Source organism: Dermacentor variabilis, chromosome 11 (genome assembly GCF_050947875.1).
Source record: "Dermacentor variabilis isolate Ectoservices chromosome 11, ASM5094787v1, whole genome shotgun sequence".
In the NCBI taxonomy this organism is placed as follows: Eukaryota; Metazoa; Arthropoda; class Arachnida; order Ixodida; family Ixodidae; genus Dermacentor; species Dermacentor variabilis.
The window spans coordinates 19,190,473-19,466,858 of record NC_134578.1 but is presented as its reverse complement, the minus strand read 5'-3'; the positions used below and the strand labels follow the sequence as shown (position 1 = coordinate 19,466,858).

General features: G+C 46.0%; 9 protein-coding genes, 1 long non-coding RNA gene and 2 other non-coding genes across 23 annotated transcripts; 6 read left to right on the top strand and 6 right to left on the bottom strand.

Annotated features, from left to right (window-relative positions):
- Positions 1–9,424: 9,424 nt before the first annotated feature.
- Dera (deoxyribose-phosphate aldolase) lies at positions 9,425–19,195 on the bottom strand. Its single transcript, XM_075675237.1, has 7 exons — positions 18,960–19,195; positions 18,796–18,893; positions 18,587–18,734; positions 17,345–17,581; positions 15,452–15,580; positions 12,139–12,251; positions 9,425–10,215 (listed from the first exon to the last, which is right to left on the bottom strand). Exons 1-7 carry the CDS (start codon positions 18,988–18,990, stop codon positions 10,009–10,011), a joined length of 963 nt encoding a protein of 320 aa, XP_075531352.1. The 5' UTR covers positions 18,991–19,195; the 3' UTR covers positions 9,425–10,008.
- Positions 19,196–24,521: 5,326 nt separating this feature from the next.
- Positions 24,522–31,162, top strand: LOC142564290 (uncharacterized). Its single transcript, XR_012824539.1, has 2 exons — positions 24,522–24,990; positions 30,615–31,162. It is a non-coding gene; the product is annotated as an uncharacterized LOC142564290 (long non-coding RNA).
- A 1,906-nt stretch (positions 31,163–33,068) lies between these two features.
- Positions 33,069–43,275, bottom strand: LOC142563561 (uncharacterized). The gene is made up of 7 exons (XM_075674145.1): positions 43,129–43,275; positions 42,550–42,699; positions 40,880–41,143; positions 39,496–39,621; positions 37,706–38,035; positions 36,356–36,527; positions 33,069–33,535 (listed from the first exon to the last, which is right to left on the bottom strand). Exons 1-6 carry the CDS (start codon positions 43,250–43,252, stop codon positions 36,412–36,414), a joined length of 1,110 nt encoding a protein of 369 aa, XP_075530260.1. The 5' UTR covers positions 43,253–43,275; the 3' UTR covers positions 33,069–33,535; positions 36,356–36,411.
- A 15,662-nt stretch (positions 43,276–58,937) lies between these two features.
- On the bottom strand, positions 58,938–66,225 carry LOC142564476 (uncharacterized). Its single transcript, XM_075675493.1, has 6 exons — positions 66,144–66,225; positions 65,349–65,498; positions 63,042–63,305; positions 62,152–62,277; positions 60,514–60,837; positions 58,938–59,061 (listed from the first exon to the last, which is right to left on the bottom strand). Exons 1-6 carry the CDS (start codon positions 66,223–66,225, stop codon positions 58,946–58,948), a joined length of 1,062 nt encoding a protein of 353 aa, XP_075531608.1. The 3' UTR covers positions 58,938–58,945.
- Positions 66,226–71,913: 5,688 nt separating this feature from the next.
- Positions 71,914–98,962, top strand: LOC142564933 (uncharacterized). The gene is made up of 7 exons (XM_075676140.1): positions 71,914–72,110; positions 88,609–88,761; positions 93,147–93,464; positions 94,467–94,586; positions 95,750–95,977; positions 97,243–97,377; positions 98,292–98,962. The coding sequence occupies exons 1-7, from the start codon at positions 71,963–71,965 to the stop codon at positions 98,384–98,386; spliced, it is 1,197 nt and encodes a 398-aa protein (XP_075532255.1). The 5' UTR covers positions 71,914–71,962; the 3' UTR covers positions 98,387–98,962.
- Positions 76,771–76,843, top strand: TRNAF-GAA (transfer RNA phenylalanine (anticodon GAA)). Its single transcript has one exon. It is a non-coding gene; the product is annotated as a tRNA-Phe (tRNA).
- A 3,527-nt stretch (positions 98,963–102,489) lies between the features above and the next one.
- Positions 102,490–164,128, top strand: LOC142564273 (4-galactosyl-N-acetylglucosaminide 3-alpha-L-fucosyltransferase FUT6-like). Of its 3 annotated transcripts, none has more exons than XM_075675213.1 (3): positions 102,490–103,320; positions 160,764–160,921; positions 162,415–164,128. In XM_075675213.1, the coding sequence occupies exon 3, from the start codon at positions 162,441–162,443 to the stop codon at positions 163,629–163,631; it is 1,191 nt and encodes a 396-aa protein (XP_075531328.1). In that variant the 5' UTR covers positions 102,490–103,320; positions 160,764–160,921; positions 162,415–162,440; the 3' UTR covers positions 163,632–164,128. The 3 variants fall into 3 exon arrangements, with proteins under 3 accessions (XP_075531328.1, XP_075531329.1, XP_075531327.1); XM_075675214.1 differs by lacking the exon at positions 102,490–103,320 and adding an exon at positions 132,922–133,225; XM_075675212.1 differs by lacking the exon at positions 102,490–103,320 and adding an exon at positions 139,411–140,264.
- Positions 164,129–166,935: 2,807 nt separating this feature from the next.
- Positions 166,936–184,447, bottom strand: LOC142564431 (transmembrane protein 45B-like). Of its 3 annotated transcripts, none has more exons than XM_075675428.1 (2): positions 184,429–184,447; positions 166,936–168,132 (listed from the first exon to the last, which is right to left on the bottom strand). In XM_075675428.1, exon 2 carries the CDS (start codon positions 168,078–168,080, stop codon positions 167,166–167,168), a length of 915 nt encoding a protein of 304 aa, XP_075531543.1. In that variant the 5' UTR covers positions 168,081–168,132; positions 184,429–184,447; the 3' UTR covers positions 166,936–167,165. The 3 variants fall into 3 exon arrangements, with proteins under 3 accessions (XP_075531543.1, XP_075531541.1, XP_075531542.1); XM_075675426.1 differs by lacking the exon at positions 184,429–184,447 and adding an exon at positions 181,978–182,234; XM_075675427.1 differs by lacking the exon at positions 184,429–184,447 and adding an exon at positions 169,462–169,553.
- A 6,583-nt stretch (positions 184,448–191,030) lies between these two features.
- On the bottom strand, positions 191,031–219,921 carry LOC142564432 (transmembrane protein 45B-like). 6 transcript variants are annotated; one of them, XM_075675430.1, is made up of 3 exons: positions 206,031–206,291; positions 199,585–199,647; positions 191,031–192,419 (listed from the first exon to the last, which is right to left on the bottom strand). In XM_075675430.1, exon 3 carries the CDS (start codon positions 192,365–192,367, stop codon positions 191,555–191,557), a length of 813 nt encoding a protein of 270 aa, XP_075531545.1. In that variant the 5' UTR covers positions 192,368–192,419; positions 199,585–199,647; positions 206,031–206,291; the 3' UTR covers positions 191,031–191,554. The 6 variants fall into 6 exon arrangements, 5 of the variants coding, with proteins under 5 accessions (XP_075531545.1, XP_075531547.1, XP_075531548.1 ...); XM_075675432.1 differs by lacking the exons at positions 199,585–199,647; positions 206,031–206,291 and adding an exon at positions 219,801–219,921; XM_075675433.1 differs by lacking the exons at positions 199,585–199,647; positions 206,031–206,291 and adding an exon at positions 209,707–209,860.
- An 18,694-nt stretch (positions 219,922–238,615) lies between these two features.
- On the bottom strand, positions 238,616–238,688 carry TRNAF-GAA (transfer RNA phenylalanine (anticodon GAA)). Its single transcript has one exon. It is a non-coding gene; the product is annotated as a tRNA-Phe (tRNA).
- A 469-nt stretch (positions 238,689–239,157) lies between these two features.
- Positions 239,158–261,185, top strand: wmd (serine-threonine kinase receptor-associated protein wmd). The gene is made up of 7 exons (XM_075674541.1): positions 239,158–239,308; positions 241,857–241,996; positions 243,253–243,403; positions 246,493–246,592; positions 251,277–251,414; positions 257,626–257,762; positions 257,887–261,185. The coding sequence occupies exons 1-7, from the start codon at positions 239,191–239,193 to the stop codon at positions 258,153–258,155; spliced, it is 1,053 nt and encodes a 350-aa protein (XP_075530656.1). The 5' UTR covers positions 239,158–239,190; the 3' UTR covers positions 258,156–261,185.
- Positions 261,186–265,650: 4,465 nt separating this feature from the next.
- LOC142564699 (THAP domain-containing protein 3-like) lies at positions 265,651–272,068 on the top strand. Of its 3 annotated transcripts, none has more exons than XR_012824657.1 (6): positions 265,651–266,206; positions 266,278–266,374; positions 267,003–267,128; positions 267,259–267,407; positions 271,554–271,652; positions 271,774–272,068. XR_012824657.1 is itself a non-coding variant. In XM_075675832.1 (5 exons), the coding sequence occupies exons 1-4, from the start codon at positions 265,886–265,888 to the stop codon at positions 267,381–267,383; spliced, it is 669 nt and encodes a 222-aa protein (XP_075531947.1). In that variant the 5' UTR covers positions 265,654–265,885; the 3' UTR covers positions 267,384–267,407; positions 271,774–272,068. The 3 variants fall into 3 exon arrangements, 1 of the variants encoding a protein (XP_075531947.1); XR_012824656.1 differs by having other exon boundaries at positions 271,516–271,652; XM_075675832.1 differs by lacking the exon at positions 271,554–271,652 and having other exon boundaries at positions 265,654–266,206.
- The last annotated feature ends 4,318 nt before the right edge of the window (positions 272,069–276,386 follow it).

Here is a 276,386-nt window from a genome sequence, read left to right as displayed (position 1 = left end):
CTATTTATATCTTACGTGAATTTGTTACGTTGTGTTCAAGGTATCTGCAAAAGCTGTATTTCCATATTATTTAATCTTTTGAGATTCATGTGTAACCCATCAATTCTGTCCGCTTTAGATGTACTATCAGATGCAATTCACAGAATTGTGATATAATTTTTCTTTGCTGAGTTTCGTTTTTTGAAAATTATGAATTTTTACCAATTTTTAATAAAATATTGGAAACCAACAGTCACTAGATTTTAAGTTTTCCTTTTAAATGCAACAAACCTCGTCAAATTTGGTGCAGTGGTTGCAGAGAAAAATGAATTCTCATTTTACATGTATTTAGATAGGAGCCCCTGAGCCAAAGCTCCCTTTTAACCCCAAAATTTTAAAAAGTAGTTTTCAAATACTAGTTCACCAATATAAACTAAATTAGTATTTGTTGATAGTGTCCGTTTAATCCTCACTGAAGCCAGGAAGAAATAAAATACCAGTCTGATATTGTTAAATAAGGAGATATCATTCTTATTGGTGCATTTAGCGAGCGCTTTAAGGCACACAACTTTCGCTAAGTGCACTAATAAAACCTTGCTAAACATCGTCAGAACGGCAATTTTGAACGGTAAGTGATACCAAGGCCAGCACGTGACGTCACTTATCAAGCAACTATATTTGAACATTAAGTTGGATATTTTCGCGCTCCTTCTACCCTCCTTGTTTCGTGCTACCTTTAATTCTTTATTTTATTTTTGCTTTGCGAAGCAGAAAACACACAAATTATTATCTAGACAAATTGCTAAATTACCAACAATAGTAGGAGTTTTAAATACAAGGATTAATGCAAGTTGTAATCAAGCTTACAAAAAAGAAAAGCAAGCATGAAACATGGGTCCTTAAACAATCGTAACATTTCGTGTTTGTATTGATTTAAAAATAAACGACAGCAAGGCAATCAAACCGCGTCATTCTTCAAGAAGTCTCAAAGCGTACGTTGCAAAACTTCGAATGGGCAAATTTACGAAAAAGTAAAGCAACGATATCAAAAGGGCAGACAACTAAGAATTGTTAAAGTACGAGTTAAAGCTATGCTTTTATACGGTAAGTACGGAATGCATGCTAAAAACTCAGTTACAGGGCTATTTTCTCTTAAGCATTTCTTAATGGCAAGAGGAAAAAGGTTTACCTGGTTCAAGCTTTTCTAAAAAGAAAAGAAGCAATAGGGATTAGTGGCATCATAAAGAGGAGGCCGCTTACTGGGGAGAGAGCCAGCTGTGACGTAGAGTGACACAGCAGTGCCCCTCACCTCCATCGCCCAAGTAGGATTCAGGTGAAGCGTGAAGTTCACACTGTTCTGGTGCACCTCAACGTTCTTCATGTTGCCGCAGACCGTGACAGACGTGTGATTTCGACGGCTGACCTGCGCATTTTGTACAAATGAAAAATAAATTGGTGGGTTGTATCGGACCCGCAGCCGCAGTATAGTATAGGTGAAGTGTCTTGGTGCGTGCTGCTGAGGCTGTGTGAACACTCGGGTGTTCCATCCATCAATTCTTCCGTCCGCCCGCCTGTATCTCTCTCTCTCTCTCTATCTATCTATCTATCTATATATATATATATATATATATATATATATATATATATATATATATATATATATATATATATATATATATATATATTTCTAAGCATTTTCTCGTAAACCTTGGTCTTTGTAGTCCACGGTTGAGTGGGTAGCGCGTCAGGACGCTGTGCTGAGGGAACAGGGTTCAAAACTAACCGTCGGACCAACTTGGGTCAATGGTCACATGGCACTGTGTACAGCTACGTGCCGCTCTTAACGAAACCCTTTGACGCCGAAATGGGTCACTGGCGTTGCGGGTCTGGGTATGTGGCACGGGTACGTACTGTCCTTCAATGTGTCTTTCATCCAAATTCTTTTTCGCGCTCAGTTGGAGCACTGCGTGTGCACCACTCTGTCTGTACTGCACTTCAACGTAGGTCACCGGACATGTGCCAGCTGGTCTGTACCAACGGGTTTGTACCAACGTCACCGGGGTTTGTACCCCGGCATCGGGCCAACGTAGGTCACCGAGTCACCCTTAAGCCAGTAGGTGCGTCCCGCTCTTTGACGAACGTATTTGACGCCACCTTCGGTAACTCCATGGCTGACTGCCGCTCTAAAGGACAAAAAAAACAGATCCTTTTAATTTCTTCGACGCTCGGTGGAATCGAGCCCGCGCCTAGCGCGAACTTTGCGGCGGCGTTCACAGAGGGCGCGGCGTTTGCAGTGGAAATCAGCGTGCAGCAGCAGAAGTGCTGAGAAAGGGGAGGCCGGCTGAATTCTGAGCAGCCGATTTTGAGATGGGAGATTTCGACCTGCTGAATGTATCGATAGAAAAGGCTCGATTGAAATACATATCGTGGTGGCGAAAATCGAACCTATTTCGCACGTTGTTAGTTATTACGTTGAACTCACTGCAGATCTGAACCTATTAACCACCGAAAGAGCGGAGTAACACGTTTCTGCGACCAGCGGCGTCACTCTCCGCTCACGCTCGCGACCAAAACATAGTACGCCGCATAGTGGCAGCCACAGGAGCATAAAGTTAATAGTGATTTGACGTAACCTTACGTTTACAACTTGTAGTTGTAGTCTATGGAGTAGTATTTCTTGTTTGTTTGCTTGTTTGTTTGTTTGTTTGCTTGCTTGTAGAAAGCACCGCAAGTAAAAAAAAACAACTGCACTGCGGAACGCGCGGAGTAATACTTCTGTGACCGCACTACTTGAGCAGCGCTCGCAGCGTTGGCTTCAGTCAACCGTACCTTCACATAGTCGATGCATATCTCGGAAAAGAGGCTGGTCCGAAGGCTGCGAGAGGTGTAGCTGACGACGACTGACTGGTTCGCCACGGCGGTGGTCACGGTCCACTTGCAGTCCCGCAGTGACTCGTCGAGTCTGTTGCATTCCAACAGAACTGCAGACTTCATCTCGGTAGCGGCCAGCTTCATGGTCTTCCCACACAGATCCGTAATCTCTTCTGTGACGGAAAAAAGACAAGAATTGCAGGTCCAACGCACATGTAATCTACGTGAAGCGAAGGTTTTGTAAAGTACTTTAAGCACTATGTACAAGTAGATGATCCGTACAATTGTCTTCGTGGTTATATCCTACGTACGAAACGTGTAAACGCGCGCGATATTCATGCACCGCACAAGTCCCAACTTTAATGCCAAGCAATGTTTATGTTTATGCTCTACACCGTTGCCCAAGCTATGGTGAAATGCAAATGTATAGAGTGAGAGATCGAAGCAGCGATGTCACGTGGACGAAGGCGATGTATGATGATGGTTGGGGGAATAATGTTGATGCACTGCACACATCTTAATACATTTAAGGATTCTACACCCTTCGTGTCACTGTGGCACACACCCATTCTGGAGGATCGGCAAAGAATGGGTCCGTACCAGGTGGTATAGGGTAGCCCAAATAATATCAGAAAATCAAAGAAGCCATTGGATATTGTGAGCTATTCCATTAGGAGGTATGCGTGCCTTAGAGGTGCCCGCTAGTCGATGTTATGTATACAGCTTTTATGTCGTGATTTACTGTTTTATTACGCAGAACAGAAACGCGTTCACTGCAACAATACATTGTCGGTCAACACTTGGTGCTACATAAACCATTCTACTGCAGACTGGATTGTTGCACAGTAGAGATGAAGACAATACTTTCGGTGAGACCTCAGTCACGCCGGCGGATGCCAGGATGCGTGCGATAGTCACTAATCGACGCAATAGGTAACTAAAACTCACCATTTACTTTGTAATTGCCAAACCTTAAGAGGTATGTCGTAAGTGCGAAATTGACGCCTGTCAGAGAACACAGCATGGCCATTTCCTAAAACTCCTGTTGCCAGAACCAGGTCTAAGAAATAAACGACACTGATATTGTGCGGCTGAACGAAACCCTAAACAACGTTTTTTATAGCGCGAAAAAAAAAAAAAACGCACGCCAGCAAATTTCTAGTAAATCGTTATGCTTTTCGTATTGGCTGAATTTCGATTTCGCAATAGCGCAATTTAATGACGTTGATCACGTAAGCTAATTAGGAACTTTTGTCAATTGCTTTGTTCATATGTGATTATCACACAGATCCTGATGTCGACCGCTTCGAATTGAACCTGCGCCACATGATCATCTGCTGTGCCGACTGTTTTCTGGCTTCGATCTTATCACGTGACGCTCCCTTCTAGTTTTCTTTCCTCTGTGGACAAGTGGGTGTAGCTGTTACACAATGAGGTTATGAAAATTCATTTATATGTTGCCACCGTCTCTACAGAATGTATCAGTCCATAGATAGCGGCGGGTACGCAAATTAGAAACGGAGCTGTAGACGGGCATGCTGACTGTGAGACGACAAACGAAAAGAAAAAAAGGACAAAAAGTTGCGGAATGAAAGTGTGCGGGGAAAAAAGCACAAAACATTGCAAAGCAGTGTTACGGTGCACAATTCTTCTATCGTTGCACGGAATTGTACGTCACGACGCATACTATCCTCCACAGTTACTCTTTCCTGCTGCACGCCTGACGCAGTTATTTATAAATCCTGTAAAATTTACTTACTTCTGATGTATTCGTTTTCTGGGGACATGAGGGATCTGCGCTTCAAAAAAGCGTGTTCAGTGCAGAGCGCGAAGAAAGGCAGGCTAACGAAAACAACAATTCTCATCTTCTTCGTCTTCGCATTGGTCGACTTCGAGCATCCTGCATCATTCTTGTTCTTGTTCTGCGGTGAAAAGGTGCAACCCACTCTGTGGAATCGCCCATGAATCGGGAGGTGAGAAAACTATTATCAATTTTTTTAATGAAAATAAAGTGAAATGAAGTGTTTTGCAAATGTGAATTAAAATGTCTACTGGTACAGATATGAATGATCAACTATCTAAGTAGATTAAGATTATGCGATCATACGAAGTAAAAGAACGATTCCTTTCATCTCGCGAAGTTTTGCAGATGGTATGCGCCTTCCTCTTTTTATTAGGAGTGTCTGAACATTCAGGACGACACGTGCAAATTGTGCCAAGGAGGACCAGCAACACTCAAACACATGCTGTGGGAGTGCAATGTAGTTATAGGAAGGGTGGCAGTTGCTCTGGGGACCCTGTCGTCGAGGTGGGCCGCCGCTCTGCGCAGCTCGGGCCTCGGAATCCAGACGTGGGCAGTCCAGCAAGCCCGTGAGGCGACGTTGAGGCAGAGTCTTGAAGTTCCCCCGTGAGAGACCTGAGCCCGGGTCGCGTTAAACCTTGCCGGACGTACAAGAAAGTTGTGTCCATCCATCCATCTGAGCACTTCAAATTTAGAATAGGATATAAAGTCTTATTTATTCGATTTGTTTTCGATTCGAGAATTCACTGTCTGATCATCGAACATGCATTTTTCTTCCTAGTATCAGGAATAAAAGCCCTTAAGGGAGCCTCAGGGGAAAACGTCGGATGCAAGTGCGGAGAGTTACGATTAAATGTCTTAAAAATAGTCGCTGTTAATACGCAGAGGCATCGGTTGCTCAGCGAACGCGTGAGGCACAGACAACTCCGACTGAATAATGTCCAGTCATCGCGTAAGAATGATTGGATCTTAGGCAGCCTACGAATTTGTTGCCTCAATTCAGGAATCGCAAAATGTTCTTTTCCAGTCTCACAATGTTTACACTTGTTTAAAGCAATACGCAGTGCTGTTGTATTCCACTATACGTCCATCTTGTGCGGTACGTTCTGTTCCCTTGTTCCAGTACTACAATGCGATGGTACGTCAAATGTTTCCTCGGCCAACCCTGGCCGACCCAATAGTCGTGAATGAGTGCCGCATTTCAAAGGGCCACTTGTGTTCGAAAGGAATCAACATCAAACTGTATGCCCGTCGTGGAGAGGTGCCTGGAGCTTTGGTGTTGCTCCAAAGGTGCGGTGTCTCGGGAGACGATCGAACTTTTCTTTGTTCTTGTGCGCACTGCGTTAAACATTTATTTATTATTGTTATTATTTTTTGAGTAAGCTGCCTTCTGGAAGGTTCGAATTGTTATGCGCTAGCCGCGGTCGCTTTAACTAGTTGAAAGTGCTTCCCTTGGTCGTTATGTTTGTTCATCTTGTTTCTTAATTGTCTTCTGGTTTGATTGTCGTGTTCTTTACTGCACTATTCTCGAGTTCATCCATGATCCTTTGTCTCACCCTATCCGTTCCGGTAAGCATCGCGCGTAGGCAGATGCTTACCTTTTAACCGAGGCAAGAGTTAACGCGTCCCAGCGCACGAGGAGACACGCGATGTGACATGCGCGCCGCAAAGCGTCGATACGTGCATATTTTGCACTGCAGTTGCATAATATTACACCAGGTAGAACGCCATGTAGCAGATGCAGAGGTAGCGGTGCAAGGCAGTTAAAGAAGGTTTGAGGAAGAAAAAGAAGCTTAAGGAGAGGTATACGAGAAAGCTGGAAAAAATACATGTGTTGTGTATCTGATGAAATCTAAGCTGGCTAGGTGACCATGTCACCACCGCGTTTCAAAGGGGATGCCATTAAATCGTCATCATCGTCATCATTAGCATCGTATCGAGCCACTTGTCAAATCAACCTGGTTAGTGACTATGTCGCCGCCGCGTTCCAGAGATGCCACCAAATCATCATCATCATTAGCATCGTATCGGGCCACTTGTCTTGCGATGCGGGATGCGCTCTACATAGCGTCTATACATACGCCTTTTTCATTACAGTTGCATATTACTACACCAGGTGGCATAGGTCGCAGTACAAGGTAGATAGACAAGTCTCGAGGAAGAGAAATACTATGGAGATCTATAAACATTGATCTAATGAAAAACATGGATGGCATGCCTAATTGAAGGAGGCTAGGTGACTGTCACCGTCCCACTTCAAAGGGAATGCCATTAAATCGTCATCATTAGCAACGTATCCTGTCATTTGACATGCAATGTGGCATGTGTGCCACGTAGCCTCAATACATACAAACTATGCATTAGAGTTCTGTTATATCCCACCAGGTGTCCAGGCATGTAGCAGTTGCATACAACAGTTGCATGCTGCATGTAGCTGGACCTGGCTAACTCAAGCAGGCTAGGTAACTATTTGTCACCACCCCGTTTTGAAAGGGATGCCAATAAACCATTGTTATCATCATCAGCAACAGCAACATACCGTGACACGGGTCAAGGAATGCGACATGTACATAACATAGTCTGAATATACTTGAAACTGCCTGCTTCTTGGCCAATCCTCCGTTGTGGGTTTGTACCAGTATTTGGAGACAAGACCTGTATATACTCTTCGGTACACATTATGGTGCCTACTCGCAAGGTACAAACCGCTGCTGAAGAAGCGAATCACAGAGCTACACATGCGGCTGCAACCAAGCAACATCGGGCTCAGCAGAGTGCTGTGCAGAGAGCAGGACAAGTCACAGCACAAGCCGCAGTTCGCAGTCGATGCCGGATGGACAGTTCAGATCGTTCTTGTGAAAACAATGCGAAGAGACGTCACTGCGAGAACCGTTTAGTGTGTGGTACCGAAAATGGAGCTCCTATGGAGCTGCTCCTGCAGCTTAAGACTGTGTGTTACACAGGCCTCCGACTATTTTTTCGTCATTTGGTCTGAGCTCCCGAGATGTCTATCCACAATATCAAATAAAGATTTGAGTGACTAGTCACTGATTGTTTGCGCATTACACGGTCATGTGGCAGGCACCTGCTTCCTTTACTGGATTGGACACTTTGGATGTGTTGCTTCCAGTGAACAGTGCGGCCATTTCCAAGTACAGGTGACAGTCAATTACATAAGAGAAATGTTGTGATATGGGCCCTGGTCCACATGCCCAACTTGCCGATGCTGCACAGAGCGATTAGAGATGCCATAACAAAGGGCTCTCAATTAATTCTGATCAGATGAGGCTCTCTGAAGGGTTAATAGAGAACAACATCAGGACAGTTTAGACTGATGAAGTACTCCTTCAAGTGTTTCTTTTCAGTCAATTGGCTCATAAAGGTTGTTTGCTAACCAAGACAAGAAATGCAAAAGTTTTGATGTAGGTAGCCCCAATAAAAAAGCACAAGAGGAGAGAGTAACACATATAACACTAATTTTCATGTGCTTTATTGTTGAGGCATATCGTAAACCATTACATAGGGTGGCCAGCACATGCTCAATGCATTCAGACATCATGCTTTAATAACTTAGTTTTCTGATAGTGTGATTGAAGGCCTTTACACACGCAGGTCACCAAGCATAGCTGCTATTTCTATTTTAATAATCTCACAACTTTTAGCTGGTTCTGTCTAAATTTAGCTGACACCACACACTGCAGCAGAGATGACTGCTGTAGAAATGCACTGAGCATGTACTGTCAGCACTACCAAACGGTGCAGTGTTTGTCTGTAAAAGAGGGTTAGAAATTTAGCACTACACATGACATGTGAAATTTTTTTTGTCTGTTTATCATGCACTACTTGCACAAACCACCAGTATTGAACTTAAGCTTTTCGAATTTCTCAACCACACTCCAGCACCAGTACACAAGTGCAATGTCACAAATTTCCAAAAATTTTCGCATTTTTCGGCCACATTTGAACACACAGTTCTCAATACTCAGTGTGTTTAATCTGGTTCTGTGCGCCTGCAATGTAGTCCTTGTTTATTAATAAGCATTTAACTGGTCTCGAGCACACAGTGTCAAAACTTTAGATGTCTTGAGCTGCTAGTGCAGGCAAAGTTCAAAGTGGCATCGTCCCCTGTATCCCAATTTGCCATGTATTCTAGCTCCCGAAGCTGCAAGTCATGATAAAATTCAAAATAGTGCTTTTAACGGAAAAGCAGTTCAAGAATTTAATACATGAACACAAGACAGAACTGGATCACAAGCGCTGCCCGTGCTCCACCATGTCTTGATTTATTGTGCTGCCTATCTACCATAAATTCATCCCAACTTGCTCAGTTTATAGCATTGTCGAGACAGACCTTGATATTCCAAGAGTGCAACATACCAGTAAACCTTCACTTAATATTCACGTTTAGTGTCTCTAACATGCACGTATATTAAAGTACGTGAGCATGTTAACATTGTACACCCATTAGAACATGGCCACCATCTCCGAAATTCATTTGCGGCTCTTTGCTCAGCAAGAGAATTCAGTAACCAGCGGAACACTGGGAGCAAAACGCTTATTGACAAAGTTATCTCTTGAGTGAATCGCATGGCTTAAAGACAGCAACAAAAAACAAACTTGAATCTAAGGTCTGGACGAAGACTTGCAAAAATGTCACTGTAACTATGATAAACTGAAGATCGAAGTCTGAGCCTTTACAAAGAAATGCAACAGTTTGCAGACAAACATGCATGAACCTCGCAAGGATGCATAATCAAGAAAACAGTGACAGTGTTCATCACAAAACTAAAATATTTTATTGACATTTCAGGTATTTGAACAAGTGCAGGCTCGTAAGCTAAATATATTAGTAGCACCAATTTTCATGTAGACCAAGCAAAGTCAATGTAGCCCATACTTTATTTGAGTTGGCAGTTTTAGGGAATTCACCATGAAATGAAACCTAAAACAAATAATGCACATTTATGCAATGCAACAGCTAGTAGAAAACTGCATGAATGCATACTGAGAATGCTCCACATTCTATACAGTTAGTTTCAAAAACTTATGGGACAAATAACTAAACAATTAAAAGAAATTAATGTTTCCCAAGCCTGGAATTCCCATTTTCTGCTGATTTTCCGGCTGCGAGCGAATACTTAACTGTAATTCAGCTTTTTCATGGCAACCCACGTCCTACAATCTTTTGACATCAATGGTGCACAGAAAACTACACTATATAACTTTTCCATTATGGGAACGCCGCCACATATTCTATGAACAAGTAGGAATGCAAGGCACGTGAAAGTTTTTGCATTCTACAGATGTGAGGAAAATGCTACAGAAAATTTCACCAGTGTAGGTCTGCTAAGCAAAACTTAACATGCAGGCATTTCACTGAGTGAAGCATAGCGCTTTGTTGCATAGTGGAATAACTGGCGTTCGATGTCACCCAGCAGTCCGCTTGCACCAATGCGGAACAGGTCCGGGAAGAGCCAATCGTCTCCCAGCTCCTCCTTCATGAGAAACTGCCACAGAAGTGCATCTTTTGCTGTTCTGATTCCACCTGCCGGCTTAAAGCCAACCTATAAAAGGCAAATAAGTTGCACAGACATGTCACCAATGCATTAAAGGAGGTGAGAAGATGAAAACAGAAGCTCTAATACAAACTGTAATCAGCAGCAATCAAAGAAAGGTAGCACACATTAGAGTGCCGACAAACAATTTCGCATCTCGATTTTGTTTCCGTCATTTAGTATCTCTCTACGCCGTAACGAATGTGTGCTGCCTCAATCACTCAAACGTACAAAAACATCAGTAATTATATCCTTTTTTAATGCAACCGGTTCAAAATATGCCCAAGTGCAGCAAGGCTTTGTGGCTTAGGGTGTGCTGACAAGGGCCTCTACACATCATAAAGATCAGAGGCAAGGGGTCAACTCGCATCAAAATCCTCTAATGTATATCAGGCAATGTGATGAAGTGACTGCAAGTCACACGCGGGCTGTGTTAGCAGAACCTAGGTGCAAGCTGCATCGGCAACTGTTTCCTCTTCCACTCCGTGCTTTTCAGCATTTGATTTGGGATAAACATGGTCCTCTGGTGAGCCTGCCTCTCTTTGGCTCACCTGTTATCCCAGCATTTAGTTTTATGCAAGACCACATCAGTGGCTCCTGCAACGACAGCACAGAGCTGACCGACCCGTACGACGTTGATATCACATAACCCCCACCTCCAACTCTTTCCACCTGTCACAGAATCCTGTTCAACGCACCTGAAGCCAAGCTCCATTTGTCATGCACTTTGAATTGGTTGTACTAAAAGATGGCACACTTCATTATTTTTTATGCAAAGCATTATATGGAAAGCGCTGAGCAAGGTTATACAAGGTCATCATAAATTTTTCAGTTCACCTTAAAAAATCAGTCTTGCCCTTACAAATCCAGCAATATAATGCTACCATCTTGATATAAACCTAATAATGTTTACAATAATGACAAATCATGAGGATATATGAAGTAGTTAAACATTGAAATTTTAAAGAAAACTTAATTTCTTGATTTTGCGAGGATCGTAATGTGATAAGCTGACTTGGGAGTTTGAAAATAGCCAGTCTGTATTGCCTATGTAGTGAGGGTCCATTTAAGGCAAGGCACATGACCATACAATAATTTGGGGGTCCTGAGTCCTCTGGGAACGAAAGCCACATCACCCAAAACCAAGTTCGAAACTCCACCCCCTTCATGCACTAGGGGTGCAGCTACTACATAGGTAATCGGCATGGAGGCACACGGTCATTAGTGGAATGATTGTACACAGGGTCCTGCTCGCCACTTTCCACAGCTGCATCTATTCTCACAAAGATTGCAAACATGCCTCGACCAAAGAAAGTGACAGTTGCTTCTACATTATGTGCCAGAACAGCCAGGGGTAGGCAGCGCTACCCTAGTCTAACGGAAGAAGAGAAGCAAGAATGTTTAGCTCGCAAGGGCACAAATAAGGAACTACTATACAATGCTTCGCACTACGATAATTCCACCTACGACAGTTTCAGCTATAATTTTTTTGTATTTGAAGAACCGAGGCTTCATACTGTGATTACAGAGTCGGCAACTATATTTACTAAAGCAAATGAAGCAATACAATAATTTGGGTCAGCATTACTTTATGACAGCTAGAGCAACAGATTACATACCTTAAAATCTCTTGCTGTCTCCCGTGCCCAAAAGATGACCTACCCTTGGAGAAAAATCATGACTGAAGGCTGAACATTTCTTTCTCAACTAAAGTCATCAGCAAGCAGCGATTAGCGCATTTGATGGTCTACACTTTGCAGTACAAAACATTTCTTGGTATTTCACCTAGAGTTTACAATGGAGTTCCATGTGCTCAAGATTCTAAAACTAAATTTAGGTCAATTAGTAAGCAAATCCCCTTTTACCTTCCACTGCTTTTGTGTATAGGAAAGGGAAAAAAAACAGGATGTATACTTTCTTGGTGTTACAGACCTTGATTTTGGTGTCAGCGTAGTAATCCCATATTGCTCTAGCCATGGTGATTCCAACAGGCAGAATTGCATTGACTCCTTCTTTTCCTGTTGAAGTCTTTATAAAATCGGCTCCTGAACAGACAGTAAAGGAATTCATATGGATTACTGTCTCTGAGCCACCGGTAAACACTGGAAATGTAATCCCATGCACTGAACTTCTGCTCTTTGCATCACCATTCATCCACGTTTCCAAGAACAAAGTGTTTCTGTGTTTTTGAACACTGTCACTAATCACGGTCTCGTCAAATCAAGGCAATCTATGGAACCTAGCTTAGAACTCTGCAAATCAAGACCAGAAATGAGTGACCTGCTTAAACTGACACGTTTCATTCTCCCTGCACTCAGGCACACTTTTAATCAACCTGACAGCTACACGTGACACATTATTCCAAGCATTCACATTGGATGCACTGCCACTGTCAAACTTAACCTGAACACACATGGCTCACATAGCAGCCAGAACTATAGAGCATTGACTGCTGGGCTCAAGAGGGCAGCCCAGGCCAGCATGTGACGCCTGCTGACAGCAGATTCAGCGACTGCGACTGAAACGTGGCAGCTGGCAAAACGACTGATTATATTTACTACGAACAAATGGCCCTCACCAGGCTCGAGTTTACTAGCACAACGCCACAGCCACTACGCCACCATGGCAGGGGGCGGTTATTTATATCACTACTCTTTGCACTTAACATTGCGCTCACACCTACATTCCTTGCGCTGTACAGCCAAAAGGTTTTGACGTTTTATATGTAGAATGCGGATTCAAAAGAGAGAAGAATGGCAATTAAAGGCTAGTGTTTCTCACCAAGTTGCCTTGCACCCTCTTTTCTCCCACAAGTCAACTCGATTAGCACTTGACCAGCTGATCATTGCCATGGCCACATGTAAGAACTTTACCTATGGAACATCACAAGCTCTTGTGACTCCTGCCTCAAATTATCGCCATGCTCATGCAACTAGTCATTGGTAGGATGTGTGGCCACTTAAGCACCTTTCACACAAAAGCACAATTCCCTAGACACTTAATGCAAATACAACACAATGCTTTCAATTAAAGCTGGCCAAATGCTTTTAAAAGTTGACGCCAGTAGCTGGGACGTTCAGACCGAGGCCTTGCAAGGGGCAGCGGTCAACACCTCTGTGCCAGAAAATATAGCACCAAAGTAAACGGAAAAGGACAACAACACTCTCATAGCGTTACACCATTTTCAGTTTAACAACTACTTTTATGTGATGCACGACGTGTTTGTTTATTACAGTAAAGCTTACTGTGGCCTCTGAAATATACATGTACAGATACAACTACTCTCAGTCAGTGTGGTGCACCCAACCACCGACAAATTACCCAGTGTCAAAGCAGTGCAACTGTGTAGTGGCCAAAGGGGGACATCCTTATCAAGTCGACCTCAACCTCCCAAAGGGAAGTGATGTTGAGGAGAGGTTCCAGTTGGTAGAAATTGGCACTGTTGACCTCGACTTCATGAGTTAGTTTGAGGTAGAGTGAGGTCGGATGCTCGGTGAGGTTGGGTTTTAAGGTCAATCTGTTCCGCAGATGCTTACATGTATGCCTGCTCCTCCTGAAGGAATGAGCCCACAGTATTAATTCCGTTTTCCCGTAACGTAGATTTTTGCACCTGTGAAAGTATGTCTACATGTAGGCAATAGGCCCAAGAAATTTGAATAGCACCCTCTCATGGGTGACGTTACCTGGGGGACTCCACTTCCATGCCACGGAAATGCTCACTGTGTGAAGATTGCTTGACACAGTTTGTTAACCTCCCCTGATGACTTTTCAAGTTTGCACTCCGAGGTAGGGTATATTGTGGTACAATAGTCACTGCAAAACTGAATGGCAGGAGTCACCACCTGGCAGATTGTCGGAAGTACAAATTACACCTCAAGTTCTGTGCTAGCCATCAGTGTGCACATGTGCTTGTACGGCTTGTTTGTCTTGCATAGACTTCCATCCGTAATTGTTGCACACCTATATGCCGATGACCTGCAGCATTTGACATTGCACTGCTGTCTCTGCACTGTAATAAAGTCAATGTTTGTGTCTTGTGCCTCCTGCATAGTCAGATGCATGCTTTGTTATGCACAGGCATTTAATTTCTGTTGTGTCCCACCTCATTAAGAATATTTCTGAATGCGTTGCTTTATGCCATTCGTAAGAAGTTAAGTAGTTGCTGCAACAAGCTACTTCTGTGTTATAGTACAGCAGTAATATATTGCAGCCACTACGTAACTCAGTAAAGTACTCCTAGCAAATCTGCTGACAAACTATAAATGCTACGCGTATGATAGGTTGGCACATTAGAGATGCCTAATGCCCCTAAGTACTATGTGCCTGTACAGCTTTCCCTCAGTGCTGTGCCCAATTTGGCACTGCGCTGATTGACTGCAAACACTTCTCATGCCCGAAACTTGCATCAGAAGTACCTCAAAGCTCACAGCTACATATCATCTCATAACTCATCTGCAGCACTGCCAAGGTACGAGCCAATCACAGGCAATATTCTTGCTGAGCAGAATACAGTTCCGGGCATATCTTTCCCAATTAATGGCTGGATCACAGAGATGCGCTTTTGCTTGGTTGTGACATGTTAGGACCTTCCCGCATGCATGTCATATACCATGAATTCAGCAAGACGCTCAGCAGACGACACAGCGAGGATGAACGCATCTCAAGACGCATTCGATCTTCCTATTGGCTAGTGAGCCCTGCAGCTTACACAGCACTGCGACTTGCAAAATTGAGTATACTGTTCTTGGCTATTTTGATTTGCACTGCTGCATATGACTGACACCTGCTTTCAAGTATGGTCCATTAGAATGATAGTTTACCCTGACATCTTTACAGTCAATGAAATCGCCTTCCATACCATCAGCAGCTTTTTTTTCTACTGGACACCATCTGCTGAGTCATGGCCAGTGGTAACCATGGAAGCGTTGCATGCATACGTTGCATACTGTGTACCCACTGCATTATTGTATACAGATGTATGCAATGTCAGTAGAGCAGGTTATGTACAAAAAAGTGATAGTGAGGCATGTCATTAGTGCACCCGTTAACCATGATTGCTTCCGGAGGTCACACATTGGTGCTGCAGCTTGCATCTGCAGTCGGTAAAATCAAGTGCAGTGTGGACTTATTGCATGGATGGTCGGTTAGGCGTGCGATGGGTTAGACTGGAGAACGATGAAACTGCCACAGCCCACTGTAAGGCAAATCCGGTCAAAGAGTACAAGAGAGTGTACTAAGGACTTACCAGCCATCATGCAGACCATGCTGGCAGCGTAAACATTTCGGAGCGATCCCAGCTCACCAGTGGCAAGGATTGTCTTGAGGTGGGCCTCACCACATGCTTTCTTCATGGCACGGACTTCATTGTAAACAGCTACAAAAAAGAAAGAAATAGTTTGAAATTACAATGTAGAAATTAACATGTGTAAAATAATGTTCAAACTTTTATGCAGACTCTTGTACTAGCATACTTGCGAACATGCCAACTTAAATATTAGCAAAATCATGTAGATGTGTCACAACAGGTGGGAAGGCAGAATAGAGTGTACTTTTTTTAATGTTTACCATGAATACACACCTTTTGTAGCATACATACACAGCTTATTAATGAATATTACCTTCAGACAACACACAAGCAGCAACAAACTTGGAACATCAAATACTAATAAGCAACACATGCCTTTTAAACCATAAGTTATTTTTCAGCAACTTCGCTGTTGCCGATTCAGTTTGCTTCAGAAACTTGCTTTAACAAACTTGTTTGAAGCAAGTACACCTATGACATATGCTGTCTTGCACTGCCACAAGAGGGCAGCAAATGTACCTTCACAATTTCCTTTATTTATGCATATTTCTTGCGAAATTAGCATACTAGTCGAATTTGATTATGAATATCTCGACAAATAAGCGGTGTGCGAGTGTTAAACAAAACAGGGTTGCATTTAAATATGATCTTTTTTAAACTTCTAATACAAAAGTATAGTACTATCGCAAAATAAAAGGTGAATTCCCAAACTTTTGTTAATTTTGCATTTGTTCAGTATACTTGTTTACACAAATTACTTCTGCCGAAGGACATAAACCCCCTGTGCAAGAAGCATTTGTGTAGCTAGCGTAGCCTTTCTTTAATCAAAAATACTAATATGTGGTTTCCTTTTGCAGGCCCTGTATATACACTGCCAAGGAAAGCAGCTGTTGTCCAGACAAAGACAAAGCCCCTTGTTGAAACACTGGCTCTGAGCTGAGGCTTCCCTTGTGTGCTCACTGTTTTATCAACCAAAAATGTAATTGTATAAATATTCATTGTGGTGTCTTAGGCAATAAGCAGAACCAAGCCAAGCTACATTATTTTGGCCATGCGAGGTCCTTTAACATGCACCTAAATGTACACATAGTAAATTTACATGGCCGGAAATGTATCCAAATCCTCCTGCTCAGTAGTACTAGAAAGCCATAGACATTGAATTGACACGGTAGGTCAACTCCCGCCGTGATGTGCCTCTGCATGTTAACCCAATGACAGAGTCGATACCATCACCTCCTGAGACAAATAAATAAATGCATTAGAGAGTCAATGACATTCAATTCGAAATAACGCATTCAAGGGACTATCCAGTCCTGCCATGAACACTCAAAGGTCTAAAGTGTGCCACTTTCTTCCATGCATTGAAACATTGGATGGGCATTTTTTCAGGCATCAAAACGGTGTTCATGACTTAATACTGTCATCTGTTCTTTTAACAAAATGCTTGGCACTAGATGCCTTGGCCAACACATTAAACCCAGACATCGCAATCTGCGCTGTGTGCTGTTTAACAGCCAGGGAAAGACAACGCGACAAAAGCAAATTTCAAAAGCCAAATGAACTCTACATTCTCATTTCCGCTTTCATGAAACGTGTGATGTCACATGCTAATTCATATCTGGGTTTCTTGACAATGCACAGGTTAATTTTGTCAACTGTGCTTTAAAGACAGCTTTCATACTCAGCTTCATTTGTTACGCCTGATAGAGTAAAAAAATTCACACTCAAATAACATTCTTCTGGGCGAGGTTAAAGTAGCTAGAGAGCTTTTCTTGATCCAGGCTGGACAGCCCAACAGTGGTACATGACTAACAATGAACAGTTTCCACTTACTTTCCCAGTCTCCTGTCAATGCAGCTGTCCGGTTGATGACAATGTCAATTTCACTGGCGCCAGACTCGACGGCGTACTCTATTTCCTGCAGTCTAGATGGCAGGGCATACTGGCCAGTGGGAAACCCTGTGGCCACGGCAGCTATCGGAATCTTCTTGGGTGGTCGAATGGTCTGGAATGCTTTCACACAATCGGCTACTCTCGCAGGGTAGACACAAACAGCTCCTGTCGTGACATCTGTGCAGATAAGGTATGCAAAGATTAAGCTAGTCAGCTCCATATTTTTTAATATTGGTGTCACAGGGGCCCTTAAGATCATGATATAGCCCGATCAGGATTGAATGTCTCGACCACAATTGGCTCCCTGCTAAAGCTTGTGCAAAAGGAGTCAATCACAATCCCAAAATTCAATCCTGACCAGACTAGATCACGATTGAAAGTGTCCTGCATGTGCGACTAGGTACTTGACGGCTGGTGTGCCAATCACAGCTCCCTCAACAATTGTGGGTATAAGCTGAAATAAATAAATTAAATTAAGGCACAACTTTCCTCTGCGCTTAAAGTCCCCTAGCAGTACCTGCTGGAAACCAATGAAGCAATAGTTTTTAATCGGTTTAGCACAATCACAGAAACTTTGTGCCGAGCTACGTGGTTCAACACACAACAAGCAAGCTGACAGGTGTCGCACATATAAATGACCATGTGCATTACCATAAAGGACAGCTGTATGCAACCAAAGAAAGACATCCACAGGAAAATGAACACTTGAAGTTATTAACAGTGTTCAAAGGAGAGATGTCTTAGGCTGTAGCTAACGTTCTGACAAGTTAGCTACAGCCTAAAATATCTCGTTCGATCTCTGTTAATTAAAGGCATGTGTATGTCATGCAACTATGTACAATAGGGCTCACTTTAAAAAACAAGACGTTATAATATTAGTACGTACTCTGATGTCGGTTACAGCCAAGATGCCACATTAAATCTTATGGTCTACGTATTTATGAGGGCCCGACTTACGCATCATATCAAGGCCCTCCCCCTCCCCCCTCCCCCGCCTAAGAAAAATTTAGGAAAAATAAACTGCTGATCTAACGTCCCCCTTAATTATGATATAGGTGTTCACTTGAATGTGTTGACCGCCAAGCTCGGAGAGTGCTGTCTGGAACGAGCTTTCCTGCATGAAAATCCTACAGATGTAAAAAAAAAAAAGAAAAAGAAAGCACATTGTAGACGTAGTTATACCTTCCTTGGGTACATCGAGAACTTTTAGAATGTCTTCCCTCAGGGGGTGAGCAGCCTTCGAGCAAAGTCGGTACACGTTGCTGTAAGTATCGTCTCCCGAAAGCGTGGTCAAATCGATGCACGTAATCGCCCGCAACAGCCAACCCGCCTGAAATGCAACAGACTTGTTATTAAAATCAGTCGGATCCAAAGAGCATGTTGGCGTTTACCTGAAACTCCTTCTTCACACATCGACGTGTGCTGAGAAGCGAGGCCCGCTGCAATGTAGCCGGTAGATTGACCTCCACTCCGGCGAACAAATCAGGGTCTGAACAGACAGTGGTACCGCGTTTTCATCGGAAAGAGCTTGCTGCAAAACAAACGTATTGCTTACCGAACTTGCGGCCGTCATTCCGAGCTTTCATTTTGGCGCCAAACGAATTTCAAACTTCGCGTTACGTACGGTTTCTTTTTTATTGAGGAAGTGATCACAAGGAACGGTGTGAATGCCCCTTTTTTTTCACGTCGGCTGTACCACAAAACGTTCAAACAGACGCCGGCAACGCGATAAGAACCGAAACAGCCCGGAGTGCCTAGATGCAAGACTTTATCAACTTTCTTTTGCGTGTTGAAAAGTATGCATGTGGCGCCACCTCGCGCTCTCGACACGACCCAGTAATGAAAGCTTGGAGAATCGCTTGCAGAGGGCACTACAGATATCACACACGTGAAACCAGCTGGCAGCTGGTCAAACAACATGCATGGCCCGGTAGTCCATAGTCGCGGTACCGTCACCGAATATCTTCATAGAGTATAACGGTATTAAACGATGGCCGCTCGCGCCGATACGAGGCCGACCTTTAGCTTTGTCGATTCCGGCAAGTGGCCCTACGAGCATCCCCAGCTGCGGCCATGGCTAGCAGCTTTAAAATGCGCCTGAGCATTGTTGGGTTCTGCTAGCGTCGGCCCCCTGCCCGGGCCTCCCGAGGCGCCGTGCGCTTTGTGTGCTAGTCACAACGGAAAACGCACGAATCCCCCCCGTTTGCACCGCTGCCGACGGCTAAACCTACCCCCGCCCCGAGCCGCTGAAGACGACGGAGCGCACCAAGGTGCAGTCGCTGGCTTCCTGCCTGTTCACCATACCTCCACGCTACGTGACAGACAACGAAGCTGGTCTACGGCGGATCTTCGACGACCAAGATGTAAGCCAACGGAGACTTTCCTAATTTTACGTCCCTCTCCACGTCTGCAACTAGCCACACTAAGGCCCCTTGTGCTCCACTTTGCCGTGAGTCGTGCAGCCCGCCTCACGTACACTGAAATTCTATCAGTTTCTACTATAATTCACGCATCAAAGAACCTTGCCAACCTCCGTGTCACGGACTTAAACACCCTCCCCAAGCTGTCTGTCATCGGAACAGTGAACATTTCCGACCAACTCTTCCATATTAAGATATACGAACTGCCTCCCCATGACTCCTGCAAAAGCGTCATACATGAAGTTGAACCCTACACGTCAACGACGGACCTCCTCAAACACCTCAACGCTCACACCTGCGACATCTTGTCTGCTTGCATGATGGGCAAGACCAGCACATCCCTCATTACATTTCGCGGATCCCATGTCCCATACACAGTGTACTACAAGAATGGGGTGCAGCGATGCGCACCTCACCCCCCCCCCCCCCCCCCCCAAGGTGCAGTTCTGTCACACGTCTGGTCATTGGTCACCGACAAGACGTTTGTTCATGCCGTGATTTACCCCGCTGCAAAATTTGTGGCACTGACATCCGAGATCCTGAAATACCGCACGGGTGCAAGCCTGCCTGTCGAAATTGTGGCAAAGGTCACGCAGCCAATGACCCCGGGTGCAAGGCACGTCGAAAGGCTGAGCTTGCTATCCGCAACACCGCCTACCTCAAACGGCTCAGCCTACGCGAAGACCGATCTACCGTCTGCTCCTCTGACAACATCAACTCCACTCTGCATTCTCAACAGCCCCTTCATAACTCGACCACATCGTCCAAAACGAAGAAACAAGTGGAACCCAGCAGCCCCCCCCAACTGCGCTCCCAGCCTTCAAGAACACACCGGTAAGTCAGCCAACCCTCCCTCCTCAATGACGAAATTACCACTTATTCGGACTCTCTTACACAAGTGCAGTGGCACAGCGTCTGTGATAAACTCAGCGACACCCTGCACCTTGCGTCGGCATGGCGTCTAGTCTGTGGACTGCTTAATCCATCTCAAACTAAAACCACCGCACGCACGACCCTAAACGAAATTCTGGACGAATACGGATCTCCCGAACACCTTTACTGTACACTACGGGCAAAATATATTGCCACTCCCATGCAAACTGCATACAAATACTACACTGGGCACGAACCTAACGACACCTCCCTGGCTGCAGACATCACATTAGCCGAACTCAAACATGCTGTGGCAGAAACCCGTGTAAACACTGTGTCGGACCCCAACAATTTCACTGTACACCAACTTCGTAACCTGGCCGACCAAGATTACGAGAACCTACTTGAACTGATGAATAGTGCTTGGCATTCCAGTACACTACCTGGAGAATGGAAGATGGCCACAATCACCTTCATCCTCAAGCCTGGCAAACCGCATATCACTGGCAATCTTCGACCCATTTCCCTCACTTCTTGTGCAGGAAAGCTTATGGAGTAATCCTCCGCCAACTTCACACACACCTGGACACTACACAACACCTCCTACGCTCTCTTATTGGGTACAAATAACACATTTCAACCCAGGATGCACTTCTCCAACTCCAGGAAGCAATATTCACCACCTCCAGCACCGTGAAGGCAGTTCTTGCAGTCGACCTCAAAAATTCTTTTGATTACATCCATCATGACAGCATGTTAGAGGAGCTCCAAGCAATGAACTGTTCAGCCAGGCTATACAACTATGTCCGTTGCTTTCTTTGCAGCCGCACATGCTGTCTCAGCTTAAGCGGCACCACGTCCCCAAACTACGCCCATCTCCAACGTGGCATTCCACAGGGCTCCGTACTGTCACCCACTCTTTTCAACCTCGCCATGTGCCATATACATCAAGCGCTGGTCACCATCCTAGACTTACACTACACTATATAAGCTGATGATATCACCCTTTGGATGAATCGTGGCTCGGCAGAACATGACAAGACGCCCTGCAACATGCTCTAAACAGCATACATCACGCTGCTACCCACATTGGCTTGAGGTGTTCTTCCACTAAATCAGAACTACTTACAGTCCATAACCAGCAATGGCAACCACCATGAATAAAACTCGAAGATAACGGTCTTCGTATACCATGGCCTAAAACTATTCACCTAATGGGACTCCACATCCAGCAATATGGTGGTGGCTCTACCACTATCAATCACCTCCTAAAACAAGGCAAGCAAGTTCTCAGCATGCTCCTTCGTATTTCCAATTCCTCTCGCGGGCTGAAAAAAAGATCTGTTCAAACTCTGCGACGCCCTATTAATATCCCGCCTGTTCTACCATCTCCCATACACTCGACTTACACAGCTGCAGACAGCCAAGTTGGACGCCTTGATATATACAGGCACCATATTGGCTATGGGACTTCCCCTTAATGCCAACAACCAGGGCCTGCTCGAAATGGGCTGTCACAACACGGTTGACGAACTTATGGCCTTCCATAGATGCCATCAGGAAATCCACCTTCTCACACGACGGGGACGGCACATTCTGACGCAACTAGGCCACTGTGGGCAAATGTGTGGGTGCAGGTCAGCCAAACATACTAAGGAATCATCCAAGACAGAGAGGAACAAATTTATACACAGACAGCAGACATCGAATTGGACACAAACTAAATACAGATAGTACATAAAACAGGGGCGCCACACTATTGTCACTAATCTCCGTTCAGTTCTGCGCCGCTCACAGTTCCAGTGGTAGTCAATTCGAGTCGCAGAAGTTCAGTAGCGTTGGCTGGGGCGTAGCTCAGCCACAAGTCGCTACGACAGTGACGAGTGCCGGGGCACAGCCTAGTCTCGGCGTGTGAGGAACAGCGATGAATGCCGTAGTGCAGCCTGTTTCGTCAACAGGAGCTGGGGCGCAGCTCGGTCTCGACAGGGCAGCACAGCAATGAAAGCCGCAACACAGCCTTCCTCAGAAGCGTTAGGAGCTGGGGCGAAGCCCAGCCACGGCAGGATCTGCTAGGTAGCCTCAGAGGACAGCGCTGTAAGCTGGGGCGAACCCTGGTCCAGCACTGCAGGACCGGGGTTGTTGGGACATGGCCCGCCGCTCGATCCACAGTGCCCGGCGAGAGCTCCCTTTCCCGCTCCACTTCGCTTGTTGGCCCCGTCGCTCGAACTGATCTCGCGGGACCCGCTCAGAAATCACATGCTCACCCGTGCCTTTCGGCCCCACACACCGGCACAAGCACTGATTCCGACGTCTGCGCACTTCAAATGCTGTCCTCCTACTACAGTCACCTTGTTCCAAGTGCCCCCCCCGCCTCTACGCGAAGCTACTTTCCCCAATGCTACTCGATCACAACTTAACATATTGCCACTGGCTCGGCATATGTATCCACTACTAAATTCAGTCCCGACGCACCCAACGCACTGCATACTACATCCATTACACTTCCCGCAATCCACACTGGTCGTACCTTTACACAGGTGCCAGCACGTCTGGAACAGATGCGGCCATAGCTGTCACAGATCAACATTTGCATGTCATGCACACAGCTGTTCTTCCTCCCATGGACTCATGCACGGCGGAATTGTATACCATAGCCGCAGCCATCACCCACGCTCCTTCAGCTGGGAAAATACCATGCACGCTTGTTGAAGTCAGACATGCCTAACTGCTGCTCCACGGCAAGTACTTCGGCATGAACCGCTGCCCCCAGCCAGGGGCCCCCAAGGCACCGCGAGTGGCACGGCTGGCCTCGAGACCCCGCCGGCTCCGGCTTTCCAGCTCTGTGCATTTTCATCAGAAGTTAATTGGACCAAACCAAGGGACCGCACCGAAAATGCTGGAGCAGGCACTGTGCCATCCAAAGCATCACCTGAGTGAGCACTTCAGCAATCTGCACCATACTCTAACCAACGAGGCCACATCTCTGATCACTGCGTTTGAAAAAGCAGCTAGGTTGAACGACACCACGGCTCAGTAGGCCCGGCCAGTCAGTGCACAGCATGGACACAGCCAAGCTTGCAGGCAACACCGAAGAATCCGCAACACCATTCACGCTGGTCACTGCACGCAAGAATCACAGAACATTGTCCTCCGTCTCAGAAACCGCATCAACCTAGCTACTGCATTGGCATTCCACCTCACAAACGATATAGTCATGGCCGCCGCACTGACTCCATCAGAAGCCAAGGACCATGACATCCACATCAGGTGCACCTAGAACTTCATAATCGCTTCCACAAAGCGAGAATCAATGCTGATGAAAATTCTCGCTTTGCACACAGTAATTCACAACGTCAACGAACACCAAGCCACAGCTTACAAAGCCAGCGAGCCAGGAAACGCTCGTGAAGTAGTTCGAGGACCACCAATAGAATTCCTGGACGACAAAATTAGCATGTACATCACCGTCAGGGGCGCTGAACTTCTCAGATCATGACGCCTCGGCAAGAGTGAATGCGTCCTGATCACAGTAAGAAGCTCAAAGCTCCCGCGCATCGCACTAGTGGGACGGGTAGTCACATCAGTGGCTCCGCTCCCTACAGGCCCAGTGTGGTACAGTGTGCATTATGCCACATCATAGGACACCGAACCGATGTCTGCCCCACAGCACAAGACTGCATTGCATATGAAAGATGCGGCACCCAATTCACCCCGGGAACTGGCCCTAAATACACACCCCATGACTGCGAGATGAAATGCATAAATTGTGAAGGCGCACACAGCTCCCAAGACCCCACCTGCCCAAAAAAACAAGCTGCCAAGCTGCCGACAAGGCCACTCGGAACGGCTGCCTACAGGAGAGATCATCCAGAATCTTCTATACCAAAGCCCAAGCGAAATTAATTGCAGGCAAAGGGACAACAGCCGCCACACAATACAAAAGATCATTTCCCCCACACAACCACTCACAACCGCTTCGCAGCGCTTGAAGAAATAGAACAAATCAAACAATCCATCGAAGTGGATGCGCAGACACAGGGCAACAATCCAAAACAAGCAGAAAGAACAAAACAGTACAACAAAACTTAAGCCATGACAGACAGCCCGAACCATAAAGCTCAAGCCCATGCAAGGGGACATCAAACGGCCTCACACACCAAAAACTGTGGGACCATTACAGACATTCAAGAAAGGGCCGACGTCTGCTCAACAACTGCACCAAATAGCCATGCAAGAAGGACCATCCAAAGACAAGTGAAGACCGCCCAACCATCCAGGCCACAAGCCACGCAGGTAAGTCAGTCAGCCACTCCGACACCACACGACAGCCACATTCCCAGCTACATTACTGACATCTTGCGCAAACTTGTCTCGCGCGGGGAGTACCTCAGGGATTGATATTATCCCCGATTCTCTTCTCCATGGCCTTGAACAGTGTGAGCGTGCAGGTGCAAAATGTACACGACTTAGGATACAGCATCTATGCAGACGACATTGCACTATGGGCACATGCAGGGTCTCCAGGTGACATCGAAAGCACACTACAACAAGCAATCAGCATTATACACTCCCATCTCAAAGAAATTGGTGTTTCCATCTCACAGGAAAAATCAGAATATATCATAGTTACGAACCAAAGAGGTCACTTAGCAAACCACTCCGCAACCTCATCCATCTACGAATTGAAAATGAACCAATTCAAAGATTCACAACAATTCGCATTCTCGGATTCCACATCCAAGATGATGGCAAGGTCGACACATGTATGCAAAAAGCTACACAAAAACTTCACTACCTCCAACGACTGCTATACTGCATCACACGGAGAAACAAAGGAATTCGCGAGCACCATCTATGCAGAATAGTCAACATTTGCAGTACCGTCAATTCTATACCTGCTGCCATACCTTCACCTCACAAAAATGCAGCGCACGAAACTGGTTAGCCTGTACAGGCAACTCGCCAAAATCACTTTAGGACTTCCAAGATACGCGCCAGATCACAAAGTAAGCCAAACCGACATACTTCCAAATCTTAGCAGACTATCGGACGTCCACACAGAATCTCAAATAAATAGATTGCAACGATCACACCAGGGTCAAGCGCTGCTTAAAGATTTTAGACATTCTAAAGACGACATGCCTCAACTAAAGCTGCCACCTCCACCGTGGCAAGCACTTCACAACATTCACACGCTGCCAATCCCCCGCAACATGGACCCGCAAACAGAATAAGGAAGAAGCCAAGCGCGCGCAAAGCGCACCCACCGTAACCCCGGACACAACTGTGTACTACACTGACGCATCCCCGGGTACGGACCTTACAACACACCGCACGGCGACATACAACGCCGCGACCAATGCGTATACCCAAGGCCTGCACACAGGCCTCCCTAGCCAAGCAACAGCTGAAATAGTGGAAATAACTGAAGCAGTCGCAGCACCACAGCACACGCACAACGGCATCCCCATTTGCACCGACAGACAAGAGCATGCCGAGCGTTCGTAACGAGAAACCTGCCAAACTCCATCCGCCAAACCTTGCATCGATATACGACGAATAACCCGGCATACCGCATCACTATTCAATGGGTACGTAGCCACTTTAACATCGAGGGAAACGAAAAGGCCCACGCTCTACCCCGCGCAAATATTCCGGGACCTCCTCTTCAGTGGACAGACGCACTCATTTCTACAGAGTTAAAACAAATAGCTTCAAATATGCGACGCCTAAAATTAGAGGAATGGCATGAACAAGAAACTACTCTCCCAGCTGCACCACACTCGACGACACGCGAGGCCGCTGCCACTTGGCGTCAAGCCCAAACGCATTGCCCACCCACACAAAACATTCTGCACTACATAGCTGGAAAAGACGGCTCCCGAAAGTGCACACAGTGTGGAGGATATCCCAATACACCTCATACACTCTGGGACTGCCAGGGAAGTCGCACCCGCCGTGGTTGCTCAGTGGCTATGGTGTTGGGCTGCTGAGCACGAGGTCGCGGGATCGAATCCCGGCCACGGCGGCCGCATTTCGATGGGGGCGAAATGCGAAAACACCCGTGTGCTTAGATTTAGGTGCACGTTAAAGAACCCCAGGTGGTCAAAATTTCCGGAGTCCTGCACTACGGCGTGCCTCATAATCAGAAAGTGGTTTTGGCACGTAAAACCCCAAATATTATATTATTAGGGAAGTCGACACGCACTTCAAGCTATAGTTAGGACGCTACATAAAAGACCGCGCACATTAGAGGAGTGGCTGGCTGACCCAACACCACGTAATGTGGCCGCGTTAGCGGAGCTGACCCAGCCCAATCAAGAGTCGACGCCACCAACGTCGCACCTTCACCCCCGTTTCCGGCAACCTCTCACCACCACCCTAACGCCCAGTAGCCCCGGACAGGGGGCCGGAATGAAATAAATGCTTCTCTCTCTCCTTCAGCTTCCAATACCTTGGCACCCATCATATTCACGGACTCCATGGCACCTTGCCGGTGCCTGATAACTCGCTCCCACACGACATCATTCAACAAATACAACGCGACCTACACTCACATGTTGAAATCGTCTGTATCCCAGGTCACCAGGGTATGCCGGGTAGAGTCACTGGAAAAAATTATGCCGGGTAATAATAGGCCTAACCTGCTCGTCCGAGAAACTCGCTTTTCCGGGCTCCCGTCATCCCTGGATCTACATTGACGAGCCCCACAGCCTCACCTTCCCTCGAGCCATACACGCGTTTGCGCCGCTTATTCCCTGCCCTACACCCCCACATCCCACGTCACGAAGGCACCAACATTCGCAAAGCACAGACACCCTTGCAATCCCAGCCCGCCTTCACCTTATTCATGGTCTCGCAGCAGATCTCCTTCCCTGCATACACTGCGGCGACCGGCCGAACACCGATCATATCTCGTGGATATGCCACCCGCCGCCTCCTAGACTTCCTTATCCCACCTCTTTAACCCTGCCACCAAACCCCAGGTGAACCACTACATATCAGGAACAGGAGTTGGCTGGCAGCGTACATCTCAACCGCCATCAAGCACGCTGACAGAGGCGGCCTGGACTGAGGCCACCTGCTCGGTAATCCACTGAGCGACAATAAAGTTTCTCTCTCCTTGCTAGCGTCTGGCACTACTGCATCATCGCCATTTCATCGCCAGATGGCTCCATTGGCGCTCATAGATGTAGAGCCTATAGACTTTAGTGGTGCATACCCACTCTGGAGGATTGGCCAATAACCGGGTAGTTCTATATAACAATAAGAAAAAAGAATTATAGCATAACTGTAAACAAAATTGAATAGGCATACACTCTTAAAACAGTTGCACCCTTTGGTGTCTATATTTGTCCCACCACGATAATCGCCATGTGCCCTGCTTGCGTTTCCTTTCTTGAAAATGCTGCGCTCGATCGCTATTTTCCTGTCGAGAATGCTACGTCACGCTGATAACGCGCATGCCGTTCATGACAGGGAAGTGCCGGCCTCGCAGCGTTAAAGAAAGGGAATGCGGGCAAGACAGATAGCGATTATCGTTGCGGGACAAGATACGCACCAAAGGGTGCTAACTTTTTAAGGGTGTATGGGAAGTAATAGATTCTGGCTTACGATCGTAATAGAATAGGAATAAATAAAAAATACAGCTAATTTAATGGATTTTGAAGAAATATAACAAAACCTTACGTTCTGATTTTATAGTCGAAATCTTTCTGACCCTGCAACAAAATCCTGAATGGCATCGCCAACGATCCTGTCGCTGTGCCCAAGGGTCGAGGCACCCAAAGATAGTAAATTTTTAATCATTCCAGCGTAGAATTTAACTTCTGTCGTCGTGATGGGGAGACCGCGTTTATGGGGGTATGGGCCATTCAGTGTCTTACGTGGCGGACACATTTAATAACAGGTGATACGCGAATACGTGTGCGTACCTACATTGTCACGATTACCACAGATTAGAACAATAAATATCTTCGTACCTTACTTCGCTATTCTGGGTCAATTCTGTGTCGTGCGCTAAACCGCATCGCTGGTCACCCACCTCCACCGAGTGGAATTGCACAGAATAGTTTAATGCGTGAGCATTTCTATGCTTACCCAAACGATAAAACTGTCCGTCCGTCCCATAAGACGATCCCTTTAAAGATAGCATTCGCAGCAGCGAGAGAATTCACCTTCGGGCTGCCTCTCGCTTCAACGCGAGCTACGCCGTCGAGAACACAGAGCACACGAAGCTGTCAGCATTCACCGCACTAGCTTCCTATCGCAGATCGCTTTCAAGATTGGGGACCGCGCGTCTCTCTTCAATGCGAACTCAGTGGGGGAACACGGAGCACACAAGGCTGTCAGCAGTCGGCGCTCTCTGTCGCCATCGCAGATCGCTTTCAAGATAACGGCTCTCGCGGCCGCGCCGCAGTGCGCTTGATTACGGTTCATATAGTGGTCACACGCCCAGGGATAAGGCGCTAAAGAGCGATAACGGCTTATAATTATCGGAACGTCACCAGCGCACTTCACGCCGCCATCAGTAGTACATTGCTTGCGTCATCAATTCACCTTGCGCCGCCGTCTACAACAGTCCCTGTCGTCGCAGCGTTGTCGTTTATGTTGGTCGCATCAAGTTTCATAACTTTGATAATGACACCTGGCTGCGTGGAGGTAAGCAAGTGGCGCAATGCTTACTTAGACAATTAGCAGAGGAGTTTCTGCGTAAATTTTACAGCTAAGCGGTTACCCTCGCGTTGATCGTCATTTTTCGTGTCTATGTCCGTGGGCAAAAATGGAGGCCGATCCTGGAGGTACTGCAATACCAGGGCGACCCGCGGCGGTGGTGAAGCAGGCTTCAAGCCTTCAGCAAAGTGTGCGTACATTCTATGAAATCGCGCATACGACATATAGAACAGCATTAGTTTCAAGAAACAAGCACAAAACAAGCATCCGAACCACATAATTGATGTGCTCCTGATAACAGTGCGAAACACGTAGCACACCCCGTGTCCGTTTCCTGGTAAAGGTTACTGTTGCGCAAGCTGCCGTGGCGACGGCAGCTTGCGACGTGGAGAGTGACGTCACTAGCTTTCGTATATAATAGAACAAGCCTAGCAACTGATTTCATTGTTACAGTTCGGAATCCTGAGGAGCAGCGTGAATACCAGGAGCGGCTAAGGGAAAAAAAGAAAGGGCAATACGACCAGTGGTGGCGTGCTGTCACAATTACCATTACTATAAAGCAATAAAGGATTGTGTACTGCCCTCAGCAGTTGTAGGGCTCGTTTTCAACAGCTTCGCCAGACATCCACTTTTGCAGGGCAGAAATGGCGAGCCATATTTCTTTCCTTTTTGGCAGTGTCCGAGCCGCAAGACACGCTCGAAACAATGACGTAGTTCAAAAAATAAAAATGAAAATGAAATGATTCGTTAAGCAATGCGGCCTATGAACGCATGCCGTTCGGTGCAGAGTGCTTTATGTTAATTTATTCAAGAAGGTAGCGTGCAGCCACTTATGAAAAGAAATATAGCGCTCCAGTTTCGCAAAAGAAATGTGGCTATTTGTAAAGTCATGCACGTGCAACATGTTAATTATGGCAGTAATGCGCGCTCTCTCAACCTCTCTACTATGTGCGATCGAGCGTTGCATTGGGCTGAATATACGTGTTTTGATGGTTTAATTGTGAATATAGTCCTTACCGTAGAAAGTTACTTGTTTCTAAGCATTTATGGAAGTGCAAGTTTCCGTCACAGCTATTATTTTTGATGACATACTTTAATACCAGAGACAGTCACTGTGTTAAACCAGAAAAATTGCATTACACGAAGGAACATCCACATTCAGGAACGTTGCAGGATCCAGTATTGCTTACCTTGTGCCTCTGTCGTTCTATGTATTGCAGAAATCTCCACTATTCTTTCCCCAGATTCTCTACAGCCAAAGGACATCATGCATATGCAAGGGTGAATTTCCAAGTATCAGAAGATGATTGCAAGGCTTTGAAGACAGCAGGTGAAGAGCCCCAGTACAGTCGAAGTGCTTAACTTACTGACGTGCCAATATCTTGTAGCTGTTTAATAACGGGCTCACTGTATCTGAAATTGGAGATGGTTATGTTGGTGCGTGCCCAATTGTTTTTCGGCCATTTTATTTTGGCACGCAACCATTCACATAATTCTGCTACCTTAAATCACCCTCCTTCGTAGTCGTAAGTACAAGAAACAATCATATTTTTTCCTTCACAACAATCCCATTCTGAGTAAATTATTGCTGTTTTGTTCGTGTAGTTTCTTTTTTACAATATCTGCATATGTTCAACACGTCTTGTTTATGTTCTTATGCTTGTGTAAAATTTATTGCAATCACGCTATTCCCGAGTATTCTCCATTACGTTTGCATTTCGCAGTTTCTTCCCGTTTTCCTGTGTCTGCCACTTTTCTCACAATTTTCTGCAATAAATTCTTCTCGGCTGTTTTCGTGTTCTTGGCTAACCAGCGCGCGGAATTATCGATATTGGAGGAAGATGGCACATTTACTGCAATACTCCTTTTGGTGTGAATTATTAGAGGTACAATATCACAAACGATGAAGTTCTATTTCCTCATTAACAGTTGGCGTGGTTGTCGCGCTAATTTAGATAAAACTAACACAGAGTGAAACAATAGCTTTGTGCGCTTGTCGTCGCAACATATAAACAGCGGCGCATGCGCTTGAGTGATGCCATCGATACATGCAACGTTACCGGTCTCAAAAAGAGCGGGATGAGGGGAGGGGAAGAAAGGAAAAAGTAAGTAGCAGCCTCCGAGATTTGGCGGCGCGTAGCAGCCATCTCGGAACCGTTTTACCAGAAGTTACCCACAAGGTTAATCTGCAACCGTTCTACACCTGCATTATTACATTTAAATACCGCTTTTACCCCCTGAACAACGGACTTTTGGAATTTGTTACCTGGCAATGTGCGTTCCCTGGCCCTTTAGGATCTTATTTCTGCAATTGATTCTATGATGTCGTGTTACGTTATCTAGTGTTTTTTAACATTCGTGTTGATGTTCGTTCTCTGTGAATGCTCTATTCAAACTCCTGCTATGGCCTCTGTATGGCTGCAGTATGTAAATTAAATGATACCATAAGCTTTCGTTATCGCCTGTGTCGACCGCTTTCTGCGACGGATGATGAATTAATAGAATCGAAGGAAACTATTTCTCATATTTTAAGGCCCTTGGTTACCTTTAATATTACCTTTAATAGGTTACCCTTCAAGTATGACCGTGTCTATAGTGCAGTCGTAGCTACGGTGGAAACCGCCTTCCCCTTACCTTGTTTAATCCGCCACCTCTCTCCCCCCTGCCACCCTTCCCAACACCCCCTCACATATAATTCTTCCTTCCGCTAAACTCCCCTGTCGGTGCCCGAAGCTGTTAGTTTAGTAACTACAGCGCGTAATACGTGATTAGCTACGATATATGTTTACCATTGCTAAAAAAACAAGAGGGAAATGTTCGACCGTGCGTTTTTTTTTTCAATAACTATACCTTCGAAAGTCATCACGGAAACAAAGTCACTCAAAAAAAGTTTTATTAAATACACGTCGACAAATACTTAGCGAGTTGGCTGCATGTGTTATGCGTTAATGGCAACAAAGGTACACAAAAGGAGACGCTGCAGGCTGCTGGCATATAAGAACAGCTCGCAGGTGGAGGACACGCGACATTGCACGTCAACAAAACAATCTGGTTGCTTTCGTGAAATCCGCCGCAGCGTGGCGTTGGGAACACTTAGCAACTTGTGCGCGAGGCAGGGCAAAAACAAAGTAAAAGCATACAGCGTTAGCAAAGCAAAAAGCGACACTTCATCACATGCGAAGCTATAGCATTAAATACATCTATCGTTCTTCTAAGGCACAGTATAATTATACATATATGTCCATCGCTTTGTGATTTGTTTCGCCCGTGGCGTTGGCGTGCCTTTCTTGAGCCGATGGTCCCAGCTGACGGAGACCAGTGCTGTTACTGCAGCGGGAGTAAGCTCGAACGGTATAGGTGTCGCCACCGTACAGCACACGTGCGGCTTGCAAGTTCTCTGATATAACGAGGACGCTGACAGATGCGGCAAATGAGAGCCGGTGAATGCATCGCATATAGCGCATATACCTGGGAACGTTTGGCACCCTATGATGGCGCTTTAAATAAGGATTGACGCTTTCAAATACTGCACCGCTTGATGATGGATGGTGAACACGACACAGGAAATAGAGCTTAGTACAACAAAAGCACCGCGTATCGCGCATGTTTCTAACACTCAAATGGTATCAGTCTTTTAAAATCAGGTCGTTGCCGTTTTATCATTCAAAGTATTAAAGAATGTAACGTTCTTTGATGCATTGTGTATATGTCACGGTGTACATATGGTTTGGATGTATGCATTATCTTAGTTTTACTATTTGAGACACAGCACAGATTTCAAAAGCACAAGTAGCGTTGAGTGTTAGCTGGGCATTAACTAAAGAAAAATTTCGTACACTCGTCATTCTCTTCCTGGGTCCTGTTTCAGTGCGATTGTGAACTTTAGGAGGAACATGGCAAGTAGAGCGGCACCACAGAATGACAACATTTTGCGAGGAAGGACATATCACTGCACATTCAACGCTCGGGGTATGGGGGAGGTGGGGGGACGTGGAGTTATGTTGGCGCAATAAATACAACCATTCATATGCAGTGGTATCAATGATGTCGGCTTGGTAAATGAGTAAATCTCAGCCGGCTTCTCTAGACGATCACCGGGCCAGATCATCCGTCCAATTGGTGCCCCGTAGGGAGGATAAAAAGAGGCGAAAGAAAGGGGTGGTATCTGCAATAGACACACAAAACCATGGTGAAGGTACATCGCAAACCGCAACGCTTGCTAATATCAAGGAAAATGCCTAATTGCACCTTTGTGACCTGCTGGATTTACTGTCGATCACCGGTATAGTTATGTATAGCAATTTTCAATGACGTTTTAACATCCTTTATGAAGTATGCTTAAATTGCAAAATATACGTCAGAGAGTAGCCTAAGCACCTGCCATGATTGCTTAATGGGTGCCGGACACGAGGTCGCGCGACCGAATCCTGGCCACGGCAGCCGCATTTCAATGGGGTTCAAATGCGAAAACACCTGCGTGCTTAGATTTAGGTACACGTTAAAGAACTCCAGGTGGTCCAAATTATTCGTGAGTCACCCACTTCGGCGGGCCTCATTATCAGATCGGGGTTTCGGCACGTAAAACCCTATAATTTAAGTGGCCTAAGGACATTCAATGCTTAGAAGCTCTTTGCCTTGCACCCGGCCGTCTTTAAAAATAAGTTATCAGAATCTGCAGTGAAACGCATTGCTTTTCCCCTTAGCACTTTCTAAATAATGAAAAACGCAGCAAGGAAAACTGTAATCTGCAACTACAGTGCACTTCATGGCAGATCTCGAATCCATGTTTCTAGAAACTGGTGTCGAACACAATGTCTTTAGCAAAATGCAACGCCTTGAGTACGGATGACTTCGATTCTGCAATTACATGTCTCACTGATTCATTATTGTCACAGTTTATTAATGAAAAATTCGTAATTAACATTCATTTCCGCGCAAATGGTGATGACCGTCTCTTCTATGAAGTTGATCAGTAACAATTAAAATTTAGTCTCAATTGCGCTGTCTTTATAATACGATACAGTCGCAGCAAAAACAAATGCTGTTGCGCAGAGCGAATAGGATTGAAATTTCATAATATCGCCTTGTTAACAGCAGAGGTAAATATTGGAAACTAGAACACGGCAACATAATTTTTTTTATTTTCCTTTAGTTCTACGAGTATATCAGTTGCAGGTTATGCATAGAGCCGGCTAGTGCGAGGTCAACCCCTAATGCTTATCTTCAAATGTCAGGATTTTCTTTAAAGAAAAAAGCATTTCTGCTTACTTCTTTAAACCGTAAAAGATGAAACATTCTCAAAAACCAAAGCACATGTTTTGATATGAAGACGCTTGTAAGCTAAGCGAAAACTCGGTAATAGTAAAAGCACGCAAAACAGAAACACTGAAATGACTTTATGCTCTCAAGGCATTTGTCCAAAGCTCTATTTGCATTTAATTGCCGAAAAAATTGCCAAAATATTTTGAGTATTGTCGCAGAGACTGAAAGTAATGCTTTCCGTTTCGAGTTTCACTTCCCAAGAGCGACTCCACTGACGTCAATGGGACGTCATGTGTTAAGTGTGCAAAATTTCGAGTCTTTGAGTACCGTCTGAGTACCGTAAAACGTGATGTGATATTTCTGCATCGGCAGACACTCCACTAGCGCGGAATAAATCGCTGTCAAAACCGATGACGTTACGTACGGGGCTGGCGCGGTAATCTTCGGGTGGAGTCTTCACTGCGGCTTCGTCTTTCCATCCCATTATAGGTTACAAATTCTCCACTCACAAAAACCCTAACCTATTTGATAGTCAGATGCTGCAAAGTATCAGTGATTTAACATTCTTCCTTAGTGTCTTTCTATGTGCCAAGGCTAAGAAAATTTATTCGCTGTTGAATTACATAGCGGCTAAAGACGGAAGATTTCCATTTAATCACAACAACGATTCATTTGAATAAAAATGAAAATGTTTACCATGATCACTTCTTCAGCAACAGCAACAGCAACAGGAAATAAGCAACAGGAAATAAGGAAATTGGGCACATATGAGATAAAATAATTTTCAGATATATGGTGTAATCATTTGGTGAAAATATTACGAACCAGGACATCCTTCACAATTGTGTAGTTGAGCACAAAAAGTTCAATTAGAACGCCTTGACAACGAAATTTAATCACTGTAATGATTACAGTTTTTGTCTTCGAAACGCGCAAAACGAAAAGTCTCCGCGCACATGCATAATTATTGCGAACTTTGTTGCGAACCTTATAACGCAGTAGGGGATGTCTAAAACTTGGCGGCTATGACGTGTTTCTATCTCTGCAGTCACTTCTGGCATACGCAGCCGGCAAAAGCATAGCCTTTGAGATCTCTTTCTATTAGTCGGATACAACGGTCGCTGGAGCATGGATTTGGGCACCACCCATATTTGCAGAAGCCGAACAATTCGCATTGTCGCACGGTGTTTGAAGCCAGAAGAAAGAAGTTTAAGTGCATCCGCGCGCGATATTCATCATTCTCATATGAGCAGAACCATCCGACAGTAGCGCCAAGACTTCTAGTAATTTTTCTAACAGCCCCTAAGAACGAACGTCAGCACCAGCGCTGGTGGCGCTGTTTTGTGAAGTTGAGTTCTACCAGAGCGTAAAATACTATTTTGGCAATAGAGGACAATGTGCTACTCAGTATCTTGTGTGAACCCGTTGGCCTCAGCATATGAATGAACAATGTACTTATTAATTTTTTTTCCTTCAGCGATAACAGCCTGACAAAAAGTGTTCCTGACGTCCTGTGTTTGAGCGAACCACCGCAAGATGCCGCTACCAGCTCTGTGATTACAATCTCCGTCACGGGTGTCCCGGTGGTATTTCGTAACCTTCAATCAGTTTATGACGACACGCTAAATCTCCCTAGCAAACAGCATCACACAATCGGCTGCGAATGCTACTTTTTCAAGGCCACACGTGCGGTAACAGGCGGAGAGAGAAAAAGCCAACTGACCCGTGTAAGGATGACAGGAAAACGCGGTGACTCGAAGAGCTCGGCACGGCTTCGTGCTAGACGACACACGGTAGCTGCGTGTAGCGTAAGGAGAAGCCGTACTGGCCGTTCATGGCGTTGTCACTTGAGGCGTGGTTGCTCTTCACCTTCAACGTGAAGGGCTTGCTGTTGGCTGGAAGAAGTACAAGCGAAACGTTGATCAGGGCCCACGTTGCATTCACGATTCATTTAATTCATAAACATATCTCAGCTTTGAGTGTAACGCCCCACAGCGATACCGAGGCTACGATGAACGCAGTAGCTCCGGATATGTCTCCAGATGAATCTTGACAATCTGAGTTTCGTTCAAGTGAACCCCAACCTAAGTAAACGAGCGTTTTTACATTTCGTCTCCATCAGATTGCGATCCGGAAACGAACCCGCGACGCTGTGCTCATTAGCTGATAGCCACATAAACTGAGCCACAACAGCAGGTATTTCGCTATAGTGGTAGTTTTATGCTGTAGAAGTTTCACTGTTGGCAGCACAACGTAAGCTCACCGAACCTTGTTAAATGGATGATTTAGTTGTATCCATTTATACTTGGCGCAGTTTGAAAACGCTTGATTTAAGTGCATTAGAGGAGTGCTGTACTTAGCTTGGGCAGCCACAAGTATAACATACGCTCATTTTTTCTCACGCATTCTGACCTCTGTGGTGCCGGGTTTGTAAAAATGAGCGCCTTTACGACAAGCTTATTACGTGCGCGACATCTGCACACGGGACCAGAGTAACACGAAGACCTTTTCAAATGTTTTGCCTTCTACAGGTTGCTTATGAACCTACAACTCATTTTCACCAAGAAAACGATGCGGAAGCTTTGCGGGTGCCGACTCTTCCTGCTTCAGACACAATTCCTCACCGTCCACCTAATGTAACTATTTCTCTCTTAATCCCTTTCAATAGTTTGGGCAGGTTTAAAGATTCCAGAAAGCTACACATCTTCACCATTTTTCCTATCTCAGGGGCTGTTTAAAGAGAACCTAAGGCGAATTTTCCGCTATGGCCACACTAGCGAACTCTAATTTGATTGCGTGGAAGTGGCAAAACTTGCTTACTTTCTCTTAAAGGAAGAGGAGCAAAAGATCGGGGCTTTAACGTCTGGCATAAGTTGTTGCTGCCCTTACAGCCAGCATGAGAGTACATGCAGACTAATATATATGTTCGAACTACATTGTTCGTAAACTTCACAAGCAAAACTACGGGCATTGTACATGATGTCTCCATACATCATGTTCTTGAAGTTTTACACGTTAGCTGTCGGTCACACATTGTAGGATATACACAAGGAATACATGTAATACGACTTACATATGATGACGTTCTCTTCGCCGAGGCTAGTACCGCAGAAGCGATCCTGCCCCGGACCAAGGCCCAGCGTCGAGCCCTGGTCAATGCCCACAAAGTCGTCCATGTTGCAGATGGTGCCGTTGGCACCCCGGTCGATTGGCTTTCCCCACGAGAAGGACGAGTTGGACTCGGTCTCCCACTTGACGGAGCAGTAGTTCTCCTCCATGCGGATACAGATGGAGTAGCGGAGGTTGCTCAAGTAACGGACCCTGTGCTCCACCATGGGACCGTAGTTGAAGCTTCGCACGATGGCGCTAGGGCTTCGGTAGTACAGCAGGCAACCGGCAGGAGCTGCAAGGACGAAAGCCGAAGCGATACCAGGGCTGATGTTTCTAGTGATCGCGTTGATTGTTGAATCATGCCATATGCCATGATCACTGTGAAACAAGCTTAGTAGACATCTGCAAATTTTTAAACGGCATTTATCAGAAATAACGCCAGCTGTTAACGCCGGACTCCTGAAGCCTCTCACAGATTCTAAAACGCATTCTTTAGCTCACGCTGGAATTTTCGCAAATACCACCACATCATAAGCTCTAGTCACACAGAGAAGCAACAGAAACTGCGAAGGGCTCTCTGCATTCGGTGCTATTTGACCAAAACTGAAAGTCACGTACACGCGTGCTTTCTTGGCATTGCTGCGGGGCAACAACTTAAATAAAGCTAGGTAACTTTGTCGTCAGGTCAAAGCATGTTTGTGCAGGCGCAATTTCTTGTCGTACAATGGGATTAACGGACTGCTCATGCATTTGTCCCCCTCATTCGTCACCATCACTCGGAAGTCGGCGATTTGATTGTACGTGTCTCTTTCTACATTGTCCCGTTCTGTGAGCGCTGTTGGTCGAAAGAGCAACCTCGACGTTTTCTTCATGCACATAGATCTGAACAAAGAATAGTAGTACATTGTCCTGGGAACTTTGATCATACCCACGAACTGCATGACTGACAGTTGTGTAGTTTTTGCCCTAAATTTTAAAGAAATCGACATGTCCACTAACGATCTTTACCCTCGAACGAGTTATTTGTGCTGTGATTTTCACTCGTTACCAACAGCTACCAGTGCGGGAGCAGTAGCGCTGGTATCGACATTTTGTGAAGCTGTCTTTGCGCTAAGTTTGCCGGACTCTTATTGCCATGAGTGACTGTGTCCAGTTTCCTGGTTGAGCGGCAATGGAATTCAAGCCAAAATACCTCTCAGGCTGTTTGGGAACACTGCTGTCAGGCCAGAAAGATAGTTGTCAAAGTGAGCAAAGCTGCTTAGAGTGCTTTTGATACCGAATTCTTATCGTATTACACTGATCTATGCGATGGGCTATCCATAATGGTAAATGAAAAATCACTTCAGATGATTACCTCGACGCTCCAGAGCATCTGTCTTGAACTTTTAGGGAAATTCTTAACTCGAAACACGGGATGCACAAGGTTTGTGTAACGTTATCGACACTGTGCTTATACTATGTTGTTCGTAATCCGGATGCTACGATACGACTTTGTCCTATATTTTGAATTGTTCGTCGTTCAAATAGATTTTAATGTTATCAAACCCTAAGGACAATGACAAAAGTTTGTTCCCAATCCGAAGCTGTCCATAATTGAAATAGCTCATAAAAATGAGAGTAATAATAATGACACACAGAAATGAAACTAAAATGCCTCTAAGGTGTCAGTGATTGTTTTTTGCAGAGAAAGTAGTCGTGGAAGGATGAAAGGGAAATGGTGGGTTTATGCATGCTTGCTCTCCGCCAACTTACCTATGTCGAGGCTGTTGCACTGTACCATGCTGATCTTGATGCGCCATCTTCTAGTCATCTTGTCCCCGTTACTGACTACGCTAAGCACGACAGGATTCCCCGAACTTCTGCCCATGTCCACGTACACTGCAGGGAAGAGTGAAACACTTTGTTAACCGTACACGCTTTCACCGAAGGAAAGGCAATTATACATTTGTCTGCACTTTGTAACCAGTTGTCGGTTATAACGCCTCGATAAGTTCCCCCGTTTAAAAAAGACGAAACTTCTAAGAAGACGTAACTGTCACAAACTTTCGTCTGTGTGGTTCTGAACATGCAGTACCGAAGCAACATGTCCGAATGGGTGAGTGTACCTTTTCATGACGACATTAATTTCTGAGCCAGTTTAGATGGAATCAGTCTTCGTGTGCGCTTATGTGGTTCGTAAAAAATATTAGCAGCCACGATTCATCCTGTTTTGGGGGATGACATGAATCTCCTATCGAAGAAGCATGGTTTCAATCACGACTGATGATATAACAATAGAGATAAAGTTATGGGAAAGTTTACTGAGGTAGTTAACTGTTGCACACGTGATGCTCTTTAGCTTCGGTGACAATGCACTACGAAAGGACCTTATGGGATAATATTCCCATCAAGCCAGCACAAGTTCATTCGAGGCCATTGAAAATTATACTGCGCCACATGTTTGGTCACTGTAGAAGCACCTCCTGCGTTTGATAAACGAAAGTGCTTGATTTTTGAAAACTGAAGAGATGTGACAGATTATGCAGGCACTTTCGTAAATGCACGTGCCTGCTGTGAGCTTTCTGGTTATTTTGCATGTCGTATTACGAAGCGCACGTTGTTTTCACCGGATTTTTTATTGTTAATCAGTTATGGCTCGGTACAGAAGTGAAAATTTCTTGAATGTTGTCGACTTTAAGCGAAATAGTCATGCCTGAAGAGATTGCATGAGTGATTCGAATACTGTGGTATTCCCTCGAATGTACGCGAACACAAGCGATTAATTTGAAATATGCGTTGGTACAGCCGTAGTACTTGACCCCTGAGATTAGATTCGTTGACCGACGCCTATGCTCGGCGATATAATTGTGACCTGTGTGTCGCTTCTCTTTCTGGACACAAGCTAGACTCTCAACTCGCAATTTTTACAGCATTTGCTTCCTTACCGTCACCACAACGTGACAGTGTTTCTGACGTAACACTCGTGCAGCCGTATGTCTGGCAGTCAGTCGCGCGAAGATCTCCAGCAGTTCCTTTAAGTAAGCATCTCTCGATCTCCAGTCGAAAGTGAAGTCACTCGAAAACGCTTGAAGAAATCGGAACGCGCTAGCGCTCGAAGCGTGAACGTCACCGTTTGTCTTCCAGGAAATTCACTCACAGTGCAGTCCCGCGTTCTCTCCGCAGAGAATGGGCAGGCGCTCTCCGACCGTCGTTCGGACCATGAACGAGTCGGTGATGCACTGTCCGTTCTCGTCGGGCTGGGCCAGGCTGAACTCGAGGAAGTCGAGCCGCAGCTGGCACACGTTGTTCTGCTTCTCGATTGTCACCTGGCAGGTGTCCGTGCCGTTCTCGCCGTTCGGGTAGTTGGGGTTCACGAACTCCGTTTCGTTGTCGCTCGTGGACTTGCCGCACGTGAAGCTCACTGTGGCCAATTTAACGGGAATGTCAAGTGGATGCGCCCAATCTAGTGCACGCGTACATTTCGGCATAGGTTGATAGCTGGTCTAGTGCATAAACAAAAGTTAACGTTGCTCGAAATGACAAACTGCACAAGATGAATTGTGCGCATCGACGTTACTTTCATATCATTTCATTTAGTACTTCACTAAAGCTTCGCTTCATATAGATCCCAATGTGGGAGTTGGATCAGCATAATTATCTGCGTTTGTACGTTTTACCGCTTATAACGCTGGTTCAGCAGGGTTATGCTGCAGAGTCTCTAAAACCCTTGCCATTACCGATCCATTTTGACACATAGATTGGTAACGTATGGAAAAAAGAAAGGTGCGAAGTATATCTTCAAGAAGAGCCGGACATTATAGAAGAGAAAACGTGCAGTGAACCTTCTCTATAACAAAACAACTATAAATAAAAGTGGGAAGGAATCGTTACGCTACTGGCTAGGAGGCGCTGTTAATCTTAAAGGAGCTCAAATATTTCCGAATTTTTTCCAGTAAATACTTTAAAGCGAGTTCCAACACAGGCTATAGGGTCGCTCATAACGCTTCACGAAACCTTCTCGTGGTCCTAACAGCCGGTTCGCGCAAGCATATTTTGGCTACATTTTGTTCTTGTGGCCCCATGGAGCAACTATGAAAGGCGATGCTTGCTTCAAACTTTACTACACTTGTTTAGTCACGCGCCGTTGTGACCACATACAAAAGAAGTTCAGCCATCTCAAGTGATCAAAATGTTAAACTGTTTTTCCTCTTTTCGGTTACGCGTTGCTATTATCTTCGGTTTTAGATCCGTTGAAGTGGAAAGACTTATGTAGAACTGAATTTCTCTATGTTCCACGGGAAAAGCAAACTCAGTGATGGAAATACATAAATCACTGAAATGCGACAATGAAGATAATCATAGTGTATACAAGGATGCCACGACGGAGACTTCAATTAACATTTTTTGTCGCCACTATGCGTATGCTCGATAGATTTGGCAGTACTTCACCAATGTTGTGGACCCGCCGTGGTTGCTCAGTGTCTATGGTGTTGGGCTGCTGAGCACGAGGTCGCGGGATGGAATCCCGGCCACGGCGGCCGCATTTCGATGGGGACCAAATGCGAAAACACCCGTGTGCTTAGATTTAGGTGCACGTTAAAGAACCCCAGGTGGTCAAAATTTCCGGAGTCCTCCACTACGGCGTGCATCATAATCAGAAAGTGGTTTTGGCACGTAAAACACCATAATTAAACGAATGTTGCGGAACTTGGGTGGCAGTTCTTTTTTTAGGAGTACGTCATATTGCGTTGCTATATTTTCTCAATACCCTACAATTAGTTTTACATTTAATCATGACAGAAGTACTAGGGATAGGCTGTCGCTTACCGTAACAGCAAACTCCGAAGCCGTTGGCGCATCTGTTGACTTCTGTTCCTTTGCGGTCAATGCAGTCCTGTTCGCTGACACATGTTCCATTCTGGTTGTTGCGACCTTCACACGGCTGGTTTTGGTAACGCAGCAGGTTGATAATTCCAGCTGAAGAAAACGTGTGCGTGAGAAAATGCACAATTTGTACTACACTGTGAAGAAATTTTTCATCGTGCACAGTTCACGCGTGTGAAAAAAACAGTGGTAAGCTCATGAGCTTGAACAAAGATAAGCTCGGTGAGTCAATTTTGCGATTCAAGACACTGAAGAAGCCTGGGCAACTCTTTTTTCAACAAGCACTCAGTTATTAAGTTTATTAAGATGAAAAACGTCTAAATATATTTGATTGACTGTAGCATGGAGGACTTGAAAAAATTCTCATCTGGCCATCGCGGACATTCGAAACTAGGAAAATTTTGGAAAGTCATCTCCATTATGCAATATCATGCCAATTTCTTAAGTTGCCAGTATGCTTAGCACATTGTTCTGCATTTTTATGTCGTACAATGATGTGGCTTCGGAAAGTAGCCTTCTTACTTATACTTTGAGGTCTTCCCGGTCGACTGGGAGGCAGCTGCCCGCCGAAGATTCCCTGGCCAACTGCTGAGGCCAGCAGTGTGGCCAAGACTGTGAGAACAATTATGCCATTGCGAGAATTCATTGTCTGGCACCTGGAACGGGAAAAAAAGTTGCTAGCCCTTGCACAAATCACGGAGGCACTGTGTCTTCGCGAAATTTCACAGCCACGAGATGACCATGACATGACAATACTAAAGAGGTGCCTATTTCAGCGTAAATGGGTACTAAGTGACTTGGTTTTCTAACGGCGTTGTAGTAATCAATGTACTTTTCACTGTTTCTGAAGCTAAACCTAATGCTTTGTAGCCTACACGGAAAATGAACAGCGTGTAGTCTGTACTGATAAAGAAAAAGTCCCATTTTCGTTATCTCTAGTATGAAGGCTCTGTATCTGGACGTGTAACTCGGAAGAGATATAACGTGACAGTGTGTGCGCTTGAGTATTCTTCCGTTTAGTAACCGGGAAGTTTGTACTGACGAAGCTGGTCAGCGTAGACGCATCTTTCGCGCAACATGTGGTTGGAAGGAGTCTAGAAGAACAATAATGGCTGTGACAGAAGCATTGGAGGCGCACCGGCTTATATCGTTATTACTGATGTCGTACTAACGATGTACAAGTATACCACGCTGTTACCACACTTTTTTTAGCCGCACAAATTGCATCTCGGCTGTAACACCTTAGTTTGGGTAGAGGCTGTGCAGTGACTTGCATGATTTTTGAGAACTCTGGCACAATAGCGTAGTACTTGGTAGCATGCTCTGCTCAAAAAAAAAAAACTAAAAACTTGTCATTTTACGAGAGCTAATTCGATGTTACATACTACCGATAACTGATATTTTGACAATTTGTTAGCATATATGAGGAAGTTAAAACTGAGAAAAGGAGGAAGTGTCGGTTCCTCCCAACATTCTTTTGAAAGTTTTGCAATTTTTAGACACATTGCCAACGATTCGACCTCGTCTAGAAGAAGGCACCGGGCAAAGAACAAAGATTGACAGCACACGATTCTGCTATAAAGGTCCCATTGCATCTTACGCGATGTTTAGCAAATCGAAGCGTGAAATAGGAACTTGGCTATCCAATACCTTCCTCAATCTCTTCATTACGTGACAAATGGTCCCTTAAGATGTTTCCGAACCATCGACACGGTTTCGTAACACGATACCAATACCTAAGCGTTAACTGCCTTTCACTCCTGTTATGATAAGTGTCCACCAGATTGCCAATGCCAAGATAATTGCGGATGGGAGTGGAGACCCAATGACTGCTACCTTCGCCAGACGCTGCCTCATTGGCGAGGGACCTTGACACCTCTGGCAGGACTTCCGTCCGAAAGCAATCTACTGCTTAATGAGACATGAGCAATTTGCCCCCCTACGGCCGGAGCTGACCTTGTGTTGCAACGACGTTCGACTGAGAGAAAAAAATATGAAAACAAAAACGCAACCGCTAGCTCCGAATCGTTGACTGGGGGTGACGAAGGCGCTTTGGTCAAGAAGAGAACGGTAAGGGGCAACGTACCGAGGGCCTTGGGCGCAGTGCACCGTCCGGAGCGCTCAAGGTCGTGTCGTCGCGATATCCTGGGTAGCGCGTGCGGCGAGGATTCTACTAGCGTCGTCGTCTGACAAGGTTGAATCGCCGGCGTGCTGCTGGCGGGCGACTGGTGCCGGGTCCGCCACTATACGGATGCGAGGAGGAGCGGCCATCCGGTATACCTGTTGCTGAACCTGCTTCCTCTCCGGGCCATCGGCGAGCGGAGCCGATCTGGCCATCGCGCTGGGAACCGGACTTCCCCGTAATTCGGGTCACCCGCCATCCACACATAACCCCCACCCCCACGCGCTCCTCTCCAGCGGCCGGTTCGGTTGTGCCGCCGGGCGGGCCTAGGCTCACCGTTAAGCCAACAATGAGTTCCCTTCCTTTCCTCGCTCTCCCATTTATGAGAAGCGTCGTGAGAGCTGAACCACCACTAATTCCCATTGGAGAGCAAGGGCCGGTTATCGTCGATGCGGACGCCAGAGGAGGAGGAGAAGCGATCGGGTGAAGGAAGGCGAGTCTTGCGTGTCTTAAACAGACACGCCACTGTCTGTGGAGGAGACTAACCGGCGAGGTGCTCACCTATCTCGAAAGTGTAGTCCTACGGCGGCGGCTTGTGCTGCTCAGTCCTGGGGACCGCCGTCTTGTTCGCGGTGCACTGCCGTGCACTGGCGTCGGCGGCAGGAGCAGAAGGAGCGCAGCGCGCCACACACAAGCACACACCGCAGGCAGCTCTTGCGAATCCCGGACTGGCGATCTGTCAGCCGATGGCAATGCCTTAAAAGATGTGCAGGAGCAGAACGAGCTGCAGCCCTGCCTGCCAGACCCGCCGCCGGAGGAACCCGGAAGCGAGCAGTGCCACCCCTCCTTTCAGTTGGCGGGGTGACGGAGCCGTAGCACCGGGCAGCAGGCCGTTGGCAGGAACAGTCCTATCGCTCCTCTTACCTCCTCGCCCACTTACATAACATCTTGAACTTGGAAGGAAGAGGCGTCGGCGGCAGGGGTCACACCATCGCGGTGGATAGTAAGCTCGATGAGGGAGGGGGAGAGTTGAGGGGTTGGGGAGGGGGTGTGTATCTCCAGACACCCCTCTTTCTTTCACCCTCCTTCCCGACTACCCCCTCGCAGAAGAGGCTGTGTAGTTTCTGGGTGTTCCGTTTCCTCTCCTCCCCCCCCTCAGATCTTACGTCATGGGGACATTGACCTTGTAGCGGCGGGGTAACAGGTAGGTACACACAGACGCACACACGCGGAGGGGAACGAGGTCTGGTTCAGCTCATGCCTGAGACGTCCTTTCCTCCTCAGAAGGCCGGTCTCTCCTACCATCCGCTGTATGACGGAGGAGGAAGCGCAACGCTCTTTTTTTCTTCAAGCGGAGGCTTGTAGGTCCACGAGCTGCTGCGTAATCGAAGAGCGGAGGAAGGGCCCCCTCCTTCTTTCTTCCCCCAGACTCGGCTAGTCGGGGCAGACAAGCATCTTTTTGTGTATTGTTGCCGTTTCCACTTCGACCTCCACCGTCCCCTCCTGCTCTGCTGAAGACGCTCGCACTTTTGTGTGTTTACTTCGTTTATGTTTAACGGTGCCTTGCACTGTCCGCGCTGGTAGTGCTTCGCCCTCCAAACTGCCAAAAGAGGGGCGTTTGTGGAGGATAGAGGGTCGGAGGGAAGGGCATCTGAACACGTGCAGACCGATCCCCCGCAGTGGACGATGACGAACGAAGCACGGAGCGGACGGACGGGCGGCGGCTGTGTGCGTGTGTCCGCAGGGATCTTCCATCACAACCGTGGGAGTTGAACGTTCGATTGTAAGAAGAAGAAGAGAGATAGACAAAAAGAAAGAATGGTCTCTCCTTCTTCTCTAACTGAGAAGCTGCAAGAAGCTCTGGGATGCCGGGAGAGGGGGCAAGAGTGAGTGAGCAGCAAAAAAAAAAAGAACAGTACACAACTTCTTGTGGGATGAGCAGCTTTCAAGGACGCGACTGGCAGCCCACCAGCCACAAAAACGCCCCGTCCTCCAGAGACTCTCTGCGAAAAGGAGCTAAAAAACCAGAATGAATTCGGCGGGGACCCGACCGTTTGTGTTCGTTCCTACTGGCATGCTTCTTCGGTCTGACACAATGCGACAAGTCGGGAATCGGGGCCGTTTTTCCGGCCGCTTGCGTCACACTTTGGGTAACGGTGCTCCACGGATCCGGCTTCTTCTTCTTCTTTTTTTTTCTGCACGAACGAAGGAGGAAAAAAGGACGAGACGCAGAGAAGTGCGCAGCCAATGAGGAAGATAAATGAATCGACAGTGGTGCTGGAGCATCGTATACCGACCAATTCGATGACGTAGTGTGATACTCTGTTCCCTTTTTCTCGTTCCTCCGGTCTGGGTTACGCTGGAGTTTGCATGAATGACTCTTTTGTACGTGCCACTTCTCGGGAGTTGCCGTGGCGGCCGCTAGCCTGGAATCACCACATCTTCCCCGGCGGGAATTTAGTTAGACGGACAATGTTTCTTGCATGAATAATGCAGCTGCTCTATATCTTATGTGCTACTGGAAGGGACGTGACTTCTCACAGGTAAACTATGATAGATGATGGCTTCAGTGAGGAAGGCTTCAAAAACAGCTGGCATCAACTGGAACATGGGCAGGAAGATTACTATTTGTGTATCAGCTACATAGCAGCTGTTTGTGTACCAGGTGTGTCTTGAAGAAAAGAAAGAAAATGCACGAGGTAATGAAAAGTCCTCCCAGTTACTTAGAGGTTTTTAAACTGCGTGGTTCAATGATTTTAAAAAAATATGTTGAAGTCGTTACAAGCACCAAATTTTGGTCAGTTGCTTAGCATATAGTGTATAGAAAGGGGAGCACAGTACTGGATAGCTTAGTAGTACATTGTATCTACGTGTGCCTATCGTGGTTTTCTAACTTTCTTCAATCTCACCGCAATGAAGTAGTAAGGTTTAAATAAGCAAGAACGCAAAAAGAAGAAGAATGCTGACTAAAAAAAACAAGTCGTGACTAGATGCAACACAAGACTTAAATGTGGCCCGATGCTTTATGACAGGTTTCAATTTACTGGTCAGCATTGATTGCAGCTAAATGATGACAATGCGCAATCAGTGATGATCACTGACCCTTGTTAATTGGAAGTTTGGGGGAATGAAATCACAATTGGACGGCACATCAGAATGGGGCCTGCTCCAACTTACTGGCCTTGACAATTTCTCGGCGTACAAAGCTGCTGTACATCGTCTGGCCAACTTTCAGAAATTTTCTTATAAGGAAAAAACAAGAATGCGTGTTCACCTTTCACGATTGTCAAAGCATACCGCAGTCAGTTAGTTACCCTCCGGGCACAAAATAAGCTTCTTTGCTTGTTTACGCTGTAAGCTTGCAAGATAGACAGGGACCATTCGGTGCCTGAGACCATAATGGAAGCCTCGCAAACATCATGTTTGCCTTCTAACGATATAAAGTTTGTCAATTTCTGGTCAACGTTACTGTCAAATCCTTGTTACTCCTAGATGACATAGCCCTCCTTTGGGCCGCAAATCTTTTCCTACTACGCCTGCTTAACAAGACGTGATGTCGGTGAGTGAGCTTAGTCAGCCATTCTCAGGCTTGTCGTATGTTCATAAGAGATTTCAGGTAATGTCACGCCCCTTGTTAGCCATGCATCAGTGCGTGAAAAGCACGTTCCAGACGCAGTAGCTCTTCCTGCATGCTTGACACGGTGTAACCTCTCGCGACCTGTTCTGCGAAAGCAGCATTTTTTACAACCCAGAAAGGCGTCTAAACGCTCCTAGGTTGGCAGAACATACCAGGACAACGTGTCAAGCACGAATCGGAGAACAACTTATGCGGGAGGATCCAAGGAAGTGGCTCCTCTTCTTTATGTTTCATCACGCGACGGGACATTCCAATAAGCCAAGCGCGTAGCGTACCACGTCTCGCCCGACCCATGGGCAAATTTGCATTTCCTTCCTGCCTGGAAGCCGACGCATGAAGAAGCGAAAGAAGCAAGACGCCGCGTCCGGGCCGGGTGCACAAGTCTGCTTCGCTCGGGGTCCTCGGCGGTCTTGAGCGTGGAGGTACACGTCAGGGTCACGGAGTCTGTGAACTCGGGAGTCACGCTTGGCGTGCCTGGGTGATTGCTGCGTCGGGGACTCACGCCCAGGAAGCGTTCCGTGGGCGTCTGCCAGTGTTCTTGCCAGTCCTGCTTCGCCCCTTGCTCTGCACTCCCAGAAATATTTCTCTCCTCATGCTCCCAGCCAAGCAACACCTGCTGCTTGCCGCCGCCGCGGCCAGCGACGACTGCATGTCATTACGTGAGTGCGAGACGACCCTGAGGCGAACGACTTCCTGAACGTGCTTCCTGCACGCTCATTTTTTATGGATCCTCCCCAACCTTGCGTTTGCTTTCTTTCTGTTTCTTTCCCTCTCAAAGCTCCAGGAGCAGGAGGAGGCCTAGGCAAGAACTATTTCTGTAGCAGACGAATGATGGTGTGGCTCCGGGGCAGCAGACGATGCGGCGCCAGCGTTTTCGGCTGTCTGGATAGTAATGAATAGTTTTCTGAAGCCGCACGACAGGTTTTCCTGGTCTGGGCCCTTCCGCTCAGGTGGTTCTTTGTTAAATATAGGGGGACGATGTCCAGTCCTTTGCTGTCACGTGCCTGGAACGTAGTCATTTGATTCTAATTGGGATTTATTCCGTATGAAGCTCTGGACAATAGAATAGGTCGCTCGCTGATCTATACTCAAATTATCATTAGCTAGATAAGCTTTGATTCTGTTTGAAAGCACCCAAGCGTAAGTGCAAAGACAAAATAATAAGTGCCATCCAAGTGTTTGGAGCATGATAGAAAAAAATTCATTGAGCTTCACTTGTAGCGTTAGCTACCGTAATGTGAGAGAAAAGCTGTACTTTCATGAGCTTACCACTGCCTTGTGGGGTCCGCAATACTTATTTGTTTATTCAACCAACATAACCAGTAGCCAACGAACTAAACAACATCTTGGCATACACCAGCTTCGGTGTTATGCCAGGTCATAATGCAAAACCTTGCAGTAAAAGTTACTGGAGAAAGTTTTTTTGAACTATTTGTATATATTTGCGCAGAGTGAGCATGTCTTCGTCACGTGTGACTGCTTGTTTTACAGTGTGTATTGAGACAGTTCACAGGTGACAGAGTTCATCTTGCATAACTTTAGAGCGTGCAAACATGTCATCGTGATGTTAAAAGAAATCGCGTTGCATGGGGAGTTTTCATTTTGGATGTGCTCTTAGGTTATTCTCACATTCATTTCTGGATTCCTTACTGACAACAGTGATTACAACAGTTTGGCCACCATGGCTACATCAAGGACTAGTACGAATGATCAGTAGATGAACATGTATTCCGTTCCCTTTTGTTGCAGGCTACTTTGGTTGCTAAAATTGTACAAGTTATTCGATTTACAACGTTATTTTCGTTATTGTATATATTATTGCTGAAATTACTGTTTTCAGCTAAAATTGTTTCATTGAGGTTTCATATCCACAGGTTACATTACGCGGTCGTCATGATTTATCTATACACAATCTTTATGTACCCTCCCTGCATGTATTAATCACTGATGAGATCGGTAGTATAAATTGCTTTTGTGTTTACCTTGAGATCGTCTGCTGGTGATGGTCTGTTACCTACCGATGATATAAGTGTAGTCGGAAAGACATATTACCGCATTGTGGTTTTTTTGTATACACATTGCATGGACTGGACATTGGTCCTTGTTACCATCGCATCGAACAGTACGGCCATATACTATGATTTTTTTCTTTATTGTGGCATCTTGTGTTTGGAGCCCTGTGTTTATTTCATCTGATAATGTGTTTCTGTGACCTCTCTGTCATAATTTATGTGACATGTTATATACATTTCGATGTTAATCGAAGAAAGATTTGTAGGCGGGTCCATATCTTGGTTTCTAACTATCATTAACGAGCCGTGTCACTAAAAAAATAAATCCATGTCTCTCCACGTAATCATGTCTAAAGAATCCGTCTCCGCATTCCGAAACGGGCACCATGTTTTCGTGACGGCTCGTAAAGGAAACCTCCGCCTGATATGCTATCGACCTCTACTGCCACCGGAACGACAGTCCGGGGCTCTTTTAAAAATAAAAGCAACAACAGGCAAACGTTTATGTACCTTCTTGTTTCGTGGCCCGCATTCTCTTATCTCAATACCCGTGAAAATGTCCCCCACACTTCCTTCACGCTGCCGGTCGACGTCGTCTGCCTGACTTCGTCTGCACGGTGACCAAGTTTGAGAGCCTCCTCGCACATTCTTCTTCTTTTTATCAATTCGTGTTGGCCCCGTCGAAACAAGAAATGCAGCTTTTGTTCGTTTAGTCGTCCTTACTTCGACGAGACGCGGATGAACTGGGACTTGCGCTTCGTTTAAATATATACGCTTCCGGAGTCTTTCAGACACTTTGTATGTTCGCCTGGCCGGACTGCTGCCTCGACCAGCTTTACATAAGTGTTTCCTGTGTGCTTAAGCTAGTCGGCCCGCTTTGTGAGCGCGCATCGCGGAAGTTTGACTGACCTCTGAAGCTGTCGACACTGAAAACGCAGATAAAAGAAAAGTGGCCGTGGTGGGAATGTCCCGAATTGTTAGCCGGGTACCGGGTCACTTGGCCTGGCTACTACGAGAGCTTCCAAACAGCTTTACGGGCCTTCAACACCGCCAACCTGCCTTGCCAATTGCCTGAATACGGTGTTGATCCGGGCGTCTTCTAGTGGAGTTCAAATGACTGACCTATTGACCTCTAAAGAAAATTCTTCGGTATGTGGGACGCAAGTCAACAGTTGCGAAATCCTCCGTCGAACTCTTGTCGAGTCATTTCGCGTCGTTCTGCCTGCTGTGATAACTTGAAGCCACGCGGATCACATGGGAGATCGCCTTTATATAGAGCGCACTGATAATGTGTTCCGACATTTCTTGAAGGTTGTCGAGGGTCCTGGGCAGTGACGGACGAAACGAACTTCGCTACCACATAAACGAAAATGCAGGCAGTCAGTTTATTCTGGCTGTTCAGAACATTAGAAGCGACGTTAAATGATAAATCTTGCTCGCTTACTCATTTCTGCCTGTAGCACACGAAAAGAAAGTGAGACAAGTATTCGCCCCATTTATACGCTGACGAAATGTCTTCTTTTCTGTTCCTTTTTTTATATGGGGTGGGGGGGTGGGTGGAGTTGGCATGCAGTGTGCAGCATTGTTACTGACTGGTTCCGTACAGTGCTACCATAATAATCTTAATTATCTTATACATTGTTTTTTCGGTTTTCTTGTATTTTTCACTGCGTTTCTACTGTTACTGCCCCGACGGTAGATTGTGTCATTTCTGCGAAAAAGAAGAAACAGAAATCTATCTTGAGCGACATTTCTCCTGTAGCGATGACAAGCTTTTTAACCAATGCAATTATTGGGCCTGATGAGCGCTCTGTGCTCGGCAACGCTTGTGCACTTAAAATGACACAAGTAATTATGTTGCGAGATTTAAAGTTCCGTAATTCAACAGTAGGTTGCAACGGGCTGTAGTGAAAGTGTGCAAATTAATTTTTACTGCCTGGGGTATTTCATCGTGCACCCAGTGCATGTTGTTGTTGTTATTGTTGTTTTTTTGTTTTTGTTGTTGTTGTTGTTGTAGCCTTTGATGCGTGTGGCTCCTACCCACGATGGGGGATTGGCCAAGAAATGGGTGGATTATTGGAAATTAATATGGAGCATAAATTTCCTAATAGTTATTGAGTGCATGTTGCGCGGACGTCTTCTTCTTCTTCTTCCTTTTTTGCCGCGTTCATCTCCATCGGAATGTTACTGCCGCAGTTGAGATCGAACCAGTGACCTCGTGTTCAGCAGCGCACTGCCATAGCCGTTGAGTTCCCACGGCGGGTATGGTGACTCTTTAGCGTCGCGTAGCACGTAATTTGGCGCGTATGCGTAGGCGAAATCTTTGAAAACCGTAACGAATGGAATCACCGCGATCACATTTAGGCTGAGTCGGGGTTCTTAATATTCTTCTGGATGTTGGGTAGAATTGGGTAACAAAGCTCTTAAAGTCAAGTGGTGCTCGAAAGCTCGTGACATGCCGAAAACATGAAGGCATCGAATCTAGCTGAAGCCGCACAGACTGGCAAAAAAAAAAGTCAAGTCTCCGGTAAAATCTCCGCTCTTGGGGGATTCTTCAAAAGTTCCATGTAGATTGAGATTGCGCGTTCTCAAAGAACCACATGCCCCATTTCAATATCAACGGTAAATATTATTAGGTTTTGTATACCGTCGTCTATTTAAGTATTGTTTTAATAATGTCATTGCTCAAAGCGTTAAATATGATGGTTCTCTAAAGTTATTCTCACTAATAAGTCAAACCTCAGCTACATACTTATTGAAATAAAAATAAACCGAAGGGGTGTTTGTCACCGTTTGCTCGCGTCGGCTACTCCTTTTCACTTGGTTGATATTATCACGTCGTAAAAACGTAAAAAGAGGTCAAATTATTGCCTTGGCTGATAGCTAATTAAAAAAGTAGAATGTTTCGCAAACGTAAGAGTAAAAACTTATATCGGAAAGTTTTCGTTGTAACAAAGTCACTGTTAATTCTTCAGATGATCCGCTGTCCTTTTTCTTCCGTGGCGCAATTTCCTTTACGCGTAATTTTCTTATAGAGTGCTCGAACAAGTTGTTCTCGAGGTAACTTTTAAACGCGTGTGTCTGCGATGACTGTGTCAGAATTAGATTAGATTAGTAGAAGCAAAGTAATCACTTGTACTGGCCAGCCCTACTGAAAACGAAACCGTGTTCTCCTTAAATCCTGTGTCTAATAACATCATAAAGCATATAGGAAAAACGGGCTTTTCTGTGCGATCCTATATGTTTCAAACCGGGTTATCGGATGTGAAAGTTATGGGCCAATGGGTTTTTTCAATAGGAAAGCCACATAGCAGCGGCCGAAATTTGTCTTAAGATCATGTAAGCACGATTATTAGCAGCACTTCACTTGTTAAATGTTTAAACATTGACTTTATGGGCTGGAGTCAATCAGCAATCAAAGTGTAATCGTTTCTCTCACCTTTCAACCACTTTTGAAAAATACGCAAAACTGGATTGCACCAATTTCCTGAGCTCGATTACTGAAGCGCATTGCTGTACCAAGTGATGTTCTAACACTGGAAAAAACCACTACTAAACAACTGTAGCACTGGCCACTTGGAATCATGTAGGATTCTACAGCGTTTGCGTAGAAATCACAAGATTTTACGCAAGTGTTGACGTTCTGGCGTACACTCTAAAAACAGTTGCACCCTTTGTATATTTGTCACACAACAATATTTGTCATCTGTCTGGCTTGCATTTCCTTTCTTGAAAACGCTGCGCTCGTTACTCTTCTGTCGAGAACGCGCATGCCGTTCGTGAATTGGAAATACCCGGCTCGCAGCGTTAAACAACGGAAATGCGCGCAAGAGAGATGACGATTATTATTGTGTGGCAAATATACACCCCAAAGGGTGCAACTGTTTTTAGAGCCTAATGGTACATTAAGACCACAAGAAAACTGGATTTTTAAAAGAGGCGAACTCGTAAAAGAACTCTTGAAGAAAACGCCTCGATCGCTTTAAAGATTACGAGTTTGAACGCTGTATTGATGTTTAATCAATTAGCGCAAAACATCTCGGTAGCCAATAAATATATTGGCCGAATTTATCCTTGATATCTGACCATACAACAAGCGGCATTTACGACGAAATAGCATGCAAAGTGACACACATCAACAAAGCACTGATTCAAACGAATCGCAGTCAATGTTGCGTGTGGGCCTTTCTACAACAGTCACACCTTAAGCGTGCTATTGCAAACTTATGCAGCTTCAAAAGCGTGTAAACTTATGTAGCTTCAAAAACTTCCGGAAGCATATCACAAAATGAATAACCACAGGTCGCTCAGACCACCTGCAGCAGACTGTCGTCAAACGGAGTCTCAAGGGACCGAAGGAATGTGTTCCGATTAACAGGAGTTTCGCTTACCGAGAGAGATTTGCATATGTGTAGCATTATAAGTAATACACCTTATTAACACTGTTAGATACGTTAAGCATAAAGAAGTGAATGTAGCAGCAAGTTTGTGGCGGGATTCGGGCGTGGTCCACACTTGCAAATGGACTAGGCTTCGCTAGCTTTAATTTTGAGGATTAGCCGTCGACATACCAAATCACAAAAAAAGTCGCAGTTTCGCCCAAAAGATGAAGCATCGATTGTGACAGCAAACTCGTATACAGCTATACGAAGCAAGTATAGTAGTTTCACCGGCCGTATAAACTTGGGAACATTCGCTTACTAACAGATTTAAAAAGCATGGTGTAAGCGCGCACAAGCAGATATGAACACATCACACTCGATAAGCGCGGACGCTCGTTGTGAAAAAGCTGGTGTGAGCAAGTGCGGCAGCAGCAGCGGCCGAAGTGACGTTCGGGCTGTATATTGCTTCAGCGCAATAGTGGCGAGAACACAGCAGGCGCAAAGGTACGAGCCCTCTGCAAATCCCGTTCAAGATACGGTGCGCGTGGCCGTGCAAAGTATGCACTTGGAGCAGTCGAAGCCGCCTGCCCTCCCTCTCGCCCGGCCTCCCCGCTTTGCTCCCTATCGGACCCGAGAATGAGCCGATTATCGTCAGTTCCCTAGAGCTCGGTCGCGAAATACGTGGTTTCTGCCTGAGCACAACGCCGTCCCCCCTCCCTCCCTCCCTCCCTCCCTCCCTCCCCTACGTCCACGGTCTTTCGCGCGACAGAAAACGGCGCGTTTTCTCTCCGCATTCCTCCTTCGTGGGCGCCAGATTGCGCCGCGATCGCCGGCTCACCCTCGCATGTTTTCACTCGCACACAGAGTACGCGGCCGGCGTCGACGATTTTATAGCCCTTGGACTTTATGCGGAATCTCACGGCGACGCCGACGCCGATGACAGAAATACGCTTGGAGTGTCCACATAACTGCTTTCGCAACAAAACATACCTCTTACTTCTGCTGTTCGTGGCCGAATAACACACGACCGTGTAGGGGGAGTCCAAATGATCGAACGTGCGCTGTAAGTCGTCCGAAATATCGCTGGTCCTAATTTTGCTCTTCTAAGACCGAGTGGCACTGCTTCGAAGCTCTCCAGGCCTGTACATGCTAGGCAGTAAAACTATCTCGAAATTTTGCCTGCTTGAGTCTTTCCCACCGCTTTCTGATATCCTTCTGCATAGAAGACAGATGTCGCAAACAGATATATATTTAGGAACCTGACTCTTCCTGAAAAAGTTCTTTACAGTTTCCTTCTGTAGTACTGTTTGCAGAGAGTTGTGAAGATTTGGTTTCGATTAACGAAGGTTTTTTTTCCTACTACCAAAATAAAACCCGCCAAACTAAAGTGCTGTGGCTCCATTTAGGTGATTTGAGTTTACCGAGACTCTACTCAGGACCAAAGATATACAAGGCTCGTGATCTTACAACAATGGCTACCAAGGAGCACGTGAACTCCGCTGTTTAAATGGGCTTAGAAAAATCTCTTCCTGAGAAGGCATTTCGTCTTCTAGCACTGCTACAGAAAACAAAAGCAGACTCTCCCAATAAGGGAATGCCCTGGTCGGGAGCCCATCGTGCTCTGAAGCCGGCCAAGAAATGGATGTGGAAGTAGGTGCCCATGAATGTTTTGCTTTCGTCCGAAGTTCCATACCCCTGCTGTCGTCTCGAAAACCTTATATCTCCTAAATCAGAGTCATTGCTTGCTGCAGCAGTAATCGTCCAGAGCCAAGAAAGCTCAGGGAGTAGTCGTTTGTATCAATTTTGACACTAAATGCGATGCCTCTTTTAGTGGCTTCAAAAGGGACATTAAATGAACTTTCGATGCCGCTGGCAAAACTACTGCAAGATCTACAGATTAATTTTACCGTACATTCTTTGTAAGTTAGGAAGCATGTTTTATTTATTTTTTATTTTACGGGAAAGCCATGAAATGTGTACTTTTTTTTCTGGGTGAATCGCGTATTTTGATGTTGATAAAGAAATACTGGGAGTGTTACTGCGTGCCACAAAAATTCGGCAGTGTCAATACGCCTGTATGCCTATACATTTAAGGTTCAGACCTGCAAATCTAAATCAAATTATCATATATATATATATATATCAAACACATATGTTTACGGCTTGAAATTTCTCTATATCAACAGAATCAGACCACAGCCGGATATTATTATGCTACCAATAGCAGGTTCTACAGTGTTGCTAAGTATCGATCTTCTCAGAAAGTCAGAACATTTGTTGTATTCAGGCCTACAGTGTCCCGTTAAAGAACTTTTTTTATTTCAGAAGGCATGAAGAAAAGTGGGGGCTCCAGGTCGACGTTAAACTCTTCAGACAATTTACTGACATACCAGGATATGATACGGCATGATTAGTTTTCGAATTTTATGACTTCGCGGCAATATTTTCACAGGGAAAATAGAGTCCGATTTCTATATGAGCCTTGACGTTCAAGCTCCAGGATAATAGCAGTGAACGTACAAAACAGGATGCCTTTCTCTATTTATTGCAGTATTTTTCTTGACTTCTGTGCAAGTACTAGAGTCCATTGAAATAAGTTTGTTGTCTGTGATTCACGCAGAGCAGTAGATGCAGTAATTAAACTCGACCAGACCATTATCGGCCTGAAGAAATAATAAGCACTAGATTGGTTGCTTGTAAGCGATTGTGTGTAGGCTATTTGGTATATCAGTAGACTATCCCAGAGAAACACAAAACACGCAGCTTCGGCTGGAAAATTGTTTTATTGTGTTCCTGCGGTGAGAAATAAATAAGCTATGGCTTGAAGCTGGATGGCTGAAAGGCGATAACATGGTCCGATGGTCTCCTTCGTCATTTTGTTGCCACTTCTTTCATTGTTTCCTGGCCCACCTGGATAAAAAGATAGTGAACGTCGAGGCAATCGGCGTGCTGATCGGTGCACATGCACTGCAAGTTGTATTTACGAGTGTGCGAATTATCGGCGCTCGACTGAAACTCGAGCAGGATAACTCAAATTGCACATCGAAAAAAAGGAAAATCTGAAATGATCCAGAGCCGTCATGAACGCACAATGCTTGATGTACGCTTGCGTCTGATTGGCCGGACAAACGGACTGGAGAACATGATAGGTGCTCTGATAAAGCTTAGAGCACAATATTGGGCTACATAGTGGTAAGTTACGTTGGTCTCGAACGCACTGACAAGTGATTGACACATAACCCACACGACCCTTGCACGACGGTTATCCGGCGACATATCCGTAACAAAGTATTTGCAGAAGTTCTGTTCAGTTTATACCAACATTTACTTGCCTACAGCCCGTCGCAGTGGCTCAGTGGTTATGAACTTATATAAATGAGCTCGTTCTTGAAGGCTCAATTCCCAGGCGCGGCGGCACAATCCCCATGAGGACGGCATACAAAACGCTTGCGTATTTAGATATAGGTGCGCGTTAAAAATACCCAGGTGGCCGAAATTATTTCAGGTTCCCCAACTACAGCTCCTCTCGTAGAGTCATAACCGTGTGTTACTTTGCAAGCTAAATGTCACAAGTGGGCTTTTGTTGCCTTCAATATACCTTCTGTCGACATGCAAGGTCTTTTTGCAAGGCGTGCTTAGACTATGCCTCTGCACGTGAACCGCTTTACAAAAAGTAAATGTGCTATCGAAAAGCACAAGAAACATTTGGTGCGGCTGGGCCCATCAAATAGATATTTTTGCTTGCTTGACTGCTTGACTGGGTTTTCGCGTCCTACGGAGCTGCTCCGTGTGCTATGAGGAGGGTCTTAGGAGAGGACCCCAGATAACTGTGAGGACATCGGCTTCTCTAGGGCGTTACGAGATTGAAGGTCAAGCTTGTTAGCATGTTGTCGCACTTTACGTTTATAAAGATAGTGCGTCGACTGCCATGTTTTTGCCCAAGAGTTTATCGGCAGAGTTAGTGAGCAGTAGGAAAGAAAAATCGAAAGCCCAATGAAAACATAAAGCACAATACACTCGTGCAGTGGAGAGATGCAGGTTCAACTGGTTCATGACGAATATTGATTGACGTGATAACTGATGCTTTCCATTAGTTCATGGACCGATACATTCAGTAATTTGTTGCAGACTGCGAAAATGCAAGAAGACTTACGCGGGATGATTTTGCGGACCAGGTTTCTCCGTGTCAGTCGACGCAGGGTAGCTGGGTGTACCGCAATGAAAATCCGTGTTGATTTTCTTGCGAATTGGCCAAGGCGTCCATGTTAGACTTCACTCTCAACATGAATGGTTTGCTGTGCGCTGAAAGCAAGAGAGACAAAAGGGAAAGAAAGACAGGGAGGTTAGCTCAAAGCAAGGCTCTGTGTTAGGTCCAGTCAATGTAAGAGTGCAGTTGAGTGTCGTAGCACCCAAGGGGCACACATTTCAAAATGAAAAGTCACTTCACCTGTATCAAGTAAACCAGCTTGCCGTGAGATGACACATTTACACGTTTTAGTGATGGATATGGACCTATATTTGATGACAACCTATGAATTTAAAGCAAGCCCAACCCACAAACCCGCGTTACACCTGCTGCTCTGTGCCTCCGCGGTCCAAAATATAGTTTTGCGAGATACGCTGATGTTGAAAGAAGTACACCTTCGTCTTAACGTCACAGAAATGAGCTAACGTAATTGGCTGGTGCATCGACACAAGTTCTGTATGAGGTGGATGGCGGTAGAATTGTCTCTGCATTATAATGTTGTCACCAACACAACATGAATAATTGTACTAAGAGATCTGTAGTCACATCACTGCTCGAACAATGAAACTTGAATGTCATTTAATTTATAATAGCCTAGAATTTCGGTCGAGTTTTATCTCTCACGGAAGGTCTCCTAGTTTTCATCAGCCCAGTGACTCATTAATAACGAGTGTGAGGTTGTGTTAAGGAGTCGTGTTGGCACGCTGTGTGTCCTTGCCACTCAAGAGCCGGTTATAATCTGAATAGTTTCGTGGCTCTTGGTAAAAAAATAGCAACCAACAATCTTTCCTTTATTTCTGCCTTTCTTTTCACATGTGTACATCGCACACACATTTCTAGCTGGCGGGCGTAAACACAGGCAACACTTCTTGGAATTCTATTTACTTTGTCATCACCTGAGAAAGTGCATGTAATAATGCTAAACAAGTAATTAGGGGGGTTCACCTGATGAAGTGATGTTTGAGCCTCTTCAAAAGCAATTTAGATACAAGAACATATTTCGTGTAACTGTGTGTTTTGGAAGGATATTTTCTGAAAAATAGCATCCGACATGAAGCATACTTTCTTAATGAAAATTTTGTGCACGTGCTACTGGAACCTTACCGTCGCTACAAAAAAAAAATCAGAGCTATCACCTCAATTGTCAGTCTAATCCCTGTGCCCTGAGTTATCATTTGAATGAACGGACAATATATTGTATCTATGGGACAGTGGACACTAGATTGATTGATGAACTAGTTGACTGACTGACTGACTGACTGACTGACTGACTGACTGACTGACTGACTGACTGACTGAGTGAGTGAGTGAGTGAGTGAGTGAGTGAGTGAGTGAGTGAGTGAGTGAGTGAGTGAGTGAGTGCGTGAGTGAGTGAGTGAGTGAGTGAGTGAGTGAGTGAGTGAGTGAGTGAGTGAGTGAGTGAGTGATTGAGTGAGTGAGTGAGTGAGTGAGTGAGTGAGTGAGTGAGTGAGTGAGTGAGTGAGTGAGTGAGTGAGTGAGACACTTACATATGAGGACATTCTTCTCGTGGAGTCTCGTGCCGCAGAACCTGTCTTCTCCGGGGCCCATGCCGTACGACGACCCTTGGTCAACAGTGATGAAGTCGTCGCGGCACGCTACAACGTTGTCCTCGTACGTAGGCTGCCCCCAAGAGAACGAAGAGTTTGTCTCCGTCTCCCATTTAATGGAGCAGAAGTTCTCTTCCACACGCAGGCATATGGAGTAGCGAAGACCGCTCAAGTAGCGGACCTTGCTGTCTACCGGCGGGCCGTAGTTGAAGCTTCTCACGATAGCGCTTGGACTCCGGAAATACTGAAGGCATCCAGGCGATACTGTAAAAGAAAGTTACATATGATAGTTGGTTCCCCACCATTTCATGCTCTACCGACTGTACAGCGTCTTCCTGCCCTAGTCACCCATTCTCTTGTTTTCTAGAACAACTCTTTTTTTTTTCCTTCAAAGCATTAAGTGATCGGAATTACATGGGATGAGGATACCTGGAGCCGATGCAAGCAAGGCAAAAGTAAGGAATTGCTGGGTCATGCCTTCTTTATTAGTGGATTGGCTGAAGGTACCATTAAGTTATTTGCTTTTCTTACCTTGAAACTATACCTTTCGACTCGCTCCCCCTTCCTCTTATATTTAATTCATGGAAATTTAGGTTCTGTTGTGCTTAGAATCGAAATGTGTTTGGATTCAATAATATCCTAATAATATACTAATAATAATATAAATTTCATCGGCTACCTAGATTGATGGAGTGTTAAATTCTCTTTCGTTTAACATCCTGTTAAAGTGTGAAATGTTGAATTCTCGACTCGGTTTATGAGTTTGTTACCAAGTATATCATTCGCAGCCGCAAGGGTCCTCATTCGTTTAATTATAGCACTTGATGCGGTCCTGGCGGTGGTGTACTGTAGTTGCAGACGGGTCTATAGCTTGTTGATGGAGGCCGGCGATTAATCCACATTAGCTTCGCCTGCACTATAGGTGGGGCATTTACCACACGTCCCGCAAACAGGTATCTCTAAATAAAGTAAGAAGACGTGGAGCTTCCTAGCGGGTTATAGCAGACCCCTCGGAAAACACAAGGTGAGAATTGTATATTGCACATGATAGGCATAGGGTGCCTCACTCCACTTATGTAAAGCTTTGTACGCCGTAAAACGTCAAACTTTAAGCAATGTTCAACAACATAGCCTGTGCATTCCCTCGGTTTCTATGTAAAGGTAAACAAGGCCTGCGCGTTTATTACGCTTTACGCTGTTGCAACGTTATTCGCAGCGTTGAATACAGATACTCTGAAAGTTGATTCGTTTTGTTCTTAGAAATGACCAACGATCGCAGACATTCGTGTGTCAGAGGCGTGCTTGAAAGTCATAATGCACTTCCTGCATCGTGTTGGCCCAAACGAAGCAGGCATTTGGCTCACGGCCTTACAAGGCAGCATGGCATAACACGTGCACCGGCTTTCTGGTCTGTACCATTAATTTACGAAGCACTTGTCACTGCAACAGGCCTGAAACTATCGCCCTAGGAAAAGAATAAAACTATTGGTTTCTTATTGATAACCTTGGTTAAGGTGCAATGCATAGGTCGTTCATAATTAAGAAAACCATCTCCGTAGTAATGTTGAAGACACATACCGATGTCGAGGCTTCCACACTGTATCATGCTGATCTTGATTCGCCACCGCCTTGGGCGCTTGCCTCCTCGGCTGATAACGCTGAGCACGACGGGGTTGCCGGACTGTCGACCCATGTCAACGTACACTGCAGGAATGGAGATTTGTTAGTTCTATATGTTTCATGTTATATTTTATTCGGTACGTAATTGACACACCGTGCATGTTCAGGAATTAGTTCTCGTACATACCAGCATACTGGTGGATCAAACAAATTGGGTTCGAAGTGAAGGGCAACAATTTCAAGCAATCTTAAACGCTTGTTTCTGCGAGGAACGAAGGTATTGTCCCTCGTATTTGTGGCATTCAGTATTGCCAGCGATAAATTTGTGTTGTAGAAAGAGTGACGTTTTCATGCTTTCAACGAATGCAAGTTCTACGACTGCCAAAAAAGGAGCACATAATTGTTTTCCTAGAACTCAGGCTGAAATGTAGTATGCCAATCACTATATATATAGCTTTTGCGACTTCATTTAAGAATGTACCTGATTGATTACATTTCACCATTTTTATTGGTTCTTATCGTCACATCAAGACTACGTGCTGAGACACTTGTTTTGTTTTCTGGCTACCTGACTGTGACATGCTAAAACCATTGCGAGCAGGAGACTAGGTTACAACCTTTTCTTTGTGCGTGTGGACAATGCAATCTGGTTGTAGAGTATCGGCAGAGCATCGTATTGCAGCCGTTGGGCTCTTGCTTTAATCCCAACTATTGACAACGATTCTTTTTTTTTCAATTTGGTACAGCTTCTAGCCCAAATATCTAGCTAGATTCAACAAAGTGGGTAGGGGTGCGGAAAACGATGGTATCACATTTAAACACTACTGACAGCAGCTGGTTCCACTCACGGTGCTGGCCGTTGTTTTCACCGCAGAGCTGGGGCAGGTTCTCTCCCACAGTGCTGCGGACCATGAATGAGTCGACGTTGCACAGACCCTGCTCATCGGGAGGCGCCAGGCTGAACTCGAGGAAGTCCAAGCGCAGCTGGCAGATGTCTGGTGTCTTGGTGATGGTCACCTCGCAGGTGCCCGTGCCAACCTCGCCGCTAGGGTAACTCGGGTTCACGAACTCAGTCTCGTTGACACTGCTCACCATGTTGCATGTGAAGCTCACTGTGAGCAGAAATGAGAGCACAAGTGAGGCCGGGACCAAAGATCGTGAGGCTGCCCTTGTTTAGCTCAAGCCCACTCCCGGTGTGATTTGTGTGTGCAAGTCTTCCATCTGTGCAGCCATCAACAATATTTGACGGAATAGCAAACTCGTATTTAAGGGTTGATTTCTCTTGATGTGTACATTCCAATCTCCCATGTTATGACGTCACAACTAGCTTTCGTGTTGAACATTTAGGTCGCACTGAACACTTTTTTGCTGGCATGTGTATGGTTAGTCACGTGGCATTTTGAAAGCAATGTGGGTTTTCCATTTTATATAACTGCAGGGAGTACCTATTTCCACTGAACAAATGACTTCGAAATAACACAAGTCTAAATAGTCATGATGTCACACCAGTGAACTAGTAGCCAATCAAATCAAAGTGGAGGACGCTGGCAAACAAGCAGTGGCCCGTGCCGCATGTGTTTATTATCACCAGTGGACCAATGCCTTCAGCATACCACATGGTTTGAAAAGTGCGTAGTCATAATATCACACCTTTGGACCACCAGCCTATAAAGTAAAGCTGGGGGACGCCAGCAAGCAAGCAGTGACCCTTATCCTACGTGTCAATCCTCTCGACAGCGGCTGCTTCACGATACTTCACGATACTTCACGATTCTGCATCAACGTCATGGCCCATGACGTTCAGCTTTTTGCCATCTGATGACTCATGACCTTCAGCTCTTTGCCATCAATAAGACTTTGTAGAAACTCTCCTTTCTTCTTCGCCTTACGCTTGGGACTGCGGAGCTATCCACACCTGCGCCCAATTCACTGTATGCAGTGCTAAGTTGAAGTGCTATCCACGTGCTATTAAGGTTCGCTGCAACGCATTAGGGGCGAACACGCGCCAGCATAGTGTGTTCGGTCTGTGAATTGCTTACCGCATTTTTTAATCCAATCTGGGCCGTTCGTAACCTGTGCCGACTTAAGTGCCTTCCTTGTATTTCTGCAGTTGTCATTTGCCTAACATTCCGCTGAAGGAGCGTTCACTTGGTTTGTGAAATATCCTGCTGGTCGATATTCGAGTATTTTACTCCTACTACCATTTCGTAATTGTGAATAACAACAAAGCAACAAAATATGTCGTGTGAAATTATAGCTCGAAATAACAAATACGAACAAGGTAAACAGTTGCAAACAGAACAGCAAAGTTGAAGCAGTGAAGATGCACGTTTTTTGAGATTTGTGAGAAACATTTCAGATAATAAATATTAGTGCAAGTAAGTCATGCACAACATTGGGCGCCATAAACACAAATTGTGCGCAATTGCAATATTATAATATGCATAAGATATATCACCGTTGTAGTGACATTCGCTTTTTTTGCTTGCCAATAGGTTCACATGGATGCATAACAACCAAATCTGTATTTTTATTTTGTATTGCTCTCGTGACCTATCATGGTCTGTTAATCAGCCATCACGCAAAGTATACAGATAACGTCAGCGCTTTAGCTGTGGCTGAAATTAATTTTGCTGATTAAGAAGGAAATTTTTGATACCTAGCTGTTTACTGAAAAACTGCGCTGTTCTAGGTAGATAATTTGTCTTGCTGCCTTTTGTATACCGTTTTGCGTGCGTGTGATCTTTCTTCCTCCTTGTTATAAGTAAGTTTTCTCAGCTTTCTTTCAATTGATTACACATGGGGATAATAACGACCCACACCGTAACGAGGGACTTCATAATTGTTTTGAACACATGTGATAGATTGACGCTCACCCAAATCACGACACGCTCGCTTTTGCATTCGTCACCACGGCCCCGTGATCGAACCTACATCCACACTCGCTTTTGTATTCCTATTCCAACGAAACGCAGTCACCACTGCCCCGGTAATCGAACCTGCATCGAGCTTAGCTATGCACAAGACTTCCAATTTTATCAAAAGGAAACGTTTGTGGTAAAAAAAAGAAAAGAAAACAACGGAGACACCTGAGTCTTGTGACTGTAACGCGACTTCTAACTTAATATTTCGGTACTACGAGATGCAGCACTCACCTCGGCAGCAGACACCGTAGCCTTCGGCGCAGCGTCCTATGTCCGTTCCCTGTTTGGCGCCGCACTCCTGTTCTGTGACGCAGGTTCCGTTCTGGCCGTATTTCCCTTCACAGGCTTGGTTTCGGTACCGAAGGAAAGTGAAATATCCACCTGTGGCAAACGACAGTCACCCATATTGTAGTGGCTCTCTGTGAGGAAAGTTACAGGGAGGTTACAAGGACGTTACAGGGACGTTACAGGGACTTTACAGGGACGTTACACTACAGTCGCTTCCTGCCGATGTGTGCCTTGTGTGTGGTCCTCTTGCACTGTTTCACTGTCAATGTTAAGATGTCACGTTGACGACAGAGTCAGTTTAGGTGGGCTTACTGGTACCAACTGCAATGTGCTAGCCGGAAATAGGCCGCATTGAGGCAGCGATTCCCACGCTGGATCAGTTCGTAAGAAGATATGCCAACCATTAGTGACAACATGTTATTAACAAGAGCGGCCGGACAACGACGAACAGCTCTTACGAGTGAAACGTTTTGTGAATTCAGTACTCAATTTTCTATTCTCCAACTTTTTTCACTCCTTATTGTGTCGCTAATATAGTCAATGGCCAGTGCAGACGTACCCGTTTGGCATTGGATGTTTAAAATTTCGTATTTTGTGGCGATTTGTTTCTCAAGAGTAATGCATTTCGGCATTTAGTAAAACGTAAGCTGATCGATCAGGTTTAATGAGCATATTTCTAAGTATGATATTGGAAAGTCCTGAAGTGCAAGTTCATGTACAACTACGTGAAGTACTTACTTAACTGTGGCCTTGATGTCTGTGCCTCGGCGAGGCCCAGCAAGGCAATGCCCACGAGGAATGCCCATAGAATTCTCGGCATCTGGAAATAACACGTCACTATTTATTCGTGTGGGTTGTGATAGATGATGATGAAGGGCCAATACTTCACAACTTCTAACATAGCTGCAGACTATGACTACAGTCTGCAGCTAAGTAAAAAATGGAAATTACTCAGAACGAGACTGTGTGTTTGCTTACTATCTTGATATACTCTACAAATAGTCCTATATTAAATTACTCGTGAAGTGCTATGCTGTAGTGCTACCACACCAGTGACTTCAGGCTCCAGCCTCGAAAGTATGCTACTACTGCACAGCTTGGTTGGCTGGTAGGGGATAAAGGACTCCTATTAGTTTACTAAGAAAAAGAAATTGAATGCTGTTGTTTTAGTAGCACTGATTATTGGTTTCTTATTAGCATGAACATATTGTCTCAATTTTACACGACCATCTAAACAGGTATCTGCAGAATGCTTCCTTCAGTACATTGTAGAGTAGGTTTATTTGTTGATATTACAGGAAATAACTTAACTTGGATTGTGAAAGTAATGTGATAAAGCCGGTTCTTATTTTATCATTGAGTAACTATTTTGAGACTACTCCCACGAAGAAACTAAATGAAGCGGATCGGGACAATATAGAGCTCTGGATTTGATACTGCTTGGCAAGGAAGATAATGCATGACAGATTTGCACACAAAAGCATTCGGTAATGCAAGGTACCTGATGAGATCTAACATGACTTGACTAAGAATACCTCAGCATTACTCAAACATATACCAGTGACAACTATACCTTCAGCCAAGCGCGAAACATCATCACGTGCTCAATTATTTACTCGCCTAACGGTCAGCACTGAAGCGGAAGATAGTTGCGTAATAGACTGCTTGAGGACGATTTCAGAATGTAGCATCCCTTCTTTTTCTCATGTAAACGTGAACACCTGTTTATGTGATACACGGATCGCTCGGCGGCCTATCAGATTCACAATGACCCCCCGTAGGTCCGCGATTAAGTCCACGCCACAAAATTAATGGTATCTCGCCTCGTTCAGACCGGACGCCGTAGGTCCGTGACAGCCCTCGAGCTACGTGTCACGTCATCGTACGCAGAGCAAGTCACCGTGAAAGAAGTCTCACCTTGCGTGTCGGGTGGGCTGAATCCAGTCTGGGCGCTGCAGACCAGACTGAGGCGGCCGGCGAGTCAAGGTGGTCGTTTTAAGGCCGCAGCTTCGTTCTCTGGCACTGCCTTCTCCCGGAAGCCAACCGTAGGAGAGCAGGTCAAAGAGCCGAAACGTCGCTTTGCCTTGCGTTTCTTTCTTTTTTTTTATTTTTTGTCTTCTTCCTCTCGCCGCCGCTGCCGCCGCAGAGGGCAAGAAGATTTCACGGTCAACGATCCTGCACGTCCTCCCATTTCCTTCCTTCCTCCCTCAGCGCCGCCTGGTGCTGTTTTGGTTCGGCGTTTCTGTTTTGGTTTGGTGTTGGCGTTTTGTATGCTTTCCATTCGGTGTTTTTTTTTCTTTATGGCACAGTTTAAAGATCACCATTTCTTGTTCTCCGGCACGCCTGCCCCATTAGCCCGCCTGTTCGCTATGGACAGCGGTTTTCTTTTGCTGTTTAAAGGAAAACATTGATAACGTTCAATCAGAGATACTGAAAGAGCAAATAGCAGAGGCAACAAACTTTCGGTTGATTGCGCTATGGAAGACTGATAAATATATTTTTTTTCGTCCACAGCGATGCATAAATCAAGACTCAATGTCCTGGAAACAAAAATCCGAAGTTCAGCAGTTGTTCAAGATTTTCTCTTTGTTTTATCCTAAAATGAAAACGTTAATACAGATTTCACGGTGAGCGTTAAGTGTTACCAAAAATTCGCGTGCTACGGCAAACAAACTAAATTCAAAAGAAAAAAGTTCCGCACAGAACAAGAATATTGGAAGATAGAGCTAATTGTAGGTAAGACGGCAATGTTATCGATCAGATGAACAAAGGAAACACATTCCCCATGTCCTCTCTTTCCAATTATTTGAGGGGATTCTGTGAGATGTCATTCAAAACCTGTATATCAACACGCTGTTAATGGATATGGCGTGTATTGGACAAATGGCTCTATTAAATAAAATAAACTCCCTTTTGGAGAGGAACATTAATATGCACCTTTTAGTGAAACCCGGCACCAAAAAGTTCCGGCAATATTTGCTCTGGTTATTTCAGCATTGCTTGGGAATAATATGTTAGTTGAGTTAGTGTTTGAATTGTATTGTACGAATTATTTGTGCGCAATATCTCGCAATATTTGCAAAAGCCGAGTTGGTGTTTGAATCGCTTTCGGGCGTCTCACTATATTCACTTCACGAACCCGTGGTACTTAAACCGTCGCACAAGTGTAGAATACAAGCAGTGATAGCATTTGGCTCAAACGAGAATGAGCATGCAACAAATGATCTATTACGAGTCGATCATATAATCGATCACTTTGTCCAGTGACTGCAGCACTTGTGGCAAAAGTGCTTTGACATGACGGTGCTTCTATTTTGCTTTGGAAACAAGCACAACCACAACGGTAATCAACAGGGCCACACCTAGGTTTTGTCAGTAAAATTGCACCGACATACCATTGAACAGCTTGAAATCGCGTTCTTCAGCTGAGAAAAATGTCGGGAGAGATTGAGCATGTAGTAGTGATGCTTTCGCAGTGAGCTGTGCATGATTGTATGATCATGGCTGGACGGCAATGCACCAGTGTCAACATTCCATATAGATGTCCACATTCGGTATGTGAAAAAATAAAGGATAACCCGAGGCTTGCGGAGTTATTTGATGCCATTTCCGCGTCTCTATTGTTGATTCAGCTTTTGCCATATGACGCTGAATATTTTCGCAGATTCTAACTACGCATTATTGCTGTGCTTCAAATCAGAAGTGCAGGCGAGCCCGGAAATTATTCAGAGCGCTGTTGGAAGGATAGCGCTTGAGGCGAATAGAAAAGCACAAATTAATCAGTGCGGAAAGCTATTAATCAGTGCAGGGTGTCCTCCAAACAAAGTTCGGCAGGGTGCTCAGAGCAAAATCTGATTCGAAGCACAACGGCTAATTATAAACGGAAATCGATGGACGGCTAGGTTGTGTGAGTACCTGTATATATATATATATATATATATATATATATATATATATATATATATATATATATATATATATATATATATATATATATATATATATATATATATAATATGACTCACAGTATGGAAGAAGAACCGAGAAATTAATCAGGAAATATTGCTCTGTGTAGACAGCGCCAGAGAAGAAGGCGTTCAGGGCAAAATCAGAGATGCAGAAAGCGCCCACTGGATGGGAGCAATAGAGACGAAGCCAGCTGCGTAACAATATGAAAAAAGAAAATTTATGCCGCATCCATCTTTAGGAGATGATTGGCGACATAATGCGATTACCAATGTTTCCTGTGATGGGTGTGTAATGGGAGATGATATGCCTTATATGTGGTGGTGAATACTGTGGTCCCATGCCATATCTTGAGACCTTAATTATGGGCACGTCAGCAGACGCATTTCATGCGTCTGCAGACGTTGCCCGCTTGCAATTTTGTAGCAAACCCCACTTTCTATACTCCCCTGTAGCCGCAACTTCGTTGCAATTGCTTCCCATCAAGCGGCCGCCCTCGATGCGGAGGCGGCTCAAGCGGTTGTGGCGCGAGCGCTTTAACATGCTTTAGGATACATATACATTGTGTCACCTTGTCACATCCATTCTGGGAGGTCGGCCAGGAATAGGCACAAGCATTGTCGCATACGCAGTACTAAGGTTGTCTGTTCGGGTCCGTATATCCAGTGGCCCATGTTTGTTACCTTGTCACATCCATTCTGGGAGGTCGGCCAGGAATAGGCACAAGCATTGTCGCATACGCAGTACTAAGGTTGTCTGTTCGGGTCCGTATATCTAGTGGCCCATGTTTGTTCGGCAAGACAGCAGCCACCACATGCCTTGTGGCTCAAGCTGGCAGAAAGTTTGGTGCACTGTGTATGTGAAAAAGTTGAATACCTCAAAGTGAGAGGCGTTCCCTAAACATGCTAGTCCCATTTTTAGAGAATTGGAAGGGAACATTTTTATCAAATTTTTAGGGGCATTGCTCTATTATTCGGAGACAGATCAGGGTGTATGAGGACGCTTGTAGATTAACACGATTCATGCATCGCGTGTCGAAATGGTGCAGAAACGATTGAGCATATTCAATTAGAAGGGCAAAGTATTCATCCAGCGATAAATATGGAGTCAGTTGGCTTGACCGAGGTTCTAGGATTTCTGGGCAGTCCGGGAAACGTAAACTGAACTGCTGTGGAGACTAGTAAAAAAAGGGGCTGCAAGAGCAGTGGCGCAAAGCAAGTGAAAGCACCTTGAAGCGGCAGCGCAATTAAACCAGTACTCGACCAAATGTACCAATTAAACCGTACCAACTCGATCAAATGTCCATTCTTCTAAAGTGAAAGCACACATTCAAGCGAACGTTATACTGGGGATAATGTACCTTAGTGTATGAACATGTGCGAAAATTTAAATGTACCGCAACGTTTTCAAGAAAAATCTTCCTCGCATATGTCAGCCACGTTACAAAGAAGATGCCCATATCGTCATCATCGTGGTAGAGTTGCAAGTATATACCGTAACTCCAGTTGGGGCAGTCGAGGAAGAGTTTTGAGCCGTGGCTGGTTTGAGAACACCGTGGCAAGTACTCAGGTAAATATCAAAGGAAAGAATACCGAGGTTTCTTCCTCAGACATGTCTCTTACCACATACCGGCACTTTATCTATAAATATGCCGGCAGCTCAGCGCTGCCAAAATCGAGCATGCAGCGCCCCCTGCTCCTCCTTCTCGGTCTTCTGGATGCTTGGATGGGCACCCCCAACCTTCACTTCCCCCCCCCTTTCATAAGGCTACATTGGATCGGCCCTTGGGCGGAATACAGTGAACTTGCAGATTTCTTGGTTATCAGTAAGCTGCCGTTGATAATTTAGAAATACGTTCCAATTACGTTTCTACTCATCATTGGACCACGATTGCGGTCTAGCACGAGCGCTGATGCGTTTATCCCTTTGGTGTTTGTGCACGCATCTACAAGTTTTCCAGCAAAAACGACAAGCTAATTAGCCCACCAATATCTCCTCAACGTCTCTAACTCATTTTTATTGGGCCACATGTGTTTGCTTTTCTTATTCCTTTCGACTATACTTGGCCTAGATAAAGCGTACTCCTCCACTGCCCTCAAAAAGCTGGAAGTTACCACGCTAACTTTTTGCTAGTAGAAGAAAACTGATCTCTCGCGCGGAAGAAATGTACTGCTCCAGATTCTGTCTTTCTACTTGTTTTCAATTTTCGGTCCGTCCTTAAAGTCGTGTCCGGCAGACCAGACCTCGGCCTTCTTCGCCAGCCGTTATTGTGGCGGCGTTGGCCAGGCGTGAACTTAGCGTGCGCGAAAAAAACGTGCGTTCTTGCAACCAGTGCACGGCTGACCGCAAAGACGAGGACTTCGCACGCCTGACGAGAACAATGGCGCCTCGTCGCTTCTCGCCATCTTTCGCGTGCTCGCACGTTCTGTAGTCGGAAACCCTCGGGTACCGCTTGGTCTTGGGTCTCTGGCATCTCGCCAGGAAGGACGTTATTCTAAGATCTCTGGGCCCAGGGCTAGATACCCTGTGGCTATGACGCCGCGCCGTTCTTTGGAGCGCGCATCGTCGTAAACGAGTGACCTTTCTTTGCCATGTGGTTTCGGTGCTCCGATGTTGTGCTGCTGGTGGAATTTTCGGCGTGGGTTCTATCTTCGTGCTCGGATGCCTACCGAATGAGTCTCGGACTGCGCGATGACCAGCCGAGGACCAGTGCACAGACCTGGAGCAAGAATAGCCGCTGTAAGCGTAAGCTGCGTGGGCTTTTGACGTTTGTACGAAGCGTTGCCGCGTGAACAGGTGCTTTGCTCAAGTGTACTGGCCAAAGAAAACACAAAAATGTCAGCCTTCCAAGAGGAGCGCAAAGCTACAAGGGAAACCCAACATGTGTTTTTCGGAAAGAAAGCTTGGCGGTTGATAAATTTGTGCTGGGTCGGCGAATGAACCCGGGATCAACGCTCTTCCGGGCCGGGTCACTTTTCCGCCTGAGCGAACCCGGGATCAACGACGAAATAATGAACAACTTGAATCACGGGGACGCGTTGGTTCCGGGCACGATACCGGGAACCATGGCAGTTTCCTGGTTCTCAAAAAATGCTGCCAAGTGAGTTACGCTGGTGCATTGCAGTGAAGTTTTACAGATGACTGAAGAGGCAATGTAAAACACCCCGGAACATAGGCGCCGACCATGGCGGGGCTCCGGGGCCTGAGCCTCCTCCGGAGTTTTCGTCTATATATATATATATATATATATATATATATATATATATATATATATATATATATATATATATTGAAGTTCCTTGTGGTGTTCCGAAAGCTGGTCGGGCCCCAATCCTCCCCTCACCCACCCCCCCAGAAGAAAATGAAAGCCTTCCGCCTATGCTCATGGACATACCTAACTGGGTTTGCTTGGCTGGTTTAAGCGTGAAACACAGCAAGGAAGAAAAGGATGCAGTTAGTTCTTGTCAATCTCGTTGCCACTGGTGCCGAAGCCAGTGCAGTAAACCGATGAGAGAGAGAGTAAACTTTATAGAGGAGAGTGCACGAACGTAGGTAGCTCTTCCGCTGTGTAGTGGTTGGTCTCCTCAGTCCAGGAGTCCAGCTGCCTTAGCTGGACTCCAGCCTTAATGAATGTTGTTTCGAGTACATCGGGCGTGTCGTGCTTGTAATGCGTCCCCATTTCAAGCATAGGTTCGCCGCATTTTATAGCCGCCAGAAAACTGTTTTCATGAAGAAGTGGATTGTAATGGCTGATTCATTAATGACAAATATGCTACAAGCAAACTCAGCTCTTATATGTAGGGTCGTCTGATGCAGCTGTAAATAAATTATTGACGAAAGTCATAATTACAGATGAAATCACGAAATGGTAAATTAATTAAATTATGGGGTTACATGTTCACGTGAGGTGCACATGTAAACTATGGCCCCCAAATTCCAATTCGCCCCTTACGGCGCCTATGCCGAGCAACAGGTAGTGGGAGGTTTGGCTTGCTAGCAAAGATCTAGGGAGCCAGAGATTTCTTCTCGGTCAAGACCAGTGAACCGCAGAGACCAGTGGAGCCCTGGACTGAGGGACCCACCCACCATCCAAAGCCCCGAACATTAATAAAGTTTATACTACTATGGGGTTTTACGTGGCAAAACCCCGATCTGATTATGAGGCAGGCCGTAGTGGGGCCCTCCATATTAATTCAGACCAAATGAGGTTCTTTAACGTGTACCTAACCCTAAGTACACGGGTGTTTTTGCATTTTGCCCCGATCTAAATGCGGCCGCCGTGACCAGGATTCCAACCCGCGACCTATAGTGGTTAGCAGCGCAACGCCATAGCCACTAAGCCATCGCGGTGGGTCATCAAATGCTGAAACTCTAGAATGCGGAATTCAAATCCGTTTCTTCCTTTTTAACGAAGTTTCCTCATATTTATACTTTTTGTGCGCAAACAAACAGGGACGAAGAATAGGGGCAACACAAGGACGAGCGCTCGTCCTTGTGTTGCCCCTATTCTTCGTCCCTGTTTGTTTGCGCACAAAAAGTATAAATATGAATATGTCCCAACTAGGCCGACTCGCAGTTATGCTGAAGTTTCCTCTGCGTAATTCTCCTGGGTTAGGCGTGTCGTGGTGTGTCACGCCGAGTCAACGAGGCCGATCCCCGATACATAATATATTAAATAAACTGGGCTGGTCCCATAGAGCTGTGGAACTTGGTTTACCGATTCTGACACCAGTGCACGATATGGTCCGTCGCAAGGGCTTTTAATGTGGTTTGTAGCGTGGGTCGATCAGTGTGATCAAATGCATGGGGGCGATCGCGACGATACATAGCATTACAGTCGCCCAGGTGTTGTACGACGACTTAGCTTCTTGGCCTCTCCTCCAGGTAAGGCATCAGTGTTTCGCTTATTATACACAGCATAGCGACTTCGGGAGGGAGGTCTCCTAAACAACTGAGGTGCGGAGAGGGAAATAACGAAAAACAGCCTTATAGTCAGCTGGAATGTGCCTGGAGAGGAAGCACTCGGTGTAGTGCCACTGCTTTATACATTGTAAATGATGTGCTTGTAGTTCAGAGCGACCTTAAATAACGCTTAGCAGCGTCCGGATAGGACGGTACAACAGAGCATGTCATTTCGAATAGTGTAGATGCATCAAAAATCACGTTTAATAATTTTCAATGCAAAGCACCCGTATTCGCTATTCTACCCCAACCGTGAGACCAGCCGCGCTTCGTTATTCAAAGTTCAGAGCGACCTTAAATAACGCTTACCAGCGTCCCGATAGGACGGTACAACAGAGCATGTCATTTCAAATAGTGTAGATGCATCAAAAATCATGTTTCATAATTTTCAATACAAAGCACCCGTATTCGCTATTCTACCGCAACCGTGAGACCAGCCGCGCTTCGTTATTCAAAGTTCAGAGCGACCTTAAATAACGCTTACCAGCGTCCCGATAGGACGGTACAACAGAGCATGTCATTTCAAATAGTGTAGATGCATCAAAAATCATGTTTCATAATTTTCAATACAAAGCACCCGTATTCGCTATTCTACCCCAACCGCGAGACCAGCCGTGCTTCGTTATTCAAATTGAAATGGAAGTCGCAGGGAAGCTTCGTGCCCACCAATCCCAGCAGAGGAAATGGCGTGCACATTTTTTTACTGCAATTTTACGGCAGTTACCTCAACACAGCAGAAGCAACAAGTTTGCGCAGCTTTATGTTGCTCGATTTTTAAAGTGTACATAATGTAAGGGTTCCCGAATATTCTCTATAGTACATCCTGCAGGGGCCTCTGCGTCAGCAGGCGTTTGGTGTGTTGCGACACCACGTACCCGAGCACACGAGGGTTGGACCCTCCCGCGTGTAGCCGTGGGCTGCTTAGCCGTGTCCGGGGAAAAGGGGATCCTGGGGGTTTGAGCCGATGCCGGGTGTTCGGACCTTTTAGGCCTCTCGGCGGAGGCAACACACCTCTTTGGCCTCTGCTTCACGTGGACGGCGCCCCCGGACTGACCCACCCGGGGGAAATCGGTAGTTGCCTTTTCCTGTCTCTCTCTCTCCCTCCAGCTTTCGTCTTGCTCTCACTTTTCATCTTTCCTGTCCTCTCCTAATAAACTCAATAGCGCAAATAAAAAAGAAGTACTTGGGGATTGGTGACGCCACACTGACATACCGGTGCTGGTGTATCTTCAGAATGAAACTTGTAACTTTCGCCTTCTCTTCTAATAACCAACGTACAAACGTGAAATTAACAATAGACTTTTGGAAGAATATTTTATCATTGTAAAGTGATTTTGCGTTTCACTTTTGTGCCCCTTTAATCGCCTGATCTAGATAAGATGAACGAGCGTAATCCCGCGTCTGGTTTCAGTAAGGTACGCCAGTATGAAAAATGCTAATGTACCTGCTGGAAAGGGCTTACGCGCGCGATGCATAGCGGCAGATACATATCTGAGCATGCCGCAACCATGCATTGTCTTTCTTTTCTTTAATGAAATGATGAATACAGTGTTATCGATCCCGAGTTATCCCGAGTGTTATCCGGAGTTTCTGCGATTGTGGTTGTTGCAATATTCGAATGTTCATGGTGCTCTTTTTCTAGCTCTATATTGTACGAAAATGTAGTACAATTTATTTTTGACACATGTAAGGTTTGCGAGCGGGTTGAGCCATTTGCCTTTGGGAACACTAGTCGCTGATTTGCGATTTCCGATGTGGCAGAATTAATTGAGAAGCATAAATAATGTGGTTACTATTACTTTAAGGGACGCCCAAGAGAAACGCTAGATGAGTTTCGCTGGCCTTCCAATCCCCCATCTGTAATACTTTTCCGCGAGAACGTATTTATCATTAGCGCAGAGCTCGAGCGCCAAATTTCCGTTCTTTGAATTTCGCGCTCATGCAGTGTCCCCCATCATGTCAAGGTGACTTCACAAATTTCGGGGTATTTCGAAACTGTCTTTCTTTTCTCTGTGGGATACGGGAAGTGGTTATGTTATGGACGACTATAGTGCGCAAACATCGTGGCACTACATCGTTCCAAAAACCACAACTACTTTACTTACTTTCAACTACGACGTAGTTTTTTTTTTTATCGATGCCCGATGAATTAACCCCGAAATGACGTTGTCGAATGTCTCTGAGGTCACAGTGATCAATGTTTTCCTGGCTTATCAAGACTTAGTTTGCGTTTTCCCTCGCCTGTTTGCAATTCCACTTTAAGTCTACCAATACAACTGAATGAAATGAGTGTTTTTAGTGAAAATTAAGAATTGCATGATAAGAAAACCATTCAGACAGCATAAAATAAAGTAATGCTGCAACACTCCATCCAGAAAGCAGTCAACGTGCGTTTGAATTCAGACGACGTGCTATTTTGAGAGCACGAGCTCTCCGTGCCGAAATAGCTCAGTTGGGAGAGCGTTAGACTGAAGATCTAAAGGTCCCTGGTTCGATCCCGGGTTTCGGCAGTGCGAGTATTTTTTTTTTCGCTTCAGCTCTTTTTTTCTTTAGTTTATTTGTGCCTAGGGAGATGCTTATGCAAATTTAATGCTAAAGTTCGAATCATTCGGTAACGACATTTCACGATCAAGCTGTCTTCATTTGCCACTGCCCAGGTGCATTCTAGAATAGGAGCTCTCGGAATCTTCTGGAGCAAGTTAGCTGGGAACTTCTTTGAATTAGTTTCATGTACATAACTTTATGATAGTTAAATAAATTAATAAAGCCGTGTTTCTGCAGGGGAGATGATAAGTAGGCTTAATAACGTAGTCCTGACCTGTACGCGTAAAAGAAAATACGCATGTTATTTCCTTTGTGTTAAAGCAGTGGAATGCATGAATTGATGTCACAACAACTGGATATTCAATGGAAAGTAATTTTCGCCGCATTCTAGGTACTTAGCGGTAGCAAGGCTCTTGTGTTGCCTGGTGTCGGGTTTTGTTCAAAAAAAAAAAAAGAAGAAAAGCCTGTCCGACGATGGAATCCAACCAGGGCCGGAAAATGCCGATTTTCTACCCATAAGGCCACTGAACTTCTTTCTTGCTTTTTCGTGCTGTTTATTACAGTTAGGAAGAATGGTATATATATATATATATATATATATATATATATATATATATATATATATATATATATATATATATATATACATATATATATATATAAAGGCATGTGGCTCACGCATGCTATATGTTTTGCCAACCTCAAAACAGGGCTTTGAGACGTTTGGAGCATGGGTCGAGTCTCGAAGCACAAATTTACTTTTTACGAAAAAATTGTGGTGAATCCGTCCTTTGGAGGCGACTGGCGACGTTAATTGGATGTTCAGTGTGTGAATGGTGATTTATTTAAATATGTCGTTTATGTTACGGTGGTTATTGCTATGATTATTTTTATTATTATAATGATGGCAGTTACGAGACGGAGATAGAGCTGTGATATGTGCAAGAGCTGCATAAACCAAGTGGTCTGAGTTGGCGTGGCCTCGGCAAAACGGTTATGCCCCAACCACTGGCACGCGCCGAAAGCTTCGGCGCGCGCTGGCAAGCGAACGCGTCGCTTCGCTTCGGCTGGAGGGAAAGGGCGCGCAACCACTGGAGACAAGCTCCGACGCGCGCCGAAGCTCGCTCCTCGGCTGCGGCGCACTGTTGCTGGACTATTCCGTCTTCATCCGTCAAAGTCCGGCCTAAAACAGCCTGCTCTAAACTAAGCTTGAAACAATAAGGTTGTGATCTGTATGTGCTTTTAGATACAAAAAACACGTTTGCATAATGAATATACACCTGCCGCAACAGTTCGTTTTTATTTTTGAAGTAACAATAGTGTACAAAATATCGACATCAGCGCTCGCGCGTCGTCTGTCTGCAAGATCGCTTTGCAAACACCTGCACGACGATGCCATATATCAAAAACTGTTGTACCATTTCATTTTTTGGTAGCTTATTGCACAGCCAACTATGTAAGAATTAGGCGTGCAATGGTATAACTGAAAAGAATCTGTGTTGGAAATATTGCCACGTAGTAGTGACGGTAAATAAATAGTGCCGGCTCAATGGCAACGATAGCGGCGAGCAATGTCGGCAATCGTAGAAAATCTCATCTGCGGGTCAAGCGCGTCGGTTTGCATACGTCAGTCGTCGAAAGTTACAGCCTATTCGCTGGTGCCCGCGCGCCTTCCAGAAACTACAACACAACTCGTGACGCGTATGCAATCAGATTAGCAAGGTTCGTCGACAACAGACAGAACCATCGATAACATTCGCGAAACTTCCGATACGTTCAGGCGCATCCTGCACCGAGCGATAACGTTTTAACATTTTTTAGCCGGTGAAATACGGTAACCGGATAGAGATAAAGCATCCGTGTCAATATAATTATGCTTGTTGGTGCATGAGAGAAACGTGAAAAAGTGGCTTCTGAGAAAATCAGCAAAACAGAATTGAAACACCTGTAGAACTCACAAAAAAAAAACTAGAATAGCTAAAATGTATGTAATTCGTATCTTGTCTCCCCCCAATTCTTGATTCTGCCAAATCTAGCCCATGGAGCACCTCTATTATTCTAGGTTGTTTTGATGCATCAACACCGCATCTGGAGGCCTTCACATTGAGTTTATTGCTACAAAACATTTTCACAGTGTAAGGGCCATGTTCTATTGTAACTGGTTTCCACATATCAAGTTTGCCTTTCTTTACATTAATGAAATGACATACCGTCAGATAATACAAGCTTGAGAATTAGAGGGTTTTAATAGGAGTCTTTTGTTGCCCTTTGCCAAGTCGTACTATTGAAGCACTTATTCACATGCATGGGAGCAGCTCATTTGCATAGTATAAGAAATATATAAACAGGTTATTTTCACAATTTATACACTTCGTCACCACAAAAAGAAAAATTGCAGTTTATTGTTTTCAGCCTGCTATGATGTCTTGACTGAGAAAGATATATTCAATTTGTTCTGCGAGGCACGCAATAATTGCTGAGGCATATTTTATTGCACAAAACTGCATACAGTAGCCAGCCATTATTAAAACTCAGAAGAAATTAATAGCACAATGCATATGATCAGGCACATAGCATATTATTGCACTTTCCCAATTCATGCCAGAACGACGACCACAGGCGTCCTTCTCTAACAAGGTCAGCATCCATCGTGCCTCCTAACCTCCCTACCTTTCATTTATCATTTTCTCTCTCACTTCTTAATTCATGCCCTTTTTTTAATTGCACAAAAGCTACTGCACTAAAATAGTATACTAGTACATACTTAAAAAGCACAATTTTATATTACGATAATAATCAATCATTCACATTTTCATTGTAGTGCCCAGGAACAGCTAGAGAGCCTTTGTACTGGTGCACTTAACGAGCTTTAAGGAATGTATAATGTCATGGACCACCTTATACAGGAACAAAAGGTGCGATTAATTAAGACTTGAATCTAGAGGTGCGAGTTGAAGTATATTTGAGAAGGCTCAACTGTGGTTGCCAGAATGGCAAAAGTGGTGCTTGAAGATAGACATCATTTTATTCTGGATGCGTTCAATGAGGTCAGAATTAGATTTGCTCATTGCACCCCCCTCCTACAGAGGCATACTCTAGTAGTTGGAGGCAAACAGCAGAATTTCAGAAACACAACAGGTGAGTGGAAATCATGCAATATACGGCAAGCAATTCCAAGAGCGTGAAGGGCATCTTGTGTAATTATCTATGTGAAGAGAAGCTTAGCATTTTGTCGAAGTACACACCAAGATCTTTCATTTCATCGACCCTAAGGAGTGGAGCATCACGTAGGGTGTATCAAAATTTCACATGGTGCGTTTTGTGCATATAACTTAATGCCCTAGTGTTGGAAGCATTTAAGAGTACTTATTTTTTCTGCACCAGTTTGAGAGTGAAAAAATGTCTTTTTGGAAGTCGATGCAGTGGTGAACACTGTTGACAGTCTGAAATAGTTTTAAGTTGTCGGCACACAAAGTCATGCTGTTCATTTATTAAAATGCTCTTAGCACTAACAGAAGGCGAGGAATCCCATATCGATTCAAACACCTGACGCACTGAAGAGGATAGATATAGGTCGGCAGTTAGTAACTGCACATCCAGCACCTGATTTGTGCATGGGCAATGCTCATGCTACCTTCCGAGTGCTAGAAGAGGTACTAGACTTTAGGGAACTATTGAAGATGCTTGTGAGAACGAGGAACAAGTATGCTTCCATACGTCTTAACCCTTTCGGACACCACTTTATCTCGTTGATTGAAAAGTTGCTTTCACCACATCTCTTGCATACTCAGAATCGTAGAAAGTGTACAGCTGCAGCAAATATTAAGAATTTTCAATTGTTTAGCGAGTTTTGTCAAGTTTATAAAATTTCGACTCCATGCGAAAACTCACTACAGGAACACAAAATATGAGAACATGTACTATGTCGTGTTTTGAAAAGCTTGAAAAGCACTTATCCAGCCACTTGACAATTATGCCTGGTGCACGACATTGTAAAAAACAATGAAAGAAGTGAACTCGCTACATACAACGTACTGACACAGAGTAACAACACCCAGCCGTCTACCTTCCCACTAATTTTGTTAAAATATTCTGCACGTTATTCAAAATTGCAGCACAGTTCCAATAATAAGTGTTTCAAGATGTATGAAACACATTTTAAATACCATTACTTTCATCAGTGCTTTTGCTATTGATGCACGCTCCTGCTGTGCCCAATTGTGTAGACAGCGTCTCAAAGGGTTAAGCTCTGTGGAGGAAATACCATCAGCACCGCAAGAAAGGGAAAGTTTAAGGCAAAGTTTAAGGCACTTCATATACTTGGAAACGAGGTTTTCATTGACTGTTAGCATACACTGCGCCAGACTGAGAAGGAAGGTTACTTGAAGCATATTTCACACTATATAGCAAACAGAAATGTTCTGCAAAGGCATCAGCAGTGTTCGAGACAACACCACTATTTTCATGAAGACGTACATCTTTGGCACTCTTTTTAGAAGGGAGAGCCCACAAAGCTCCAGAAATATTTTGAATTATGTGTCACGCTGGCTTCAACACAATCAACGTGGTCAAAGTGATGATTCTAATAATAACAATAATAATAATAACAACAATAATAATCTTAGTGGTAACTTGGCACACTAGACTAAAAAGAAGGCTGATGCCTGTATGTTAGAGCATCTGATAACCAGCCATCTAGAGCAGGAATTTGCAGGATGCAGAAGACACTTCCTTCCTCTCCATGTGCACACACACTTGCTCAATAACACAGCACGGCACACACGCACACATTTCACAGGTGCACAACACACACGAGTGCCAATTCAGTCTGGTTCCAAGGAAGGAGAATCCAAATCGCCAGGGGGGTGGAGAGAAAGCTCTGCATGCCAGATATAATCATGGAGTTGTGGTGTCGGGCCATAGAGGCGCGATGAGGGCTCAGACTGTGCTGACCACTTGTTCAGACGAACTGAAGAAATATTAGTGCTGTCCAGAGAGTCGTCAAGCACCCTGCAGTATAGACTAGTGCAATGTTGTGCTGGTATTGCAGGGTGTGCTACTTGAGGGGTTTGAGGCAATCCTCGAAGGCTGGCATGAGCTTGTGACAACCGAAAAGACGGGAGTAAAGGGTGCTTATTGTCCGGCGCTGAACAAGCTTGAGTTTGTTAGCATCGCGAGTTTGGTACGGGAACTATACTGATGAGCAGTACTCAAGTCGTGACAGAATGATAGAAGTGTAGAGTGCTCGGAAAACCTTAGGTCATCAGGGAAGGGAGACGCGACACAAACCCAAGAAAGGGCTGGTGCTTACATACAGTGCTGGTGACATATGCGGAAAAGTTGAGAGAACAGCTAAATGCTACACCCAGAATGGGAAGGGCCCGAACAGTCTTTATAGAAGTGCCTCCAAGGAAGAAGGTTGGACGTGCAGCAGTTTCGTTGTGGCTGATACGCATGGCAGCACTTTTTACGGTGCTACTACAAAGTTTGATCCCAGTCGTTCACCTTTACGGAATGTATTTATTGTAAGCACATATGCTGTGCATCGGCATATTGTTGTTGTGGAAGCGTTAACTTGTTAATCAAACACATTCTGCGCAGATGCATTAGTAACTTGGTTTTGAGTAGATCTTTGTCCTGACTACAATTTATAGTATCGCAGCAAGAAACATTTTAGTAGAAGCTGAAGGGATTCCAGCAGTTTAAGCATACTGACTGCACAAAACACTGACGACACCTTTTCACCTTCCCCACAATGCACTCACACCATCTACACTTTCCATAAGCAAAAAGTGAGATAAAAAATCAATTACAGTTTCATTGACTCAGTACTTGCTGCTTCTGAAGCGGGCATCGAAGCAATCGTGGTATACGCTGCTACACGCATAGGTCTTGCATGATGCAGGTCCTGCTATGCACTGCACACAGGGCACACGTTGCAAACAGATAATTTCTTTTTGCAGTGCTCAACTATAACGACACACTGACTCAAACATGACTGCATTGTCACGTATGCTTCAGTGCGTCAGTGTTCTTGATTGCTACACGAGCGATTTATGCCCAACTAGCCCAAAAGACGGACGCACTAGAAAGAAGTGAGTGAATGAGTACAGTGAACTTGTACTGAACTGGATTCACATGCCGAATAGAAGAGCGCAGTGTCAGCTGAAACAGGCGGCACGGCTGATTATGTAAGTACTTGTAATAGTTCGTCTACTAGTGTATTTCGCTTTCGGAAGTTATCTTTACCACTGGAAACAGCGCAGAGCTTGGCCGTGACACTTGAGTCAACCGACACCACACGAAACACGCCGCGGTTGACCAACCCAACTTCCACACGGTTCATTCACCACATCACACATCACACGAAGTCAGGAGTGCCATATTTTAAATCACTGCAGCACCAAACGGACCTGAAAATTCACTTCCTTCGACAGAGTTTCTTAGCTGGCCTCGTTCACTCGTCAGTTACGAACTCGATGGACCCGCTAGGCCTACGCGTAACGTAAACAACATCGGCGATACGCGAGTGCTGATTATCCAGACTTCGGAACTCGTAAACATGTTTCCATTCGTTTTGGGCACAACAAAATACACACATAGCAAGCACAGACGTTGCGGTAATCGTGATTCGGTTGGCTGTTTTAGCAGACGATCACACTGAGCCCGGCGGAACCCAGTGGGCAGGTTGGATTAGTCGGCGTCGTTCGAAGTCGCTTCGGATCCACGTCGCACTGCCACAACCCACTGTCGTCGGTCGGTCGGTCGTGTCGTTGTCGGCCTACTATTACAACACTGTCTTTTAGGAACACTGTCGCGCGCGTCGTGCGTCCAAAAAACTCGGACGATCGTTGATGCCGGAGCCTCCGCTTGGGCGGCCATTACAGGCATAGCAGCCGGAGGCTGCGCAGCCTTCGATTGGTTGACGCGTGCGACTCGTCGCAGCCTCTCATTGGTGCACGCCGGCGCAGCTTCGCCGCGCGTCGGCAAACTTCTAGCATCGGCAGTAGACATAATCGCTGCGCGACGTTCCGCTTCGCCGCGTTTCCGACCGACGCTTTGACGCATTTGACCCTTCGGCGCACGCCGAAGCTTTCCGGCGCGTGCCAGTGGTTGGGGCATTATACGAGGGGACCGTGCTTAAAAGGACACTAAAGTGAAAAATGATTTCTTCTGCATCAGTAAATTACCGTTCTACAACACCAAAAACACCACTCTTACAACGATAAGACGTTTGGTAAGCCAGAAAAAGCGAAAGAACGAAATACGGGTGGCGACGCCTACTTAAGTTCCCGCACCTGGGGGCTGTGACATCTTGGATTTTGATGACATCTTCTAGGGCCAACTAATTATATATAGCGGTACAGATTGACTACATTGTGTTCTAAAGGAACCAAATAATAAACATGGCAAGTTTCGGGAACCTTTACTCAGCCAACGCGGCCCAAATGCGAAAACATACTTTGGAATCCCTGACGTCACACTGACGTAGCGGCGTCGGGGTTTCGGAGCGAAATTCAAATGCTGATACTTGCACCTTCATTTCCTCATCTAATAATCAAACTACTTTTTTGAAATGACTGCCCACAGGGTTCTCAAACAATGCTTCATTAGTCTAAACTGATTTATTGTTTAGCTTTAGTGTCTCTTTAAGATTTCCGGATTTTCTTTAAAGCCTGTGGCAGACACCGTAATGTTTGACCTTGCGCTGGATTACTCGAAGAGGCGGACATCACTAGCTCGAGAAATCGAAACACTCATTCAACTAATTAAAGAGAAATCACTGATTAACTTCTTAATCAAGTATGATTTACGGCTCATGTTGCAAATTACAAATTCTAGCCGGTGATTTCGCAAGACGTATCCACTAGAAATCGATATCCTGGATGACACCAGTTTCGAGACATTATTTTTCAGTGTGGGACGAAATACATGGGCGTTCCAGGTACTTTTGTGCTTCAATGCATAGAAGAGTTTTGTTTAAGTGGTAAGTGGAACAGCAGTGCGTTCTTTACGGCGAGTTTAATGGCGCATTTCTCCAGACTGGTGTCAATATGTGCCGTAAGTTTAATAATTAAGAAGTTAATTAGCGATTGTTATTATTATTTGAGTATGTGTTAATGCCTGCTTTATGAATAATCCTGCTCAAGGACTAGAATTATGTTATGTGCAACAGGCCATTTTTGAGAGTTCCAGAGTACTTAATAATGACCATCTCCTATATCTGGTGACAAACTTCAAGTACTACACAATTTTAAAAATCGCCTGTGGCAGATATCACATTTCTACTCCTTGAGCTGGAGAACTCGAAGAGGCGGACATTATTCTCACGGGAAATCTAAATTCGCAATGAACTACTTGATGAAAATATACTATTTATATTGTAAATTAATTACGTTACGGCACATGTTGTAATTTACTAATTGTAGCGGGTGAGCCCGCGAACCTTAGAATGAATTCTCACAATGACAATTATTTCGAGATATTCATGCCAAAGTGTGCGAGGAAATACATGGGACTCCGACGTAATGAATAAAGAAATGATAAATTAATGCGATTCAAAGTGGATGAAAAAACAACTTGCCGCAGGTGGGGAACGATCCCACGTCCTCGCATTATGCGTGCGATGCATCGCACGCGTAATGCGAAGACGTGGGATCGTTCCCCACCTGCGGCAAGTTGCTTATTCTTCCACTTTCAACCCCATTAATTTGTATTTTCTTTAATTCAATTGATGCGTACAAGTAAATTGCCCAATGCTGTTTTTGGCGTCTTTGTTGTCTTCTGGTGGTATGGGCGTTCCAGTTACTTTTGTGCTCCAAAGCATAAAATAGCGTTGTTGTTTTATTAGTAAGACGAAGAACAGTGCATTTTTACTGTTAGTTTAACCGCACATAACTCCAAACCCATGCCATCCTCAAGATTCAAGTGGATATGCTTGACAAACTCACTTGGGTGCGATTAGTAAATTGCAATATGTGCCGCAAAGTGAATAATTTATGAAGTTCATTAGAAAATGTTCGTCAATTAGTCGATTATGTGTTTAGGGTTCTCGTGGTGGTAATGTCAACCTCTTTGAATAATCCAGCTAAAGGACTAGGAACACGCTATTTGCCACAGTCGATTTCTAAAAATTTAGAAATGGTCACCCCTTAGAATGTTACCGGAAAGCTCGTCAAATATTCTGCGAATGCTAATCGCAATAAATAGCGAGAGTACGTGCGTTCGAGCCAGTGTCTATTAGGCCACAGACGTCAGCCTTCCCCCCCTGTCCTTCGCGTGCGCCACGTCGCATAGCAACAGGATGCGTAGGAAAGCGCGAGTTGCGCCATTTTGATCCCATATTGCACCACCTTCATGATCGGTCCGGATCGTGACGGAGCAGGTCATAACGCTTCTTCGTCCCCACCTTGCTGCTGACGTCACACGCTTTCTCACGTCGTACACCGCAATTGCTCGCATTACGCGAACATGTTAATCCATCTAGCGGCGCTTTGCCGAACTCGCAAACCACGCTGGATAGCCAGCGACAGGTGCACAATGCCTCTCGTAGCATCGCTCCCCACAATGGGTGGGACCTGCATCATTTTGACGCCTTCCCGACGGGGCACTATACTGACGCCTCTTTGAGTTTGTATTGAGTCCGTGTTGACTTTTCGCGTGGTTTCCAACAAACTTCCTTTGGAATGTCTGTTTAATTTCAGTGCAGGGATAATGTCCTCAGTGATTCAAACACGATAATCGGCCCGCATGGTGGCCGACGCTATTCGCTCCACCGATGTGCGCTCGGTAATCGCTGGTCTCGGCCAGATGCAGTCACAGTGCGTCACAAAGGCCATCGTTTTTGTCGTGTACCACAACACATCACGGCCGGACTCGACTTGACTCTGCGCGGAGGAGTCGAGTGAGTCGAGTCTGGCCGTGAACACGACCGCTCGCTGTCCACAGCGCCGAGCAGGTGGCTCAAGAAGCACCCGCCCGCTATTGCCCGCCACCGCCCGGTTCGAGTGTATCACGTGCGAATCGCTAAGCGCTGCGCGTACGTGCGAACGGTGCTGGAGTGATGGTCTCGATGTTACGCGATATGCGCGACGAACGACACATCCTATTCAGAAGCCGTTAGGTGAGAACCCTGCGAGTCGATCGCCATCGGTGGCTCGCCACCTGGATCACAATAAGCAAACTAAATAAGAAAGCCAAACTACAAACGGCAAACAACACTGGGAAAGACGCGACGACATACACTGTGTGAACTCACTTTGAATGTTATCTGACGCGGAAGTCATACGAAGGCAGTGTTTCTTCTTGTTTTCTCTATCTCTCTCTCTCTCGCTTACGACATGTATATTGCGACGGCATTGCCGTGGGGGTCTAAAGAGCCTGGGTGTCACGTATGGCAGTTCCAGGAAATCTGTGTAACGCAAAACAAAAGGCACTTATGAGAAAGCCGTGCCCAGGAAGTTAGGACGTGGCAAGCGCAGTTAGCTTTATAGCTGTAAGTGTAACGCATGCATTTCTGGCGTCTGACTGTCGTAGGCGAATGAGGTAGCCCAGTTTGGAACGGAAACCAAATCTGGAGTCACGCACGATCGATGTGCAGGCAAGAGAAGGAAAGCTGAGGCACGTGACCTGGTCGGCGACTGCAAAGACCCAGACGGGGAGCCAGCCGGAAGTGCAAAGTTAGGTGTTTTGCCGTCGTTGATAGTGATGGAAGTAAGATAGGTGTATTGGAGATTAGAGTTCGGCAGCTGGCGCACAACGTATAATAGGCAATTGATGGAGTATGACAGAGTTGACAGAATGAAGCGCGAAGGGAGTGTAAACGTAGCTGAAAGCGGCGGAGTATCAGGCAGAGGGACAAAATGAGGAAATTTTCCGGCACAGATAAAGCGGGCGCTTGGCTGATGCTGGACAGGGGTGATTTGAGAACCACGAAAGGGGTTCTCTTCTTTCAGTGGGATTTAATATGGCAATGACGATGATGATGACGAAGATTGTTGTGGTGGTGATCCATGTATGTATGTATGTATGTATGTATGTATGTATGTATGTATGTATGTATGTATGTATGTATGTATGTATGTATGTATGTATGTATGTATGTATGTATGTATGTATGTATGTATGTGAGTACGTACGTAAGTAGGGTCACGCACGCGTTTCACAGTGCCAATCTCACGTGGATGACTCTTCTTCCTCGCCACCAAACTTGAACCATCTTGCCGTTTCGCATGTGGATTAATTTTCTTTTAGCTTCAAGTTTTTGGTGTTGTTACAACGCGGCGCGCAACACTGAGGCATGCAAACTCTAGCTTGGTTCTGTAGAAGATGTTAGAAACTTAGCTGCTCTGCCTTTGTCTTATCAGTAATGCGTAAATAAATTTCCTTGTTTCCTTGTGTGCTTGCTCATTGCGAGACATCTTGGGTGGAGGTGGCCAACTATGTGTTTATGGTCTCGAGATTCATTCAGCTGGCCTCGTTGTTTTAGCTCTAACGGCAGAATGATCGCTTCGGAAGGGTGTTCTGCCACGTTCTGTCCTCGTACCAGGGCGAACCTTCCTTCCTTCAATTGCGTAAACTCTATTTTGTTAGAAACCCGTGCGGGTTTCCTTCTGTAGTTTCGTGTCATAATTCTGGGTGGATGCCAATTCTTCATTTTTTTTGCTTTTTTGACGAGTGGATGTGACATGGCAGCGTAGACCTCGTCAACTGGGCCACGTTCTTTTCGCAGTTCTTCACTTGCTGCACGTGGTGCGTTTTCCCAACTTGATGTGCACGGGCACCTGGGGACAGGAGGGCACCTGTTACGCCTTCAAGGAGTGCATGGAAAGGGGAGGAACCGCCTACGGCCAGTGCGCCTTCGGATTCGGCGTCTGCTGCTCGCGTAAGGAACACTTTCTTTTTCTAATCTGTGCCCCACTCAGGACAAGGGGGACTTTCCGCCATGCGCGTGTACGAGCCGCAGCTTATTCGAATCAAATGCCCACGATACTTGTGCTTCTAAATTTAGAAAAAAGAAACGAAATGTGAAAGGTGACAAAGAAAAAAAAAAGCTTACTTATTTACTGCAGCCCGGTCCTGGCAACCGGCTTTTATATAGCGAAATTGACAGATCACTTTGCTTTCTGTCTTCTTGTTTCTTTTTTTTTTATTTTGCTTACAGTGTGCATTTCTAGGCGGCCCATGAACAATGATTATGGGTCTTTTCTTACGGCAGGGAGGCTTTAATAATTGCAGCTGCCCTGTTATTCATCCACAGTCAAGGAAAACGAATGTCGAATTCTCGCGGCTTTTGTTTGAATTCCTTACAAAGTATTGTATCTACACCCACTCTTCAAATAGTCGCGCTTTCCTAGAAATCAATTTTCGAACATCCCGTCAACAAAAGCGGCTTCACCTAGCTATGACGACTAATGTCCTGCCAACTTGAATAATCTATCAGTACGGGAAGCGTTACTAGGCAGCATAGAGCTCCTAGGGTCATATTTAAAACCACGGACTATCCCCCGGTGGTGTCTCAACGGACAGTCGCATTCTGGAAATACGAGTTTGAGCGCTGCCTGGAAGCAGGCTTTCTTCCGGGTCGTTAAGGGGGGGTCGTCAAGGGGTTTTCCCCGTCAGCATGAGATGTCATGTGGCGGAGCACAAGCAAAATGGTCTCTGAGTTGTAATTTCAAAATAAATATTTTCCCTGTTTCTGTAAATTTCAAAGCTTTGTTAGTTTAGGATTTTGAGGATGGGTCCTATCATTACATTGTTGCTTCCTTTCAGACTTTAATATTCTAGCCCATGCAGAATGAAATCGCGTGCGATGCAGTTACGGCCACTATGTAATTTTTTCTTTACTATTTTTACTTTACGTTGGTGAGTTTGAAACACATGGGAAAGAGAATTCTATCAGTGGCCGGGCACACAACGCATCACGGTATTCGCAGTAAAGGTATGAATTTACGTTTAAACACAAAGTTTGCTGGATAATCGAGACAGAGCTTTAGCTTGTACGCATGGTATCACTATTTACAGAATACTGAAATATCAATACATAGACCTCACCGGCAGCACCTGTTGCGCCATCACATGACGTTGAGTTCATCTAGAGCGTAGAAATAAATTATTGCTACGATGGGTTATTTGCTACTCAGGTGCTGCTAAAAGCATCGGCTAGACCATAATCATAAATGTAAAATCGCAGATTTTGGAAATTTTTTCTGGTGCAGTGATTCCAGCTAAAACTATGATACTTTACAAGAATATCGCCCCCTCCCCTCCCCCCAAAAAATAACGCCGATATCAACTTGAGAAATCAGAGTTTAAGTAGCTCTAATTGCATAATTTATGTGGACTTAGTGCTGCGATCCACTGATTCTCTCTGAAATTTAGAAAAAGTACACACTTCACAATATGCTGAGATTGGGCGTCTCAGCTGCATGTTTGAGGCCTGCTTCCTAAGCAATGTAAACTCTCTTAGATGTGACATGAAAGCAATCTTGGAATCGAAATATCAAAGTTCGATGGGTTTGACAGTGCACACGGAGTTAGAAAGTAAGAGACAGGCGTGAAATTAAAGAGGGTCGACCAACGTCCCCCTGAAACTGGCCATTATTCACTCTCTACCTCTCCCTTAGTTCCCGTAGTTTGCATGCACTGTGAACATTATAGAAATGAATTGTTACCAACTCGCCCAAACTTGCACGCGTGTACGCTATAAAATTTTAAAGCTGCGTAAGCCCGCAGCATAGTGCATTTGTTACGTACGGCTCTCGCATATCACGAAATGCCGCTGTGGGAACTGTTATTTTCTCTCTTCATTTTCTGGATCAGCTGCGTAATATGTATCTTTGGTACTTGTAAAACAATGATTGGACCAACAATCGTAAATTCTTCTTTTTCGGCGAGAATATAGTATAAAACAAACATTCAAAAAATGTGCAACAACCATCAACGACGATCGCCAATGTAAGCAAATGGCTATAACGAACGAACTAATGAACGAAAACGAACGAGCAAGCGAATGCTTTCCTTACCGAGTCCGACTAACAACCTACCACGAAAACGCGTGAAACAGGAAAAGAAAACCACTCTCATTATAAGCAGTTGGATTGCTCGGTGGTTGAGCAAACAGTCACAAGATGTCGCTACAAGCGTTGCTGCTGTAGAGTTACTGTATATGCTACCACAGGTAGCAGAGTTGCGCGTAGGTCCGCCATCTTGCCTGGCAAGCAACACATTCTATGCGGCGAAGCCGCACTCCGTTTTTGCAGGCGGCAAGCCTACCGTATCGTCGATCGACCGTTGGTGGTTTTGCATCGCTTTTGGACTGCTTGTCCGCCTAATCGAAAACAAAGCGCATCGAAACAGCTGACTGCATAAGATCGTCAAGAAAAAGGCGCCGAGATCGGTCCCCACCGAAGCTTCGGCCTAGCGTATCCGCCGAGTCCGTCTGCACGCTCTCGGCGCGCCTAGGCTCAGGAATCAAGTCTAACACGGATAAATCACTATATTTCAGCTTTCGCATCGGTGTTCTTAAATAAACCATTTTTTCATGTTTACAGTGCCAGCACAAGTAGCGATGAGCGCCGATGTGACGCGTCATAAACACAGGTATATATGTGCTGTCGCGGAAGGCTCCCGGCACTAGCCTGCGCTTCTCTGACGAAGATATATGACTAGACAGACGTGTCGACTGAAAGGCATCACTGAACTAAGAAAACGTTGCATATCCTTCGCGTGAAGAACAAGAAACAGCTATCTAAATCAGTAGTAACAGCCCATACAGCGTCCCGGGTCGGCTGTTCATTTAGGACTTTTTTCAATGTTAAAATGCCAGCGGCAAGTGAAAATTGATGTTGTGGCACTTCCGAGCATGCTACTGAATACGGACAGCAATATTTTCTTTGTGGTACAGGCGTGAGTTTCATATGCAGGGCGATAGCGCATCTACCATGACTGAGCGAGACATCTCTGAAATTAAAATAAAACTGCTTCTCGATCCTTGACATGGCATAATCCAATTACGCCCTGCTTCTGGCATGGCGCAGTAAATAAAGGGAAAAAAAATCTGGCATGGCGCAGTGGTAAATACCGGGCTTGGGGTCGGTAGGTCCGACGATGGAATCCTGCTCGGAGCTTTCTTTTATTTTTTTATTGCAGCAAATCGCTTTCTGTTCTTTGTATTCCAACAAACTATATACGGTGTCCAGGCACCGCGTATTTAACGCGCTAGAGGTATTATTCGCACCAGTACCCAGTGCCTCTGAGTACGCCGCGCCTGCCCAGCATCCAGCGCGCGTCACTGGGCCCATAATCCGGCGCTGCACTGAACACTGGATAATGGGTACTCGGTTTTGCATTAGAGATACCTGCTTATGTGCCAAAGCTCTCAACGTGTAGGCAGTCTAAAACATTACTGGTGAATCAATGACCAACCATTAGTAGTTCGACACTGGTACCCCATTAGACTTGCTGTAGAAACGTACCCACCAACTAGCAGGCACTGGATATCAGCCACACTGGATATCAGCCACACCTGCAAGTACCACTTCATTATGTGCCTTTTCACTGCAGGGATTCCAAAAGTAACCTTCTCTGGTAGTGTAGTGAAGGTTTTTCTTTCACAGGATTGACATAGCTACATTGACATAGCTATATAACTAGCTCTCCGCAGCTAGCCCGCACGCGAACAGCGAACGCCAAGGTCGGCCGGATTCGCTTTGAATTTGACTGGCGATAACTTGTGTCAATCCAGTTCGCTGCAGCGGCGGCGTCGGGAAATACAAAAATTGGCCCGAGCATCTGCTTCTCCGCAATACACGGTTGCTTGACTACTACGTGATGACGCTCTGCCAATAGAGGCCCTAGCGGCGTGATAAAACAGACGCGCAACTCTGCTTCCTGTGGTAGCATATACAGTAACTCTATGCTGCTGCTTATGTCCGCAAGAGAGATGAGTAAAAGACAACTGGAGGTTTGGTGGAAGAAAAGTAGGGAAACCACAAACAACAGAGGCGTACAAAAACAAAGTTCCCAATAGTTGTTCAGAAAGTTTAACGGTGGGAATTCTTTGTGTGTTAAAAAAAGGCAGGTAGGACATTTGGCAGAATTAGAACAAGTACTAGGTGGCGCAACCCACCGCCCCGTTTCAAAGGGCACGGTCATATGGCATCCATCCTGTTGTGTGTACATCTTCGGAGGTCCGGTATTCCACGAAGTCAAATATTACGTAGAAGGAGAGGCTAGAACTGCAGTGTTATTATGCTTGCGTGAACGCAGTGACCGCCAGCTGCCGCTCCATGATCACGCTGAACAGCACCTACTTCAGCAGTCCCGGCTTCCACGCTGCCCCCGGTGCGACCCAGACGCCGCCTAGCGGCGGCGACGGTGACTCCAGCGGCGTGGGGGGCCAGTCGACTTGCGCCGTGCAGGTGTTCAAGCTCAGCGACCGCATCTGCCAGATACGCCTCGACTTCGACGAGTTCGACCTGGAGCGGCCCACGGTCGGCAACTGCGACGGCGAGAAGCTGATTGTGACGGGACAGAATGCGAACAACGTGGTGCCACCGTTGTGCGGGCTGAACACCGGCCAGCACCGTCAGTGGTTGATCGTACTCTTTCGCAAGAATACGACACGTGTCCCTACGTTGGGCGCCATGTTTTCGCACAGTTAAAGCAGAGCACATTTATGAGACCTTCGATAAAAATTTCGCAGGGTGCATCGGACCTAATATTCCCGAAGTCACCATGGCATTGGCTTACAGTAAAGAATGGCTCCGTATCAATTATCCGGAAGTCATCCTACGGAATCTAACACCGCACTAATGACAAAAAACGCGTAAACAAAATGACGCGACGTTTTCTACGTTCTTGTGTCATTGTCTTGCGTGCCGTCTTGCGTGCCGTTACGTTCGTTAGCCTCAAAAATGTCTTGACAGACAGAAAAATTTGTTTAAGTCGCGCAGCAGTAACGGCTACGTATGATGGCGTTGGCCATAAAGAAAATGGACAAGATTGCTGCGCGCGTGTATTAGGGATACATTCGCATGTGGTAGCCATGGTGATTGCTGGAAAAGAGCGAGCCAGTGCATCATGACGTCATTAAGAATTCACGGCACCTGGTTGCCGAAACCGAAGCTGGATCGCAGAAAGAATTACTACCAAAATATTTAGGGTATTCTGAAAGGCTTCAAGTATTTTCGTAGCTTTAGAGCGCTTGCCCTTTTACTTAAAAATGTCAGATTGAAAATGTCAAGTTAATACTCCTTTAGTTTGCTAGTTGCGTGACTGTGGCCAATCTTATGCATGGAGCACCCGGGTCATGTTCGCAAGCAGCACGGCATGTCCGCCAGAACAGCTCCTATGCAGGGTCTTTAAGCGAACACTTAAATTTTTTTGTCTATGGCAGATAACACAATTAGAAGTCATGAGCTGGTCGAATCAAAAAGGTGGACATGCTCAATAAATTGACATGCACAGTCGACCAATTAACAAGAGCCCGCTAATTACGTTTTTAGCTAATTACCATGTGGCACATATTGCAATTTACAAATGCTACGAATGACTAATGCATCTCTGTGTGGTTGATCGGGGCCGCAGTGTACATCGACGTGGACATGTCCCCCGGACCGGTGAACCTCTACGTGGAGACGAATGGGACGAGGAACAGCCGCTGGAACATCAAGATATCGCAGATCAAATGTGACAGCCCCTCGAGAGGTTCTAATTCACTTCACTCTATTAACCTTTAGAGTTCCGCATAAGTTTATTTACAATACGAATCGCTTCTTTAAGTTATATTTGTGAAACTGGCAAGATGTCATGTGGGTCATGGAGAGAGCGTATTCTTGGGCATGTTGATAATCCATAGTAACAACTTCTTTAGCGCACAAAAAAAAAGGACACAGTACCTAAAGGACTGTGTCGAGTACTGCCCTCGTTGTTCCTTTCAGTCCTGTGTCCTTTTTGTGCCCTAAGAAAAGTTATCATTGAGTGAATTTGATGAAAATTTACGGACAGAGTGGAAGCGGTTTTTCGTCTTATTGTTAAAAATGTTAACAATTTTAATCGTTTTGTTCAACTGCTCTTGAAGCATGGCAGCGCCCAGGTGCACATTATTAGCTTATGCTTACTGAAGATCAAGTACTATATTAACGGTAATGCTATGTCAGATCACACACTGATTCTTTTTTTTTCAATTCGAAAGTTTGCCCTTCGCCTTCATATGCAAACCTACATATCGTCGTGTTGACAATGCTTGCTAAGATTTTTGTAGGTTTTTGCAATGGACACAGCTTATGGATGCGTAGCTCTTTCACGTCAAATATTTGTGGTGATGTAGTATAATGAATCCTTCTTCTTGTAATCATGCTTTGAAAAAAATCAATAACTGTTTGATTGAATGATTGATTTATTGAACAAACATACAAAAGCAAACAAGTAATAAAAGTATAATATATGTTGCGTTCCAGGGCACTTAGTATTTCTCTATGTTCCTTCTCGTATTTCGATTGCAACGTTTCTGCCTTCGTACTACGCATTTTCTAAATAGAACAGGTTACAGTTCGGCGGCGCATACGGAGATAATGCGGCACAAGTACTTGGCATGCGCTTCCCTTGAGTTAACTTAGTATCTACTATAAACAAAGGTAAATGAAACATGGCAAACGGTCAGGGGAACACTTGCTAACGACCAAACAAAACTTACAATTTCTTCGCTCAGGCTTCTCGTTCGTATGAACTCAGCTGACAGAAGAAGTTTCATGCATCATTCCAGGTTCAAGACATTTTAGTGTCCCTTTTTTGCTTTCTCTTCTCAAGCATAAAATTACTTTTTGTGTGAACAAACCTGCTGACATTGATATCTTTATAACTGGTTGCAGCGCCGTCCAACTGCTTGCAGTACTACACCGGGGTGAGCGGCAACTTCAGCAGCTTCGACTATGCCGAGGCGCAGGAGATACCCCCAAGGCGCGGCTACCTCAACAACCTAGACTACACGGTGTGCTTCAGGAAGGAAGCGGGCTTCTGTTCCATTACCTACTCCGTGCCAGGAATGGATGTACCCTTCTCCATACAGAACGTTGGTGCCGACAACGCACCCACAACGAGTACGCATGCGATCCATACATTCGGCATGGAGAAGAAACATGTTTAAGCTTTGCGTTTTAATTTACCACAAATAACTTAAGCCCGCTCAAACAGTGCGTTATCGTCTACCTCGCTTGTCCTGCGGACTTGAGGTCATGCATCTTCACAGCTTCCGCAGGTTCGTGAGAGAAACTGAAGACTTTCGATTTGTACTAAACTGTTATATCCTTATAGTCCTCCAACCAAGTTATTTCGAGCTTAGCCTACTATAACTTCGTCAGAACTGTGATGAATGACCTTACAAATTACCCAGAAGGGTAATCGATTTGGAAGTCAATTCTCTCAGCCTTGAAGGTAGGTGACGTGGTAGCATTAGACCACTTGACGAGACGGCCGGACAGGCTAGATATAGTAAATTTATTTGAATTAAATTATTCGATACTTGAGGCAATGCATGTTTAGGCACACTTTCTCTCCAAAACTTCAGCAGATTTGCAGAGATAATTTTTTTGATTAAAAGGAGTTCTGTCGGAAGCTAAAACCCGCACATATAACACAAATGAGCAAAAGTATACAAACCCCTCAATTTTTTTTAATAAGTGGGAAGTGAGGTCTGGAGGTTTGTGTGTGCCTAACTCACACAATAATTCAAAGCGCCGCATCCTTCTGTGCGAAGTCAAATCAAAATGTGTGATAACATCAATTTATAGGATAAATTTTTCATATTTCAACTATGTATGCGTAGCGCATGAAAATGGCAGAAAACCCGTAGGGTGTCTTGACAATTTGTCGAAGCAACCACTCATAGGTAAATGACGATGCAGTTACCCTGCACGATTTCTTGGGCTTGATATAGAATACTAGAAAAGCGAATGACTCTGCGGTCCGGATTAGTAAAATTTGGCTTGTGTATGGCACCGTAAACGTCGGAAGCACAAAAAGAAATGACATCAGATGACACCTTACGTCAATAAATTTATTTAGGAATCGATGATATTCCTTTCTTCAATTAGGAAACCTGCCAATGCGCATAGCGGTTTAATAACACGTTTTATGAGACAATTGTCATAATACGAAGCTGAAGGAAAGATAAAAATTGCAAGCTTGTGGCACCAAACATCACCTCGCTTCAAAAGGGACGCTCATAAGATCCAACCATCCACATTTCCCGTGACGTCATTCCACTGAGCCTCTGAAAGCATGTCTGAGCGTACTTCTCAGCAATAAATAGCTTCTGCTCTAGAAAACGTGAGACATGACGGTACGCAATCCTTGCTTTCTGAAGATGAAACCGAAGCGGGCCTAGGCGTAGCCGAGTGCACCATGGATTACCTGCTTCTCGGAGGGGTCAGGTACTGCGGCACAAAGCTGAACCCGTCGACGGAAATGCCCAATCCCGTCATCAATGCACCAGTCACAGGTGAGGCATGCTGAACTGCGATGTGAAGATTCATTACCAGTTTGATGTTGAAAACTGTGCGGAAAGTATCCACGATGATTGTCAATGTACGCGAACGAACGAACGAGTGAACGAGTGAACGAAAGACAGAGACAGGGAGCGTTTTCCCTGCTGAGTCCGATCAGCTACCCGACCCCCGACCGGCCAACCAAAGAAAGGTTTTCGCTTGACTAAGTCACGGTTGGCTTCTTTTTCTGTTCGAGTGACGCTCTCTGAAAGAAGGTTTGGCTGTGGCGTTAGAGAACTGCGGGAGTATTAGAGAGAGAGAGAGAGAGAGAGAAAAGGAAGGCAGGGATGTTAACCAGTCAAGATTCCGATTGGCTCCCCAGCTCTGGGGGAAGGGTGTAGGGATCACAATAGGCAATTTTAAAACAGCATCAACCTTTCCTTATTCCTTCATGAACCACTTCTCTCTCTTAGGCGCAGAAAGAATGAGTTGAGCAATTCTGCAACCTCGTTCCAGAACTTTCCAGAATGTAGAAAGTCTGAAGTTTACGATGATACTCAAAAATGCTACGGCATCGATGAAGCCTTTGCGTTGGCGTGGTATTGTGGTGCCATCTAGCTTGCATTCGGCGAATGACCGCTGCTGCCTCCGTGACTTCGGTGACACAACATATATATGAAACATATAAGATTGAGGTTTCAACGAAAATAGGACGCACCAGTGCAAGTATACTATGCTGTCACACGCAAAATTTTGCGCCATTACAGATCTCGGAGGCACATATGACACAAGGGCTTACAACAGGAGCCTTTACGAACCGGCACAGGCATTAAGACATCCTACAATCTCGCCAGAGCTAGAAGCTTGAGCTGCCCTCTGTCACTATTTGTTAACTATATCAACTTGTGTATTTGTTCTTTATTTGCAGATATGACGTCCGGTCCTTTCACGGCAAGATTCGTGTCAGATGGAGCATTGAACGCACGTGGTTTTCTGCTTAACTACATGCAAAACCCTTGTTGAAGGGCGCGAGGACTACAAGCTCGCATCAGCAAAGATGCAAGTCAACTTTCGGGAAACTGTGACTCATCTTAATATTTATTTATACAGGTCTACGGACAGCGGGTCAGTAGTAAACACGTGAAGGAAGCGGATGAGGATCATCGTTAAGATTTGCTGCTGAGCTTGACAGTGGGCAAGGTTGCAAGAACGCAACGTGATATGTCCAAGGTCACAAAAGTTGCTTTGTTCACCGTTCATGAAACTTAAAAATCGGACTTTTAGCGCTTACTTTCTTAGGGACACCGCTTCGAAGCCAATGTCAACGAAACACGAGGTATGCCCAGCTCACCTTATGCAGGTTATGCAGGCATAAATTAATGCCCTAATTCTTACACTACAGTTTTCAAAAAAATTTCGAGGTCGGTAAATGCCAACGTCAACTTCTTTTTAGGGCGGATGTTCACCACAGTAAAGACTGTTTTGCGTGCTTGAGGTTGTCATTTCACCAGTAAACGAAATGCGTTGTACGATCATTAAGTCATATATATGGTATAAAGCATAGGCTTCATTTATACCGATGGTAACTATAGCAGTGAAAATAAATGTTCTTTCATTTCCTAAACTTGTGCCCTGGCTATCTTTTCCTAAATAAATGCCCATCCTGTACTCCTAGAAACCATTTATGACTCTTTCGGCGTTCACCGTGCAAGGATTTTATGTGATGCATGTCAACTTCGATCGTGCAGCTCCTCGAGGTTATCGTGTTCTTCGTTACTTAAGGTATGACGGTTTTTACATGTTTATTTAAAATGAAATACCAATGACAGATCGGATCTGTTGGGGGTATCGTTACCCTCTTTCTCTCGTTTTTCATGACTTGTAAGTGAGCAATAACACAACTCAATTGGCTCACACAAGTTTATTATATGGATAATACAAGTTATTATACCCTAATGGATGTACCTATTGCCAGCTCTTAAGAGGAAGCTTTAAGTGTGGGCGAACACCGATTTCGCGATTGAAATACATGTAAAACGCAGAAATGCCCTCCTGAGACAACTGCTGGATCTATTGAATAAAGTCTGTTGTATTGAGAAAGTTCTTCTAATAACCCGGCGTCGCAGAGTGTTAATTTAGATTTATTTATTTATTTTTTGAAAAATAGCCGTAGAACGTTAAGTAAAATGAGAACATCGAAGCACTAAGTTTACAAATCTGTAACTCTGCGCCATAAAGAGATTTCGCAGCAGTGTAAGCTGCATCTGTTACACCATCTCAAACAGACCTACGGATTTGTAGTTTACCTGAAATTGTTGAAACCTTTGCAAGGGTTTCGCAACGGTCCTGCTCTCCAATGAGTGTATATTTCAGAGTAATGTATTAGTCATTTATTAACCAAGTATGTCTGATTTGGGTGAATTATTAGGTGCAGTTTACAAGATGTAGATATGTTTTTCGTGTTCTGTGTTACATAGACGTAAACCTTATCTTTTTTATTTTGCATTTGTCAATTATTTTTCTAAAGATATATAGCATAAATTTAATATCCATTTACTACAGTTACTATATTTCAGCTTCGTCATTTAAAAGTCACAAATCTAATCAAGATCGCTGTAGTCCATGTTGGCCGAGAACGACGATCTCTCCGTCCCTATATATTCAGACAGGATCTTTCGAAACAAATATTCTTCTAACGAAAACACCTCTCCAGCCTAAAACTAACATAAATACAATACTTCAGTATACTCGGAAAAAAAAAAGTTTCCTGTATTACATCGCTTCGCAGACGTCTGTGCATAGAAACATAGTCTGCAGAATTTCGTGTAAGATGTGACTTTTCTCGCTTAAGCAACAATTAATGCAGTGCTGAGCATCGCTGCATGTAGCATGACTAGTAAATTATATGGCTTATTTTTACGCGAACCAGAGACCTCCTTGTTGCTGGCCGCGGCCCGGCGCTCCTGTTAATGTCTTCTTTGTTGTCATTAATTGTCGGCAAAAAATAAAAACGAATCAACTATTCGAATCAATTATCGATGTAACCTGACTCCATGCTAGTTTCACTGGCTCTCTGCGTAAGTGACAGTACACAGCCTACTAATCTCAGTGAGCTTTGCCCCTCGAGAACGGCGAATCGGTGGGTAAAGTTGAAAGACGTGACATAGAACTGCAAGAGTCAAGATATGAGCGATTGTTACCATGGTGTTGATATCAACTGGCGCGTCAAGTTCGCTCTTCAGCGATCGCCTTTCTCGGTTGGCACCCAGATACGCCAGTCTTGTCGGTGTCTGCCCTGCTCGCCTGAAGGCGACATTTGTAGAGTACGCGCACAGTACAGGTGTTAGAGTTAAGTATTCACATATTTGATACACATATGCAACAAAAGAAAAAGAAATATGCACCTGAGGATGGCAGCGGAAAAGTGTGGAGCGCATAAATCACGCATATTTTTTCCTTACATTGTTGTCAAATCATAAACACTACGCTGTGGCTGCGATTTCCCTTCTCATTTGCATCGTCTGTAGGGGCAAAAGCCGTGTCCCGCGCCTTCTATAGCAACCAGCAGACCGTGATGTCAGCTCACAAACGACCAAAGTGTTCCGCTGTCACCGGAGTGTTGCAGTACGCCTAAGTCCTGAACATTGACTTCAGATGGCAGCGACATGATAATGACACTGTCATCACAGTTTCTCTCTTGCATCGTCATCAATATTGCCATAAACAACTTTTGATTTAGCTTGTTACATCGGTGGGCTAGTGGAGGAATAATGGATTATGCTAACGAATTATTTGCCAATATGCCAATCGGCGTGCCCGCGTTTTTGGCTAATACTCCTGTATGGGTAACTGCCACTGTGACACAAGAAGTACAGAATCCATAAATGTTCCTTGACGCACGTCGTACTTTTCTCAGATAGGTGCAGTACTTTTCTGAGCATACACCTTTTATCACCATTCTTCCCTCGGCAAACACCATAAATTGCCTTCGTCCTTGAGCATATCGCTGTTAGATGTGCAATCCGTGTTTCGCATTTTGTTGAGTTTTTTTTTTTTATTCTGTAGTTCGCATTTCGGCGTAGCTTGCGAGCGGCGAAGCGCATAAGCATAAAAATTGCACGGAAGTCAAGTTGTGACCTCTGTAGAGCCCAATTATAAACATTGCATGACATTACACGTTGCATACGATGAAAGTAAACAAAATTCTATGCATCGTCTTTATAGTAGGATATAACTCAAGTCTGCAGTCAAGCCGCGCCCACGCCCTCATAACCATCAGCCACTCTTTTTCTCCGCGAGTTCGTGCTTTAAACTTCCCCTGTTACCTAAATAAGGTGGGGACCACGAAAATAAAATTATAAGCGCGTAATTTTGTACGTTTTCACCCGTCTAGTATAGCGCAACGGTGAAAGCCTAATTCTTTATTGAACTGAAATAAAACGCTTGCTTCGCTGCAAGTATTTATTGCCAAGTTTCACTTCAGTTGGCAGTGCAGTTTCATTAGTAAAACGGGGTCAGCAGTGAAATTAACTGTACCGCGGACTTTTGAAGAGTGAAATGCTCAGACTCCATGCACTTTGCCCATGTCTGTTGCACACCTCATCGCTTCCGCCGATGAAAAGACTCAAGAACAGCAGGTGCTCCGGAGGTATCAAGTACGACGCCGTTTTAAAATCATCGCATGACGACGATTTTGTCTGTTTCTGTGATTGGCAGGCGGAGTAACAACCTGGTGCGGTCCGTGTGCCTTCGTTGGCAACTGCTGTTTTTGTGAAACTTCAGTTGTGTGCTGCTATAGTTTGCAAAACATTTAAATTGCCGCTTCATTTTAAAGATTCCGAGATTTGCGTTGGAGCTGCCTTTTCTTTCTCATTGTCTCTCTCCCACACTGCATGCAATTCGGCCTTCCTATTGTTGCCACACAAACGACACACACCTGTCATTGTCTGCTAGCATTTCCGCCATCTGGCTGCATCCCCAACCGTCGCCATAGCCAATTTTACGTGCGCAAGCAAACGAGAAGGCGCGCGCTGTATTTATTGCATCTGCGCGGTTCGCCTGCTCGCCACAATGGCGCCGTGGTGCCGCCAAACGGCGACGGGGGGTGGCGGTGACTGGTGGCGAGCTGGCCCGTTTTGTGCCGCCGTTCTTCCCTGGCCGCTGCATTTCTTGTCTCTTCCTTTTCTTTTTTTATCTCTTTTTCCGGCTCATCCTCCTTTCCGCAGGGCTGCCTCCACCCACCGCCGCCGCACCGCGATTCATGGAGAGCAAGCAGAAAAACTCGGGGGAGCAATACGCGAAGACGCAGTTAGCGAATCAAAAAAGGAAAACGCGAGCGTCGTGTGGTTGGCAAGCGATCCCTTGCGAAGACTCGGCAAGAAAAGGGCGACGGCTTTCCGGTCGGGACGCAGCGTAGACAAAGCGTCTCGGCACTGTATCTCACAACTTCGCCACGCGGGAAGCGGTCGAACCATTGGGAATGCGCTGCAGTGGAGGAGTTCGAAAACAGCGCCCTATTGCGTCGAGAAACCGCCAAAAAGTGAGCGACTACCTTCGGCCGAGAGCTCGGAGTTTCTGAATTTGCGTTTCCTGGGCACATGCGAGTCCATAGAACAAGGCATCTGAAGTTTGGCTACACGTGACTCTTTCGACCGGCGTGACGGACACGGCCCCGCGGCATCGGAGTGTGATCACTGACCCCGTTATCATCATTGGTGAAAGAAAAGCACGTGGTCTTGTTGTGGCGAGGCTGCCGACGGACAACCTTCGGTAAATGAAAAAAAGCTAGCTGCGTACTGAGCGTTTGACAGTGGCTGTGGCGAGGATTTTCGTTCGTTGTTTTTTTGTGGGGTGGCGGTCCGTGTCGGCAGCGGAAGGCGGTGGAGCCGGGCGGCCTTTCAACGCGGGTTTCCCGGAAATATCGACCACGGCGGGCGGTACTGCACCACGCCAAGCGGGTAAGCGCATGCCAACGTGTTTGGGAGCGGCTGTTGTGTTTGGCACGTAGATCGAGCGAAGTTGTGGCTCAGTGTTTGCAGTGTCACGCAACTTTCTTTCTTTTTCTTTTTTTCCTCTTTTTACTCTTCGCTTCGTGCCCTTGACATGCACGTCACGAGTTAAAGCATCCGCCAGCAGACGTCATTTGTCGAGTTATGCGTTCGCACCAGCTCGTTGAGCGGGCAAGTTGCGAATTAAAACGTTCACGACTGGTCGTGCCGGAAAAGCTGCGTTCTGTTCGATTTTTGCGAGATGCAGTTATTCCAAGTTATGGTGGCATGGTCAAGCACAACCTCAAGCCGCGCGTGCTACTAGGAATTCTTGTCGCATTGTCAAAGCTTCGTCCTCATCCTTTTTAGATACGCACGCAAGTCGTATCAGCTAGAGCGATACGATGATCCTGTCAGTAGGCTATTAATGAAAAATTGGCAGTGGCTTAGCTCGGCTATGCCAGGGTATACGTAGCGAAAGCTAAGGCGTAGCATGGTTAGCCTTGATTAATCTTGATTGCAAGTCCAGGTTAGTCTGGTTGTCTAGCTATGTTGCGGCGTTTAGCCAGTCGTTCGGCGCGCTGTTCGTCTGTTTCCTGGGCGATTCGTTTCCTCTTCATCTCGTTCCGATGTCGATTTCAGGCCTCCTCTGCTTATCAGAATTGTCGCCGACCATATTGCCGCCTCAACTGTGGTTGCGGCGCACGCGAGCACTCCTTTTCAATCCTCCGACATGTTATCAGGCATGCGACGCAGCTGTCGAAGCGAGCGGAGGCGAGCGCAACGACGAGGAACGCGGTGTGACGTCATGTGCCTCGCAAGTTCGCAGCCATCGCAAGTTCGCAAGTTCGCAGCCAGTAAAGCTTTCGCTTTAAAAGCTATTTCACGTCGTCGTAGTACTAGAACGCTTGACTGCTGTCAACGAAAGCTTGAAAAGAAGCCAGTCGAAAGCTCGAAAAGAAGCCAGTCAGAACACGAGCTATGCGTCTTCAAGTAAATCTTGGAAACTAGTGTTTGACGTCGCTTTCTGAAGAGTGTAAATGAGATAGATGCTTGGCAATGCTGGACTAGAACCATGGTCAGCAAAAAACCAAGCACTAATACGCGTTTGCGTATTGGTCTTACAAAGCTGTTACCAAAATTAAAAAATAAAGCGAAAAATAAAGAAGCAAAGTTGAAACTTCAGGCTATTAACGTTTTAGTGGTTAGCAGCTGTAGAGAATGTAGCCGTGGTCGTACTATCGCGATGCTGTGCTAAATTTAAGTCGCGTTTCCAGGTACAACGATTTTCTGTGGCGTTAAAAGTTGAAGCGAGGACCGGCTAAACCACAAGAAGCCAAGCTTCACTTTACAAAGGCTAGCCGATTCATTGCGATTCAGTGGACGCTGTCTTTGCACTGTAGGTGCTTACGGTTCGTGTGGTAGGTGTGAGCTGTAAGCAATGGGCTTCCGCGGCTAGCTATGACGGTAGTGAAACTGAAAATGTTTCTTTGTTCTTCGTTGTAATTTTCGCGGTACAAAGTACATTGTTCCGCTACATCACAGCTCCCACAAAACCCATTTTCACAGTGTTTTTTAGTGAAACTTGTGCGCTGCTTCAGAGGAGTTAAAAGAGAGCTGACATGACATCTTTTGCCTTGTCACGTTATTTCGCGTTACATTGAAGTTTAACTCTCTAAACCTTAGCAAAAATACTGGTAAGCGTCAGATTACCCTCTATATTTTATTATAATACTTGTTTATGCGAACAAGTTTCGGTTTTCAGCGATGCCGTTTTGGACCAACGTTGGTTCTGGACATGATCAGGTTCCGCCATATTGTCTAATTGCTGCAATGGTGGCATATTGAACCAATCAGAGAGGCCGTAGCACACGTCTGGTCCAATAGGAGCTGGCAAGGTGGTGAATTCGGCGATATGGGGCGACGTTTTACGATGTCCAGAGTAGATCCCAGGAGGTGGATGCGTCACGGTGTCGTGATGTACATTGGCTCGCTCCTTTCCTGCCATCGCTGCTGTTGCCCACACGGGAGCGCAGCGAGAATAAACGTGCGCATTGCACACAACTCTCACAAGTCGCACTGAAAATATGGCCATCTATTGGAATTTCGCAAAAAAAAAAAAACCTCGTGCAATTTCTGCGGGAACCCCGCAAAGTTCGCGAAGCAGCACAGAATGTGTGCAGTTCGTTTGCTTATATACTATGTACATGGGCGCCGACAGTTTGCGGTGGCACAGGTTCCGACTCAGCCTATGCACGAAACCTCTAAATTAATATCAAAACGCGTGTGCTCGATGTCCACACGCTACACACCAGAATGCAACAGTAAGTCCCACTCTGTAGGGCCAGCTGCTTTGCGCAATGTTTCTAAAGCAAGTGGTCGAAGGAGTATATCTATCCACCCGGAAGGACGAGCGCAGCTTCGTAGCCGTCTTCGTCTTCCGTTGTCGTCGCGCCGTCATCTCGGTCTTCGTGCCGTCGTCGTCACGCTGTCGGGCTGTCCACACACTCACACCACCCCAAGCACTATTGTCGACGTCAGCAGTAATACTTCGGAAGTATTGCTGGTGTGTCGATTCGATGATGGCTGTCCCCATAAAGCATTCGATTACTTTCGCCAATCACGTCTTTCGTTCAGCGTTTGTTCCTCCGTGCAAAGTAGCAGGCTAGAGAGCACACTGTCTCCAGGCCGATCTCTCTCTCTTCAATAAAAGTCTATCTCTCCCTCTTGACAGTCACCGATGGGTTATGCAACGGGTTCTTCTTTTCTTTCCCTCCTTCGTTTCTTTATTCCTGCCTTCTTAAAGCGATACTTTTTTTGCTATGTTCACCCCTCCACTACGGCTCTCGTCGGGCCTTGCCCCTCCCTCCTGGACTTGCAATGCACACCCTTGAGTGTTTCTTTTCCTGCTTTATTTATTTTTCCGGCAAAGTATTAGACTGAAGCCTGTATGCGTTGGCAATTAACTGTTAATAGTTGTCTGCGCAGCTCTCTATGTGAAGACTAAGGACAAATAGAAGCTCGCGAGGCATGCGCTGTACCGTACATATGCAGACAGAGACTGCGCAGACCACTGCAAACACTAAATATAACTTGCTTTGAAAACCAAAAAAAAAAGGGGGGGGACAAGAAAAATCAATGCTGTAGTTGTTTCCTTCGCAATCAAATTTGCGCCTTGTCCCCGACCACGAAAAATATCCAGTACGGCGATATGCGACCTCCTGCGAGCGTGTAACCACAGCACTCGCTAACGAATTAAGACTTCAGAGAAATTGTTCTCGCGGTGCTGTGCCGCAGTTCCTTTGTTGTTTTTTTTTTTTTTTGTTCTTTGCCGATTTGCTCGCCCGCTCGTCGAATACGATTCGTGCTCAGTCGGGGGCGAGCAATTACTTTTTCGACTCTCTGCAAGCTGTATGGGCTCTGCTTCCAGCGAACCGGATCGGCCGCGTTTGACGGATCTCTCAGCATTGTTGCGTTTCGCCTGCGACACGTGGTTTTGCCGGCGCGACGGCGGCGGGGCGGCGGACATTTTGGCCCGATCGTCGTCACCGCAACACTCATCGCCAGGTGTTTCCAGGCGCGTCTGCGGCGATGCGACCGCCTAGGGATTTCGTTCCAGTCATTGTGCCCGAAACAGGCGAGGCCAAAGCAGGGATCTCCTTCCAGTTATTGGGCCCGAAACAGGCGATGCCAAAGCAGGGATCTCGTTCCAGTCATTGTGCCCGAAACAGGAGATGCCAGAGCAGGGACCATCTTCTCGTTACAGTCATTGTGTCCGACCGGCAGCGCCACGACAGTGTGCTGCGCAGCGCCACGACCAGGTGCTACGAGATCGTGCGCAGCGCCACGACATGGTGCTACGGCATCGCTACGACAGTGTGCGTCACCATTAGCCCATTGTACATTCACGTGCTCGTCTTTTGAGGGGTTCCTTCTTGCCCTCAACTGCGAGAGTATAAAAACAGCTGCCCCCGGACGCCAGAGGAGGGCTCCGATTTCTTCAGTTGAGTGAAGTGCTCTCCCGTCTCTCTACTTCGGTCAAACCTGACCGCCAACTCTTTGCGATGTTAAAATAAACAAGTTGTTTCGTTGTTACCAGTCGACTCATGCTTTGCCGGGACCTTCGGATGCTTGCAGTTGTACCCCAGGCCGCCAGGCCAACGCTACCCTTGGGGCTTGCGACCCAGGTACAACCACGGGCGTCAGCGCCGAGTTCCCAACAGATCGTACCAGCAAGTCCGATCCAAACATCTGGTTGCCAGCGGTGAGATCGCCTACGACTTCAAACAACGGTCTGCCAGCGGCGAGATCGCGACAACGGAGGCCAGCAGCAAAGAGATGCAGTTGACTATATGCTGAGCAGCTCAACGACGATCCGGGAGCAGTGCAACGAGCCCTGTGTGACGACTGGTTGCCTGCAGCGGAACGACTGCGCGGAATTCCTGCCTGCGAGGTTTGGTGAGTGCGGGACTTTCTTCTTCTGAGCTTTGCCAGGCTTTTTGTTAGTGTCAGAAACAGAGCTGGTAATTGTGGTTGTCGTTGCTGCCGGGTTAGTTTGCGGCAAGACAATAGTAAGCAGTAGAGAAAGCAGCATTCAGAGCAGCCATGGATTTGAAGTCGTTGCGCAAACCGAAATTGTTGGAGCTTGCAAGAGAGTTGGGTCTGGATGTCTCGGACAAACTCAGAAAACCTGAACTGCTAAAGGCTATTCTTGAGTTAGAGGCTGAGGATGACGAGCTGTCGGAATGCCTTGAGACTATTGAGGAGAGGTCAAAAAGACAGGAGCGCGAACTTAAAGAGCAAAAAGAGAAACATGAGCGCGAACTTAAAGAGCAAAAAGAGAAATATGAGCGCGAACTTAAAGAGCAAAAAGAGAAACAGGAGCGCGAACTTAAAGAGCAGAAAGAAAAAGAAGAGCGCGAACACGCTTTGGAAATGAAGCGTCTCGAGATAGAGATGGAACGCGCTCGTAATGGAAGTCAGGCACACGGTGCAGGAGAACGCGTATTGTTCAAAATGACTGACCTAATGCGGCCGTTTAAGCTTGGAGAGGACATTGGTTTGTTCCTGGTTAACTTTGAGCGAACGTGCGAGAAGCAGGGGTTCTCTCGGGAAACGTGGCCACAGCGCTTGCTCACTTTGTTACCCGGCGAGGCGGCCGACGTAGTCGCTCGCTTGGATAGAGAGGAAGCAGAGGATTTCGACAAAGTAAAATCGAGTCTGCTAAAAAAGTACCGGCTGTCTGCGGAAGCGTTCCGTCGGAAGTTTCGGGAAAATGAGAAAGGCAGAAGTGAGTCATATACAGAGTTTGCGTATAGGCTTATGTCGAACATGCAGGAGTGGCTCAAAGAAGAGAAAGCGTTTGGTGACCACGATAAAGTTCTGCAGTGCTTCGGGCTAGAACAGTTTTATAGTCGGTTACCTGAGAACGTGCGATACTGGGTCTTGGATAGGCCAGACGTGAGTACGGTGGCTAGAGCCGCTGAGCTAGCCGAGGAGTTTGTGACGCGTCGAGCTCGCGGAGCTAAGGACGGTCAAAAGGGTGAATTTGGCTCCAAGTCTGAGAGGCCAAGGTTCACGCCCATGAGATTTAAGGGGGACACGCGTAGTGAGGATGCGAGTGAAAGCAATCCGACCAAACGTAAAGAGACGGCAGCCGAAGCCGAACGCAGAAAGCGGTTCGAGATGAGGCGAGCGGGCGTTTGTTATACGTGCCAGAAGCCGGGTCACTTTTCGGCGCAGTGTCCGGAAACAACACCAAAAGTTGTGTTTTTTTCAATAGGCAGCACGGACGAGAACATGAAGCTTCTCGAGCCTTACATGCGAGACCTCCTCGTGAACGGGAAAGAGTGCCGAGTGCTTCGCGATTCCGCAGCTACGATGGATGTAGTTCACCCATCTTACGTAGAACCCCATATGTTCACGGGCGAGTGCGCGTGGATCAAGCAAGCCGTGGAAGCTCATAGCGTGTGTCTGCCGGTAGCAAAAGTGCTTATTGAAGGACCTTTCGGAGCGCTTGAGACGGAGGCGGCAGTGTCATCTATGCTGCCACCCCAGTACCCGTACCTATTTTCAAACAGGTCCGATCACCTCCTGCGCGAGAAGGGGCTTTTGTTTGGTGAAGCTAGTGTTCAGGCCTTAACCAGATCGAAGGTTCGGGAGCTCGCTGCAAAGGCGGTAGTTGCGGGGCCGACGTTATCAAACAACGAAAAAGGGTCAGAGGCGCAGCAAGCTGATATTCAGAGCACGCCCGAACAGAATAAAATTGAGTCTGTAGCGTTGAAGGCGCCAGATACTGGAGAGGAAAATCCCGACGCGGGAAAGTTAGAAGAGCTATCTACTGATTTGCTCATCGCGCCTACGTCAGACGGACTTGATAGGTTGCTAAAAGTCAGCCGGACGGCTTTGATAGCCGAGCAAAAAAAGGATGGCAGCCTGGAAAACGTGCGCTGCAATGTCAAAGAAGGTATCGCCAGGAAAACTGCGCGTTTTGTGGAAAGAGGTGGAGTCCTGTACCGGAAGTATCTAGACCGCCGAGGAGTGGAGTTCGATCAGCTGGTCGTGCCTCAATGCTATCGTCAGGATCTGTTGCGCTTGTCACATGGGGGTTCGTGGTCCGGACACCTAGGAGTTAAGAAAACTAAGGACCGTCTCTTGCAAGAGTACTATTGGCCAGGGTGTTTTCGGGACGCAGACCATTTCGTGAGGACATGTGACACTTGTCAGCGGGTGGGCAAACCAGGGGACAAATCGAGGGCGCCGTTGAAATTGGTACCTATCATAACGGAGCCTTTTAGACGGCTCGTTATTGATACTGTGGGACCTCTGCCGGTAACAGCCACGGGGTACAGACACATTTTGACTGTGATCTGCCCAGCGACAAAGTTCCCTGAAGCAGTGCCGCTTAAAGAACTCAGCTCAGTTGAGATAGTTAATGCACTACTGTCCATATTTGCGCGAGTTGGTTTCCCTGCGGAAATCCAATCAGATCAGGGCACAGTGTTTACTAGCGCTTTGACGACAACTTTTCTCGAAAGGTGTGGGGTAAAGCTGTTACACAGCTCAGTGTACCACCCACAGTCGAATTCCGTTGAGAAGCTCCCCTCCGTCATGAAGCGCGTGTTGAGAGCGTTGTGTTTTGAACATCGAACTGACTGGGAGCTGTGTCTGCCTGGGGTGATGTTTGCTTTACGGACCGCGCCGCATGCGGCTACGGGGTTTTCGCCAGCTGAACTGGTGTACGGTCGCTCGCTTCGATCTCCGCTTCGCATGCTTCGAGAATCATGGGAAGGTAGGGGCGACGACCCAGTCGTGGTAGAGTACGTGCTTAAGCTCCTCGAACGCTTAAGAAGGGCACAGGAGTTGTCAGGTGAAGCAATGACAAAGGCCCAGCAGAGGGCCAAGGTTTATTATGATCGGACAGCCAGGGCCCGTCGTTTTGAGGTTGGCGATGAGGTCATGATATTGCGCACATCGCTAAACAACAAACTAGACGTGCAGTGGGAGGGCCCAGCGCGAATTGTTCAGAAACTGTCGGACGTTAACTACGTGGTAAGTCTGCCAGGAAAGCGGAAAGCACAGCAAGTTTACCACTGTAATCTGCTCAAACCTTATAGACAAAGGGAAGCAGTGGTGTGCATGATGGTAAACGTTCCTGAAGAGCTTCCGGTCGAGCTTCCAGGACTAGGCTCAGTGACGAACAGGGAAGACACCGGTCAAGTCATTAGTGACCTTATCAGTAAAGCACCGCTGTCGCCTGAGCAGAAAACCGAACTACACCAGCTATTACAAGAGTTTCAAAATCTGTTCTCTGAGAGGCCTGGTAGGACTTCTGTACTTACTCATGATATAGAACTTACCTCCACAGAGCCAGTACGATCCAAGGCGTATCGGGTGTCACCCCGCCAGAGCGATATTATGGAGGCTGAGGTAAAGAAAATGCTACAGCTCGGTGTTATTGAGGCAGGTGAGAGTGATTATACCTCCCCTTTGATTTTAGTTGAGGTACCGGGCAAGGAACCTCGTCCTTGCGTCGACTACCGCAGGCTTAATTCCATCACTAAGGATCAAATTTATCCGATCCCTAACATCGAGGAGCGCCTTGAGAAAGTTAGTAGCGCTCAGTTTATTTCCACCCTAGATCTTGTCAGGGGTTATTGGCAGGTTCCACTTACAGAAGAGGCTAGTAGGTATGCGGCGTTCATTTCACCAATGGGAACATTCCGTCCTAAAGTGTTGAGTTTTGGTTTGAAGAACGCGCCATACTGTTTTTCAAGTCTCATGGATAAAGTGTTGCGGGGACAGCAAGAATTCGCTTTACCGTATCTAGACGACGTAGCGATATTCTCCGCATCCTGGTCTGAGCATATGACACACTTGCGGGCAGTGCTAACCCGCCTGCGCGAAGCAGGCTTGACAGTCAAGGCTCCTAAGTGCCAGTTAGCACAGGCCGAGGTTGTCTACCTCGGTCACGTGATTGGTCAGGGTCGTCGCCGCCCCTCTGAAATAAAAGTGGCCGCTGTGCGAGACTTTCCGCAACCGCGCACAAAGACCGATATTCGGTCGTTCTTAGGTGTCGCCGGCTACTATCAGAGGTACATCCCTAGGTACTCTGATATCGCGGCTCCCCTGACGGATGCTCTAAGAAAGACAGAGCCTCAAACAGTCGTCTGGGACGAGACAAAGGAAAGAGCTTTTAGCGCCCTAAAGAGTGCCCTAACAAGCCAGCCTGTGCTACGATCGCCAGACTATACAAAAGGGTTCATTGTTCAGTGCGATGCTAGTGAGCGAGGCATGGGCGTTGTACTGTGCCAACGGGAAAATGGAGAAGTAGAACACCCCGTCCTGTATGCTAGTCGTAAGCTGACCAGTCGTGAGCAGGCGTATAGCGCCACCGAGAAAGAGTGTGCATGTCTCGTGTGGGCCGTTCAGAAATTGTCATGCTATCTAGCCGGCTCGAGGTTTATCATTGAGACAGATCACTGCCCTCTCCAATGGCTGCAGACCATCTCTCCCAAAAATGGCCGCCTCCTGCGCTGGAGCCTCGCTTTACAACAATATTCCTTTGAGGTGCGTTACAAAAAGGGGAGTCTCAACGGTAACGCCGATGGCTTAAGTCGAAGCCCCTAACGTAGGAATCAGCCTCAAAATTGTTTGTTACTGATGTTTTTCTTCCTGAGGCAGGATTTTTTTTAACATATTGCTTTTGTTTAGTGTTTCAAAGTGATGATATGCTTTCTAGTGCAATTTTTCAATTTGTGGACGCGTTCTGAGTGATGCTAGACTACTGTAAGGAACTAGGCAGTGGTATAAAAAGGGGAAAGAGCCTGGCAGGGCTTAGTGAGGGTTGTGCCGTGCTTGCTGACTGAGCGGTTGAGTTTTCAGCGTAGTTCTAACGCTTGCCGGGAACGAGAACAAAAATGTGAACTCTCCCGAAGTCACTTTGCAGTGTCCCGTGCGAACCTGAACGAGAGAACGAGGCCTTCTCTGTGCGCTGCGCTCAAGAAACGTCAAGGGACGCCCGACTTCGGTTATGAGCATCATCGAGCGACATCCCTCCGGACAGCGGATGCAGTCCCCTGTCCATCGGGATCTCCTTTCCCCGGCGGGGCGGTCTGTTGCGTTTCGCCTGCGACACGTGGTTTTGCCGGCGCGACGGCGGCGGGGCGGCGGACATTTTGGCCCGATCGTCGTCACCGCAACACTCATCGCCAGGTGTTTCCAGGCGCGTCTGCGGCGATGCGACCGCCTAGGGATTTCGTTCCAGTCATTGTGCCCGAAACAGGCGAGGCCAAAGCAGGGATCTCCTTCCAGTTATTGGGCCCGAAACAGGCGATGCCAAAGCAGGGATCTCGTTCCAGTCATTGTGCCCGAAACAGGAGATGCCAGAGCAGGGACCATCTTCTCGTTACAGTCATTGTGTCCGACCGGCAGCGCCACGACAGTGTGCTGCGCAGCGCCACGACCAGGTGCTACGAGATCGTGCGCAGCGCCACGACATGGTGCTACGGCATCGCTACGACAGTGTGCGTCACCATTAGCCCATTGTACATTCACGTGCTCGTCTTTTGAGGGGTTCCTTCTTGCCCTCAACTGCGAGAGTATAAAAACAGCTGCCCCCGGACGCCAGAGGAGGGCTCCGATTTCTTCAGTTGAGTGAAGTGCTCTCCCGTCTCTCTACTTCGGTCAAACCTGACCGCCAACTCTTTGCGATGTTAAAATAAACAAGTTGTTTCGTTGTTACCAGTCGACTCATGCTTTGCCGGGACCTTCGGATGCTTGCAGTTGTACCCCAGGCCGCCAGGCCAACGCTACCCTTGGGGCTTGCGACCCAGGTACAACCACGGGCGTCAGCGCCGAGTTCCCAACAGATCGTACCAGCAAGTCCGATCCAAACAGCATGCGCACGCGTTCGTGCGTGCATGCAATCACCTTGTGTGCGGCTTCGCCGCATACGTGCCGGGCATTCGCTTCAGCTGTACAGATGCGTCGCGGGTGATAGGCACAGCAGTAGACGCCCCTAGCCGTCTCCTCGGCCAACGTGGTAGTATGTACGCCGATCACGGATCGCTCGTAAGGTCCATCGCTTCACCGGGAAGGTTTCGTTTGCTTTTATGTTGATTTATATATGATCGTATTCGCTATTCAGTGTATCCTACGCATTCTGCCAGCACTAACACGTGATGTAGGAAATTAAATGTCAACGACGTTGATGAAGACGCTTGAGACGAGGCTAAGGAACGAGCGACGAAAGAAAGTTGCCACAGTGTTTGCCAAGTGTCGCATTGACAGCAATTGCTAAGTTTAGCATTGTGCTCGAACTCCTCAGACGGTGTTCTGAACCATACCCGGGTGCGACATGTTGGCGAGATGCATGACGCAAGGCGACTGATGTAGGGCAGGAGAAACAGCGCCCCGGCGGGTATACCAGGTGCTTCAGAATGATCCTTGGGGTGTTGAAGGACGTAGGAACGCGCAGAGGTAGTGCAAATTAACCGCTGTTTCGTTCTGTAACAGACAACGGGTATGTGTTAAAGAAAGGCAAATACAGTGGGCGGTACACTGTCCAAAATTATAGGAATGCCAGTTCGCTGCTGTACGACCCAAAACCCCCACCTGCATCACAGTTCAGATCAACCACCGGTCGCGCTGCTCATAAATACTGGTCTCCGGTACCAACGCGAATTGCATATCTGGTCGAACGGCGATGCTTCTTCTCCACGGTAAACATCTCCATCTTATTTTTTAACAACAGGTCAAAGTATATAGACAAGCCTTCGCGCGCGTTGTAATGTCGGTTGCTGTCGGCGTTGACCTTTTTGGAGCGGTGGGAAAACAGCAGCTGTTTTTCATGTTGAGCGAAGATTGAGTGTGTGTGTGTGTGTGTGTGTGTGTGTGTGTGTGTGTGTGTGTGTGTGTGTGTGTGTGTGTGTGTGCTTGCACGTGCGTGCGTGCGTGTGTACCATAATCTACGGGGCGCACGCACGATTCCAGATTGTACGAACGCGGCCACAATGAGGCTTTTCTGGAGCAGCTTGGTCTGTGTGTGCGCGTGCCCGTTCCGAGGCCTGTTGTTGCCAGGACGTTGTACGTCACGAGTTGCCCCACGTGACTCTGGCCGGGCCCCGCTTTGCGCGTTCGTGGAGCTATTCAGCAGGGCGCACGACTTACGTTTGTCCCGTTGCGCTGCTAAAGCACGAGGTTCCGGGCTCCACTACCAGGCGGCAAAACGTGTGTTGCGATGACGCCACTCTTTAAGTTTTGCAGCAGCTTCTACCGACGTTGTAAAACCTTGCAACATTTCAGTTTCAGTTTATTTCTTTAATAAGTAGATATACATGCTTGCACAAGCATACAGAAGGAGGTCCCAGAGCATGTGGCAGAAAGGGGACCTCCTGTCAGAAAATATACACGTTAGACCAAACACACAGCATAAAACAGCAATATAGTAGTCACTAAGTGGAAGATTATGCATTATTGCATTCCATTGCACTCCATTGGCTTCGGCTATACCGAGAGCTTTATATGTAAAAAAAGAAAGAAGATTGTGTTGATCTAACGCACATATTGGAATGTATGTGAAGCAGGGCGGTTAATATAATGGTATGAAACCAAATGCGATGGGTAGAAGTGTCTTAATTTTCCTCCTGTGGAACTTGTACAGCCGTCCAATGCTCAGCTCACTGCTTACGAATGAAACAGTATTAAATATTGCACTACAAAAACAAAAGGAAAACTCAAACTGCCAGTCAAACTTTACGCCTTTCAGATCCGTGGCGTCACTAGATGTTCTGACGATGTGGGTGAGCCGGAAGTTTGATAGAGACCAAGAAAATGCCTTTCATTTTCTCTACTGTTAGCATTTCCTGAGCAAATGATTGGAAATGGTGCTATAAAAGAACACTTTGTCACTCTAAAATGATTTAGTTGTTGCTCTTAGTGTTCACTTAAGATGCTCGCTTTCCGGCTGGGCGCATATATTAGGACACACCCTTTCACTGTTAAACATTTCTGACCATGTCAGTCTACTGAAAGCGAGCACGAACTGAGATATCTGGAGTGGAATCCCATATGCTAGTATTGCCACGCTAAAGAGACCGGCCCCCGCAAAAAACGCGACGAAATGTGTCTTCTTCGAGCAGGCTGGGCCCATAATTTGTAGCATCTCATTTCATTTTTTATTCTGTATTGCTCTTCGCCATCGCCTCGCATAACGACTCTCTCACCGCCGCGCCGTTGTCCACTTCCGTTGTCCACTTCCGACACCTCTGTTATCGCTGGAATCGGTCACTCGGCGCGCCGTGTGATAAGTAACAGGTGTACCGGGTGGGCGTAACGTAAGGATTTCCGTTGCTCGATTACATTTCTTATCATCTACAGTTTCCAGCTGATCGATCCCGGTGATAATATTGACGTAGGCATCCTTCGATCCCCTTGCAATGACCAAGCGCGAAAAGGAATAGCGTTGGAATCTAATCGATCCATAATCCCGGTTTGTGGCCGAGATTTTGTAGCGATTCCTTTCTCCGATGATATTCGTTTTGTCACTCTTAGCTATTCGCTAGTGGTTAGAGCGATGCTCTGGCTGCTTTGTCATGGATGAAGTGGAGGAATGCACATTCTATTTAATAGCGTTGTCAACGGAGATTAGCCGGCCGCGAACGGTGGATGGTAAGAGTGGCACAGAATCGAGCGGAAGGCATCGCCGCAAAATCTGGTCACCATCTTCATCTCTAGCCGGCCTGCTCCTCCTCGCAAACACTTGGTAAATCGTCTCCGTGCCCCTCACGCAAGTAACTATATGCGTGACGAGTCTCTCTCTCGTTGAAACTTTAGCCCCACGGAACTCTTTCGTGCGGGGGGGCGCTCGCGTGTTCAATCACCGCAGCCTCTTGGAGGCAATCTAGTTGTTCGCCTTCGCATTGCCTGATGGGTTTCACACGCATACGCGCAATAACGGCTGAGTCGTGGCCCGCGCTTCGCTGAGACGGCAGCTGCGATGTCAGTTCCGGCGCGGTCGCCCAGCGTGCCATCACTTTCTTTCTTGCGGGCTAACTGGATCACGACGGAACGTCGTTGCGAGGCGCAATAAACTCGTCAGGCGCGACACCCGGCAGTCATATGAGGGGTGTAGCCGGCGAGTGCCTTTCTTGTTCCACGCCTGAGGCCGCGGAATAGGAAGGCGCGTACCGATCGTCGCAGGGCCCCTTTCATCTTGTCTCCCTGAGCGCGCGTGGAGAACGCGTATAACAATGTGTTCGTGTCCCCTTATCCGACGACGAGTGTGAGTGAAAAGGAGAAAAAAAGAAAACGTCGAGAAGGCGACGTGCTCTCGCGACTTCACTGGCGAGCGGTGAGGATTCTACGTTTCGTGCATTTCGAGCGCGATTGCCTGTACTGCGCTGTAAATGACACCCTTAAAGTGGAATAGGAGTTAACTCAGTGTAATCGGGGTGTAATTGCACCCCTGAAAGGTGTAACTCACTCTCACTACAGCGAGTTAACTCCCATTCTATGTTAAGGGTGTAAAGTAACGATTGCACCCCAAAAGGCGTTATTACACCCTCATTACACCGAGTTAACTCCTATCCCATTTTAAGGGTGTTAAGTAAGTAACGAATAGAGCCCTAATAACGTAAACAAATCATACGGTGAATTAATGGCTGTCTTCTTGAAAAAAAGGTACTGGATACCATAATATGTGAGGGGAAGGTCTTTTTTGGACAGTTTGTAAAATTTCCCAAAAAACTAATACCTCTCGGCAGAGAATAAAGGCGGGAGGCTCTGATAAATTGCAAAGTCTACAATTTGTATTCCGGGGCACATATAAACCTTTCTCCTGAAGCCATGTTTTAACTGGCAGGGTGGAAGTGTGCAGATTAAAGAAAAATGTTTTCGCAGCGGGCGTAATACACATTCTACGGACACGGCTAAGAACACCTTCACCAAATAGACAGATACGGCTTTCGATACATAGGTTCAGGGAAAACGTTATGTATAAGTGCGGTATTTAGCGACGTTCGATCAACGGTAAACAAATATTCTGGAGTGAATCTGGCTTTTAAATAATAAGTAGTGTCGATGAGTTCTTTTAGGAAACCCCATAACGGCAGTTCTTGAGCAAAGTTTGTCGTGACAAAAATAAAAGGGAGCCACGCCTGGGGCTTCCTAATATACAGCGGAAAAAATGCCCTCTAAACGTGTCCTATAGCGCTTGAGGACGAACTCGACGGGACATGCCCGCCGTGTAGCGTCGATATGTGCACATTTTGCTTTGCACTTACATATTATTACACTAGGTAGACGGCCATGTACGAGATGCTCAGCTAGTGGTACAAGGCAGTTAAAGAAGGTTTGAAGAAAAAAACTGTTTAAGGAGATGTATACAATAATGCTATATATATATATATATATATATATATATATATATATATATAGTTGAAGAAACGAAGGCGCACACTTACGAAAACCCTGGTTATATCAAGCTGGCTAGGTGACCATGTCGCTGCCGCGTTTCATAGGGACAGCCATTGAATCATTACGATCATCATTGCCACCGCATCGGGCCACTTGCCTTGCGATATGACATGCGCGCCGCATAGCGTCGATACGTACAAAATTTGCATTGCGGTTCCGATATATTCCACCAAGTGTGCCGACACGTAGCAGTTGCATATAGCAGTTGCATGCTGCATATCTAGCTGGACCTGGTTAACCCGAGCGGCCAGTTGGTTATTTGTCACCACCCCGTTTCGAAAGGTAGGCCAATGAACAATCATTACCATCATCATTATCATCATCATCAACAGCAACGTACCGTGCCGTGGGTCAAGGGATGTGACATGCATGGTGCCACGCAGTCTGGGTATATTTGAAAGCGCCTGCTTCTTGACCATTCGCCCGTGGTGGGTTTTCGCCAGTATTTGGGTACAAGACAAGACCTGTGTTTACTGTTCGGTACACGTCATGGCGCTTCCTCGCAAGGTACGAACCGCTGCTGAAGAAGCGAATTGTAGCGCTATGCGTGTGGCTGCAACAAGGAAACGTCGGGCTCAGTGGACCTCTGTGCAGAGAGCAGCACAAGCCGCAGCTCGCCGTCGATGTCGGGACGATAATTCAGATCGTTCTCGTGAAAACGGCGCGAAGAGACTTCGCCACGAAGACCCTGTATGGTGCGTGGTGGCGAAAATAAGAGCTCTTATGGATTCGTTCCTCCAGATTACGCTGTTACTGTGCTGCGGGTGCCGCGCAGGCCTGAGATTTTTTTCAACTGTGGAGTAAAGATAAAGCGTTTTTCTTCCTTTTTCTTTTGTTGCAACATTTTACAGTCAAATTGCGGAATATCAGAAGTTCTGTGAAAATCGCTTAAGTCTTTAAGTAACTAAAATTCCCAAGCGTACGCAATAATACCCCCTTAGGCGCCCGACCAGGCATTTGGGTAACTTTTATTTGTAATTCTCCGTTCCATATTCGACATTTATTTGTTCCGCTTTCCTTTTTCACTGCCGTCCTTTTCCTAGTTTTCTTTTTCTACGTTTATTTTTTTGTCTAGCTTCATACGCCATGGTTTGTGAACGCAATCGTCGCAACTGTAGGCATTATTCATATCAGGAAACATTTATACCTCCCTATACCTTCATGTATACACCGTCTGGGACGCATTGGCATATTCACTCGCGTCGACTCTATCCGCGCACTTAAGCAACGCAGTTGTGCCTGGAGAGCTGTTCTCGTCTAAAGGTTTTAAGCAGCCTGTCGCCTTTTTGCACAAGGAGGTTGGCTGGCAATTCAGAAATACGGCCTGTACACGGCAAGGCGCGTCTTCTCCTGATCTTGGAAAGTCTTTTGTTCAGCCGTTGATTTCCGTACAGTTTGAGAAGACAAAAAGCCGCTTGACTGAATGGGTCAAACTATATCTCACTTGCCGATCGTGGACTGAAGTCAATTCGTCGAAAACGCGCTACTCAAGGCAGCGGAGAGAGATACAACTCACAGCAGTATACATAGAGTATATAGTACGCAGGCCCTTTGTCCTGTAGGCTCAAAAGAGGTTTCAGGCAAGGACCGAAAAGAACTAAACTCATAAGAGAAAGCCTGTCTGAAGGGGACGCAGGCGTTAGAAACGGCTTTCGCAGAACTATTTGCAGTATAGCATCCCCCGATTGACGCGGATGTTACCCCGCGAAAGCATTTTGCAAGCCTTTATGAGAGCTCAACAGCGGTTGAACAGGGGATGTACCCGGAGAGCCAACGTTTGGGCAAGCGGACTAGTGCCATCGCCAGGTGTAGACAAATGCCCTGACGAAGTACCCTTGTCGAAATTTTGACTTCCCAATGACATCGCTGCTTCGACAACTATTCGTCATATTCTTTATTTATTTCCCTATAAGGACCCCACACGGGGGTATTACATAAGGGCCGGTATTACAACAATAGTTCAAACAACATTAAGGCGAGAGAATCGCTGACATTTCTTCCGTGAATGCAGATGAACTGGTGATGGCGGCGATGTCATAAGGGAGGCCGTTCCAGTCAACTACACGAGGGGAAAAAAGGAAAAAGTGACAGTGCTCACTTTGGGGCGGGCGACGCTTGATGAAAATTATCTGTGCAACGCGCTCTTCTTGCCGGTGGTGAAATGTACGGTGCGAGGGCGAGAGGGCTAAAAAAAAAATTGTGATATAATTAATTATGGGCTTGTTCACAACCGACCACTCGCAGAGGTCGTGCGATAGTCGCAATCGCTCGGGGCTTCTCGATTTTTCAGTCGTGCGACTGCCGTCACAAGCCTAATATGCCGAACCAATCAGCAGCGCAGGACGTCTGTATACGCCGGCGCTTAATTTACGGCGCGACGTCGGTGCGTGGAGACGGGAAGGGCATCAATCGCGAGGGATTTCCGATGGGCGACGGGCTCGTCACCCAACGGCAACGACCCAGCGGTCGTCTTATGCGAGTGGCTCGCTCCTTGGTCGCCAGCCGCGGGCGGTCGTCTGCTCTTCCCTTCCTGTGAGTCTGTCCCGTCTCTTGCTTCGATACGTGTAAAGCGTGTGATCAGTTTTCTTTTTAAACATAAACATAGGGCAGAAACACTGCAACGTGTTGTTATCACTGGCTTTACTCAACAATAAGAGAAGTAGGTTAATGATTGGAAAATGTAGAGAGGTCGGCCGGAAAATGGGAGCATCTGGCCTGCTACTCTACATAAGGGAAGGGGAAGAGCGGAAGAAAAAGGTTCACAATCGAAGATGATACTGGGAGGAACGAAGGGAAGGACACATTGCATAACTGTTATCACAAGCGTGAGTCCAGGCCCATGGTGTCGCCTAAGTTATGTGAAAGAGCACGCATTGTCCCCATCGTCGATCTCTTGCTGGCGATGCGCCTAGCAAGAGATCCTCCGACAGTGGTCTATTGTATAATGTCTCAGGGTAGCTGCCATTATCAGTCTTTCGCGCGCATACTCAGGGCACACCACGAGCAATATATAGACGTTTCGCTACCTCTTCGGGTGGCATCGATCCGCATAGGTAGCGAAACGCCTGTGTTCTTGTTAAATTTTATTCTTGAGTAAAGCCAGTGATAGCAACACGTTGAAGTATGAGTTCCCCTGGCTTTTGGAACACTTTTTTTTTTTTCATAGAGCAGAGATACGACGTGGAGACGACGACTTATAGGCGCCAAAACAAAGCTGTTTTGACGGGACTCTTGTGGGATCGGGTGCGCGACAGCTGGTAATGGAAACCGGTCGCCGGAAACGATCACTCAGGCTGTCATCAGCCCCCGTGAGCTCGCTATTCTCTGCTACAGCAAGAGGTGTTTTCACTGGCGTCAACCTGTTGGGCGCTTCTCTAGGGCAAGTTGGCGCGACACTACGGTGCAAATTAAACAACGCGAAAAGACGAACGCAGAGACACATCACCAGGGGTGTAAAAGGGGAGGGGGGTGGGCACAATTGGCACTTGCCACAGCCCGTTGAACGTGCCCACCCCCCTCCCCGAAATAAGATTCCTCGGTACACCACTGCACAACAACAGCGCTCTATTAACTTGATTTTAAATATCTGTGGTCCTTTATTTACGTCTAGCTTTATCCCACTTTTTTCGTGCTGTTTTAACTTCCAATCTCCATTATAGACAAAATATTTAGGTGGCTTATATGTAACTAAAGTGGTAGAGCAACGAACGCTCCATGCCGGGGTCGTGGGTTCGCTTCCCATCGCCGGTGGCCAAGTTGCATGTCTTTTCGTGCGCTTTTATTTTCCCGCTTCCTGTGTTACAATTATAAAGCCTATGCCAGTTCTACCCTCGTCTCTAAATAATTTTACTTTAATTTTAACTATGCTTAAATTCATGTGCTTCATAGTACTCTTGGCGCACATAGAGAGTAACGCATACTTTCATTAACAGGCAATGGTCGTCGACTCGTGTGGAGAGAGCTGGTCGTACGATTGCTAACGTGTTGCGTTGGTCTTGCTGGTTTGCCGTGTGACGCGATAGCAGCGCTAGGGATGAGAGACAACGCGTGACGTGATGACGCGTCCAACCTCCTCGTTAACGAAACCGAAACTTGTGCGCAGAAATGAGTAAAAATATTCAGGGTGCTACGCCGCTTGCATTTCTTTTTTCTAATGTTTAGATCGTGTGAATCTTCATTTAACGAAAAGGAAAGAAAAAAAAAGAACGAGTCGGAAGTGTCGCGCCAGTGCCTTTTTCAACTTGAAAAGTGTGTACCCAGGCGATAGGGGGGAGGTAGAATAGGAGCTCGAAGAATTATGTTGACAGGGGGCACGAAAGATATATGTGTACTTTCACAAACCCACGCGTAAGGGCTTTATATGTTCAACGTGTTACGTGAGTTTTCCCCGAGAAGTAAGGAGCGTTTCGTAATTGAACGCGGGCGTTGTAAATCACCAAGCGTTGCTTGCTCCGACGTTGTTCGTATTCTCTCTTTCTCTCTCCCTTTTTTTTTTATTTCGTTCCGCTTTCTCGCGACGCTGCTTCGAAGTAGGAAAACTCGCCGCTCCAGCCGACGCAGCTGCCGGCCACAAAGCGCAAGCGAAGGAATCGCGGCTTTCTGAGCTTCGAGGACATATCGACTGACTTTTTGAACGTAGCGCGAAAAGCACGTCTCCTGCGAAACTTGTGAGGAAAAAAAACATTAACTTCCGGGTTCTTAGCTGTCAAATTTACGTGTCAGAACAACGGTACGGTTAGCGACCACGCCGTAGTGGGAGACTCGGGATTAATTTTGGCCACCTGAGATTCTTTAACGTGCGCCTAAATCTAAGCACGCGAGCGTTTTTGTACGTTACGCTGCATTCGAAATGCGGCAGCTGCGGTCGGGATTGAACCCGCGACCTTTGAGCTCAGTCGCCGAACTACCGCGGCGGGTGTGAAACTTTCTCACTAAACGTGTGTGTGTGTGTTTTAACAGCGATAGCTGTTTGTACGGTTATTATGGCTCTCCACACTGAAAATGGCTGCTTCTCTTTAAAGAAAACAAAACGAACGAGCAAGCGAGGGAAGTGAAAAATCCTCCAGAACACGCGCCCCGCTCGCACGCACACACATGCGCGCGCATGCGCGTGCCAGTTTTGCCGGCGCGCAGCTTAGCGAGAAACGTAGAACTATCGAACGAAGTCGGTTACACAGTGGGATTCGTTCATAGCGAAGTGGATTACGCTCTAAAGGTGGTTTGATATACGGGGTACTTTTGTATACCCAAACTCGCCCATAACGAACTTTTGTGGTGCATTCGTTATGTACGTATTTGTTATCTTCGGTGGATGAAAAAAGTAAGCGAGATTTAGTTTATTTCTCGGAGAACAGCTTGACGAAAACGGACCCTCTTCTATACCGTGTTAGCGCTGGAACATTTGAGCTAACCTATATAACTGTTGGAGAAGTATGGGAGAGGCCTTTGCCCTGCAGTGGGCGTAACCAGGCTGATGATGATGATGATGATGATGATGATGATGATGATGATGATGATGATGATGATATAACTGCAAATAACTCATAAAATGGAAGGTAAAGGTGTATGCGTGAATAGGTAGTTTATCGTGCCGACAACGACTAGCGCACGAGTTGTTGGCCCGTCAGTGCGGAACGCAAGCCCGCCTGTCAGAAGGCCGTTCCTTCGGCGTTTATTCGGGGCTCCCCTCTGTTTTTCTTTTTCATTCCGATTTACATCGAGCGTGTGGACACTTCCGTCGTCTGGCCCTATACGACCGCGCAACTTCACGCAGGCCCGAGCGCGATGTTAGTGTCCTCTCTGCGGTCTTCCTGTATAGCGTTTTCCCGTGCATCAGCGTGGCGCTCGAAACAGAACAAAAAAAAAATTAATAATAACTGAAAGAAATATCTCGAGAAGGCGCTGTTCCGCTTTTAGCCATCCCCACTGCGGGAGTGCATTGCTCCCTTCGGGGGGTCGCTCCGCAGCTTATACAGCTGCACCACTGCCGCTTATAGCACTGACCATCAGTGCGGGTCAAGCGTTGTGTCATTAGGCGCCAGGCGGCAGCGTCTTAAAGCGTGTATTGTGGAAGGGCAAGAGTGAAGCGGGGACTGCGTCGGGCCGCATGGGGCACCGGCATCACTTCCTTTTTCCGGGTGTGGGTTGCGCCAGCGTGCCGGTGCCACGCGTGCCCGTATATATAGTTGCGACGTTTCGCGTGGCGTTGTATTGTTTATAAACTTTCCTTTTTTATTTCGTCTGCTTTTACGACACCTTGGCGCCCGTCCTGAGAATGCCTGGTCCTACTTTTGCGCTGTGTTCGCGGCTATGAGTGAGGCAGTGAGAGAAATTATAAACACAAAGTCAAGGAAGCACGTGCGACCCTGCGTTGCTTTATCTATCCGCACGACCTCGTCTCATTGTTTTTTTTGTATGCCCGTTAAAGGGGCATTAGTGTCACGTAAGTGAGTTCGGTCGCGCGCACACGCGCACTTGGAAGCTCCGCTCCATTCTATAGACTCCGCTCAATTCCGCTCAGTTCCTCTTCATTCCGCTCAATTCCGCTCCGTTCCGTTTCCGCTCCGTTTCAAAAAAACTGATTTAAAGCGGCTTCACGAGAACGACCAAGTATACGGAAGTGGTGATCCTGCTTCCTTATCAGTGGGGGCCCGCTTACGCAGGCAGTAATTGCTCTTAGTTGCTCGTTTACATGCTCTTTGTATAGCGCTGCCAGAGAGCACTGAAACGACCACCCGGATATGCCATTTTACTTCTGAGTCTTAGTTCGGGGTAGCTTCTGTCCACAAATACCCGGAAATCTCAAGTCACACTGATAGCGGCGAGCAAGATCGTCGTTCAGTTTTTGTTTATTAACCTTCACATACAGAGAATTGGTTACAGATGTCATACAGACGTGGGTCCCATTGTCAAACACTGCAATGGGACTCTCTGTTAATAATAAAAAAAATTGAGACGTACGAAACGTCAGCAAGCTAGTTAAAATAAATAACACGCACAATCGCGTGAAATACAGTGTAAAAAAAGTGAACAAACGAAACACACTTGTCCGTATACAATGGCGTAGAACATAAGATACTGTAGATACGTACAAATGGCAAGTATGGTATAATGAACGATGTAAACTAATATAAAGATGCTTAAGGGCATGCTTAAACGCATGAAAGGATGGTGAAGATTTGATGGAGTCAGGTAAACCGTTCCATACCTTTATAACCGTGAATGACGATGTCATCTTTCCATGGTTAGAATGAACCATGGGCAGTAGACAATTGGAGTTACGTGCTAAATTGGTATTACTCTTATCTATAAGATTCCTAGAATTAATTAATTCGTTTAGAAAGTAATTTACAAAACAAAATTGTCAGATGATTGCTGAACAAACTCGGTACGAGAAGAAGGTTCTCGCGAAGTAACAGTAGCAATCGTGATAAAAAACGCTGTTAGTGATAAGGCATATTCCTTTGTTCTGTAAGCGCTGAATTGACGAGATAGGACAGTAATGTCTATTTCCCCTGGAAACAATGCCGTAATTGATGTGAGTGGGAATGAAAGCAAAGTATAATGCTATTAACGCGTCCTTCGAAAAATATCATCTTGATTTGATCAAGGCTTTTACGCCGAAAGTACACTTTCGCTTAATGAATGCAGTGTGTCGAAAAAACTAATTTGGAATCTAATTTGATGCCGAAAGATTATACACAGTCTGAGATGGAAATGTGATGACCATCTATAGTTATATCAGGCATGCCGGAAAGTATCCATTGGCTTGTTCGGAAAATCGTGAATTTCGTTTTGGCAAGATTGATGATTAAATCATTAGAAAAACGCCATGCGACAATTTGCTCAAGCTCATTGTTTAGTTTGAAGATTAAGGTTGTTAAAGATTTGTTAGATAAGAAAATGGGGCTATCGTCTCCGTATAGCACGCGCAATAATGAAGACACGTGGGTAAATCGTTAATATAAACGGAATATAGTAAGGGACCTAGTATGGAAGCCTTGTGATACACCCTGATTAATAACTTTAGTATCAAACTAAGTACGTCCTGAAAAAGAACTGAGTGTTCTCTATCGTGCAGGTAACGTTTTAGGAGTTTTAGTGTTGGATCGGTTATTCCCAGGCTTGGTAAAAAGTCTGTCATGGTACAAAATTGTATCAAAAGCTTTAGGAAAGTCCAGAAATGCCGAACCTACGATGTTACCAGTACCAGTAGAGGGACGAGGGTAGTCGGTTTGGGGTATTAAAGCTAAGTTAGTGGAACTTCCAGCGAAAAAATCTAAATTCACAAGATTTCAACAAATTAAAATTTTCTATATAAATATTTAGGGGCCTACAAAATACTTCTCAACATCTTTACAAATCGAGGAGGGAATAGAAATAGGACGATAGTGAAACATTTCAGTTTTATCACCTGATGTACACCTTATGTACAGGAACGATCGAATCTAATCTCACGACTCAAGTCGATCTGGTATTTATACGTGCATCTCACCTTCGATTACAGAGTAGTCGACGGGTTGTCGCTGGTGCTCGAATGTGCAAATCTATTCGCGACTCGCGCTCAATTTGATTATACATGTTTTATTTTTTAAATGCGTAAGCCTTTCTGCGCTTACCCAACGAGGAAATCCGTCTGTCTGTCCGTCCGCCCTTCACGTAGATGAAAGCGTCGAGAACACAGCGCACACGAAGCTATCAGCTCTCGGCGCACTCTGTCCACATCGCAGATCCCTTTCAAGATAAGGCCCGGGGTACGGTTGATCACGCTTGATAATGGTTCGACGAGGTGGAACCAGGCGCGAGCGCAAATGGCCTATAATGATCGGAACGTAATCAGCGCACCTGGCTCCGCCACCTGCAGTAGTTTGCTTGCGTCATCAATTCACGTTGCGCCGCCGTCCGCAGTAGTGCGTGTCGCCGCAGCCCTGTCGTTTATGCTGGTCGGATCAAGTTTCATAACATTTATGACGACACCGGGCTGCGTGAAGATAAGCAAGTGGCACAATGCTTACGCATGATTAGACGTGTAACTCCCATTTGGGTTTCTGCGAGAATTTTATTTTTTGTTGTGGAATTGGGGAGAACCCTTCGTCTGGCAGTTGACCTATATTGTGAGGGCGGATCAGAAAGTCTTTGCCCTTATTTTATGAGCCAAGTTAAGGTACATACATGTAATTACAAACACACGTACTCTACGTACCTTACACTATTTATCCACATAGTCCCCACACCGGTTTAGACATTTGTCCCATTGCAGCACTGCATTTGAGATGCCCCTGTCGTCATTCAGCGACGCACGCGGCCTCCCCGAACGCTCGTTGTCATGGAAGTCTTGACGGCCTTTTCCAAACTCGCAAAACCTCCACCTCACACTTCAGAAAGCGAGGCACCTTTCCCTGTACGTAAGCTGTAATTTGATGTACAGAGAAAATCACTGACAGACATATCGTCAAAATTTGTCCCTGCATCATTGATTAAAAAGTTTCTATTGGGACCTTCGCCTGATCCTCGTCATCGGCCTGATTGTTTGAAGGCTCTCAACAAATTTTTGTATGTGAGCGGACTGGACAAGAGACTTTCAAGAGTCTTGGAGGGTGCAAGATTTTCACCACCGTCTTCACCCTCGTAATCAACGTATTCTCTATTCTTTCTTTCTACACCCTTTCCCCATGCCCCAACGCCGAGTAGCAGGTCAGAACACTGATTCAGGCCGACCTCACCGCTTATCTCTCATAATAAATACCTCTCTCACATTTCCCTATAGATTTAGATGGGCGTTCGTCCCTTGCTCTGCAGAAAACGAATCACACTTCATTGCTCGTACGCCGTGGATGTGTGAAGTACAACTGCCATCTTCAACAACAGGCAGCACCGCAGAGCCGTGCACCTACTGCCAGATGAGGCCGGGCAAGTCCAAGGAAAGTCCACCGCTGGGAATGGATATGTTGACTTCGTATTTACAGTTGGCTTAAACAAAACACGGGCCCCCCAAAGACTTTCTGATTCGCTCTCGTAGGTTGATAATGGCGGTGGTGATGATGATAATGATGATGATGATGATGATGGCTGTATAGTCATCTACCCCTGCACATGCAAAGCAATAAAACCGCGGTTTCTTGAGAGCCAACCGCACCTCGCATGCAGGCGGAATATTAAGATTTCCTTCTGAGGAGAACGTATAAACTGCAGGGCTGAGGTTGTTGTGAATGAGCGTCGGAACTTGGTTCTCAACGACCATATGCGAAGCAACGTATAGACGGTCGCTTACACAGCCCCCAAGGACTGTTAGAGGAACCAGTAGAGGAGACATTTTGTAAGGTACTTACGCGACGTACGAGGACATAAGAGAAAAGAGCCGCGCTAACAATAGATGGTTTGTCCCTATAAATGTGCTTCTGGCGCTTGTGATACGCGGGCCAGCATAGCGCTGTCACTTCTCTTGACGCAACGTGGTGCTACAAGTGGTGCATGAAGCAATGGCTTGTTGTTATACTGGCATTAGCCATTCAATTGACCTTCCCAATGGGCCCTTAAACCAGCCTGAGCAGGTAAATTTGTTATATGATGCCGGTCACTAAGCTTATAGTGAAAGCAAACTGATGCGTCGAGATCAGTGCGGATCTCCTGTTGCTAACACTCCTTGTTCACTGACTGTGAAGGAGCGATCCGTTCGGATCCCTTGTTCTCGTTACGTTGGCGGTCTCGACTCTCGTCTATATGGACCAATCAGCAGCGTTTACCATGGCTGCGTGCCCTCCATCGCGCCCTTCTTCTTTAATTTAGAGCGAAACGAATCGGCTTCTTGTGTTGTCGGTTGTTTTCTTATGTTTGGGAACGACGGGACTGCGTGCATTATTAACACTCTAGTAATTATATAGTGCGACCTGCAGTGCCTTTTTTTTACGTTTCTATGCTGCCACTACTGCCTTTAACGTACAGGACTGGTACTGAACAAAGTCCCGTGTATACATTCTCGCGCACACCATGACTGAAGGGAATAAACTTGGCGGATGACGCCACTCGCTGTTCATTCGAAGGCCGACGGTGTCTTCATTTTTTTCTTCATGACAGCGCAGTTAGCAGTCAAGCCCCTGCCACCGGCATGGCACAATGCCGCGTTGATGAGGATCCCGACCGTTTAAGAGGTGGGCCATCCGGTTTCCTTGAGACTGCAGCCAGGGCCGTGTGTTTTTTTTTTCCAGACGCGGCGTTTGTAACGAGAAAGGCACGGGAATCTCTGCATCGTGCGCGAAAGCGTCAATGGTCACGACTCCCTTTCGCGACGCCAAGGCCGCGGGCGACGTCCTGCGCGCGCAGGCTCGGCGGCGGCATTCTCGTCGGAAACTGGTTCCTAAAGGCGCTCCCCGAAGACAACGCACGGAACGAATTGACACAACGCAAACGTTTTTTTTTTCATTATTATTCCTTTTTATTTCCTCAGTAGACCGCAGCCACGGAGAAAGAGAAACGGCTATGCCGAAAGGCACAGAAAAGAAAAGGAGGCTAATGGCAAGCAGTATATATAACTCAAGGTCTCGCCACTGAGACCCCACACCAAGAACCACCGCTCTTCGCGTCCCGAATTAAACGCGGGATGTATTCAGGCGACGGAGCTTTTTGCGGGCCGGTTGTTTGCGTAACCGTGAGTGCAGACCAGGGAAAAGTTAATCGCTGAAACTGCACAGGAATGTTAAGTAGGGCTCTGGTATTTTCCCTTTAATTGAACTTTCATCCGCAACCACGGCGGTGGCTTGATGGCTGTATACGGCGTCGTGCTGCCCAGCACGATGTCGCGGCTTCGAATCTCGCCTGTCGCGGCCGCCTTTAGATGGAGGCGGAATGCAAGAACGCTCGTAACGGTGCTATCGGGTGCATGTCAAAGAACCGCAGGTGGTCAAAGTCATCCCGGAGCCTGCCACTTGATTTATGAAGACGTTGTGCGGACGTGTAAACGTCGCGTGCGCATTTCAAGTAAGCGTGCACAGTTGGACCCTCTTCAGATTCGATAAATCCGGGTTCGACTGTACGCGGAAACTTTTTTGAAAAAAAGTCATTCGGGAACAAGCAGCATCCAAGAGATTGATTGCCTCGGAATTGTCGCCGAGGTTTCTTCTTGTTCTGCAGTGGTTCGAAAGCGAGAGATCGATGCAGGTGAACGGTGCGACAGACGTGACATTGTGTCAAGACAAGAAAGCACGCGGCAATGCGTAATTCAAATGGAACAATCGAACTACGAGTTTGGTCCTTGTTTAGTTCGAGCGCGCGCGCGCAGTACACGCACGCATACGTGTGACAGGACTTGTTGCGTGCTGCGACCGAACGCCAATAAATTCCCTACGCGCGTCGCGCTCGGCCCTTCAAGCGAAACAGTATACGCGAGACCGCATCGGCATATATATCACAAGCGGCGTGCGTCTTCTAGGAAATGTGTCTGCCTGCGAGCGGGCTTGCGTAAATCTGGTGCCAGCGTCCGCCTGCGCGAACTGGAAGCTCCTTCCTGTCGCTTCGGTTGACGCGGTGTCTCAATACGGAGCGCCGTACAATGGCGATTTAGAAACCTCGAAGTCATACCCCTCGCGGGTATTATTTTTCGAAATGCGTCGACCTTATATGTATTGGAGGGAAAAGAACGAATTACGTTGAACCTTGACGTAACGATCACAAATATAACGACTCTGGATATAACGACTTCTCGGATATAACGACCTTCGGTTATAACGAAGTTAGTGTATTATGTTAGACGCCGATTTCAGCGCGTGGTGAATATATGCTTATAACAAATAGCGAGTGTAATGAAGGACCTTTCCTGTCGGATTAAACTTCGTTGTAACGAGGTTCAAGTCTACAGTAACTGCGGATTGAGGCACTTTGCGGCAGAGATACAAACGTAATGTTACGCTTAAACGGCTAATTCTGGCTTCTTCTCTATCGCGCCTACGACACGGTTCTGAGCAGGTTGCAAGTATCATTAGTATAAATTGAAATGCGTACAAGTCCAAAGCGACCCGAATGCATTGGTTCGTTTCGCAACTTTGCCTTCATTTTTTTTAACAGTGCATGGTGTAAATCTGGCCCCATAATGTAGGATTAGTGACACGCCATGCAGGCTTGAAAGCTGGCTAGGGTGCGGCTGCTACATTGTACTTTGTGATTACTATAAACACATGTTGCGAATGGCTTAGCCCGTCCAAGCTTCAGTTTATGCCGGTGGTACGTTAAGAACGGGGTGGCTGAGCTATTGCTGCAATTAATCAGGAGTCAGTCAAGGCGTTTTCACAATTTCGTGTGCGCAACGCAATGATTGCATCACGCACTCAACTAAGGTGACCTATAACAGGACTTCTTGAGGAACGGGGTGGCCAATTCCACGTTGTCATCAAGACTTTGTCAGAAACTCATCATGTGATCAGCAAAGCCGCCGATGTCTCTGACGAAAAACGACATGAACGGGTTGTCGCGAATGCAACGAAAATTGTTGTAACCGCCCATGCTTAAGCCGCTACCGTCCCCATGAACCAGACGGCGTCCTGCCGGACAAACAGGCTTGCCTAGACTTTGTGGAGTTCGTGTAATAATCATGATAATAATACGAAGATGATGATCAAGTTTATTCGGTGAATTGGTAATCGGAAGCTATGAAGAGGTCTTCTTGTGGGTGGGACGAAATTTACTCTAGAGCACCTTTTGTGCCACTGTGCATGCTTCGACGGCTGACCAGGTTCTCTGCGTGCTAGTGTCGTCCGCCGCTTAGAGTACAGAGCGTTTTCAGATTATCTTTGCACCTTGGCCGAAGTATACCCTTGACTTAAACCTTCATTTAATAAAAGCCGACGGGACAAAGGAATTCTTTAGTTACGTCGGGAACTTCGGTAAATCGAACGCACAAATAATTTGTTCAAGATAAAAGAAACGTGCTTGCATACGCACTTATCGCAGACACTACTGCAAACCCGTTGAGCGCGACCCGTGTGGCTTCGGAAAGCGGCAAAATTATTAACAGGTTAATGGTGTCTGTTACCTGAACTTGAAGCTGGCATACCTGTGCACTTTTCCATTAGTTCACTTTGCTGCTTCAACGTTTTCAACGCATTATGCTCCATGAACGTGTGTCGGGGAACCGAAACTTTGCTAAATCGAACATTTTGTTAAATCGAGTTTCATTCAGTCGAGCTTTCGCTGCACATCTAAAGCGCCGCTGAGTTCCTTGAAGGCGACTGCGTGACGCAACCGTCTGTAAAAGCGTGGGCGAACATGTATCGGCGAGCGTGTTCACACTGGCTCCCTCTTTTTTCGTTATCTTTATTTCCCTTTCCCCAAGTGTAAGGTAGCCAATCGGACGCGAGCCTGCTGAACTTGCTCATCTTCACCGTCTGCTTGCTCTCTTGCTGCATATCTGTCATTTGTTCACTCTAACGAGCGCCGGGAACCGTCACGTGCCTCCCACAGAATGTAGATATGAAAACTGAAGAGAAGGGAGAGAGAGAAACAAATGGTGAAAGGAGGAGAGGGCGCGAGGGGGAAATTGAAGCTGCGCTTTCGCACGCGCGCGCTCGCCTGCTTGGCGGATCACATTACTCGGCCGACCGAGAAGCGAAAGAGCCGCTTCGCTCGGTCGCTTACTCGTTAGAAGGTGCCACGGCAGGCGTCGGTCGTCGTCAAATCACCTGACAGGTGCATGTAACGCTGTCGGCGTATTGATTCCGGCGGCGGCGCACGGGGGGTAGTCGGATCTGGTTTGCAGTACGCTTCAAGTGTCTTCTTCGCCCAAGTGCTTGCGCTGCCAGTGGACTTGGAAGTGACAGGCTGTGCATGAGTGCTGTGTTGGAACGCCGTTGTCTCTTTTGCGGTTGGCGTCGGCGTTCTGAGAAGCAGACTCGGCGAAGTGCGACTGCCCGTGGTAAGAATTGGCGACCGAATGTTTTGCGTTCTTTTTCCGTCATATACTTAGCGCTTGGTGAGATTTGTGGTTAGCCAGCAGGGGTTCATGATCAATCGATCACTTTAGAGGGATGGTTTCACTTTTGCATGGTGCAAGGCTCGGCGTGACACCTCAGCGTACAGGGACGTGCATAATCTGTCGCTGCTTGACTGATGGGGACTTACGTCGCAAGGCAATGCAGCGGCTTAGAGAGGCGGTTGTGGAGGAGTTACGGTTAACATTGGCCACTCATGCAGTTCTTTAACGTGCGTCTGGGAACGATAGGACGTGAAATTAACGCTGGTGGAAGTTGTGTCACTGCTTTCGTCACATCCGTTTCCGTTGGCCTGAGCAAGTTAGTGCGCGCCGGAAGTGCTAGCTGCGGTAGATCTAAATGTGGTCTCAGTGCTCATCGTCAGACAGTTCCGCTCTTAAGTTATGTATAAGTCCCGATTTGACGCCTCAGTGCAACATTTCGGTAGTCTGAGGCCATAGTGTAGTGATTGGGATTAATTTCGATTAAGCTGTTATACAATTCAGGGGACGCTTATGCGAAGCACTTGTCGGAGCTATTTCCTTTCAGATTTCGCAATCGTAACTTTTAATGGCGTCTGCTAGTTCTGCTTCTAGGTGCCATTCGCATCTTAGAATTATCAATATGCATATATTGGACACACAGTTTCGTCACTTGGTAGCTTAATTGTTACGTCATCCACTCGTTCTGTCACATTCGTCGTTCGAAGTCAAAGGGCCCGAGCTTAATTCTTTGGTTGAGGACACTTCGCGATTTGCCTGCTCCACTCAATTCATTATTATTAAGCTTACCTTCATCGATAATTCACACCCAGTGTAGAGTTTGATTTTTTTTTTATGCTAGTCTGCACGTAAGGTGCGGAGGGAATATAAACGATGGTCATGAGGGGATACGAACTTGATTCCAAGAGAAGGGAAGCGTAGGAGGGGGCAGCAGAAAGTTAGGTGGATGGATGAGATTAAGAAGTTTGCAGGGAAAACATTGCCACAATTAGCGCATGACCGGGCTAGTTCGAGTAGTATGGGAGAGGCCTTTGCCCTGCAGTGGGCGTAGCCAGGATGATGATGATGATGATGATGAATTTGATGGCAGCGCCGCCACATCTTCGTGACGTCATGTCCTGCAGGTTGTTTGTAGGTCGCGCACCGTGTACTCGTAGTTCGTGACGCAGATGTTGCCGGATCGGATCGCGCTTTCGCCGCTTTTAAATTTATGAAGGTACTGCATGCGTATTGTCTGAAATGCTTACCACACAAGAGAGAAAGCTAAACTAATAGGAAGTGCTCATTTGGCAAACAACACAGTACGTGTACGTGAACGGTCTTCGCACATCCAAAACAGTTTGAGAACGGCTCGCGATGCCACCTGAGGTGTCATCGTCAGCCTATCTTTATGTCCACTGCAGGACGAAGATACCTTCCAACGATCTCCAATTACCCCTGACTTTGCGCTAGCTGACCCCCCATCCTGTGCCCGCGAATTTTCTGATTGAATCATACCACCCAGTTCTGTCTTCCTCGACTGTGCTTCCCTTCCTTTAGCAGCTATCCTGTAGCTGTAATGGCCCACCGGTTATCTGCCCTACGCATTTCGTGGCCTGCCCAGCTCCATTTTATCCCTCCTAATGTCGCGTAGAATATCGGCTATCCCCGTGTGCTCTGTAATCTACACCTCTGTCTCCTGGTCTCAATATTACGCCTATAGTTTTTTGTTATGTGACTCGTTCCACGTTCTCCAGCTTCTCGAACTTCCTTGATAACCTCCAAATTTCCTGCCGCATACGTTATCGTCCCGGTGGAGTGCAGTGATTGTACACTTTGTCCACCGAGCTATAATGTCCGTTGAAAACGGTTAACAGGTTAGATCATTCCACTTGTCATTCTCACGTACTGCTATAAATATGTGCCTACACCTCATACCTAGCCGGATCTTGCGGACGCAGCGTCTTTTCCTCGGCATCCGCATAGCGCGCGTGATCGTCAAAGACGGCTGTGGCAGCCGAGCCTTTCTTGCTTTCTTCTTTATCGAGAATTTCTCGGACCACGCAGACAGTGACTCGCGGGCCTCTTTCGACAAGTCGCAACGGCTATAGGTAAGAAACGTGCGCTATGGCCTTGACGCTGGCGCCGAGGAGTGGTTGCGAAAGCGCGAGCTTGGTGCGCACTTTTCTTCTTTTTTTTTATCAGCGAGATGAGAGAGAGAGAGTGTGAGAGCGAGATCTTGGTTTACACAATGCCAGCGCCGCCTACGTGCATAGTGAAAGCAACGAAAGATGGCCAAAACGCGATAAAGGCAGTACGTGGCACAAATATTTTCGTAGTTTTGGAAACTCACTAACACGATCCTCGCACGTGAAAGAATTACACTTGGCAAGTGTATCAAGGTTGGGAAGCGGTTAGAAACACTTTTAATTTCACACTAAAGTTAGCATGCCTGATTTGGCTCCGTCGACGTGGTGACGTCAAAAAGAGCATAATTTGTTTGCGTTGCCGATAGCATTCAGTTTAGATAATGGGGAGTTTTAGAGTTTGAGCATCCCAAACGGCTTTGGGTACCGAAAGGGCACTTTACGTACCCAAAGCTCAAACCGCCGAGCGCACAAACAACGCAGAAAGGTATACAAAAGAACTCGGAAGGAGTGCAAAAGAACGCAAGCTGGGCGTGGTGTTTTGGGCACGTCAAGTCTCTTGACCACTTCACTTTATTTGCCTTAAAGATCGCTGTTGGGGTGGGTAACCAACCCTCATTCAGTCAATATTGGGATGAATAAAACAATATATATGTACACGCCCATGTAAACGCATATGTAAACGCGCGCATGTACGTTTGTGTTTGTTTTGCACATAGATGTTCAATGCCAATATTGCTCAGTAGGGCTCAATAATACTGAATATTATTCGACAACAAATCGACAGCATTTAGTCAGTGACTTTACTGCGGCGAAGGATTCCACAAGGTTACTGTTGAGTTATTGTTGTGTACGTTCAGTAACGCTTGAGACATTATCGAAAGCATATTGAGTCAACACTTCCTCACCAGTCTGTCAATATTTCAATATTCATATTAATAAGGGGGAGTGCGCTATTTCGAAAACTATTAATGCGGTGCGCGTAAAAACAAATAAAGATAAACGAGGGTGCTGTATAAATACGCGTGTCTTATGGCAGCTCTGGCGTACGGCAATTACAACGTTTAGAAACGGAGCAACCCACTGTGTCGTGACGTCATGACGGCGCCTAAAGAATAAATAAATTGAGTAGTTTAACGTCCCGAAACAAGTAGACGCAGCTATGATATATAAGGTTCTTCCTCAAACTTATTTAGGTGCCTTGTGCCGCTACCTGCGCATCGACAGCATGGCGTCCTACCTAGTGTAATAATATGCAACTGCAATGCAAATGTGCACGCGCTCTAGGACGTGTTTACAGGGTTTTTTTTTTTCGTTGATTACTAGGAAGCCCCGGCGTAGTGTGAAAATGGCACTACTCATAATTCCGTGCAATAAAGAAAAAACAAATCCCTGGCCTAGCTCATTGGTAGAGTAGCTGACTCCCACGTAGCGGGCCTGGGTTCATGCCCGGCGGGAACTGTTTTTTTTTTTCTCATTCCCGGCGATAGCTGCCACAGACACCAGCTGAGGCGGACACCATCGCCAACCGAAACAACTATTGAAATGAGCTCCATGACAGCTTACGCTCTAAAAAACAATGGCCAGTCGAAAATGTAACGTCATGTGCTGCTTTAAACGCCGGTTCAGCTTTGGAAGAAGGGAAGGAGACAATAAAGTAGGTCGTGCACGATAATGGGATCAATGCGAAGGACGCTGCGATGGTGCAGCCTACAGAGGCAGCAGCCATGCATAGCATTCACAATCACGTCACCCTTGAGGCTCTGAATGCAGCTCAAGTTCGGGCGCAGATGCCTTGCGAGCCAGCGTCTACTTAATGTAGGCGCCAGCCTACCGAGTCGTGCCGAGAAAACTTAATCGAAGGGAAACGAGCCGATACGCGAGTTATATTCGTTTGGGTTGTGTTCTTGCGTTTATTTTTTGTGCATATTTCACATGTAGCCAATTGCTATGTATATATATCTCCTGTTTAATCGCTGTTTGCCTTGTAAACGAGGCTGCGGGCTCTAGTCAAGTCGCTTGCCTCTAAAGCGACTTTTACCCGCAGTCTCCTCCATCACTGATGGAAATAAAGAAGTTATTATTATTATTATTAGTAGTAGTAGTAATCAAGTGTACTCACGCCAAGCGTGACGGGCCACTTTACCTTTCTTTGCCGGCGCGGGAAAAAAAACTCGCGACGGATAGGCGGAAGTGGGGCACGTAAGTCCTCTGCCGTTGCCTGCAGTTCGTTCGTGTTAGTATTATTTTCGTTGATACTCCATTCCATCAAAGTGACCATTAAGAGAAAAAAAATAATTGAGCTGTTGCAGCAAACTATCCTTGTAAAATACAAGAAAAGCCTGTCTTATCCTGACGACTGGCTTAATAAGCCAGACGCTGCCTCGAAGTTTTCGCGCCAGTGCTCTGTGACGTCATCAAATTGGACGGAGTTTGCTCGGGGCCTAGTCAAGTTGTTATAGGTAAAATAGACTACATTGTATTTTAAAGGGGCCGAAGGCGGAATATGGGCAGTTTTGAGAACTTCCACTGGGGTCGCAAAGACCAAAATGCGAAATAGTGGTTTGAAATTTATCACCTCGTACCGGCGTCAGGGTTTCGGCGGGAAGTTCAAAGTTCCCAGTTTGACCTCCATTTTCTCCTCTTAACTCAAAATTAACGCAGATGTAGTTTTGAAATGATACCTTATCAGTCTAGTCTGATGCAATGTCTCTATTTAGTTTCCCTTTAAAGCGAAGAGGGGAGGAGGTAGGGGGACTGGCATAACGTAAAGTTATTCCAATCTGATTTTATTCCGAGTCCTACATTAGCGTTCCAGATGGATGAAAATGGCTAGGACTTATCCCACATGGGCGACGTCCGAGCTATTCTGACCTCTCATGAAGGTATAATGACTTATTTGGAATTGCAATAAACTCATTTGAATAGGCTTAGCGTTATCCCGGCTGAAGCGCCCATTAGCAGTGCAGATTCGGCGATAGGCGAAAGCCCTATTTGGCATGTGTGCCCCCTGTCGGTGACACTGTGCCCGTACACAAGCGAAAAGAAAGGGGCAGTAAGTTTATCGCTCAAGTCATTGTGTTACAAATTGATTGCGTAGTGTATTGATTGGCTAGGTCGGCCAAAAAAAGGCGGGGGACTTGGGAACGCTTAGACGCTAGTATTTTTGTCCGGCGCTGCACTCACTCCTAGTCACCCCTCACTTCTCGTGTTCGCGCTCATGCCTGAGAAATGAGAGTGAGCGTACTTGTGAGGTGAGCGCGCCGACATTGATTTGATTAAGCGACGACAGTGCTATCGCATTAACCGACGAGCTGATAGGGAGACAGAGCTGCGTGTGCGAACGACAGCAGACGAGCCTCTAGACGAGGAGTGATTGCGGCGATGGTGAAAGCGATCCGCCAACACAAGCGGACCTGCCAAGGAAGAACACGAGGCACGGAGCGCGTACTACCCTTTGCTAGGGGGCGAGGGCGAGACTCTTGTCTCAGTAGTTCCGTGCACCACTGCTAAAGTTACGGGGACCTTGGCCAATCAATCGGTCAGTTTTATTTCGGTTTCCGTACTATAGAATCTGAGGTTGGCAAGACAGAAAGAAGTCTCGACGACTGCTTGACGAGACTCACCAACACAATGTCTGAAACAGGAGGGCTGACAGAGCTAAAGCGTATCCTCCCGCGCCTTGTTTTCCGTGCAAGCATCTGCGTTTATGCAAGCCTCGCAGGATTGTTCCCGCTGCACGGAACTAATGAGGCAATGTACGGTTGTACGTCCACTACGCGCGCCGTGCGTACTTCGCACCGCCGTCTCCTCGCCGCGGCCGGCCAGGAGGGCGGTTCTGGGAAGAGAAAAAACGGAGGTTCGGCGGGAGGGGAGAAAGGCCGTTGTCTGGCCTCGCGTGTGGCGGCAGCGCGTGCCGCGACTATCCAAGCCAAGCCGCAGCGCTAGCTCTCTCTCTCTTTCACCCCTTCCTCCCATCGCGCGTTCTCACACACCGTCCGTAGTCACGTTGCGGCGTCCCACAATCCTACTTGGAACGCGCGCGGCGCGGAAGCCGTCCAAGCAGCGTGCTGGCTCAAAGCTTCCGCGCGCGCAACTCTCCGTGTTCATACAGCCTCGACGTTTTGCCGTACTATAGCTATATACAGTCTCTGGTCCCCAAGCGCTCAAGTGTTCTCGTTTCGAACGGCGCGGCTTTCCTGCTTTCTCGATTACCCGATGTGAAACGTCCCAGCTGATGACAGTGGCGGCCACTGCAGCTGCTTTCTCCCTGTTGCTGCTAGACTGGGACGATCGAGCTGAATAACCCACCACTCCTGCCACCCCACCGTCGCCACTTTCCCGCCTGTATCTTGCTGGACAGGGCAAGCTCGCGAGGAACGGGACAGCGATGACCCACTGCAACAGACGTGGCTTTCTGAGCGGTTCCGGATTTGAAACGGCAACACGTGATAGCTGATGCGGCCACCCCCTGGAAGCTACGCAGATCGATTTTACGTAGTTTTTAGCAGCCGCCCGGCAACTGTGATTGCGCCACGTTTCGCACGGCTTTTGCAAGACCGTTGGCGATCAAGTACCAGCTCTTTGATCGGCGGTTGTGACCAGTGACCTCCGGGCTTTTCGCGGCCTTCCTGATCGTTGCTAATCGAGCGGCCGTCTACAAGTCATCGGAGGAAAGCGTGACAAGGCGGCTTGTTTCGCTACGCCAGTTGCCGTTTTCAAGTTGAACGCGTCGTGCTTCGTCGCCCTTGTGGTGCTTCACGGAGCATTAAGCTGCTTGCCGCCTTCTCGTTTTGCCCGGTCCTCGCTGTCAGTTGTCGCGTGAACGACTTTTCAAGGGCGGCTCCGCTCAACCGGTAAGTGTCCCGTGCTTCTCAGTTCGAAGTGGCATTGTTTTGCTCATGTCTTCTTCACTTCCGTTGTCCTAACATGGCAGGTGTTCTTTAACAGTCGCCTGTGGCTGATCGCGCAGTGTTCTATTATTTGATCGTGATTGCTGGATGTAGAAATCGAAAGGCGTACTTTGACTGAGAACGGAATTTCGATTGTTAAACTCTTAAAACTGATCGCTTTGGTGGTAACCTTCCGGAGAAAGAAAGAATGAGAGGTGAAACAGCTCGAAATCATTACAAAAGTGTTGAAGTTCTATATAAGAAACTCACTAAAATGTCGCACCACATACAATTTACACATGCAGGGAGGACCCGCATGCTTCATTGCAACAAAATAAATTTAAGAAATAAAGAGAAAGAGAACAAAAATTGGAGGACGCTTAAGCTTCGCCTTCAAGAGTGGAACGCGACAGCGTTCCCGTCGACCCGCCAAGGGGTATTGGGCTACGGCGCAGCGACTACGCGCCCCGCATCGGACGCGGTGAGCGTCGAGCAACGCAGCGTTCGGCGCGACAACGAAATGTGCGCCTCAGCAAGCGACGCACGCCTGAGCCTTAGAAACAGCTCGTTTCTAAGGTAACACCGCGTTCACTAGAGGCGCTTTTGTACCGCTTTGAAGCATCGAACTCGTGGCTCAGTGGTAACGTCTCCGTCTCACACTCCGGAGACCCTGGTTCGATTCCCACCCAGCCCATCTTGGAAGTTGCTTTTTAACGCGATAGCGTTAAGGAGCTCGTGTCGCAGAAAAGCCGGTGTCGGCGTCCGCGGCGTTGGCCGTGAGCGATAAATCACGGCAGGCACTTCATAAATAAAAAGCAACTTCCAAGATGGGCTGGGTGGGAATCGAACCAGGGTCTCCGGAGTGTGAGACGGAGACGTTACCACTGAGCCACGAGTTCGATGCTTCAAAGCGGTACAAAAGCGCCTCTAGTGAACGCGGTGTTACCTTAGAAGGCTCAGGCGTGCGTCGCTTGCTGAGGCGCGCATTTCGTTGTCGCGCCGAACGCTGCGTTGCTTGACGCTCACCGCGTCCGATGCGGGGCGCGTTGTCGCTGCGCCGTAGCCCAATACCCCTTGGCGGGTCGACGGGAACGCTGTCGCGTTCCACTCTTGAAGGCGAAGCTTAAGCGTCCTCCAATTTTTATTTACGAAGTGCCTGCCGTGATTTATCGCTCACGGCCAACGCCGCGGACACCGACGCCGACGACACCGGCTTTTCTGCGACACGAGCTCCTTAACGCTATCGCGTTAAAATGCTAGCAAACAAACGCACACGGAGAAGAAACGGGACGACAATAGGTATTAGCAGTACTGAGTGACATAGCTTCGTGTTAACATTTGCGCGTTTCTGTGCAACTTCAGATGAAGGTTACGCTTAGCACGTGAGCCGTCAACGCAACGATAACCGTAGATAACAGGGTAACAAAGATTGCATGAGGGAATGAGAGGGAAACGTGCCCAGTTCTTATCGTGTATCGATCGTTATCTAGCCGTGAAACGCGAATGGAACAATGGGGACTATGTAGGTGCTTCGACTATCGGCAGCGCAAACCCCACAGAGCGCGTAGGTTATACGGGGTACGCACTAACGTCATCGAGGTCGCCATATTGTAGTACAGCGAGCACGGTGAAAGCCTGTCTGTTATCTAAATCCGCTTATCTCCAGCAGCACAGTGGACGCTGTGAATAGTACTACGGTATGGCGTAGGTGACGTCACTTGAATACTCCCTATAGCGTTGCCTGCAGGACTGGCGCCTTTCTCGCAGCGTTTCCCGACAAATATTACCAGATGCAATTCCGGCGCTCTGTTGAAATCATAGTTTCCTACAATATACTAGAGCCATGACCTACCATGGGAATGATGGGAATTGCGTGGATTTGTCTGATCTTCGTGCTTGTGGATTCAGACGTTGTGGTTTTGTTTGTTGCGCTTGGTATGCCTTCATTGTTGTAAATTTCAGGGCAATCTATGTTCTTCGAAGTGCAGACGACGGTGAGGGCACGCACACATCGCTACTAATTGCAAACGATTGAGCTTGTCGAGGTGGCCAAATCGAAACGCGCCAGGCGTCTCAAGGCACTGGCATGCCCGCGATAAATTCATAAGGGCGTTTCACATCGCTTGTCGATTCATGCGTCCGTGGTGTAATGGTTTCAATATTGGCCTTCTCCTCTATACATAGTATGCACGTGACGTCACATCCGCTGCTGTCGTCTGCTTCCGCTACATTCCGCCATCTTGGGGAAGCTTATCAACAGGCGCGCGCATAGGCCTATAGGTTCCCCAACATGGCGCCGCCGTAAACCGGAAGTCGCGGAGTATCCTTGAATGACGTACGTGCATACTATGTAAAGAGGTCCTGTGCTGGAATCCTGCCGTCGGACAAATTTAATAATGTCTATCGAATCATTTATTACACTGTACATTGTCGAAAATGACGACTGCACAATGTCACAAGGCCGTTTGAGGCCTTGTGACATTGTGCAGCCTTGACCAAGTTTAGGCAAATCCATGTACTTCCCATAATTCCCATGCTGGTGGAGCCGCTACCACTGGAGCTCCCGTAGACACTATCGCCAGAGTTCACTCTAGTAATTATTGTATGAAACTTCATGGTTAAAATGACGAGGGTAGCACATAGATCTGCATTCGTCTAATCTATATGCTCGTACAATGTCTTCACACGCCGTTGTGCCTGTATTACACGCTTCTGAAATTTCGGAGCAATGATAGTTTTCTTAACGCTGCTAGACTACTAGTAAGCATCGGCGTTCTTGCCTATTATTGCTTATTATTGCATTTACTACTCAATTTGCTATCGAATAGGATCAATTAGGAAAGCTAAAAACCGTTTGAAGCCAGAAGGACAAATCTTAGCCAAGCACTTCCACGTTGGATGAACTGCCGTGCATAAATCTACTGTTTGCCAATAGCGCTAGAGTTTCCCCTGATAACCTTTGGGAGGCACTCTTGTGCCCTCTGGTAATCTTATCGAGCTATGCGTCGCGTTGTTATCAAAAGGGTGTCAGCATCGGATGAAGACCATTGTCGCTAGTGCGGTTATCTCATACAGCAACTTCCACGAACTTAACGGCGACAAATCATCGGCATGTCCATACAATGGGTTCCATTCAAAGCGCTGAATTTATTCTTTGGACTGTAAGAAACCTTGAAGCAGCGCTTTGACGTTTGAATCCTTAATTTTAATAATTAAGGGGTAATAAATGACATCAAGAAGAGCTAAATATCGGTATGACCATATTGCGTACATAAGTGATCGGTCGGTTTCTTTCTTTGTTAAAGTGGGCTTTCTTTATATATGCCAGCTGTCTTTCTGTAGACCATAACTTTTTTTTTGTTTAAATCGCCTGTTGCAGATAAATAATTTTAGTCATTGAGCTGGATAACTCACAGAGGCGGACATTACTTACATGTTAAATCGAAATGCGTAATCGAGCAATCAACAAAAAAAATCACTGCTTAGCTACTTAATTATTTGCTTTACGGCACATCTTGCAGTTCACGAATTGTGGCCGGTGATTTGGCAAGGACTATTGTTGTGTACCTGCGCCACGACACTTGTTTGAAGCAAGGTCCCGCGACTTTGTTATGTGGTTTGCATTGACTGTAGAAATCGCGGCAGTTTAGCGTAGTGGTGTGACTAAATTCAGATTACATTAGGCATTCGTTGTTAAAACATTATTCTTCCTATTCAAAACAGTTTTATTTTTTGTCGGGAGTGTGCCGAAAGCTGTCGAGTGGTTGAAATTGTGGAGCCTTAAGTGCAGTAATCGCTGCGACAAAAGTCATATTCGATGACAAGTTAACTTCGAGGAGGTTAATATTGTCGCTAGCAGCAGCAGCCTCTCTTATATCCACTGCAGAACGAAAGTTTCTTCCAGCGATCTCCAATAGCCCTCGTCTTGTGTAAGCCGACTCCACTAAACGCCTGCAATTTCGACTAATCTAATCCCACCGCCTAATCCTCTGCCATCCACGACTGCGCTTCCGTTCTCTTAGCATCTGTTCTGCAACTTTGATAGAACACCGGATATCTATACTGTACGCAATAGATAGCTTGGAAAACTCCGCCTTCTATTTAGACCAGTCTATAGAATGTCGCCTATCCCACTGTGCTCCCTAATCCACATCGCTGTCTTTCTGTATCTAAACGGTAGGCCTATAATTTTATGGGTCCACCGCTCGTTGCGCGGTCCTCAACTTCTCAAGCTTTGTTAATTTCGAGCATTTTAGTTGAACATTGTTAGCACTCTTTCGATTGTGCTCATTTCCTTTCAAACATGCCGGCAAGCCGCCGCTCCCCCTGGGTGTGTCTGCCCTTTGCATTCAAGTCTATCGATATCCGCCAACAAAGAAGAAGAAAGGGAAAAGCTTACAGCACACAATGCCTCACGTACTACAATATGGTTCATATGTGAAGGCGCAGGAAATGTTCCAACCTGGACCCCATACAAAAGCCGTTGTAGGAAACGTGTCCGTGTGCTCTCCTTTTTTGTTCAATTCAGCAGATAAACGATGGATAACTTCGAGTGCACGTCAACAACACAGATTGAGGCACGAAGTTATTCCACAGAGCGCTTGCTGTATGTGCGTGTGTGCCTCACTTTTGTCCCGTTGTTCGCTGCCATTAAGTTATTCGTGATGAAACAACTGGCTTGACAGTCTGTTCTGTGAGCATCAGCAGTCATTTTGTTGAAACTTAAATTGAGGACGACGCAACGAGCTATGGAAAGAAGAATGATAGGTGTAACGTTAAGGGATAAGAAAAGAGCAGATTGGGTGAGGGAACAAACGCGAGTTAATGACATCTTAGTTGAAATCAAGAAAAAAATGGGCATGGGCAGGACATGTAATGAAGAGGGAAGGTAACCAGTGGTCATTAAGGGTTACAGAATGGATTCCAAGGGAAGGGAAGCGTAGCACAGGGCGGCAGTAAGTTAGGTGGGCGAATGAGATTAAGAAGTTTGCAGGGACAACATGGCCACAATTAGTACATGACCGGGGTAGTTGGAGACGTATGGGGGAGGCCTTTGCCCTGCAGTGGGCGTAACCAGGCTGATGATGATGATGACGTATTGGCCACAATTCCCCCTGCTGACTCAGCACCGGCATAACGGCGTAGAACGCAGCCACCAGCGCCGCATTGACGCCTATAGTGATTTGTTTCAAACGCGTGACGTCACGAACGCACGGCGGCACCGTCATGGATTCCGTTAAGGGAATAAGAGAAAGAAACGGACACCTTATACTGACGTCATTTTTTTTCTCCCGATGCATGATCAACACACGTGAAGTATTCAAAAGTTGCTTCCCTTGCAAAAATCGTTCGTGACATTGAATTCCATCTCAACAGAAAATATGTTGAAAAGAAGTAGGTACAGAAACACAACGGAATCTTATAACCACTTCTGTAACAGTGGAGTTTGTGGGGCAAGCCTCTTTCTTGCGCCGACCGAAAAGTGAGAAATAAGTGTCGACAGCACGCACACACAATACGCACGCACATACACATCACACCCCCACATGTAGGAAAGTGGATCTCATGCCGAAACGTCGGCGATACACATTTTTTTTCCAAGTGCATCAACATTTCATTATATATATAATATTATCGACGTCTCGGCCGGAAATCGACCTTTCTCAAGGTCAGTCACGGTGTTTCAACAAGTTCATCAGTTATATATATATATATATATATATATATATATATATATATATATATATGACTTCAAGTTAAAGGTATCTACGGCTGCCACAAGGTTATAATTGATGCACTTTTTGAAAAACCTTGACTGACGTTGAGAAAGGTCGATTTCCGGCCGCAACCTCGACAATAAACAGTTGGTGTGTGTGTGTGTGTGTGTGCGTGTGTGTGTGTGTGTGTGTGTGTGTGTGTGTGTGTGTGTGTGTGTGTGTGTGTGTGTGTGTGTGTGTGTGTGTGTGTGTGTGTGTGAACGAGCCGGTATGTTGTTCGTAAGGCATAGTGCATGTCCCTAAGAACATCCGCTTTACTAATCCAACGAAGTGTATACCGGCTGCGCTCTTCGGTTGGTGTAGATACAGTGTCAGCTCCCAAAGCGGAATGCAAATTTCGCGGCGGTCGGTATCAGGAGTCGCGCACTTATCACGCCTGCGCCGTGCCATGCTTTGCGAGCCAGTTTATTTGGGAGACCGCGCTTCCGTGCCGCGATGACTGTCGCGATATCGGCAGAACGCGGACACCCGGCAGCGCAAGCCGGCCAGCTCCGGCTTCAGCTGGCTATCGAACGCCCGTTTCGACTTCGATCACAGCTGGCCGTGTGTACTCGAGCTTCCTGTAATCTCTCCGGCTGGCAGAGCGGAAGTGGGAGGGGTGCAGTTCTGCACTCGCACCGTGCAGCTTCTCGGTGGTGTCCGCAATGCACTGTTGCAGTGCGGTCGTCGGTCACACCCCCGTCCCCTCGCTTTGCATCTTTTCTTCTTTTGCGTGTTCATTTTATTCTTATTTTATTTTTTGGGTGTTTGTCGCTCCTCGCGCGCGGGCTGACCAGCTTGCCTGAACCTGGTCGCCAATCGTTTTATACTTTGCGCTGTCGAGAGTATGCGTTAAGAATGTATACGGCCTAGGAGTTGGCTACATACTATATATACCCCTATCTGGCACGGCTTTCGTTGGAAAGCAAGTTTAGAATACGGCGACGTTTGACCGACCCATATAATTTTGCGGTGCGAGTGCTTGAGTTATATCCCCCGATTTCCTTTTTCTTTTGTCTGTTTTATTTTTGCGCTTCCTTGATTAGCTCTTTGCTGCCGCGTACATTATCGAAGTCGCTGGTTCGGGCTATGTATGTGCCGTGAGCGGAAAGCTTGGTTGGCGCATTAGTATCAAGCTTCTTCCTTTCCTTCTTTCTTTCTTTCTTTCTTTCTTTAATTGCGGTCGGTCGCGTTGGCCAAAGTGAGCACGGCGTACTGCTGCCGTGTACGATACCGAGGGTTCGATTCCTTGCAGCGACGACCACATTCAGAAATGGGGCGGCAACGGAAAATCACCTTTTCCGTTACTCTGGGTGCACGTTAGAGGACAAGAGTTATGCTTGAAGTCCTCCCCTGGCGGCGTCTCACGTAGTTTCTCGATTTTGGAACGTCAAATTCAACATATAATTGGCTTTGTGTGAAAGTGCAACACTGGACAAAAACAACTTGTCTAACTTGTACAGACACGTCGTTTGATCGATAACCTTACACCGTTTAAAAGTCAGCACTTGCATTTTTGTTTCTTCGCCAGCCTAGTTTAACGCTCTTTCTCAAATCCGCTGAATCACGACCGACAAGCCCGAGAAGTCACAGTTAACAAAGAATTCGACGTATCAATTAGTCGATCGGTTAATCAATCATTCATTGGTTCATTCGATCAATCGAAAGCTGCCGTGGCACTGTTCCCCTGGCGGTCAATGCCTTTTCGTCGCATTCCGCGCCGGGAGGGGGGAGGGGGGGGCTGTTTCACGTAGACTCTTTGACACGTGATTTTGGTGGCTTCGCTGTGCCTGTGGAAACGATGTCTACGAGCCTCATTTGCGAACTCGCTCGCGAACTACAGGCTCGCGTATAAACCGCATTCACGCGGAACCTGGTTGTTCTCTTTCCATCGATCAGGTGACGTCTAAACCAAGTTCGTTTCCAGGCGTCGTCTTTAGAGAGCGCTGATGGCCTGTGATACAATACGATATTTTTGTCTTTGGGCGAAGTGCCAAGCGACTAACGACATGGCGCGCTGTATTGCACATGAAACGACGGGATCGCGCCTGAACTCTGCGGCGCTGTAAATAAAAGGGGAACGGAAGTAGCAGGGACGGGCGGAGGTAATCAGCCGTAATTATTTGCTTCCGGTATTCGTGCCGTTGTCGCATATACTATTGTGCGCTTGTGTCGGCGTTCTTTGAATCTATTGTTTTGCTCTTGCTTTCGGTCTCCCTCTCTTTTTATGTTATTTGCGAAGCGGTATACTCGGGGATCCTGGGGTTGCCGGTTCTGACGAGGCACGTCTACCTTTTATTTTTTTCGTGTAAGAAAGCTCTTGCAACGGTTTCTTAATGACTGCTTCTTCGCTTTGTTCTCAATAACACCGATAATAATAATAATAATAATATCTTATTAAATCAAGCAATAAATTATTTAACATGTCAAGGAACGACACGGAGGTCCGAGTGCTGATGCAGACAAGCAAAAACAGAAGTACAAGTAACAAGTAACAGGATAATAAATTAGATGAAAACTGCATGAACAGCTACGTAATAAGCAACAATACAGCAATATCACGCAATTGCGGGACGGAGCACACGTACACAAGGAGAGAGGAACTGTGTGAAGACAGTGGAAGAGTGCATCTAGAAAAGATCCTCAAAGACTGAAGTTCGAAGCTCGAAACAGAAAAAAAGAAAGACGGTGCGTTTGGAAAGATTTCAAGATGAAGATAGTGACAGTCGTATAGTGTTTGTATTAATAATAATAATAATGATGATGATAATAAATAAGTACTTAACCAATAACCCCAAAGCAACACCGGTGCCCGTGGTTGAAGGGGCTCCAAGGCTGTACGGCTGCGCAGACAGAGCGTAAGTTCCAGCCTTAACAACGCTTCAATTAGTGGTGTTTATTAAATTGCTATTTCGCATGTCAGAGCCGCTGCGCAGCCCTGGAGCCCCTTTGACCTTGAACAAGAGTGTTGCAAGACATATTGGCACGCGACCGTACGCGAACCTTGCACTATGGTGATAAAACAAAGAAAAAAAATCACGTTTCCTTCTTCATTTCTTCGCTCCTTTCGTTCTAACTGTACATGCTATGCCATTTAAAACAGGCACGTCGAAGGCCCGGCAACTCTGTCTACGGGCGCTATAGCTCGCCGAGAGCTGTGCCGCGGCTGGCCTTAATGGGGAACCAACGGACCGCGACGGCCTAGGAAGCTTCGTACACCGGGGAACGCCATGACCGGCTGCGTCGTATGGACGTAGCACGCACACACACACACGCACACGCATACACACACCACATGCCACGTACACGGACAGGCGCGGTGACCCCGCGGATTAACGCCGAGCGTCCCCAATTTTTCGAGCGCGTATACCCAGCGGCGACGTGACCGGGTCAGGGCCCGTGAAAGAAACGCTCGCAACCGCGCTCGAGGGCCGTCATTGGCCGGAGCGGGTATTTATTTTAGCCCTCGGTGACCCCCTCCACCCCCCTCCACCACCGCATCACCGCCAGCGTGCCACCATCATCAGGGAACGCGGACGCGGCAGAGAAACGTTCTCGTGCGTAGCCGTTTATAACTGCATGTCATGCACGACGTCGATGTTTTGCTTGCGCGCCTTGCGTCTGTTGTAACCTTTCTTTTTTTTTTTCTGTAGCGCGCCCCTCATAGATTGGGCAGTCAGCGTTGGCCCGACGTGTAGACTAGTCTATAGACCAGCGGAGCCGGCTCGCTTGTCTTTGACGGGCGTTCTCTTTGGGATGCAATCTGCTTGACGGAGCGGCCGGGGCTTGCCTGATTGGCTTGGCAGCCTGGCTACACTCCCGAGTTTTGCGGCCAAGCGCTCCTCGATAAGTGGGTCGCCGAGGTTATATACTGCAGTGCGCATTTGGAATATGCGTACAAGCACCGCGGTCTCTGTGATGCTGGAGGTCGCGGGCCCGTGCCAGAAGTGGCAAGATACCCGCCTGCCTGCCTGTATAGGCAGTGCAGTCTTGACACTTTTTGGCAATGCAGCGCTGTGTGCGCGCCGGTATGTGGGAAGGCGTTGGCAATCGTGCGGCAGGCTGCGAAGCGAGTTGCAGCGCGAATCAGTTTCTTCCTCTGCTCGCTTATTTTATTTTTTCTTCGTTTCTCATGCTTTGGGCGCGTTCTATAGGCAAGTCGGAAGATTCGGCACATGCCGTCGGTCTTTCAGAGACTATCCAAAACTGCTGTGCTAAGAGGGTTTAATCGAGTCGCGCGCTGGCATCTTAATCTCCTGTATATAGGGGTCTTCGATTAGCTAAGCCTGTTTTGCTCGTGCGCGCGCTCTTCGAGATGTAAAGATTGACGACGGTGTAAAAGCGACCGGTTACATCCGCGTATACGCGCACCTCCCTCTGCAAATGGGCCGGGCGGGTCCGGCCAGGATCGTGCTGGAAAAAAAAAAACCAATCTTTCGATTTGGCCGCCGTCTGTTCCACCGCGCCGTTGCGCTGTGCTTCCGCCGAAAGAAGTAGTGCGCGCCGGCGGCGAGGAATCGGCGTGATTGTTTTCTGTTATCTTCTGCTCACGAGCTTGTAGAACGAGTTCGATGAGACGGCGTGCGAGCCCCAGGAATTTTCGTTGCGTGCTCGTCGAATGCCCCGCCCTGTCTGGTAACGCCAGTTTTCGTCTTCTTTCGCCTAATTAATGCACCCGCGTTAATGACCTTAGTGTGTAGTCGTGCACACCGACCCTGCGCATCTCTCGGCGTTGGTTCCGTGATATAGCTGCAATCTGCGGCGATTGCAGGCTAGGGCGTGCAGTTACCTCTGGCTTGCGTACCCGTGCCTATAACCTGTGCATTGCATCTGCCTTTGCCAAACCTGACGGGCCGGAACTACGTGCATAGCGTAGAAACTAGAAAGCAAGTATAGATACTGCGTAACTGGCGATGGAATAAAGTATCATGCAGGCAACGTTAAAAAGAAATACACTGCATATATGTGTATCCTTGTTTAAACCGTGCGTACTGCCTGGTGTACTGGCTTGTCGGGCAGAAACTTGCTGGGTTACAGAGGAATTTAGAAGGGCAGATTGGACCGCGCAACGAGCTGTATTGCAATATGCGATAAGTGCAAACTCGGGAGTTATATGACGTTGTATAGTGCTTGCGCAGTGCATAATGCAGGTAGATGATATGATGGCAGTTAGGGGCCGTATAATGCGTAGAACAGATAACCGCTGTCCTTACTGGGTGGTGCAACATTATAAGGTATATGCGGCTGCTAGTAGTCCTAGAGAAAGCAAGCGTGTGCAACTGATAAGAGTTTATATTAGCAACTGGAGCTAGGTTTCATGGTCATGTAATCGCACCCATAGAAAAAGATACCCGGTTATTTTAATGCCGAGAGAAGGGAGACAAGGACGGCAACTGACTAGATTGAGTGGCGAGATTACAAAGTCTCGCCTGAACTGCACACCATAGGAACAATCATTCGTCCGCATAAATAGTATTATGACGTTCATGAAAACAGCCGTGTTTTTAGCCAGCAGCAGTCTCGTTTCTCGACGTACGTTGTATCACGTACAAAAATGCTACATACGTAAGCCTTTGTTGACATATTGTTAAAAACTGGTTGTCTGAAGGAATCTATGAGCAAACATAACTAGTGGTTAAGTGGACGCAATAAGTATGTAACGAATTTTTTATTGAACTCTCCACAACGAATCATTTTGTTTGACCCATTTAGAGAATTCAGGGAAAGGAACTCTTTTAAAAGATACCAGAAGGACGACACAGGACAGGAAGGACGCTGGTCATGCACTGACCTGGTCAGTTCCGGTGGCCACCCTGTCCTGTCGTCTTATTGTCTTAGATATTTAAGCTTCATCCGGCTCACCTTTCTGCTCCGAGAATCAGTTCGTTTCGCAGATGCTGTTGATTCCGTGTTGTATAATTAGTCAGCGAAAGGCCTTCATCCCTTCGTGAGCCGATTTTCGGTCGTTCGGTGTGGCCTCTGTAATTGCTGCAGTGCGCTGAGCGTTGTGTACACATGTCTTATAGCAAGTGCCACTGCGAGTCGTTCACAGACGCCTGCCAATATGCAGTAGATGTTATCTGATGTGTGTATCGATCTTCCTTTGTTGAAAGAACAGCGTATCACTTAACCGTCATACATATAATCTCGCTCTGACCGCAGTTTCAAACTTGGTGTGCCGTCTTCACGTACTAAACTTTGTAGTAATGCATTCACTCCTAGCACAAGCAAAGATTGGAACCACCTTCCCGCCACCGTTGCAGCCATCCTGGATACCGACACCTTCAAAACCACCATTCATGAAACGCCACGTTGAATATGCCTTTGTATCTTGCACATTTTTTTTATGTTTTATGTTTTTTTTATGAAAGTATTTTAAATAAATAAATAATCTCATATCGTATTTGGAGTTGCGAGCGTCGATTGTATCTGCTCATATTAGCTTTCTGGGCTGTTAATCTAATCGCATTTGCTTGCTTGTTTTTCTTCGTTTCATTTCTTTTGTTTACCTTCCGTTACATAGACGCGTTCTTGACGCCTCGAACCAAGACGTCGTTCGCCGCCTGTACTGATCCCAATCTGCGTTTGTGTTTCGCTTCACAATGGCCGTTCACCTATAATTGCTTCGTTCACCGCGGGAATGAGTTGGAAAGCTCGATGGAGGCAACGCCCGTGACGATTAAGTCGACCTGTGGCCGCAAAATACCTTTGGCGGTATATGCTGTTGCTTCTTCGATATTCGTTGGCAGAAAGCATGGCAGAAAAGCGTTGGCAGAAACATAAAGGGCAAGCAGAGAAGGACAGGAATTGACCCACTTCGTTTTCAGGCATTCCGGTCGCAAAGCCGACCCCGCCCGACTGCACGGCTGAGACAGTCTTCCTTTTGTTTTTTTTTTTCTTTCTGTAAGTGGCTCAGTGGCTGCAGCATTCTGTTACGAGAATCAAGCCACTGACTCGATTCGAGCGGCCGCAGCCGTATTACCTTGGAAGCGTTCCTATGCTTAAGTCCATGTTAAAAAAAACCCATGTCGTCAAAAGATATCCCGGTGTCCTTGCTACGGCGTATTTTGTTACCATTTTTGTTCCTTCCAGTCGTTAAACCGCATCAATGAATAAATTAACAAAAATTATTTTCTTCTTCTTCATCATCATCATCAGCCTGGCTACGGCCACTGAAGGGCAAAGGCCTCTCCCATACTTCTCCAACTACCCCGGTCTTGTGCTAATTGTGGCCATGTTGTCCCCGCATCTTCTTCATCTCTCTACATTAATTGATTGGATAGGTCGATCGTCGGGCTTCGCTTATTTATTTATTTATTTATTTATTTATTTATTTATTTATTTATTTATTTATTTATAACGCCGCGAATAAATAGAGCTAGGAGAGACGTCGTAGTAGTAATCTCCAGATTAACGACCTCAAGTGTCAACATGCATCCGTTGGCGAGGCCAGACGAGCGTTTTGGCATTTTACCAGTAGCTGAATGCAGCCGCGCCGCGGCTGGAGAAGGAACGCCGATACCATGTGTTCAGCAGCGGGATTTCATAAGCTTCCATGGCGGGTCTCTCGCTTTCCCTCGCTTTGTTTCGCGGACAAAGTTCAATGTCATTAGTCACCAATACACACAGTTAATTGTTTTTTTTTCTTGCTATAAACTGCGCATCCTCTGTCATCCTCTCTCCCTGCCCTATGCCTTCCTCACTGCCTTCTGCTCGCCGCTTTCAGGTGTCAATGCGACTCTCTGTCCTCCTTTCCCGCTTTTCCATATCTTATATATGCAACCAGATACCTTTCTGGAAGCGCACAATGAACCAAGGAAAGCGCAGAGGTAGTTACCTGTTCTTGCTTAAGTGAAGGGACGTGGGAGATAAGTCAGTTTCACCGGCAAGGCGAAGCATCGATTGCGATAGCAAATTAGTAGAAACTATACGAAGTATGAACAGAAATTTTATTGGCCGTACGTGTAAACTTGTAAACATTCGCTCACTAACTAGATTAACAAGCATGGCATCTTGCGCTCACAAACGAACATGAAGACATCTCACTCGATGGCCGCGCTCACTCACTGTCAAAACGCTGGAGTGAAGAAGTGCGGCAGCAGCAGCGAGCGAATCGACCTTCGTGCTGCCTCTCGCTTCAACGCGAACTAAGCGGCGAGAAGAAAGTGCACACGAAGCTATCAGCACTCAGCGCACTCTCTCCCCATCGCAGATTGTTTTCAAGATAGGACCCGCGCGCTACTGCGCCTTACGCAGTCGCCGCAGGAGTAGAACGCCCTTCCCCTTCCTCCTCGCCTCCCGGTGCTTTGCGCGTTTCGAGATTGAGCCACCAACGTCGGCTCAACCTCGCACGCTTTCACTCGCACATACTGCATACGGCGCGCGACGACGTGATAGCGCACTTGAACTTTATCAGGAACATCACGTCGACTACGACGACGAAAATGCGCCTGTAGTGTTCATAAAATTGCTATCATAGTAAAAGGACAGTTTGCCGCAAGAGGCAGCCGAACCCGCAACCCCCACATGAGGCTTTCCATGCTCGACCATTTGAGCTACGGCGGGGTCTGCTGTCTCCTGCGACCACTTGTTTGGGTATCTGTGTATGTGTACTAACTAAATCTAGAAGTTGCATGCGTCATTCGGAAGGGGAAAGAAAGAAACCCACTATTTACTGATGAATTTCGCTGCCAATGCTTATCCACCAGGTGACCACGTAAAACGTGGTCGCTGCAAATTGCAGTGCTTTGCTCGGCTTCCGACATCGCGCTCGCTCACCTACGAGCGCTCACCATCTTGGAGGCCATATTCTCTCTGCTCTAGTTGTCGGCGGCGTCGCAGAATGACGCCGTCGGCGCTATTTCGCTCGTCCGTATCTTAGGGATTCCGTAAACTTTCTACGTTTATGCAGACAGGCAAAACCTCGCTATTGTGTGCATACGCGTACGGCCCAGCCAACAAGCGGGTATGTAACCCGAAGAGGGTTATCGCAGGCGTAGGGTACAAAATTAAGGGTGCCACACACACAGCAGAAGGGGGCACACAAGTCAAAGATACAAGACACACAGCAAAGCACTAGTAAACAAAATATGAAAAAGAAAAAGAAAATGGTCTCAGTACATACATGTATGCATATAAACATTGTCAGTGATATATATATATATATATATATATATATATATATATATATATATATATATATATAATTACTGGCAAGCCCGTCAGTTTCCCGGATACTTTTCCGCCAATTACTCTTATTTTCTTCTTTCTTCTGTCGCAGGCCTTTCGTGGGGTCGCCGCCAGAGAAGGTTAGCTGGTCGCCAAAAAAAAAAAAAATATTGTGCCTCGTACGGGACGCGTATACTCGTTAGCACAACCGCCGAGGAACCGTCGCTACGGTTTACCTCTCGCGTTGATAGCGCGCGTTAATCTTTGCCGACTGGTTCGGGAACTCCTGACCGGTTTGAGGACGATCGTTATGCTTGATTGCGATCGCACGGCGCGGGTGACGGCCGTTAATGGTGTGGAGGTATGTCGAGCAGCGTGCGTGCGTCAGGGCGTGCGGTTTGACGCAAATAAGCCTCATTGCCTGGGACGAGCCCGTTCACGTGTCATATACGAGTGAACGAGAAAAAAAAAACGAGCGGTGAGGTATAGCCGGGGAATGACGCGGAAATTCAAATGAGCCACGAATGCCCGGGGCTTTCCCCTTTATTGTAGTATAACTCCAACGTTAGAGTAAGTTCTTCTTAAATGGCGCCTATAGGCAGGGGTCATTTGATATTCTTTCACGTGAAAGCCCGCCAATGGTCCTCTCGTGAATAGGCTTTGAGGTATGTGTAACCGATATTGCTTCCGTGTTTGAGTTTCCAACAAACACCGCAAGGGGGAACTCTGGCGCTGTTTAATATCCTACCTGCAACCTAGGTAGGACATTAGGCAGTATAATAGCAAAAGCTTGGTGGCTCACCCCATAGAGTTTCCTACAAAAATTACTAGAGGGAACTCTGGCGCTGCAGTCGTTGTCCTACCATGGGAATGATGGGAAGTACATGGATTTGTCTGATCTTCGTGCTTGTAGATTCAGATGTTCTTGTGGCTTTGTTTATTACGCTATATAAATCTTATTGTCGTATATTTCAGCGCAATCTATATCCTTCAAAGTGCAGAAGACGCCGGGAACGCGTACCATTGCTATTAATTGCAAGGATTGAGCTTGTCCAGGTGGTCAAATCGAAACGCGCCAAGCGTCTCAAGGCACTGGCATGCCCGCGATCAATTCGCAAGGGCGTTTCATTCGCGTGTCGATGCATGCGTCCGTGGCTTAATGGTTTCAATATCAGGCGTCTTCGCTAGAGTCCCTGTGTTCGAATCCTGAAGTCTGGCAATGTTAATGATGTTTCTTTAATTCTTTATTACGCAATACACTGTTGAAAATGACGCGTTTACAAAGTCACGAAGCTGGTTTGAAGCCAAAAAGACGGAAGTTTAGGCGAATCCATGTACTTCCCATAATTCCCATGCTGGGTCAACCGCTCCCATTGCAGCTCCCGTAGACACTAGCGCCAGAGTTCCCTCTAGTAATTTTTGTAGGAAACTCTATGGCTCACCCCACCGCCCCGTTCCAAAGGGGGCGCTCATAACATCCATCCATCCATCCATATCCATCTATACGGGAGCTGCAAATATGACGGTTCAGCCTGTGGGGGAATGGCGATTAGTACACGTATCGCCTATTTTGACCACCTGGGGTTCCATAACGTGCTCCTAGCGCTGAGTACACGATCGTTAATTCTTTCATTATTATTTTGTCCCCATTGAACTACGGCCGCCACGGACACGACGAATCCGCTGCCTCAGGCTTAGCGGCAAACCGTCCTTGCCATTGGGCTATCGCGGCGTCTCTTTATAGAACTGGTCACGTGGTATTTTGGGCTTGTCATTTCTTGCGTTAAATGAAATACGAACCCCCTTTAAACCCTTGAAGAAAGATGCAGGCGCGCGTGAGAGAACCCTGAATGACTTCTGTAATACTTGTTCCTGCAAACCATTTCGGCTCCGTTACCCAGTAGACGCATGCGTCGTGACGTCATGATACGCCGCCTAACCTCCGTTCCTGCAGTCGCAGCATGCGGCTTGCACATGCCAAGCCGTAAGAAACGCGCGCATCACTGTTGTGTATGTCTCATAAGTGCTACGTCATCCTACCTAACCTTGTTTGTATGCGCAACTCCAGCAAACTTTGCTCTTAGTCATGACGTCACGATAACGTCGATGAATGCAGGTCTGGCGTTTCGAAAGGAACTTTAGTACGAAGTAATAATAATAATATTTGGGGTTTTACGTGCCAAAACCACTTTCTGATTATGAGGCACGCCGTAGTGGAGGACTCCGGAAATTTTGACCACCTGGGGTTCTTTAACGTGCACCTAAATCTAAGCACACGGGTGTTTTCGCATTTCTCCCCCATCGAAATGCGGCCGCCGTGGCCGGGATTCGATCCTGCGACCTCGTGCTCAGCAGCCCAACACCATAGCCACTGAGCAACCACGGCGGGTTCTTTAGTACGAAGTATTAAATGTTTCCCAACCGCTCTCTTACGTGCGAAAAGTGTATGCTGTAGTTTGTGGAAATAAAAAAAAAAAGGATGTGTCAGTATTCGCTCAAGAAACGAAGGAAACCGAAGTGTAGCTGTTCCTTGTAAGTTCGCAAATATTTAGCGACTTCTTGCTGGAAGGATCATTATGCATGGGCAATCCTGGTTTCTTTCACGCGTCTTAGACCCGGGATTGATCTCTCCATAAACAGGCCTTATGGATGTGCGTAACTGTCGCGCTCTTGGGTGGCTTTCGAAGAGCGATTGTAATTTTGGTTGGCCACTTTTGGAATCGTAACATTCTGTGTAGGTAATGAATGACTTCTAGCAGCTTTTAGTGTAAGTTATTCGTCCAGGTGTGTGCGGTAACGGGAAAGTAGGCGTAAAACAAAGTAAAAGACGGATTGTAAACAAAATACAATAAATAAAAGATAATGTGCTTGATAGTGTTGAAGCATCACGGACAATTTTGTAGCCTCCGGACTCTCGAACAGCGACATGGCGCCTATAATTTTGTTTTCAGATTGTAATATACGTCATCTTATTTTCGCTCCACCTCAACCTACTTATCTTTTCCTCACAACTGATTTAAACTTTATTGTAACCTTTTTTGATGCGAAAGCATTATACGCTTCCCCAATGCTTCGGCGGCTCCAGGGTTCTGGCTTACTAAGTTTATGCCTAGTGCATGCGTCATTAGACACGTGACGGCGCAGCCAATTGGCAGAAGGTGGCGCCACTTCATGAGTGTATAAAATGAGCGCGTTCATGTCTTTGCGACGTCTACAAATGGTATAATGCTTTCGCATTCCCACATGTAAGCAGTCTTAAGTGTCCTTGCCGAATTTTTTCTCGTATTGATTGCGGCGCGGTGAAAATGAAATTGTATGCAAATGCACGGCTGCCTGTTTTATTCAGCCACTATGGGAGACAAACATGTGAAATGTACATTCCACAAACATCGCTCCTGGTCGTCAGGTTCGTCACTTCGTAACGAAGCTATCTGACCTCTTTAACGCAAACGTGGGTCGCTGGGTGTCACAGTAAGTAATGCCTACGTGCTGACACCTATACGTACTTCTCCGCATTACGCAAATGTCAATTGAGGCTGCCTGGATTCCTAACCGCATAAGTAGGTTCGTAATTTTGTACAAATCGCAACGCCCGTTTGTATGGCCGCTGCGATCGAGCATTGTGCTCGTTCATATCTTTGAAATAGGCCGTTCGTGTCTTTCAGTTTCCCCAACGCCATTTCTCGGGAACGAGATCGGCATGCCCTGCTAAGCCACATGGCAAGGGCGCCGGGTCGCAGTTTCGAATCACACAATCTCACGCACACCTGCGCGCACAATAGGCTGACAGAAGGGATGGAGACGGGAAACTTTGTCCCGTGTAATTCAAAAAAAGGCAGCGCAACGGAGCCCTGCCACGGCAAACAAACAAACAAAACATAAACTATAGCTATTGTGTAATGCCTTCTGAGAGGTTCGAGCGCGCTTGAATAGAGCACGCGAGGCCACCGCCATTTGTCATTCAGGCGATCGCATACGTCGTGTCCCAGACGACCACGTGTCCTGGATGGACACGAATGCGCCCGCTGGAGAAGTCGTTGGCGAGCACGGCTATTGTCCACGTGAGTGGTGACCTCTACTACACATGTCACAGGGCGGCAACAGCCGATCCGTATCGGTTGTCGCGAGATGTGTCACCTCTACATGGTCGCACGCGAACGCTATAGGCACCGCTGTAACGACGAAACAGGTCCCGTGTCATCTTGCTTGAAACGACGAGGCTGACCAACCCACGCGAACATAACTGGGCTTTCACCATTGATGAATGCACGCGACAGAGATGTAACCGTGGTTGGCGACCGCTTTTCCCGATCTATGGCGAAGGAAAAAAAAAGCTTTGCCATTGCGCCGTTGTTGTAGCGACGGTGAGGAACCAAACACTGGCCAACAGTGCGAGCTGAAAGTCCAATTCTTTTACTGTACGAACTTCCAATCAATCAAACAATAATCGAATCAGTAACGACAATCGCAACGACAACGTATATTTGGCGCTGTTGCTTGCTTGACGTCGGCGTCGTCATACTCTGTGAATATGCCTTGTTATATTGGGCGGCCGTTGCAGTGTTTGCATTGGTGGGGATATATATACCAGTCCCTGCACGAAGCGGATACAGACTCGCATTAACGAAGCACATTTCCTCTTGCCTGATATAGTAATGAAGCTGCAGTTTAAGCTACTCGGTTAGACATTGGGTCGGATAAACACGTTGTTTTGCGCAGAACCAACAATGAATCCTGACCAACTGGCCCAACTTGCCGTCTTGATACCAATACAAAACCACTTCATGAAGGAACGGGGCGCAGCAGCATATCTCGTCACCTTTTAAGGGCGCTTTTTTTGTTGGTTTCGTGCATAACACCGTGTTTTTCAGAAACAATGACGGTTGCGTGTATCTTGTCTTCTTTTTGTCGTTGCGTGGTGACATAGATGGGAACAGTAGTTAGACAGTCCCAGCTTGTCCGTGAACGTTATTACCGTTTGCGGAATCGCTGGGTCACCGGATTGGTGAACGCCAGCAACAACGCTTGTAGCGACGACGTGTGATGCAGAGATGAACCAGGCAGCACACAAAGCTAATACTTCAGTGACCTTCCATATCCTTAACTGCTCGTGAAAAGCGTTGGTATCCATGGACGTAATCGTCAACGTGAGGTACCTTTGTGGTTTTCCTTCGACGAGAACACTCACGCGACACAAATATTTTTCGAAGCCGTTGTAGTTGAACAAAGCGCCACAAGGTGTTGCTGCCAGCTTTGCTGTATACACAGATATGTGACTATTTTTCACCGCCCCGTTTAAAAGCCGTTAAATCATCATCATGGTATGCCGTAGCCGTCCTCGGCTTCTGTAACCCGGTAGCCAGCAAACTGTAAAAAAAAAGTTTACGAACAAGCTAAAGCTCTCTGACTCGTGTTTGTCTCTGACTCTGTCTTTGTTTGTTTGCCGTCTTCCTGATTGTGACAACGGCCACCAACCCCAAGGACTCTTCGGTGGGGCGTTCGAGTGACGCGTCTCACTTTTGTCGCTCGGTTTGCGCAGGTTCTCCCGGTCTGTGCGGCTGGAGAGACAATGCCCGGATGTGAGGACAGCACCGTCACGTGGATAGCGTTCCGGTGATGCGCACGCGCAGAAGCCAGAGCGTGCCTTTCCGGCCATGACCTGACGTTGTCGGGCAATCGTTGCACAGGGGGAGCAAGGTAACTATGCTGCGTGACATTTTCTCACGTGTGCAGCCTATTCTCGCGCCTCTTAATTGACACCTTCCGCAGTGACACAATGGCTTCTACTGTGTTGCTGCACTGCTAAGGCACGAGGTCGTGGGTGCCATTACGAACGAATCATTATGGACTGGGCACCTACCTAGCAAAGGAAAAAAAGAAAAACACAAAGCAAAGAACAGAAAGGAACAAGCGCAGCACAACATTATAATGCAAGTAAACTGCTCTAAACTTGTTGGCCCTGGTGCTCTGAAAAAAAAAAAGGACGCGAGAATTAGTTTTCAATCCCGACATAAATGCTTGAACAAATGAAACAATAACGGACGTTGTTGTTGCCTCAAAATTGCAATTATTATCTAAGCGTCTGCGTCAGCTTAGGCAGTATTTTCTTCGTCCTTGTCTTCCACAGAAAACGGTAGAATTGGCCGCCGGGATGGCAACCGCATCCCTATCAAATTTTTTTTTACTCTGATACTGCTGCCATATTAGCAATTGTAATATTTTATGTTATTTCTGCGATGCTCAACGCTTTTGAATATATTGGGGAAGGTTTCACTCCGATGAACGCATTACCCACAGGTGATCTGTGGGGCCTAAATAATAGGACACCAGGGCTCAGTGGTTGTAAGGGCTCTGTGTTGGTTGATGCTATAGCTTGTGGCAGCCTCAAATTTCACGTGTGTGTGTGTGTGTGTGTGTGTGTGTGTGTGTGTGTGTGTGTGTGTGTGTGTGTGTGTGTGTGTGTGTGTGTGTGTGTGTGTGTGTGTGTGTGTGTGTGTGTGTGTGTGTGTTTATATTGTTTTTTTTCATCGGCGAGAACTCAGTCTAAATTATGTTACTCAATGACAAGAAAACTACGCTAAAGAAACGTTCGGGCATGATGCACTCAAATATGCTCGCCGCACTACAGGATCGGCATGTGTCGTAGGTAGAAGACGATGAGATTAAAAGCGTAGGACGGGACAGCTCGTTCTGGCAGGCGTGGGTGACATTAATTGCGGCTCACTAGAGAGGAACCGGCTACCTGTTACGAGGGTAAAGCTGATGTAGCCACCATGGAGGAGCAGGAGATCGTTGAAGTGCAATGTATGCCATGCCAATTAACTGCGAGAAATTGCTTAAAGGCCTTTCACGTGCAATAATGACTGCCTGGGTATGCTCACGTAAGTTTTCCAAAGTTTAAATGTGCGAAGCTGGAAACAACTTCATACTGATGTGGTGCTCAGAATATATATATATATATATATATATATATATATATATATATATATATATATATATATATATATATATAATAGTAAGTATTTTCTTTAATTTCTTAAGCTGTACTAAAGCAACACAGAACGATTAGGAATTCGTTTGCAGGTTAAATTTCAGTGCTAATAGTGTTAACCTCGCCTTTTTTCAGCGTCCTGAAATCGTTGTGGGTTGCTCACATTTTCTATCTCTTTCTCTCGCTCTCGTGTTTTCAGGTGCTGGGAAAGGGACGCTCGATGCTATGCGGGTGATCATGCTCCGGCAGAAGAACTTCAAGTACTTCTACTTCGCGGCCGCCATCTTTTCGCTCAGTCTTCTCCTCCTGTCCCTGCTAAAGACCGGTGTGAGCAACGAGGACAACGCGATCGCGCCCGCGTCGCTGCCGTACGGCGACGCGGACGCCTTGTCGGCGTCTTACAGGATTCTCGTCTGGGACGTCGGCAAGCGCATGGCGAGGCGATTCCTGCGCTCCTTCGGCGACACCGAGAAGGACCCGTTCGCGTTGTGCAGCGTGAGAAACTGCGTCCTGGAAACCTCCAACGACAGGATCGCCGACGCGGACGCCGTCATGTTTCACCTGCACCTCACCAAGGGGCCCCACACGCTGCCTAACTCCCGCAGGAGGCCCGGCCAGTTCTGGATCTTCTTCACCGACGAGTCCCCGCTTCACACGTTCCTGCTTACCAGGCGCTACAACATGAGTCACTACAACGGCCTGTTCAACTTGAGCATGACTTACCGCGGCGACTCCGACGTGCCAGTGCCTTACGGCCGGACGGTCCAGCTGTCCGAGGCTCCCGGCGACCCGGACGTCGCGGTGTCGCGAGACTACGCGGCCTCGAAGAACAAGCTGGTAGCCATCTTGGGTAGCAACTGCGGCGGGGCCAACTTGCGCTGGCCGTACGTCAAGGAGCTAGCCAAGCACGTCAAGGTGGACGTCTATGGCGGCTGCGGCACCAGGGTCTGTCCGGGACACTTCACGCGTGACTGTGACGTCACTAAGGAGTACAAGTTTTACCTGGCGTTCGAGAACAGCAACTGCCGCGAGTACGTAACCGAGAAGCTCTGGTGGAACGCCTACCACAAGGAGGTCGTGCCCGTCGTCATGGGCGCGTCCAAGCAGGAGTACGCCAGGCTGGCGCCGCCATATTCCTTCATCCACGTGGAAGACTTCAGGGACCCCGAAGACCTTGCCAGGTACCTGCTGTACTTGGACGGCAACGCGAGTGCCTACAACGAGTACTTCGCGTGGAAGAGCAAGTACGCGGTGAGAAACGAGCACGGCTACTTTGGCTCCCCGTCGCTTCATTTGTGTCGAATGTGCGAGGCTGTGAATCGCCTTCAGGGCACTACCAAGGTCTACAACAACCTCGAGAGCTTCTGGAATCCCAAGACGGACTGCCGGCCCCCCGTGTGGGTGCCTACTTACTAAAGCGTGTGATATGTAATATGTGCTTTTGTACGTTAGGTATTGCATTGTTTTCTTCAGTGGTATACCCATGGGCTCGCATTTCGACTTTCGCATGGCGAATGTCTAGTCACGAGACAAAGCACTGTTGCGTGATGATTGCGTGCGCACGGAAGTTTTCCGCGCAAGAACACTCAGTTGTGCGACTTAAATTTCTAAGCTGTGAACGGGATCGTGTGTAGCCGTTCGTGATATGTTTGTTCAAATGCGGTTCCTGTTTGTTGACAGTTCTAGTCACCTTCCCCGTAGACGGTCACCTACATAAAGAATTTGTTTCCGCTTAACATATGTTCATAAGATGTCACCAGTTTTCGTTTATGGGCGACTGTGTATCGTGCCTCTAAGCCGCATAGCGCATTCACCCGGTTAATTATACCATGGAATATAGAGTGCTATACGTTCCAAGCGCGTTCATGTCTGTGAAACTACACAAAATGCATTAAAGTGGATATTTTTTCATTCGTGCTGTGTGTCATTCGTGCGCCTCGTAGTGCGTTTGGGTCTCGGCAAAATCGGTCGCGGAGCGCTTAACATTTTTGTACACTGCTCACGTGAATTTTTTGTACTTCATTTTTTGTGTTCCTGTTTGTACTCCTTTTGAGGACATCTTGTTGACTTTTGTTTCACTACTTGCATGGTCAGGTGAAAGCAGTCGGGTCCGACAACATGACAGAACGTTTCTTTCCCGCAAGAGCAGCGTTAGTTGCGTCTGCAGGCGGCGTTGTGGTAAAACGTGGAACACTCTAAGAAAGCCAAGAGTTAAGGCATCCATTACACCGGATGTTCTGTGCAAGTGGAGAGGAACAACAGTGGGATGCCCCAACTGCTCTGCGATCATGCAGAGTCATGCAAGTCGACCTCAAACATATGATCAGCTCCCGTCCTGCCACAGCCAGCGTTAGGGACTAGCACAGCCGACGGCACACGTACGACGACTGGGTCGCACCGCAAGGAGACGCCACCAGAAGAATTAACTTGCTGTCCTTCGCTAAGGAGGCGAGCATCCTTCCCAATCAGTTTCATTCAATTAATTAATCAATGTTTGTGCTAAAGAACTATCCTTATTGAAAAAGATTGTATAAACACTTCCGCGATGGTGATGTCTTCAGGAAATAAGTGGAATGCGTTGGTTCACTGCTTTTAAAGGATCCCCGGTTTCGCAAAGCGCTATGCCCTCCAGATGTCGCCACCGAAACTGTTTCTCGCATTTCTGCGAGTGTGCTCTGATGCTCGCCGTAGATAGCTATCAGTGCCAGCCGCGGCAACCCAGTGGCTATGGCGTTGCGCTGCTGAGCTCGAGGTCATGGTTTTGATCCCGGCCGGGCCGGCCACATTTTGATAGGGAGCGATATGCGAAAACGCTTGTCCAATTAAAGTAGAGCCCCAGAGTTTAACAGTGGACAACGACCATCCATGCATTTGAACCGTTTCTGACGAATCCGAATCGGAGGACGTCTTCGTGATCGAGGACATCATCGAAGTCAAGAGCGATGCAGGCTGTTTGCTGTCTAAACAAGGTGGCGGCGCAGCAGTCTGCCGGAAAGCTTATCGGTAAGTGGTGAGGTGTTCGCTTATGGCCTCAAGCTTGTACTCGAGAAGATGCATAGTTCCGTGCGCTGAATTCTTTGGCACACAGTCCCAGCTTTCCACCACATATGTGCTTGACTTTTGTGTGCTGGCGATCTCGCCGTTTCGATGCCAAATGTTACTGATGTGCGCAAACTTGGGGCGAACAGCAATTCGAGGTGGTTAATTGGTGCCTTTGTAGACATTCTTACTCGTGCGGAAACCATAGTACGAGGAAGACACAGAGTTGATGTACTGATGATGATGATAATGCATGATGTACAGGTTAATCACATCAAGAGTACCGGCCAGGGCCACCTATAGCCCCTACTCGAGTTGACTGACGTCACGGCCACCTTCCGCTATGCGCGGCATCTGGTGGTACGTCGCAGGACCACGCTTGGCGTGCGGGGCCGGTAACCGAGCTTAGGCTGCCCACTCACCTTGGATTGGAATCTTCATCGGAAAAGAGAGGAGCAAATCGGGCTCCGTCAAGGTCCTTGTTTCTGCACTCTAAAAAACGTTTTATGCCATTGGGGATGTACCATGTCTCCAAACAATAAACGTGATCTGTGTGGCTTGTGTTTCTTACCTTGAAAACTCTGCGCTCCCTACTTTCCTATCAGTAATGCTATGTCGTGCTGATAACGCGCACGCCAGTTGTGACTCTAAAGTAGCGGCGCGCAGCGTTAAAGAACGTAATGCAATATATATTACGGCTATTGTACGGGGAAAAGATGCATCCCGAAGGGTGAAAACTTTTTTATTGTGTTTGTTCGTAAAGCGGGAATGGTCCACTACGGGCGAGGGGAGAGGCTGTACGCATGGCTTTCCCTCAAGCGTTTATCGCTAGTCGCGTGCGTGTACGGCAGTAGCAGTTCGGGAATCCACGGCGAGGTTCGATGCAATGCGACTCTTTTCCATAATCCTCTAGGGAAAGGTCACTGGAAGGATTCATTGGTGGGCGTCCACATCGGACCCACACAGCCACGGCTCGCTCAGGTTAGTGGGAGCGACTCGTGAAGGCCATGCTTTGGCCTTATTAGGTGCGCTTTGGAACGGCCAGTGACGTCATGAAGGCCATTATTTTGGACACCACTTGCGGTGTTTGTTTTGTGTGCACCGCTTTGAACGTGTAAACTGCAATGTACGAGAAGCGCAGCAACTGTACAGCTCGAGTATGTACAACGGTGTATTCGCAAACGACACTCGAAACTAAGGCCAATGTGCAGATTTGGGAAAGACCTTATTCTTAACCGTGTAATGTGGGCCGTCCCCGTAATATTGAGGTAGGGTGCATTTCAGCTTTGGGTGCGGCCGGAACGCAAGTATTGTAGCTTCTGTTTGGGCCTTCAAATCCGCAGAAAACAAAGATCTATATATCCGAACAAATATGTGACATCTAGGATTTAGTAAAATCCTGAATTAGCATGGTCGGCTCTGCCAACGACCGAAACAGAAATTCTGTGTGTTCTGTTCACAAATAATAATTTTAATTTAGCTTGATCACGACTGATTTAGCTGTGCTACCGGGTTCTCATACGCCACCAGGACGTAAGTGTAACGTTCGCCTTGTTACCAATCCTTATACAATGTGCACGTTTCGTACTTAGCAGGCTGCTTAGCATTCGCGGATCCTAAACGCATCCCATGCGTCTATTGATGTGCCGTCTGCCAAAGACATTGACACCATACCAAGAAATGGCAACTGCAAGAACAGTGTTTTACATAAAAGGTGAATGTCCACAACGAAGAACAGTTTCAATTTCACACACCTAGTTGTGCTTCACACACTGTGCTGTCGTTTCAGCTAAGTTGTACATGTCATCGTCAGTACTAGATGTAGCACACTCAAGCTTTGGGACGTGCTGCTCTTGACTCCGCCGACAAAGGCACATCGTCATCGTTCTCTCGTGCAGCTTCCGGAGTGCCTCACATGAAAGCAGCGTCATCCTCACTGTAGTCACTGAGCTCCGCGTTCATCGTCTGCGCACCATCGCCCGCAAACAGCTCCCGGCCGGCCAACTTCACGGGAGACCCACTCACGAGCGCATAGCGCGAGTCACCTCCTTCCTGCACCTCGAAAGAGGCGTCGTCGAAGCATCTTCCAGACGATCGGTTCACGGCCCAAGCCAGGACGCCCACCGCTCCAAGGTACACCAGCAGAGCTATCATGTGCCAGGTGAACACGCTGGCGGCTAGCATCATGTCCGTGTGGCTATGCACATCCCATGGCGGATATCCGGGCAGCGGGCTGTAAAGGATGAATCCGACCTGCCAAAACCAAGTCGCCTGCACCAAGCAGAAGTAGGCGCGGCCCAGGGACGCGAAAACACTTCGGGGTCGACACATCTCGACGATGATGCAGGCCGCCTCGGCCGCCACAGTGTAGACCAGCAGCGTGTGGACCAGAACGTCGAGGTGGGCTCTTCCGTGCAGGTGGAAGTGGAACAGCAGGCCCTCGACCGTGACGGCGAGCAGGAGCACCACGTGGTCGGTGCCCAGCGGGAACGGGAACCGGCTGTTGGTCATGACGTCGACTACGCCGCTGAGGAGGTAGAACATGTACATGGAGACGTGCTGAGCATTGCCCATGTGGGCAAAGTGGCCGTTTTCGAAGGCCGTGGCCACCTCGCCGGCGACACCGATGGAGCAGGTGACGATTTTGGCGATGCCTTCGATGCAGATGTGCCGAGACGTGCCGGGCATCACGTACCAGGCGCGGCACGTGTAACGCCACTTGCGTTCCTTGCTACGGACGTAGTTGCGCCAGGCGCCAAAGGCCCACCAGGTTCCCAAAATAAAGAGGAACGTTCCGGGCAGGGCGTGGCCCGCGAAGGTCCCCATGGCCCTGGCTGCTAGATAATGACGCCTGAGTCGCTGCTACTTTCCAGCTTTCCTGCAATGAGCGAAATAATGATAGCAAGCATGACCACGGAGTTGTCCCCAAGAGGGTCCTTAGGAGTTGGTAGTGATGCTCGCCTCACAGTGGAAGCCCCTTAGGAGGCAGGCCAAGAACCGAGTCTAGACATGGACCACCGCACACACGCACAGAGTGGCAGACACACACATATAACTGACGTACAGAAACCCTGTGGTAGACTTCGCAATTCTGTAATGTCAGCTGCGTTACTTGATGAGGCAGACATTGCTTGCAAGATAAATAAGAAATTGGTGTTAGCTAATTGAAAGTTGTGCTGGTTATGTTACCTGATTAAAAGTACCGCTGATTATCTTTATAATTATCACTTGAGAACTGGTGTCTGCATTGCGGAATTGGATCGGAATAAATAATCAAGTGTCATCTTAGCAGGGATCCTCTGGTTAGCACAAGTTTCGAGAAATGCGTCCTCAATATCAGCGACGCAATGAACTGGTGTGCCAGATTGCAATTAACAATCCTCAATTTCTCGCGATGCTGATATATGTTAAAAGGAACATCAGTGCGTTTTGCAACGCTATTTGAGTACATATTTCTCCAAATCAATGCTATCGGTACATGATTTTCGCTAAACTAATAATATTTCGCTATCTGCTCAACTTCGATGCCGAAATTGGGACTTGTGCTCGAAAGTGAATAAATGCGAATCGAATTACTAAAACTTGTTCTCGAACTGCACTCTGCAATTGCTTTTTTGCAAATGGTGTATGCCTCATGAAGTAAACCAGCTAATGTGACAGAAACGTGACATTTACGATAAGGGATATTTACTCATTGTGTAATATGGACCGTCCGGTTTATAATGCCTATAATTGATGTACAACATTTTTTCTATACTTGATTAGAATAGTTAAGATGAACAGAGAAAAGCACAGAGAGGGCATTAAATAATTGGACGTAGAAATTATTTGAAATAAAGGCAGTGACGAAAATAAGGTTAACGCGCTATACCCGGTGCGGCGGCTCACTGATTTTGACGTTGCGCTACTGAGTACAAGTTCACGGGTTCGATAACGGATGTGTTGGCCTCATTGCGATTGGGGCTGAATTGACTTCGTGCCACCATGCGTTGGGTGCACATCAAAGAATCCCAGAGGGTCAAAATAAATCAGGGGCTCCACATCACTGCGCTCCTCACAGTGCTGTTTTGGAATGTTATGCGCCACGATTCTTTAATAACACGGTAACCGTGTTGGAGAATGCGGGATATTCAATGCGGCGCAATCGACGTGACATTTAAAACACAGAGCTGCAGGTCCCAATGAACAGTGCGATTGGAACACTTACCAGTGTCCTGCGCAAGCTGACACCGCGGAGGTTCTAGAAGTGTGTGCAAGGCTGGCGGTAGAATAAGAAGTTGTTGGAACGAGAATACGTTGGAGAAATCGGGGATACGCAGGCAGGGCTATCTGACGCAGGCGCGAGCCAGGTGCAGGTTTAGAGCCTAGAGTCAGTGGCATGTGCCCGCTCTATGATGACGATGATGATGATGTCTCAATTGATGGCACAAACCCACTGAGGGGGATAGGCCACGAAACGGCTGCTAATGTGACTGAGAAATGAAGTAAATTTTAAATAATTTAGTAATATAAAGGAACACAAATGAATAATCAAGGATGGGAAGCAAACCGATAATAAATGAAATAAAGTAGTGCATGATATGGTAGTCAGCCTTGCTTAGATAGGAATAGTAAAGGATAGACGGAAAAATGAACAAGTAACATTATGAATAATAATATTAATAATATTGTAACTGAATTTTTGTTTTCCTTTGAATTATGTAAATTTATTATTTATTGAAGGAGAAATAGATCAGTAATAAGGGATTGGCCAAGGACGCGAGGTCTGCTCCTTCTTCTTTTTTCTCGTATGATGGAATCCGCGCGTAACTTCTCATCCGCCATGATTAGGAAAATTGTTCAGCTATGTAAGTAGGTAATCGCTAGTTGAGTGAGAAGAAATGCGAGACCCCTAGGAGTCCACACGCCGTAAAGCTCAAAAAGAATAGATCAAATAGGTTCCTGCATTTTCATGAATGTTTGAGCATGTGTTCATGTTCATGTATGCGTGTTTGCTCGTCGTGGCGATTATCCAGTTCACGTACCACTTGGCCATGCACATGTAACCTCCAGAGACCCATTGCACATGGCATTGGGCATTGTCTTCAATTCGTTTCTAACTAAACCCGCAAGTTATTTAAAATATTCTGGAAATTGGGAGCTGTTGTAGCGGCCCAACGAACGTGTGGCTCGTACCAAATATCACCCATATTGGGTAGGAGGCTATGAGCCACACGTCGATTACGCCGCTGGCCAGGCAGAACATGTGTATGGAGACTTGCTGAGCGTTGTCCATGTGGACAAAGTGGTATTCGAAGCTGTACTCAAAAGGAAGTTTTCAGGACTGCCCTAGAGTATGTGCTATTCAAAGCTGGAATTACATGTCAAAATCAAAGCAATAATAGCAGGTATAATAAGCTATCATTCATTGAAAAATGCGCAAAAAAGAAAGGAAAAGATACAACTTTAACAGGGTGCTCTGTTGGGCACAATAAAAAAAAATTCCGAGACCGGAGAAGAAACGTCCTCATGATGGAATACCAGAGTAGGTGGCCTCAAATGAAAGAATAACAGCTGCTGTTCAGTAGAAGAGTCTGGCGCTGGGCCTGTATGGCTTCACAAACAACAGAGCCCAGCCTTCGAAGACGCGTACACAAGAGGAGAGAAAAGACAATCACACATGTTCATTTTCACACGGACAGTGGCTATGAAGTATTTGTTGAGGTCACAACAACAATATCCAACAGATCAGTGAAGGACAGCAGGCAATTTGCTTCGCTCGATTCAAGCAAGGGACTACCCGGAAGAACAACCTGACAGCAGTGAAGAAGAGGTCAACGAGAACTGGAAACAAACTTTGCGCGTAATGATTGCCTCGTCCTCAAATCACACCTGTGCAGCGAGTGAATTGTTTTTGACCTAGGCGTACTCTGGCTTTTCAGTGACGGGAGAAGCGGAACATTGTTTGTAGCCCAGATGAATCTCAAAACTAGAGAGCAGCGCGGCCAGTAACATTTTCACCATGCGCTGGCGGTGCATCCAGAGGTTTCTGTCAGGGTATGTTCCGGTTATATTCCGAAAAGGACTTGTCAGACATGATAAATATGAAAATTTACGCCCCTATTGAGAGACCCAGAGCATTCTACAGTGTTCAGTCTGTAAGAAAGACAGGCATGTGAATGACTACGTTGATTTTTAATTGCGGCGGAATAAAGGCATTGTCCGAGATGCACTATTCTCAGAGCAACTGACAGCAGTTCAATCAAATTGATCGAGTTATGGAGTCACATCAGTCACATCACTCACCTTAGAACTGTTTTTCTCGGCGAAGACCCATAAGCAAGAGATTCCTTTTTGTGCTATAGTGTCAGAGAAAAGGACATGGCGGTCTGTGTGGCTGGTTACCTGCAGAAGTGCTTAGCTTCACTAGTTCTTTCAGACCCTTTTCGCTTGCGTAACTCTCAGGCACTAGTTAAGTTTTTGACAGAGGAAAATCATGGTGATTGTGCAGCTTTTATTATGGATATCGAAGACCTGTATTACTCCTTGCCGCATGACGGGTTGTTAAATTCCGTAAATTAGTGCATTAAAGAACAAGTACAGGAGTCGGCTTTTATAGACAGATGCGGTGTTTCCACGGGTGCTTTTCTTGAGGTTCTTTCAATGTACTTAAAGGGACACTAAAGGCAAGTACTAAGTCGACGTAGACTGTTTAAATACCATTCCAGAAACCTCGCAACACTTGTTTCGTGGCAAGAAATGACTTAGTTAACGAGAAAACTGCATCTGAAAGGTCCGAATACCGTTTTCGAGATTCAAATCTCCCGTCACCCAACCGGGGGAGTGGTGACGTTGCATACACCCTTTGCTGCCGTCGGTGAGTCAAAAGGCGCCCGACAGACGGCAGTACCGAGCCAAGACAGATAAAGCCCCCTCAAGTTTTAAGACAGAGTGACGGATTCCGCTGCGCAGTTACTCTTTTGGCCAAGTGGCGTAGACCGTTCGGATATCCCGTAACATCACACGGAAGTTGAATTCCCTGCTACTCGTAGTATGTGCGAGTTTCGCGAGCCAGGAAAGCCAGCGCAGCACTACGCGATAACAAAACTACTGAAACGAGAAAGCGTGGGCGGCGCGGAGTCGAGCGAAAACGAAACCTTTCGACCGCCCGCGTCGTTGTCAAGGGCAACTTCAATGAGTTTTTTTTTCACAAAATGATACAGATCTGGACAAGTAGTATTTTATTTCGTCTTATAATATAATAGAAGGACGTTTTTGCAAGGAGGGGTTGAGTACTAGTGACAGAATTTAACTGAGGAGTGCTTTCGTCATCGGGCAAGTGTTTGAATGTCCCGGGGGAGTCTCTTATCATGTCCTGCATTTAGGCCAATTTCTCAATTATTAAGCCTCTGTTCGCGATAATATTGATGCATTGGAGGTTCTAGAACACTAATATATTACTTTAGCTTGACTTAATATTTGCCTTTAGTGTCCTTTTAAAGTCGACGCTGGTTGGGTGGAGACATGGCGTGTTTCTGCAGAAATCAGGAATTTGTATTGGTTCAAAGGTTGCCCCCTATTCTTAGTGATATTTAACTGAGCCAGATTAACAGCTGCTTAGAGAAGGCCTTAGGCGATTGTATTGTTAAGGTTTTTCGTTACGCTGATCATTACCTGATTTTCAGCAATGAGGACGAATTTGATTCCGCTGCTATCTCAGTAAGTGAGCAATTTAAATTTAATGGAGGCGGATTGAAGTTCACCAAGGAATTTTCTCAGAGACGCGTAATACACTTTCTAGACATTTCCTTCGTCTTCGAACAAAATCACGTGTGTTGGCAATACTCCCCTAGATCTTCGAAGCCATTGTTAAACTTTCAAACCAAGCATTACAACATTGTAAAAAACAGAATTGCCATGTCGTGCCTTAAGTCTTCCTTCACCAGATCGTGCATGCACAAAATTAGCGCCAGTTTTAATGCATAGGTCCGGCGCCTATTAGAAGCAGGTTATCCTAGCGTGGCAGTGGGCACTGTGGCTGAACGCCTAAGGAAGTCGATTTCGAGGGGAACGTACGTGATTACAGAAAGTAGTAGTAGCAAGAGAAGAGTAGTGTCTATTCCCTACATTCATTCAGTATCGCACAGGCTCAAAAAAGTTGCTAATAGATATGGTGTTAATGTTGTTTTCACTACTCCCAATAAGCTAGGTAAAGTATGCGCTGCCGTGCAGAGGAAAAAGGAGCAGGTGAAAGGCAAACAAAAAAAAAGAGAGCAGATATTTGTCCAGTGAAGCACATCAAGAACAACAATTTTACTGACTGTCGTATGGGTGTGGTATATAAAATTTCCTTTAGCTGTGGCCATTTCTACGTAGGGCAAACGGGGCGGTGTATCAATCAGAGGTTAATGGAACATAAAAGGTCATTAACCGGTGGATCGCCTTCCAGTCTTTCCTTACATTGACAAGAATGCCAAGATTGTAACTGCACACCTGAGTTAGATGAATGCGCGATATTGTAGATGCATAGGAATGAAGATACGCGTTTTGTGGTCGAGGCATGGCATATCAATAATGGTGGAAGTTCGTGCGTGAGTCAGCCTTTGATTACCTTAATCTCTCACGTGGACCGGCACGTGTACCCGATTGACCCGTGGTGCTACCATTCCAGAGCATGCGCAGATGAGTTTTGTGTCTTCTTTCTTTTTACGCCTCAGTGCTTCCTTCGGTTGATAGTCAGCGTTCGTGTTGTCCACTTCTCTTGTGTCCCTGTCTGCACGCCTTACCCCTTTTTTGCATTATGAATCCTTACCAACTAGCTCATTTGAAGGTAATATAGAAGGGAACAACTACTCCTGCGTCGGGACGGCCTTGTCGAGGTCGACAGTTTTGCTTCGCCACAGATGAACAGATGACAGAGGTGCACTATTCGTATGACAGCTGACAATTCACTCTGACTTATAGAACCACTTAAACATTGTAAAGGGTCCAATATATATTGATAATAAGCACGTGAACGGTGACTTTGGCACTGGAATCACACTGTCAAGGTGTTCTGCTGAAACAAAGCATTGTCGGAGATCTAATATTCCGATGACAATTGACAACGGGATACTCAGACAACGTAACATTGCCAGTGATTTACAGGGTTCTATACGTAATGGTGATAAGCGTGAAAGCTCTGTCTAAGCGTATAGTTTGTTTCTGCCAAAAAGAAAGAAAGGGTTGTCAGAAATGAATATTCACTTCAGAACTGGTAACTCCACTCAGATTAACGAAACTATGTCCACATCGTACAAAGTCAAATTCAAAATTGAGATAAGGTTACCAACAGCGAATCTCCTATGGGGAAGGCTTACCGAGGCTGGTACACACTTTTTTCTTAACACAAAAATAACCTTGTCAGACATGTTATATTCTGATGTCATTGATAACAGTGAACTTGAATTGACATAAACAGGCCAGCGTTGTACAGGGTCGTTGTATGCACTACGTTATCTTGTCTTTTCTGATACTTCATTGCCTGCGCTGCGGTGATTCTAACCATCTTGTGCTAGACATTTCACATCGTTCGTGGCTTTTCGCTTCACCTCACCTGAGGCAATACGTAACGACGTTCCCTTTGTGCTGACCTCAAGCTTCCTCCCGAGTCCTTAGAAATATAGTGTCCTCAGGACACGTTGTGGATTCACCATCTTCGGAATTATATAAGGCCAGTCAATGGGGATTTGGAGCTTTCGAGCTTCTTCAGTAAAAGAACAAAGTTCCGTGGCTTCACATTTGGAACTTTGGCAGAGTCTCTACCAGGAAAAATTTAATCTATCTTATTAACGTCAAATATTAGAATAATGACATCATGACTTCTTAAACGAGAACAAAACTAGACAGACAGGCAAGTACAGCGCTTGTCCTTGTGTGTTCGTTTTATCCGTTCTTATCCAAGGATGCACCAATGTGTTTTACTTGTTTCAACTACTGCTATACCAACGTGTGTGTTGGGTTGTCAGGTGCTCTCAAACTGTTTCATAAGTTCTTTGCCAGATCTCCTACAAAATTGTTGCCAATAAAAATTCAATACGAAGTCGCGCTGTTATACCTTGCCTCATATCTTATACATGCCCCATAGCTACTGAGCCTTTGGGGTTTTATTAATCAATATTTTGTCGGCTAAACCAGGAAGATGATCCGATGGTTCCAATGCACAGTTTCCGTAAGCAGAAAATGGGAAGTACAAACAAGACCAGCTGCAATGTATGGGCAATACACAGCTGGTCCTGGAAGTTCGGGTACAAACTTACGCACACATTCGCAAGAATCGGGGATCAAACGGGGATCCCTTGCTCTTCCGCCGAAGCTTTTAGTTTTTCACTCGGAAAAGTGGGTCAATTGGGTGCGACTATTACTTTTGCGGGCTTCAAAATATATTTGTGCATGAGAGAAATGACAGCATCGACAACCTTTTTTTCCTGGCTTTCTGGCGGCTGTTCTGGTAGATTCATCAATTGCAACCATAAAACTGATTAATTCGTGCTCTTACCCCTCCTTTTAAAGTGAATAGCTTTCCTTGGCTCTGTCGGATGTTTTCATGATGGTCGGTGGATGGTGGTCGTCCTTCGGCTAGGGAAGGCGAGGAAACGCGCCGAGGGAAAGGGCACTCGCTCTATGGCAACCCCGTTGTGAAGAGAGGCGGGGGAGGACGTGGACGGAGGGGGAACTGTCCTGCGTCAGCTCTAGCGTAACCGAGTGGCGGGAGGGGCGGGAAGGAGAGCGAGGGGGTGGGTCGCACTGTCGCTCGTTAGCTCACTCAGAGCAGACTGGCCGAATTGACTCCGTTACACTGCGTCCGCACATGCAGTTATAAACCCAAATTTATGCACCAGTGGCCGACATGCGCAATTTTTTTGCATGACCGCACGCGTGCGGCCGGCGGGTGGTGCGGCGAGGGGCTCGAGCGTACAGTGGCCCTGGGCGAGCTAAGGGGCGGCAGTGCGCCCCCCCCCCGCCCCCACGCCTTCCCGCTCCTCCTTGTCACTCGGTTACTCGAGAGCTCACAATCAACGGTCTCTCTCCCTCCACGTTCTCCCCCGCCTCTCCTTGCAACTGGGTAGCCCGAGAACGAGTGCCCTTTCCCTCGGCGCATTTCCTCGCCTTCCCTCGCCAAACCATCCACTGACCACTGTGAAAACATCCAACAAATCCAAAGAAAACTATTCACTTTAAAATAGGGAGGAAAAATACGAATAAGTCAGTTCTCTGGTTGCAATTGGCGAATGCACCGATGATGACACGATGTATTCCACATTTGCCCATGAAAACTTAACTAGGCCCAAGCAGATCGCGTTAAAATCCATGGCGTCAAGGCAAGCTCGTGCGGTAATATGAGAGTGACGTGGGCACCCATCTTTTTTCTTGAGTATATTTTTTTTTTCTGGCGTAGCAAGCGTCTTCTAGCGGTAAGAATGTTTGTTTGGGTATAGCGGAAGGGTAATTTACTAGCTGAAATCATTTTTCTCTTTAGTGTCCCTTTGTCCTTTTAAGACTCCTCGGTACCATGCGTGAAGTAACGTATCGTAACGTAGGTTCGTGGAGATCATATGGGATACGCTTTTAAAAGACTTTATCTAGGCCTTAAAGAAGCTACGAAACAGTCATTGGTCACAATGGTGGGAGCGTTCAAGAGTCACTCCTGGGAGCTTATCACAGTGCTGGTGCGGTTGGTACGGCTCAAAACGCACTGACACGTGCACTGATACGCCGGTGTGTCTGCTTTTTCGTTCCCCGCAATCTCTCCCGAGTGGACGAAGTTAGTCCTCAAAATATTTGGGCTGCCGTGGCCCCGACACCGTCTGTCTCGTGGGCCTGGGGCTCTGCAATTCACAACCCTGGAACGTGTCCGTAATGCCCGGTTCCGGCGCCTACAGCGGAAATTCATCATTTTCCGTAGCTATGCCTGGCACTCAGGATACTAGGCACAACATGCATCAAAGAGGTCAAATACAAAATATAATATTCCTGAGGACTGTATACCGGTCGGATAACGGACAACCAAATACGCTAACTCACTTCACTATTAAACTCAGTTTATTAACAGCGGCGCTGTTAAGGTGAATCATTCACTTGTCGGGTGCAGCATCGGCTCCAGCACGTACACACGTAGCCATATTGCGCTATTCTTAAAAGGACATAATGATGCGTAGGCTAGGAATCCTAGTAACAAATAGCATGTGCTTCGTTTTGTTTTTCAGGCCTTTTTGTCACGAATAAAAAGACAGAACCTGCCTTCGTGCCATTTTATTTTGCAAGCTTTTATATTGATGTAGGATTTACGCCAAACAATATATACAGAGAATTTGAAAATATCATGTCAGCACTCCATTCAAGAAAAGGTACGAGACTCCTTGGGCAACCCCGTTGATCGCCAGGCCACCGCTGAAGAGGATCTCTCACAATTAGTGCCCAGACTTCGACAGAACCGTGCTTCACTTACATTCAGGGCTTGTTGTTTCTGGGTCGTAAGGTGGACGAAAATATGTCGAAAAACATTGCTGATGATGCTTTTAAGTATACTATATGTATGCTTTATGGCAACGCGTCCGCGGTCAAGGATGTATAATCATTGTCCTCGGTTTGTAGAATCGCCCACGTGTTTTCTTTACTACCTAATTCTAGCTGTGGCGTGATGGATGGATGGATGGATGGATGATTGTGGCTCAACCCTTTGAATCGGGCGGCGGCGGCGCGCGCCACCTAGCCTTTAATGGTTCTATATGCATGCATACCTATGTATTTACTCCTTTACTTTTGCGTTGATATTGTCCACCAATCAGATAGCCTCCGTTTAGTTATTTCTACCTGTTCAAAGTCTATTCTACTTTCACTGTCTTTAAAACCCAAGGCTTTGAATAGTTCCCCGTTAGATTCAACTGCAGGGTGAAGTTGTTTACAAGCAAGTATCAGGTGTTCCACCGTTTCCTCCTCCTCTCTACACGCCTCGAACACCAAATCTATCTCCTGGTATCTGGCTCGGTACGTTTTAGTCCTCAGTACACCTGTCCTGGCTTCGAACAACAATGAGCTTCCCTTAGAGTTATCGTAAATATTTTCTTTGGCTATTTCTTGCTTAAACGTCCTGTATGTCTCCAATGCCGATTTGGTTTGCATCTCTGTACTCCACATACCCCTCTCTGCCTCCTTAACCTTTTTCTTGACAGATGATTCCTTACTTGTTCCCCCGCTGCTGCCCAAGTATTTGCTTGTCAATTTTCTAGTTCGCTTCCTCCACCTCGTGTCAACATTCCTCGTGTATAAGTAACTGAAAACCTTCCTAGCCCACCGAATTTCCCCCATTTTTCTCAATCGCTCCTCAAATGCTATCTTGCTACTAGCCTCTCTGCCCTCGAAAGAAGACCATCCCAGATCCCCCTGCACTCCAAGATTTGGTGTCTTGCCATGTGCTCCCAGAGCGAGCCTGCCCACACCACGTTGCCTAATTTCCAACTGTTGCCGGGTCTCTGTTCTAATACATAGAACTGCATTGGCAAAAGTCAGGCCTGGTACCATTACCCCCTTCCATATCCCTCGTACTACCTCATACCTATTGTAGTTCCACAGTGCCCTACTCTTCACAATCGCTGCACTTCTGTTACCTTTAGTCGTTAGATATTTTTCATACTGATGTTTCGCGTGCAAGACGCCCTCTGGCGACTATGTCACAAGCATCGTTCGACGTGAGTTTCAGGCCTAACGCATCATTCGACCTATACTCGCCGCCATCCTTTTCTCTGCAGCTTTCCAAAACAGCTGCGACAGCGACCTAATTTGATTCAAGCTGCGTGGGGTCAAATGAGAGTTCGACGTCAGTCACAGAAGCAGATGCCGAATGAGTTGCCGTCTAGCTTTGCATGGGCGAAGCTGATGTCGTGTGTATATAGATATATATGCGTGTATATATAGTGACTAAATTTTTTAATGAGCCAAGCGTATTTAGACAGATAAGACGCACCATTTCGCGATTATCTTTCGTTTCTTTGCCCAAGCGTTTCGGTCAGTCCACCGACCTAAACTGTTAGGCAGATATAGCAAAGATAACAGTGAAGTTGTGCTTCCTATCTTTCTGCATGATTATACCATGACATGACAAGCCAACAAACGAAGACGCAAAGAACAGAAAAGGTGAAACTACTTGCATTTATTTATTGAAATAAACAAATGGATAAATTCATAAAGTTCGTGACTGTAACATCTACAGTGAAATCTGGCGCCACCCGTCAGGCAGCAGGCCAATAAGCCCACCAATTGCTCTCACCCAAAGAGTTCGCGTACCCGTGACGCCTGCGGCAGAAAGGACGTTCCATATCCGCCGCCAAGGCTTGTTAGCGGTGGCGCTGCGTAACACTCCCGGGTTTAGTTCTAGTAGATAAACATAAATCCCCGAGAAAGTGGATGGGTAAACTGCGCCGCGGTAGCTCAATTAGTAAGAGCATTGCACTCGTAATGCGAAGGCGTGGGATCGTATCCCGCCTGCAGTTCTTTCATTCACTAGCATTTGCATTAATTTATCCATTTCTTTAACTCAATAAATAAGTGCAAGTAATTTCTCCTATGCTGTCCTTGGTGTCTTTGTTCAATTATTATGATATAACTAATAATAGTCGGGCCCTTCGGTTTCCTTTCTTCTCGTTCATGCGAGTGTGTGTGTGTGCCTTACGCCTCATTTGGAAGAGGTCTGTAACAATTCTCTCAAACTCTCTAATTCGATTGGCATCACCAACCAGATGAACTATTGAAAAGTTAGCAAATTACATATAATTAACTAATTGCAAGTCAGGGACTAGGAATCACTTGTGGTTTCTCGGCAACACTCCGAATAACGTCCATTTGTTTTATTCTCGTAGAACGATCCATCTTTTTATATATGTTGGCGTCATGAACGAAGCATAAAAAGAAAACGGCGGATCGTTCTGCGAGAATAAAACCAAAGTGGATGTTAGTCGGAGTGCTGTTGCGAAACCACAAGCAATTTTACTCCCTGACATCAAATATGTTGATTGAATGTAATTAAATAGCCGTGCTTGTTCTCCTTTATATATATATATATATATATATATATATATATATATATATATACAGGGTGCTTCAGCGAACACTTCCAAAGATCTTTAAAAGTTACTTGTGGCAGATATCCCTATTCTAGTACAGGAGCTGGTCTACTCGAAGCGCAAAATCGAATAATTAAGAAAAATTAACTAATTCAGTTTTTCACTAATTACATTATGGCCCATATTGGGATTTACAAATTATAGCCGTGGGGTTCGTAAGGCGGATCCACTTGTAAGGAATTTTCAAGATAACACCAGTTTCTAGATACAAATTCCCGAACTTTGAGGAGAAATGCATTGACGTTCCAGTTAAGTTGTTAACAAAACGTCGTTTGATGCGCTGAAGCACACAAGTAATTGGAACGCCAATGCATTTCTCCGCAAAGTTCGGGAATTTATATCTCGAAGCTGGTGTCTTCCTGAGAATTCGTTCGAAGTGCATCCGCCTTGCGAAGTACACTGCTATAATTTGTAAATTGCAATATGGGTCATAAGATCATTAGCTAAAAAGGTTAATTAATGAATTCTTGTTAATTAGTCAATTTTGCATTTTATTTTTTGAGCAAGTATAGTGTCCGCCGCTTCGAGTAGACCGGCTGATGAACTAGAATTGAGCTATCTAGCTGCTACAAGAAACATCTAAAAATTTTTGAACGTGGTCGCTGAAACACCCTGTATATATACATACATTGTAATTGTTGTAATATATATACATCAATTACCAGTACTTTACTGCGCGCTGCGCCACGAGATGTTTTGCACTGCCGAAATGGCGGGGAATATTCTGTTCTAGGTGTGGTGGGAGGGGGTGGTGAGTAGGCGTCGATCAACGTCCTAGTCAATCAGGCGAGTATAGTGGGCTTAGTCAACCAACATCAAGCGAATCAGCAAAGGGGAGCATCAACACAAATAAAAAAGAAGGAAACAAAGTCTATGGTTTGATTTACGAGTCAAAACCACGATATGGTTCTGACGCACACCGTAGCGGGGGCACTCCGGATTAATTTTGACAACCTGAGTTTCTTTAACGTGCACGTAAATCTAAGCAAAGGAGTGTCTTCTTTCTCTTTTTTTTCTCGCATTTCGCCTCCATAGAAATGCAGCCTCTGCGGCCGGTATCAAACTCGCGAACTCGAACTCTGCAGCGTGAAGTCACAGCCACTGAGGCTACAGCGGCGAGTACCAGACAGAGGAATCAGTGCGGCAGTGATGCTGCTAGACGGACTCGTTCGTAAATATTTGAAACGTACAACCAGCGCAAAATTAACACTCGATCCTGGAACGAAATCGAACTTTTAGTCCACCGAAACGGACGTGTTTGCAGCAAAGTTTCTCTTTTTCTCACTTGCACCTCGTGATGATGATGTTAAGGAGGATTATGATGATGATGATTGTTCTGGTAGTGGTGCGGTGGTGATGATGTGAGCAACCCCCGTAAAAAAACGGTGCGATGGTACGTCCCATTCAGCTCGCTCTCGTTGCAAAACGCTCCACAAACGCGCACCACGCACAGCTCGTGGTCAGTCAGTGTTTGTGGCGTGGTTACAGCTTCGATGATGTTCGAGATTCAGTGTGGCTCTGGGGTCATTGAGTTGCGGACACAGAGAGCCAATCCGAGTGCGAGCTCGTTTATACGTCCCTCTTACCTGAGAAACGAAGCCGCGCCCCCTTTCCAGCCAAATCGAGGCTTAGCTCGCGCTCTCGAACATCCCGCCGACGTCCCTCAAGCAGTCCTGGACGCACGACCGCAGGGACAGCCGGCTATGCAGACCGCGCCACGGCTTCGAACAACGCCGCTGGCTTCTTCTTCGACGCGGCTCTGCACTGATCCAGCCAGCTCGTCAGAGTCAAGCGACCTCGCTCGTGTCTCGAGGCCACGCAGTGTCGACCCCCCCTCCCCCCTGGCTCCCCATGTGTTGTACCTGTGCTGCCTCCTGGGTCGCCCAATATCCGCACCTGTTGCAGCAGCATGGGAGATACTCGTGAAAACATGGACATGCGCATGCGCCGCTCACGCAGCTGCACATATAGAGATGATGCGGGCTGGTGAACAAAAAAACACGCAAAAGTGCAGGAGGCCGTCCCGTGCAGAGGTATGACAGCTACACACACGAACACGCTGGACAAAGCACTCTATATGCGCCATACGCAATCCGTGATGGTAGGTGTAGGGGCGTAGGCGCTGTTTCGCTCACCTTTCCGACGACAGCGCTTCCTGAGCTTCCGTAATGCCACATGGATTGTTGGCAACACAGCCCCCCCCCCCCCCCCTGCTGCTGCACAGAAGCTGCTGCAGCGCGTGCTTCTGTGTTCACTCACAACAGCTCAGTTATGAAGCGCTCTCACTCTAAGAAAATCTCGCAGGCTGATGTATACGGCTTGATGCGAGGAAAGTATCCGTGAGAAGCAGAAAAAAATGCACGTCGAATGATTGTATGTACCTCGGGCTCGTTAGCACTGAATGACGGCGCTGAGACGCGCATTGGGCAAATGGTCAGTACGAGGAACTATGTGCGCAAATCCAAGTGCGCGTGCTTTGCGACTGAGAGAGACTCTGCTACCGAGGGAACGTATAACCTCCGGTGTACGAACCGAGACGCGTTAACTCCCACCCATTTGGGACGACGCGTACGAGGTCGCAACGCTGATTTCCGGAATGAAACATCGTGGCCACCTGGCGACCTGGGTAAACGGAATGATAGCCAGCTAAGGGGCAGCTGTACGGGAAAAGGAAACGGACGTAAACAAACGCCTAATTTCCAGTTATCTGCACAAAGTTACACCAACTCTGCGGTGAACGGCAGTTTATTCCCCATTCCTGAACTCAAGTACGGTTTTCTACTGGTAATTCACTCAGAGAAATACAATATTATTACTGTAGAGTTAAAGCGTTGTCAAAGAAAAATTTTCCACACTCGTGCTGTCTTTTGCGTTTTAACTTTTAAGCTTTCTGTCATACTTGGGAGCTCAGTATAAGTTAGCCTGTCATTGTCGCAGGTTCGTGAGTTCGATCCCCCTGTAGTGGTGCGCTGGGCAAAATTTATTTTTCTTCGACGTATGACGAGCTTAACACTGACGTTGAGGGGATTGCTTGTTGACGGTGTAATTGAATAGACGGACAGGCGGGCACAGCCAACTGAGTTTCGACAGTTTGACTGATGTCGCGGCACTAATAGCAAAAATTAACAAATACCCTAATGGGAACTTCTGAGCCTGTCCGAATGACCCTGATTAACTATACCAACACGTCATTTCGGGCACACGTGACTCACTAAACATGGTATGCCGTAAAACACCCGCAGCCAAGAAATCTGACACATTCTTGCTTACGAACAAATTCCGGTGACCAAATGATCCGCTACAGACTGCCATTTCTCCTAAATCCGTGAGAAAGGCTAGTATTGTTCCATTGCTTTCTTTTTCTTTTGTTATGTGATGTAATTTTCTTTGTGTGTTACGTAGATATTGTAGAAACACTGTTGCCATCGTATTCCCAATGTGAGTTTCTTTTGGTAAGGGGGTACAGACCTCGTCAAGTCTCTTTTTCTGTTTCCTGTCGGTACTCGATCCTGGATACCGTATATTTGAATATGCACGATTGTCAAACACGGGCTGCTAAGCACGAGGTCGCGGGATCGAATTCCGGCAACGACGGCCGCATTTCGATGGGGGACGAAATGCGGAAACACCCGTGTACTTAGATTTGGGCGCACGTTAAAGAACCACAGGTGGTACATATTTCCGGAGTCCCCCCACTACGGCGTTCGTCATAGTGAGATCGTGGTTTTTGCACGTAAAACCCCATAACTCGATTCGCCTGTCAAACAAACTTTGACGTAAACAGACCCGCAGTCTCGCATAAGCGTGCTCCATAAGTGCAGCTACCGCAGTGCAGTACCAGCGCGACCCATCGTCCGAGACCTATAACGAACAAAATATACCGTCACAGTCATCAAGCACCGCGCAGCCAACTCCGTTTCCAAAGTTTCTATACACAACTAGCGATAAATCAGCGCCCTAACGACCCTGCACTCAATTCGCGATGGGAAAAAAAAAATTATCTCGAGTACTACAGTGGTGCGAAACTTCCTTCTTACCCTCAAAACGTGCCGCACGCCTCATCGTCCGCGCTGCTTCCGGCGCATGCTCGAGCGACACGCCGTAGCGTTCCGCGAGGAAAACTTTCGAGACCTTCGACATGTAAGCGACGCCACCACACCTTTTCTTTGTCGACAACTATGGGCCGGCGCGCATGCATGCCAGCGCGTGACTGAGACGCGGAGCGCAGATCGAGACACGCTCGGCACTGAGTCGTGGGCCACGCAAGTATATGCACGCTGGACCCGCCGGGTACGTGAGTAGCCTTGGCTCGGGGCTCCCGAGCGCGCTTGTTTCGTGCATGGATTATTGACGCGCGGAGACGGTGCATCTGCGATGCGCGATCGTTAGTCACACGCTCGAGAGTAAACAGACCGCGATACGGTCTCGTGCGGTGGGGCATTCATATTGGGCTTTGTTCGGTTTAACAAATAAAAGAAACAGTGAAGGGAAGCAGCGAAAAACACGTTGTGCGTTGGAAAAGAAGTATTTACTTATTGGTCAAGACAACAGCTTTCCCCCTTCACCCTTCTTACCTTGCCCGTAAAGAGAAAGTAAAAACAAGCTGCTACTAGAGCTTGACACATGAGCACCGTTGTCGTGCAAGGAATCCTCCCGAAATTGCAAAAGAATATTCAATAGAACCCTTGTTGAAGGCTACAGAAGTCTGAAAGGGTTTAGCAGAGTAAAAAAAAAAAAAATTCGACTGGAACTAAACTACACACCGACGCGGACAGAACTTCACTTCATGGTGGGTGTTAATCCTTTTCAGGGAAATATATAGCACGGCACTTTTGGAAACCCTGCAATAGAAAACGCAGCTTACGCATTTCGGTGTGACCGGAATGCGAAAACGGTCATGTGCATGTCAGTCACATTTTTGACAATATTACGCGAGCAGGACAAAAGCGGGACCATCGCACTCCTGAAGGGAAGAACGCGGCAGATGACGCTTGCACTGAAGAGTGCTTCGTGAGTAATATCACAGATCTCTTTCCTCCTCGGCGTTAGGAGGCGCTGCCACAGCGTGCTGTTCGACATTCGAGTATTACTGCTGACACATATTTAGGTAAATGTTCGACCAGCGCAGCTGGTCACAATATTTTGGAATCCCGCGCTACGACATTTCTCGCCCCATTGTTTCTTTGGGACCTTAACCCCAATTTCAAAAATATATCGGGATAGCCGATCTAAATTGGACGCGCATTGCTTCGACGGCAGATGGAGCTCGATTAGCCTTCTAAAGCGAATAGCTTTCTTCGGATCATCAGACCAATTTTCTTCTATGTCACCGTTCTTCTGGGCCGATACCGAAGGCAGTGCTGTCAAACACATCATCTCAAAGCACTGGCTGCCACGAGGGAAGAATGCGACAAACTGACACGTGACCTACACGCCGGACGTATCAAAGCGCTACTTTGTCACCATAGAAGTATGTGCGTAATTGTAGCCTACATCAACATCCTTCTTCAGGGTTCTGTGGAAGACATCCCAGAAAAAAAAAAAAGAACAGCGCCCTTGCAGTCCCTGAAGCAGTTTTGTATGGTATCCACGGCACATAGCGCGGCACATAGCAGTGAGCGATTTATTCTGATGACATTGGAAATGTCATCAGAATAACAATCTCTCGCCTGCAACCATGTCTTACCTTGGAGGGCTGCTGTGTGCCGTTTAAAGAAAAACGACGTTCTAATGCCTGGTGGCAAGTACTACCGTGAGCAATATGAGCGGGAACACTCGAACGCGTGGCAAATAACCTCGAAATCGAGTTAGTGCGATACGCGGATGGCGCTGTCGAAAACAGGAGAAACGGGGGCGCTCTTCCGCTAACAGTTTGCACTGCCGCCTCGCTATACTACGAAACGGAAACCGATTGCGTTTCACCGACTGCGAGCGATGATAAGGCGGTTACAGCACGCAGAGCGTGGCAATGTGTTGCCTTATAGTTGCGCGCAAAATACACATATATCTCTCTCTCTACGACACGCACGGAACATGTGGCAGCGATACCGGCTTGATAGTATAGCGCGTGTAATAGCCTTCACGCGCAGGAAAAAAAAAGACTGTTGTTTTTTATACCTATTTTGCTGTAGCGTGCTTCTTGTGAACGGAAAGAAGTTACACGCAGCAGTCGGTTGAAAAGTTTTTGGGCGCTTGCGACATGGTAGCAAACTTCAAACGTACATAAAGAAAGTACCCCATTACATCAGCATTAGCTTGCCCTTGCGCGATTGGTGGGCTAATAACGGGTCATGGCTCCGCCGACTTGAATGACGGCTTCCATTATTTCTGAAAGAGAGCATCGACGAAGGCTGTGCCAACTTGAAGACGTTTCCATTTTTCTTGTATGGCTTCCCACAGTTCATCGCCGGTCGCCAAGTCGAAGGAGAGCATGGAAAGGTTAGCCTTCATACGTGCCCAAACATGCTCCATTATGTTCATGTCCCCCACCCTTCGCACACCACTCAAGGCGCATTAACCCTCGCTCATCTAGAAGACGTGTCCCGACCTTTGCTGTATGCGCAGGAGACCAGTCCTGTTGGAATAGATAGCACCCATCCGGATGTGGACCATTCGATGCATATGGGATCACCTCGTGCTCCAGCAATGTGCAATGCGTAGCACTCGTAAATCTCCCAGAGATTCTTACAACGGAACTTAGGCTGTCACTCGAAATAGCCGCCCACACGTTTGCCGACGTGTGTCCGCTCGCGGCCATTTCCTTGATGTTCTACGTACAGAAGAGTGTGTTCTCCATGCGGCACACTCTTTTCTGCTGATGCCAGCGGCTCGAGGCAGTAGATTCGTCGGAGATGATGACCTACTTCCAATCCGCCACCCTCCGGTTACGGTGATCGGCAGCGAATTTCAGGCGAGCAGTTTTGTTGGCAGCTGTGAGACGGGGCTTCTCAGCGGCGATGCGACTTGAGAGTGCGGCTTCCCTTAACCTTCGCCGTACCGTGCTGTCACTTACATTTGCCAGGTCAAGAGTACTGCGCACGTCTTTCGCACTTTGAAATGGCTTCTCATTGGCTGCAGCAATAATTTGTAGGTCTTGGTCCATGGACGTGGCGCGGGGTCACCTCTTCAAGGACGCGTTAAGAAGGCGCCCCACACATTGGTATGCTTCGACTGTCCTGTTAACGGTCTTCAACTGGCAACCTGTCAAGGCAGCACTGTTGCGCGGCGTGTGACCTTTCTTGGACAATTCGACCACTTCTTCCCGCTTAATTATGCAAATGCACTCGCGACGTCATTAGGCGCTGAAACACAGATGAAAGCTAGGCACGGACAGCCGTGGTCTACTTTATAAGCATATTCCACGAAAAGAAAGCAAAACAGACGTATCAGTGCTCAGCCAACACCACCAAGATATAAGCAAATCCTGTGTATCACGGTGGGCTATATGTCGCGGCCGATCCCTCAGTGGTTACGTAGCCTGATGGGTCATCGGATGTGATTGCCCGCACTGAGATGAACTCATATCATCGCTAGCGGCCAGGCACATGCAATCAGCTGCCGTTTCGTAGCAACGCTAGCGAGGCGGGAGTGCAAACAGATCGCGGTACCGCGACGCCCTTTCCACTTCGTTTCCGACAGCGGCCGCTGCGAATCGCCCCATTTTGGGTTCGAGGCTATTTGCCACGCGTTCGCGTGTTCCCGCTCACATTCCGCACGATAGGACATTTGGCGGACGCGTTTGATAGCATCCTGGTATCCACATCTCAAGCATACAGGCAATGCAACAGAAGGGTGCAGGAAACAGCGCATCTACCATTGCTGCAGAACAGCCTTCAAAGTTCGTCTATTGCCGTTCGAAAATCCCGAGGACGCCTCGTACGACATGTTCGTGCTTGTTGACTTACGCACTCTTTGTAATCTATAGCAGAACATGCGGTAGACATGCGGAAGCTCCGCGATCAAGGCAATCTTCTTCTTTTCGAAAAACTGTGGTATATGTACTAGTGTACATGCGGCTCAGGAGCCCGCAGCCAGAGTGGATGTTTCCGTTAGATGCATGTGCTTTCCTGCCGGACTATTATGTGTGTGTACATCAAGCTTGTAGACTGCTACTGTCCTTTTTTCACGCAGTAAAGAGACAAAAAAAGAGTGTAATCATTGCCTATTGGTCCGAAAATTGGGCTGCTGTGATGGACGACAGCTTCGATCTCACCATCATTCGAGCATTTCTTTATAGCATTATAAGTGGGCTTCATCCACTCGAGATTTGTATCGCGTACCCTCCACACCACACTGTGCGCGAAATCGCAAATTTGCAACAGAAGCATTTGGTTATTCGCTTATATTGACATCCATCATCGATGGTTCTCGCACATTTTTTTTTTTTTTTGCTTGGCACTGTCTGGTCACTGGCTAATGAACCTGCCTTTCGGTTTTAAACCTATTTAGTCGGTTGCAATATCAGTTCGGAGTGGTTCCGCTTACACTTAAAAGGACCCTGAGCCACCCCTCGGGCTTGGTGAAAAATAACAACCCGCGGTTAGCATACGCTACTGTGAGCATCTCAGCCAAGTTGTGCAGTCGTTCGTGGTGCTCGCAAGCGGAGCACAAAGCCACCTTTCTCTCAAACGCTCTCTTTTCAACAGAAGCCTGCTGCTCACGCTTTTCTGGACGCTTTATTTCGTAATATAGCAGATTCCCATACGCGGCTGCTGTTGGCCAATAGCTGACGTCAACCAAGAAGTGTTTTTGGGTCAGCCGGCTTCTTCCTGCTGTTACTGTGTATATCTATTGACGCAGTTTAATAAGCAGGCTGAAGTAAGCGATACTGCCTTCGAATTTCAATAATAGTTACGTACTTCCGGAACAAGCCGACAATATCCTCTGCTTGCGCTTGGCCGCGGCCGCACGAACAGAAACTATGGCCGCGCTGGTCATCGGTGTCGTAACCGTCCGGTCTCGCCAATTTCGACTAGTTTTGAGCACTCAACTATAGCTTCGACCCATGCAAAACTTAAGGTCAGACCACACGCACCCTTGCCAGGGCGCGCTCGCCCCTGGCCGGTCCTGGTTAGATGTCTTGGCACACTTCGCTTCGTGATGAGTTATTGACAGCGTTTTTAAAATGCGCAAGTTGAATGTGGCTACTATCAGTCGGTGAAGCTAGTGCAGGACAAAGCCGGTCCACAACTCTGCACCACGTAGCACAGCGAGACAGGAGGGTATGAGCGCGAGCGCGCACTCAAGCCAAGTCATGCACAAAGCAAATGCTTCAGTGGCATGTTCGGTGCACCTGCGGTCTGCTACGTAGTGTAAATAGCGCGGCCGCCGCGGGGTGCCGCCACGAGCCCAGTGGCTTTAAAACCCCTTAAACTTCGTAAAGTAGTGCCACGCTTTGAAGAATGCCGCCTCCTCCTCGCGCGCTCTGGCCGAGGCCGATGCCGCGTCGATATTGGCTTAATAGCATCACGTGGGGCCTCGCGCCGTGCATCAGCGCCATTTTCGCTCGAGAAGCGTCTACGGAGTGGCGAGGAGCGCATGTTGGCGCTGTTGTTACGCTCGAGCAGTGTAGGCGGCGCCACGGTCGAGGAGGGAGCGTGAAAGAGAGGAGAAACGAGGAAGAGGGAAGGCGCAGGAGGAGAGTGTCGCTACTTTACGAAGTTGAAGGGGCTTTAACTGGCTTAAGGGTGCCTCGATGTCCTCCTCGCGGGCGGGCAAGGAGGTCATAGGAGGTGGAGGAGGAGGAAATGAAGAGAGAAGGCAGGGGCGTTAACCAGAAATGCGTCTGGTTGGCTACCCTAATCTGGGGGATGGGAAAGAGGGAATAAGAATAGAGCCGCGGTTAGCTCGCGCACGTATGCGCAGGGCCTGAGCAAGTCAAAGGCGTTCACGTAGGCCAGTCTCGCTGAGGACAACCGCGTTTGGTGCGTCGTAAGCACCAAAATCGGAAGTTTCCGCGTCTACGTAAACGGTTCGGGGCCCCTTTAAGTCCCTAATATGGTTAGCATTCAGCTCGTACCATTCCGGCTGACTCGTCGCAACGGGGTCCTGCAATATAACAGAGAGCGATGATGAAAGTGCCACGTTTGTCCTGTTATTAAATCTAGCGAGTTCTGGTCCCTTCGCCCACAGAAAGTTATTTGGCTTTTTTATGCTCCTAAATGTATCAGCAGCAGACAATCTATAAAACCGGGACACGAACCGATTCAATGACAAGTTCAAGATGGCGTTACACACCAATCGACAAGTTTCCCGATCCAACAGATGATAAGCCTGCCACAAAGAACGTTGCAGCAAAGAGAGAGAGCGAAAATAAGCGAGAAAAATACAGTTCTGTTTCACGCACTACGACATCGCTTCTATTGTCCCTTCATTCCGCTACTGCTACTGGCCGGAAGACACGCAAGTTTCGGTAAATACTGCTCTTGACTCCACCGACAAAGGCACGCCTTCATCGTTCTGTCCTTCGCATTTTCTAGCGCTTTCTTTTTTGTTATTTCACCGTCTGTGAACTTTTGTGTTTAGTACTCTTGTATATGTCATGTACCTTTCACTTTTGCTCATTTTTTGAGCGTGTATCACACCGCGTTGTGAGAAAAATGTTTTCGGAAACGAAGTCAATAAAGCGAAGCCAAAGATCTGTTGTGTTGGAAGTGGAATTTTTTTTATGTCCCCGCGCATGCTGTTGTAATATAAGTATGGGCGAGACTGCGTGCGTGCCAACGCATAGCCCAAGGCGCACCACGCGCCAGTTCGCTAGCAATGCCAATGCGCGGCGCAGCGCGCGCGATTGAGAAAAAAAGAAATCACAACGCGTCGCGCACCGGTAAAAGCAAAAAAGAAAGTAAGCGGCGTGCGCGGCATGGGGGAAAGGGAGCGGAGCGGGTCGGCATAATAAAAAACAAAAAGAAACGAAAAACGTTTGGGAGAGGAGGCACCGTGCGGCTGCTGTTCCTGTTGACAACGCAAACAATCATGTGTGCCGCCATTTTGCTTCTGCGTCGCCCTGCTGTTAGGGCCGTAACTGAAGGAGACCTTGGCGCTAGCGTCGAAAGAGCGTCTGCTCGAAAACAGCCACTGGCAGCCATGCGGAGAATTACCCCTGTGGCTGAGCTTCGGCGCGCCGCGACCCGCGGACAGCTCCCGGCCGGCAAACTTCATCGGCTACTCTTTAACAAGGGCTTGGCAGAGGTCACCGTCGTCTTGAACCACCGCGGAGGCATCTTTGCAGCACCTGCCGCATGTACGGTTTACGGCCCAAGCCACGGCGCCCAAAGCGCCGAGGTACGCCAGCACAGCCACGATGTGCCAGGTGAACACGCTGGCGGCCAGCATCATGTCCGAGTGGCTATCCACATCCCATGGCGGATGTTCGGGTAGCGGGCTGTAAAGGATGAATCCGACCTGCCACAACCACGTTGCCTGCAACAGGCAAAAGCACGCGCGACCCAGGGACGCCAGCACGCTTCGGGGTCGACACATCTCGACGAGGATGCAGGCCGCCTCGGCCGCAATGGTGTAGACCAGGAGCGTGTGGACCAGAACGTCCAGTCCGGCTCTTCCATGCAGGTGGAAGTGGAACAGCAGGCCCTCGACGGTGACGGCCAGCAGGAGCACCGCGTAGTCGGTGTACGGCGGGAAAGGGAAGCGGACGTTGGTCATGACGTCGACGACACCGCTGAGCAGATAGAAAAGGTACATGGAGATGTGCTGAGCGCAGGCCATATTAACGAAGTGACCGTACTCTATCCCCGCGGCCATCTCGTCGACAATACCCACAGAGCAGGTGACAATCTTGGCGATGCCTTCGAAGCTGAAGCGCTGAGACAGACAGGGTATCGGGTACGAGCAACGGCAGACGTAGTGCCGCTTTTGCTCCCTGCTGCGGACGTAGTTGCGCCAAGCGAAAAAGGCCCACCAACTTCCCATAATGAACAGGAAGGTTCCGGGCAAGGCGTGGCCTATGAAGGTTCCCATGGTCCCGACCGCTGGACAGTGACGTTCGAGGCACTCCTACTTTGCACTTGACCTGCGATAAGCGAAATGATGATGAGTACGATAAGTACGATTACGGCTGTGCGTAAATTAAGTCATAATGATTCTCGACTATGGCGCCTCTGCGAACCACAGCAGACAGGCCACGAAGCGGGTAGTTACAGAAACGTAAAATCTAAACACCAATATACTATATATAGAACCTATTTTAATGAAAACCGACTTTGAAAGGTCTCCTGTATATCAGCTATATTAGCCTGAGGAGAACACCACTTGCGAGACCAACTACAAAGCGCTGTTGGCTAAATAAAAAATTGCTAATTATCTTTGTACTAATTCACTTCAGAGCACTTGTTCCTATTGCGAAATCGAAACCTAGCAGATAATGAAGCAGTATTTTATTAGCACAAATCCTTTCCTTAGCGCCAGTTTCTACAAATACGACATACGTCTTCAAAACCTGTGGCACAATGCATCGATTTACCACGTCGCATTTGCCCGATTTTCGACAGAGCTGATAAGTGGTAATCAAACATCAATGCTTCACGCAAAAATTTGGGCACATGACTTCTCCAAACCAATGCGAAGCACATGATTTCCGCTTAGAAAATATTATTAGCTTACCTGTTAAGCTTCAACTTCGCAATTGGGGAATGCGCTCTAAAGTGGCTAAATAAAAACGTAATTATTTCAGGAAGGGGTGAATTAGTGTAATTAGTGAAAACACTCAGTAGCTCAATCTTTCTTGTGGAACATCGTCTGCTCTGTCACGGGAGGCTAAAGCGCTAAAAGTCAGTGCCGTTAAAGAAAGATGATAAGACAGGTTTCTCATGCACAGAAAGTTTTGTAAAACTTTCAGCACAAATATGCACCGTATGTCCTAGAAGACTCAGGACCGGACCTTTTAAGGATTCAGGTTCGAGGTCTGCTGCTTCTTTTTTTCCCTTATGTGCTGTCATGCACACGTGACTCCACATCGGCCAAGATTACGAAAATTGTTCAATACACTAAGCAGGTAATGGACAGCAGAATCTTATAAAATGTAAAGTCATGCATGGGTTAAACCACATTGCAGCCACGTTTCCAGTTGACAAAATCCTCGATGGTGAATGGGATGTTGCACAGGCAAGTTCAAGTCATGGCAGCAAAATAAAAGATAGTGTGCTTGATGGGGTAAGGTGTTACCTGTTGGTTTATAACTTTACCCGGGACAAACTCATCTGTATAGGGAAAGATTAGTTGCACCTTTAAAGAAAATTCATTGATTAGATTCTTGTATTTCCATGCACGTTCTTGCGCCTGCGCGTTCGCGTCTTCTCGTAATGGGAATTGTCCTGTTTGCGTTTACTTCGACAACGGCAAACTTCGCCTTCGAAACATCTAGTAGGCTTAAAGCCCTTTTGCAACAATGAAAACTTAATTGAAGAAAAAAATGAAGCGCTTGCTCTACACGTACGCTCAAGTGTAATGTAGCGTAATTAAAGTTCACCCGATTCAACCAAGTGACTTCTCGGGAAAAAATTGTGACAGTGGTGGAATTGAAATAGCAATGAGAATTAGAAACAAACCTTGCGGGCAGTGCCTGATTTGTCCTTAAATCGCACCTGCGTAGCGCGTTAATTGGTTTTGAACTAGACATACCCTGGCTTTTCGGGGACGGAGAGGCTGCACACTATAAGCCAGCTGGACCTGCAAAAGCAGGTCACAGAGTGGTCATAAAATTTTTCGTCATAAGGTCACAGTGAATCGAGCGGTTCCTGTGGAGCTATGGAAGCCGGTTTTCGGAAAGACCTTGTCCGACGTGTCGTAAGCTCTATGAAAATTTGCGCTCCGATCGACAGAATCAGCGCATTCCAGAGGCATAAATCTGTGATAGATGTAGAAGACAATCACGTCGAAGTCCCCCAGTTCCCAGCATCTGCTGAAGAGAAGCATTGCCACACATGCACTCATATTTTGGGAACCACTTAAACTTTGCAGAGTATCCAATCTATAATTAGAATATTCTGATTACATTGGCACCAGTAAACTCAGATTGACGGAACCAAGCCAGTATTGTGCAGAGTCCATTCGTTATTCGTGATAGGCCTATAAGTTACGACTCATGCGTAGGGAGTGACAACGCCGAGGTGCCCCCCCCCCCTAGTTTTCCTCTAATGTTGGCTTTTTCTGAAACGTAATATTTCGATGATAATTTACGTCACAGTCGCCATATTGAAGGCACCACGCCGGCATTTTGCAGGGAACATAAAAGGGTTGTAGGAATATAAACGATGGCTGTTGAACGGAGTTCCGAGATCACATCCCGTGATATAGGACCCTCCTCGTGTACTTTATAACTTAGATTAATCTTATAAATGCATAGTGTTTTGTTATAAGCCGAAGGTCTTCAACAAAGAAGTCAACAGGTACGATATAAATGTTTTAATAACGTAATGCAAAGCTATTTGCGTTGGGGATCACCTCGACCTCTAAATAAAACGATTTTCATAATACTCGCAATTTGTGAGACGTACTCCTATTATTCCACGAGAAAAAGAGCGTCTGAATTTGAGAAAAAGAAATTCTGACATGTATGCTCTTTCATGTCAATAACGAAATGGATCGTGGAAGCCGAGCCGAGAACGTGGAAGCCGAGTTGACGACTTCACCTTAGCACATGCGTTAAAAAAAAGAAAGATAAGAAATAGGAAAGCCTCGCTGTCTTGTGCGTTTATAAAGATAGCGCTGCTTCCGAATTCAAGTCAATAAGCGTCGATAAAGCGTCGTAAATTAAAAGTCGTGAGAGCGTCCGAAGCCAACAGCACGAAGCCCATCGTTACCGTGGTATGGCTGAACGATTGTCGAGACAGAATTGCTGTTCGTAATTTTAGTAGGGCGCTCTATGCCGGCACCCACTGAAACCAGGCTCTAACGCCAGCCAGCGTCGTCGTTTATCACGGCGGAAATGTCACGCGTGCGGTTTGAACCCCGCGAGGAAGACGTTGCCGGTTCGTTCCCCATCGTGCACATGTTTTCGAGACCGCACAGAAGCTGTATACCGCGCGTTTTTTAGCACGCGAGTAAGGGGTGACGCTTAGCAAGTGTGAAGGTTGACGACCGTGTTCAGGACGGATTAACTTGATGCTGACGTCGTGAAAAAATAAGGCTTGTTGCGATTGTGTCGCTAAATAAAAAAAAAAAAGGAGCGCTGCGCTCGTTTCTTCTGGCTATGCTTGTGCGTGGATGTCGTGGCAGTCGCAGGAACAAAGCGAGTCGATGTAGCGTGACGTCATGAGGCAGGCGCTTTCTGGGCGCTGAAACTGGTTTATAAAAGCAAGCATCATAGTAAATGTCAAGGTGCTCCTATGCTAGCCACTATATTTTGGGGGGAATTAGAGGGTTTTTCTATTCGTTTACTTAAGGATGTAAGACGCTAAGCACGAGGTCGTGGGTTCGCTTTTCGACCGCGGCGGCCGCACTTCGATGGGGGGGGGGGGGGCGAAAGGCAAGAACGCTCGTGTGCGGGTCATGGTAAAGAGAGTCCCAAGTAGTCAGAATGAATCCGGAGGCCCCCCCCCCCGCCCCCTTAATGATGTGCCTCGTAATCAGATCGAGTTCTTCGTACGTAAAATCCCAGAATTATTTTTTTTTCTTTTAATCGCGCTGGATGCAAGAAGTTTGGCATGTACGAGCCCTAGTATGGGAGGACTTCGAAGCAAGTCACTAAGGGTTGCTCCATTTGTGACAGCGGTATCAATTACAGTCTTTCCAATGTTATGTACTAACAGATTGATTGATTGATTGATTGATTGATTGATTGATTGATTGATTGATTGATTGATTGATTGATTGATTGATTGACCGACTGGTTCGAAACAAACCGACCGTACCAAATGACTGGATCGGTCCCCAATCAACACAAAGGCTACAAAAAACGCAGTAGAGGAGGGGCTCCGAGATTCCTTTTTTGGCCATCTCATCGTTTTTAACGGCGCACTGGAAGCATTGCACGCGAGCGTTTTATTTTTCCATTCCGCCATTATCGCGATGCGGTCAATTAAAGGTTTAACCCATGACGAATTAGTTACGACATACGAAAATAACTTGTTTTTTATCGCTTTGTGTCCTTTAACGTCATTTCATTGATTGGCAGAACTGCACGTTTTCCCAGACGTACTATCGGGCTTAGCATGAGCTAGAACGCGCTTCCCAGATAAAACTGGTGGCGCTAACCTGCCACGGCGTGTCACGCACGAAGTTAAAAAGCGTTTCAAAAAAGATTGCTGCACATTCGTGCTTGAAAATCGGTTGAAATCAGTAGATTTCTTCATACTGGCAAAATTTGAATTGAAACGATGTTCTTTTTATTTTGCCAGCGCGCATGCAGTTGTTGCTGTTATATTTCTAGATTGTGCCATCTGCTAAGCAGGATCGAACGCCAACACAATGACCTTCAAATATTCCTCGCGCTGCGCGCGGCTTGAAAAAGATCCACACGGGAAATCGCGAAGTAAAAATGAACGTAGAAAGATCCCCAGTCCGAATGGTCAATGAAGTTCCAGAAAGGACAGCACATGACATCTGGTATAACTGAAGTCGTGCCTCAGATTTCGCTTCAGCCTAAAAATAAAAAACAAAAAAACGCAAAAAGTTGCTCTTTGCTCATGCACTGTAAACGTTGATCGCGCTTTAGCCCTTATCTATTGAAAAAGTAGTAGAGTTTCTAGAAGTAGCCAAAAAAATTTGATTTTTTTAAAGTTAGTAAACTTTGCGATCCCTTACGTTGAACACGAAGTAAATCGGTACATTCTGAAAGGTTTATTATCGAATTAATAAAATGGGAAAACATAAGCAGACTTACTCATAAACTATGACGTTGACGTTGGCTGTGGTTGGTACACGTAAAATCCATAACAGAACGAAGGTCGGAAAAAATAGGGAGAAACACGATCGACGAGGCGCTGATCTTCAACTAAACAATGTTCCATGCTGCGCACGAATATAAATGCAGAAAATGGGGGGTGAGGAAAGAATCATGACCTGACTTCGAGAAAGTTCGTATGAAATGCCGCAGCTCAAACGCGCACGTCCACAGCAGTCGAAAGGATTCTGCAGAAATTCCGAGATTTTGTTTATTTTATAAAGGCTTCATCACTCATTGTCTCGGCTGTTACTTCGCTTTCGCGTATTTGCGTTGCTAGCTCATGTTAGTCTACTCAGCGCTTTTTCCTGAGCCAAAAAAAAAAAAATGCTTACGCATTAATAGACGATTCTCAGAATTTATGTGGCATTTTACAGCAAAGCTGTATATGGCTAGCCTAAAGCTCCTCCGGCGCCACCTCATGCGCGTGCACGAAATAGAAAGAGATAGAGAGAAAGAGAGGCGCGTGATTGGCTGCGCCAGTAGTGACGTCGTTGCTCTCCGCCGCAGCCGAGCGCAGTGTTGCCATGTTTGGCTATGTACAGGCAAATTGCGCTACAGAAAAAAAAATGTTTGGCGTCGACTTGGGCGAGTTGGCTTTTTGGCTATATTTGGGCTACTGAAGATCTGCGACTTGGCTTTGTTTGGGCTATACGTGGCGCCCTAACCCACGCGAGTGTACACTCTTGGACAAATGTACACCCTTTGGGGTGTATATTTGCCAAACAGCAACAACGGTCATCTGTCTTGCTTGCGTATCCTCTCTTGCACTCTAAGAACAGTTTACGCCCTTTGGAGTGCCCCTTCTGCCCCACAACGATAATCGTCATCTGCCTTGATGCGTTTCCTTTCTTTAACGCTACGAGCCCGGTACTTTCCAGTAATGAACGGCATGCGCGTTATCAGCATGATAGCATTTCCTGTCGGCAATGCTGCTATCATGCTGATAACGCGCATGCCGTTCGTTACTGGAAAGTACCGGGCTCGCAGCGTTAAAGAAAGGAAACGCATCAAGGCAGATGACGATTATCGTTATGGGGCAGAAAGGGCACTCCAAAGGGTGTAAACTGTTCTTAGAGTGTGAAAACGCTGCGCTCGCTACTTTCCTCTCGAGAAATGCTGTGTCATGCTGATAACGCGCATACCGTTCGTGGCGTGCAAGTACTGGGCTCGCAGCGTTAAAGGAAGGAAATGCGGGCAAGACAGATGACGATTATCGTTGTGTGGCTAGACACGACCCATAGGGTGCAATTTTGTTTAAGAGTGTAGTCGAATGTGAAAAATGTATGTACAGATGAAACTGCAAATAAAAAATGGCCATGTTTGGCTACAATTTTCTTGCTCTTTTTTTATTTTTTGGCTACGTTTGGGGCTACAATTTCTCTAGCTTTGGGCTACGCCGGCTTGCCCGACTTGGCAACACTGGGACTCCGAGCGCGCGCGTAGCAGTTTTTCTCCGGCTCCCATTTGGGTAGGCCACGCGTCATACGTACTCCTGAGGAGCAGGCAGCTTTTTTTTCCCTGTCCAGTCTTGTCCGAGGGTGGCCGCCGCGGGCGCGATTCAACCCGCGACCTCTAGCTCTGAGCAGGGCAACGCCATAACCACTGCGCTACCACCGGGGGTTAGACGAAGGGAAACACGGTACTATGTGCATTGCTGGAATGGCAAAACCATCTCAACTTCTGCTCACCCCAGCGTGACCCGTTTGCAGCAACCAGCTCGGTCGGCAGAGGGCGCTCCAGCCACGGTTCGAGCGTGAAGGAAGTGAGGGAAGCTCGCAGTGAAACTGTTTATGAAGAGCGACTGAGGAATATGGAAGAAAGTAAATGGTCTGGGAGAGTGTTAAGGTATTTGTACAGGAAAAACATTAATTCGCAGTGGAGGAAAAGAACAAGGAAGCTTACCAGCAAGTACGCGGCCTCTAAGGTGAGCAACACAGCAACAAAGAACGTCAAGCGGAAAGTCAGAGAGGCTGAAATAAACTCGTGGGTGGCGGCAATGGAAAAGAAACCTGCCATGAGTAACTGCTTAAGAGGAAGAAACGAAATCCGGAAAGAAACAATTTATGGTAACTCAAAGGGAAGCTCATTACTTTTCGAAACGAGTACTTTGGATATATATATATATATATATATATATATATATATATATATATATATATATATATATATATATATATATATATCCTGTAATTAACTTTGCATGTTCACGCTTCTTTCTTCCCCTGCAGAAGTCTAGGCACCGGTGTTTTGATGTATGTCGTGTGTATGATGTATGTACGCGTGACATTCTTACCGTGGGCTAGAAATTCAAATAACAAGGAGCATCGCTTTGTTTTTCCTCCCCGATTTTGATTTTCTGTGAGAGAAAAAAAATAGAGAACAAAAAAGTTTTTTTTAACGCTTTGTTGTTATTTTTTGCGAGCTATTAAATCACCAAATAATTTACGACAGCAACAAAACACGAATACGGAGAAAGAGAACCCGAAAACTTCTTATATCGTTACTCCTTTACAGAGGAGGTCCATGACCTTTTCGGCGAATACCTGAGCCCGCCCCCCTCCCTCCTGCCACCTCGCCGCCGAAAATTATTTCGCCCTACTCGCGTCTACACTTCGACAGAAGCGTACTTACATTCAGGAAGTGTTGGATCTGTGTCCTATGGTCGACGACAAAAAAAAGATGTCCATCAGCTACGATGAGGATGCGACATGTATGCTCATGTATGCGACAACGTGTCCACAGTTGTTGAGGAAATGAAGAATGCTTCCGGTTCAAGTATGCCAAGAGCCGCGGAATCCCGCACACCTTCGCCCTATTAATCAGCGCCTAGGCGCGACTTCATTGTGTCGACATGACCCGCGTTAGACGCCCTATGCGGACAAAGTCAAGCGCATACTTTGACCGCAGCTTGAGACCGCAATTACCGTATATAAATGTCAGCCCGAGATAGCCATCCTTTCGTCGGCGTGCTTTCGGAACTGCCGTTCTAGCGGTCAAATTTATTCAGACTGTCATCGGACGAGAATTTGCGAACTCTGGCCTTCAGCCAGTACGCTGTTTGTTATACTTCGGCCGACGCCCGACAAAGCCCCGCGCCGTTTTAAAAGTCTGGCCGCCTACGTCAAGATTCCGACTGAGTTGGACTGAGTCCGACTAAAGCCCCTTAAACTTCGTAAAGTGGTGCCACGCTTTGAAGAATGCCGCCTCCTCCTCGCGCGCTCTGGCCGAGGCCGACGCCGCGTCGCTATTGGCCTAATAGCATCACGTGGGCCCTCGCGCCGTGCATCAGCGCCATTTTTCTCAAGAAGCATCTACGGAGTGGCGAGGAGCGCATGTTGGCGCCGTTGCTAAGCTCGAGCAGTGTAGGCGGCGCCACGGTCGAGGAGGGAGCGTCAAAGAGAGGAAAGACGAGGAGGAGTGAAGGCGGAGCAGGAGAGTGTCACTACTTTACGAAGTTTCATCATCATCATCATCATCATCAGCCTGGTTACGCCCACTGCAGGGCAAAGGCCTCTCCCATATTTCTCCAACAGCCCCGGTCATGTACTAATTGTGGCCATGCCGTCCCTGCAAACTTCTTAATGTCATCCGCCCACCTAACTTTCTGCCGCCCCTGCTACGCTTCCCTTCCCTTGGAATCCAGTCCGTAACCCTTAATGACCATCGGTTATCTTCCCTCCTCATTACATGTCCTGCCCATGCCCATTTATTTTTCTTGATTTCAACTAAGATGTCATTAGCTCGCGTTTGTTCCCTCACCCAATCTGCTCTTTTCTTATCCCTTAACGTTACACCTATCATTCTTCTTTCCATAGCTCGTTGCGTCGTCCTCAATTTGAGTAGAACCGTTTTCGTAAGCCTCCATGTTTCAGCCCCGTAGGTGAGTACTGGTAAGACACAGCTATTATACACTTTTCTCTTGAGGGATAATGGCAACTTGCTGTTCATGATCTGAGAATGCCTGCCAAACGCAGCTCAGCCCATTCTTATTCTTCTGATTATTTCCGTCTCATGATCCGGATCCGCTGTCACTACCTGCCCTAAGTAGATGTATTCCCTTACGACTTCCAGTGCCTCGCTGCCTATTGTAAATTGCTGTTCTCTTCCGAGATTGTTAAACATTACTTTAGTTTTCTGCAGATTAATTTTTAGACCCACTCTTCTGCTTTGCCTCTCCAGGTCAGTGAGCATGCATTGCAGTTGGTCCCCTGAGTTACTAAGTAAGGCAATATCATCAGCGAATCGCAAGTTACTAAGGTATTCTCCATAAACTTTTATCCCCATTTCTTCCCAATCCAGGTCTCTGAATACCTCCTGTAAACATGCTGTGAATAGCATTGGAGAGATCGTATCTCCCTGCCTGACGCCTTTCTTTATTGGGATTTTGTTGCTTTCTTTATGGAGGACTATGGTGGCTGTGGAGCCGCTATAGATATCTTTCAGTATTTTTACATACGGCTCGTCTACACCCTGATTCCGTAATGCCTCCATGACTGCTGAGGTTTCGACAGAATCAAATGCTTTCTCGTAATCAATGAAAGCTATATATAAGGGTTGGTTATATTCCGCACATTTCTCTATCACCTGATTGATAGTGTGAATATGATCTATTGTTGAGTAGCCTTTACGGAATCCTGCCTGGTCCTTTGCTTGGCAGAAGTCTAAGGTGTTCCTGATTCTATTTGCGATTACCTTAGTAAATAGTTTGTAGGCAACGGACAGTAAGCTGATCGGTCTATAATTTTTCAAGTCTTTGGCATCCCCTTTCTTATGGATTAGGATTATGTTAGCGTTTTTCCAAGATTCCGGTACGCTCGACGTCATGAGGCATTGCGTATACAGGGTGGCCAGTTTCTCTAAAACAATCTGCCCACCATTACGAAGTTTAAGGGGTTTTAAGTCCGACTACGTATACAGGGTCTTCAAAGCTTGACTAACAGTTATTTTAATGAAAACGCTATGTAAGCGACGTAAAATAATCTGCTTGCACATGCTGGCGGTCTATGTGCCCTTTGGCGGACACAATTTCCGCGTCAAACTAGAGAGTGGCCAAACACACACTTAACAACAGCTCCTTCATTATTTTTTTTCTCTTATAACGATTGCGGTAATGTCTATATTTTGACATCTCGAGGCAACCGTCTTGGAATACAACGTCACAACAACCCAAGAGCCCTCTGTTCGGTCCTCCAGTAGCGTTTCGCTTCCTAGATACACATCTTTGCGGGGGCACTCGCGCAGGCGACGTTGGAACACCACGATGTCAGCTTCCCCTGCAACAGCTGCACAAACTCCTAGCTCACCTTGAACGGAGAACGGGCATATACCACGACGTAACAAAAAAAAGATGAATTACCGTTTAAAGAGAGAAAAAAAATCGGCATATAAAGCGTTGTCTGTTCGAAACAGGTATACGCGAGGTAACTTTTATATCATAATCATTTTTTATTATGTTTCGAAGCAAATTCGGAGCTGCGACACGCGTTGCGTCGCGCTTTCAGTTCACATTGACGACGCACGCCGGATTTCGCCACGTGAAAGTCCCTCTGCATCTGCGTGCGTGCGTGCGTGCGTGCGGAACGCGGACGCCATGCTAGCATTCCACAGCGGCGGTTGTTCAGCCCATTACACCCGGCAACAACTTTTCCGTGGCAGCGCAGCCATAGCTAGGGAGCCGAAGCACACATTACTGCGTATCTGAATGTAGTCCGCGAATGCAGGCAACTGGAATGTATAGTACGTAGCGTACGTAGGACGGTACGTAGCGTACAACAAATCGTACCAATTATTAGTTAATTTTTTTTTGAGTTAAAGATTTATTTCATAACAAAATAAAGAACCTTGCTTAGGAAAATGGTTTCCGTTGCTTACTGTACCGAGTTTTGCCTTTCTGGTGTCCACGTCTGGTTTTCCTGTTCCTGTAGACCGCCAGCGAAACGTCGGCACTACTTGGCGTAGTAACACAAGAATAGAAGATTTGCACGTGCGAACGCGTGCGCGTGGCTCTCTCTGTGCTACCGCAGAATGTTGTCGTCTCGTCGGGCATAGATAATGTGACAACGCCGCCACGCATTCCTTGTGCTCAGAAAAGAAGCGTCACGTTAATATATACACTATACACCCCCGTCACATTCACGTAGCCTCGCAGGCGTGCGATATATAAAGTATAGAAGTCTGTCTTTCATTTCGTCTTCGAGTATGTAATCAAGTTCTTTCCTTGAAACTAGTGAAAATAAAGGTTTTTAAATAATAATTTAGCAGGTTAGGGTCATTTAAGTTTTCTCGTTAGTGTCCCTTTAAGGGAGCAGAAACTGATAGTTTTCGTGGAACTCGTGCCCGTTAGAACTTTTACCATCTCTAGCCCTGAAAACCTATCTAAGCGGTCTCGAAATATATAGCACGCATACGTTACGAAACTTCTGTGTAATCTGGTTGTACAGTCGTAACCACGGTACTTGTAAAAAAAAAAGACACGGCCTTTTTTTATCTTTTTTTTTTCAAGCGAATATAGAGCGCAATATGGCATGGCATCCTATGCACGAGCCGCAAAATGCACAAAAACTAACACGAGGACGACAACAGGAGCCACTCAAGAAGAGACACAACTGTAATATCATCGCACTTCAGGAAACAAAAAGTTTAAACCAAAACAGTGAAATGTGATATTTTTGGACGTGCGTATGTCTTGGTTTGAACTCTTTTCGATTCTTCAAGTCAGTTGATAGCTGAACTCCTTGTTTAGTTGCTCGTGTTATCTCCACGTTAATCTTTGAGTTCACATAAGTGTGCGTATAAGGTGGTGCCCCACCAATGACCTCCGCTCATTGCACTAACTGGTAATACGGAATTATTTGCTGATCGTTTCAGATCTCTGCGACAGCACTCAAGAGAGAGTATTTAGGCTTCATGTTGCTGATGATTAAATCTACTCTAAATCAGTGATACTGAGGCCTCAGTATTTACATTCCAGCCAGTTCAGTTGAATAATCAAGCCCAGTCTCTTGTATTTGCTACCTTAAGCCGCCTGTCCAGCGCTTTCGGAGCGATTTAAAAGGACCACTCGAAGATTTGATGTTAAGCATGAAAAAATCAGGGTGGTGCTGCTAATTGGTTGCACGGCTAGCGATACGGGTTACCTAGCAAAATCTCTCGGGACACTGAAAGACACTGACAAATGAATGTGATGATGATGATGGTGGTGATGATGATGATGATAATGATAATGATGATGGTGGTGGTGGTGGTGGTGGTGGTGGTGGTGGTGGTGGTGGTGGTGGTGGTGGTGACGATGTATAAGATGAAGATATCTGCTATGTAACGGGGCAGTGTCACATGCCAATAAACTCGTTCTTTTGACAAATGCTCCTCAATACTTCTCTAAAGCTTTTGATCGCGTTCCTCATCCCAGGCTTCTAATCAAACTAACACACTTAAATATTCACCCTAACGTTCTTGCATGGATTAAAGATTTCCTCTCCAACAGTCAACATTCACCTGTGCTAATGGCTGTAACTGCTCTTCTGTTCATTTAACATCTGGAGTCCCCCAGGACAGCGTACTTGGTCCCCTACTTTCCTTAATTTTATAATGATCTACCCAAATGTGTCTCATCTCGAATTCGATTATTCGCAGATGATTGTGCAATATATCGTAATATTAGTCATGACTTTGACCGACTTTCCTTACAAACTGATCTTGATGCGGTGACCGCTCGGTGTTCCTCATGGTTAATGTCTTTGAATACGTCTAAAACCAAGCTAATGTCATTTGCCAACCATTTCACTCGACTTCCTACCGCCTACTTTCTCAATAATGCGAGCGTAGAACTTGCGCCAACATACAAGTATCTTGGCCTTCATCTTCAGTCTGCCTTAACTTGGTATTACCATATTAACACTGTCTTAGCATCAGCTAACCGCGCACTCGGTCTTAAGCGTAACCTCGAGCACGCACCTTCACACTTAAAGAAACTTGCTTATATCACGCTGATCCGCCCAAAAATTGAATATGCTTCTGCCATATTGGATCCCGATCAAGCATACATAATCAACAACATTGCATCTCTGCAAAACCGCGCTGTTCGCTTCATCTTTTCCGATTATTCACGCTTCACCAACGTCACATCGTTAAAACAACGTGCCGAGTTGGAGTCACTATCACGTCGACGCCAGTTCGCTCGCCTAACCTTATTTCATTAACTTCATCACCAATCCACGCTTCACAATGACTTCTTTTCACCACCCCCTGCAGTCTTCCCGCGCCGTGACCACGCTAACAAAGTAAAACGCATAACGTGCCGCTCATCGCTCTATGGAAAATCATTTATTCCTCGCACAACAACACAATGGAATAACCTACCATCACGCGTAGCTCCTGAAGTTAACTTACCATCTTTCCAAAGCTTGTTGCAAGAAAACGGATAGTGGTAGCAGATTAGTTATTAGTTTTTGTTATATGTACATATTAAGATACTGTGTGAAAAAGTTATGGTGTTTTCATGACTTAGTGCATATATCCCTTGTTCATATCTATCTACATAATGCTCCTTGTGTGTGTGTGGGGGGGGGGGGGTGTTTATTTCGTGTAGTTTCATTTATTGTGTATATTTCATGTTTGGGCCCCTTCCCCCCCCCCTATGTAATACCCTCGCTTGAGGGCCCTTAGGGGTAATGTAAATAAATAAATAAATAAATAGATAAATAAATACTCGCGTCTACACTTCGACAGAAGCGTACGTACATTCGGGATGCGTTGGCTCTGTGTCCTAATGTCGACGATTAAAGAAAAGATCTCCGTCAGCTACGCTGAGGATGCCTCTAGCCCGCTCGAGTAAGCGACAACGTGTCCACAGCTGTTGAGGAATCGGTGAATACCTCCGGTTCAAGTACGCAAGAGCCGCGGAATTCCGCACATCTTCGCTCTATTAATCAGTGCCTCGGCGCGACTTCATCGGGTCGAGATGATCCGCGTTAGAGGCCCTATGCGGAAGAACTCTAGCGCATACTTCGACCGCAGTTTGAGACCGCAATTACCATACGTAAATGTCAGCCCGATATCGCCATCCTTTCGTCGGCGCGCTTTCAAAACTGCAGTGCCAGCGGTCAAATTTATTCAGACTGTCGTCGGACGAGAATTTGCGAACTCTGGCCTTCAGCCAGTACGCTGTTTGTTATACTCCGGCCGACGCCCGACAAAGCCCCACGCCGTTTTAGAAGTCTGGCCGCCTGCGTCAAGATTCCGACTGAGTTGGACTGAGTCCGACTATACGTATACAGGGTCTTCAAAGCTTGTCTAATAGTAATTTTAATGAAAACGCTTCGTAAGTGACGTAAAATAATCTGCTTGCACATGCTGGCTGTCTATGTGCCCTTTGGCGGACACAATTTCCGCCACAAATTAGAGTCCCCAAATGCATACTTAACAGCTACTTCATTATTTCTTTCTTTCTTTATTACAACGACTGCGGTAATGTCTATATTTTGACATTTCGAGACAACCGTCTTGGAAGACAACGTCACAACAACCCAAGAGCCCTCTGTTCGATTCTCCAGGAGCGTTCCGCTTCCTAGATGCACATCTTAGCGGCGGCACTGGCGCAGGCGGCGTTGCAACACCACGAGGTCAGCTTCCCGTGCAACAGCTGCACAAACTCTTAGCTCAGCTCGATCGGAGAACCGGCATATACCACGACGTGACCAAAAAAGAAAGATGACGAATTGCTGGTTAAACATGAAAAAAAATATCGACATATAAGGTGCTGTCTGTTCGAACCAGGTATACACAAGGTAACTATAATGTCATAATCACTTTTTTCTTATTATGTTTCGAAGCAAATTCGCAGCTCCTGCACGCGTCGCAGTTCACAATGACGACGAACGCCGGATTTCGACACGCTAAAGTCGCTCTGCATCTGTCTGTCTGTCTGTCTCTCTCTCTCTCTCTCTCTCTCTCTCTCTCTCTCTCTCTCTCTGTGTGTGTGTGTGTGTGTGTGTGTGTGTGTGTGTGTGTGTGTGTGTGTGTGTGTGTGTGTGTGTGTGTGTGTGTGTGTGTGTGTGTGTGTGTGTGTGTGTGTGTGTGTGTGTGTGTGTGTGTGTGTGTGTGTGTGTGTGTGTGTGTTCGGAACGTGGACGCAATGCTAGCGTTCCAGAGCGGCCGTTGTTCAGCCTATTACACCCGGCAACAACTTTTCCGTGGTAGCACAGCCAATGCAACGGAGCTGAAGCACACATTACTGCGCGTCTGCTTGTAGTCCGCGAATGCAAGCAACCGGAAGGTATAGTACGTAGCGCACGTAGCATAAAACGTAGCGTAAAACGTAGCGTAAAACAAATCGTACCAATTGTTATTTTTTTCTAGTTGAATATTTATCTCGTAACAAATAAAGAAGCTTGCTGGGGAAAAGGGTTTCCTTTGCCTACTGTTCCGAGTTTTGGTTTTCTGGTGTCCACGTCTGGTATTCCTGTTCCAGTAAACTGCCAGCGAAACGTCGGCACTACTTGGCGTAGTAACCCAAGAATAGAAGCTCCGCATGTGCGAATGCGTGCGCATAGCTTTCTCTGTGCTGCCACAGAATGTTGTCGTCAGGCATAGATGAGGTGACAACGCCGTCGCGCATTCCTTGTGTTCAGAAAAGAAGCACCACGTTAATGTATGTATGTATGTATGTATGTATGTATGTATGTATGTATGTATGTATGTATGTATGTATGTATGTATGTATGTATGTATGTATGTATGTATGTATGTATGTATGTATGTATGTATGTATGTATGTATGTATGTATGTATGTATGTATGTATGTATGTATGTATGTATGTATGTATGTATGTATGTATGTATGTATGTATGTATGTATGTATGTATGTATTCTATACATCCCGTCACATTCACGTACCCTCGCTGGCGTGCGTAATTTAAAGTATAGAAGTTTGTCCTTCATTTTGTCTTCGAGTACGTAATCAACTTCTTTCCATGAAACTAATAAAAATAAAGTTTTTAAGTAATAATTTATCAGCCTAAGCTCATTCGAGTTTTCTCTTCAGTGTCCCTTTAACGGAGCTGAAATTGATAGTTTTCATGGAACTCGTGCCCGTTAGAACCTTTGACGTCTCGTGCCCTCAAAACGTATTTAACCGGTCTCGAAATATAGCACGCATACGTTACAAAACATCTATATAAGCTGGTTGTACAGTCGTAACCACCGCACTTGTAAAAAAACGGCCTTTTTTTTTCGCGGCGAATATATAGCGCAATATGGCATGGCATCGTATACGCGAGCAGCAAAAGGCTCAAAAACTAACACGATGACGACAACAGGAGCCACTCAAGAAGAGACACAACTGTAATATCATCGTACTTCAGGAATCAAATAGTTTAAACCAAAACAGTGGAATGTGATATGTTTGGACATGCGTATGTCTTGGTTTGAACTCTTTTCGATTCTTCAAGTCAGTTGATAGCTGAACTTCTTGTTTAGTGGCTCGTGTTATCTCCACGTTAGTCTTTGAGTTCATATAAGTGTGCGTATAAGGTGGTGCCCCACCAATGACCTCCGCTCGTTGCACTAACTGGTAATATGGAATTATTTGCTGATCGTTTCAGATCACTGCGACAGTACTGAAGAGATTGTATTTAGGCTTCATGTCGCTAATAATTAAGCCAACTCTAGATATGTGATACTGAGATCTCAGCATTTACATTCCAGCCAGTTCAGTTGAATAATCAAGCCCAGTCTCTTGTATTTGCTACCTTAAGCCGCCTGTCCAGCGCTTTCGGAGCGCTTTAAAAGGACCACTCGAAGATTTGACGTTAAACACGAAAAATCAGGGCAGTGCTGAAGCTGTTAAATCAAATTATCGGATTTTATGTGCCAAAACGACGATCTCATTGATTATGAGGTCCACCGTAGTAGGAGACTCCGGAACGTGCATCTAAATCTAAGTACACGGGTGTTTTCGCATTTCGCCCCCATCGAAATGCGGCTGCCGTGGCCGGGATTCGATCCCGCAACCTCGTGCTTAGCAACCTAACACCATAGCCACTAAGGAACTACTACGGGGGTGCTGATGATGTTGGACAGGCTAATTTGCCGCAAAGCTCGCAAAACGTGTTACCATAGCAAAATCTCTCGGGACGCTGACAAACGATAGACACTGACAAATGAAGATTATGATGATAATGTGTAACATGAACAAATCTGCAATGTAACGGGGCAGCGCCACATGTGACTAAACGCGTCATTTTGACAAACTCTCCACGAACACGCACCGCAGAGTTCGATCTGTGGCCATGGTAACATGTTTCAATGTTGACGCGGGTTTCAGCGTGGGTAAAGGGGCCCATAGGTGGGGCCAAAGAGTAATGGGTGTGCAATGTTAAATCATGGGCATGCAAGATTGTTAACGTTGGTCTTACCTGTGGAACGAAGCCGCTCTCCCAGCCGGTCAGTGCTTGGCTCGCACTCTTGGCCATTCCGTTGAAGTCCGTCACGCAGTCCGGGACTCGCAAACGCAGGAACAGCAGGTAATATGTAAACCGTGGACTGCTTCAGACACCGCTGGCTTCTTCTTCGACGTGGCTCTCGGCACATGCATTCAGCTCATCGCAGCCAAATGCCTTCACCCCTGTTTCGAAGCCAAGCAGTGTCAACCTCCCCCCACCCCCGCCTTCTCTCGTGCCTGTGTGTTACACTATCAGCTTAAGTTGAAGCACAAACAGGAAATAACTGATAGGAACGTAATTACATGAAATTGTGAGGTGTAACCGCTCTGCAGTATGAAGTAGTCCCAAGTACACGTTTTGTAATCTTGATTAAGATGCTTTTACAAATGCAGTTGAACCGGAAACTGTGACGACGCATTATCGTGGTTTCTGAATTGTTCGCGTTTGAACCTATTTTGATCAAGCCTGTACTGCCGCCTTCTGGGTCGCCCAATCCTGCACATGTTGCTGCAGTATGGGAGATACATGGAAACATGGACATGCGCCTGGTAGAAGCGCAAGTACGCCGCTCACGCAGCTGTATCTGTATAAAGGTCATCTGCCTGGTGAACAAAAAATACACAAACTTTCAGGAAGTCGTCCTGTGCACAGGTATAGCACGTATATGCGCAAGAAGCACCCGGGCCACACCGCATTCTAGGCACGATACGCAATTCTGGGAGTTGTTTGAACTGAAGGTTTATCCACAAGGTTAGAAACTTTAAAAACGCGATATGTCCTACACGTCATCGGGAAGACCAGGTAAAGAAAAAGAAGATTATTGGTGTTACACGCAGCAAAATATGTGCCACGTGTCAAGTCGCATCTAGAAAAGCTACTTCAGTATCATGGAGCGTTATGGAGGCGTGGCTGACAAAACGTGCTCCAACCAAGGTGCTCAGTCAAGCAGCCACTTACCGGCGTATTCAGAATTGTCCGTGCTTGACTTGATATAATCGACGCCTGTCTTGAACGCGCCGGAGCAAACGCATTGAGCGTCGTAGGCGCGTTGACGCCAGGCGTCATTTCCATCAAATCGAGCGTGGGCTTCAAGTTCAGATGCATTCCGAGTAAGGGGGGAGGGGCGGGTTAATTCGTGGGAAAGAATCAGACTATTCATTGCTCAGATCATGGCTACGCGATTATCTGCTGTAAATCTTTCCTGGGTTGTTGCGTCCACTCCTCTCTGTTTAACACCGAGAGGCACTGAGAGTAAATGAAATGAAATGAAACATTCTTCTTACCATCCCGACGTCCCGTAGGCCTCATCGTCCGCACGGTTTCCCGCGCAAGCTCGAGCAACCCACTGAAACGATCTATCGCGTAAATCGCGTTGTATGCCGACGCCACCGCACCTTTCCCTCTCTGTTTTTTTTTTCTTTTGTACGACAACTCTCGGCGAGTCCGCACGCGAACCATGTCAAAGCGCGACTGTGGTCCGCCGCGCACAGGCATGCGTGGCATACAGTGGGCCATGATACTACACGCACCATGATACACGCACCAACCCGCTGTATACGTGTGGAGCCCTGGCTAAGGACTCCGCAGCGTGCTTTTCTCGTGCCTGCATTATTGACGCACGGATAGGGTACATCTGTGACGCGCAGTCGTTACTCACCCGCTCGGGCGTAAATAGACTGAGATAGACCGTGTGGCACGGCATTCATACTTGGCTTTATATTAGGTTGGCCGAGTGAAAAAAGAGAAGGCGAAACTAAACAAAAGAAGCGAAGGAGCTCCTATTGTGGTTTGGAAACAGTCATTATTCATTGTTCATGGCAACAGTCCCTCCCCCACCCCCAACTTCATTCGCCTTCTCCTCTCTCCACCCCCTTCCCCCCATAAAACAAAAAAGAAAGTAAAACAAACTGCCACTCGAAAATTTATCTCCAACAAAATTGTCTTAAAGGTACTAGCACCGAATTTCAAGAGATCTTGAATAGAAAATTCATTGAGAGCTTTAGAACCTCCAATGTTTTCGAAAAGGAAGAAAACTTTCGCTTGCAGCTCCACAGATACACCGTGCCGGACGGTATATCACATTGGGGTGGGTGTTTTTCCTCTACAAAGAGCTTTTGCCTTAGTGTTACCCTTTTTTACATTTTTGTGTGTTTGTGTATTATGCTCTACTGCTACCGTATCAGTTGGTCTTGATAGTCGTTTTGGTTTGGCGGGAAGATGATGCTCGTGACGCATGTATCCGTGCACTGCTTGCGCTGTCATGGTTTGTGCGTTTATTAATGCCGGCACGATTTTCTTTATTACTGCAAATCATGAGCTGTATTCTTACGTATGTATACCTTGATGTGGTATTTGTAATTTTTTGTTGTTTGAAAAATTTTTTTGCACCTTTCGGCATAGGGGCTGCACACACAGTCAAGCCATTTTCGTCTAGCTTTCTTTATCTCGCTGACCTTCCGTTTCTCTTCAAACTCCTCCACGGTATCCTCACCTGTCCACAACTCCTCAGTTTTATCATGCTTCGTATTCCCCGCAAGATCACCAGAGAACATAGACATTTCTATGCCCCTGCCTATCATCAATAACACGCAACCATAGACAGAATGCAGCCTCTTAATAAGGCTTATTTTCATGATGTTGATATTTTTCATAACTCGCTGCCATCGTTCCTTTCCAAGCTTTGCCTTGTTTTATCATAGTTTCATACATTGTTAAACTGGCATTCTCCTCATTTTCCTTTTGTATTTACATTGCACTTTGTTGTATCTGCTCTCTTCTTTCGACAATTGATATTTTTGTTCATTGTTTTTTATTATATTTCCTGCAGTGTTTTTGGTTCTGTTTTTGGATTTTAATGTATTCGCGCGCCAGTACTCATACTTTAGAGTTGTTCCTGGGCCCGTTAAATAAACATTATTATTATTATTATTATTATTATTATTATTATTATTATTATTATTATTATTATTATTATTATTATTATTATTATTATTACAAATTCCTCAGTTGTATCATGTTTCATATGTTGCGCAAGATCATCAGAGAACATACATCTTTCCATGTTCCTGTCTGTCATTACCAACACTCAAGCGTCCACAGAATACATACAGAGTCTTATAACGCTTATTTTCGTGATCCCAATATTTTTCATAACTCGCGGGCATTGTTCTTTTAAAGCTTTGCGTTGTTGTGTCATCGTTTCATGGCTTGTTGAACTGCCCTTCTCCTCCTTTTTCGTTTATATTCACCTTGCGCCTTGCCGTATGTACAGGCTTGCTTTGTTTTTTTATTTTAATTATTTTTTTGTTTACATTCCCCTGCAGTTTTTTATTATTTTTTTTGTTCTTAGTATATGCGTGCGCAAGGGCTCTGACAATATGGTTGTTCCTGGGCAAGGTAAATGATCGATCGATTGTTTGATTGATTGATTGATTGATTGATTGATTGATTGATTGATTGATTGATTGATAGTATTGAATTTTCTAAATAACTAAAAACGACAATAAAACTGAAGCACCGTGCACACAGAAAAGCTGGGCAAACAGGCCTAGATAATAGGAAACTTGAATTTAGGAGCTGTCGTTGTCTTTGCAAATTTAAATATAACGACGATCACTACAACCACATTGAATGTGTTCTTCTAAAGAGAGCGCCGAAGATGTACGTGTTGTTGATAGCAATGGCAATGCAGTCTCGAACACTGCGGATTCCTTTGGAGAATATTTCTGTTGTGTATTTGGTGTAAAAGATCCTTCTACCTCAAGTCACCTTCCTTCTCAGTCTGATTCAGTGCGTACGCTATTACTCAATAAAGATCGTGTTTTCAAGTGTATTCGTTGTGTATTCGTGTATTTTTTTTTCGTGTATTCGCGGGCTTATTTCATGCTTGGAAAAAAGTGACAGCTTTACCCGAAAGGCGAAGCATCGATTGAGATAGCAAATTAGTAGACAGCTATACGAAGTAAAGATAGTTTTATCGGCCGTATAAACTTGGAAACTTTCGCCTACTAACTGAATTGACAAGCATGATGTCAGTGCGCACACGCAAACATGAACACATCACACTCGATGAGCGCGGAAACTCGCTGGAAAACGCTGGACGCCGGTGTGAGCAAGCGCGGCAGCAGCGAGCGAAGTTCGCGCTGCCTATCGCTTCAACGCAACAGCCGCGAGAGCACAGCGCACACAAAGATATGAGCCGTCTGCAGATCCCTTTCAAGATACGGCGCGCGCGACCGCACGTGACCGTGAAAGGGGGCACACTTGTTGGTGGAGTCAAAGGCGCCTGCCCCCGTCCTGCCGCGCTGCCTCCCCGCGTCCCACCATATATGGCGCGCGATACTGAGCGGCGATCGACAGTTGCCCTTGCGTCCGGTCGCGAAAGGAGCTGTTGCTGCCGCAGCACAACGCCGCCCCTCCCCTCCCTCCCATTCATCCCCCCACGGCCTTTCAGGCGACGCAAGACGGCGCGTTTGCTCTCCGCACACGACGCGCGGAAACGGTGTTTATCGCCCTTGGATTTTATGCTGAACATCACGGCGACGGCGACAGCAAACATGCGCCTGGAGTGTCCGCCGTGCAGTTACTATCGCAATAAAACACTTTTTTGTCCACGTATTGAGCAGCAGAAAGCTGTATCGGAAGTTGTTTTATGTTGCTCTACAATTTTCTCATTGACACCTTTAATCGAATTATGATATTCTAGAAGTTGATTAATTATTGAGGACTAAATATGTAATTAGGCGGAACGTAAAGAATCGTCTGAGTATCTCCAGACGACGTCAAACAACATTGCCTTAGTTCTGTACAACTTCGTGGCATTTGCATATTTTTGAAGTTTGGCTCAAGTCACGTGGCACACCCTATATAGACAGATAAGAGTGAGTAATTCTCCATGTTGTTTTGTGAAAGGCGCATTACTCTTCCGTCGTACGAGCGGTGTCCAGAACAAAAAAGAAAAAGGGGGGACTGATAATTTGTTTACGAATCTGTCTTATGTCTTTCTCCCTCTGTGTTTCTTTCTTTCTTTTTTTTTCTCTTTCCAATCGACCATTGCCCGGCCAGTGCCAAAGTTCAATGCTCTCAACTGAAAATGTATTGAAAGCTGTAGGACGTCCGGAAGGGAAAATTTTGAAAGGAACCAGAATATATCGGTGCGTATTTTTTTTTAAATGCAATCCTCGTTATACTTGTTTAAATGTGGCGCTCAACTTTTAACCCATTGAGGCTTTTATTTTTTCAAGAGTGAAACTACCATAATTGATCATTTCTTTATGACGTGATATGCGACAATCACGTGATGCGAACGCAGAAATATGCCTCCATATATATTCCGGGATATCTAACTCCGTAAAAGTGATCATTGGTGACATAGATTGTTTACCGGAAGCGCGTTATAGACATCGGATTTCGGGCACCGTAAAGGCAAAGTCCAGCCAATCCTTGTGCTGGACATACTATTGGCAACGGCAGTCGGCCAATGACGTGGAGCCCTTACGATGGAAAAGCTTTCTGAATTCGGCCCCAGCTCTTCATAGAGTATACAATCATGGCCATATTCCAGGTCTTTTCTGAGCGCCTTGGCATTGTTGCATAGCCCAGAGACCGCTACATAAGCAGTAATTTAAGACCACACCTAATTGCAGCAGTAACTAAGCACTGCTGCTAAGTGTGAGCAAACTCTAATGACGATAATGAAGCCATGCCATCGCAACGTATACACTAGTCGCATTCTCTTATTATAGATTTAAAGTTGTCCTTCACTCTGAGGTTTCACAAGCGCACTCCTCAAATGGCACAATTTAAGGCAGACACAAGATAAGCGTTAATCCCGCGTCTGCCTCCTTTTGTTTCGTCTTTAGTTATGAGCCTGCTAATTTGGGGTAGTCGGTAAGACACATTAACACATTAACAGCTCAATTGCCGACGGAGACAACAAAGGTCACAGGACATCCCCTTTCTTGTCACTTTTCTTGTCTTCGTCAGCAATTACGTGGTTAAACTGTACTGGGATTATGAAACCGGGGACGCTTTTTTTTCGTAACCATTCCTCCCACTCGCGTCTGTGCGACTGTTATCTTAGACCGATCACTGCCAGTTGATCAAATTGTATCGCGGACCAGTGGGATTTTATCCCATTGATCCGCAGTCGGTGACGTCAGTAGAGCGCGGCACTGACCACTGACGTAGCGTGAAAAGGCATAGCATCAGTAAAGGCATCGCTACAAAATCGCGACCCAGGAAGCGCGAGCCAACTATAGCCCAGCTACACATGAAATTAAGCGGTCTTTGATATCTTTTCGTACGCAGCACTGCCGGAGCACAACAAAGCGACCCAGTCAAATACGTGCCGTTACCTTGCAAATCTGTGGCCGAGACGGACAAAATGGAAGCCATTCATACCACATGACTGTTAGCGCCACCCAGCGTCAATCACCACCACCACGGGCATTCTTCGTTGCGACGTTCTCATGCGCCTCGCACCCGCGGGAACGTCAGGCACGCCAGGCCAATACCAGTGTATGCTCGCCGCTTGCATCAAGAGTATAGATGAGAACACGCATTGATTGAACAGTGCGCGCTCTCGTGTAGACGTGAATCACGAACGGAACGGGGTCGTCCCATTGTTTTACTGGCTGGGAAAGTGGGTCGGCGGCTTCCGTGCGCTGCCCGCAGGCAGCTTGCCCGCGCCCTCTTTAAACGTATTGCATTTGTTCTACATTAATCTTATTTTTTTTAAATTGTAGGTGGCACCCAGCACAATTCTACTCTTTGAGCTAGATTATTCGAAGGTGAGGACATTGCTTGCTCGAGAAATGTAAGCACCATAACTGACCAATTAAAAACTAAGGTTTAGGTGACAGACCTCTTAACTAATCGCTATTGAGATACATTGAAAGTCATTAAAAAATTGAGCCAGCGAGTTTGGAAGATATATCCACTTTGGCCGAAATTCGGAAGTTGGCACCAGTTTCGATGTATATGCGATCTTAAACTGTGCGACGAAAGGCGCATTGCTCCTAAATTAGTCCTGCGCTGTTTAACGACCTTTCGTTAGCAAAGCTAGTGTATTGGTAATGCATACTTTCTTTATCTCAATTTGCTCGACGAAAAAAAAATCGTGCGTTATTACAGCAGAAAACGAAAGGCCAAGAATCAACTTTCTTAAATGTCACCCAAGATCATTGACGTCAGTGTAGGTCAGGGCAACGTCATGAGTTTCAAAGTATATGTCACCTTGTACTTCCTTGCGGGGAAGGAGTTTTTGAAACCTGCTAGGTTCGAGTAGTTTACGCGCGTAGTGCCCGTATGTGCTGTCAGCATGTTCATGCAAACTCGCGTCGAACGCGCCGTAGTAGACGCATCATGCCGTTGCCGTATGATCGTCGTCGCCGTTGCCACCTTGCTGTCGTCGTCACACACACACGCTCGCGTCATGTACACTCGCCTTGCACGAACACGCCGGTCTACCTGGCAACGCTTTGCAGAACCCCGCGTGATGATCGACAGCCATGCTACCGGCAAAATGCTTCTCATAACGCCGACTCCCACAGCGCGTGCGATTTGCATAACCTATTTTCCCCAAAGGCCTTCTTTAGATACAAACTGTGAGGGGCGTAAGATTGTGGGGCACGCCTCTTTGTTCTTTTTTATCCTTTCATCGGGATCAGACATGACATACAAGAGGCCTCTGACAAGAAGAGCTGAGCCTGTACGAACACTAGGCGTAACTTGCTGTCGAGATTAAAACGCCGGCTGAGCGCGCATCTCGGAGGCACATATGACACAAGGCAGCTGCACCAACCAACACGAAAATTTAACTGTTACTTGCTATCGCGAGTAAAAAACGCTGTGATTGCACCTAGGCGTGCATATTGTTTACAGTATATATGCACACTTGGTTTTACGCACGATACGAACGCTGGGTTCATTGCAAATTCTATGCGCGCTGTATATGCTTGCCCTTACCTTCCGGACACTTTTTTCTTTCAAGTGTGATCAGGAGAGCTGTCGAAGCCACATCACTTTTTGACAGTCACGCACGAAATGTGCTAATATATGCATTTGGGTCATCAGGTACTGAGCGTACGTTGGGTGCGTGCAGCCCGCAGGTGCAGCAGACGGCATACACAGTGCAAGCGAGTCGTCTGCTGCGGCAACATGCCTTCCTATGGCACCATCTGCTACGGTTACATGCCAATACGATTTACATAAACGTCCCTCGGTACAGGTACAGCATACGGACCACAGTACGCTCAGGCTTCCGGGGAGGTCACTTACGCAAAGCATGTCACGTGAACAACACTGCGGGTCTGACAATACGCGTTCGGGCATTGGAGAATAGATGAGCGTCACAGAGCGTACGTGTACTAATACGTGTACTTAAATAACGGCACGCATCATTGACATCGGCAAAGCGTTCTTTTGTTTTTGGCCCCGTCCCTCTTTCTTTCGCTGTTCTGCGCTTCCCGACGAACACTCGGCTTTGGTGAGGTTGTCTTTCTGATATATTTGTTCTAGTTCATTCATCTATTGTCTCCGTATATTAACTGGGCCTGACAGGCACAGAAAAGAAATCCAGATTAGAGGCACCGCTAACTTCCAGCTGCGTCCGTATTGTACTCTCTTACCACCTGTCAAAAGTCAGCTGTGGGTTAACGTAAGCACATGTGGTGATAGATGTACGTCGGCTTTGTCGTCCTCCTTTGTACTTGCTCGGTAGAAGTACTGCTGACCAAGAAGCAAGCGTTTCATTAAATACAACTCCCTCTGCCAGTAATGAACTGTCAGCAACCATCCGATCGGAGTAAATCAATATTTTGTAGTGCTTTCTGAGGCGGTGCATAATGGCTGCGAGCACATGTGAGATGTGTTTATATGTCGCCGTTGCGGTATCTCTATGAAACGGGCCTGCATGCTTATATTTAACTCTATTATGAGGTTATGCCTCGTGGCAACACAACTGAAATAAAAAAACTAAGTACTTTGATATTTCTCTTGATTCCTTATATATATATATATATATAACAACGGAAGTTCACGGCAAGGTGGAGGGTGATAACGATGAACAGTGGCAGAACAAAAATGGCCGTAGAGCCAACGTTTCGACAAAGGACACACACACACACACACACACACACACACACACATATATATATATATATATATATATATATATATATATATATATATATATATATCCTTTCGCCAAAGGATTACATTAACTTGACGTCCTGTCATGGTATGGAACTTGTAACGGATAAATTGCTGCTTTCACGTATTTTTTTGTCTATTTCACTTTATTTCATTAAAAGAATCCCATTCTCTCTGGCAGCTCCGAGTAGCCCGTGCCAGAGTGATCGGCGGATAGCCATCTTCTGTTCCTTTCGGAACGGGCAGTCTAGCTCCGCCTCTTCCGATAAAAAAAATATGTGTTAAGTTTGATTCGGCACGTTAAAGCACATGTAGCCGTTCAACGTGAGCGTTTTCGTGATTTTGTGAAATCGCGTGACACACAGGCGAAGTGGACATGGCCCGAAATTTTTTTCCACCCATCGCGGAGGCCTATAGTGGCAGCAATGGAACAGAAACAGGTTGGAGTAGCTCTATGTTATATAGTGCCTGTGGTTAGACTCCCCAAAATAACAAATTGATTTGGCTAAAACACGACAGTAGAATCGTGGGCTGCCTAAACGCGAGACATTCGTATTGAATTGCTAGAAATTATTGATCGGAACTCATCTTAACTGCGCTTCCTCTCAAGAACTGGTGTCCCTGCGAAACAATCACGTCTCGCCTGTGACCACAATCGTACGCAAGCATTCTCTCTTTGCATCGGTATTTCTCCCTCAATACCCCAACAAGCAATCGTTATCCGTTGCAGTCGAGCAGAAACGAATATCCGAAAATGTCGAAATCCTCGAATCAAGCACGGATAAAGCAGCAGAGAACGTAAGATTTGTATTGGAAATTTAGAATATTCGCGCAACGCCACTTCCAACTGTACGTCCAGATGACGTTACGCTACAAAAAGGCCCGGGCCGTTTGTGTGTAAAGTGCAAACTTACGGCATGTTGTCAAGCTCAGCATGCGGGTGTGCTCCACGCTTCCTTCTCGAAAGCAAATATGTCTAAACTGACGTTAAGAAGACGGCTTCTTTTCTTCGCGCTGGCCACGCGAACACGCCTTGACAGCCTCGTCAGAATGGCCGACCGCCCCAGCTGCGACACATACAGCTGTGACGAGAGCTTTGAGCGCACCCTCTCTGCGTCTTCCGCCGTTACAGCGACGCGTGCAGTGCTTGACAGAGTAGACAATCGTCGACAACCAGGGCAAAGAGCCAAAGGTCAGTGACCCCAAAGTGACCCCTCCCAGAAGGCAATATATACGATGCTCCGATTCCCGAAGTCTACGGGCCTGCGTGATAAACTTCGAAAAAAAAAAAACACTGCGCGCTGTACTCATGACTGTGCACACGTATTGAGCGTTTTATGCTCCGCTCACTGTGTTTTTGGTGTGTCATTGAAGCAAACACCTTTTTAGTATTCCTGTAACCTTTGCCCCTATGCAGGGTAGCAAACCGGAGGCGCGTCTTGGGAACCTTCCTGCGTTTCCTTGCTTCTCTCTCTCTCTATCTAATTAGCATTCGAGCAAGCATTAATAAGGCATCATCAACTTAATACAAAAAAAGACTGCTCGACCGTGACACTTATGTAGACCAATAATCTAATTATGGTAAAGAATTATTGACAAAAGGGTCAAAAATTAGCTGTAGTAAGCTCTTAATTGCTTTTTTTTTGTTTTGTTCTCGTTAACACTGAACCATACTGTGCCGCCAATCCATGTGTATTTTCGCCAACGGATTACAAAGTGTGGAACACCGAAAAAGATAATGGAGACCCAGTTACCTGAGTGATCCGAAAGATGTGAAGTATATATAATCAAGAACGGGTGTAAATGGCAGCCTCAGGTTGAAGTCAACATTTCATCATGAGAACCTGTCCTCGTCACGGTCACGACGACTCCCATTGTCGTAACATTGGTTGCAGTTTGACCTATCTTCGTCAAGATAAAGACAAGACCCTTCGTCAATACGTTGGCTCAAACCTGAGACATCCCCTCGACTGTTCTTTCACCGCAACCCTTCCTGTGGGCACTTTGTTTTGTTTGGGCGGAAACATTTCAGACGCGTCCATTGCGTGTGAAGGGAGAGAAAGGTATAATCAAGGAAAGAAGGCAGGGAGGTCAACCATGCAGACCAGTTTCTGATTCGCTATACCCCACACACTGGGTAAGAAATAAAATATCTGTAGTTTCGCGCGAAAGGCGAAGAACACTGACAGCGATAGCAAAGTTTTGCGTGGCGTTTGAACTCATCGGGACGGTGTGCGACTATGTGCGAATACGTCATGCCAATGCGTGTGCACCAAAATTTATGGCTCATTTAAGGCGCCACGTACGTCCGTGTCTTGTTCCTTATGTTCGTCAGTGTAACACTAAGCGCAACACAATGATGAACGTCCACCAATGAGCCCCGTTCATTGCTTTACCTTTAAATGCTTTAACAATCTGCGTAGGAACTGTAATGGCATAGTATGGAGGCTATACAGCGTGGCAACCAACGGAGATAACGGAGGCACACTAAGTATACTCAGACGGGGTACCGCGTGCATGCTTTGTCTCCGTCGGTTCCCGCACTGTGGCCACATACTACTGTAAATTTGACGTAGTAGTTCTGCGGAAACCTGCAAGGTGGAGAGAAGCAATGAATAAAGGGAAAATGAGATCCACCCGTTCGTAGCAATTGCTACAAAGGAAACCCATACCCGTTTTCTTCAACTATGAGGCTTTTCTTTCGAGGAACCCGTATGGGTTTCCTTTGTAGCAATTGCTACGAACGGGTGGATGTCTCATTTTCCCTTTATTCATTGCTTCTCTCCACCTTGCGGGTTTCCGCAGAACTACTACGTCAAACTCTTGCCTTTGCTTCGTGTTGTCGACAAATTCGACTTCGCCCTGCCATCTGCTAGCCGCCTGGTTAGCTCAGATGGTAGAGCGGCTGACCCGGAAAGGCGGTGGTCCCGGGTTCGAGTCCCGGACCAGGACGAATTTTTCTTCAACTATGAGGCTTTTCTTTCGAGGAACCCGTATGGGTTTCCTTTGTAGCAATTGCTACGAACGGGTGGATGTCTCATTTTCCCTTTATTCACTACTGTAAGTTCAACCAACAAGCCCAACTGTTGACTCTGCTCAAATATAATGACATGGCACAAGCGCCACTGTCCTACCCCCAAAGAGCGCGGTGCCAGTGAAATTATACATTCCCTTCAGATTGTGAGCGCTAGTAAATTTTAGCACTTCTTAATAGTCTGAGAACACTTGGGATAAAAGGTGTGCGCTGTGATTAGAACATGCTTCGTTAGTTTTGATTGCATGCACGATGCGATTTTCAAAAAAAAATTTAAGGAATAATACATTCAAGAACTTAAAACCAGGTCTGAACAACTCTGGTTGTGGAATACTGCATGCATCTAACTTGCATACGCGGCGCAGATAAACACTGTACATACAGAATCAGCAACAGCAACAGTGTGTTCGTCCAGTACAGGATGAAGGCCTCTCCAGGGATCTTTATTTACCCCTTTCTTGCGCTAGCTGATTCTAACTTGCGCCTGCAAATTTCCCCAATTTCATCGTTCCACAAAATTTTCTGCTATCCTCGACTGCGCTTCCTTTCTCTTCCCTCCCTCTGTGTCTCCGTTTTTCTTCGTCGAGAGAGTTTGAAGAGCCGCTGCTAATGTATTCAGAACAAAAACAAGGGATGATGACATAATTTTTTTAACCAGTTGTTAGTGCAGATAACTAAGCAATGTATAAAAGTAGCCACTGCAGAGGAGCCACTGAAAGTGCCAGGCCAGTTCTTTCTGTTTACTGTATCGTTAATAAACGTTCGGAGGAAAGTAACCTAGAAGTAATCGATTACTTTTGAGTAATTGCTCAGTTACGTTGGTGGGGCAGTAATTGGTAATTGGAATTTATTACATTTGTGGATTAAGTAATTGTAATTGTAATCGGTCACTTTTTTTCTGTAATGCGTACAAGTATCGTGTGTACTATAGGTTTTTGTTTGACTTGTCAAGGGAAAAAAGTACGGCTTAGCCAACGCCCTCCTTGAAATCTACGCTGAAGTCTACGCAACAAGACCCGCAATGCATGCAACTGTACCTTATTTCCAACTTGTCAAATTGTTTATTTTTTCGGTTTAAATGCAAACACAGGTTCAATGACCTCACGGTGGGCGGGCTTTTGCGAGTGGTGAAGGAAGAATTGTGAGGCAGAGGTGTAAGTACGGAGTACGAAACATACCGGGGCATGTTTGGCGCTTCAACACGTCACACGGAAACATGACCAACCATAGAAGAGGCTAATGACTCCTTGCTTCGCCGCTGGAAGGTTCGCCGCTGGAAGTTCAAAAGAGGACGTCGATCAACGACCTTTGCAAAGTGCTTGCCCTGTCCATATGCGTCGATAGAAAAAAGAAGTATACATATATCGAGTTGGACATTTCGCGTGGGCCGGGCTCACAGCTGCGGATTTGAAATTTTACGCTGAAAGGGGCAAGCCTAATGCCACGCTCTGTTCGACACGCTTCAGCACATTTACGCCAGGCGTCGTCTGCTTTGACGTAAAGCCTTTACTTTGACGGGGAGGCGTCGTGTAGTCGCCCGGAAGAGGTCGCTCGGGAAACGTCCGCGTCCGTCTGCTGCTCTTTTTTGAGACGGCGCCCTCCCGTAAACAGACGACAAGGTGTCGGACCGCAAAAGGAAAACGTTCGACGATTTCAATGCACCGTACCCTTCTCTTACCTCCACCCCCCCCCCCCCCACACACACACACGCCCTCAAGTAAACAGCATAAAGATAGATAAATGACGGCAGGCTATAACAAAGAACTCCAACGCGTCTTTACGGTTACGTCCGTCAATCGATATTCTGTGGAAAGGTTCCCAAAGAAAAGCGCTTTAAGTTACAGGAAGATACGCCTCAGAAATCTAACGCCTCAGAAATCTCATCATCATCATCATCAGCCTAGTTACGCCCACTGCAGGGCAAAGGCCTCTCCCATACTTCTCCAACTACCCCGGTCATGTACTAATTGTGACCATGTCCCTGCAAACGTCTTAATTTCATCCGCCCACCTAACTTTCTGCCGCCCCCTGCTACGCTTTCCTTCCCTTGGAATCCAGTCCGTAACCCTTAATGACCATCGGTTATCTTCCCTCCTCATTACATGTCCTGCCCATGCCCATTTCTTTTTCTTGATTTCAACTAAGATGTCGTTTACCCGCGTTTGTTGCCACACCCAATCTGCTCTTTTCTTATCCCTTAACGTTACACCCATCATTCTTCTTTCCATAGCTCGTTGCGTCGTCCTCAATTTCAGCAGAACCCTTTTCGTAAGCCTCCAGGTTTCTGCCCCGTACGTGAGTACTGGTAAGACACAGCTGTTATAGATATTTCTCTTGAGGGATAATGTTAACCTGCTGTTCATGATCTGAGAATGCCTGCCAAACGCACCCCAGCCCATTCTTATTCTTCTGGTTATTTCAGTCTCATGATCCGGATCCGTGGTCACTACCTGCCCTAAGTAGATGTAGTCCCTTACCCCTTCCAGTGCTTCGCTACCTATCGTAAACTGCTGTTCTCTTCCGAGCCTGTTAAACAATATTTTAGTTTTCTGCAAATTAATTTTCAGACCCACCCTTCTGCTTTGCCTCTCCAGGTCAGTGAGCATGCATTGCAATTGGTCTCCTGAGTTACTAAGCAAGGCAATATCATCAGCGAATCGCAAGTTGCTAAGGTATTCTCCATCAACTTTTATCCCCAATTCTTCCCACTCCAGGCCTCTGAATACCTCCTGTAAACATGCTGTGAATAGCATTGGAGATATCGTATCTCCCTGTCTGACGCCTTTCTTTATAGGGATTTTGTTACTTTCTTTGTGGAGGACTACGGTGGCTGTGGAGCCGCTATAGATATCTTCCAGTATTTTTACATATGGCTCATCTACACCCTGATTCCGTAATGCCTCCATGACTGCTGAGGTTTCGACTGAATCAAACGCTTTCTCGTAATCAATGAAAGCTATATATAAGGGTTGGTTATATTCTGCACATTTCTCTATCACTTGATTGACAGTGTGAATATGGTCTATTGTTGAGTAGCCTTTACGGAATCCTGCCTGGTCCTTTGGTTGACAGAAGTCTAAGGTGTTCCTGATTCTATTTGCGATTACCTTAGTAAATACTTTGTAGGCAACGGACAGTAAGCTGATCGGTCTATAATTTTTCAAGTCTTTGGCATCCCCTTTCTTATGGATTAGGATTATGTTAGCGTTCTTCCAAGATTCCGGTACGCTCGAGCGTATGAGGCATTGCGTATACAGGGTGGCCAGTTTCTCTAGAACAATCTGACCACCATCCTTCAACAAATCTGCTGTTACCTGATCCTCCCCAGCTGCCTTCCCCCTTTGCATAGCTCCTAAGGCTTTCTTTACTTCTTCTGGCGTTACCTGTGGGATTTCGAATTCCTCTAGGCTATTCTCTCTTCCACTATCGTCGTGGGTACCACTGGTACTGGATAAATCTATGTAGAACTCCTCAGCCACTTGAACTATCTCATCCATATTAGTAACGATATTGCCGGCTTTGTCTCTTAACGCACACGTCTGATTCTTGCCTATTCCTAGTTTCTTCTTCACTGTTTTTAGGCTTCCTCCGTTCCTGAGAGCCTGTTCAATTCTATCCATATTATAGTTTCTGATGTCCGCTGTCTTACGCTTGTTGATTAACTTAGAAAGTTCTGCCAGTTCTATTCTAGCTGTAGGGTTAGAGGCTTTCATACATTGGCGTTTCTTGATCAGATCTTTCGTCTCCTGCGATAGCTTACTGGTTTCCTGTATAACGGCGTTACCACCGACTTCTGTTGCGCACTCCTTAATGATGCCCATGAGATTGTCGTTCATTGCTGCAACACTAAGGTCCTCTTCCTGAGTTAAAGCCGAGTACCTGTTCTGTAGCTTGATGCGGAATTCCTCTAGTTTCCCTCTTACCGCTAACTCATTGATTGGCTTCTTGTGTACCAGTTTCTTCCGTTCCCTCCTCAAGTCTAGGCTAATTCGAGTTCTTACCATTCTATGGTCACTGCAGCGTACCTTGCCGAGCACGTCTACATCTTGTATGATGCCAGGGTTCGCGCAGAGTATGAAGTCGATTTCATTTCTAGTCTCACCATTCGGGCTCCTCCACGTGCACTTTCGACTAACCCGCTTGCGGAAAAAGGTGTTCATTATCCGCATATTATTCTGTTCTGCAAACTCTACTAATAATTCTCCTCTGCTATTCCTAGAGCCTATGCCATATTCCCCCACTGACTTGTCTCCAGCCTGCTTCTTGCCTACCCTGGCATTGAAGTCGCCCATCAGTATAGTGTATTTTGTTTTGACTTTACCCATCGCCGATTCCACGTCTTCATAAAAGCTTTCGATTTCCTGGTCATCATGACTGCATGTAGGGGCATAGACTTGTACCACCTTCAATTTGTACCTCTTATTAAGCTTCACAACAAGACCTGCCACCCTCTCGTTAATGCTATAGAATTCCTGTATGTTACCAGCTATTTCCTTATTAATTAATCAGGAATCCGACTCCTAGTTCTCGTCTCTCTGCTAAGCCCCGGTAACACAGTACATGCCCGCTTTTTAGCACTGTATATGCTTCTTTTGTCCTCCTAACCTCACTGAGCCCTATTATATCCCATTTACTACCCTCTAATTCCTCCAATAACACTGCTAGACTCGCCTCGCTAGATAGCGTTCTAACGTTAAACGTTGCCAGGTTCAGATTCCAATGGCGGCCTGTCCGGAGCCAGGTATTCTTAGCACCCTCTGCAGCGTCACAGATCTGACCGCCGCCGTGGTCAGTTGCTTCGCGGCTGCTGGGGACTGAGGGCCGGGGTTTGATTGTTGTATTCATATAGGAGGTTGTGGCCCAGTACTGCACCAGGGTGGCCAATCCTGCTCTGGTGAGAGAGTGCGTTACCGGTTCTGGTCACCGGGATCAGGCCGCACTCCAGGCCTGTTTGTGCAATTTTCTCAACACACGTTTTTTTTTTTTTGTATTTTCCGGTGGAGAATTGCGCTGCACCGGGATTTGAATCACGATCCTTTTGCACTGGAGACGGATACTCTACCGTCCCCGCAGGAGTTAAATTAAAAATTGGAGAATGGGGTTTTGCGTGACAAAACCACTTTCTGATTATGCACGCCTTAGTGGAGGACTCCGAAAATTTCGACCACCTGGGGTTCTTTAACGTGCACCAAATTCTAAGTACACGGGTGTTTTCGCATTTCGCCCCCATCGAAATGCGGCCGCCGTGGCCGGGGTCCGATCCCGCGACCTCGTGCTCAGCAGTCTAACACCATGACCACTGAGCAACCACGGCGGGTCCCGCAGGAGTTGTACGCCTCATTTAACCTACAGTGGTGCCCAATTTGATCAGTCAAGGTGGGCCAATCTGAGCTCGGTTATACCGCATGGATGGCACTCGGCTAGAGAACCTGGTATTTATGACCTGCACATGTGTGGCCACACATAATTGAGGATATATAATTTTTTTAGGAGGGTTTCCGTACAGTGATAAAATGAAGGAAAAGACATTAAAAAGAAAGAAAAAAAAGGGGGAGAAAGAGGAACATAACTTGTGATTTGAACTCGTGATCCTTCAATGTTGCCCGGAAAGGTAGCTGAGTCGGTTGGTTCGTCAAGCCAGCGGTTACTTTCAAGCGCCATAGCTCCTGCTCCGAGCCTCATACTTATGTGGAAAGGGGCTGGTGTTGTCCGCGACAGTCGATTTGAGTGGTTGGAAGGCATAATTTCTTGGAAAAATGGCCGCCAGAGGAGCAGCGTGAACTCGAGCGGCTTTAGAGACTAGGAAAACTGCCTTACAATATTTAGACTTGAGGGGAAGCTTCGTTAACAAACTATAACACGGCAATCAGCACTCGAATACGACGAGAGAAATTATTGAGACGTGGAAAATTCCCTTGAAATAAATCTGGTTTGCGAGACAAATGCTTGTATGTATTGAATCTCTTAAAAGATGAGGGGGGAAATATGCGCTCACCGAGAGGGCATCGTCAGCACGAGACCACCACCAGGCACCTTACGGGGATGTGGAGAGCTTCGCGGCCGGAACGAAGCCTCCCCTCTCCGCCGGCCAGGCGTGGAAAACGCGCTTTCCGATCGCTCAAGGTTGCGCAGGAATAGTATAGCTCTAGCGTCTAGGAAAAGCTTTAACAGGTGCGAGGGCGGCACGCATAGCGTGGGAAGCTAGCCGCCGGAATAGCTATCTTCGAGAGCTATTCTATATTATATTATATTATACTTCGAGAGCTATGACTGATGCTTTTCTATATATATGTATTCATCTCATCTATGCGATCGCATGCGCGCGCTGTTTCTTTGTCTCTGCGTGTAGTAGTTAAGAGAGCCAGTTTAAGGGTGGAGAAGAGGGAAGGAAAGGAAAGCAAACTTGCAGCGCCGTGGTTTTAAAGCGCAACCGTGGTAGAGAAACGGAAAGGCGATATAAGCATGCGTGGCCATGATACGCACACGACAAACTGCCTTACAATATTTAGACTTGAGGGGTAGTTTCGTTAACAAACTATAACACGGCAATCAGCACTCGAATATAATTATAACCCTAATAATAATTGTAAATATTCATCTCATCTATAGGATCTAAAGCGCGCGCTGTTTCTTGTCTCTGCGTGTAGTAGTTAAGAGAGCCAGTTTAAGGGCGGAGAAGAGGGAAGGAAAGGAAAGCAAACTTGCAGCGCCGTGGTTTTAAAGCGCAACCGTGGTAGAGAAACGGAAAGGCGATATAAGCATGCGTGGCCATGATACGCACACGACAAACTGCCTTACAATATTTAGACTTGAGGGGTAGTTTCGTTAACAAACTATAACACGGCAATCAGCACTCGAATATAATTATAACCCTAATAATAATTGTAAATATTCATCTCATCTATAGGATCTAAAGCGCGCGCTGTTTCTTGTCTCTGCGTGTAGTAGTTAAGAGAGCCAGTTTAAGGGCGGAGAAGAGGGAAGGAAAGGAAAGCAAACTTGCAGCGCCGTGGTTTTAAAGCAATCTAACGCCTCAGAAATCTAATTTTCAGTTCAATATTTTTAAGTTAAGTTCAAAATTGGTGTTTTAAGTTTAGCGACGCCTTTTCTATAGTTACTTCTCCCTTCCCCCTCGACAAGTGGAAGAAGTGTGGTCTCTTGGACAAGTTTGGAGCTTCGTAACAGGACTAGCATAGCTTTATAAAGCAGCCTACACTGTTGCAATGCACATAGAGCACAGACTGCAAGGAAGCTAAAAAAAGTTTGTTTCGTTTTATTGTTTAATTTTTTTTAAATAATTGCCGAACATTGTCGAGTGGTTTCCCAAAATGCAAATAACCAAGAAAGTTGAAAGTTATAATAAAATCTAGACACTTTTATCTTTTATTTATTTATCGCAGTGTCCTCAGCGTCAATAGCGCATTACATAAAAGTAAGGCGGGGAGGGGAGAAGGGTTGCGCCAACTGCACAATATGTAATCCGCAGGTGGCACATGAATATCAAAACCAAGCATCAATACTGGATTTGTTTACAAAAATACTTCAGGCCATATAACATCAAGTACTAAGCATCAAATATGGGATTCCAAAAACAAAAGCATGTATCATAATGTTAAATAACAGGCATCAAATACAGATTCGAGAAAAATACAACCTGTATCACATTAGTAAACGTCAAATGTTGAATTTAAAAAATAAAACATCATATCACATCAATTAACAATCGCCAAATACTGGATTTGAAAGAAACTTGCAGCGGAGGGTAAAAGGAAGCGTTGGAATTAGCGTGGGCAACATTGTCGGTTAAGCGATTGTGAAATTGCGTGATGAAAAACGAATTTCTAAATTTCTCAGTTCTGTACTTGAATTCATTATAACCTTGCTAGTATGATCTACTCGTGCAGCAACATAATACTGTAGATGTATGTACTTGTCTCTTTCCATGGTCTGTTCTTAAAAAAAAGGAACACTGTGAAGCATCTTTAGCCTTGTTCTTTTTTCTTTTCTACGCTTTTCGAGCGTTCCCCATCCGAGGCTCTATTTCGCAAAAGTCGCGCTAAAATTACTTCTGCGATTACTAAATACAAACCTTATGACTAAATTTTGCATCCTTCTTTTTCTATATAGCTATTTATACCTTTTCTTTAACGCGGAGTACCACACTGTACAAGCGTATACTCCAGCATAGACTCCTGAACGCTAGATTGACATAAAAAATGCTTACTTACTGTGAAGAAATGTTTCGCATTTTGCCGCAAGAAACCTAGTACTGATTATTTGCACTCATCTGCGAATAATCGTACTGTAGAGGACAAGCCGTTGTAGATATCTTTAATAAAAACCAAAAATAACAAAGGATCTAACACGGACGCCACTTTTTTCGTGTTACGCGGGCTTTGTTTTGTGCTTGGGAACAAAAAAAATTACGTAGCACGTATTGAGCGACAAAAAGCTGGATCGATATATTTTCAGGATGGTCTACAATTTTCTCATCGACGCCTTTGCTCTGACTATAGCATTTTAATGAAGTGGAATAGATAATAAGAATTAATTATACAATTAGGCGAAATAAAAAGAAAATATTGTCTCAGTTGCTCCAAGCGACGGCCAACAAACAACTTTACCTTGATTCTGTCCAGCTACGTGCTACTTGAGTATTTTTTTAATTTTGGCACAAGTTACGGTGGACACACGGTATATCGCGACAATCTTGTTTGAATATAGGTATATTCAGACACGCGCCAAACGCGGACTTCCAGGTGGCGTCACCAGATGGAGCAGCGTGTCCAGAGGGAAGAGCGAGAGAGCAGCTCCCTGCATACACGTCTCATAAGTGACGCGTCTCGACGGTTGGCGATACGGTATGCGTGTGACTACGGTGCTTCAACGCTGGTCGAGTTCAAGCAGTGCACAAGTATAGCAAGCCTCGCACAATGCAAACCTCGCTTACATCATGGCAGGGACAGTTACACCGCTCGGCGTTTCAGTTTCGGTTTGCTCTGTGACGTTGGCAGGAATTTATTATTTCACGGAAACTAGCCGTTGCGTCAGCTTTCTTCAGGTTTTGAAGTGTCGCATTACAGGAGCGATCGTCAGGCTGTTTCGATAGGAAGGTAAGTAGTCCGATCGGTTGCTCGTCTAATCACAACCCCGAATCACTTTATTATCCGTGCGTATCACCTGAGTAAAACCGACCCGGAATTGTTTTACTGTCTAATATTGCCCATTATTGAGGAATTTCCACCGCATTTTAATTCACGCTATCACAGACAAAGACACTATTATATTAAAGTATAGATATACATATGAAAGGTGCATCACCATCATCAGTTTAATTGCGCTCGTTCGTGTTTCCGCCGGTTCCTCTTGGGGAGATGGCAAGTAGCGAAAAGACAACACATACACGCGCGCACAGTTACCGAGGCATAGTGACAATGACTGATTAACGCTCATAAGCTGTCCAGGAGAGACGCCAATGTGGGAGGGTTGTGGGTTAATGAAGACTACCTGGGCACCGCCCCTCGAGTGAGATTAGGTCGTGACCACACAGAATGAAACGCAGTCTTTGTTGTTGTTGTTTTTCTTCGTCTTTTATTACTCGAGTGAGACGATGCGACATCATTGCAACTTAATGTTAATTAGTCTTGATCATCCACTTCTTGACGCATAAATCACTCGAGGCTATCAGATCGGTTGAATATGTATAAACAAAAACGAGAGCATGTTCCAGATCGGCTTGAATTGTTCACGCGTCATTCGAAAGATTTGTCGTATGCTCTTGACGGAATGCGTAAGAAAGTCCTGGGTGTGTTGCGCGGTCAAGTGTTGAGGTGTCGCCAACTTTTAAACGACGACAGCCCACTGCCGGCAGCTAAGCCTTTACATTGCAAGTTTTATTTCTAACGCTTGAATCAATACGTACAGCAGAAAAATGTTGCTCTTTTAATCTTTAAAGCTTTCGGAGGCAGATTTGATTTGAACGCTGAAATACTTTCCATCATGACACATTTGAATGAGCAACGGCCAGGGAGACAGTACATGGGCAATCTGGACGGTCTGGACCAGAAGACGAACTGTCACGACAGAATTCACGGTTGTGCAAGTCACGTGGTTATGCTCAAATTGAGCGGCGGTTTGCTGAATATTGGGAACGAAGTGGCCGCTTCTGCTACATCTTCTGGTATCTACTTCTGCTTCTACTATCTTCTGCTACAAAAGTGCAGGAACTGGAGCACCATACCAGACTGCGACGACTCTATATATTGAGTTGGATGTATCTCTTCATTCAGCGGCGGACAGCTTGTGTTCGCGATGTGCTTGTGTTCGCCGACGTGTGTGACGGAACTGTACGTAGTATCTTTTTTTATGCTTATAAACACTTATGCATGTTAAGCATCGATATATCTGCTGAAACGCCGTTCACGTGACTTTTATTTCATGTAAAGATCGATGCTGTTATAATAAAGCCGCTTATTTGCAGCGAGCTTGTGTGATTAGTGTTCTGATTTCGCTCGGCCTTTGCAGCATGCGCCAACCTCCAAAAGTAAATGCACAAGCTACTTCTCAATTCCAAATAAGAAAAATATGTAAAATGTAAAATTTAAGAGATACCTGACCAAAGCAAGCAGGAAGCCGCATTAACAGAAGCAATCGACGGTGGCGTCGATCGTATTTATGCGGAACGCTTCACAAGCATCACTGCGCTTTCGTCGCTCATTTAACTTTCTAAGTGTTTACAAATTATTCACACGTCACGTATCGTTTTTAATTTTAGGTTATAAGTGACTAATAATTAAGACATCATCTGGCATTCGTATGCAAGGATACGCAGAGACCCTGAACTTACATAGAGGAACTAGAATTAGATATCCGCCACCACACAAAGCCCTCACAAAGGAGGAAGCGACCAGCTGGCGCAGACTACAAACAAACTCCTTCCCCAACTTACACGTGCTCAATAAGATGTTTCCGACACAATACAGGGCCACCTGCCCTTGGTGTGGTGCCACACCTACACTCTACCACATCACCTGGGAGTGCGAACGCAACAAAGCATTCCACAAACACGAACACCCGAGTGCGGAGCAATGGGAGGGTCGGCTCACCAGCAGCGAGCTCACGGCCCAAAGGGCCCTAGTGCAGCACGCGAGCGATGCAGCACGACTCAGTGGAGCCTTGGAATAGGGGCCCACCCTTGCTGAAGAGAAGTCTCAAGTCGCCAGCGCCAACAAGATGAAGACGACGGAGACGTCGTAACCGCGAAACTCTTAAAAGACTCAACAAAAGTTTTCACTCACTCACTTGGGCTGAAACATAAATGTGAACATGCAAAGGTAGATGTCTTCGCATCAGGCTTTTGCTGTTTGATATTTAACAAGTCGCTTCACTATTCTCACTCTTTTTTTTGTTCTCCTTTGTTAATCGCACAGTGCTGGTTTCGCAACCATAGTTTTCTGTGCTGGCATTATTGTTCGCTTAAGGTGAGCGAGTAAGAAAAGAACCTGGATGGCGTTGAATGCGAGAAGCAGAAACACAAACACAAACACAAACACCCGCTTAGAAGAAGGAAGCGCTGACCCATGGTACCTATTGATGTGTACACGTGTGAGCAAGAGAAGTCTCAAGTCGCCAGCGCCAAGAAGATGAAGACGACGGAGACCTCGTAACCGCGAAACTCTTAAAAGACTCAATAAAAGTTTTCACTCACTCACTCACTCTGTTATCAGTGGAACTACCGTTAATACAGACACCGCTAGCATCACCTTCAAAAACCAGCCCCATTATCTCTGTGGAAATGTTACGAGTTAGTGTTAATTACAAACATGCAGCCCGCTATAGCCTGCTAAAATATATGTGTGCATAGGACCCTCCAGCTGTCACAAGTTTTGCTCGCAATTAGAACGTTTCTCTATATTTAAAAAAATACCTATAAACGTACAAGGAAGCTGCATGTTACCTTGGTGCATTAGACGTGCTTTGTTTTTATTTATATATTTGAACACATCGAGAACATGTAGTTGTATACCGAACTATACGGCACAAATTATCTGATTTCTTCCCTGGCAAACTTCTGCGCCGTAAACGCGCCACCGGTGGTTTTATAAGGCCGCGAACACTGCTGCCACAGCCGAGGGCAGATTACTCTACACTTGCCTTAATCGTTTCCGCGATGCTCCTCCAACAGTCGAGACGAGTCAACGCCGCCTTTGCTCCACCGTAGAATGAGCGGGCCTTGCGATTTGTGGCATACGCTTTACACAGCGCTGCGTGCCAAACGACTATATGTGGCCACAATCCTTGTCGTCCTGACCCATGGGTGGGGCGGACGCCCCAGAGATCAGACAAGGCCGCCAGGCGGCCCGCCTCCATCGCGCACGCGCGAAGAAACAAAGCACACACACAAACACAACAGGCATGTACACGCATGGCTACATACGTACACACATATATATACATACGCACACACATGTACATACATACGTACATACGTACGTCATACATACAGACAGACAGACAGACAGACAGACAGACAGACAGACAGACAGACAGACAGACACACGCACATAACCCTTAAGGCCTGCCGTTCATAAGCCTGGCAGAAGTCGACAACAGGGCCAAACATCCTATTAAGCGAGTGTCGGGCTCTCATCTATCGGCGCCTGTAATTTCATTTCGTATCTCTTGTATAATGACACCCGGAAGTGGCCTTCTTTCCAGACAGCCGACGTCGATTAAGAGTTACTGCGTCGCCCGGAGACATCGCTGGTTCTCTAAACATATATTGCCTGCTATGTCATAGAACAAAAAAAAAAGTCATTGGACATAAAACAGTTACGTTAGCTACGAAGTTTCCGCTATATAACGAACGGTCACTCCGTTGTTTCAACACAAGAACACTGAGAAGCCATGTTAAATTCTAAAGAACACTATAGCGGATGATTTGGCATATCCGCGCCGTCAGCTTCAGTGTTAGTAACTTTTTTTTACAGCTCATCTGTCAAAGCAACTATATAGTCACGCTAGAAAACCTTATATGTCACTTTTCAAGGCTTTCTAGAAAAAGAACCTAAATGCTTCACAAATTTTATATTTTAGCAAAATGTTTGCAATGTTGTGGGCAATAGGCAGGCAAAATTTTAATGGTCCAAGTGTGTTAGGGGTTAAATGAAAATTGCCAAATGCTCCTTTCCGGCCTGTTCAGATGCCCTATACGAAACGCTTAAAAAGTTTGCTCGCTTTCCTAAGGAGACCAGGAATGGCAGAGGTTTCACATTTATAGCAAATGGAGGGAGGGACGGGGGGGGGGGGCCACCTTATGGGTGACGTGTACCGCAAGTTTGAAGTGTCTATGTTAATTACCTTTTTTTGAAAACAATTACTAAATATTCGTCTTCTGGCAATTTTTATACGTTCTGCGCGGCGGGTAGTTAGTGTTCGTCGATATCCTTGGTGAACTATGTGAGGTACTGCTTTTATAGTTTTTTGACAAAGGAAGAATGCTATGCATGACAAACGATAAACGTTTCATGTGTGTAGCTTAATTACAGCCTTTGCATGAAGTTAGGGATTCGGGCGTTCCCGAATGTCATACTGCTCTAATTCGCAGCATTCCCGAAAGTCCTCAAAACAACTGCAACGTCATCAACTTCAAGTTCGATGAAAATATTGAGCACGTTAAGTGTAACATGTGAGCAAACTTTCGCGTTCTTGGTTTGAGTAGAAGAGTTGCAAAGAATTGCTGAACCCTCGCTGTTTTCTGATTTTCGTGTGTCATATACAAGGCTCGTGGTTGGCTTCTCCAATGTGTCCGATGAACTGGACGAGGCACCTTATATTTCGTGAAAATAAGGGGAAGGTGAGGGCCAATGACGAAGTTCGAAATACGTGGAACAGATGCGGCATTAGCCATGAATTACCGTGTCCAAGTGCTCCAGAGCATTATGAGTGTGTTTTGGAAGCGTCGCAATATTTCTTCCGATGCAATGAAAAAACTACATATGCCACCGAAATCAAAGTCAGCAAAAATCACATAATTATGTAGATGACAGTTTACAAATTACAGCTTTTTGTGAGCACATTTCAACCACATGTAATCGTATGCATGCAATAGAACGTTATGCAATGATACAACATCTGTGCCGCAATCTTTGCAAATAACATTTGTTTTTTGCATATTCTTTTCGTGAGTGTGTTTGTTCTTGTTTTATTCATAAGGTATGCCTGTCATTTGAAGTTTACCTTCCCTTAATCAGAAAGTGGTTTTGGCACGTAAAACCCCAAATATTATTATTTACCTTCCCTTATTTTGGAAAGATTTGCGTGACAACCTATGGCCGGCGTCGTAAAAACGACGATTCACCTGCAGCAGAAAGTCCCACAATATGTCTCAATTTTTTGAACGCGCTGCTCCTTCAGGCTTTTTTACTTACTGCTGCTACATTCCTGCTTTTCCAAATGACCAACATTGCGATAAGAGTAACTAATCGCTAAAAGAATTGTTTATATAATTATTTAATGTCAGTGCTTAATTAAATGTCTGTTGCACCGTCCTCCAGACTGACCTGGCTGAGCTGCCTTTGGAGAGTGCACGGCTAGCTGTTTTTTTTGTTTTTTTTTGGGGGGGGGGCAGTTCGGGAATTTTTTTTGGTAGGAGTTATGCGGAACTTCTGCAGTCTCTTTTTTCTTTTTGTAGGGAGAACTTCCCATGGGGGGGGGGGGTCTCCCCAATCTTGCCTCTCCCATTTCTTTGTTATAGTTTTGCACAGAATGTCGATGTTTTTTTTTTCTTCTGCCTGTGGACTTGTGCTGTTCGATGCCGAAGTACTTCATGAGCGTGCGTAGAGAATATGCTATACAAGATTACGTTTTTGAAAATTGTTGTCTTGATTTATGCTTGAGGTTCTTCTAATGATTAGTATACGCGAGCTTCTTTTCTGGGTTTGGCAGACCTAGTCCCCTCTCTAGGTGAACGAAGTAATTATTTACTGACAGAGAGCGGTTTGTTTCCCATAGATAGGTATTTACCATCGTTGTCGTACGATTTACCGCTTACCGGCAAATTGTAGCTAATCTTGCTAAGGAAAGTAAGTATACATATGCTTTTATTTTGATTATTGTGATGGTTCGGTGTTGCTACGTCTCCAAGTGTTTTATCCATTCTTTTCTTGACTGTTTCGAGCATTGGCAGTGACACTTTACCTGGCCCCAAAAGAATATCTAGTAGTTTCGCCTTTTGGGCTATTTGGTTTCTGTCGCAAAAATTAAAGCATTATTTTTACTTGATTTATTTGCGCGCCAGACATTGAGGTGTATTCGTTAAACAATTCAGTAAAATGTCTACAGCTTGATCTATTTCTAACGGTTTGGTAACGCACACAGCTGCAAGTAACGCTAGTGTTTGAGCGAAAGAGCGAGAGAATTTGTTCACCTCCAGGCGCGCGGCATGAACGTCGGTCAACGTGGGCAATTAACGTACAGTGACAGGGTGACAGGAGACAGGTGACAGAAGGAGAGTGTTCGGTGCTGATATTGTGACGAAGGCTACCCTTCGAATGCTGAACACGCTCGGTGTAGGAATGTGGAAAGGGAGAAATCACCCCTAGTTACCTCGCACGCGTTCATATCAGGCACTCCGTTTTCGATATTTGATTCGATATTTGGAGATCATGTTTTCTCTAACACTCGTATTCGATTCGAGAATTTCGATCTTCGAACACCCCCATGAGTAACCGTTTACCGTAAAATTTCCGTCTTTGTTCCCTTTGGTGGCTGATATATGTGCCACAAGGTTCAAGTCTGACAGTGTCGCCGATCGCCTGCGGTAACGTTGGCATCTCATTTCGTTTTACACACACACACACACACACACGCATATATATATATATATATATATATATATATATCGATAGATAGATAGATAGTGAACGAGAACAAAGGCCCGTTAACCAAGGGGCCCGATATTTATTAATAATAGCATAAGAAGCCAACAAACAACGACACCAAGGACAACACAAGGGAAATTACTTGTACTTAATAAGCTAATTAAAGAAATTATAAATTCATGGAAATGAAAATGAATGAAACAACAACTTGCCGCAGGTGGGCAACGATCCCACGTTTTCGCATTACGCGTGCGGAGCCCTACTACAGTGTGCTAGAATATTCTAGTACACTGTAGCCCTACCAATTGAGCTACCGCGGCGCCGTTCTCCCATCCACTTTCATTTCCTTTAATTTGTCATTTCTGTAATTCAATTAGTAAGTACAAGTAATTTCCCCTGTGTTGTCCTTGGTGTCTTTTTTCGTTGGCTTCTTATGCTGATATATATATATATATATATATATATATATATATATATATATATATATATATATATATATATATATATATATAGAGAGAGAGAGAGAGAGAGAGAGAGAGAGAGTGAGTGGTTTGCACCCCCCCCCCCCCACACACACGCACACAACCGAGAAATGGTGCGTCACTGGCTGCCGTGGCCTGCTGAGCACAAAGTCACCGGTTAAATTCACGCATATGGCGGTGGCCGTATTTCATGGGGCCCAAAATGCATCCGGATCCCTCCACTTCGGTGTGCCTCATAATTCAGGGCGCAGTTTTGCAACGGTAATGGACACAATCCAATTCGAGTTCACATCATTTACAAAATAAATAAAAAATGAAAAAAAAAATACTTATGCCGAAACCCGGGATCGAACCAGGGACCTTTAGATCTTCAGTCTAACGCTCTCCCAACTGAGCTATTTCGGCAAGTGCTGGTGCGTGATATTAAACACGTTGTGGATGATGAACAAAATATAATTTGATATTAGGAATAGATAGGGGATAGTTTTCTTTTTTTTTTTTTTTTTTGTGCCTAAATTTTGCAATGCACAATGCTGAAATTTGCTCTCAACTATTTCACTGAAGCGAAGACGGCACTGGATGCTTCGACCTCCCTTACGTCAGAGGCGTTCACAGAGCCATGAGACGCCATCGTAGCGCAGTGCAAGCGTTTGACGAGCATGAATCAAGGTTTATTGATATCATCGCCATTCTCGCAAGCCAAAATACAGCGGCATGCAACGTGAACCACGCGGAATGGGACACAACTTCTGCGCGATACCGTCGCTGCCGATGGATAGATAGATGGATGTTATGAGCCGACATCTGTGTTGCTGTCTCCATCTAGTGGACGGTGGTGATGTTTTGCCCTGTAGCGGAAGTCAGCTGCTCGCACGATGTGCATTCAGCTTCCGGCGGCATTCGAAAAATGGCCGGCTTGAGGCAAACGCCGCTCACTTGTTCGGGTCATACCCGGCCCGTTGTGGACCTGTGTTTCTCGAAGTTATCCTCGACGGGCGCCTACTACCTAATCTCAGCATGCAAAGGTGAGCGCGCCTGGTGTACCGCGAAATGTATCCATATAGCGAGTGGCAGCTTGAAGCGACGTGTCAACATGCGAGGCGTATCGCGATTCTTTCATTCGGGGTTCCATGTGCTCGCCTCAAAGCGTTGCTTTCACTATTGAGCCTTCGCTGTCTAAGACTGTTTGAATAGATTTGTATTTTTCTTCTAGTAAGGACGTCGCACTGCGACCCTCGCGATGTCGGGGTCATAAGTAGGTGTCCACTGTCTCGTGGTCGTAGCTGCGTAGGTCAGGTGCGTCTATTTGCCACCCTACTACCGGCATGCCGGCTCCGAGGAGGGATTACGGTTGCTGTTAACGTTCCTACTCTGTGCCCAAACAAAGGAATTTCGTACACTCCAGCAAACAAACCGGAGCCGAGGCTGTCGCCCGTGCTTGTAATGGTTAAAAATTGGTCGCGGCTGTAGTTTTACGGGTGACAGTCATGACGGATCGTGTGCTGCGCAAGAAGTCGGCTGTGGAAATTTCACAGTACGTTGCCTTGGTGCTTGTAATCTTCACAGCCGTATCGGCCCACGTTTGCTGCGTCTTTGTCATTTTCTGTTACGAAACGTGTTTATTGACGTACACTGTTCGGAGGGCGTTCTTGTCCTGTAGGTCTCAGCATCGTCATCTGCGAATCTGCGTCGCCGCCGTTAAACTGCTTTAAATGTAATACCCAGCTGGTGGCTTGTATCTTTGATCGTGGCATATTGAGAGGCAATTTCTCTTTTCCAGGCTAAGTAATTGTTTCATCTTCCTGCCGGAGAATTTACAAGCCGCAGACAGGGAAATGCTTGGCATCCTGGGTGCATTCATCACTTTGCAAGTGCGCGTCTGTTCGCAGCACAGTGCTAACCGCCTGTGATTGTGTTTCGAGTAACATTCAAGGCTGGTATCGGAACTTCATTAATCGAAGAGCTTGAGTGGGCACGATGCTCGAATAATTTCAATCGATACATTCCGTCTGGAAGCCAAGAACTTGCGCAGCCCTCGTAGACGAAGCTGAACAGGCATTCTGCCTAGTTATCTGGTTATCCTTGCCTTTCACAAGTTTTCAGGCAACATATTGTTTCGTGTCTTGTGAGAGGACCGTATGCAACCTCTAAGATGACTTGTTCTTGGTCAAGCTTGGTTGGTATTTGGTGAAGCCATTGTAACGGAAATAAAACAAGAACAAAGAACACTAGACTAACAGTGCTTGGGGTGTCCAACCTTTTGTTCTTTGCGTTTTGTTTTATTTGTGCTGCAGTGGCTTCCTCAAATGTGAAACTTTGTTGCTAGGTTGACTGCTGGCACTAGTAAAAGTACAGCTGGGAATTGTCAGCAGCAATGAATGTTAGTGTTTTTACCTGTGTTCAGACTACCTTGTGCATTTTGTGCTCTGCTGGCATCACAGTATGCAATGATTGTTGCATTGACCCACCACTGACCAAAGGTGGGCAAACAACTTTACAAGGCTTGACCTCGCGTCATTCTCAAATCAGATTTAACCAACTCATTCAATCTCATGCCATGACGGTGGAGTACTCTTGGGATACCTCATCTCGGCCTCATCTCAAGCTCATTATTGGGGTAGAGTACTCAATGTCGGATGTACCTAGCTGTTTGTATTTTCAGCCCATAAGCCCATGTAAAACTATTCAAATGCCTCTGATGCAAGAGGCTCAAAGCCCTAATGTAGTAAAATAAAGTACTGGTTCTTGAACATATTTTCTTGGTACAGCTCCAAAATTTTCTCTGTTAAAGCATCTTGTGGCTTATGTAAACTAGACCTGAATGTAGATGTCTTTGTAACAATGTAAGAGTTTACATCAAAAGAAAATCTAATAAACACTGTTGAGCTACGTTGTGCACAAAAGACAAAGGGGACAAGCAGAGTCAACAAACAAGCGCTCTGCCTATGTCCATCTTTTGTGCTCTCTGCAGTTCGATAGCGAGTCCTTACTAACTGGCCCAACCTTCAGTTCTACTAAGCACAGCTGACTCAGTTTGCTCAGGAGGAGCTGTAATACGTCGAAGCAGCCATGAAAACCTTCGGCCACAACAATGGGTGTCGTGACAGTCTCTAACTTTACCTCAGCCTCACCGCACTTTGTGAGGTTCAGGTCAGAAACTTGTGAGGTCACCCACCTTAGCAAACACTGATCTCGTGGGTTTAGTTGCACTTCAAATAAGGGAAAGCTCAATGTTACTATGCTAGCTGCTGACAAATTGAATACTCTGGTGCGTTTAGTCACATGCTTAAATGCAGTGGTGTGAGCTTTTAGCGCAGATATGGAGCCATTGAAAATTCTAACAGTCATAAGATGGACAGGCGGGCAGGCTAGTTGGTTGACTATTATATTCTGTACTTATAAAGCAAAACAGAAAAAATGAGAAACGACAAGACAAGGCACTACTCGCAACTTTATGTTGTGCTTAAAGAGATTCGTAGGGTAAAAGTACTTAAATTTTTGAGTATATCAGGGTGATTTACAATGCTCTGCTGACAGCTTTACTTATTCTATATGTTTGTTTCTGCTGTTCAGATGGGAAACCAATGCTCAGGCAGGGAGACACTGGAGACTGGATTGGGACGTTCGTTGGGCACAAAGGCGCCGTCTGGGGCGTTGCTCTCAACAGGGACGCCTCCAGGGCTGCCACCGGTGCAGCTGACTTTACTGCCAAGGTAGGTGTCATTACCCTCCCGGTTCTGCAGGCTGATTATGAGCAAGCTTTAGGTCAGGAAAGTAAGGGGACATTGACTCATCAATATTTCTGCAGGTTATGTGCTCCCTCGCACTCAAGTGCTCGCACCTCCTCATGCCAATTCTTGCTTGCCTACATAATCGCTTTCATTTGAAGTTTCTGGCACATAACTCCACACTCGCTGACAGTAAAACTCAGGTTCATATTCATGTCCATTGACACACCCTTGGTCACTCATTCAATTCTCCGTCTCACACCTGCGAAATGTGTGTGGGGCAAGTATGAGTCTATGTACTCGTCAGTATACTTGGCTGTGTCCGGGAGGCGCATTTAGATTATTTTGTTTTAAATCCTCTACTTTGAAAAAACCAGAGACAGTTTCCTCTGAAGTTATTATACTGTACGTTCTCATTACATCGGGACTGGAAATATGTTTCCTTATATGTGGTGCTTTGTTAAAGGTGCAGAGGTCCAGAAGAGGTGCAGGGTGTTAAAGGTGCATTAAAGGTGCTATAAAGGAAGCATAGTAGGGCAGGGCAGGCATTCAAACAGTGTGATAGCTCGTAAAAGTTAAACAGAAAGTTAAACACTTCAATTCTCAGCGCCAGTGGTTAGATCCCACTGGCGTCCTTGAACAGCTGCCTTGCCTGTTTGCTAACTATTATGCAATAGTTAATCTGAAGGAGCTGTTGCCATGTGGTGAAGTGGCCTTAACAGAAGTTTACACTTCTGTGGGTTAATAAGAAGAAAGCAAAGGGCCACCATGTGTGCTGCACTGCATGGTCCTGTGAAGATATTTTCTGTATCACACTGTGATACGTGTGGCGTGGCACCACTCGGAATACAGTAGGTTTCAGTTAATTTGACTCTGGTTAATTAGAATATTTTCCTAATTTTGTTCTGGATCAAAGATCCCAGCCAGCGCCTACACATTTCAGTGGGTCCAAAATTTTATTTCGAACCTGAAGATGAATTTTGCCAGATAATTTGTACTTGACCAGTCAGCATGCATGTACCTATGGTGACCCAGTGGCGACTGCTTTAGTGACCCCTCTTGCATGTTTTCCCTCGCCACAGTGAACGATGCATGAGGCACAGTCCCGTTGCACTTGGATTTTATACAGAACCTAGGCTTTTCCTGGCAGATGTTGCACGCTGCTCTAAGAAAGATTAGACTTTTTGTTACATAAGTTGGCAGTTTCACGGTAGCTCTGGTTCACCGATTTTGCTCCGCAGCTGTGGAACGCAGTGGCCGGGGAGGAGCTCCACACCTTTTCTCATCCCCACATAGTGCGTTCTGTGGATTTTGACCCCGACGGCAACAAGCTGCTGACGGGAAGCAACGACAAGTCACTCCGGATCTTTGACGTCAACAAGGTGGACGCTGGTAAGCCTCTGAGAACACTGAAAGGGCTGCAACAATCCGTAACAGTGGTGCAAAATGCGTGTGGTAGTAAAGGGACACTAAAGAGGAAAAGTTGTGCAGAAACCATCAATGACGGTTGTCAGTGTAAGCTGTTAGCCTGAACAAGCGAACGAACCAACTAACGAGTGAGTGACAGTTCCTCCCTCCCGCTTCCCCTTGCAACTCAGTGGTGTGAGAGCACATGCCCTTTCCCTCAGTACCTTTGTATGCCAAGTTTGACCTCTGATCATCGACCGCCACCGACCACGAAAATGGACAAAAGAAAGAGTAGCTGTCGCTTTTTAGTAAGTTGAGCTGTGTTAGTTAATTGCCCTTTTACAATACAGTCTCTAGTCAATAATTCATACTGAGGTGGCTAAAAAGTCTGAAATATCAGATTTACCAGAAAATAAGTGACATCATTCCAGAAATTGTCACAAAGCTTGTCACTACATTGCTCGCCTATGTAGGTATGCTTGCGTTTGACCTGGTCAGATAGTCAAAGTGTGGTCAACAATCTGTGTATTGAATTTAGATCTCCTGGCAACCTAAAAAGAGGTCAACTGCATTCAAGTAGTGGAATGTTCGTATGTTTCTTTGTGACAGTCATTGCCCAGCACTTCATCACCACCCTTGTTGGCGCAGACATCGAGGGTGGATTCGGCTCCACTTGGAGCTGCTTGACGATTATCAGTGACAAGGATTCTTTATATCAGTCAAAGCAATCAATCTTCGACTACTTGGTTATCTACATCGAAGTTCTGCCCCAAAACACAACAAACTCTTATTCGTCCGATTTAAGAGTATGCCTCAATCATCTGGAATCCTCATCAGAAAAAGGAGATAAAGGTGTTGGAATCAGTACAAAGAGAAGTTAGATTTATCTGCTCCCATTATAACAAATTTTTCACCTTCAAATCTTCCTGACTTCGGGAACGTCATTACATCGAATGTTTGAAATTTTTGCACAATTTCATAAATTCACCACAGTGCACTTCACCTGACTATATTACTTTTTTTCGGCACCCTTCAAGAACTGGACAGTACCATTATCTCAATATTATGCCATATACTTCTCATACAAACATATTTATATAGAGTTTATTTCCACATACCATTCAATTGTGGAATGCCTTGCCTAGAAATGTTTGTGAATTGCCTCTAAATGAATTTCTAGCAACCATCGAACACTTGTACTAGTATGTACAATTTATTGTTTTATTATTTTATAACCCGCTCCTGCTATAGTGCTGATTGGGCTGCAGAGGGTACAAAATGAAACAAAAGGAAATTGCCTGAAACAGCATAAGTATTTAACAGTAAAAGAACAAATGCTGGGCACCAGGAATTTGCACAACAAATCGGAAACTTTGTGAATGCAGCATTTACAGCATAATAAGTTGGCTTAGCCTGTCTCAAAATTTGGGTGCACTTGGCGGCTACAGGAGTCACTAGCCTATGCTAGTTTAAGTTTCGTAAAAGGCACTGGCAACGTGGCCAACAGCCACGCCAGTGATCACGTAGAAAGAAAATCTGGTGATATGTCGAAACAGTATCATTCTGCTGAACTCGGGGGGCCAAATTGACACTCGGTCAGTCGCGCAGGCAGAGTCCTTATTATTATAGGAATGCAGAATTTTGCTTGTTCTTATTGTTAAGTCTGTGGGGCCAGTAACGGTGTTGCGAAGCTGTCCAAGTTATCCATCAGTGACTGCAAAGCAGAGATAGACACAATACTAGATTACATTATGGTAACAGGTAAGTAGCTCATGAGTGAAAACATAGGCTTCGTGCTGTGTATACTGGAAAAACGTTTGTCACATTTGTTCGTGAGACCATTGTGAACCGCTCCGTTCAGTTTATTTTCCATGTTAAAGAAGTATTGCAGGGTCTCTTGAATTTTCCTAACTTTGTTTTGTCTGCTTTGTCTGACTTCTTAGTATGGATGGGAGGCTGTTGCTCAGTCCGTCTCTGGTTACCAATTCGATTTTGCTTGCGACTAAGCTAACCATACTTTGCATCTTAGTTAGCAGAATTTATTGTATTGCACAGCAGGTTCACCTTGCGGTACAAGTGCTGTGTGATGTAGACTTGCCTGAGGTACAGTGGAGACGAAAAGTAATTAGCTCACCTGATCAGTGACCGGAGCTGTGAAATTTTGATGCGTAGAGTTACTGTGTAGGAATCGGCTGATAGTGAGGGCGCTGAGCTCGGCCCATGTGGCAGATATACAGCAGCCTTCAAGCGATTGTGAATCTTTATCCCACTCTTTCCATTTTGCACACATATGCTGGCCAGCCATTATTCTTCCCAAGCAGCAACTTTGTAAAGAACTGCTCTTGACAGCGAGGAGTAGGAATAGCCTTGTACTCATGCTTTCAGCTTTTCATCAGCACAGTATCCCACATTTCCAGCACCTCAACCGCTGGTCACTACTGCTATGTTTTCATTCCTTCAGTACACTGCATTCTGTTCCATGCGTAGCAAGCAATGCTATGGATTGTTAGAGCAACTTTTCGCACTACCTTGCATTCGTGACCAAAATATTGTGTGCTGTGCTCCTAATCCTTAATAGCTTGAGTACTTGTATAGGCATACAGCGACCACAGTACTTGTGTAGCTTTTGCAGCATTGCTTGTTAACTACAAAGTAGAATATAATAAATATAGCCTATTTTTGTTTAATTTGGCCTCACTGGGGCTGCAATATTGCTCCACTTGAGACTGAGTTTTGTGTGCCTCTTCTTGTCCCTCTGAGGGGCGAAGTGGAAGTAGAAGGTCAGATGTCGATGATGTAATAGGACGCGAAAGAAAGTGAAGTGAGACCAGGACAGGAATCAAGCGTCTTTTGCAGAGGCAAATGTGCTATGAGCACATCAGGCTCCATAGAAAATCGAGAACAACAGAAAGTAGGGCCCACTATTGGAGAAAAGTAACGTAGAAGAGGTTTCAAATACATCGACACTTGACCTCTCGAAGCTTCCTATCACACTGTAAAATGTATGAATCAACTAGCCCAGCAACAAGTGTTGACAGTTGTTGAGTTCACCAGTGGACGGTCTCCCATCCCAGAACCCACTGTGCTGAAAGGACATACATCTGCCATCAAGAAAGTGCTGTTCCTCCAAGACGAAAAACGCTTTGTTTCTGCATCGGATGACAAGACAGTCAGGTAACTGCTGCTTTGACTAAACTATGAACAGTCGTAGGACTTTGATGAGACATCATTAGAACTGTGATGTTTGTGAAGTTTCCAGTATGCATTTTTACTTGGATGGTAACTTCCTTCAAAGTAACCACCCCACAAACTGAATGGTAGGAAGAGCCCTGTAAGGTTGCTAACAGTTCCGTAGCATACTTCAGAAGAACTTCACTTTGGCCTAGTTGGTGTTTACTGCATATCATATTGACTGCAAATAAAGACTGGGGCAGAGGGAGAGAACACATACCGCCCGTGCTGTTTGTGTTCTCTCCCTCTGTCCCAGTCTTTATTTGCAGTCAATATGATATGCAGTTCCGTAACAGACATGACGCTTATTGGTGCTTGTCTACAGTCAATAAAAAGCAGACGCGCCGTGGTTGCTGAGTGGCTATGGTGTTGGGCTGCTGAGCACGAGGTCGCGGGATCGAATCCCGGCCACGGCGGCCGCATTTCGGTGGGGGCGAAATGTGAAAACACCCGTATACTTAGATTTAGATGCACGTTAAAGAACCCCAGGTGGTCAAAATTTCCGGAGTCCACTACGGCGTGCCTCATAATCAGAAAGTGGTTGTGGCACGTAAAACCCCATAATTTAATTTTTTCAGTAGAAAGCAAGGAGTTATGACAAAGTTAATTTTTGCTGGCTGTGCCAGAAAGGATCATGTGTGATACACTGTTTCCTGTATGCTCCTTGCGAAATTTCACTAGTTGCTCTTTCTGTTGTTGCCCATATGTGCACCAAGTTTGGTGCACGTATGGCACTCGCACAATTAAAACTGGTCACTGCTGAAGGCATGACTACTAAGTAGGGATCCTGAGGCTAACACCATGTATAATATATTGGTCAGTGAAGTACGTCAGTCATCCTTATTTGTTTATTTGTTTATTTATACAATATATCCCTAAATGGTCCTCACAGCTAAAGGTATTACACAGGGGGGCTTTGTGGGAAAACGAGACAAGGAGCACTAGTTAGTGCATATCATTGCAAGTTTGACATTGACTCACTTCTGCTTTTATAATGCACTAAAGTGGACTACAGTCAATGACAGTCAACTACAGTCAAGGAGCACTAGTTAGTGCATATCATTGCAAGTTTGACATTGACTCACTTCTGCTTTTATAATGCACTAAAGTGAACTACAGTCAATGTCTGATTGTTCAGACAGCTTAGGGACCACAAGAACGTCTGAAAAAGTGAATGCACACCTTTTGCAACTCCCACCAAGGGCTCAAATTGCTGTTGGCACATCTGAAATAGCTCTAAAGGCCTGCCACTACGCATATTAGGTGCATTGGTGCTCATAACATGACAGGAGAAGGAAGGTGCAAGCATCTGTAAGAACCACATACTGCGACGGTGGCACCTTTCCACATTTAGTGTGCTTCACCACAATTCATCGTTGATGCTTCACTGCTTAACATTGCTGTAATGTGGCAAAGCTGACTTGTGAACTGCCATTACACAATCCTTGACCCTTGCCGTGTTTTCCGCGCTTTGAAGCCGCCGGCGAGAATGACAAAGGCGCAATCGACACCATTGCTGACAGCAGTGGATTCTTTCAATGAAAAACATGGCGCCGAATAGCAGGAAGCTTGGTAGCAAACATTGAAGCAACTTGGCCTGCATTGCCGCGGTGGTGGCTACAGCTGCCAGAGGATCTGCATGTGGGAGCACTAGTTCAAGGCGGCAAGATAATAAAAATGGCAGCTGCGGTGCCTTCCATTAGTGCTGTTTCGGACCTGTGGTCACGGCAAAAAGCCCGGAATATTGAACGGCGAAAGGCTTCAGCCCCCAAAATTTCAGATGTTCTTATACATGGGCCCTATGGGGTACGTGATGGTGCCGTGAATGTGTCCAAATCATCGGGCATACCTAAAAAATTGCTCGTTGACTGTATTACACACTTAATCAGTAAAATTTAGTTACAGATATTCTTGGTATAATTACCATTTCTAACTTGCGCTGCAGCTGTTGAGAAAAGTGACCAGTTTACAACCTCGTCATAGCTTAAGGACAGTCACTGAAACATGCAGTCTTATTCGATCTGTGTTTCTACTTGAACAACTTTAAGAGAAGATATCGCACTCACTCCTGCTTTCTTTTCTGTTTTTTTTTTTTTTTGGCCAAGTCTCATGAAGCCAGATCACATTTTCTGATCTGCATTATTCAATGCAAGGTTTGACATGTTTTCTTATTTAGTACAGAAAATAATGAACTACCATCTTGTGCACATCGCTACACCACAGAAGTGTGCTGCTACACATTTTTACCACATTTAGTACTTGGTGCCCATTTAGTAGGAAAGCATTTTGTTTCAACAATGCAGGCGAAAAAAATCATCTTTTTCTCGAAGATTTGAGTGAGAACAAAGCTATATTACCATATTTACACGATTGTAGGTTAACCTATATTTTAAAATTTTAAAATCTGAAGTTGGGGGTTCGACTTACCATCAAAACGAAAACATGGCACTGCAGAGAAAGTGAGACCAACGGGATAACAGGGGAGCTACAATGTAGTTAGAATTTTGTTTGCTCTACGGCTCCACCCATAGCTTTCCGCTATCCCGCACATTTTTTTCGCTTTTTCGAAGGGTTTTTCAATATTTTAGAGAGTTTTACAGTGCACACAGCACTCATGTGGGGGGGATCAATAGTTCATGGAAGTGCCGCTGTTACATTTGTGGCGGCACCCTCAGAACAGCGGTGCTCGTGGGGAGTATCAATAGTTCATGGAAGAGCAGGCATTGCTCGCATATTACTCTTTCCCTGTAGCTATTTAGTTTCGTGCATTTGATTTGACTGCTGGTCACATGCTACTTCCGTGCTTCCTCAGTCGTCATGAGTGCTCAGTGTCCACTAAACATTCGGCGCTCGCTCACAGCAGCGTTGAGGAGGGCTGCCATCCCTTACACTGAAGAAACAAATAACCGCACAGCGGGCCGCAAGCTTGATGTTTCTTAATGGGTGGTGCGAGAGTGGCGACGGCAGTGAAGCAAAATTTTCACCTATGACGGCAAGCGAAGAGGTTTACGCGGGCCGAAGTCAGGCCGCTTTCCGGAGCTGAAGGCCAAGCTTGCGGTGTACGTCGCCGAAATGCATGATCCGTCCCTGCCAGTGACGTGCGACATGGTCATGAGACAAGCCTGGATCTTCGCCTTTAAAGGATCTGCTCCGCCGTGAGTACAAGTGGCTGGCGGCAGAAGACCGCAAGCTTAGGCCAACCAGACATGTCAAAAGAGCCTCCCTGACGGCTCTGTGTGCTTGGGTGCTTTTGGCGTAAACTTATGTATGTATGCAAATGCACTTACATACACAAATGCAGAATTTCGCCGCACGACGATCTGCTGTGGGACCGTAGCAGCAATGACAATGGCAGCACTAGTGAGGACAAGTAGTCCAGTGGCCATGCCAGCTACTAATAAATTTTTGTTAGGGAATGCACCCGCGGGTATGCTCTTTTTTTTTCCCTGTCACATGCGATATGGAGGGGTCGACTTACAATCGTTTAAGTACGGTATCTGCAAAATCTTTTCAGGTTGTTCGAAAGATGAATAAAAATACCCAAGAGGGACGGCTCTTTGGCCTATCTGAAAAATAGAGTGTAGGGGAAAGGGAGTATTGCAGGTTCCATGCAGTGATGCCAGACATGCAGACCATTGCAAGAAAGGACCAAGGGCGCTTATTTTGTACACTTGCGGTCATATTCATTCATTCGAGAGTTGTATGTCAAACTGGGCCCTCTTTGTTTGCTGTGAATCCTATAACTGTCAGAGTAGGAGCTTTACATCTTGTCTTATATACAGCTGGCATTAGGCATTATATAAGAGGCAGTAGGCATTGATTTGCTACCATAAAAACCTGCTTTTTTTTACCTGTGTTAACGCTCCATACCTGGTGTTTGCACTGGTTCGTAAAGCCTCTTGTCTGAAGCTGCTTGTTTGTCATATGTCTATTTCCACAAAAATAAGTAAGCTTAAAAGATGCAATATTAGGGCATCTAAACCTGAGGCAACAGGCGTCATTCGCTAAAGTGCACAGCATTTTCACCTCGCTTTACCGGCGGAATACTTTCAGCCACAATGAAGGGAAAGCTATGGGGCTACAGCTACAGCTTGTGAACATGTGAATGCACCAAGTAGTCCCGTAGAGTACGATAGCACCTTGTGTGTCTCGTAGCAGATGATGAGTTGATGTAACTTGCTACTTGGCAACAACTTTGCCTTTGCTAAATTGTGGATAAGTAAAGCAAAATAATTTCTATCTCAGTTTAAGACCGAGTGGTTGCAATTTGTGTCTTATTTTAATATAAGCAACATAGTCAATAAGATGGTTGATGTTCTTGGTTTCCCGTGTTGCGAATGAGACAGATGCGAACGAGACTTACTTTTTTGGAGTGCTGCCATGCGTGCAGGCCTTGCCTCCATAGCTTTTCATTCGTTGCCACAAATTATTGTCCGCTTGTATACTACATTTCCGTCAGCATGCACCTGAAGCGATGCTCGACAAGGAGTGCGTACATTACTGACACTATTTGCAAGACAGGCCTGAACATGCTCCCACAAGTCCTTTCAGTGGCAATTTAATGTGAAGAGCCTTTAGTTTTGTTTGCTCTGACGGAGTCTGACTATGGCAAACATTGGACCTTCAGGTTCTGGGATTACGTGAGCGGCGCAGAGGTGGGCAAGCTGGATCTGCCCAGTGCCCCAAGCGACCTGGAGTTGACCCCGGACGGCAGCATGCTCTTGGTCACCCACGGCCACTTGGTCAGTACATGGAGCACTGAAACGTGAGTGTTCGTTTATGTATTTGTTTTATTTGTTTGAAAATACCTCACAGACTCTGTTCAAGGCATTGAGTGAGAGAGGCATTACTAAGACAAGATCGGCAAAAACATTAAGAAATCAAAATTTGTATTAAGGAAGTGCAAGACTAATAAAACAATATATGAGTGGCATTATACCAGTACAACTAGCAAACAAGGAGTGGAAGTTGATGCAGGTACCGAAATAAAGCTTCAAAATAAAAAAATTGCGAAATGATGTTGCGATTTTGATAGCTGTTAATTTCACATTGAAGGAAGGAAACATTTCCAAGCATTCACTAAGCGGTTGAAACTTTCATGAGCATGTGCTTGGCGTGTATGTCCACATGGTGCGAGTGTGTTGTGAAGATGTGGTACCTCACAAAATGATCGATGGGGCACCCATGAATTTTTCAGTCTGCAATACAGTCAACTTCGGTTAATTCGACCCTGGGCACACTTTCTATGTGTCCAAATGAAAAAAAATTATTAATTGCATTAAACTCCTAAAGAAAGTATAAATCTAACATGCTCCTGATTTTTTAGCGAGAAAATTGTGTTGCACAATGACAGCCGGTTTTCTAAAGTCAGTTTTGCCGCAGTACATTTAGGTTGTGCGGTGAAGTATATGAATGTCGTGAAAGCGGCTTTGGTTTTATTGTATCCAATTCCAAAGTGCAGGCAATATTCGGCGCAATTTCAGCGAAAAGAAGTCACAGATTGAAATTCGGTTACCATAAGCAAGCATTGTGAGCTCCGGTTACTGTTTGAAAAATCCTGGGCAGGCTGAAAATAGGTGTTTTCAATCAGCAGTGGTGGTCCAACTGCCCCATTTGCACCATCTTGCTACAGTTCGACTTGCCTGCTCCTGCCAGCGCCCACTCAAGTGCCATCTGCGCCAACTGCGCAAAAGTGCGGTATTTTCGCGTTTTCACGACTGCAATTTTTCAAAAAGTAGGGTTATGCAACTACAGTCAACAATTGATTTTCCGGACGTCCGATAATTCGGATGTCTTTGCGGCACTGCCACGGTACCCCATAAAGTCAGTGTAAAGAACCTCTGAAATTTCAAATGCGATAACCCTTCGCCGTTTGACTTTCCAGACTTCTTGCCATGACTCTAGCTCCGAAACGGCATTTATCAAAGCCACCACCGCCGTCATTTTGTCTAGCAGCTTAGAGCAGTAAATCACTTTCGCACGCAGGTCCGCTGGCAGCCACAGTCATCACCTCGACAACACTAGGCCTAGCTACTTTGACGTTCGCTACCAAGCATCTTTTCTGTTCAGTGCCATGTTTTTCAATAAAAAATTTGCCATTGTTAGCGATGGTGCCAACTCCACGTTTGTAATCCTTGCCGATAGCTTCGAAGTTTGGAAAGCACGACACGTTGCGTAATACCGGTTCCCGAAAGTCAGCTTCGCCTCAATATAGCGCAGATACGTGGGGAAGCATACACTAAATATTGCGGTGAAGCATACCAAGAGTTGGAAGAGGCAATTGTCACGAGACACTGTATGTATGCCTTAATTATACACGCGTGCACCCACCATCTGCTATCACAGTACGAGCATTAATACGCCTAATAATTGTACTGGCAGACCTTCAGAGCTGCTTCAGACGTGCCTGTGGCAATTTCAGCCCTTGGGGGCAGTAAAAGGTGGTGCTTCGACAGGTCAGTCAGGTATCGGTAACAAAACTTAACGGTTTTGCGCCGAATCTATGCGTATCTATTCGAGGAGGCCACACGGCACACGGGAAGCCAACAAATTGCCTCGCAACGAAAGCGTGTACGGGATGGTACCAATGGTGTTCTCCACCACCATCAGCATCTTCTTTGCGACACGCCATAAGGAGGCATCTCTTCTTAGCGCTGTTCATAAACAGACAGTTTCTTGTCAAGCTTCTAGAATTATTATTGGGCATAATACACATTTTCTCTTGTGCGGTAAAGCATATCAAGTCACATCTGTTATTTGGAATGCGCATAAGACATTTGCCGTCACTTTTTGTCTTGTGCCTGACTACACAAGTTGTTCTAGCTCATTTTTAATTTTATGTCTATCTTGTGCCCAGGTGCATGTCTTTGTTCTCATTAGCCTGCAAAATTTTATTTGTTTACAAAGTTAAGTTACTTGCCTAGCCAAATAAATGTTTGCACGATACCATGCACGGTGTACCATCCGTGGGAAGACAAGCTTAATTGGTCGCAGTTGGCTTTGTGTCTTGCTTCACACTTGAGCACCACTTACTGATTGCGCAGTAATAATAAGCTTCACCAAATGGTTGCAAATTATTGCTGTACTACTCCAGGTGTTCCAAAAAGACCAATTACTGGACTCCGAATTCGCTCCGAATTTGCTCCAAAATGCTTGTGTGGCTGCTCCAAAACGACATTTTTCCTTCTCCAAAAATTTCATCAAATCTTAAACTTACTGGACTACAACTGGCTGTGCTTCAGTTAACTATGCTTAAACTGGGTTAGTGAGATTTCACGCTTCTTGCGCTAGCGTAACTACATGAACGACAGGGTTAAAAAATTGCTGCTCTCCTGTGATCGAGAGTAGATGTAAGCGTGAAATGGCAACCTGCAAAGCAGGTTTGTTGGAGATGATACTAGCTACAATCTTAAAATGGGTGTAGCGCATGTTCGCAATGGCACACATCACCACACTGCACCACGCCATACCGTGCACTGGTCCATATGAACGCTGCCCAGCTAGAAGAAGAAAACAGGCTGAAGGCGGCACAACCAGCAGCAAAAGACGCCAGGGAGATGGAGTGCACTGCCCAGCTAGAAGAAAATCGCCTGGAGGAGGTGCCACGCATTGTGGCGCCATCTCTCGATGCAACACAAAACCCGTGCCGCGGAACTCGCGGACCGTTGGCATTGAAGAGAGCACAGGAAATGTTGTCTCAGCGCCAAAAGATGACACTGAAGTGTGTGGTGCCCTGTATCTGCCTTTTGAACGTCACCATAGGAAATGACAAAGCTTAGCGTACTAGATGTTGCAGCTTGTGTGATATTGTGAACTGACATTAGGAAGAACTCGGTAGCAATATATATTTTTTTTGTTGTAGCTTGTTTGGGCAATAACTAGCGTATGTAATGCAGTCCTGTACAGAGGGTTGTGGGTCAGAGACTACATTTTCTCAAGTTTTGACTGGTTGCCCAGATGATAAAATTTTATTCTCGCAACTTGCCTGGTTGTTCTCATTTCAGTACCCGGATAACAGCTCTGGCTTTTGGCTCAAGATCACTTGAAGGTCGTTGACAACAGGAGCTAAAAGCATTTCATGCTTAAGATGCAAAGAAACAATATTTGAATTAGTGAAATGCATGTCACTCATTCAGTCTTGTTTATTCATGTTTGTGATCCTGTCCTTCGTAGTCCAAGATTCATGTGCACCTGCTTTGAGAATATCTTATCTCACTAAAATCTTTATTGTTTTCAGCACGTTCAGTTCAGAACATTTGATGGGTTGCTCATAGTTTGGGGTCGACTGTTGTGTGCGGAGTGTCGGTCTCAGGATCCCAGGCTGTAGTAGCGTACCCAGCACTAACTTGGCTTTGTTTGTGCATGATAAGTCGCTGATGCCGTTCAGGGCAGGATATAATGTTGGCGGCAAACACAAGAGCTTGTGTCTGTCATCTGCTTTATGTTCAAGTAGTCTGTCCTGGTGCGTTATTCTGAGGACTGCGAAAATCTGCCATGTTGGCATTTTGAGCCTATCGGTGGAATCGTAGCCACCATGTGAGACAAAGCAAATGACTGGATCACAAATTTTACAGTATCCGGAGTTTGACATTGTCTAGAGTAGTCTCCTTTGTTCAATGGTGGAATTTTATGTAGCATCCATTTTTAGTTTGTCATCTTCAGAATGTATTGGAACGTTGCCTGTTTGGATTAAGTCATGCAGGGGCTTTTTTTGGTAACAATCCATGTCATGTTCTGTTCTTATCATGTAATGCGTAGAGTGGCCAGTGGGTGATATTCAATATGTCAAGTGCCATCTGCCGTCTCGTCGAAGGCATGGCAGAATAAAACTGCTCTCTCGACACCACGCCTACAGATATAGCTGCTGCTTTCATCCATGTTCTGTGGTGGCCTCCTAATGCAATTCTAACAACAAGCTAGGCTTTTATCTTTTCTGACACTAGATAATGTGTGAGCAAATAAAAAAATCAGCATGCTAAACAGTGGCCAATGCAGACATTTTGCATCTTGTTCCCTCTTGTCTGTTTGTTTACTGCAAGTGTTATAAATATATATTTAGAGTACCTCCCCTCCAATTGATTTCATCAACTGGTAGTTCCTGCTTTTTAAATATTATCTATTAGAATAAAGCACTGGTAATTATTCATTGATGCACATTGGGCAAAATACAACAAATAATTTAATATGTTGATTCAATTCTTGATATATGCAATATCATCAGAAGCCAACAAACCAATGACATTGAGGATAATGTTGGCTTCTTGTGATGTGACTAATAAAAATTGGGCCCTCAGTTTCCTTTCTCATTCATGATACGTACAGTGTTATACAAGGCTTGTTATGCAGTAGAACCCCATTGATGTGTTTTTCAGGGGACCATCGAAAACAGATGTAATAGTCGGGGAAATGTGACAGTGGGGGAACCCCCAGATCACCGCAGCAATGTCAGGAACAGCTCTGCGCATGTGTATAATTATGGGACATCTACTATGTTCTCTGACAATAACCCCTTTTCGTTAACATACTTCACCGCATAACACGGTTGTGTTGCACTGAAGCAGATTATTAAGAGCCAGCAAAAACTACAGTCGCATTGTGACAGGTTTATTGAAATTGACAATTACAGTCGCCGACCGATTTTCCGGACTCCAAAAATTCGGACATGCCCGATTATTCGGTCAGCTTCGCGGCACCGCCATTCTCCCCATAGACCATAATGTATAACAACTGCCGAAAGTTCGGACACCTTGCAACCTCTCGTCTGATTTTTCGGACACTCCTTTAGGTCGAGGACCATGCACCGACTCTGACCGGTACATGGTTCGACTTGCTGAACGCCATTTTTGTTTTGAACGGAGCTTCCTTGCTGCCCCACGAATTGGCGCTACTGGAAATCCCCGCTCATCATCATCGTTTCTGTCTGGTTAGATAGAGCGGCTCTGCAGCAGTTCCGGTTTCAGCTTAGTAAGCCATATCAAGACAATCCAGCAGCTGATTTGTTTCTTCGCGCAAGACGCTGCGAGCAGGCCGCGTTTTTCGTTTGTGCGACTGGTGTCGGCACGGTGGTGTTTGCTTTGTGTGCTGTGTCGAGGTTTCGGTGATCCAACGCGGCATACGTAAACATCGCGTCAAGGGTCTAATGGCGCCGACAGTGCCCGCGCAGACTGTGCTGGGGAATGCCGGCAAGCGGGTGCCGGGAGGCCTAAGACTTGTCGCCTTCCGATGTGCACCCTACTGACGCGGAAAATGTTCTGCCGAGACCTGCGCAGTGGTGGCATTGCGATTCCGGACACCGTCTCATTTGACAGTTTCATAGGTGCTGACACTGCTGTATTGACATGCGCAGTACTTGACGACGGCAAGATCATTCGTCAGGTTTCTGCTGCACCGCCAGACGATGACTCCGAGTCGGAAGATGACGCACCATGTGCTACGCTGCCGTCGCATGCGGAGCGTGCACAAGCAGTGACTGCGCTTTCAGCCGCCTATAGTGACCGTACGACCCTCTCCGAGATTCAGGCTTATCTGATTGCGCGTAAACGGAACAGCGTGCAACGGCGCATTCACGATTTCTTCCAAGCCTACTGCCGAGCCCGAATAAGTGCGTGGAAATAAAGGATTTTATTTTTTTTTTCTTAATCTGCTTTTTCGGACACCTGTTTATTCGGACATTTTCGCAGTCCCCGTGAGGTCCAAATAAACGGTCGGCGACTGTACATACTTCCTGCATTTCATACTTGTGAATTTGCCTCTGCACCGCTACATTTATGAGACCACTGCATTCAAATGCAGGAAAATTACAGAATGGCGACGTATCAAATGTAAACATACTACATAGGAGCCAATCGGCTTTATATCATGGCTAAAAAACGCAGTGTAGCATACATGCTTGCATGGTTGTCACCGCTTTTGTTTACTAGCAGACGCTTGCACTTGTGTTTCGGTTGTCTGACTGGCATGTCTTTCTCACACAATAGCATGGAAAAACTGAAGGAGTTCCAGATTCCAAGCCAGGTTAACTCAGCATCCCTGCTGCCTGACAAGTCCTTCTTTGTCTGTGGAGGCGAGGACTTCAAGATGTACAAGTTCGAGTATGAAACTGGAACAGAGCTGGGTGAGGCCATTCTCTGGGCTTTTTAGTCCTGAAATCTCTAAAATTGATCTTCGCTGATAAAAAATGCAGTAAATTCTTTATTGTGGCAGGTGTTAGCGTGACAGTGATACTCTTTGCATTTCAGAATCATTCAAGGGACACTTCGGACCCGTGCACTGCGTAAGATTTTCCCCCGACGGCGAGCTGTATGCGAGCGGAAGCGAAGATGGAACCCTGAGGCTCTGGCAGACAACGGTTGGAAAAACGTACGGTCTGTGGAAGTACGTACAGCCAACAGAAGGCCCTGCTGGCGAGGGCGTGGCAAACAACAACAATAACAACGAAATTCCCACACCCCCCGATACTGCTGCCACGACGCCGACCGCCAACAGTGCCGTCAAAGCAGAGGCATGATCTCCTCCCAGGGCTGGTGCGAAAAGAAACCTGGAACTGAGATCCAGCAAGCGTTTGGGGGCAATCTTGGATCCTGCACAAATGAAAGGCGGATGATGCTGCTGTGCAACTTGCAGCATAGCAGAAAGTGGCCCCGTTTGCTTAAGGTCGGCAGACAGCTGAAAGTCCAGAAGTGTGCTGTCACCACAGTTGCATGCAGAATGTTCGTGTCTTTTTTTTTCCCCCTGACTGTATTTTTCTTGAAGGAGGTGAATAACTAAGGGGAGAAAAAAGTCCTCCGGTTCAGATTGTGTTCTGCCAACCGTGTTATGCACAGTTATGCTGGTATGATGGAAGTGCGTTGCCGCCTTTGCTTTATTCAAAGTTCGGGCATTTTCTTTTGACGTTCGTTTGGAGCATCGGGGCTCGTCTGCCAAAAGTCAGTAGACAGCTGGAAATCTAGCATTGTAGTGGTCACTGCAATTGCACGCACAATGATCGTGCTTCCGTTTCTTTTCCTTCAACTTCTTTGTTTTTCATTCCTCTCTCTGTCTACCTATGAGAAAACCAAGTTGACTACAAGGAAGAAGGGGTTCGTTTGCTTCAAATTCTGCCCTGGTAGCAAAGTTATGCATAGTAATACAGTGTTCTGCAATTGTAACAGTTTTGCTATGCTGAAAGCTGGGGCATTCTCATCTTTTCTCACTTCTTTTTTTTTTTGTCTAGTTTGTTAGCTGGCAAAGGAGAAATTGTGAAGGCCATAGTTTGGCATTGATAAACGTGTAATGTTGCTTTCTTTGTTGTTGCATAATGAAAAAGCAGGTTTACTGTGCCCAAAGCTTGGGTGACTTTTTTTCTTTCTCCTGTTTAGTTCATAGTGCGTTACATCACAAAGGAGATAAAAGTGAACTGGAAAGCACTGTCTGGTGTTATTGGGGGTCGATTGAAGCCTTCTTTGTTGTTAAGCTTAGTGCAGAAACCTTTGTGCTGTGAAACTTCTATATCTGTTTAACATTATGCAGCGCTTGACATTCATTAGAGGAGGATTGGTATGCAAATGAACCTGCAACAAGCATTGCTTTTTGACTGCTGTGAATTTAGCTAAAATGATGCGTGTTGAAGCGCAAAAATTTTAAAGATTTCTTGCTTCAGCCTTTTTACTGCATGGGCTTTCACTCATTTTTTTTTTTTTTTTTGTGAAATGGCAGTTTGATATTGTAGATCAAGTTGGATTCCTGTGTCATAGACTTTCCAGTTATCACTTAACATTGGCAGATATCATGTTCTCGTGGCTCTGTGTACTGTACTGTCGCGTGCATTGCCACTCCTTCATGTAACCTACACCCTCACTTTAAACTCTCGGAAAAAGACTCCAAGATCAATACTGTGCAACAACTGCATATTCATTACAACATTCGTACCTTCACATAAGGAACTCTGTGCAGTTGCCGGTTTGAAGCGGGGGTACAGTTTACTTATTCGCTTATCACAGAATTGACGACTGCTGCCTGCTTGAAGCGTAGTATGTTCTCCCAGCGATGCAGACTACATTTAATGTGAATCTGCCTTGTTTAGCTTCATGGCAGCGCACCTTGAATTGACATCAGCCGCACCTGAAGGTAAACTTGTTTGCCTACCAGCAATGTGCTTAAATGTATGCATTTTTGGTGTACTGCACTTTGAGCTTGTGCGTACAAAGAACAAGTAGAAGTGAAAAACTAAAAATGTCTACAATGAATACTTTGTGGCTAGAAGGAAGGATGGTTCAGTTTCAGTATTTCAAGTATTTTACGCAGGTTGGGATGACATTTTAAAATGTGCAGTTGGCATAAAAGGTTTTGGGAACGAAGCATGATGCTTCGGTACAACTCTCTTGATACATGCTCATCACTGCAGCAGTTGTATGGCGCTTACGAAAAAGATGCGGTTACAAGACAGCTCTCCATTGCAAAATTTTCACTTTTTCAAGCATGAATCTGGAACCCATGTTCTGCATAAGCTAGCCACAAACATTTATCCAGAACTGTGTGCTTTTTCATGATTGTGGATCCCTTTTCGATGCATTAGTACCCACAAAGACAAGAAGCTCTGATTTAACATGGTTCCAGCTTTCCCGTGTGAAACTTGTGCAGAACAGAGTTGTTTACATGGCAAAGTAATTATCAGGTTGAAAAGCTTTTGGGCAACACTTGAGATACATTGAATCCCTTTCAAGTGCTTCGTAGCCCAGTAACTACAAAGATAACTCTGCTTCAACGAAGTTTTCCTGCCATGCAAAACAGTCTTTAACAGTTTATGTGGTTCATAAACATTTTTTCCACAGCTTTGTACATTTTCATGAAACATAGTTTCCCTTCTTTTTGTGTGCTGTATAGCAATGAGAGGTGGGCAAAAAAATGCTTCAACAGAATTTTCAAGGTTGCCTGACTGTGAAGAAGAGAGTTGTTTATGCGGCATGGTAGTTGCTTGCGTGGTTCATAAATCTTTGTTCGTAACTCTGTGCACTTGAGTAAAGCAGAATCCGTGTTTTGTGCTCTAGTAGCCACAGCTGATAATCCAGCTTGCTTGGCAGCATTAGTGGAGCTTTCCTGCTAGAAGATCTCTGGCAAGGGGTTCTTCACATTAGTTTGCTTAATGAGAAAGTTTGACACAGCTTTGCTTGTGGATATGTCATGTTGGTGCTCATCTCACCCGCATTGTAACATCTGTGAAGCTGCAGCAGAAATTAAGTGAATGCTGGTTTTTCAACGGTAGACACACCTGATGTCCTTTTTTATTTCAAGTGTTCAATTTTGCCGTGTTAGACATTCGGTTTCCTTCTATTCCTTCCCTAACAGTGGCAGGCTGCTATTGGACGAGTAGAAATGTTACATTTTGTTTGCATTACATTGTATTACCAGTTGTATTCTGAAACAGTCAACTGTGATTCTTCAAGAATGACCTGACCTCTTCCTCTACAATGGGAGCGACGCTTGCCTCAAGTCGGAAATATATTGATGACTGTGAACTTCTTAAAATAAAAGTTTGGCATGCCATGCTAAAGAATGCTAACAGCAGTGTTGCTTCCAACTTTTTGCATATAACAGTGTCGTTTTAAAGGACCCCTAAACCATTTGAGAGTTTAAAGGAGAGTGAGCAATTTCTCGCTTGCCGTTGCTGCCCTCCCCAAAGGTGATACCTCCTCTGCTGTGATTATAGATGGCGCTGCATCAGCAGAGCCACCAGGGTGCATGTAGCTGACCTTTCTGTATCACATGGCACAGCACTGACAGTTTTGTTTGGTTAGCTGTGGAGGCTGGCTGCTTTTTTATAAGTGTGTTAACCCATAGCAATTGCTAAAGAGAGTGCATGCTTCTCTTGAAGACGTACGGATACAGCAGTACCTATTGCCTCACTGGCGCTTGTTTTGAAGACGTCACAAGTTTATCAGGACTCCACACTGTTGCCACCGCACACGCAGTGCAAAACACGCAACACAAAATGAAATCATCTAATTGTGCATAAGGACAAGCGTGCAACTGCATGGCAAAGGCATTCTAGCAGACGAATCTACTGTTTCTTATACATGGACCAGTTGACATTATGCACACTGTTGACATTGTGTTCATGACCCTGTTCGTGTCGCAACTTGTGGACAAGGACCAGAAAATTCTGGAGAGGTGGTTTGCTACCCTTAAAGAGGCCATTGCATGACATCGTTGACTATCATATTGTTTTAAATTGAAATTAGAAGGACAGGTGCTGGTCGCCTGATTCAAAAGTTCTAAAGCTTGGCAGGCTCTTAATCAGAAATCAGTGACTCGGATTATAAGCTTTAAGCTTTTTTAATCAGTAGGAACCGCATGTTGATGTGGAACATGCAGTGTAATAGCCTTGGCACTCGGGGGTACTTCTGACCAAGAGCAGTGCCCGCGGTATTACATTCTTGCCAGCACTGGCAACTGCAGTCGTTACTCAAATTGGCACTCAGGCTACACTGTTTCCTGCCCGGCCGCACCACACAAAATTGGGCTCTTGCCGCCGCAGAATGCAAGCCGATGTCAAAGTTTCGTATTTAGTCAACCTTAGCGGTAAAATTGTGGCTGTAATTGACCCGCTCTGGTTGCCTAGTGGCTTTGGTGTTGCACGGGGTGAAATCTTGGTCACGGCAGCCGCATTTTGATGGAGGCGAAATGTGGCCGTGTATTTAGATTGCGGTGCGCGTTAAAGAACCCCTGAGCGACCTCAGGGCAAACCTGAGCCCGGGTCATCAAATTTGCCGGATTCAGAATAAAGTTGTTTCCATCCATCCCCAGGTGGTCAAAATTAATCCGTGGTCACCCACTACGGCATGCCTCATAATCAGATCGTGGTTTTGCACGTAAAACCGCTGCTTTTCTTTTTTAGTGGTCTTAAACATTTGGTGAAACCACAAACCTCTGAAATTATGTTCGCGGCAACAATGTTCACGATGTGACTTGTGCAGATCGAGTCCAAGAATTTTATTAAAATCTTGTTAGACGCATGAAATATTGGTTGCTGTTTTACACTGGCTTTATGGTGCCTGTGGCGGAACTGCAAATAAGCCTGAATAATCTAGCTTATTCAAAGTATTGGTCGGTGATGCAGACCAGAAAGCCGGGGAACATTTTTATTCCTTTATTGCTTTGAAAAATGTCTGAGCTTTTTCTCGGCAAGTGATTGAAAAGCTGGCAAACATTCAGTGACCAGTACATCACTTCACATTTATTCTGTGGTATTTTGCTATCCTAACTGAAGGTCACCAAAAATTAAAAATTACCTGAGGGCACTATGTGTGCGCCATTCTCTATATCTTGATGGGCATTGTTCATGGTGGCCGCTGTGACTATTTCTCCTTTGTGCACGAGTATGTTTAATTAGCTAAATTTATAAACTTACCTTATCGATGATATTTCTATGAAAAAGTTGTGGATTATGTTGGCAAACACCCAATAACAGCATCTAGAACAGCCTGGAATTTGTGATAACACTTTTTAATACGAAATAAAGCCCGCAAAATACATTTCAAAAGTTCAAAAAAAAAATGGTGTAGTCGTGACAATGCTTCTGCACACTAAAGATTGCATTTATGCAAACCTCATCAAATAAGAGGCAGTCAGAACGAGTGTCTGGGCTTTTGCTGCAAGATCATTGCCCAGGTTTGCACGTACGTAATATATACAGTGCACTGATGACAATGTTTACATCTGAGACCACATATATTACTGGTGCGGGGACGTGTTGTCGCATAGATCTTTAAACAAATTTGCAGGCATTTGCTTGTTTTTCTTAGTCGGAAAAATTACCACACAAGACTTAGGTTGCTATATGTGCCATTATCGCTCATTTATGGACGTATTACACAACCTTTGCATTGTCACCCTATTGAGTAAGTAATAAAAGCTGGTTTGTTAAAATTAAATATTAATTGCTTGTTCACAGTGAAAAAAAATATACCATATTTAGTCGAATCTAGGCCGGTAGTATTTTTTTTTTTCACATAATCATGTTCCAAAGTCTAGGCTAGGCTTAGATTCAAGGATTTTAAAAGAACGCGCCAGTTTTTCATTGAAACTGCTAAATATGGTGCGTAGCAAGCGCCATCTAGAAAAGTCAGTATCGCAGCCGCTACTAGCCGTGCCAGTAGCCAACCGATGTAGTAGCCAGCGATGAGTCTAGCAGCGACGACGACGTTGAATGAGCTCTACACATTCAGATTCAATAAATGATGTTTGCATTTTGTGAACGCTGTCCTAGCTTTTTTTGTTCGACCTACATTCGAGGTAATATATATATATATATATATATATATATATATACCTTTATTTTTGTGGGCTTCGGACTTTAGGGGGTCGGCCTAGATTCAAGTAATACGGTATACATTAACACAAGCCTCTCGACATAGAGTGGGCGCTGTTCGTGGAAAACACTTATTTTTTCTTGGCCACATTCAGTTGGCACATCTGGCATGTAATTTCTGAGAAACCTCTATGGGTTTCCTTTGTAGCTTCATACTACAGTCAGGTGAATGGCAATTTTTTCCTCATGAATTTTGCTCTCTTTGCGGGCTTCTGCAGAACCGATCTGCCATAACTTAATAGTTTTCTGCAAAGTCAAGTAAGGAACGCCTTTACTTCATACATGTATTTCACTCATATTGACCTTTACTATAATTCAAAACACGTATTTACTGTTCCAAAACAGACAATTCCTGCACCGAAGTGCCAAATTTGCTGCTCCAAAACTTCCTTGGCCACTTCCATCGTCGTCTCTGATCCACACCGCTCTCTTCGTATATGGTATCGTGGACGTGCAAATACTTGCCAAGGCAGGAGGACCTTGGTTCCACCATTAGCAGTGGCACTCATTTACACGCTTGCCTTTTTTGATGACTTGTTTATACGGCCCATTACTAGGAATTATTGCTGTGACTGCCAGGACGGCTAGGATTCTCTATTTATCATTCATGTGGGTATATATATAGCACTGTCGATGCTGATTGACTAAGCCAATGAGTAGAATGTCTATTGCTCCAGACGGCACGTCATGCAAAAGTGAAAACAAACCCGAAAGTGATTGGCCAAGAATATGGCCCTATAGGTGGGAAAAAACCTCCCGTTCCGATGTTCTCGACAGGGTGTCTACCAACCGGGAATTCTCAGGGATATTGAATAGTCTGGAAATACTGTGGGAATAACCCAGGGGATTTGTGCTTCTATCAGGGAAAATCGGCTGTAATTTTTTTGAAAGGGAACGAAAGTTGCATGCAGTAATGCTGACTCGCGTAACAAAGGGGGATCGTGACGAATCGTGTTTAGATGCCGTGTCGTCGGCTGGAGGAGTTGTCAGTGTACAGTCAACGACCGACTTTCCGGACGCCGAATAATTCGGACGGCTTCGCGGCACCACCACGTAACACATAGTGTATATGGACTTCTGAAATTTCGGACGCAAGAACACTTCGTCGTCCCGTTTTTCGGGCATTTTGCCGTGACTGCAGGTCCGAAACGGCACTAATCAAAGCCACCACTGCCGCAGTTTTTATTACCTCGCCGACTCGAACCGGCGCTCCCGCACGCAGATCCACTGGTAGCTATAGCCACTACCGTGGTAAACGCTAGGCCTAGCTGCTTCGACGTTCGCTATGAAGCCTCTTGCCGTTCGTTGCCGTGTTCTTAACTGAAAAAATTCGCTGCGATTGGCTTCAAAGCTCGGAAAGCACGGGCCGTTGCATAATGCTGGTTCCCAAAAGTCAGCTTCGCCTCATATTACAGAAATGTTACTCGGTGAAGCATAACAAGCGTCTGAAGGGGCAATTGTCACGGGACACAAATTGTACTGACACAAAAATTTGAAGTCGAGATAACTTATGAGATAAATTTAGGTGGTCACACGCACACATCGTCTATAAAATATCAGCGGCGAATATAGCTTAGAACATATTTAAATTCAATTTTAAAGTACGTGCGCGCAGCCAACCGCAAGACTGAGCACCTCGCGACATTGACATCAAGGAAGGATGGTAAACAACCAAGAAAACGCTACGCCATGTGGCTACATCACGAAGTTTTGTTGGCTGCCATGCGGCTTACATGTGCTCTTCTCCTCTGTTGTTGCTTGTTCTAGCTATTGTAGTGGGACGCTCTCCATGTCGCTGCAACTGCAGTTTTTGTCGTGTCCGTGGGGATATTTCCCACACTATCAGCTTGGCTGCACTGCACTGACCACACACGAATTGCGAGTACAGCACAATGCCGCGTACATACTGCGTCGTAGACTTCTGCGAAACATATTCAGGGTTAGGTATAACTATGCATCGTTTTCCCCACGATATTCTTCACTGGCAGAAGTGGACCGAGTTCGTGCGCGCCACTGGACGCTTAGAGTGGACTCCGCTGAAACACAGCCGTATCTGCTCCCTTCATTTCGAGCGTGCGTGCTATAAAGAGAACCCGCTGGACTTTACGCAGTCCAATTTTCCATCAAGACTACGTAAGCTCAAGCCTGGTGCTGTGCCGACTATTCACGCCGCCTTGTGTCCTGCTCCATTGCCCAAGCGTCCTCGACGACAGGTTCGTACTACTCGCAGCGGTGCGTACGCATAATGATAGCGTCATATGTGATGATGCCTGATGTTGCGCAGTCGTGCTCGGACACGGAGCTTGAGCTAGCTGCCCCCCATCGCGTGTCGATGGACCTTAAAGCTGACTACGAGATAAACGAGGCCGCAAATGCATCAGGTGGGTGTTTAGTGCACCGTGGCGATGACTAGTCATAAGCGTAGATTACCGTTTTGGCCGTTGCTCAACGTTGCTTCTTGGTGCTGTGCGCGATGTACTGACCAATGACCGTGCGAACGGCAAATCATCGTCACGTTTAGAAAAATTGAGATATGTTTGACCTTTCCTGAGTGAATGCTAGGCCGTGCCCCTCGATCGAGCAAACGAGCATCGCGATAAAAATAGGTGATACTGCACTAGGGTTAGGACATACAAATAACAGAAAGATATGAAAGTTCTTGCCATTTCAGTGGATATTCAAACGTGCCTGCTCATTATACGGCTCCATAATTCTGTATAACGCTGCACAGTGCTTTGATCTTTGATGAAGTGCAATAAGTGTAGAACTGCCCAATACATTTCTGTCCAATACATTTGGCTGAACTGCCAAATTTAGATAATTTGGCAGTTTAAAAGCAAGAAAACATCCTGGAGACTACCGAAGGCAAGATATATAAAAATCGTGAAGTACATGCAGCAAACAGCAGGTCGCTGGTACTATGTATTTTTAAATGTCAAGATATAATAGCAAACTAACAATAAATGAAAACTTGATTTAAGGCAGACAGCTGACCACTTATTTCCACAGGTCAAGTAAAGCTGGATGCACAATCCCAATGCTTCATTGAAGTTTGCTCCAAGGCCACTCAGGCGGCTCTGAAGGCTACAACAAAATCTGTAAAGTTGCATGCAAGCCGAACTGTCAAGGAAGTGGGTGAGTGCGTCACGCCATTGTAATATGTACTTGTTTTGGTGGTCTTGAAATTTGAAGCTATTATGGAACCCTTTATGTGCTGATCTTAATGGGGTACCCTTAGCAAATTCATGCCTCATTACACTTCCAGCATGCCAGAGTGATTTGGAATTGCCTGACATCCTGTTGATGGAGGAAATGTGTCAGCGGTGTCCTACAACTTTATGTTCAGAGCCATCCATGACCTATGAAGACAACACTTATGACAAGACATGAGCCTACATTAAACAGCTCAGTGGCGTAAGTGACATGACATTGTTTTCTTGTTTGAGCCATTAGTAGAAAACGCATTAATGTCAGTGGCCTTGAAGTATATCTTTCAACATAACTTCATCTTTTTTCTATGCCACAACAATCTAAAGAGTTCAGTAATTGCACTGTCGGAGCTTCAGTCATCATCATCAGCCTGGCTAAGCCCACTGCAGGACAAAGGCCTCTCCCATACTTCTCCAACCACCCCGGTCATGTGCCAATTGTGGCTATGTTGTCCCTGCAAACTTCTTAATCTCGTACGCCCACCTAACTTCTTGCCACCCCCTCCTACGCTTCCCTTCTCTTGGAATCCAGTCCGTAACCCTTAATGGCCATCGGTTATCTTTCCTCCACTTTACATCTCTTGCCCATGCCCATTTCTTTTTCTTGATTTCAACTAAGATGTCATTAACTCGTGGTCCCTCACCCAATCTGTTCCCTTCTTATCCCTTAATGTAACATCCATCATTATTCTTTCCATAGCTTGTTGCGTCGTCCTCAATTTAAGTGGAACCTTTTTCGTAAGCCTCCAGGTTTCTGCTCCGTAGGTAAGAACTGGTAAGACATAGCTGTTATACACTTTTCTCTTGAGGGATAATGGCAACCTGCTGTTCACGATCTGAAAATAACTGCCAAACGGACCCGAGCATATTCTTATTCTTCTGATTATCTCAGTCTCATGATCAGGATCTGCGGTCACTACCTGCGCTAAGTAGATGTATTCCCTTACCACTTACAGTGCCTCGCTACCTATCGTAAACTGCTGTTCTCTTCCGAGACTGTTAAATATTACTTTAGTTTTCTGCAGATTAATTTTTAGACCCACCCTTCTGTTTTGCCTCTCCACGTCAGTGAGCATGCATTGCAATTGGTCCCCTGAGTTACTATGCAAGGCAATATGATCAGCGAATCACAAGTTACTAAGGTATTCTCCATTAACTCTCATCCCGAATTCTTCCCAATCCAGGTCTCTGAATACCTCCTGTAAACATGCTGTGAATATCATTGGAGAGATCGTATCTCCCTGCCTGACTGATTGGGATTCTGTTGCTTTCTTTATGGAGGACTACGGTGGCTGTGGAGCCACTATAGATATCTTTCAGTATTTTTACATACGGCTCGTCTACACCCTGATTCCGTAATGCCTCCGTGACTGCTGAGGTTTCGACTGAATCAAACGCTTTCTCGTAATCAATGAAAGCTATATATAAGGGTTGGTTATATTCCGCACATTTCTCCATCACCTGATTGATAGTGTGAATATGGTCTATTGTTGAGTAGCCTTTACGAAATCCTGCCTGGTCCTTTGCTTGACAGAAGTCTAAGGTGTTCCTGATTCTATTTGCGATTACCTTAGTAAATATTTTGTAGGTAACAGGCAGTAAGCTGATTGGGCTATAATTTTTCAAGTCTTTGGTGTCCCCTTTCTTATGGATTAAGATTATGTTGGCGTTCTTACAAGATTCCGGTACGCTTGAGGTCATGAGGCATTGCGTATACAGTGTGGCCGGTTTTCCTAGAACAATCTGCCCACCATCTTTCAACAAATCTGCTGTTACCTGATCCTCCCCAGCCGCCTTCCCCCTTTGCATAGCTCCCAAGGCTTTCTTTACTTTTTGCAACGTTACTTGTGGGATCTCAAATTCCTCTAAGCTATTATGGAGTTTTAGAATAGGGGCCCCAATAGTTTGGGGCCCCAAAGAGCTTTGCGGGTGTTAGCGTTGGGGCACGTAGGAGTGAAGAGTTTTAGAATAGGGTTTGACGTTTGCGGATAGCGTCTTGCGCTGAAAGCGCCACTACGGCGTCAAAGAAAAAGCTATTAGAAATAATTAAATAAAATATACCATTTTACGATAGGAATAATAATTTTCACTTGCGTGTATTCGCGTTTAAGTACAATTTAGAGGTTATTCTCTGTAAGCATCAAACAATTAGTTGCGCTTAGTTTTGAGCAAACCAACTTTACTAGCCTTCAAAAGCCAAGCTTAGCCGTGTTAGGCCTACGAGCCATAAAAATCCACAATCGAATTCAAAATCAGCGGCGTCTAATGAGTCAATCTTCATAACACACGCTAGTTGAGAGAAAGCGATAACCGCACTCACTTCTCCTAGCTTGCGAACTTCACATGTTACCGCGAATTGAACCCAGTTTTGTGCTAGGTTAGAGCCGTCGCTTCAATGGGTGCCGCCATGTTTGCCGACGCAAAGCTTTTGGGGCCGCTATTTGGGCTCCCGCTAAATAGGTGAAATAGCGTTCCCAACGCAAAACCCAAACGGAGTTTGCGTCTTGCGCATGCGCAGTGGCTTCGACGCTATTTCTTTGGGGCCCCAAAACGTTTGGGGCCCCTATTCTAAAACTCTCTATTGTCTCTTCCATTATCATTGTGGGTGCCACTGGTACTGTATAAATCTCTATAGAACTCCTCAGCCACTTGAACTATCTCATCCATATTAGTAATGATATTGCCGGCTTTGTCTCTTAACACATACATCTGATTCTTGCCTATTCCTAGCTTCTTCACTGCTTTTAGGCTTCCTCCATTCCTGAGAGCACGTTCAATTCTTTCCATATTATACTTCCCTCTGTCAGCTGTCTTATGCTTCTTGATTAACTTTGAAAGTTCTGCCAGTTCTATTCTAGCTGTAGGTTTAGAGGCTTTCATACATTGGTGTTTCTTAATTAGATCTTTCGTATCCTGTGATAGCTTACTGGTATCCTGTCTAACGAAGTTATCACCAACTTCTATTGCACACTCCTTAATGATGCCTACAAGATTGTTGTTCATTGCTTCAACACTAAGGTCCTCTTCCTGAGTTAAAGCCGAATACCTGTTCTGTAGCTTGATCCGGAATTCCTCTATTTTCCCTCTTACCGCTAACTTATTGATTGGCTTCTTATGTATCAGTTTTCTTCCGTTCCCTCCTCAAGTCTAGGCTAATTCAAGTTCTTACCATCCTATGGTCACTGCAGCGCACCTTGCCAAGCACGTCCACATCTTGTATGATGCCAGGGTTAGCGCGGAGTATCTTCAATCATATTCAGTGCATATTGCATATTCAGTGATCATGAGTGCCTCTTGCCCATGCAGGTCACGTGAACAGTCTATTCTGCACTCTTGAAGAGTACGTCAATGGAGGCACTCCATATGTCCTTCCAGCGAAGCCACCTCGTGTCGCAATTTCCTTGGGACCTGTCGACAAGACATCACTTGTACAATCCCACTTATCTAGGCTTGGGAAGCAGTAATTTCTTGACCATTTCATGATCCCTGATGTGCCCTGCTCATGTGCAAGGGACAGCACAAATGCCATAGCATTTTCGTGTTTGTCAAAAGTTGTGCTTTGAAAGTAGCTGACTGTTCAAAAAGCTGGTGTTCTTTGTAACCCTGTGTAATCAAACGTATCACAAACCGAACCACCAAGCACAGTTAAGAACACTGGGGCTTTATTTGTATGTCCCTTCACTTGATCTCCATCGTTTCACTTCCTCTTCTTCATCTCGCTCAGCCATCCCCTGCTTACATTGCTTAATTGCTTAATCCCCTGCTTAATTTTTACATCGAAGATGTGGCAACAACCATACTTTCAGTATGACTCATTCGTCAGGACTAATTCAGCAACCATCAGCAGCAGCCTGTAAGGGCCTTACTAAATAGAAATGGCTCAAAGGCGCACATTTCGTTTTACTTCTAGAAAGTAGAAATGGACCAATTCTCTGTCAGACATAGTGCATCAAAACTCTGCCCCTGCATTACAAGTGAGAAATTTCATGGCGCATATTTTTGTTCTTTAACACGTTGGTGAAAATTAGCACTCATGCATCCATATATCGACCAGTTTCCGTCCTTCTCGTAGAGCAACAACACACACGCGACCTGCTTCCATATGGCATGCTCAAAATTGTTTAATGTATTCTTTCCATGCGCAATCAGTGAATGTAATGCACTGCCGAGGGACATTATTGTGGCTGAAGGTGCAAATCCATTCGAAACTGCATTGCAATCTATACTGTAACTTAGATGATGTGCAATAATGAAATATGCTAACCTAAGGTAGAAGACAACAAAGTTGGACTGTACTGCGAGCCTCTCCGTAGGTGGCCTACCTTTAGCTATCGTCTCCCATCCCGTGCAGAAGAGGCCTGTTGTATCGCCCGGCTACGCACTCTGGCATCCCAGCAGCATTCAAAGACGCGCTACGACACCTGCCATCAACACGTTTCTTACGCTAAAGGTGACCTTGTGTGACTGTAGATGCTGTGGTTTGTGTCAGAGGTTCTTGGCCTGCTATTCTGGCCTGTTCATCATTCTTGACCACCTCAGTGACGTTACGTATGTAATCTCTCGTCTCACAGGTACCTGTCACCGCTTTAGTAAGAGACAGTTGACTTACACCGCACGTCTCAAGCTTTACCACCATTGATCCTCTGATTGACTTGCCCACTGGGCATCATCTGCGAATGGGGAAATGAAACGTGCTTATGCAAATGAAGACAATGAAGTTGGACTGTACTGCGATTGTCTCCTTAGATGGCCTACCTTGAGCATCTTCCATTCTGTAAATAAATGCGACGCATCATCACAATATTTATCTTGGTTTTCTTCCGGAGCGTGTTACATTTGTTAACCTAATAAACATTTCTGCTGCTACTTCTGCTTTTTCGATGTACTGTAACATTGTATTTACACTAGTTATTGCCATGACATATTCGTCTGACTACAGTATTCTCAGTTTATGATTGCAACCGTGAGTAGAGAGCCCAGTACGGTTAAAAAAAAAAAAGAAAACTCGAAACTTTCTATTTGAAATTGGTGCCTCTGAGCCCCTTCTGACAGCAACTGCCACTTTAGCATGGTCTGTGCAACATCAGGAAGTGAGGGGCTACTGCTTTGTTGTCTCTCGTGTTTTATCTTTTTGAACCACCTTGTAACCTCAACCACTTCGTTTCTGCATAATTCTGACCAAAAAAAAATGAAAAGTGGCCAGTTCTGCCATAGTTAATGAAATCTTGTCTAATATAGCACGACTTTGCAAAAGCCTTGGCTGAAATGACAGAAAGGATGATGGCACATGACTAGAAATGGGCAATTGTCTAGTCTAATAAGAGTCATCTACTCTTGTGCCATTTGTTGCAAGATGAACCTGTACCAAATAGGCCAAGAAGCCTGACTTTGCACAAGCCAGTTTCCTATTTCTGAGAGCTGCCTATGTAGTTTAATACGCACAACCACTAAGCCCTCTTAAAGGTGTTTTGTGTAGCTACTCCTCAGTGCAGTTGTACATGACACAAATACATAATGCACTTCACTCGCTGCTATAATGTTGCACTTGGAAGTAGCCATTTGGTATGTGCATGTAAAGAAAGCGAATAATTTCTAAATGCATGTCATGTCTCTGAGGGCTTCTAGTTTTCATAGACCGAAATGAATTGTCTGTTAGCAATAAATGGAGATGTGATAAGCAGAAGTCAGAATGGCAATGATTGAGGAGATAGATTACATATAGCCCTTGTATTCACTCAACTTGAAATATTCTACCAGTCTTTGCTATCATGTCAACTGTGGATGTGTAGGCCACAACAAGTGATGCAGACCTTGGTCGTGGCCCTGTCAGCAATAATTCCATGTATTTTGTGGATTAAAAACAATATGTATTTTCCAATTTGTTGAGAAGGCAATTTGTGACTTCACACGCAATGCAAATTTCATGTCCTGGACCCTCTTGTTACACAGCATTGCAGCAGCACACACAGGCACATTTTGTTCACATTTTTTTGAATCCAGATATTTAAATCCTGCGTATGCCTCAGATGGGAAGGCGTTCCTCACAGCAGCAACGGCACAGCTGGGCAGCACCTTCCTGTTGCCCCATCCCAGCCGATGCCACACCCACCGTGCAAATTGGCGGTATGCGATGTATCTGTACCGCTTGAAAATAAATGAACAAGGTTAGGAGAATTTTAAAGATTATGCTAATTAGCGACGGGTGATGCCTCCTGTAGCGTACAGCCGGCATCAAAGAATAGGGTCCGCGGCATCCGAGGAAAGGGTGATTATTTTCATGACCCCTGCAGGAATCGCGGGTAATTTTCAACGTCTGAGATACCGTAAACCGTAAATTTGTGACGCTGACTGCACGTCTCTTAGAAGTTATGCATGTTGTACGATTGATGAGCTCGAACACTAACGCGGAAGATTGGACGGACTTATTACGTCATTTTGCAACGTGAGATCACAAATAGTTCCCGATTGAAAATCTAATATTGCGAATGTTGTGCTTTGAGTCAAGGCCGCGGTGGAAAAATTGTAAATAAATACACGTGGATTTCCGGGGCCTCTACAAGCGCCGTGTGGTCTTCCATGAGGGCGTAATATGCCACTTCAAGGGCATGCACGTTCAGGCAAGCCTGAACAAAGGTGGGTTGGCTTGTGATGCGTGCCTTGTTGCCCCGGAGTGCGTCCACATGGTCAAGCTCTGTGCAGCACACAGACTCGAGCTGCGTCTCCATTGCTCTGCATTGTCCACATTGGCATATATACCTATATATATATATATATATATATATATATATATATATATATATATATATTATATATATATATATATATATATAAATCACTCGAACAAGTGCTCTGATTAAAACCTACTGCGAACCGTACACGCCGGGCCAACTCCATCGAGCACAGCCAAGAGTCTGAGGTCGTTTATTGGGATGACTGCTGAAGTCATGGGCGAGAGAAGAGGGCAAACGAGAGCTCCCCCTTTAGTTCCTTTTCTTTCTCCTTGGCAACATTGTAAGGGTTTGCAAATATTCAGGACTTTTGAATAATGAATGGAATAGTGTCCTATTAATTTCAATCTTCAAATCAAATAGTCAGTATTCATAAATACGAATATTTTTCAAATAGTTCTAAACATCAACTGTGCACAATCAAACATAAAACAGGAGTGAAAGTGAAATAAATTTCATCCTCGTGGCCATGAGATGGGCATAATGCATAACTTGTGTAGTGGAGCAGGCTACAATGCTCAAGGAGTCAGACCTTACTGGATTTACAGCGATCATTTGCACTCTCAAGAGTCCTGTGTATGAGAATGAACTGCTTCTTTGTTCCTAATGCTTCATTTGTGCTTTTAATAAAAAGTGCTGCATAACGTGCAATATATAATGACAAACTTGCTGTTATATGAATACTAGGATGTGAACATTGTTTTATATTCTGAAAATTCGACTGTTCAATATTCGAAAACTATTCGACATTTCATTCGGTTCTGGCATCATTTGATTCAGTCTAAAAATGACTTTTGTTCGCATACACATAAGGAATGTGACTCCAGACAATACAGACGTGAGATTTTTCTGGCTCCCTAGGAAGCGCGAAAACATCCGAAAAAACGATTGCATGCCTTTGACAGCCCTCAAGGGCTCAAATCGCCACAGCCACGTGCAAAGTAGCATTAAAGGTCTGCCAGTGCAATTAGGCGTTTCGGTGTTCGTACTATGACAGGAGACGGCGGTGCGGCTGCGCGCGTGTATTAAGAAACACGTTTTCCGTTTTGTGACTGGCCCCTTTGTACACTTGGTGTGCTTCACCGCAGTACATTGCGATTGCTTGTCTAACACAGGTGTAGTGCAGCGAAGCTGATCTTGGGAAACAGGCATTATGCAACGCTTTAGGCATCTCCGTGCTGGTACTGTCACAGTAGACGGTGGGTGCACGCGTGTATAACTGGGAAACACATTTTGCCTCCCGTGACAATGACCCGTTTGCACTCTTGATATGCTTGACCGCGTGACGTTGTACTGCGGTGTAACTTTCGAGAACTGGCATCTCGTAATGCTTTAGACGCCTGCTGTGCTTTCCGCAGTTCGAAGCCATTGGCAAGGATGACGAAGGCAGTGTCGGCGAACACTTTAAATGAAAAAAAAAATTGGCAGTTTCATCTGAAGGGCGAACCGCATACTGTGATAGCAAAGTTTAGCGTTGCGCTTGAACTTCTGAAATTTAAAATAAAAGGCATACGCTGTGAATGTTGTTTTGTTATATTTGTACATGGGCTGCCATTCTCAAAATTCAGAGAAATAATAAAAAATGTAAGGCCTGCATGGTATTGAGCACCTTTATACGGGTGTCACATGAACACTTTTGATTGCGATCAAGCCCGATCCTGATCGAAATTCTTGACAGCGATTAGCTCCCTCCCACAGCTTGCGCAAAGGAGCCAATCATGACTGAGAAATGTGATTCGGACCAGGCTTGAACGCAGTCAAAACCGTGTGACACCCGTATTAGTGATTGAATGGTGTAGCAATATAACCCGCATATACCCGCATAGCCATGCCTATGACTATTACATAGCATTTAGCCAGGTATGCTGCCGCTATGTCCGCTTATCGCCATCGTGAACCGCCGCGAGGGAAGCACATAGATGGCGAAGATTGCACAGCCAATGCCTTCATCAGTGCCCTGCTAGAGTGCATGTTTGTACGCAGACAGCTTGGGAGCACTGCAATCCCGGCACACGAATGGCTACGTCACATGGTAGTTTTTTTTGTATTTCGCGGGCATCCCCAGTAAAGTGAAAAACACTAATACTTGATAGAAAGTTAGAAACTGTCTAATCGGACGTTTTCCAAAGCGCTCTACAACTTCTTGATTGGAATTTTTTGTCTAACTTTGTTGCTTCAGAAGTTGGTTAATCAATCTTGACTAATTATCTAATCAAGTAAAATACAAATAGTAGCGTGACACCCTACATACAAAAGGTAGCAACATGCATTTGGTGGCGTCGTTTTAGAGTGCATCGGCATATTTTTAAATACTGGCTACAGTTAGCTGAAACACCCAGTATCAACCGGCTGCACGGTTGCTGCTTCCCGGCAATTGCAGCTTATGCAACCATAATATTTATCAAGAAACGCTTGCGGCGAAGGCTCTGTGCGAAGGCGAGCTTTCGAGTCTCTTT

What these genes read in the sequence shown, in the direction of transcription:
- Dera (XM_075675237.1), bottom strand. Translation starts at nt 18,990, where the DNA reads ATGAAAGCTCGGAATGACGGCCGCAAGTTCG. An exon ending in GAATGACGGCCGCAAGTTCG is followed by an intron (nt 18,894 to 18,959) that starts GTAAGCAATACG and finishes CTGTCTGTTCAG; the next exon opens with ACCCTGATTTGTTCGCCGGA. An exon ending in TCTCGATGTACCCAAGGAAG is followed by an intron (nt 17,582 to 18,586) that starts GTATAACTACGT and finishes TTATCTGCACAG; the next exon opens with ATGTCACGACAGGAGCTGTT.
- LOC142563561 (XM_075674145.1), bottom strand. Translation starts at nt 43,252, where the DNA reads ATGAATTCTCGCAATGGCATAATTGTTCTCACAGTCTTGGCCACACTG. An exon ending in GGGAAGACCTCAAAGTATAA is followed by an intron (nt 42,700 to 43,128) that starts GTAAGAAGGCTA and finishes CGTTTTCTTCAG; the next exon opens with CTGGAATTATCAACCTGCTG. An exon ending in GTGCAACAGCCTCGACATAG is followed by an intron (nt 38,036 to 39,495) that starts GTAAGTTGGCGG and finishes TCGTCCTTGCAG; the next exon opens with CTCCTGCCGGTTGCCTGCTG.
- LOC142564476 (XM_075675493.1), bottom strand. Translation starts at nt 66,225, where the DNA reads ATGCCGAGAATTCTATGGGCATTCCTCGTGGGCATTGCCTTGCTGGGC. An exon ending in TGAAAACAACGGCCAGCACC is followed by an intron (nt 62,278 to 63,041) that starts GTGAGTGGAACC and finishes CCATTCCTGCAG; the next exon opens with TGTACGTTGACATGGGTCGA. An exon ending in CGAGAAGAATGTCCTCATAT is followed by an intron (nt 59,062 to 60,513) that starts GTAAGTGTCTCA and finishes TCTTGCTTTCAG; the next exon opens with CGCACAGCAAACCATTCATG.
- LOC142564933 (XM_075676140.1), top strand. Translation starts at nt 71,963, where the DNA reads ATGTGGTTTCGGTGCTCCGATGTTGTGCTGCTGGTGGAATTTTCGGCG. An exon ending in CTGGAGCAAGAATAGCCGCT is followed by an intron (nt 72,111 to 88,608) that starts GTAAGCGTAAGC and finishes TTCTTTTCGCAG; the next exon opens with TTCTTCACTTGCTGCACGTG. An exon ending in ATGTGACAGCCCCTCGAGAG is followed by an intron (nt 94,587 to 95,749) that starts GTTCTAATTCAC and finishes AACTGGTTGCAG; the next exon opens with CGCCGTCCAACTGCTTGCAG.
- LOC142564273 (XM_075675213.1), top strand. Translation starts at nt 162,441, where the DNA reads ATGCGGGTGATCATGCTCCGGCAGAAGAACTTCAAGTACTTCTACTTC.
- LOC142564431 (XM_075675428.1), bottom strand. Translation starts at nt 168,080, where the DNA reads ATGGGGACCTTCGCGGGCCACGCCCTGCCCGGAACGTTCCTCTTTATT.
- LOC142564432 (XM_075675432.1), bottom strand. Translation starts at nt 192,367, where the DNA reads ATGGGAACCTTCATAGGCCACGCCTTGCCCGGAACCTTCCTGTTCATT.
- wmd (XM_075674541.1), top strand. Translation starts at nt 239,191, where the DNA reads ATGGCCGGCTTGAGGCAAACGCCGCTCACTTGTTCGGGTCATACCCGG. An exon ending in CCTAATCTCAGCATGCAAAG is followed by an intron (nt 239,309 to 241,856) that starts GTGAGCGCGCCT and finishes TCTGCTGTTCAG; the next exon opens with ATGGGAAACCAATGCTCAGG. An exon ending in CGTCAACAAGGTGGACGCTG is followed by an intron (nt 243,404 to 246,492) that starts GTAAGCCTCTGA and finishes CTCCCATCCCAG; the next exon opens with AACCCACTGTGCTGAAAGGA.
- LOC142564699 (XM_075675832.1), top strand. Translation starts at nt 265,886, where the DNA reads ATGCCGCGTACATACTGCGTCGTAGACTTCTGCGAAACATATTCAGGG. An exon ending in CCAAGCGTCCTCGACGACAG is followed by an intron (nt 266,207 to 266,277) that starts GTTCGTACTACT and finishes GATGTTGCGCAG; the next exon opens with TCGTGCTCGGACACGGAGCT. An exon ending in CGAGGCCGCAAATGCATCAG is followed by an intron (nt 266,375 to 267,002) that starts GTGGGTGTTTAG and finishes TTATTTCCACAG; the next exon opens with GTCAAGTAAAGCTGGATGCA.